Raw genomic sequence first — 288358 nt, 5'->3', positions numbered from 1 at the left:
CTTCAGAGGCCGAGTAGGAAGTGGCCCAGGGAACACTGCAGCATAGATAAAGGAGCAAGCCTAGCTGTTCAGTGCAGGGCACCAAGCTGGAACCCAGAGTAGAAGGTCAGACTGGCTTGCCCCACTGGCCCAAAGGAAGTGAGGCATAGAAGCCCACCGGAAGGGTTACTGAGCCCAGCTGGCAGGCCAAGTTATTGACAGAGAAACTGCCACAATGCTGGCGTGATGGTCAGCAGGGGGGGCTAGCCCAACAAGAGAGCTGCTAGGCTATGCCATGTCTGTCCACAAGGGGGTACCTAGCAGTGAGTGAACTTGGTTATAGCCCTACAACAACAAAAACTAGAAGATGGAGGCAAAATCTACTTTAGGTTATTTCTAAGGAATCAGTCTCATTTTAACTGTAGAGTGGTTATGTGCTTCTACACATGCTTCCATGCCCATGATCAAGAGTTATCACTGGATTGTCTATACTGCTATAGGACCGATATTGTATTTTCCAGTCCTATTCACTGGCTGGGCAACAGGAGTTTTACTTCATGGTCTAAAATAGCTTCATTTTGGCCTTATGCCCTTGTGGTATGCTTAGGGTCTGATCCAAAGCCCATGTAAATGAATGGAAAGGCTCCAAATGACTTCAGCGAGTCACGGATCAGTCTTTTAAAACCTAACCTGTCAGACTATTTTTAAAAGAAATATTACAAAATGTTGTGTGCGTTTTCAAAACTTATTCTATTGAGCCAAATTGTCCTTTCTTACATACCAGTTTCAGTATGATTACACTTGTGCAGTTGACAGGCCTAGTAAAATTCAAAATGGAGCATTTTCAGATATTTTTCAGTAGGAAACAGGTTCATCAGGGATATTGAACATATTATGTGGATTTAAAACTATTTAACAGATGGATTGTCAAAGTAAATGTGAACAGGAAATCTAAATCCTATAGAAATGTTTCTAATGAAGTACCACAGAGACCTGTCCTTGGCCCTATGCTATTCAATATCATTATCAATGATATGGAAGAAAATATAAAATCATTGCTGGTAATATTTGTAGATGACACAAAAGTTGGTGGAGAGGTAAATGATGGGGACAGGTTAGATGCACAGGCTGATTTGGATCACTTTGTAGGCTTGGTTCATTTGAACCATACTCATGGGGGAATCTGGGCAATTGCACAAAATAGAACGCACAGAATTAATGTTCGCTGCAGAATTCTATTTTTTCCTGCAGAATTTGTGATTTTTCACCAAAATGCTTACTTTTGGTGAAAACAACAAATTTTAGCTCCACACACAGTGGAGCTCGAGCTGTCTGCTGGAGCCCCAGCCACCCAGGGCTGACACCTGGAGCCCCAGTTAAGCGACATTTCCTGAATCTTTTTTGTTGTCTGTATTGTTACAGACATACTAACTGATGGGTATTTTAAAATAAATTACTAAAATAATTGAAACTGGCATGATTATATTGTGTTGTTTTGACAAATAAAATATGCAGAATTTTAAAATACTGTGTGCAGAATTTAATTTTTTGGGGCAGAATTCCCTCAGAAGAACATGCATTTCAATACAGACAAATGCAAAGACATACATCTAGGAACAAAGACTTCAGGTCACACCAGGTGGGAGACAGTATCCTGGAATGCAGCAACAGTGAAAAGGACTTAGAAGTCTCTATGAAGTTTAATCTGTTTAATTTATCCAAGAGAGGGCTAGGAGGTGATTTGATCAGTATACAAGTACCAAGTGATTCTTTATAATAGAGCGCTCTTCATGTAGCGGAAAAAGGCATAACAAGATCCAATGGCTGGAAGTTGAAGGTAGACAAATTTGGACTAGAAATAAGGTACACATTTTTAACAATGAGGGTAATTAACAATTGGAACAATTTATCTAAGCACCTGGTGGATTCTCCATCACTTGTCTTTAAATCAAAACTGGATGTCTTTCTAAAAGATATGTCATAGCTCAAACACAAGTGAACTTGAAGTAGGTGATCGTAATGGTCCCTTCTGGCCTTAAAAAAAAAAAAAAATCCATGGATCTTGAAATATATGACATGGCCATTGTCAACTTCCAAGTAGGGTGGCCACCCATCCGGTTTTTACCCAGACAGTCCAGTTTTGGGCTTGTGTCTGCACGCCATTTAGGGTTGCCAGGTGCCCAGAGCTTAGGGGTCTGGTTACCAAGAATTAGAAAGGTGGCAACCCTACTCTCAAGTTTGACCCAGAAAATAGATTTGGCTTAATATATTTTTTTTACTAAAGTTCCTAGGCCATTAGAAATACTTCTTTCATTTAAAATAATCAGTAGAAATGATTTTTTGACAAATAAAAATTCCCTTGCAACCTAACCATTCAGAATTTGAAAGTGAAACTAACTATACACAAAAGAGCAAATAACTTCATTGCTTAACATTGTTCAAGCTGAAATGCCAACAAGTAAAACAAGCAGCATATACAGTGAGACCTAATTTAAGGTGTTACCAAAAACCTAAGTATAGAAATAGGCTTGCTTATGATATATCATCTTTAATGGCCTTTTAAATTTGCCACTGATTTCTGCCATTCCGCCTCTCAAGTGTAGGTGAGAAAGCATTCTGCTTACATAACAATGTATGTACTGGACAAAGAATTTTTGATATGGCATTTTCATGGGGATCGACAAACCTGCATTATAAATGGTAAGGCTTGTCATATGGAAGAAATGAAGAGGAAAATTAGCAAGGCATTAAGAAAATGTTTGATTCTTCCAGTGAAGCTCTGTAGTAATCCATGCGAACAATTGGTTTCCTGTATCCAAGGAATACAAAGTACACTACATTAGCCTGGTAATGATTCCAAGTAGGGTCAAAGGATGAAGAAGTGATGAGAACAGATGTGTCAGGAGGATGAGTAAGGAGTGGATAATTAATAGCTGTTGAGGAGAGAAAAGGTAGAATCAGATAAGATTTAGTGGCCTTGTGGAGGCTTCACATGAGGCAGTGGCATAGGACAGACAGCAGAAGAAACACAGATCAATCGATGCAGGGTGAGAGAAAAGAAACACTTTACAGCTGGTGTGGCTATTCTTTTTTTTAACAAGGTAACACCTCACCTCGCTACATTAACAGCTCAGGGACAGAAAAGGAAAGAAAACTGTTGAAAGGTAAGGTGCATTTGTCCAGCAGGTATGGCTTTTTAAAAGCTGCTTACTTCAAGTGATTCAGGGAAGATCTCTGCTTCAGAGGTAATGATGGCAAATGTAAAGAATGAATTTGTTATGAGGAAAAATGTCAGTCTATATAAGTGAAGAAACTCATGGGAAATATATTTCAAAGCCTCGAGGAAAGGAGCAGATAGAAAAGGGAGTTCTTTATTCCATATATCTGCTCTTCCCTTAGAAGCTGCTAATAAACTATAATTGTTAACACTGCTTGGTAACAAATGGGCATATAAAGTAGGGGTAAGGAGCTCAGCACAATAGAACCCACAACAGACCCAGGACCATAGTGACTGCATATGGAGAATTATAACTTTTATGATTATTGGTGCGTAACTAATAATTCTGCTGGCTGAATACTTACTGGGAACCCAATCATTCTAGAAACCTATATGCTATTGAAAGAGAAGAGACACCCTTTAAAAAAATAAAATGTGTAAGCTCTTTGGGGCAAGACTGTTGTCTTCTCTTTCTGGAAAGTGCTTTGCACATTTTGGGCAATGCCACAACATAAAAATTGTCATTCTGATCAAAGATTTTTCAATGCCAGAGAATTTAGTAGCTTGATTTAAACTCTTACATTTTTGGTTGAAGTTCAAAGGAGTTATCTTATTGAATAGAGAGGAGCTGAATAGGTGTATCAGTACCTAGGAGGACAGTATATTTCAAATACTATTCTTAGCAATCAACACTTGGAACCTTGTTCTACCTGGTGTCCTTCTGCACTCCTTGCATTCCTTCACTGTTAGTCATTTTCCAACTTTGTTAGGGCCCTACTTCAGCTAAACATTTAAGCATGTGCTTATCTCTAAGCATGTGAGTAATCCCATCCCTATTCAGAAAAGCACCTAAGCATGTGCTTACCCTTATGTCTCATTGACTTCAATGGGATTTAAACACATACTTAAAATTAAGCATGTGATTAAGTGCTTTACTGAATTAGGATCTAAGCTGTTTACACAGGGAACTGGCTGCAAAGAGAAACTGACTATGATTTCATGACTCTAGTTAGGTTCTGCTTGCAGCCAGATCAGTGTGTAGAGGGTGTGATGTAGGACCCACGAAGAAAGCAATTAATTCTAGTCAGGTTATCCCTGCAGCAAACTTGTACAGGAAGCCAGCTGCAAAGGAAAACTGATTGGAAACTTAGTTTCCCTTTGGATTCAGTTGCCCATACAAAAGGGGTTGGGATACGTCACGGCCAGCTGCCCGCATATCTGTTGATTTAGGTAGTTACCTAAGCTGGAAAACATGTCAGGTCTTTGAATGAAACTTTACAGAAGCTGGTGCTCTGCAAAGGATATCACAACATTGACTAATCAGTAAAATCAGCCTTGGTAACATCGTAGAAATCTCTCCTACACTGTGGAGTCTCTGACCCAGTCCCATCTAGAGAAACCTCAAATGTATCCTTCCTGTAGCTCTTAGATAGACTCTGCCAACCATTTATTTGAAGCAGATCTTCCACCATCCACCCTCAATAAAAGGTGCAACCCACATTTTAGTGGGTGAATTTAAATAGTCCTCACATATTTTGCAAGTGATTCAGATGTAGGATGTGTGGAATTATTCTTTATGACCCGTCACATGCACTTTCCCCATGAAATAATTTAAATCACTGAGTAATATCTGAACAAATAATAGGGTTAGCTGTACGTTTGAGCATATAGTAATATTTGAAGTTATCTTTATCCCCTCTTGGAACTTTCTTATACTAGTTTTTTTTGTTTGTTTTTTTGGTTTCGTTTGGGTTTGTTTTGTTTTTTTTGCCACATATCAAAGTTTTGGTTTCACATACCATAAAGGTCCTTTATTGCAGTAAACAAGGTTATTTACTTATGCTTATCTAATTTCATAAACAAATGGGTCAGAGAATCTTTACACTACAGTCTGCCTTCAAATAAATAGCCTTTTCATCACTGCTGTGTGTATAAGTGATATTTTTGAACCAAACCTTGGAGAGAGAGACTGGAATAGCTGATTCCTGATTTTTTTTCCTGAAGATAAAAATGAAACTTCAGTCTTCAGACAGTCCTGTCATTGATTTTAGTCTTATCTCCCATGAAAGTATCCCCCTCAAAAATCATTTGGCTGTGGATTTAGCAAAACAGAAAGCAGATTTTTGCCTCCGTTTTAAAGGTAACCTGCTAATATACCTATCTGCTTGTATTGGAACACACAAATCCTGGTAAGGCAAGCAAGATAAGCAAACCTACTATTACACGTTTAACCCACTGCCTGCCCTGACGAGAACATATTGTATATTCTTGGCAAATGACTTTACAAAAAGAATGTGAGCCTGGGAACACAACAGAGGACAATGAAAATAAGTTTATAACATCAGGTTACATAAGGATGAAGAAATGTAACTGCTGTTGGACTAAATCCTAGAGAGTGGTCAACCTTCAAAATATGCCAATTTTACCCTAAATAAATAATAATATCCCCAGTGTCTGTGCTGCATAGTGCCCTTGTAGAACCCTATCAATGCTGTAGAAAATACCTTTGTAACATGCTGGCTAAGTGTGTGTGTGATGTTGTCCCTTTGCTGGTTGGTCCACACAGAGGATGAGAACCTTACTCTGTTGGTAGCCACAGTGGCTCCTTTAGCTCACATGGGAACGCTCCTGGGCAAGCTCATCACCCAAGCTCCAGCCCCTGTATGCCACGTAGAAGCACCACAGCAGCATAAGGAAGCCCTAAAAGCCCAATATCCAGCCAAGAAGGATTCTCGTTTGACAGGCACCCTGGAAGACAGCTGTAATGCTGCCTCCCAAAGACCCTCATGCAAGCTCTGGGGTAGGTGTGGGCTGGGGGTGTGAGGGATGTGTCGGGGGCAAGGCCACAACACGTAGCACAGCACATATTCCAGGCAGGGTTGTGGCCTATAGGGAAGCCCATAGAATTTAGGGCCCCAATTTATGCCAGGAGCTTTGCCATACCTGATCTTGGCCTGCTCTGGGGTGAGTACAAAGGTGTCTTAAAGGTGTCTGTGTCTATGGATGGGCATATTTCCACTGACTACATCAGCGACTGAGGTTAGTGCCTGGTTGCCAGAGGTGCTGAGCACCCGTGACTCCCTTTGACGGCAGATGGCGTTGTTGGTGTTCACGAACTCTGAAAATCCGGCCTGTGGTTATCTAAGGCAACCGGCACGTTTTTAAGGGGGACCACGCCAAGGTATGAGATAAGGGAGTATGATATTAAATGGCAATTAAGGAATGAATCCTAGTAGTGAAACTCTATCACAGTCTATGTTACAATAGGTGGCTGTTGCTTTAAAAGAGACACAGAGGTTATTGCTTTTATTTAAAACCAAAAAACTGCCCTAATACTGTAACAATTCCCTGGCCAGGCAGGAACTTCACAGTTACAATTCTGCACGCCGGGTTCCCTGGCAGATTCATGGAGGCAGGGGAAATACCCGCCTGCTTCCAAAACCCAGGCTGCTATCACAGCACTGTATGAAATATGTACTGTAATGCCCTGTGCTCTGACTGCTGGGAGTTTACTAGCTATATCCTAATCCCCCTTGCCTCCATATCCACAGCTCACTATATGTAGCAAGGCAGGGGTATGTACAAATGGAGTTTGGTTGAAAAACTGAGTCTCCACCATTTCCATGGCTCCCCTGTTCCACTCCTGGGCATAATCTGTGGTTTAACTCCACCAACGTGCCAGAGAGTGAGATTGGGCAGCGAGGGCCACCCTGATCCTGCAACTGAATCTGCGTGGACCCATGCTCAGTCCATTCATCTCAGTGGGAGTCTGCATGGGTGTGTGACTTCGTGCCCACAGCGATCTGACTGGAGGGTTGGGACCTCAGAGTGTAGCATTTGCAGATGCTAAGAGTAAACCATGGGTGGGTGATATATACCTAGATATTCCTGCTTTCTGGAATTTGAGAAAAATCCAGCAATGGGAGAGATCTATAGGTGCCCTGCATGAGAACAAGGAGATATTACAAAGCCTTTGCTTTGTTTCAAGAAGAACACAGCAGGGAGGGAGAGAGAAAACAGAGTTTGCTTATGAATGCAGAGCAAAGCCTGAAGCAAGTGAACAGGATGAATGAGCAGAGAAACTATTTACACTAGTTTAGCTGTGTGTGGTTATGTCTGTCTGATAACTGGATAACTAAAACCTTTGATGAGCCTGGTGTCCCATAGTTACACAGTCCCTTGTGATAAGTTAACTGTTGTAAAGTGTGTCGGGGAGGGAATGGTGTAACGTGCGGGGCCATATTTGTGATGGGTGAGGTAAGAAACTGCTGTTCTTTCCTTAAATGTCTCATCCTAGTGTGGAAATTGATCAATGCTATTAAAGAAAGTGTTATACACATATATAATAGGGACCCAACTTAATTAGTTGGGGTGTGGGGGGGAGTGGTGACTCCATTGGAAATGAGTCTGCAGTTCTTCTGCATTTTTCTTTCTTTGGCATTTTCTTTGCTAAGGCCAGGATCCTGCAAGCTACTCCACACTTAGGAAATACTCCACCCCCCGGTTTCCACTGGAAAAAAAGCAAGGGCTGGATCCCACACAAATGTCACCTTGTGCTACAAGGTCTCTCTAGCTAAACCATCCTAAAGTTTTAACCTTATCTCCTCCCTTATGTCCATCTCCTGTTATCTCAGGCACTGAGCAGCAGATTAGGAAAGCAAAGAGGCACAGGGCAGGTGGCACTAGGACTGATGCAGAAGGAGGTGACTCATTTGGCATTTCATCCTGATCAGATTACTCCATTTAATTTAGTCATTGGAATCTGAGGCGTCTGTTGACACACTGCTCATGCCAGACACAGGGAAGGGTGGATGGGAGGAGGGAAAAAGTGGCACAAATCCTGTCTATTGGAAGGAGGGGAGGCTCTGCTGGGCAAAGAGGGTTTGTTGCCTCTCACCCATGTAACTATATTTGCACATACAAAATAACTGCACAATATAATTGTGAGTTCATTGCTTTCTTTTTCTAGTGCAATGGGAATAGTGTCCCTGGCATCAGAGATTCCAGAACCTTCCAGGGCCTTGTCGTCACTGGAAAAAAAAAAGGTGGGTTCTTAAATCACATTAACTAACTCAAAGTAAAATCCTAGTGAAGACAAAGAAAAAATCCTGAAAGAAATATTTCCCAAAGCCCCAGTTCTGGCTTTCAAACAAGCCCCCAACCTTGCCAAGCTTATCATCAGATCCAAGTTCCCCTCAGACCAGGGTACAACAACTCAAAGCAGCACCAGACCCTGCCAGCATAACAGATGCAAAACCTGCAGACATATCTAACCTGCTACAATGATCTATGCCCCACACAGCACACCTTCCAAGATTCATGGGTCCTACACATGCCTACACATGGTGTAGCTCACTCAGTGCCTCAAAAGCCACAACAACTACGTGGGTAAAACCAGACCATTGGAGAGCATAGTGATTAACTCACACAGAAAAACGATAAAAGACAAAAACATCCTAGCACTTGTGGGCAGACACTTTTCACAAAGCAATCACTGCATATCTGACCTCTCCGTCCTCGTCCTCAAAGGAAACCTGCACATCACCTTCAATAGGCAAGCCTGGGAATTTAAACTCATAATTCTGCTGGATACTAAAAACCGAGAACTTAACAGACCCACTGGTTTTATGGCTCATTATAATGATTTGTTACACACCTGACTGCCTACTACCCTCCTTTGTCCTATGACTGCAGAGATGTTCAGTGCCCACTTCATTGTAAGTAAACTCCTAAGACAAGTGTGAACCCCTTATGGTTAATTATCTGTCCCAGCTTGTGAGCACTCTGGTTACCTTCCCCAGACGTGAGGAAGCACTCTGTGAAGCTCGAAAGCTTGGCCCTTCCACCACAGATGACTGGTGCCTCCCCATATTGGGGGGGGCACAATCTAAAGGGGAGAGAACATGTGACCGCCCCACGCATAAGCCCCGACTCCATAGGTGCTCTGGGGCTGGAGCACCCACAGAAAAAACATAGTGGGTGCTCAGCACCCACCAGCAGCCCTGCGGATTAGCTCCTCCCCTGCCCCCAGCGCCTCCCACTCATCAGTGGGCCCTGCCAACCAGTGCCTCCCCCTCCCTCCCAGTGCCTACCACCCGCCGTGATTAGCTGTTCAGCAGCGTGCAGGAGGCTCGGGGGGTGGGGGGGTAGTGGGAGAAGTGGGAGCAGAAAGAGGTGGGGGAGGGGCAGGGATGGGAAGAGGAGTGGCAGGGGTGGGGACTTGGGGTGGAGCAGGAGTCGAGTACCCCTTGAGAATGCAGTAACTCTGCGCCTCTGGTCCCACATGGCGCCTCTGCCCAGCATCCCTACTTCCCCCCCACGCCCAGCTTGGGGCTGCTGAGCTCTCCCTGTCCTGCATTACTTGGGGGGGGGAGGGGGAGGGCTCTGTCCTCCCGCTGTGCCGCTCTCCCTTGCAAACGTGCCTGGATGGGGAAGCAGGAGGGAGCCGCTTCTCAGACAGTTGAAGCTGGCTGCTCCAGGTCGCTGTCTGTGTGTGTGTGTGTGTGTGTGGTGCAGCAGCTGCCTGAAAGAGCCATCTTCTCTTCGGTAGCAAGCAGAGACTCCTTCCTGCTGTCTAAGGTCTGGCCACCCAAACTATCAGTGCCAGTGACAAGTCTAGAAAGGACATCAGGATGTGTGTTCTTGTGCTGTTCTCATTCCTGAGTCAGGTGCACATACCTGGTGTCTAATCAGCCTCAAAGATGTCACTTTTAGATCCCCATGTGTTGCCAGCGCCACGTCACTGCAGTGAGGATGAGGAACCAGGAGTCATCATTAAACAGGTTCCTAAGGCTTTTCTCTAGGAGCGCTCAGGCACTACAGCCAAAGCGACAATGATGCACTTACACCAGTGCAAGCCCCTAATGCTGTAAAGGTGCAAAGCAGGGATTACACCAATTCACTTTACTGCAGAATGTTCCATAGTTACACTGGGGCCCTGTAGACAGAGCCTACGTTAATTTTAATGCATTCCAAAGCTCCCGCGCTTTAGCTCTGTCTTGATGGGCACATGTATTTTTGTAAACACCCTGGGATCCACACATAGGTGCTGCTGCACCTGGCTGGAAATGGTTTCCTTTATATACAGGGTTTACAGTGTGGTTCAATGGCTCACTGTACAAATTGCTCCAGCACCCCTGGATCCACATCAGTGTCCCTGCTCTAACAAGGTGCTCCATGCACTTTGACAGTTACCAGTGCTCGGTGTGATTAGATACAGGGGTTGCACTGACTCCCTGAAGACTTGTTTATTGCCATTCCCACATGACATCCCCTCTCCTTGAGGCAGTCCAGCTTTTGCATCTATAGTGACCAGCCTCAGACCCTTCAGGCTTCTCTTTAGCTACTTTTCCCTGATTTAGCACTTTTTATTTTTTCAGTGCTCTGCTCTTTCCCGGATTTGTAAATTCCCCATTGCCTTTAATCAAGCTTCTGTTGAGCCTGGCAGTATTGGCCAGTTTGCTTTGTTTTAATAAAAGGTGAATTTGCTCCCTTGGCAGATTTTCCATGTACCGCCAGCTAAATTTCAAACATTTCACTATTGCATTAAAATAGCTGCCCTCCCCCCCCGATTAGTGCAAGTGCAATATACTGGGTTATATCCTGGTCCCAATGAAGCCAGTGGGAGTTTTCCCACTGACTTCAAAGGTGTGGGAATTTCATCCATTGGCATTTTCATCACAGGCTCATTCTGGCCAGTAGAGTACAAAGGCCTAATAATGTACCAGTGAAGTAGCTCAGTCCTGGCCAAATATGATACTGTAGGTCCTCCTAAAATTTCATTAATAATGGTGATTAGTACTCATGTGGTTGTTGGCATTCAGAGCTAGACACACGGGGGTTGAGGGAGGGAGGAGGATGTACCTTATGCAGCAGAGATCCTTCCCCAAGCAGTGTTATCTTCAGAGCCCCTCCCTTGCAGATGGCATGTGGTGGGAAACTCTTCATTGCCTTCCCTAGAGAAGATAGCAGCAGCATGTTTATTAACACCACCCTCTGCATGGGAGAGTCAGGTGGCAATAGAAACACCACATGCTTCCATGCAGGGGACTAGAGAGCAGCTCTTCACACATCACCAGCATGGGGCAGAATTTTCATATATCCCCCCTTCACCCCCCAAAAAGAGACAAGTAACTGCATCATTCCTCCCGGGGGGAGGATGGAATGCTAAGGGGCATGGACTTCCAGATCATGAGTCCTGATCCCAGCCCCAGACTTGCCTCGCTGTAGATTGTATCAAAAACTGCAGCAGCTGCTCTGGACTTTGAGTCCACATTGAGCCCATATTTCCTCTTGGTCTGCTAAGACCCGCAGCAGACTCTACAGATTTTACAAGGCCCTCAGGAAGCGAAAGCTGTAAGGGACACCAAATATCAAGTTATGGAACTTGTGTGGACTCCAGATTATTCGTGGAGGTGGAAGAGTCAGGGTAAGGTGGAGCTTCTAAGCTCCTGAGTTTCCCTGTGTCCCCAGCCTCAGCATTCCCTACCTGCTAATGTATGCCATAAATTCTGTTTTAAAAGTCTGGGGTGGAGGGGTGGGGGAAGCAACCACACGACTTAAGAAAAAAATCTTTTAGGCTGAGTTAAGGATGAGATTTTGTATCAGTGGGAAAAGAAAGCTTACAGGAGAGTTATCAGAAAACCCAGGAAATTCAGCAGTAAGGTTCAATCTACAAGAAATACAAATATTTGAAAATGTGGGAATTCATAGTTAAGGCATTGAAACAACCTTAATGCTGCCTGGGTAGTAATATTCTGACATGGGCATTCAAATACCATGAAGCCGAGTGCAGTTTTAAATATCTCTCGAAAAATCAGACCTTCTGAGAGGCTTATCTGTTCATAGCAAACAGGTTCATGTTATCAGTGACTTACTCTAAATAATACACTAGGGTTCTGCCAATTCCAATCTGCTTTGTGGTCATAGAAAGGCCACAGAAACAAATGTACCATGGTCTACAAATTCCTGATCAGGCAAATGGCAGGCTAAAGGCAATCACTCCCATTATGATTTCATGTACCACCAATTACACAAATGTCATTAGACACAGAGCTGTGTGTAGCTGCATAAACAAACCTCCGAGGCCCAGATCAGTAAATTATAGCATTCACTTCTTGAACAGAGCAAAGATTAGTGTGATGGTGAAGCATCAGACTTTGTACTGAAGACATGAATGCATGAAGTCAATTAAGCTAAGAAAGTGCTGTGGTACACCAATAATGGGTACAGTTACAGTGGCTTTTCCACATGTAATATGTCCTCAGCCTACTACTGCAGGCTTCTTAAAGCTTTTAGAAAAAGGCTCAGATCAAAAAATAAATACACCTTACAAAGTAGATCTGAATGGAACAAAGAGGGGGAGCTAGGAGGTTCGCCATAGGGTGTATGTTAAGAATTAATTTTGAGTGTCCTAACTGTGCGTTTCCATATTTTGAAGTATTTGAGGCTTCTTTTAAGTGTAACCTTAAGTCTGAATTCCCTGGGTTTCTAATAACTGTGATGATCATTATTACTGAATACTGAGCCACCAAAAGTGCTCTAGAAACATATAAAGGCGTGATTCATGTCCGGATATGCCTACAGTCTAAATTGAACTAGGGGATAACGAACTAACAAAAGGCAAGGAAGACTAGCGGCATTGTTAGGCCAAGGTTTTGGAAGCACTGCAGTGCTTTGGTGAGGCTGTTTTAAATGTGTATAAGGCTCTCTCTTTGCTGCTTCAACCCTTTCTATCTCTCCTCACAAAGCAAAATTGCCAAACATGACGTCTATGTTCTTCTGTGCAAAATTTCAAATGTGTTGTTTCAGAGTAACAGCCGTGTTAGTCTGTATTCGCAAAAAGAAAAGGAGTACTTGTGGCACCTTAGAGACTAACCAATTTATTTGAGCATAAGCTTTCGTGAGCTACAGCTCACTTCATCGGATGCATACTGTGGAAAATACAGAAGATGTTTTTATACACACAAATCATGAAAAAATGGGTGTTAATGTGTGAAACGTGTTAAATCCAGGAGATTTTGATCCAGTGGTCAACATATGAGGCCTGAAATGTGTATCCTTGTATTGGTGGTGTCCGTGGGATCAATTTGACCCTGGTCACTTCAGAATTTACAGAGCCAGGTATGAAACAAAGTCTTTCTGAAGCACTCAAGGGGTTAACTCACAATTAATGCCTCTCTCCAATGGACACTACACCGACAGCTACACTCTTCCTCCCTCATCTCCAAGGGCCTGAGTCTAGGGTAAATATGGAGTGACTCCATTGATACTAATGGAGGAACACGAGCGTACCATGTGTGGGAGAGGAGACTCAGGCCAAGAGGCTCTGTCTCTTTTGTGCAGTTCATCCCTATGTCCTGTTTCCTCACCCCAGAGGTCTGGACAAAGTACGTTCCTTCTTGGAACCTAGCACCCCTCTCATAGTCCAAACACTTCCATTTTGAAGTCCTACTTTCCTACTGAGGCCCACTTCCAGGGACCACCCCTTCCTCTAGGCTTATCTAAACTCTCTGAAAGAGGTCTACTACAAAGTCTCCCCCAGATTTGCTGACGTCTTCCTTCCCTGCAATGAGCAGGGTGTGTATTCCCCATCACAGTGTGGGAAAAGAATGAGAAACAAGCTGGTGACAAATGGAATATGCAAACATTTACCCATGTAAATATACCCAGCCCTGTTAGTGAGCCATCACAATCAAAATTTATGTATAGATATAGCTTACGGTCCAGAGGCTCTGCATATACAGTATATAATTCACCTTCCACACAATGGACCCAGGCCTGAGAGGAGCAAGCATATCCTGCCAGATGCTGCGCACACTCGGCCCCCATTGAAGCCCATGACGGTATGATGAGTTTGGGGACTGGGCTGTACAACACATTAATTCTGGTTAATATTATGGAGTTGCTATTATGAAAACTACAGTATTAGGAATCCCCCTCTGTACCTGTATCCACCACAGTCTACCAGCCTGAAAGCATGTCTTCCCCAGAGCAGGGAAAATGGGCAATACATAACAACAACAATGCTGCTTTGAATGGACAATGGGTTTGCTCAGCAGGGAGACAGAGCTTCTGACTCTTACCGGAAGAGAAGGGGGAAGTGGAGCGAGTGGAACATTACCCAAATATAGAACAAAAGAAGCCAGGTGACAAACCAGGGGATTAATTAAGGGTTCTCAGGGGGAACTTGAGGGAGAGCGACACCCAGGAAGGAGGAAGGGCAGTCACAGGAGGTAGGGGATAAGACTATATGTTTTGGCACACAAAGCATGCTCTGGAACAGAAGGTACCTGTGTGGATCCAGACAGCCTTAACCTCAACACAAAGAATGTTCTGGAGTGGTAAGGAAACGGCGGTAGGGAAATGCATATCGGGTTTATTTCGTATGATCTGTATACTTATGCTGTATACGTGAAGTGTAAAAGAGCGTGTTAGACTCTGGGCAGTACATCTCAGGCTGTGTGTAAAATGTTTCACAATTGTCATGCCCCCCTCAGAGAGTTAAAGGCTCAGAGTGTGGGGTGGAGTTCTGGGAGAGGGTGCATTTAGTCAACTAGGGTGTCTTGAGGGTTGGCGCTGGTCGTGGGGGGCCCAAGGCAGGTGGGCTGAGGGTCTCCATTTCTGAGAACGGGTAGCAGACAGAGTCAGTGCCCAGGAAATGTGCCAGAGAGACCAGGGGAGGAAAGAGTGCTGTAGCTGCTGCGACCCAGGGACACTTACAACACCCAGGGATCCAAAGACTGATTCACCTCACAGAAGTCTGGTGAATGGCTGGGGGGCCGGGAGGGGACTCACTGCATCTGACAGAGAGAGCACTTGACACCAAGCATTGGGCACCTTATAAGACTGGCCCCTGTTTTCAGCATTTCACTGTGAGTAAAAAAAAAACAAAAAACATGGAAACAAAAATCTGTATAAGAGGCATAATTTTCCAAAATGCAAAACTTTATGGGCCTGATTCTCCACTCCCTTAAATCTTGTGTAGCCATTTACACTCATGTAAAATGGGTATATGCTTCTACCGCTTTTACCCTGTATAAATGCAAGGCAGCAGAGTCAAACCCTACATGCATTACGTGTATCTTATTAATATGCTAAACTGAACGCTGTTGGAGAATCTTAAAGCTGAAAAGAATCATGTTATCTTCTGTTCCAAGTGACAGAGTAACAATTAAAGTATTTAAAGACACTATCCAGAGTATGAACTTCATGCTGGTCTATATAAAGCCATTAGAATTAAAGTAGGGCTAGTTTAATAAAGATAAGAAATTAACTTAAATATAGTTTAAAATGAACTTTCATGCTAGCTTTGCATGTTCCCATTTATAACGTGCATGTCTGTAGTATAGCTGGGAAGGCATTAGGAGAATGGAAATAAGAAAAAGATGGGTCATTAATAATAAATGCTCATGAGATGGGATAAATTTTTTTAGCCCTGGTTAATTCAGTCTGCTGTCTTAGATAATTAGATAGATCCATCTTGCCACCCATCACCCTAGTATTGTGCAGCTCTGTATAGAAAGCAATAGCAGGTCCCTTGTGGATTTCATGTCTAGCACCTCACCTTTTTGAGGGTAACAACTCTGCTTGAGATAGGGGTTTCGGCTTTCACCTTCTCAGTGTCATTCATTTCCCCTTTCTATTTTTGAGGGGGTGTGGCAGGGCAGGACTCACCCCTGCAGCACCTCCTGCTGGTCGTCCAAGGAATTATCATTTCCAGCCTCTGGAGCGCCCTCTGAGGCCGGTGTCCCACTTGCCGCTGAGCCCCCCGAGTCCCTCCCAGATCCCAGTGCCCCTTTCACGCCAGGGTGCTGCCCCCTGGCAGTACCGCCACAGATCTGGGTCATCCCCCCTGGAAACCCCCACCCTCTAGCCTCACCTCGCTTCAGTCTTTGGCTACTGCCAGTCACCATCTAGCCCCGCCCCCCCATCTGCACCCCTCCACAGGGAGGAGAAGCGAAGACCCCACCACCATCACCACCACCATTGTCACCTCTTCTGCTTGGGTCCTCACCTGGCTGGCTGCCACCCGCTTGCCGCTGCTCTGAAGCTTGCTGCCTTGTCGAGGAGTAGGAAGACTGCTGTGAGGAATTGTGGAGGGGGTCGGTTGTTTGACTGAGTAACTTTAACAGCTGTGCTCTTGGGGTGCTGGTAGCCTTTTGCTGCTGTGGGGAACTGGGGGAGAGGCATGGAGCCCTCCTGCAGTCTTGCTGCCCCCTGTCACATCTTCTTTCACCACCCCCCCCCTTTTTGTCACCACCCCCTCCACCAACCCAGCTGACCATCAACACCTGCTGCTCGCCCCTCGATGGGGCTGCTTGCTTCTTCACCCACCACCATCTGGGACTGTTTCCAGCAGCGAGCAAAGACTGGAGTGAGTTCCACAAGCGTCCATGGGTGCACTCCCCACCCTTTTGTTTGGACTTGGCCCCCCTCCCTCACTTGTAGTTGGGTGGGGGGGTCTCCCCATTTACCCCCAGCCCAGTTTCCTCCTCCCTTCCTCCCGTAGCTCCCTGGAAGATTTTTCCCTGGTTGTTTGCCTGTCCCACCCTGACCCCATCCTAGGTTCCTGGGTTTGTTTGTGTTCTTGCCCCGCCCCAACCCTTGCAAGTTTGTTACTTTACCTGCCTTGCCCTTCCTCAGGAGTTGGGTTCCCCCCCCAGCTTGTGCTCTACTCACCCCGCCCTCAGTTGTTTGCTGTTCCCCCTGACTCCCGCTGACCCCTGCCCTGCCCAACCCGCAGTTTAGTGTGCTCATGTCCCCTTTCGGACCGCTTGTGCCCCCACTTTTTTTAAGTTGTTTACCCTGATCACTGCACCTCCCCAATGCAATCATAGTCCTTCCCCGTCCAAGTGCAGCTGGAGGAGCCGGCACCCTGCCCTGTGCCCGTGATTGTCCTCCTCTCCTTTGTTGTCCCCGTGTCCTTCTGTTGTTAGCACCCTCCTCCCCTGCCTACAGCCTAGCGGGGAGGAGTGGTTGCTTCTTCCCTTCCCCCAGTGCCCCTTTACTTCCCCCCCCCCGCCCACGCTGGTACCGTCCTTCCTGCATACAGTCTAGCAGGGAGGAATGGTTAGCCCTGTCCCACCTTCCCTATTCCCCACAGCCTGTTTGCTGGACCCTCCTCCCCTGCCTGCCGTCTAGTGGGGAGGAGTAGATGTCCATTGTTCCACCCTCAATTTAGGGCCTCCTCCTGCCTCTTTCCACTATAGAGGAGGACCCTGTCCCTGCCCCCACCCCTGCTCCTGCTTCTGCTCCCATAGTTCCTCCCTTGCCCGCCCCAACGGCTACCCTCTCGGCCACTACTAGCCTAGACTCCGCCACTGCCATGGCTACCCATTCCACCAGCAAAAAGGGCCAGGGGAATAAAAAGGGCAAAGGCCCCGCCTGGAAAACAAAACCTCCCGTTGGCGGGGCTGCCCTCCCTGCCGTGGCCCCGACATCTGCCGCGGCTCCTCCTTCCCCAGCCGTTCCCTCCACCAGCTCTGGAGGCGCTCCATCCCTAGCCCCCAGAGCGTACGCCCAGGTGGCCGCTGCCCCCCAGCATGCCGCCGCGCCATCTGCCCTGACTGTCGCCTCTGGTACCATTCCTGGTGGCCTGGGCCCCTTCCCCTTACTGACCAGGAGGCATGGCGTCCGCTACCTCCTGGTGTCCACCTAGCCCCACGTTGAAACGTACGTGCGGGCATTGGCGAGGGTGGTAGGGCCCACGGCCATCATGGCAGCCTCCAAGATGTACAGTAAGGTTGTGTTCTTCCTAGCGTCGGAGGCCGCCGCTCAGGAGGCGGTAGAGAAGGGCATAGCAGTGGCGGGGGGCGTGTTCGTTGCCCTAGAACCCCTGGAGGACTTGGGCGTACGGGTGGTATTGACCTCCGTCCCGCCCTTCCTGCCCAACGTTGCCCTGTTGCCTGCCCTCTCCACCCTGGAGAAACCCATCTCAATCATCAGCCCTCTCCCAGTGGGCTGCAAGGACCCCGCCCTCCGCCACGTTCTGTCCTTCCGCCAGCAGGTGCAGATTCAAGTACCGCCGGCGATGAGTGGCGCTCGAGGGGTCCTTCTTGGTGCCCTATTAGAGGGCCCATTACCGGGCCCACTATTTGACAGGGGAGGCCAGGTGCTTCCTCTGCCAGGCGATAGGGCACATCCGGAGGGACTGCCCCCTGGTCTGGCCCGGAGGAGTGTCCGGGACCCCCGAGACCCGGGAGGGCACCGGCCCTGTCATCGCCGGTGACCCTGGCAGCCTGGCTGCCACTGCCGCTGCCCCTCCTCCTGTGGAGGAGAGAGGGCAGCAAGCCCTCTGCTGGCTGAGGGAGAGGGCTTGCCCCAGGGGGAGGTTTCCCTTCCTCCCATTATCCCGCCCTTGCCGCCCCAAAACGATCGCCCTTTCCCCCTGGCCCTGCCCCTGCTGACCAGCCCTCCACTTCCACTTCGGAGGGCTGGGTGCTCGTCTGGGGGAAGTGCGGCGCCCGTAAATTGCGGGCTCGATCCCTCCCCTCTGATGAGGAGGGAGACAAAGCCCCCCGAAAAATGCTGCAGGGGGCTGATGCTATTACAACTTCTGCCGTGTCTCCAGATGGAGCTCAGCAGGGGACGCTGGCTATGGCAGCAGATGGAGGTGTCACCGCCCCCCTTGTTGAGCCAAATGGCAGGATTATCTTCCACCTAAAGAGGGTGAGGCGCCCCGGTGGGCCAGCCTTTATTCCACCTTGGTCCCACGGCCCGCCGGGGACATCAGTTGGCGGCTCCTTCATGGAGCCGTGAGCATGGGCATGCACCTGGCGCAGTTCACCCCTACACCTGAGGCCTGCCCCTTTTGCGGCGTGAGGGAGAACCTGGCTCATGCCTATCTCGAACGCTCCAGGTTGCAGCCCCTGTTCTGGCTTGAGGTTCTGGCTGCACTTTTCCCCACACTTGTTCCTTTTTGCACACCCTATCCATGGCCCCACGAAGTCGTGAGACCTCCTCGTCAACCTCCTCCTGGCTCTGGCCAAAGTCTCCATCTACAATACCAGGAGGAGGATGTTGGATGAGGGGGTGCTCTGTGACTGCGGGGCCTATTTCCGTTCCTTCCTAGTTTCACGCATCTGGGCAGAGTTCCACTGGGCAGCGTCCACTGGCTCCCTCGACAGCTTTGAGGAGCAGTGGGCGCTGTCCGGGGTTCTCTGCTCGGTGTCCTCATCCGGTATCCTCATTTTGAACCTCTGACCCTTGCTACGGTCCCTGTTTTTCATTAGTTGTCCCCCACAATCAGTTGGTCCCTGGGTCCAGTGGTCCCTCCCGCTAGGCTGGGGGAGGGGCCTTTAGCAGTGGGTGGGCTTGCGCCCATCCACTTCCTGGGTTTTCCAATAAGACCCCGCTATGGGGGGTAGGAGGGTTGTTGGGGGCAGTTGTGTGGAAGGAGGTGTCAAGGTGAATGTCATTCTTGTGATGGAAAGGACTTTGTAGCCCATGTCAGGGTGCCCTGTGATGGTGTGGTACAGCTATGCTTTATGGAGCTCTGTCCACCTGTAGCCCCTGATCCCCCAGGAGCTTCACCTGTAAAGATTGTGGCAGGATCAGGGGCTTAGGCATCATTTAAAATCGGCAACAAAATTAAAATTTGTAAAATTAGGCAGGGAAATTTCCTGTGTTTCTGATGTTTAGTGGCTGAACACATGCAAAGGGACAAATGCTAAGGGGTACAGAAGCCCTCATTCCCACAGAGGGAAGCGGCTTACTACTCTGTCTACTCAGGCAGATGTGGTTAGATGCTCAGGTCAGCTGATCAGCTGTAGGGGTCCAGAATGAAATGGTGAGTCCATGCAAATTAGCACCTGCCCTCTCCACTAGCTCTCTGTTGCTCCTGGTTCCTCCTTACCCCTGTGCCAGGAAGCCCCTACCCAATGTTGAAGGAGAAGGTCCCTCCCTTTTGACTTCACTGCCTGGCAACATCATGGCTACCTTTTGCAGGGGCAGAGTAACACACTCCACTGCTGGAGTGGAGTTGGGTGATTGTGGAGGGGCCCCCAGGACTGCAGACAAGAGGAAGCTTCTCCCATTGTATCTAATTAGTGTCCTGCAGGAGTAGAGCCCAACTATGCTGTGGGGCTCTGGCCAGATTCCCTGAGCAACACAGTACGCTTTGGCTTATTGTTTTGTCCTACCCTGGTGCATCTGCATCAGCAGTTCAACAGAAAACACCGTTCCCTGATTTGAGCTGAAGCAAAGGCAGCAGAAGCTGTTACAAACAGCTGTTAATTCCAGCATCAGTGTACCATGGGAGAAACATCCAATGTCTGCCAAATGTCAAGGAACAAAAGTCCTCCTAGGAAATTACAAACAATGCAGAAGCCAAAAATAATGTTAAAAATCACTTTGCAAAATACTGTGTTTTGTTTTAACACTGCCTCAAGCCTTCCTCACCTCAAAATCATTTTGCTAAAAGCTTTTTCAATCAGAAGATAAAATGATGGAATAGCCAAGAAGCACAGATAATTTCTTTTCTATTTTATGTCACTTCTTTGCAGAGAAGATGCGCTTGTCAAGGGATATGTGCACCATTTTTCAAGCTTTGTGTCAATCTTCTAAAGAAGATATCTGTAGATCATGGTCAGATTTGGCTAGGGAGCATATCTATCATGTCTGAAAGAAAATCATTCATTTTCTAGATCTGCCAACCAGAGCAGCCACCTGTCCTTAGAATGAGGAAAAAGTGATAGGATCCATATCCTCTGTGACAAGTTGTCCTCAAGGAAAGTATGACTCCTAATTGTCAGATGTTATGTGAAGAGGGGAGTGTTATGTAGTGTGACAAAGCTCTGTCCTTGCCTCCATGGGCCCTGCGTTTCCTGGTGGATTTCGCTAGCCTCAGAGGCTCACTGTGAGCCTCCACATAACCCTTCTCTCTCTAGGGACAAGGGTCACAGTCTACTGAGCCATTTTCATCATAAGCCAGCAAGGGAGGTGAGGAGACGTTATCCTTCCTTGCACAGTCTCTGTTGTTTCCCAATCTCAGTGATTAATCAGGGGTCAAAGGCAGGGGGAGCCCAGGCCCACCCTCTATTCTGGGCTCCAGCCCAGGGACCTTAATAGTATCAGCTATGGTAGCTGACTTTTTAGAAACATGACATGTACAATTCCCTGGGCTACTTCCCCCACAGCAGCCCTCACTTCCTCAAGCTTCACTTCACCCTTACCTCAGGGCCTCCTTCCTTGTGCCTGATATGGTGTATAATACTCAGTCTCTCCAACAGCACAACTTCCTCCCACAGCTCCTGACCTGCACACCCACCTGACTAACCGGGAGGCTTTTAACTAGTTTCAGCCAGCCCCTGATTGGCTTCAGGTGTCCCAATCAACCTAGCATTCTCCCTGCCTTCTGGAAAGTTCTTAATTGGCACCAGGTGTCTTAACTGACCTGGAGCAGCTGCCATTTCACTTATCCTGGTACCAGGGATTTGTTTAGCCTGGAGCTAATATATCTATCTCCCACTACTTTTCTATAGCCATCTGGCCTTGCCCCGTCACAGTAGCAATGGAAAGGCTGTTAGAAAGAATCACTTTCTTCCAACACTGAACAAAGAATTATGTTAGGATAAGGAAAACAGTATTAGCCCTCAGATTACGTTCTCGCCCCTTGCTAACTGCCAGGTTTTGCCTAGAACAGCTCTAGACCCCTCCCCCCCGCCCCCTTTTTTTTCCTCTTTCCCATGAAACATTTAAAGAAACAGTATATAGCACCTCAAAGAGAGGCAAGATGGCCTTATGATCTGCGTGAAAGACTGGGCATGAGAACCTCTGTGTCTTAGGCCAGGTCTATACAATAGCTCTCTATTGGTATAACTACGTCGCTGACGGGTGTGGAAAATCTGACTTATATACCGACCTAACTCCTGTTTAAACAGCACAGTGTCAGCAGGAGAGCCTCTCTGGGGAGGTGGATTAACTATGTCAATGGGAGAAATGCTTCCATCGGTGTAGGAGTGTCTTAACTAAAGGATTACAGGGGCGCAGCTGCAGCATTGTATGGGAAGATAAGCCCTTATTCCTGACACTGTGAATGACTTGTGACTTGGTCTGGGGTCAATCAAAAGGTTTCATTTTGATTATGACTGTTTTTTATTTATTTGTATTTTTAAAAATATATATAATTTTTAATTTCTAAATGAAAAGTCATTTCAAAAAGGAACATTTCATTTTGAAAACGTCAAAACAAAACCTTTTGATAACGTCAAAGCTTTTTTCCAAAATGTTTTGGAGTTAAAAAATTCATTGTAACCAATCCTGTTTGGTGAAAAGTTTTGGTTTTGATGAATTCTCCAACGAAAAAATTTCTGAACAGCTCTAGAGATGACACGCAAGTGGGGACATAGTGATGTTGGTTTAAAGGGGCTGATACCAGCATAGCTTATTCCTATTTAGGAAGGGAAATAAGTTATACTGGAATATAATTCCTTTATAGTGGTATAGGTGCATCCATGCTCAGGATTGTATTGGTATAATTATTTCAGTAAAAACAATCACCCTCCTTCCCTCCCTGCCCCCAGCTGACAGAGGTATACTGTGTCAAAACCTGTGTGTAGACCAGGCTTAAGTAAATGGGCATCATGACAGAAGAGGATTTTCCCTGTGAAAAAATTAAAGGAAATGTACATTGAAAGGAATGATTAGAACTGCTATTCATACATCTTAATGGTTTCTAACTAAATGTAACCACTCAGGTAAAAGACCTGAGTGGCTGAATGTGCAGATGTAGGGCCTGATTCTCATGTACAGTAAAGCCACTTGACACTACTCTGGCAATGAAAACAGGCTCTAAAGTGGATGTTACTTACACTCACTTCAAAGCTCTATTAGACTGCCTGAGAGGTGTAAAGCAGCATTAATTTAATCAGGTCTTTAATGTTAGGATGTATAATAAAGCCTCAGAAAGACAATAATACTGAACTTATTCTGATGCTGTCAGTAAATTGATGGCACACCCTCACCCTGAATACTGCATTCAGTTCTGGTTTCCCTGTCTCAGAAAAGGGATAGCAGAAATAGATGTGGTGAGGAAATCGTTGAGGAGAACTACCAGAGACGTCGAAAAATTTCCATATGCCAAAACAAGAGGACAGTCAATAAAACTGAATGGCAATATACTTAAAATGGATATTTGAAATGTGTATTAGCCCTATGGAACTCATTGCCACAAGATATAAGTCCAGAGCACTGTAGAATTTTACAGATTGGTTAGACATGTATATGTATAACATGAGATCTGCTATTACATTAAACAATTAGAGCTATAAACCCTCATGCATCAGCACATAAGAAAACCACTTGCTAATTGGATTAGGAAGGCGTTCCCCTTATGGGTAGGTTATTCCATAATTATCCACTATGGCAAGAGGTCCTGGCTTCTCAGTTCACCTACTGTGACACTCCCTGGTGGTACCGAGGGTTGTGAGTCACCACACCACTACGTGCTCTTATCATGATGCAGTCTTGTCTGTGCCTCCTGTGGATCAGCTCCCTGAAACCATCCACTTCTGGCAGCACAAGCAGGATCTTCCAGGTCTATTCAGGCCTCACTCTCCCCTGTACAGGTAGTGATTGGCAAACACCAATGGTGGTGTCCTCAGAGTGTTCTCTGCTTTGTCCAGTCCCTTATCCAGTGAACACTCACAGAATTACCAGGCCTCTTGTTCCCAAAGAAAAAGTACACACTAGCTTGTGAGTAAGAGTCAACTCAGGACGTGCACTTTGCTTAACACCACAGCACTTAATATATTTATAGTGAAAACAAGAATATGTTTATTAGCAAAGAATGGAGATTCAGTGAGTAAGAATATTGGAAACAAATGGTTACATATAAATCAAAATCAAAACATGCTTTCTAGAGACTGAACTTTAACTCACCACTTCCTCTCTTGTCTAAAGACAAGTATCTCACCCAAAATTCTCCCCAGCGTTTTCAACCATGCCTGGTTGTGACCCCTTTTTCACGAAGCAAAAGTGCTGTCCTTTTACTTCCACAGTGAAGCATGCCCAGGTGCCTTCATTGCCCCCCCAACCTTTAAAGTGCCCCTGAAGCTCTGGAATTCTGCTTTCCAACCCCCACACCTTTCTCTTCCTCATAGTTTCTTTCTAAATCTCTTACAATCCTTCATTTGCATTCAGTTCAGACTGGTGATGGAAGACCCAGTGTGAAGGAGCAAGTACTCAGTTTATATGTAAACAGATAGGTGGCTAACAGCTTTTATCTACCAGAAACCCCTTTTTTCACCTTAGCTGGTGATTTGCATCCAGTCCCAGACTAAGAACATATTTTCAGTATCTCTCTCTCTATTTATATACACTTCTTTTCTGGAACTGCAAGCATTGCTATACATTCTCATTCATCCCTCACCCCTTCTACTTCTGCTGTCAGTGCTACACTGCTTCTCTCTGCCTTTTGCTGTAGAATATGCAGGGAGCTATGCCCTGCAGCACCACCTAGAAAAAGGGGGAGAGAAAATAGAGCCAGCAGCAGGTGCAGTAGAGAGAGATGCAGGTGCACTTATCCAGAGGTATCTGGCAGTCCCCCAGTAGGGGGCGAGTCCCACATGTTGGGAGTCCCTGAGTAGGGTTGCCAGGCATCCGGTTTTCGACCGGAACGCCCGGTCGAAAAGGGACCCTGGCAGCTCCAGTCGGCACTGCTGACCAGTTTGTTAAAAGTCCGGTCGGCGGCGCAGCGGGGGCCCGGGGCTAAGGCAGGCTCCCTGCCTGCCCTGGCTCCCCACGGCTCCCCAGGGCTCCTGGAAACGGCTGCCAGGTCCCTGCGGTCCTTAGGCACATTGGCGGCCAGGGAGGCTCCATGCGCTGCCTCCGCCATGAATGCCGGCTTCGCAGCTCCCATTGGCCGGGAACCGTGACCAACGGGAGCTGTGGGGGTGGCGCCTGCGGGCATCAGGGCAGCGCTCAGAGCCTCCCTGACTGTGCATGCACCTAGGGGCCTCAGGGACCTGGTGGCTGCTTCCTGGCAGCCACAGTAAGCACCGCCGGGACCCCACACCCTGAACCACCTTCCGCATCCAAACTCTCTACCAGAGCCTGAACCCTCCCCACACACCTCAGCCCCCTCCTGCACCCCAAGCCCCTCATCCCTGGCCCCACCCCAGAGCCCACACCCCCAGCAAGAGCCCTCATCCCTCTGTACTCCAACCACCTGCCCCAGCCTGGGGCCCTCTCCCTCACCTCACCTCTCCCTCACCTCATTGCTGGCCCCATCCAGAGCCTGCACCCCCCAGCCCATACCTCCAACTCCTGCTCCAGCCCAGAGCCCCTCTCCCGCACTCCAAATCCTGGCTGCACCCTCCTCCTGCACCCTAAGTTCCTCCCCAAGCTGGTGAAAGTGAGTGAGGGTGGGGGAGAGCAAGCGATGGAGGGAGGGGGGCTGGAGCAAGCAGGGGACGAGGCCTTGGAGAAGGGGTGGGGAAGAGGCTGGGCCTTGGGTGAGGGGCATGGCTGGGGTGTTCAGTTTCATGCGATTAGAAAATTGGCAACCCTATCCCTTTGCTATGGGGATGGTTTACCAGATCTGTGTTATATTTATTACCGATTATCCAGAAAACTCAGAACAATTCAAGCGAGAGCTCTTGCTGGGAAGCCTTGTATTACAGGAGTGAAGCTTAAAACCTTTGCAACAGAACCATTCCAATATTTCTAATGTTTCTGGGGGGGAAAATAGTGCATATAGTTCTCAAAATATTTTCCTGTTTTTTTTTCAGCCAACTTTACTTGCAATTTAATGTAAGATGAACAGATATCGTTCCTGCAGTATCGGCACCATTCCTTTGTACTTCCCATAGAAAACACCTCAAAAATGGAAAATACTGAGGTTATGTAACTGTAGATACTTTCAGATTCCTGAGGCAAGTGACAAGTTTGTAAATATTGTCACCATACTGTAATGATGGGGAAACTAATGTGAGGACAGAGAAGACTGCTAAAAAAAAATGTCATCAGGAGACAAATAACTGAAACGATGAGTGATCTCTTCTTTCACTGGTGAAATACTTTATGTGACAGTGCTGGCTGGATTCCATCAAAGCCTCCTCTTCCCTGACTCCCTGTCATCAGCTGCTAGTCTGGGAGAAAGCTCTCAGACATGTTGCAAGAGGCAAAAAAATCTCAGAGAGAAAGAGAGTTAATGACCAAAGTCAGAACTATTAACATCAACCAAAGCAGAGTTAAAGGAACATGTGGCAGATATATACTCTGTGCTCCCTTCTTGGCTCTTTGATCCTGTGTTGCTGCAGAAAGATGCATCACAGAAAAGCCTCCTGTAAAACAGCTCAGTGACTGCGCTAATTGCTAAGCTGAGGAGAATCATCGTTAAAGCCAAGGCAACCACACTGCAGCTTCTTTTGTGCACAGAAAACCCGGTCAAACACCGAGCTGACTTTGTGAGGTACAATAACATGAAGCAAGGGCCTGGAAGCGGTGCTGCACGCAGAGGCCTGATTCTCAGTTACTGCAAATAGAGCGTTAAGCCATCTATTGGCTCCCTGTATTTTAGGAGTGTGGGGAAGGGGAGTGTAGGGGTGACCTAAATTATGCCCTGAGATCCCCAATGGGCTGTGGGGAAAGGTGAATAGCTGTAGTGCAGTACACACTCACCATTCCCCCAGTCTTTCCATGGTGCAAGAGCAGAGCTGGTGCAGAGCCCTTAAGCCAGCTCTGCACAGGTTAGGCAAGCCTCTGGGGCAGCGGGAATATTCAGGGGACTATTTCTGCCTACTTTATGGTGCCTTTAGTAAGCCAGTGCAGCCTTTATTGTAACTGTGAATCAGGCCCGTGGTTGCTGCGTGTGTCATAAATATAAAGGGAAGGGTAAACCCCTTTAAAATCCCTCCTGGCCAGAGGAAATCTCCTCTCACCTGTAAAGGGTTAAGAAGCTAAAAGTAACCTCGCTGGCACCTGACCAAAATGACCAATGAGGAGACAAGATACTTTCAAAAGCTGGGAGGAGGGAGAGAAACAAAGGGTATGTGTGTCTGTCTATATTCTGTCTTTGCCGGGGATAGATCAGGAATGGAGTCTTAGAACTTTTAGTAAGTAATCTAGCTAGGTACATGTTAGATTATGATTTCTTTAAATGGCTGAGAAAAGAATTGTGCTGAATAGAATAACTGTTTCTGTCTGTGTATCTTTTTTGTAACTTAAGGTTTTGCCTAGAGGGGTTCTCTATGTTTTGAATCTAATTACCCTGTAAGGTATCTACCATCCTGATTTTACAGGGGGGATATCTTATTTCTAATTACTTCTATTTTTATTAAAAGTCTTCTTGTAAGAAAACTGAATGCTTTTTCATTGCTCTCAGATCCAAGGGTTTGGGTCTGTGGTCACCTATGCAAATTGGTGAGGCTTTTTATCCAACATTTCCCAGGAAAGGGGGGGTGCAAGTGTTGGGAGGATTGTTCATTGTTCTTAGGATCCAAGGGTCTGGGTCTGTAGTCACCTAGGCAAATTGGTGAGGCTTTTTACCAAACCTTGTCCAGGAAGTGGGGTGCAAGGTTTTGGGAAGTATTTTGGGGGGAAAGACGTGTCCAAACAGCTCTTCCCCAGTAACCAGTATTTGTTTGGTGGTGGTAGCGGCCAATCCAAGGACAAAGGGTGGAATATTTTGTACCTTGGGGAAGTTTTGACCTAAACTGGTAAAGATAAGCTTAGGAGGTTTTTCATGCAGGTCCCCACATCTGTACCCTAGAGTTCAGAGTGGGGGAGGAACCTTGACAGCGTGCATAGGCCCTGTTGAGGTGAGCCCAGTAGGCTGGTTGCCATTTATGTAGGTACTTGTTAAAATAATTTGTTTATTTAAAAATAACAGCAGATTTGAAAACTACGTGACGTGGGCTAAGGGAGTTTACCTGAAAGACTTTTTCCTACAGGTGGTGTTACTATTACAATATCTGCCAACTGGAGATCTGAGGCTATAAACTACCATCTTCATAGATGTCTTCAATGTAAAGCTCTGGGGAATGCTACAAGATGGAGATTCATTTATAGGCCCTACCTAAAATAGCCCTGTTTATATATTTTAGACATTTTTACCAACACATGTAAGTCCTTGCACCAGTAAGGCTTATTAGTAAATTTGGTATCTAGATAGCTGACAACTCTGATGCATGGATTTTTAAGCCTGTTCTGCAGAATCCTGCCATTCTGCTTACCACCCTGTTGTTGGAAAGTGTATCCGTCAAATTCTATAAGTGATAGCATGGGCTGCTATCTGGAGATGAAAAACAAAAATCTCTGCATTACAAACTCACTACAGCTGATGTCTCAGGTGTTGAGTGAAGACCAAGTCTGAATAAATCTCCCATGATATTCATATTTAATCATTGCACTTGGAGGCTGTCTAATAAGTCAAGGCAACAACGGTTACTGACATACAGTTTACATAAAATGTAACTAAACTGTAGCCATGAGCCCCTGTCCTTTGGAATTCACTTCAGGCCTCTGAGCTGCTCTCAAAGAATAAGGAACCATACATACCTCTGGAAACAGAAATGGATGACTTTAATAAAAGAGCCAAGCTGCACTGCAGCACAAACAATAGCTTTGCGGGTGTGTGTGGGGGGGTATTTGCATGTTGATGTGTTTGCACAATAAGAATTGTCTCTGATTGATGAGGATGTTAAAACCTCAACACACTTGTGGGGGGAAAAGAGGTGAAACATTTCCTCTGAGCAGCTAAGCCTGGAAAACAGTATCAGAGATCCCTTCATATGCTCTTGGTGTAAATGGACTTAGAGTTTTTGGTTTGGTCCAGCTGCACACCTAATTATGCCGCTGAACAGCCCCATCAGAGTGTCTCACTGTTCCAGCCCTGCAGTCAGATGTGGAGCCAGACTATTGTTTTGGGGGTGGAACCTCTCAATGTCACTGAGTTCAGGATGACAGTCCTTAGAGAGGGAATGAGAGAGAGCGTGTGTGTGTGTGTGTGTGTGTGTGTGTGTGTGTGTGTGGTTCTGCGTCAGGGGGAGATTTTGAACGTTTCAGAACAGGCAGAGCAGACTTTGACTTGCTGTGTGTAGAGAGCACTGTAAGCAGTTTGGCTGAGGTGGCCTGGACTGTACTTTCATGGTGAGCTGATCTGGATCTTCCGTAACACAAAAAGCCCTCTGTTGTTACCCAGTTATTTGATTGCATGGTAGTTTTGCTTCTGACAGAGCAAACTGCTCTGTACCATTGAGAGAGCAAGTATGCGGCAACTTGCATGTTTTCATTGTAGCATATAACAGAATGTGTTTTCACTGTCAGCATTAGCAAGGCAATTTCATAACTATCTGTTCAGACAGTGCACAAGAGCCTGAAAAACAACTTGAGACAGGTTTTCCCCTCTGGGAAATGCCATCTGAGAATATGTTAATCTAAGAAATACATGAAATACACTATTGGTGAATCATGAAGAATACCACCTTCTTTTTTGTATGTGATCTGTCTTCCTCCCAACCTGGAATGGGACAATCATTATTCACTCATCAAAGCAGACAGCTGGAAAGTAGACATTTTGCTGCCGCTTTGCCTTGCACTGTGAGTTTAATATTGTCTGTGCCATCTTTGACAATGCTCTTGAAATTAATCAGAGGAAAAATGTCTTATTTGATTACATTTAACCATGAACACTGATCAGTTGTTCATGCAATTTTAACTTCGGAGCTGCATGTCCAGAGCCCTTTCTAAGAAGGGTAGAACATTGCCCAGAGATAAATGGGATACATAACAATAAATGTATTATCTGAAGCTATGGGAAGATACAGTCCACAGTGATGAAATTGGGGAAACCACTGTACACTTGGGAAATTAATGACTCATTTCCCATAGAATCAGAGGGTAGGCAGGGTCTGAAAAAGATGCCCCTGGGAAACTTATTGTGCCTCAGTGTGTGTTTCACAAATAATTTCCTGCGAGAGGTGTCTTATTGAGCTTTTACTTACATTTCTGGCATGTTCCTGCCTCAGTCAACTCCCTGCCAAACTAATTCCAAAGCCCAGGATTCCTGCCCTTGCAGATTTCCCATCATGTGTCTTCCTTTTTAGACGGCTTCTAGGGCAAGTGTGGCCACAGCATGACAGGTACACCTCCATTGGCAGTCTCAGCCAGGCTATGGAGACTAAGCTATCCTCTAAGCCAGAAGTCCCCAAAGTGTGGGGCATGAAATAATGTCTGGGGGGTGGAGGAGTGACGGGGCCAGGCTCCCTCACCGCCACCCAGCTCTGCTCCAGTCCTGCCCCCAGCCCAGCCACTTCCCCAGCTCCCAGCACCTGGCCCTGCATCTGGCCCTGTCCCCAGCCTCGACATGGCTCCACTCTCGGCCACTGGCTGTTCCCGGCCTGCAGCCACACCTGGCCACGAGCCTGCCTTCCGGCCCCCATCACGGCCTGGCTGTGGCTCTGCTCCCGACCCCACCCCCAGCCTTGCAGCCCTGCTCACAGCCCCAGACCCACCTCCAGCCTCGGCCTCCTTACCTTTGTCTAGGTCCCACCCCCCGCCCATTGTGCTGCTCCCAGCCCCAGCTCCGAGGGGAGGTGGGGGGTGTAGACAGGGGTAAGGGGGGGAGCAACCCTCCAAAGTTTGGAGACCGCTGCTCTAAGCCCTACATGTGATTACCTCCATGTTAGAGTTGCATTGTAGTGGTGGTGGTGAGGGTGGAGAATTCCCTGCTGCCACCTGTATCCTGGGTGGGCAGAGAGCTTCAGTCTCCAGGGCTCTCATGACAGTACCCCTCAATTGAGGGGAAGGCCATTGTCATTCTTGTGGGTGGACCCCCTGGAAGGAGAATGGAGGGGGGTGGGTCCTTCCGTCAAGGTTCAAATAGGCTAGCACCTTTCAGCAGCAATGATTTCACTCACAGGGTTAAAAAGAAGGGGGAGGGATGCTGATTGTATCATGTATCAGAATAGTTGACTGAAAATCAAAATACCTGTTCTCTAATCTGTGGTTACCCCGGGTCTATTTCTCTTATCAAAAAGTCACATCGCTCTCATTTGTGATGTCTCTTGGCTCCTCACCTGCATGGTATTTGTGATCCCAAACTGCGTTCAAGCTCAGGCAAGTTTTGCTGAGCGAGAGTTGGTATTTTCATGTTTCTCCCACCTAGCTCACAGATGACAGAGGTGAGTGTGATGGGACACGTTTGTGTGTCCTGTCAAGATTTTTATGTCTACCACACAACTTAATTGTTCCGTAATAAAAGGTATTACCCTCCCCCTCCTGCTCTCCGAAGAGCCAATCTGTTTGTGGTTTGGAGTTTGGGAATACATTAATATTTCACCCATGGCTGTGAAATATGGTGGCTGTGGGGCCACTTGGATAAAGAAGCAACCTGGGGACTGGGATTAACATGGTGCATTGAAAGAAAGTCTTGTAGGGAATGTTTTAAAACTCCTAAGAGCATGGTTTTCAAGTGGTGCTTGTCAGCACAAAACTTTGCTCCTAATAAAAGCACTGTGGGGTAGTACAAATGACGCAAGATGCTCTTTTTCATTGCAAAGCTGAATACTTGGTAGTTTGGTAGACTTTATTATAAACAGCATAAAGAAAAAGTTTTCCTTCCCAAGCTAAAGTGCATGGAAACATCCTTTGCTCATAAAAAGATCTCAACACCACCCCCACCTCCCTCCCTCCCATATTTTCTTATCCAATTAAAGTCCCTCCTGTAGGTCTATTGACAACTTGTTCTATGTCACTAAACTTGATTTGCGGCCCTAGTACAGGAATAACAATGTGGTGCCTCTTAAATGGCCTTAGTGTTAATTAGAGCCAGGAGGGTTGGCATTCTGCAGGCTGCCAACACTCTTATCTGGGATATCCATTCAATAGTTTAGCTCCCTTTTTGTTTTCCCTTCCAACTTGTTTTGTGTCAGGGTTAAATACCAAGAGGGGAGATTTTACTCTAATATGCCTCAGAGTACATTGATGCAGTTATACCCAATATACACCAGGTCACCTGGAGCAAAATTTGGCCCTGAAATGTGCAGGAGACCGTCATCTTCTGGGAAAGGTGTGGGTGGGGGAAAACCCAGTGGCTTCAGTGTCTCTTAACACCAAATCAATTGTGTAACATCGTGAAACACAAAACTCCGCTATCCATGTAGGTCCCTTCTAGCCCAGCAGGTAAACAGCTGCCAATATGGGCAGGCACGTGTGCTGCGAAAGCAGCATTAATCTGGGACAACTTCTGTACTGCTTGCTGCCTCATACCCTGGGCAGGCTATTTGTAAAACCAACATAAATCTGATTGCTGAGGGTGAGGCAAGGTGTCTCAGTGACAGCTCAGCAGGCCAGGTATGCACACATCAGACTATGCCCCTAGCCGTTAGCCTCAACCCAGAGTGCCTCTTTATGGAGAATAGCCTCTTCAATTTTTTATTTATTTTTTTGCAGGAAGCCACAATTGTGGGTGGAGTCCCATGCAGTGCATGGATTGTCTGGCAGGTGCCTGTGCGTTGATTTCTTTGTGTATTGCCTTCTCAAATTTGGCAATTTCACCTTTACAAGTTGCTGTCAGTAAATACGTATTTCTATTTTTCTTTTTCCTCTGGGTCCCACTATAGCTGCCTGCCTTTTCCAGCTCCACAGCTCAACTCTATGCTTGCTGACTAACTTTCCTGCTAAGACAGGATAGAGATGGCTTCAGAAACATATCGAAGGCTGCTGGAGGGGTCACTTGGGAACAACTCATAGTAAATAAAGATGGTCACTTGCTGCTTCCATCCTTCTGAAGCAGCCTGTGTACAGCTAGCACACTTCTGAGTACAGTATAAAAATACCCCCCCCCCCAACTCAATTCTGTAATGAGGGCCTCTTGGGAAGAAAGTATTCCAGATTCAAGATACAGAACTATAGCCCTCAAAGCCTTCTCAGCTGTTCACTCATGGATGGAATCTGCCCTTGGCGAGATGTGTATGGCACCCATTGGTTTAAAGGTGAGGCAGACTGGTTTTGTCTTTAATACACAAGATGGGGACTAAAGAGATCTGAGTTCAAGCTGTGTGAGTGACTTGGACTAGTTAATTAATCCTTCTGGTCCTCATCTAGCCATAAAATCGGGGTGCTAAAGCTTTGTTTTTCCCAACCATCATCTTGCTTATTTAGATTGTAGGCTCTTCAGGGTTGGAACTGCCTCTCACTACATTTATGTACAGTGCCTAGCACTGACACTTCAAGACACTACAGCAATACACATAAGTAGCATTCCAGGCAAATCTCCTTGACTTCAACAGAGTTGAAAAGGCACATGCCCAAGGGGAGCGTTTAATGCACACAGAAGGCTTTAGGCCAATATCATTCACTGTAAGAGAGGAAATACCCAGATTCACAGTCTTTGTTTCTTTGAATATAAACAAACCTTTTTGTCCCACCCTTTGTGTGGCTGGTAAATATATTTGTTATCCTTAGCCCATTAGCCAGTGCCTATGCAGCTGGTTTTGTCCTCCATTAAAAATGGGATGAGCTTAAATGCCAAGGTGAGAAGTGCAGCAGGATAAATAAAGATGCACTTGGGCAAATGGTATGCACTTAGTCATTTATTTTTCTACCAGCAGTTTTAGAGAGTTTTAAGTCTAATCTGTTCAGTCAGCAGTCTCAAGAGTAAAAGCTTCGGCTTGGTGTTGATGCTTGGTCGAGTCTTAAAGCTTCATGTTTTTTTTGACACTGCTGAATCTGAAGCTTTGATGTCTGAGACTGCTGCCTGCACAGAGTAAATCATATTTTAAAGTTTATCAGTACAGTGAGTTCTCTCTCTCTCTCACACACACACACACTCACACAGAAGTTTGCTTGGTATTTCATGATGTCTTCCCTCACAGCTATCTCATGGAAACTTTGTCAAATCATCTTTCAAATCCTCAGAGATTCCTGTTGAAGGTGGCAAATTCATGTGTTAGTGGGGATGCAGAAGGAGCAGGGCCTAAAGGGATGGCAAGGAGTCTTGTAGTTCCACTAGGACAGCCACCAGCTCTAGTCCCTGCTGCTGAAATATGCCTTTGTGGAACTTGCTGCTAGTTAGAGTGAGAATGGTTGTGGTAGAGTGCAAGTCCTGAATGGCTTCTGTGCGTGTCACTGGATGTTTACTCCACTTACAGTGAAGCTTCACGCCATTTGTAGTGAAACTTCACTCTGAAATACCAGGTTTCTTCAGTGTAAACCTCTGCATCCCAGGACATTATCTACCAGACAGAGGTCAAGGGCCATCTTGCAAATGGGAGCAGAAGAGGCGCTGATAAGCTGCTGCTATCCTGTGTTGGAAAGTGCAATCTCTGCAGCTCCTTGCAGAGGGGAATAGAGAGAAGCCAGACTACTCTTGCTGCATGTTCACTCACTAGGAATGGAATCATATAGTCAGATACTCAGCTTCTCCTGAGGTGTGCTGGAGAGGGTTTCCTGCCACTGATAGACTGCTCTAAATTATAGACTGCTCTAAATTATACCGGGCTGCAACAATCCCCAGAGGCTTTGGGGATCAAAACAATGCAAGTGTAATCCCGTTCCATCCTCTTACCCTCTTTGCTCAGACTAGTGGGGCATAACGTAGAGCTGGGTGTGGTGCCCTGTCCCCCGTAGTGGCACCAAGACTACTTAGAGATTAATGAGTCTGCTACAGCCTTCGCTAAGAGCCATGTGACTTTTAGCTCATGCAGTAGAGGCTCATGCATATAGCTCCAGAGGTTCCAGGTTCGATTGCCCTCCCACCGATGACTGGGGTCTGTCGGCGTTACATATCCTCACAGAGCTACAGGTGGCAAAAGGTCCCGGTCACCACTCCTGCCATGAAGAGAAGGGGATATTGGTCAAGGAGTCTCTCCCCATTGCAATCAATTTCTGCTTGTAACTTAGTGTGTGTAGTTTTTAATAGAACACTTCACTCCATGGGCCAGGTTGTGCTTGGTTTGTGGGTTTGTGTGTGTGTGTGGGTGGGCGGGGAGCAGTCCTCCCTTGTACAGCTATGCTCTGCTATATAGAGTACCAGCCCTTCTGCTTGACTGTGGAGTAACTCCTAAGGTACATCAGTGCAGATAAGAGCAAAATGGATCCAGTAAGTTTTATGCAGGGTGTAAGTTAGTGCAGAATTTGCCCTAAAAAAGATATAAGCAGATGGACAATACCCAAAACCAGTCTGTGACAGATTTGGTTACAGAGATCCCCTTGGGACTGTCACCTGATCTGCTGAGACTACCTCTGAGCTCATTTTCTCTGCCAGTTTGGGCCTCCAGAACCCTGTCTTGTTGAGCCAGCCTGCTGCAACACAGATCCAGGGTCTGAACCACATCTCCAAAGCTGCAGACATAACTGAAAACAACTTAAGAAGTGTTCCTGTCTCCAGCACCCAGACAGCCAGCTCCCAATGGGATTCAAACCCCAAATAAATCCGTTTTACTCTGTATAAAGCTTATACAGGGTAAACTCATAAATTGTCCCCCTCTATAACACTGATAGAAAGATGTGCACAGCCCTTTGCTCCCCAGGTATTAATCACTTACTCTGGATTTAATAATAAATAAAAGTGATTTTATTAAGTATAATAAGTAGGATTGAAGTGGTTTCAAGTAATAACAGACAGAACAAAGTAAGTTAGCAAGCAAAATAAAACAAAACATACAAGTCTAAGCCTAATACATTTAAGAAACTGAATACAGGTAAATCTCACCCTTAGGGATGTTCCAATAAGCTTCTTTCACAGACTAGACTCCTTCCTAATCTGGGCCCAATCCTTTCCCCGGTACAATCCTTGTTAGTTCCAGCAGGCATCTTAGGTGAAAAATAGGCGCTTTCTCATGACTGGGACCCCCCCTTTGTCCTGTTCCACCCCCTTTTATATCTTTGGCACAAGGCGGGAATCCTTTGTCTCTCTGGGTTCCCACCCCGCCTTCTAAATGGAAAAGCATCAGGTTTAAGATGGATTCCAGTTAAGGTGACATGATCACATGACCTGTGAAACTTCATTACTCACTGCCTGGCATACAGGTATACAGGAAGGCTTACAAGTAAACAAAGCCATTTGCCACCAATTTTCCTAGTTGATGGGAGCCATCAAGATTCCAAGCCACCATTAATGGCCCACACTTTGCCTAGTTACAATAGGAGTTCAGAGTAATACTTCATATTTCTAGCTTCGGATACAAGAATGATATATTCATACAAATAGGATGAACACACTCAGTAGATTATAAGCTTTATAATGATACCTTACAAGAGACCTTTTGCATAAAGCATATTCTAGTTACATTATATTTACACTCATACTCATATTTCCATAAACATATGGAGTGCAATGTCACACAGTCATTCATTATATTTATTACTAAGCCCTAAAAATAGTTTGACCAACTTAAGTGTAATCTGAGGAAATGTCTCCAGAGATTTTATGGGAACCCTGAATATAGGAATTTTTAATTATGATAAAAGTCAGTCAAAATTTCTTCTTCTGCCTCCTGTTCCTAAGAAGGCACAGGTCTGAATTCTAGTCTGTTACCCCTGGAATTAGATTCAGGTCACTGGTGTGGCATAACTGAAAGAGCAGAATTCGACCCAAAGGCAGTAGACGTAAAAAACTGTAAGCCGAATCAAAAGCCAAAGAACAAGTACAGGCATCCTACCACCCCGAATGACCTGCAATTCTGAGAGGTGACACACAGCATCTGCTGCTCCCGTTGTTACGACTAGAGGTAGATTTTCAAAAGTGCCTGAGAACTTTAGTGAGTTGCGCTCCTAAATTGTCTAGGCACTTTTCTAATCCCTCCCGACTCCACAAATTAAATAAATGACACTTGCAGCTCCTGAGCTGAGTTGCTCTGTTCCTATCAAGGAATGTCTGAATAGCTCCCTGAGTGGGGGAAAAAAGCTGAGCGTTCCCCGCTTTTATTTTTAACAGAACTCATCCATTATCAGCTGTTCTTTAAGGCTCTGGGACGTTCATTCCTGAACACCTGCTGTCTGTGATAGTTACTAGAGGTAGCGTTATATTGTTCTCTCTCTCTTCTTTAGTACAGCTGCACAGGGCAGAGGTGAAGAGGATATATTGGAATACGTTAATAGGACAAAACACCTCCTCTATCATCTCAACCTTCTCCCTCCAGCTTGTAGTTAATTTCTATGTATAGACTCCTTGAATAGAGCTGTTACTTCTAGAATTGATGGTACATTTCATGGGGCAGCAGGTAACTGAGGGGCAGGGAAGGAAACCGCAGGCAGAAGGCATTTAATTGTCTCTACAGCTCTCTTCCTTCAGCTGTGTAAGTAACCCTTTCCTACCAAAGGCTGAATTTCTTGGTACAGAGTTTAAGGATTTAAGGGTGGACTATGCTATGGTTACAACATTGGATGTGACTCAGGGAGCTGGATTCATTTACTTGGCTCTACCACAGACTCCTTGTATGACGTGAGGCAAGTCCCTTAATTTCGCTGTACCTTTGTTTCCCCAGCTGAAAAACGGGGATAGCAGCACTGCCTTTCACCCATCATTTGTGTGCCTTGTCTAGTAAAATTGTAAACTCTTTGGGGTGAAGGCTGTATCTCACCATGCATACACACAATGCCTAGCACAAAGGGGCATTGATGTTAATTGCCCCTACTAGGTGTTGCTGACATATAAATGAATAATAATAAAAGTGGGACATATTTATAAGACAGCCCCTCAGCCACAAAATATGAAATTATCTGACAGCAGCACTGCACTGTAGTGTAGCTAATATTTATCAGTTCTAGTCTAGTCTAGGGTGAGCAAGAATGCAAATGGACCTGGTGAAAGAACAGCCACACAAAGGAAGCAGATTATTATTGTTGTTGTTTTGTTTTATTATAGCGATATTTTAGAAAACAGACCTAATTGCAAAATTTTGGAGGAGGGGAAGCTCAGATGCTCAGCTGGCATGTTTGGAATTTTACTATACTCTCTTGAACCACATTAGACCTGAAAGAGTCTAAGTGTGCCTAAGATATTTTATTTTGCACATTTGCCTATGAGTTTATTATGCTTCATAAGTTTGCAAAATGTATTGTTTGCCTTCAACATGACATTAGTGCCTGGATGGCAAGATGATTGGGTGGGGAGGCTTGATAGCTAGACAGATAGCACTTCTTGACATTTATGCTTTCCCTCATCAGCAACTTGCCGGATTGAGATTTGGGGCCACCTGAATCAAGATGAAGCCCTGCATGATGGGTCCTCTGTCCTCACCAGGATACACTTACGTGTTATGAGGATAGCTACCAACTGTACTGAGGCTACCTCTGCCATTAACAGACTGGGCCATGCCAGGAACACTTTCTTAATGAGGAAAATCCATACTTCAGGATATGTGTCATTGGGAGGATTGGAAGGGGGTCAGAGGGGGGCAATGAACATCACAGGAAGAATTCTATTAAGTTTAAGCACAAAGACAAGAGGAAAGCTAGACTCCATAAAAAGTGTTTTCAAGCTTCCCTTGACATTGCTTTTCTGTCAACAGCAAAATTTAACATAGAATTAAGTCATAAATTCTACATGGGGCTTGGCACAGAATTTGTGTTTACTTGCATTAGCAAGGTAAAAAGAACTTCCCTTCAATTACCATAGCTATGTTTCAAAATCTAATTTGACCTCCAACAGAGTCCCTTCCACAGACTGTTTGAAAAATTATCACACCCACTTGCATGCATGTTTTTTTTGGAAGAAGCCAGCATGCATGCTGAAAAATGATCTGCGTATCCTAGTGATGCCACTGCTCATTTATTAAATGCGTAAGCCTAGAACGACAGAGCCACAGGAGACATATAAGGCTAAAGCGAAAAGAACAAGTCCAAGATTTTCAAACATGACTAGTAATTTTGAGCCCATCTTGAGATGCTGTAAAGAAGACCTGATTTTCAGAAAGCTCTGAGCACCCGACCTGACCAGGACAAGGTCTCAAATTGGAGGACCCAAAATTGATATACCCAAACCTGCTAATTACTTTTCCAAATCTTGACCCAAGGATTTGCTCACAGCAACACTAGTGCTCTCACTGGGCATAAGGAACCTCATCTAATAGATCAGGTAACGTTATTTATTCCTCATCATGTTCAACAGTAAATGGATCTGGCATGACATGCTCTCTGGCCTCTTTTAATTTTATTTCATTGCCTGTGAGAGCTAAACATCTTGGAACCCTTTGTGTGTTTGGGAGGTCAAAAGGTGGATTTTTAAATTATCTACTCCCAGGGAATGGTTTTACTAAATGAACAGAAGAGAACTAGTTCTAATGGCTCTCTGAGATTTAGGCTAGAGGCACAGTGAATTTGCAGTTACAGACGAAAAGCCAAAAACGCCGTCAGTTACAGGCGCCTCAAAGGGTATGTCTACACAGGGCTAGAAAACCCATGGCTGGCCTGGGTCACCTGACTCAGGCTTGCGGGGCTTGGGAGCCAGGCTGAAAAATTGCTGGACCCTCACAGGATCCCAGAGCTCAGGCTCCTGCCCAAGCTCAAACATCGACTCAGCAATTTTTTCAGCCCAAGCCCGAGTCAGCTGATGTGGGCCAGTCACTTTTCTTTTTAACCGTTGTGTAGACATACCCAAAGAGGCTTGAGCACTAAAAAGGTCCAATGTGGCTCTTTAGGCTTCTTGGCAACAGTCTATGGCTTTGTCTACATTGGGAGTTTGTCCCAATTCCCTCAGCTTGAAGCCAGAGTAAGCTCCACCAATGCAAATGAACTTCTCTACCTCCTTATCTACCTGTAGTGGCTGGCCATTAATTGCTGGAACTGGAGTAAGCCTCCCATTTAGACAAGGCCATAGACAAATCAGTTGCCAAGAAGCCTAAAGACCAACATTGGGTCTTTGTTCGGATTAAGCCTCTTGCAGACTCCAGTCCTTAAGGGACTTCCTAAGGGCATGATGCTATGGGCTCTCCTATAGATATGTATATACCAAGCGATTAGGAGTTTCAAATGATTATTAGGCTGATGAGTCAGGGATTTGGCCTACCTTACTCAGAGAGTGAGGGTGACGGATGGGGAGGGTCTGTGGAGGTAAAAAATGAGACCAAAGGGTGATACCTTCTTACTTTCTATAATTCACGCAGCCTCCAGCATGCCTGTGAGCTCCTGTGACAGAGTTCAGGCTAGGAGTGCTAGGAATGGGTGTTTGTAGGTAAACTTTTAGCACAAATCTCTCCCGTAACAGGAGCAGTGTTATCAGATAGTCTTACTAATGTGGTTACCGTATATTCTGCTTGTAGTGCATGTTGTGTGTAGTTTGCCTTGTCAACAGCATTAGAAAATGCACATTTATAATGTGCTTAAACAGTATCTTGAATAGTGTTGTGGGGCACTGTGTCACTAAAAAAACACTGACTGGCAAAAGGAACAATCTATTATGGTGGCTGATTTGCCTAAATTAACTGGGTAAAAATGAACTTGTGGAACCTAGATTCTGGTGCTTTTTGTGTGCACTTGATGCCTTTCTCCCTGCCAAGACAAGCTGGGAAGACAGTACTGTTGTGGTGCTAACCTTGTTCTAGACTGTGCAACACTTCAGGGCTGCTCTTAGGAGTGGGCCACCCGGGCAACTACCCAGGGGCACCATGGTCAAGGGGACGCTGTGTGGCAGTGCCGAGGTGCACACTGCTGGTGTAGAGTCAGAAACTGCTCCCAGCTGGTGCCCAGATTTTTCCGTGCTTCCTCCTGGTGGAGGAATATGGGGGTGGGGAACAAGCGGTGATGCATAGATACTGCTCACCCCCCGCCTTTCCCCCCCAAAGCATTCCTCCACGTTCCACTACTGGTCTGTGAGGAGCAGCACCAAGTGCTCCGTGCATCCAGGTCACTTTCCCCACCTGGGCTCTGCTGTGAGGCAAGCATCAGGAGTTGCTGCTTTGCTGCCCTCCCCTTACACAGCCCAGGTGGGGAAAGTGACCCAAATGCAGGGAGCCCTGATGTCAATCCTCCTCTGACAGCCCCCTAAGGGGTGTGCCGAGGAGCCGTGTTGGAAGGGGGGAGCGAGTAGCAATGCCAGCTGCTCTGTGCATCTAGGTCAGTTTCCCCATGTAGGCGCAGGAGGGGGATGCAGGGGTTAGGGGCACAGAAGGCGAGTGCAGGGGTTAGGGGCAAAGGGGGCACAGTGCAGGGATAGGGGTTCAGGAGGAGAGCACAATGCAGGTGTTTGGGCAAAGTGGGGTGGGGAGCCCGGGGGAGGGGCAGGAACAATGGAGAGACACCCACAGGGGCCGGAGCAATGGGGGGGCACTATGCCCATGGGGGCCAGAGGCGCCAAAATACAAGTTCACCCAGGGTGCCATTTTCCCTGGGGCTAACCCTGACACTTGCCTATGCTGGCAAGCATCCATTTGTGCAAACATGCTTATTGACTGTGATGAGCTTACCCAGAAGATCAAGGCATGAAACAGGCTCCATTGTATGGGTATGTGCTGAATATAGCCTCAAGGAGCCTTTAACAACTTTCTTAAAAGACCTCTTGACTGCCAAGTGTGTGGTATGAAACTGCAGAGCAAAAACCACACTGGACTTTGACTTAGCTGCAGTGCCCACCCACTCACCTATGGCTCAGTCACCTGTGTCCCTGGGTAGCTAATGGGTACAGCTTGGCGTGGGTGCGGAATCGGGGACAAGCGGCATGGCAGTGTGCTATCATGTCTGCCACTCAGTATTAGTGTGTGAGATAGGTATTGCATTGCCCTGGTGACTGTAAGGGTGAGATGATTGGCTGCACTCAGGAGTCAGAACATGTAGACTATGTCCTGAGCAATGGGGCTGACCCCTGGGTCTCCGCAAGTGGCTCAACTGCCCCTCTTTAGCCTCCACCACTTCCTTAGTCACCTCCCAGCCAGGACCATTGGAACAGAAGGCCTCCCACCCACCTCTGCGTGAGTTTGTGAGGCTCTCTCCTTCTCCCCAACCCCACCTGTCCCCTCCAGCTGGCTGTCCCTTCAGCGCACAGCTTGTCTGCACTCTTCGCCAGCTTCTTCCCAACCTCAGCCTCTTGTGCTGCCTGGCCTCTGCTTCACTTGGGCTAAGGGAGTGAGGAAGAGCATGAAGATCAGGCAGCATCAGGAATACAATTGCAGTGGAAGGAAGGGTGGGTAGGGTACTAGTATGGGACCTCAAAGAAATGGGTCCAATTCCTTTGGCAAGTCACTTAGGGCCTGGCTACACTTGCAGATGTAGAGCGCTTTGAGTGAAACTCGCCTTCGTAGAGCGCAGTAGGGAAAGCGCTGCAGTCTGTCCACACTGACAGCTGCAAGCGCACTGGCGTGGCCACATTTGCAGCACTTGCAGCGGCATTGGGAGCAGTGCATTATGGGCAGCTATCCCACAGAGCACCTCTTCCCATTCTGGCGCTGTGGCTTGTGGGAAGGGGGTGGGGCATTCTGGGTCCCGTCCCAACGCCCTGTGATGCATCGGTTCGCATCCCAGCAATCCCTGTGCTTCCGCCCACATTTGGTGCCATCTTTCAATGTTTTTTGTACTGCGCGCCCTGTCTTCCCTTTCGGTCTGCAGGAATTGAGCCCGAACTACTGAGGAGTATGCTGACGAGTCTCGCCAGCACATCATGCTTGGCAGTCGAGTTATTCCTTTTGATCCAAAGTGACAGTGAGGGCTCCGACGATGATATTGACTCAAGTAACACATATGACACGAGTTTGCTTTTGGCATTCACGGACATGCTCACCACCGTGGAACGCCCGCTTTTGGGCTCAGAAAACAAGCACTGAGTGGTGGGATCACATTGTCATGCAAGTCTGGGATGATGAGCAATGGCTGCAGAACGTTCGGATGAGAAAAGAGACTTTCATGGGACTGTGTGAGGAGCTCCCCCCACCCCCCGACCCCGGCTGCGCAAGAACACGAGATTGAGAGCGGCCCTGATGGTGGAGAAGCGGGTGGCTATTGCAATCTGGAAGCTGGCAACTCCAGACAGCTACCGATCGGTTGCTAACCAGTTTGGAGTGGGGAAGTTGACCGTTGGCATCATGTTGATGCAAGTTTGCAGGGCCATTAATTGCATCCTGCTCAGAAGAACCGTGACTCTGGGTAACGTGCATGACAGTGTGGATGGCTTTGCGCAAATGGGTTTCCCTAACTGTGGAGGGACAATAAATGGGACGCATATTCTAATTCTGGCACCAGCCCACCTAGCCTCCAAGTACATAAATCGGAAGGGCTATTTCTCTATGGTTGTCCAGGTGCTTGTGGATCACCGTGGGCATTTCATTGACATTAACGCAGGCTGCCCAGAAAGGTGCATGATGCACACATCTTTTGGAACACTGGCCTGTTCAGGAAGCTGCATGCCGGGACTTTTTTCCCAGACCAGAAGATCACGGTAGGGGATCATTGGAGACCCCACTTACCCTTTAATGTCGTGGCTCATGAAACCCTACACAGGGAGACTTGACAGCAGCAAGGAGCAGTTCAACAACAGGCTGAGCCTGTGCAGAATGACTGTGGAGTGTGCTTTTGGCCATTTAAAGGGCCACTGGTGCTCTCTGTATGGGAAGCTGGACCTGGCTGATGACAGCATCCCAACAGTTATATCTGCATGCTGTACCCTCCATAACATTTGTGAAGGGAAGGATGAACGATTCACTCAGGCATGGAACTCGGAGGTTCAACACCTGGAGGCTGAATTTGAAGAGCCAGAGAGCAGAGCTATTAGAGGGGCAAAGTATATATTGTGGTATTAGAGGGGCAGGGATTAGGGATGCCTTGAGGGAGCAATTTGAGGCTGAAAGCCACACTAATGTCTGGTGCCCTGCACTGGCGTGAAGTGCCATGGTTCCAATGTTAGTAGGAATCTGTGTTTGCTACGCTGACTTGCAGTGTCTGTTTCTTTCCTGGGCTAAGGTCTCTTTTACTTTATGCAATAATAAAGAATGTTTTCAAAGCCAAAAAATCCATTTATTGAAAAGAAAATTCATTTATTGAAAAGAAACAGAACTGCTTGGGAAACAGAAAGGGCAAGGGGGGTGGGGTGGGGAATGGTACAATCACAAGTTTGCATATGTCCTGTTATCATACTCAGCCTTCCTGTCTGGAGTGCTGTGCAATGACTGCTGCACTTCAGGATGGCTATACTGCACGGTGATGGGGGTTGAGTGCAGTGGGTAAGGGTCGTAGTTTTCAGGGCTGGGTGGTGAAGCTACAGGTGTTGGAGGCAGCTGGTGGTGATAAGAACCCGGATGTTGGGGTAAGTGGGTTGGAGGTGACATGAGGGCACAAGGGACAGAGTTTTGGGAGGAGGGCTGCGGGGGTGGGGGCGGGGAAAGGGGGGTCGTGGTAGTGCTCCACCTGCATGGCTACAAGCACCTGTACAGAGTCCTCTTGGTGCTCCATTATGCTTATCAGCCAATCTGTGCTTTGCTGCCAGAGCACCACGCTTTTGTGCGGGCGCTGCTCATTCTGCTGGTGGATCCTCCTTTCACTGTCCTGCCACTCCTGCACTTTTTGATTTTCATTACTTGAATGCTGAATTACTATCAGACGTCAAGAATTATAACATTCAAAAACCAGTCGGAGAACACTTCAATCTCTCTGGTCACTCGATTACAGACCTAAAAGTCACAATATTACAACAACAAAAACTTCAGAAACAGACTCCAACTAGAGACTGCTGAATTGGAATTAATTTGCAAACTGGATGCCATTAAATTAGGCTTGAATAGAGACTGGGAGTGGATGTGTCATTACACAAAGTAAAACTATTTCCCCATGTTTATTTTCCCCCCCTTCTGTTCCTCTCATGTTCTTGTCAACTGCTGGAAATGGCCCATCTTGATTATCACTACAAAAGTTTTTTTGTTTGTTTGTTTGTTTTCCTCTCTCCTGCTGGTAATAGCTCACCTGAACTGATCACTCTCGGTATAGTGTGTATGGTAACACCCATTGTTTCATGCTCTCTATGTATATAAATCTCCCCACTGTATTTTCCACTGAATGCATCCGATGAAGTGGGCTGTAGACCACAAAAGCTTATGCTCAAATAAATTTGTTAGTCTCTAAGATGCCACAGGTACTCCTGTTCTTTTTTCGTGCAACATGTCTTCCTTGCTTCTACGTGGCCTCTTTCTGATTCTTTGGAGTCTTTCGGTCGGTGATAACACGGACGGCTGAGAGCTCAAGGTTGCATCTGAAAGGCAAAATGCAACACTTAACAGAGGCAGCATTGTTCACACCAGACAGAGCAATGATTCCCCCGTACTTACGGGCAAGCACAGTCTACACAATAGCATAATTTGCCCATCCCAAAGAGAGCGCCCATAACCCACGGGAGCCCCAAAATGGTGAGTAAGCACAGGGGAAACGGGGACTGATTGTTTAATGGCTGTACTGTCCTCTGGGTTTCTGTATCTTGGAGAGAGCCAACAGCAGCAGGGGCCCCCCTACACTGAACATTGTCCCCAAATTTTCCACAGGAGTTTGTCCTGGAAGATATCTCGCTGCTGAGGGTGACCTGGGAAGCAAGAGAGGGTCTTCTACTGCAATGTGGATTCTACCCTGGCCCATATGCAGCTTGCCTGTGTGCAGCAATGGTCCCTCCCCAGCTCCGCACAGCACAGTGGCAAGTTAGCCTGACTGGGACAAGGCCCACAGTGAAGTGCATTGCCCAAGTTCTGGATGAGACCTTTGAAGAGATCACTGAGGCCGATTACCACGATGTGAGAGAGCACATCAAAACCCTATTCTGCATTTAGGCATGTATGCAGCCCTAACCCTCCTCACCCCAAGAGCCCGCACTGAACAACTTCCTTCCCAAAATAAAAGCCGCTTACCGGGAACCTCCTCTGGTGTTTGCCCTTCCCCAAGCACTGGCCACCGTGACTGGCTACCTTCCTCCTGGCTTGAGAACAGCTCCTGGCTGCATGCATCTAGGGATGCCGGCGTGTCTTCCTCCGCCTCAGCACCCTCGCTCCTGCTTTGCTCCTCCTCCTGCCTTGTTGAACTGGGCTCTAAAGTTTCCATGGTGGGGTCGCCCCCAAGTATTGCATTCCACTCTTTGTAGAAACAGCAGGTTGTGGGGGCAGCACCTGAGCGGCTGATTGCCTTGCGGGCTTTACAGTAGGCATTCCGCAGCTCCTTCACTTTAACCCTGCACTGCAGAGCGTCCCGGTCATGGCCCCTTTCCAGCATGGCCCTTGATGTCTGTCCGAAGGTATCATAATTCCTCCAGCTGGAGCTCAGCTGGGACTGGACAGCTTCCTCCCCCCAAACACTGATGTGGTCCAGCGCCTCGCCATTGCTCCATACTGGGGATTGCCTGACGCTTGGAGGCATGGTCACCTGGAAAGATGCACTGAGAGCATTCCACGGCTGGCTGAGCAAACAGGAAGGGGATTTTCAAAATTCCCAGAGAATTTAAAGGGCGGGTCTGACGGTTGGTCACCTGAGGGCAGGGCAGTAGAGTTCAAAGTGATGACCAGAGTGGCTAGAACAGGCAATGTGGGACACTTCTGGAGGCTGATCAGAGTGCACTAACAGACCAGGGCAGCCACACTGGTGCCACAGCACTCCAGCGGGGGCGCACAAAACGTTATTCCACTCGCCGAGGTGGAGTACTGGGAGCGCTCTAGCCATGGAGTCAGAGCGCTCTACATGCCTTGCCAGTGTGGACGAGTAGTGAGCTAGTGCGCCCTGGGACTCCTTTAATGCGCTCTAACTTGCAAGTGTAGCCAAGTCCTAAGTCTCTGCTCAGCTCCCCATCTGTAAAATGGGCATAATAGCATGTCCCTACCTCACTGGGGTGTTGGGAGGATAAATACATTAATGAGTGTAAAGTACTCAATCACGGGTACTTAGCAGGGCCTTAAGTATCAGAAATAGATGCAGGTGGCTGGAGAAAGCCTGAATGAGTTCCCAGCTGGCCCTGAGCACTCCATGTGGCCTTCTAGATCCCTGGCCATTAGCCATTCCTCAGCTGTCTCTGGGAACTGACCAGCTTCTTTATGGCAGCATGCTTGTCTCTGTCAGAGAGCCACACTGGCATTGTACCTTCCTTTGTCCAGACCTGTAGAGTATTATTGAGACACTCCCAACTGAAAGCAAACTGCAGGGGTAAAAGGTCTTGACTTGGGGTTTCAGCTAGAGCCTGTTGAGGTGGCAGTTGACTGGACGTTGAAGGAAGCGTTTGCTTTCTTGCAGCATTACACACGACTTAGGAACCAAAAAGTGTACTGACTCGCCCCTTGTGCAGCCTGCTCACACTGATTTCAGTGGGATACAGGGGAGTGCAGTAAAGCAAGAGCCAGGGTCTATTGACTAGCCTGTTTGTTTGGCTAAATCACACAGGCGCATGTCTGGCGAGGCTTTGCCTTACAAGGGAGGGGCATTATTTTTGTTGTGTGATGGGTCTGCACTGGGAATGATGCCATGAGGACTCCTTTACACTTTGCCTAGGCAATAGAGGGAAAAGAAACCCTCTGAGGCAAGTGTTATGCTCATATGTAGGCAGGGCAGCAGGAGCAGGTTGGGGCTTCCTACCTAAAAAGTTCCATTGAATAATACATAAGCACAAACTTGACTGGTAGCTGTTCCCGGCAGTGGCAACAGCTGATAATGCCGAGAGCTGCCTATGGCCACTTACTTAGGGCTCATCTGTACGGTGGGGGAATGTGCTCAGTGAGTGTGTGCATTCTAACGTGCACATTGAGCATTAATAGACTTTTGTAGCCCCTGTAGGGAACTAAAGGTTCCCTAATGTGCTTTCACTTCATACGCTTGCAAACAGCACTATGTTAAAGCACACTAACAGCTTGTACACCGCCCAATTTCTGCACAGCACGTCAGTGTGCTTTAGCAATGACACACTGTAGAGCGCCATGTAGCCCAACCATGAATCTTCAGCATGAGGGCTCACGTACAGAGCACTTCAGATGTTCAGGGCCCCTTTATTTTTGTGAAATGGAGTTAGGATGGGAGGAGCAAAATCTATTTTTTAAATGATCTTGTTTGAATGCGGCACCAATTATTACAATGTATGTTATAGCTCGATTCATGGCTGCATGAATTGTTAGCATAATGTGAAAATATGGTCACAATTACTCAGTCACAGATGAGTTTTTATTGTACAGAAAGCTGGACTAACATGGAGTTGAACTGCATATATATATATATATATATATATATATATATAAAACAACAGTTTGTAACCTGGTCTTTTGCAAGTTGTCACTGAAGGGTTGTCCCTCTGGTGTCTGCTTTTACTGGCTGCTTTAGTCCACCTGCACATCCCTTTATATTCTTGTGCTGCTTGTTAATGCAATAAAATGTTAATTTGCAGTAGGGTGAGGCAGGGCGCGGGGAAGAAGACTGGCATATATGGGTGTAAAATGACTTGGACTTTAAATCGAGGCTGAGCTGAGCAGACTTTATTGTTTACAGTTTGAAACTGAGTGAAATGCTGTCTTTTTTTCCCCAGGTGTTTGAAGTCTAATCTTTTGATTGCACCATCTTTTGAAGCAGAGCTGTGCTGTTTATTACTAAACCAGCTGCAGAGCTGGAACAGGGAAGGAGGCAAAACTTGAGTAGAAATGCTCACTGGCTATAGTTTATCATTCACTACAGATTTTCTAAGTTTATCGTCTAATGTGTGTAAACTTTCTAATCTAACATTAAAGTTAGGAGTTTTTTGATGCAAGTTATACATCGTTATTATTTATACAATGTCCTAGGTGTGCAGAGTGCTTAACGCCACTGGAATCAGTGGAGCGACACCGGCTTACATCAGGGACGACTACAGTTCACTTTATTTTACAGGTACTTTACCATTCTAAGTGCTGTGCTAACGTATTTCCCCGAAATACACTGTGTGCATTGCCCAATCCTAAAATGGGGTGACTGACGTTCTAGTAATTTGTAATCTGCTCTATTGTGCTTAATCTCAGAATTGCCTTGCTTGTTGGACAACACCTTTTTAATGTACAGTATCAGGTTGTATCGGTTGATAAGATGTATTAGGAACAGGCCTTTTGGGGGTACAGTTGGAAGTTATTCAGTAATGAGTATTTTGTTTTGGAAACCTTTGGACTATTATAACTGCTTTCTGATCAGACCATATTTACATATTGTTTTGCTGTGCAACTGTGCTGATTTGTAGCAAATATACCTTTTGAGCCTCATGGTCGCGCAGTTCTAATGGATTGAAAGTGTTTCAAAATGGCTATGGATGAAAATTAAAATACAAGAGCTTTTCAGAGCAGCTAGTGAGACGCCATTAGCTTCATCTTGTCATGTTTTTTAAAATTTGGTTTTACAATTACATTTTACTACTTTAAAAAAAAACCAAAATGATATTTTCCCTCTCATCTACTTCCTGAGTGAAAGATCCAAACAATCAATCTAGGGAAACTAATTTACACAGAGGAAACATTAAAACTGACTTTGCACAAAGCAAACTGTTAAATCAGCCCCAGATTTGGCCTTTCGATAGTTGGTTGGGTGATCAAACTACTCAGCTCACCAGCCACTGATAATCCTATACACATGGGTAGATGGCTATTCTCTATCAGAGACATGTCCCTGCTCCAATCCCCCTACCCGCCCCCCCCACAAAATCCATTAAGTGCTGATGTACAGCACTCCGGTAAACCCCTCACCCCTGCCCCATTCCCCAGGCTGGGAGAGCTTTCGCTCCATTGGAACCAGAGGTGTTCCATTGTGAGATAGGGAAGAGGCTTATGGGTCCCCACTTTCTGTACTTGGGCCTGTATTCCATGGTGCAGGCTGCTCGGTGGGAAGGACAGGCTGTCGCTCGGGGTGAAAGTAAGTTAGAGGACTTACCGGTACGCCGGAGTCCTGGGTAGGGGGCGTGGCCTCAACCAGAAGAGGCAGGGCCTTAATTCCCTGGGCCCTTTAAATCTTGATTTAAAGGGCCAGGGCTCCAGTTGCGGTAGTGGTGGCTGGGAGCCCAGGGCCCTTTAAATCACCCCCGAGCTACCAGCTGCAGAGGTGGCTGGGAGCCCCGGGGCTCGGGGGCGAGTTAAAGGGCCCAGGGCTCCAGCTGCCACTACCGTAGCAGAGCCCCGGGCCCTTTAAATCACTGAGGAGCCCTGGGGGCTCCCGGCTGCCACCGCTACCCCAGGGCGCTGGGCTCTGGCAGAGCTTTAAAGGGCCTTGGGCTCCGCTGTGGTAGCAGCTGCTGGAGCCCCGAGCCCTTTAAATCCCCGCCTGAGCCCTGCTGTCCGAGTCCTGGGGCAGTGGCGGCTGGGCTCTGTCAGGGATTTAAAGGGCCCCGGGGCTCCAGTGGCTGCTACCACCCTGGCCCTTTAAATCCACTCTGGAGCCCTGCCGCCGCTACCCCAGGGCTTTGGCAGCAGGGCTCCGGCGGGGATTTAAAGGCCCGGGGCGGTAGCGGCAGCTGGAGCTCCGGGGCCCTTTAAATCCCTGCCACAGCCCTGCCGCCGCTACCCTAGGGCTTTAAATTGCTGTCTGGGAAAGCCGGTCACCGGTACGGTGCACCGGCTCTTACCGGTACACCGTACCGGGGCATACGGGCTTACTTTCACCTCTGCTGTCAGTACATGGCTGCTCTGTTTACTGCTCTTCTGGAGCTTAGTGCTGAAGCCGGGAGGTTTCCAGTGCCCTACCTCACCTGCCAAGCAGGCACTGAGCAGCTACTTTGTGCATGAAGGAACTACCTCCCACAAGCCCCAACAGATTGCCCCAGTTTACAGCCTAGCTACCCAGACTTGTTGAAATCCAACCTTGTGCAGGAGGCCAGTGAAGGCCTGAGAGCTTAAGTGAGATTTAACTGGTGCATGGGCTTTGTGCTGGTGATCTTCTGCAAGGGTAGTAAGTCACCTTCTGCATGCTGGGGTCAGCATTTGGCCCCACATTTGTTGGTGCCTAGTCTTTTTTGAGTTGCTTAGGTACACAAGGAAATATTCTAGCTGTTTGTCCTGAATATCCTTAAGCAACACAGACACGTCATGCACTGTAGATCTTTCTGTGCTGATCATTTTCATGCACCTCACTCCTGCAGTGAGGAACCTCTGTTGTAATATCTGCAAAACCCCGGTCACACCAGCTAAACATTCCTGGTACTACTCAGTGAACCAGGGAAGAGGTGATCCTTAATGATCAGATCACCCACTTGTTCTTCACCTTGTGTAATCTTCATGCAGTGCATTTGATTATGGGCATTACTATATATTATGAATTAACTGGCATTCTTAAATACAAGACATCTTGCACAGCAATGTTATATAGTGCATATGCCCAAGGCGCTATTCAGATGGACCTTGCCACTCCACGTGAAATAATGAGTGGCCTTTCTTCTTGTTAATTAGTCATCAATTTCACATGTAATTAATGTAAAATTACCTTTGGTACAGTCTTGGTTATTATGACTTGTCCTGGCCATAACTCTCACAGCACTTTGTTGTTTCTTCAAATAAAAATGATATTTCTTGTGTGCCTTGAAATCTCAAGGCTTGCTCATTTTTGACCCAAAGTGTCCTCAGAGAGTTATAAAACTTAGATTATATAACCTCATGTTACTGTGTAATGAACATAGTGAGAGTCAAGCCCAGCAAGATGAAGACAAGCGATATGAATTTATGTTTTAATAATCTTGCTTAGATTAGTGTAAGTCACTGCAGGCCAGGCTCCCAGTAACTGCTGGTGAGGACCGCAACTTCTCCACTATGGAATGAGAACAGTGCTTTTTTAATAGGAAACTGTAAAGGATGTGACTCCTTAATGCCTGCCAAGGGACAGCTGAGAGACAAGGTGGATGCGGTAATATCTTTTGCTAGAGCAATGTCTGTTGGTGTGAGAGAGACAAGCTTTTGAGCTTATACAGAGCTCTTCTTCAGGAACCTAAGAAGAACTCTGTGTAAGCTTTTTCAATTTTCTTTTTCAAATGGAAAGTGAGCACCTAGAATTATTGCAATTTTCAGTGGCGTGCAACTGGCTTAGGACTGGAATAACACAGCTTTGAATCAGGCCTCTTGTGTCTTGATGGTGGGATACTCTTTGGAGAATTGTCCCGGACTGATCCATCGTAGTGTCAACATTTTGTACTGAACCCAACCAGCAAGAGCGTTATGCAGAACTGCAGTAAATGTCATTGTTTCTATAACTGCTACATGGCTAAAGAGTGGTATTTGGTTCTTGCTTTTCAACATCCAGGAAAACCCACCCAAGTTCAGTGCTTAGACTTGAAGCAGAAGCCACAAAATTGCAATATTGGGCACATTAAAAATGCATAATTAGATTATAAAGCCAAAAGGGACCATTGTGGCCATCTAGTTCAAGCTCCTGCATAACACAGGCCATAGGACTTCCCTGAATTAATTCCAGATTGGATATTTTAGAAAAACGTCCACTCTTGATTTAAAAATTGTCATTGATGGAGAATCCACTACAAACCTTGGTAAATTATTCCAATGGTTAACTACCTTACAGTTAAAAACATGTGCTAGTCTAAAGTTGTCTAGCTTCAGCTTCCAACCATTGACTCTGGTTATATCTTTGTCTGCTAGACTGAAGAACTTTCTCATATCAAATTCCTATGTAGGTACTTAAGGTGGGATCCACAAAAGTTCTTAAGTACCTAAACCCCAGACTTAGGTGCCTACGTGCCAATATTGGCTGCACTGAGAGCCACAAAACCCCACAGGCATCTAAACTTACTTGGTACCTAAGTTTTTCAGGATAATGGTTCTTGAGGTACCTAAACTTCTGCCTCTGGGTACGTGCACTGCTTCCGCCCCCTAGGCATCAAGGCACCGATCTCATGCCTAAGCCCCAGACCGCCCCATGAACAAGGAAGAGACAGGCATTCGGCTGCCTAAGTCACGGGCAAGTACCAATCCTGAGCAGGCGAGGAGGTAGTGGTGGTGCTCCCCTGAGAACTTTCAGCTGAGTGGTTAGAACACCGGCCTGGGCTGTTGGAGGCCCAAGTTCAATTTTCCCCTCTCTGCCAGAGGAGGAAAAAGTATTTGAACAGACAGCGCACCGCTGAGTAGCATGTGCTAACCAATGAGCTATGGTCAAGGCTCGTGTGGGGGCTCCCTCTGTCTCTCCTGTTGAAGCTGGATAAATAATGAGCGTGATTGGAGCAGGGGGACTGGACCCAGGATCTCCCATCTCCATGCCCTAACCAGTGGGCTACAGCGTCACTCCTGTTTGCTCTTGCTCATTCTTTGGCCCAATGACTGTTTAAGTCTTTATCCACCATGGAACAGCCATTAGGCCAGGGAGAGGGTGACAGGGAATGTGTTTAGGGCAGCTGTCTGGGAGATGAGAGACCCAGGTGAGAGCTCTAGCCACTGGGCTAGGCTCCCCAAGGAGGGTCCTCCACCGCTGACATTTTGTATATGAAGTGAGGCGGGTGCCTAACGCATTCCCTCAAAAAGCTGCTTACACACCTAAGTTTCCTCCCACCAGGCAGTGGGTTCCCATTCATGGCTTGCTAAGCAGACACAGGCACCTATCTCTGAGAGAGGTGCAGGGCTGAGCGCACACCACTCTGGTTAGCATCTCCCATTGGCTAGCTTAAGTGGCTCGCCACCTAGCGTGCTTGCTTTTGTGGTTTATGTTCTTAGGTGCCTCTCGCTCTTCATTCACTTTATAGGGAGCCTAAGTGCCTAACTCAGCTTTGTGGCTTGCAGGGGTGTTCCTCTGATTTTCTAGATGCCTAAAAGTTAGGCACTGGGACACTCAGCATTGCAATGCCTAAGTCCCTTCATGGATCCTGCCTTTATAAACTGTGATTAAGTCACCACTTAACTATCTCTCTGATAAGCTAAAGAGATTGAGCTCCTTGTGTTTCTCACTGTATGTTTTTTTCAATCTTTAATCATTCTCATGGCTCTTCTCTGATCCCTCTCCAATCGATCAACAGCCTTCATGAATTGTGGACACCAGGACTGGACATGGTATTCCAGCAGTGGTCGTAGCTAAGCTAAATGCAGAGATAATGTAAACTTGCTACTCACATGTGATATTCTCCTGTTTGTCCATCTAAGTATTACAATAGTCTTTTTGGCTACAGTGTTGCACTAGGAGCTCATGTTCAGCTGATTATCCACAATAACTTCCAAATCTTTTTCAGAGTCACTGCTTCCCAGGCTAGAGTCCCCCATCCTGTAAGTATGGCCTATATTCTTTGTTCTCAGATGTATGACTTTATACTTGGTTGTATTGAAACACATATTGTATGTGTGCATCCAAGTTACCAAATGATCCAGATTGCTCTATGAGAGTAACCTGTTCTCCTCATTATTTACCCTTCCCCCAGTCTTTGTGACATCTGCAAATGTTATCAGTAATGAATTTATGTTTTCTTCTAGATCATTGCTAAAAATGTCAAATAGTATAGAGCGGGGTAGTCGATTGTTTTTTGTCAGGGTCCAAATTTCTTGGTCAAGGTCCAGACTCCAGATAAAATAATAAATAATAATAATAATAATAATGATAATAATAAGTAAATAAAAAGATTTTGGGGTCCGTTCAAAAGAATCTGGCAGTCTGGATTTGGCCTACGTTTCGCCCATTGTCTACCACTGGTGTACAGCCAAGAACTGATCTTTGTAGGATCCCACTAGAAACCCACCTGTTTAACAATGATTCCCCATTTACAATTACATTTGTTGGCTAGTTTTAATCCATTTAGTTTGTGCCATATTGCTTTTGTACCACTCTAGTTTCTTAATCAAAATGACAGGCTGTACCAAATCAAATGCTTTATAGAAAAAATCGTTACCTACCTTTTGTAACTGTTGTTCTTTGAGATGTGTTGCTCATTTCCACACCATTCTAGGTGCATGAAAACCCAAGTGTACAGTTGTCAGAGGTATCTGTAGGGTTGGCTCTGGCACCCTCTGCAGTGCTGCGCTCATGCGTCGGTATATCAGGTGCCACCAGTCCTACACCCTCTCAGTTCCTTCTTGCCGGCAACTCTGACAGAGAGGCAGGAGGGTGGGTATTGGAACAGACATGAGCAACACATCTTGAAGAACAACAGTTACGAAAAGTAGATAACCATTTTTCCTTCTTTGAATGCTTGCTCATGTCAATTCCATTCTAGGTGACTCACAAGCAGTATCCCTGGAGGTGGGCTCAGAGTCCACAGACGTGCAGCTTGTAATACTGGTCTACCGAAGCCAGCATTGTCTCGGGCTTGCTGGGTAAGCGCATAGTGAGACGTGAACGTGTGGCAGCCCTGCAGATATCTGGAATTGGCACATGGGCCAGGAAGGCCTCCAACGAGGCTTGCGCTCTAGTTGAGTGGATGGTTGCAATCATTGGTGGAGGCACCTTTGCCTGATCATAGCAAAATTGGATGCAGGCGATGACCCAAGATGGGATTCTCTGGGTGGACATTGGACAATCTTTCATCCTATCTGCCACCATGACAAACAACTGTGTTGACTTACGAAATGGCTTGGTCCTCTTGATATAGAAGGCTAGGGCTCTCCTGACATCCAGAAAGTGTAACGTACGTTCTTCCTCAGACTTATGAGGCTTTGGGAAGAAGACTGGCAAAAATATGTCCTGACTCATGTGAAATTGCGAAACCACCTTGGGTAGGAAAGCCGGATGGGGCCACAGCTGGACTTTGTCCTTGAAGAACACCATATAGGGTGGCTCCGAGGTAAGTGCCCTAATCTCGGAGACCTTTGGGGCAGAAGTTATCACCACCAGGAATGACACCTTCCAGGAGAACAAAAGAAGGGAACAGGATGCCAAAGGCTCAAAGGGGGCTTTCATGAGTCGCGTGAGCACCAAATTCAGGTCCCACAGAGGGACCGGGTACTGAACCTGGGGGCAGAGTCACTCCAGACCTTTCAAGAACTGGACCATCATGTTATGAGCGAAGACTGACCTGCCCTGGAATGGAGGGTGAAAGGCTGATATGACAGCCAAGTGGACCTTAATTTATGAAAGGGACAAGCCCTGGAGCTTGAGATGCATAAGGTAGTCCAGGATCTACTGCAGCGAGGCTGCTCAGGCCTAACCCCTTGGGCCAAGGCCCAGAATGTGAATCATTTCCATTCAGCCAGGCAGGTTGCTCTAGTGGAGGACTTTCTACTACCCAGTAGGACCTGCTGGATGTGGGCCAAACACTCCTGCTCTTTTGCAGTTAACCATGCAGCCACCAAGCTGTTAGGTGCAGCACTGCTCACTTCAGGTGCAGGAGCCTGCCATGATTCTGGGACAGGAGATCAGGCCATAGGGACAGCTGCATCGGGGGTCGTCACTGACAGGTCCATCAGCGTGATGAACCAGTGTTAGTGAGGCCAAACTGGGGCTATCAGGATAACCTTGGCCTTGTCCTGCTTGATCTTCATGAGGATTTTGTGAAGCAACAGCTCCGGTGAGAAAGCATACATCAGAGCCCCCGACCACGTGAATAGGAGGGCGCCCGGCAAGAAGTCTCTGTCAATCCCCCAAAATGAGCAGAACAGGTGATATTTCCTGTTCTGATGTGTCGCGAACAAGTCCGCCTGGGGAGATCCCCACTTTCGGAAGAGCCCGCTGACCACCTCGGGGTGACCATTCGTGGCGAGATGAGAAGGCTCTGCTGAGGTAATATGCTAATATGTTCCTGGTTCCGGGTGGGTGCGCTGCCACGAGATGAATGGCATGCTGCACACAGAAGTCCCAGAGCCAGAGGGCTTCCTGGCAGAAGGCAGGCGACCTGGCTCCACCTTCTTTGTTGATATAAAATATTAGGGTGATGTTGTCCGTCAGGACTTGAACCACTTTGCCTTGTAGGTGGAACCAAAAAGCCTGACAGGCCAAGTGAACCGCCCTGAGCTCCCTGACATTTATGTGGAGAGAGTGGTTGACTCCCGACCAGCGACCTTGTGGACTGAGCTTGCACAGGTGGTCTCCCCAGCCCAAGTCCAAGGCAACAGAAACCAGAGTTAGTGATGGGGCTGGGACCACGAAGGAAACTCCCTGAAATACCGATGCGGGGTCCAACCACCAAGCCACTCTCTCTTTTCTTTTTAAATAAATTTTAGTTTAGTTAATAAGAATTGGCTGTAAGCATGTATCTTGGGTAAGATCTGGAATATTCATTAACCTGGGAGGTAATGTGTCCCATCTTTTGGGATTGGTAGAACCTTTTCTTTTATATGATGAAATAAGATTTTCAGAAATCTTCTTCATATTTGACTTGGGTACCTGGATGGAGGCCTACGGCTGGGTTACTTCAAGGGAACTGTGTTGCTGGCTTCTGGGGAACCAGTGAGGTAATAAAGAAGCTGTTTTATACTGGTTTGATAAATCTAAGTATTGAAATATCCACCAGTTTTGGGGATCATCTGCCTCATTCTTTGCAGTTCACCCTAACTGAGCTGGCCCCCATTGGGACCCTGGTCATAACCCCAGAGTATTTGAACCCCTTGGTGGGGATGAAATACTTTTTCTCAGCCCTCTTGGGAGTGGGTGGACAGGGTTTGCCAGAGGGCTTTTGACAATCTTTAGGATCCCTTTGTGCACCAGGAGCGTGACAAGTGCAGGGGTGGATGTGAAGAGCATATTAAACAAAGTGTCTGATTGCTCCACCATCTCTTCTGACTCTAGGCCCAAATTAGTGGCCACCTTTCGGAGCAGGGCTTGGTACTCCTTAAAGTCATCCAATGGGCGAGCACAAGAGGGCCCTGCCACAGGCTCATCTGGAGAGGATGAGGATGACCGAACTGTCGGGGGAGGGCCCGGGGCATCATCCTCCGTGGGGAAGGGGATCTTGGGGTGGGCACCTGTCCCTCCACCTCAGCGTCTGCTTGCGCTTTGCACACCAAGCCTAGGGCCATCAGTGCCATTTGGTGAGAGGGGCATCATCATAACCAGCATGCCCCAGGCATTCCAGTAAGGCCATTGCACTGGCCACTGGCTCTGCTGCCAGGACAGCATCACTGTGGTGGACACAGCCTCAGGAGCCCAGTCACAATGGTGCTGTCTCAACCAGGGGCAGAACTTCCTCTTCATGCCTGAGGAATCCTCGTCCTGTCACCATGGCAGGGCGGTCAACGCCTGAGTCCGGTGGCTAACTGTCACTGTGGGTGATCAGTGCCAGGAGTAGGGGGAACGGCGCTGTGTTGGGGAGCGTCCCCAGGTCCTGGTGACGGTGACCATGAGCGTGGAGAGGGGTGGCGTGAAGATGACTGGTGCCGACCATATAGTGACCGGCACTTCTCTCTGTGCGAGACCCGGCATGAGAGCAGAGACCGGGAGCATGGTGCCGATGATCTGTAGCAGTGAGCGGTAACCTGGGCTGATGCAGAGACCAGGGACATGGCAACAAAGGGCTATGCCTCGGCTCCAGTGACTAGCGGTGCTCACTCGCCTTCTGTAAGGCTTTCATGGCTGGCTTGCCCTCGCAGGGAGCCTTTGCTGGGTCCATTGCCGCATGTGGTGCCGGCTGTGGTGGGAGAGTCCTTTGCTCTCTCTGCGCCGTGAGCTGGGAAGGCATTGACTCCACCATCAGTCTGGGTCCCCTACTGCTCTCCCTGAGTTGGTGGCAGATCCCTTGTGAGGGTAAGAGGTCCCCTAGGGGATGTGTCCCCTTGCAGCTCCACTGTGGATGGGCAGCCCAAACAGGTCCTTTACCCAATGCCCCTTGGTCCCTCTTCCTCAGTGCTGGGTCCCGCTTCTTCCTGGACACTGACAAAGGGGATCGATGCCGGCGGTGCTCTCTGCACCGACGCCAAAGTGCTGGGTGTTGCATCTGGCTGGGACGGCTCCAAGGCTGGGCGGAGAGCAGCCTCCATGAGGAGGGCCCTCAAGCAAATGTCACGTTCTTTCTGTGTCCTGGGACAAAAGTTCTTACAGATGCGACACCTCTTGGATGTGGGATTCCCCCAGGCACTTCACACAGCTACCATGCGGGTCACTAATAGGCATACGTCTATTAGAGTCAGCGCAGGGCTTAAAACCCAGTGACCAGGGCATGCCCCGCCTTCGGCAAAGTCCCCGCTGGGATCCTAATTGACTAACTACAGTACTTAACAGCTACTTACTAACGAATCTACAATAAACAAAGCTATTTACAGGAACACGAAGTTAAAGGGAGAGAAACTGCTGACCACTTGCGATGCAAGAGAGAGAGAGGCGCTCCGACCAACCACCATGGGTGGTAAGAAGGAACTGAGAGGGCCTGCAGTGCCTCATATACTGAAGCATGAGCATGGCACACCAGAGGACACCACAGCTGACCCTACGGATATTGCTAGGGGAAAAGTCTCCAACAACTGTGCATGTAGGCGCACACACACCTAGAATGGAATCGACATGAGCAAGCACTCGAAGAAGGAGTCTAAGTATATTAGATTAGCCCTATTACCTTTATCAGCCGAATTTGGAATTTCATCCATAAAGATATTGTTAGTTTGACAAGATCTATTTGCCATAAACTCACGTCGATTGGCATTAATTACTCACCATTTGTTATTAATCCAGTTCTGTGTCAGCCATTCCATTATTTTGCCCAGGATCAGCATCTGGTTTATAGGCCTATAATTACCCAGATCACTCCATTTACCCTGTTAAAGCCATTGGCACAACATTTGCTTTCTTCCAGTCCTCTGAAACTTCCCCAGTGCCCGAGACGTTTTGGAAAATCATCGTTAATGGGCCAGAGAGCTCCTCGGCCAGGTCTTTGAAAACATGCAACATAAAGAGCCTCCGTTCCATGTGGTCTCTTTGTTATCAATGCAGCAAGGCACCTAAAAAGATTGACCATTTGTTTTAAGACCTGCAAGCTGTGCAGTAGGTGGGTATCATACAAGTTAACAGTGATTCCATCTGGACTCAGTTTATTCTCTTCCTTCAATTGGGTACTCAAGACCATTTGGCTTCTGTGCAGCATGAAGTACTTACTTCTGTAATGGGTCTAATCAGATGTGTTCTCCTCATCAAACTAGTGTGGGTGTAGGGGAGGCAGTATACCAAGAAGCTGTTATTACTGCAGGGCTAACTTAGCTTTCTTTAACATACCCCCTGATATTTCTGATGTCCTGATTTAACTACCTATTATTATGCCCCTGTCAATTCTTCTTATGTTCTGGTCCTCTTCTTAAGGAGTTCTGGTTGTTGCATGTAAAAAGTCAGTTAACCAATAAAAGCCTTAGCCAAATCTGAGCTGCGTGTCTGGCATTGGTTTAGTTGTGTCCATGAATAATAGCAAGCTAAGGAAAATCCAACCCAGAATTCAGACATTACTTTTTGGCAATCTGAAGTGCTGTGCCGCTTCTCTTCTACATTAGCTCAAAGACCCTGGCTCGTGCTTTTGAACCTTGATGGTCCAATGCTATAACAATCAAAATAAGGAAAACCAAAAGCTGTGATATTTTCTTCTATCTCCTGTTTAGTAAGCAGTCTTGGTGGGTATCTTTTTTGATGAAGGACTGCAGAAGTCACAAGACCCAGAGATGCAACAAGTCTAGACATGAGACAAAATGACCTGCTTTGTCTTTGTATTGTTTATAAATATGATGAAAAAGCCCATTTCAAATGCTCATTTGTAACCAGTTAATTTTTTCTGGGGATTTTTTTAAAGCAACATCAGGCAAAATTTACATTGTGAAACAAAGCATCCATACAGTGTGCGTCATAACTAATGTTTAGCAATTTCATCCTAGTGAAAAATTATTAAAACTTCATGACTCATTAATAAGTGATTATAATCGCTTAATAGAAAAGGAAACTGAACTAATGATAGCAGCTCTGATTAACGTTTTTGACCTTAGGACATGAAATCAAGTGAAATTAATGGGTGTTGAATGTGAGGTTATTTTCAAGTGTAGGTGGTCTCCATAATCACAAAAAAGTCCAAGTATACAAGTTCAACAGTGGAAGAATATTGTTTCAGTTCTACTCTTCTATGCTAGTTTGCACCATGTTTAATGAACTCATTGATGTGTTGCAAATGAGTACATGCATGTCTCATTGATAGTCACTATTGGAAAAAATGTAATTACAATCTCCCTTTGGGAATTAATCTCAAAACAATACTTGATGTGCCAGAAAACAGAGGCATTTTAGGGACTATAGTATATGTTTCTTTTTTCCTCCTCTCTCTTTCTCTTCTTTTTAGTAGTGATGAATATTTTTATGTCAAGGTCAAAGATCATCCAAGAGAATAATACAGCACAGAGAGTCTATCTGTAGCCTAACCACATGTCAGATACATAAGCAGCTCCAAAACTGACAGGACAACTGTTCTTGGTGCCAGATGTATACCTGTAAGAGCATCTCCCCCAGTTAAGCATCTGCATGCCTCCAGTGCCCACTTGGGCTGTACCAACTGGTGGCATTTGAAGACAATGGGGAGGAAGAATACACTGAGCTGGTCTGCTGATGGTATAATTTGAGATTTCAAAAACAGGGCAGTATAAGTGCTAATGTTAAAATGTTGTTTAATGAAATCAAAGAATTATAAAACAACACGCTAAGTGTGTTAGGGAAAAAAAATCTTCCTATTCACTGTAGAACTTATTTTTTTACATTTTACATGATTGAAGAAACAAATTAATTCTAAAACTGATGTCTCTGGGATAGGATTCTGTAGCCCCACGTGCTAATTCTAAAGTTGTCAAAGAGTGAGGGACAAATTCCTCCATAACTTACACCCATGCAGGCCCCCTGACAATGAATAAGTGAGCAACCATGACCCTGTGGCTTTAAGAAGACAACTTCTTTTTCAAAGCATGTGCTCTGAGGGCCAGTGGGCATCAGTGCCCAAATTCTGTTCTCTTCACACCCATAGAGCTCTCACTGGGGCCTTCATGTAGGTAGGGAGATCAGAATACTGACGTAACAGTGAGGATCTGAGAGGAGACACCTGTCTTCTTTTGAAATCAATCAGTGTTCATTATCTTCATGATCAAGGGTTATGGCAAAATCAATTCTTAATAACCTACTCTAAATACTTAAGTCATCTAAATTTTTATTAATACTAAGAGCCTACGGCATTGTGCATTCTTTCAACAGTTAAAACATCCAAAAATCAGAGAGCTTCTATGTGCACAAATAATTTTGGACTCAGATGTAAACTAGGCCTTATTAATTGTAACCCGATTTCAGCATTCAACAAAGGGGAGATTAGCATAAATCAGTTAGATTAGTAATATATTTACAACCAATGACACTACAAAAAGCTTGCATTAGCTTGGAGATGATAGTTTCCTTTTTCTCACTCTGTGGCATACTTTTCTAGCTCACTCTTTTTAGCATTTGCTTAAATTTCCATCTGAAGAGTAAAGTGCTGCACTTGCAAACCTGGGAATAAATATTTCCTGTTTAGCCAACCCCACTTATGGTGGTTTTTATTTGTAATAGCTGTTCAGAAGATTGTATCCCAGTCACTTCAAAAGCAATTGACTACCGGCCTTTATTTCGTAATGGTACAAAGCATAAATGTGTTTTTATGAAAGGTTTTGTGAATTACACATCCACATCAAACAGAACCTGTAGCATGCTAACACAAAAGAAGCTTTCATCAATAACATTGGATTCCTCCCCCACACCTGCACTATTTTAGGTCATTCCTGATTGGGCCTGTGTAATTTTCTGTAATTAATATCGTTAAAAGTTTATGGCCATGCTGGATGGGTTGTGCTTAATTTTCAGGTCCAAATACATGTGCATAGTGCCAAAAAAATTGCGTTTATTTTTACCAAAAATTGTTTTTGGAAATAGCACTCCTCTCTCTGAACATGAAACCGAATCAATATGAAGCTGACTGTAATGCAGAAAGGCCTTCCTTGCCAAAACCTACACAAGAGTCAGGACTGGTAGATAGCTTGGGTTGGGCATTTTGTGTGGGTGGAGGGGGAGGAGGGACACTTTTATACATCCAAGTCACAGGCATCTAAGAATCCTCTTCTGGTTTTGTAGCACATTGGAGACCAAGTCTCCAAGAAACAGAAGAACTCCCTACATCCAAGTTAGCGCATCCTTCCGCTATTTCCCTCTCCATTCTCATAGCCTTATTTTTAGCTGGCAGTATGCAGTCCTCTGTCTTTGCCCAGAAACAACTAGACCGTCTAGTTGCCTTCCAAAAAGCATCGTCACCAACAGACTGCAAACTCCTCCTCTGCCCATTTATAACTTTCATTTAAATCCCTAGTTGTTTGTGAATGTAGGGATCAAGAGGTAACTCTCTTTTGAAGTCCTGTCTAAAATACTGCCAATAGAGAGATTTTTTTTAACCTGTCATAATTGAGTACGATTCTACTAAGTGCTGCAGCTGGTCCTATGATTCAATGACTTTTTTAGCCTCTGCTGTAAATTTTTTATTTTATTTTATTTTAAGATGTTGACAAGATAATTTTTCAATGGGTGTTTAATCCCCAACCTCAGGGTCAATAAAACCAGAGAGAAGATTTGAGAGGGAGGCTATCCGTGGTTCTTAAACTGATCCAGCTGTTCCGTGATCTAAAATAAGCTTGTTTTCACTTACCTCTGGAGTGGATGTTGCTCAGCATGCCAGGCACTGAGATGTGCCACCCTTCACCCTTCATTCTTGTTAAGTCCTCTGTGTCCTCTTCCCCTCCATTGTGTCTGCATCTTTCGACGCAGAAGCCCATCTCTAACCCCGACTGACATATTCCCAGTGGTGAGCTGGAGCCGGTTCCCACCGGTTTGCTAGAACTGGCTGTTAAATTTAGAAGCCCTTTCAGAACCGGTTGTTCCGCGAGGGACAACCGGTTCTAAAAGGACTTCTAAATTTAACCGGTCCAAAGTGGCGCCTTAGGTGTCGACTCCATGGGTGCTCCAGCCCTGGAGCACCCAAGAGGAAAATTTGGTGGGTGCAGAGCACCCACCGGCAGGTCCCCTCCCCACTCCAACCCCAGCACGGCCCCAGCCCCAGCCCCAGCCCCAGCTCGCCTCCGCCTCCTCCCCTGAACGCGCTGCCCCGCTCTGCTTCTCCACCCCCCCCACCCCAGGCTTCCCGTGAATCAGCTGTTCGTGCAGGAAGCCGGGGCAGGCTGAGAAGCAGGCCGCAGCTTCCCGCTCAGGCCCAGGGAGGTGGAAGTGAGCTGGGGCAGGGGGGCACGAGGAGGACCGCCCACGCCGCAGCAGGAAACCCGGGGGGCATGCAGGGGAACCGCTCCCCGCCCCAGCTCACCTCCGCCACCCTTGGCCTGAGCGGGAAGCCGCCGCCTGCTTCTCAGCCCTCCCAGGCTTCCCGCTAAACAGCTGATTCACGGGAAGCCGGGGGCGAGGGGGAGTGGGTGAGGCAGAGAAGCAGAGCGGGGTGGTGCATTCAGGGGAGGAGGCGGAGCGGAGGTGAGGTGATCTGGAGCCGGGCGTGGGGCGGGGAGCTGCCAGTGGGTGCTCTGCACCCAGCAAATTCTCCCTGTGGGGGCTCCAGCCCCGGAGCACCCAGGGAGTCGGCACCTAAGGCGCCACTTTTGATGTGATCAGTGGGGGAGCAGCCGCTCCCCCTGCTCCCCCCCAAGCTACTGTCTCCCACCCCTAGGAGCCAGAGAGACCTGCCGGATGCTTCCTGGGAGCTGCCCCAGGTAAGCACCGCCAGGACTCCCCACCTTGCCCCCCGGCAGGTCCCTCTGGCTCTTAGGGGTGGGGTGGGCTCCCACTACAGTGGCCCACGAGACCCTCCTGCCCGGTTCTGGGGGCAGTCAGGGGACAGGGGAGGGGGGTGGATGGGACTTGGCGGGGGCTTCAAGGAACGCGGGGGGGTTGGATGGGGCAGGAGTCCCGGGGGGCGGGGGTGGACAATGACCCCCTCGTGGGGTGAGGAGGGAACCCATTGTTAAGATTTTGGCAGCTCATCACTGCATATTCCCATTCCCTCTTCTTTAAAACAAATGTCTTCCAAGTGATCTCTAGCCTCTACTTTCCAAGGACTGACAGAAAACAGAGATTATTGTTGGGGATAATAGGGGGAAAATCAAAACAAAGGGTATGGCATTAATAGGACAGGTGCTAACCATTGCTGTTGATATATTTTTTGTTGCATCCCATTCCCCAGCCTCTGTCTCCACAAATTATATGAATTTAAATTTTAAAAACTCGTTGAGATAGAGACCTTGTCCTCTGTCTGGTAAAGTATCTAAGCATTACATGCTTGACAGCACAGTTGAGCATCAGTTGAGCATTCCCATAACTGATATGAAAGTTCCAGCTCGTCCAGTGTGATGCTGTGGCAAAAATGGCTCTTGCAATCTTTTGATGAATGAACAAGGGAGAAGTGAGTAGCTGTAGGGAGGTGATTTTACCTCTGTATATGCAAGTGGTGAAACCAGTACTGGGAAATTTCATACAGTTCTGGTGTCAACATTTTTTAAAGGATGTCAAAAATTGGAGTGGTGAGGTAAAGAGCCAGAAAAATTATTCAAGGCATAGAGAAAATGTCTGACAATGAGAGACTTAAGTTAAACAGATTGAGCACTTTATGAAAAAGCAGACTAAGAGGGGACTTGATTACAGTGTATAAGTACTTCCATGGGGGGAAAAACACCAGATACTGAAGGGCTCTTTAATCTAGTGGAAAAAGGCAGAACAAGGACCAATAACTGGACACTGAAGCCAGATAAATTCAAATTGGAAATTAGACACAATTTGTAAATAGTGAGGGTGATTAACCATTGAACAAACTACCAAGAGAAGGGGTGGATTCTCCATCTCTTGAGGTCTTCATATCAAGTCAGGATGCCTTTCTGGAAAATAGGATTTAGTCGAACGCAAGTTATTGAACTCAATACAAGGATGACCAGGTGAGCTTCAAAGGCCTGTGATATACAGGAGGTCTCCCTCAATGATTTAATGGTCCCTTCTGGCCTTAAACTCTGACACTCTGAAGTGACCCTTTTGTTTTAACTTGGATACTGGCATGTGCAGATGCAATATAGAGAGGCCTGCAGCATGTTTTTAAATTGGTATGTTAAAGCACGGTTTGAAAATGGATGATTGAGGCGATAATGGTGCCGTTTTCTAACTGGGTCACTGATTGTACCTGGAGCATGTGCAATGTGGTATCCTACAACTTGTTTTCTTCCTTCCTTCTACCAATTCAGGACACTCCTCATTCTGGAAATATTTTGTTTTTCCATTTTTTGGAGTGACATCTATGCTCTTCTTATTCTTTTTCAGAGTCCCGAGTATCTAGAGGACTATCTCCGGGCTTCTACTTGTCTCATGTCAAAATATCAAATGTCCTTTTTTCTGGCCTAATCCTGTCTGTGTGTTCGTGAAAGAGAGACCTCATGGACAGAGGACTGCTGTTGCTCCTGTCTCTCAAGCATTTGCATTTGATGTTCCCTGCTCATTTCATTTTGGTGGGCCACCATATATCAGTATCACAGAGGACTTTGAGCCAGGAAATGCACTGACTTTATAAGGGCAAATCTTTTATTACATTGTCTCCTAGATCATAGTCAAACGTAGAACATGAGGAATGAAAAAAAACCCTTAATGCTTTTCTTTTAGAGTCAAAACTGTCCCTCTGTGGAGTCAGCCACGCCAAAACAAACGACCAGTACAAAACCACAAAAACAGGGGTTTTTTTTAATAAAAAGAGAAACCAATGTTTATTGGGTGGGATTTTCTTTCACCTATGTACAATAGTCATGCGTGAGCATTATGCCAACAGAAAAATCCAAACATCAAGAAGTTACTTCCAAAGTCCAGACCGTCCAAACAGCATTGTCCTTAGCTCAAGTCTAAGTCAACAGGAACAGCCAACAGTGGGGTTGATTTTGGTTTTTTGTTTTTTACACAACAAAGTACCTGGCAGAATGACTGTGAGAGGACCTGACACATAATAACCTACAGTGGGACGCACAGAAAGCCATAAGACAACATATAGAGAATTTACACACGATAATAAGGTAAATAATTATATAAGAATCTCCTCCAAAAAGGGAAGTAGGGATAAGTGGATGGGGTTTTTTTGGCGGGGAGGGAGGCAGGAGGAGGGAAAGGGAAAAAATAAGCTGGGCTGTTCTCAATGTATAGACTATAATCACAGTGAAAATCAATCCTTCTAGCTCCAAATGCTGCCAGTTACCTCAGCCTGCATCCCTCCTCCCATCCCCACTCAATCCATTTATCGACCTCAAATAATAAAAATTCTTTAAATCCAAACTTCATTCTCTTCCCCCTCTGCTGTAGTTCTTGTCAACTTGTATTATATAAAAAGAACACAAACTTAGACATACCCTCAGCTAAAAGAAACACTCCCTCAGCTTCCAAGCATGAGGATTAATCACAGCTAATTATATCAATATCAAGTTGATGATAGACATAACATCGTATAAACCCCATTAAGCAAACTCAGTGGCGATAACCGTTGGGTGGGGCGGGGAAACAAAGGCAAATTGGCAACAGTTGTCTTCCATGTCATAGTGCTGTGAAGCCATTTCTTCCACTGTTTGGCTTTAGTCTGCTTCGTGTCCATGGGAAAGATAAGACATGTTGTATATATGCCTAATGACTACAGTGAACTGTCAGCCTAACAAGACATGGCAGTGTGCTGTTTAGGACCATTGTTTTCATTACTTTGTTACCCATCATGCTTTTTTTTGTAGGGTGGGAAGATGGTGATAAACAGATTACAGATCATATAAAACAAGAGTCTGGACCCCCTGAAAGATGCACTCATATTTAACTACACGTTGCATGATGGAATTCCATCTCTAGCACACAGGGGGCTTCTCAGATTAATTTAGTTAGGGATAAGGTGTATAACCTAATATTGTGTAGAGGGAACATAGCACCTTAGAAATCAGATGTGAAAAAAATAATCCCTTTCCCCTCTCTTCATGCTATTGGAAACTGTTGGTTCCTCAGCCACTAATTCCTGCTTGCCATTGTCATGGGAATAATTCCCACACTGGTCTCACTGGGGCTACAGACAAGAGTCAAACAAGCAGGATTTGGGTCTCTTTTTCTACAAGCCTAAGGCTTCAGGGTATTAACATCTTTTTCTTGGCCCCTTACAGTTTGCAGTATTTGTACTTAAATTAAGCATTGTGGTCATCAGCCAACACTTTTGTGTCTTTCTGAGATCTTGCACCAAGGCTTTGAGACTCCTCACTCCTTCAAGCTCACTCAGACACCCAGGATAAAAGCCCAACTCTTTGATTTTGTTCTGAAAATTGCTGTATGGCTCCTGTGCTTGAAGAAGTCTACATTTCCCTGTGGCTCAGCAGATTTATTTTTTAAGGTTCACAATGAAGGGCAAGCGTGATGGGCAAACTAAACATCAGGTTAATAAGCTTGCTCTGTATCATGAGCATAATGGGTGAGTGCCAATGAGCCTGCAAGCTTGTAGGGGCTTATTTGTCAGTTTGAATTTCTGGAAAAACAGTATGCCAGCATGTTTGTAAGGTAATTTAGGGCTGGCTTGGCAGCCCTGGAGGCTAAAGTCTTTTGTAAAGGCACAGAACAGGTACCATACAGCACAGGTAGTGGCAATGCCAGTTATCCCACCCTTAGCCTGTTACTGTACTACTACTGAATCTAGGCGTGACATGTTAATTCAGGCTCTGTGGCCCATTCAGGGTATAGCTTCTCCTTTGACAACTGCCTGTTTATGTGACACGGCCAGATGTCCACCAGGAACTGAACTGATTCAAACCAGTGGCAGAGGTGAATGGCTCTGTATCCCATTATTAAATCCTTTTAAGCCCCTCTTTACCATTCAAAGATTAGCCAAAAAATCTCAGGCGTCCCCCATTACAAAGAGGAGAAAATTAGGAGTAAACAAAGGATTCAACCAAAACTAATGGACACAATAGGAGATGAACTACAAGAATAAAATTGGCTATTTATTGTACTTATACCCGCAGGTCTTTGAATGACTTCTCCAGCTGTCTAGCATGTTTGAGCATAGAGCCATACAGACCTGCGTATGATTAGCGCTCACATTCAAAACCACTGAACACAAGCCAGCAAACATGGACAGTCGTGTCATGCCAAGATACCATCTCTAATTACCTACATTAATCTACCATGTCAATGCCTAAATCCACCAGCTTGGAGACGGCCTGAAGATAAATATGGCCTGATTCCGTCAAGTGCTCAGCCCCCTCAACTCCCATTCACTTGTGTAGGAATTGAAGGAGCTCAGCAGGTTGCAGAAGATACTCAGGACTTCACAGGATGGAGGTCTATAGGGAGAAGGGTGGATTAGTGAGACACCTTGGTGGGAGTGACTTGAAGAAATCCATTTACAGTTAAATACATGACCCAGTTTCTCCCTATTTCTACAAATTCTCCCTTCTAGGAGATTAGAAGGCAGTGCAGAAAAATTCAGGTATTTTGGAGTTTTTACAAAAGGGGAAAACTGGACAAAAACTGTGCTCAAGTGGGTATCAGGTTTGGCTGTTTTATCTAGTCAGTAATTAACAATGAGTGACTCAATGACAAAATTCAGCTACTGATACATGGGCAAAGGAAAACAGCAGAAGCTGCAGCTGCTCTGATCAAATGGGCACAGAGACCTACACTGCAATAAAAAAAACCCCTGAAGCACTAAGTGTCAGAGCACAAGGCAATTGACTTGGGTTAGTGGGGGCTGCGGCCCTAAAAGGAGCAGTGTAGAAGTCTGGGCTCAGGCTGTAGCTGAAGCTCTCAGACTCTCCCCTCCGCTCTCCCTGTCATGGGGTTTCAGAGCCATGGCTCCAGCCTGAGCCCGAACGTCTACATTGCAATTTTTAGCAGTCTGAGCCCTGAGTCAACTGACATGGACCAGCTGTGGCTATGCCACAGATCTTTACTGAAGTGTAGACATACCACTAGGAGCTAAGACCTCGGCTGAATGGTATCACATGACACTAGATACCACACTTTATGTTGATAAATGCCACAGAGAAATTGGTTGTCTCCCTGCTCTTTTTCCTGTAAGTTACAAACTCTCTCGGCCAAACCTTGGAAGTTCTTTCTAAGGTTTTAATCAATGACATTTTATCTAGGCAAGCTATTAAAAAAACACTGCAGAAGGATTTCAGGATTTGGCCTGATGGTTACCAAGGTCACCACTTTTAATACATAATCTATGAAGAAAAAACTTCCCCTAAAGACAAAATATAGCCAAGTAAAGACAGAGAATTAAGTTGTGTGATGGACAGATACTATACTAAGCTGAAGAATGTGCTTAAAAAAACCTCCAACCCTTAGCCTCAAAACTAGAGCTGGTTAAAATGTTTCTGATGTAATGTTTGTCATCATAAAAGGCTGATTTTACAAAATTGAAACATTTCATGGGAATGTATTGATTTTGTTGAAATTTTCTGCTGGAAATTATCATAATGTTTCATTTTGATAAGGTCAAAACATTTCATTATAACTCTCATTTTGACATTTATATTATATTTAAATTATAATAGTCAAAATGTTTTGAAGACAATATTAAAGTCAAAATTGAAACATTTTGACTTTATCAAAAGAACAACTTTATTGAAATGAAATCTTTCTATAAGGTCAAAACAAGCTATTTCATGTCCTAAAAAAATTCCAAAATTTTGACTTTTTCCCTAATTCAGGATGAATCCAAATTTTAAAATCTCAAAATTTCCTGCAGGACAGAAATTCCGCTTTTTATTTTAAGATGTTCTACCCAAAACAAACAGTGCCAAGAGGATTATACAAACCACAGACTCTTCTGGTAGAGGTGAGTGTCTCCCACAAAGCTGGAGAGAAAAAGTTGAGTGCTCTTGCATGAAGAGGTTCAATAGAGACATGGAACATCTTGCTCTCAACCAAGTTTACGTTTCACAGAAGCAAAGGATATACTCAAAGAAAATGCTGAGAAAAATCTTTAGAGAAAAAATGTAATGTGGGGAACAGGGGAGAATGACGTTCCGAACTGAAGAGAGCCTGAAATGGCCATAAAGTGAAACATCACCGAAGGAAGTGAGCTGGCAAAACAGAACATATATTAAAGATGAGAAATCTTTGGATTAATTTTCCTGCCAATTTCATTGGAAGCAAACACACTTCTATTTGGGCTCATGCGATGCAAAGTGGAGAGTATGCATAAAGCCGTTGGAATCTGGGAGACATCACCGGGAATCCTGCTTCAGTTTTTAATGCAGGGCTCTTGTAAGTAAATGTGTATCATTCAGTGGGTCAGATCCCACCAATGTAGTAAAGAAAATAGTTGCATTTTTTGAACAGGCAAATAAAGCGGAACTGTTTGGCATGGATAGTTTATAATAAAGAAATAATACATGCCAGATTAGGGCCTCTCACTTGCCCAGCTTTTGCTACCCATTTTAAAAGGAGCTATTCCCCAGAATAACAATCCCTGGCTCAATCCACCTACTTTTAGTGTTCTGCTCTGTCAGCAATAAAGAATTCCAACGGGCAGCATGAGACAGGCCTATCACGTGACGGATCTGTGACTGACTTCCCTCAGCAAGTGTTTTAAGCATCATTCTTCTTCCTTACTGTTTATATCTACCTTTCCTCCCTGGATATGTCACTTTTAATTCAACCATCTCTAGACCTGGCCTACTGTTACCCCTAGCATGTACTCAAGGCATATCTACTTCCTGGTGTTTACACTCCATAATATTGGTCATGTCTCATACAATTTTATGGGCAGTAGGATACACCACAAGTTTGAGGAAAAATAGCAATACTTCTGAGGAGAAACAGGGAGGGGCAAAGGCAAAATGACCATGAACTAATGTAAAAGTATTTTCATATCAGGGCTGGTGGTTTTTCATATTCTTAGTTCACTGATTCAAAGGGCAACAGTCCTCAGGTTATGAATGGACTCATTTTCAAAAAGGATGGGTCTTATCAGGATGTCACTGAATAAAAAATTACTGGAAAAAATGATCCAGATAGAGCCTATAAAATGTGTTACAAATTATTAAGATCACCTGCCTCTTCTGAATGACACGATATAGGTGAATCTTCCTCAAGGGAAGAGGGCCCATGCGCCAAGGAAGGCTCATGGACACAGTCTTGCGAGGTGCTGAGTGCCCTCCGCAATCACTGACTTTAATGGGATGTAAGGGGCCCTGGCAGCAAGTTTTTAGATCAGACTCTTAGTATATGACCAAAGTGGTGCACAGGGCCTTCTGCAGGACCTCTGTACTTGACAGAGTGAAATTTGCCTCCATATATTTTATGTTTTTGTTACTAGTAATTGCAAGTATCTACTGCAGCTCATAGTCTTGTATCTTTTGTATATTAATAACTTGAGAAAGTCAGACGTATGTTAAATAGAGCAAAATGCTGACCACATAGTAACACATTCTGCATTAGCGTTTTAACATGCTGTTTTTTAAAAAAAGAAACAAAGACAACGATCAGATACATTTAACATGAAAAGTGGAGATGTGTTTCTAATCATTCTAATGAAACTACCTGTTTCATTACGTTAAATAAAAAGGATGGCTTGTGTATCTTTATTTTAACTCATGATTTAATTTAAACATATAGCTTACTTTAAAAACTGAGTTGATTACATTTCCAATTTAAAGCCTAGGTGTCATCAATAGGTGCATCCTGTATTTCGATGGCTGCTCGTACTGCTGTAGATATACTGGTAATAGAAATGCACTGAATGAATGTGTGAAATCCAGTCTTTGTGTGTTTGCCTAGCACTCAGTACATGCAATTATGATAGCTGTAAGGGGAAAGAAAAAATGAAACGATTTGCTTACTTTAGTACTGTAGCAAATAACTGTGTTGACAAGGTCACCGTGCTAAATTGACATCGTCAGCGCCACATCCAACTGCTAAAAATCCACCAATATTTGCATGGTGATGTCTGTAAGAACCTCTTTAAAGTGTCAGACTCATAATTTTTTCCTCTGGCTTGTTTAATAAGCAATTTATTTTTAAATTAAGAATCCAGTGTGCTTTAAATTTATCCAGGAAAAAACCAGAGTGCTATTTCTTGCTTGTGGTAGACATGGCCAGCTTCACAAAATGTAGTCTATTTCTGTGTTATACACATGACTCTTGTTAAGCCAAATAACAATTCCTTTTGTTATCAGATGCTAATGAGACTTGTTGTTTACAGTGTTAAGTGATCAATTGCTTTTATTCTGAATCGCACTGGTTCAGAGCTATAATAATCAGGATAATATAGAGATATTGTAGTAAAAACAAATGTATAAAAATCTTCATAAAATGTATGCACTGTGCTAGCAGATTATTAAAGCTCCAGATATTATTTAACATTTAATGGGCTGAATATAAATGATATTGAAAAGAAACCTTTGTTGATCAAAGAAGGGTTTAACCATTTTAATGTTTATGGATTTGTTTTGAAAATATTTTTAATTGGGTAATGTCAAACTTTCCTATTATAATTCTGTATGCATTAGCATGTCAATAGATTATACTTCCAACTCTTTTTGACATAAAAGAATTTATTGGATCTAGTTATCTTTTTTTCTTGTTGCCACTATTTTTCAATAATTTGATTAGCTTTTAGAAGACAAGCAACAGCAACCACAGGGGATTTTGTAGTAACGATAGACTATATATTTCTTCTCCAAAAGCAGCTCCTATGCCTTTGAAAATAATGTGAAGTTTTTTTAATCAGTGCAGAATTAAGGAGTAATGTTGTCTACTTTGCTATGTTTAGTGGAATGCGGTACTCTAGATGTTTGTCAGAGAATGCTTTGACTCGTATGTTATGTGACTGTAACCAAAACTACAAAAGTGATTTTTAGAATTTTTTGCACTGCTTTTATTAGCCTGGTAAAAAGAAAAATCCCAAATATGGATCAGCCAATAGTTTAACAATTGGTTAGTGAGATGTATATTTTTCACATTGCTAGCAGCACTGAAGTCAATGATCTCTAGTTTATATTTTTATTGCAAATAGCTGATCTGGACATTTCAACCAAACCTGAATAGATCATGTAGGTTTCAGTGTAAAACTATAAATTCAGAGTGATGAACTCTACAGCTAGTAAAGTGATCATCTACTTTCAATAAAAACAAAAACAGATTACAGTTGATCATTTAGACATAACTGCTTGTAACAGTCACCAAGCCACTACAGTCAGGTATATAGACAGCCCTTAGGAGACATGCTGCCTATCTGATGACATTTAAAGCTTTAAAAAATCCCTTCTAGATACTGCAGAAAATCATCATGATTCAGCATAGGATGTTGGTGTCACCAAATGAAACAAAAGTGTTTAAATCATGTGCACTGGCAATATTGCAAACCCTTACTCATATCAGCAGTCCCATGGGCTTGAGTGGGAGTACCAATGTGAGTAAAAACTACTTACATAGATGAGGTTTGCATGACTGTGCCCATAACTGAAGCAATGATCCCTTTACGTGTTGATTTTAGCAGTATAAGAAATGATACACAATTTAAATTTCACATTTCTGTTTTATGTCCTATTTTCAGTCTATAATGGCGTGATCGGAGAGCTAAGGCATAAAGCTCCCTTAACTTTTAGAGTTGATATACTATGTAAATATAAGCAGATAATGCTGTTTTAGTAGATGAAATAAATTGTATGTCATTTTTATTAAACCAACAATAAAATAACTAGACTGTATTATTACAATAGAAGTATAGAAGACCAACAATTGTACAATTGAAACTCTTTAGCAAAATTTGTTTCTATTATGTATATCCTTGTAAATGTAAATAAATTTAGCATTATGAAGTGTTCACAATGATTGCTTCTTGTTAATTTAAGGAATTTTCACCCCTTGTTAAGGCTAAATGTAATTAAAATTTAGAAGTACTGGTAAAAGTTTATTACACTCTGTTTTTTATGAGATTTTTAACTGAAAGATGTACGTTACACCTGTATGTGACTTATAATGGCTTCTCAGCAGGGAATGCAGAACCACTTACATTACATAAACATTTAAAGAGGAGAATGCTAATACATTGAAAAAGTTAAACATCAGTAGCAATCTATCAAATGAAGACATTTCATGAAGTCCACTCTCTGGGAGAACATTCACCATGTGACAAAAGCCTGGCATCCTCGTTAGTCTGATGTTCATTTAATTTTAAAATCAAAATAGTTAAATGAGATAAATAGGATCTTAAGAAAACTGACATCTTCCTTCTCAGGTAAAGGCCAGAATTGAAATAATAATAAAAAATCCAAACAGATTGCTTAACAGGCAAATTTACATACTGTCTCTTTATAACACTGCACGCCCAAAAGCCTTTTGGGTTCGGAATGTAGCACTGCATCAAGTATTTCACAAAGCCCCTAAATATCACAAGAAGCTTAAAAAAAAAAAAAAAAAAGAAAGAAAAAGAAAAATTCCAGTTGAATGAAACTGTTTTAGCAGAGTGCTTCAACTCAGCTCCTAGAACTGGAATTTCAGATAAACAACAGAGGACAGGGAACAGAATTTTTTTTTTTAACGTGTCCTTTTGTAATGCAGCTACAAGGTTTCTGATGAACTTAAGAACAAAGAGATTGAGAGTGCAATTGTCATCAATATGAGCAGTGTGCTTAGACTGAAGCTTGTAGGAAGAGCAGATGAATTCTCTGACGATATGTGACTTGTGGAGACTCTGACTGTGTTGTCCTTCCCAATAGCATTCTGCAAGAGACAACACTTTCCTTGGTCATTGTTAAGCATTTTCATTATACTGTAATATATTTAGAGGCACTTAATAAAATTCATCCTGCCAGTTTCTCCCCCTCCAATTTCATGTATTTCACCATTATGAATTTAAGTATATGAGAAGGATAAAACAGGATGTCAAAAAGACAGTGGTATTAAAATACAATATGACTGTAACTATCAAAACACATTTAAGGGACACCATCAAAGTAATCAGGTAGGGAAAAAAAAGAATAAATAAAAATGACACACTTTGAGAGCGAACCCAGTTGGAAGATCTAACCTTCTAAAACCAAGCACTATTTTAAAGAGATCTGTGTTCAACATGGAAATTCATTTTTAAAAAGCAGATGCAGGACTTGCTATGAAATTTGTCTTGTGTAGCCAACAGCAAGCATTGTTTGAAAACGAAGTATTGTTGGATTCCTATAGGTAAGAACCACCATCAGAGTAGGTTTATGGGTTGGCCTAGCAACAGGAGCAATGTCCATTTAGTTTCTTTTCCCAGTTGCTGCATTGTTATATGCCCATGTGTTTTCATGATCAAAAAGTACTAATGCTACATACAATATTCAGCTATACATTATACACAGTAAAATAACAGGATAATATTAGGGGCAGATTGGCAGTTTATGTGCAGGTACACGGGACAGTACACAAGGAATATTCTTTAACCCCTGAGCCAGCAGAAAGGTTACAGATTAGCTTAGTTTCCATGAGAGTCAATCTTCCACCTCTAGGGATGGTCCTTATTGGTCAGGTTTGAAGCAGGCTGGTGGAACAGCATAGGGAAAGGTTCCAAGTCTCCAGGGACTGTCAATCTACCTCCTAATGTATTATATAACTGTCATTTCATTTATCCTAAATCAGTATTCTGTCAGCCATAAAATGAAATCTGCTGTATTTCTGGAACTTGGTAAATGCCATATGATTACATGTTCCTGCAGATTACTAGCTAATTACACTTCCTAGGTGCACCACTAATTACTATTTGACCTGCAAAATCAGTTTTTGGGAAGCCAAGTGGAAAGAGGTCTCGGAGGGAATCCCAACAACTATGTAGGAATTAAAATGTAATTATCTCACCACTGCATGGTACCAGGGTAGCAGCCACTTTGCACCCAATCCTGAGCTCCTCACTCAGGCAAAACTCCCTTTATTATGATAACTTGGTACCCAGCCATGATGATATTGATGGGAATTTTGTCTGAGGAAAGAGTTCAGGATTGGGTCCTGGATTATTACATTTCAGATTGATATTTGTATTATGAAAAATAAAGTGCTACTGTGATACGGTCCACATTCTTACCTCATTAAGACAGAGTTCTGTGTCTACAGATTCATTGGATTTCCGCTTCTGTGCCTATAGACAAATGCAAAAGTTACACAGTATATATCTATATTTATACACGTAATATGGATATTTCTGTTTGAATAATCTTTTCTTTATTGTTCTGTTTCATGTTAACATGCCTCTATAATAAATGAGTAGGAATGAAGAGCAAATAGTAAAACAACAGTCTTGAAGTAACAATATAATCTCAGTGCTTGTCTACATAGAGCCTTAGTGGTTGGCAAGACGGGGTGTGACTCTACAGCCCAGTAGCTAGCCATTATATTTCAAATGGTAGTTCATCAAAACACACAAAGGAACTTTTAATGTGCAGTAGACGGGTCCACATGCCCAGTGAGTGCATGGCAAACTAGTGCACTGCAGATTTACAGCCTGGTTTACAGCGCATTAAATCTCCGCGTAGACAAGCCCTTGCAGTTTTAATCCCCGCTGTGAATTTAAAATACAGATTTTGAAAAAGCCAGTAAGAATAAGGGCATAAGGCACTCAGCTAATACCGTGATGCGGGCCACAGAAATGCCTACATATAAACTGGTTTCAGAGTAACAGCCGTGTTAGTCTGTATTCGCAAAAATAAAAGGAGTACTTGTGGCACCTTAGAGACTAACCAATTTATTTGAGCATAAGCTTTCGTGAGCTACAGCTCACTTCATCGGATGCATACTGTGGAAAATACAGAAGATGTGCTGGAAATGGCCCAACTTGATTATCATACACGTTGTAAGGAGAGTGATCACTTTAGATAAGCTATTACCAGCAGGAGAGTGGGGTGGGGGGAGAGAAAACCTTTTGTAGTGGTAAACACCCATTTTTTCATGGTTTGTATGTATAAGAACATCTTCTGTATTTCCACAGTATGCATCCGATGAAGTGAGCTGTAGCTCTCGAAAGCTTATGCTCAAATAAATTGGTTAGTCTCTAACGTGCCACAAGTACTCCTTTTCTCTTTACATATAAATTAAGTCAGTAATCAAGGGTCTATGTAAAAGACACATATGATCCTAGTAGAGAAAAATGGAGTATGATCATGCTTTCAGTAAATATTAACTAACACTAATACATCTTAACTAGAAAATATGGACTTTGACCAGTGTATTCTTAACAGTTAGGAAAAAATATACCATATTTTGAAGTGTTTTACTTCTGCTAATAGAATTTTACCTAGATGTTAAGATGACCAATAAAAATATTTTAAAATAAAAATATATTAATTTCTGTGTCATGCTACAGCCACAAAGCCTGTTCTGGAAAGTTACCAGATTATGCAAACAGAACAACATTTCTTTCCTTTAAGGAATGTAACTATAAATCAAGCTGAAGTCAGACGATCAGGGGGACTGATACCAGGTGCCCCACCTCACAAGTGAGTGCTCCAATCACCAAATGATATAGTCATTCTCTCTCTCTCTCCTTTCCCCTCCTCAATTTATCTACACTGGAAGAGCTTCAACAGGAGAACCTGAGGGGGCCCCTCATCAGAATATCCTATGGCCCAGTAGTTAGGGCACTCACCCGTGAGGTGGCAGATCCCTGTTCAAATCCTGTTTCCCCGTCAGGCAGAGAGGGGACTGGAATCAGAGGTCTCCAACGTCTCAGGTGTGTATCCTAACCACCAGGCTAAAAGTTATTAGGGACGTCATCCTCCTTCTCATTTTCTGTTAACTTGTCTGTAGGGGCCCAATTCAGTAGGTGAGTTCTGAGCATGGTTACTGGGTCGGGTCCCACAGGGGCGTTACGGAGAGGATCCCCGTCCATGCATTGTTCTGGGGCTTAGGTGTGGGGTTGCAGTGCATATGTGCGGAGGCAGAAACACAGGCACCGACTGAACTTTTACCTCAAAAATTTCAGTGCAGAGCAAGTTTTGGCACCCACAGGGTTCAGCAGCAGCAGCTGAGGTTTTTGTGAATCCCAGTGGGGCCCGATTCTTGGATTCAGGCACCGAAAGTGGCAGGTAAGCACCTAAGTCCTTTTGTGAGTCTAGCCTCGAGATGAAAAAATAAAACTCTGGCAGTGAATTTTGAGTGCTACTTGGCCAGATTAGAAATGACTTTCTCCGGTGACAGCAATTCTGATTTCACTCCTCGTTGGCTTACCGCAAGGGGAAACATGACAAGCAAGGAGAAACCAAAGTAAAGCCTAATCTTGCATTTCTTTTTCAGCACATCCTTCCACTGAGTCAAATGGGAAATTGGAGATCCAAAGAACATAGGATGAGATCTTTGGTTTTTACAGTATAAATTGTGGAAGGCCTTCGTTGATATTTCCTACCTCCTTGCTATGTGCTAGATATCCAAGTCCTTATACAAGCTTCTGTGTACTGTCCATGTGTGTTTCCTAGTAGCTATGCCTGGCTTGGGTTACAGAATACTGTACCATTTAGGACATTACTATTTCTAATTAGCTTCTGCTGTATACCAAGGATTATATTTTATCTTTTCTTAAGACTTAATATAGCTCTCAAAATGAAAAGAGAGAACAAGGTCGTGTTCCTCTTCCATTACATTCATCTTGAAAAGCAACATAACCAGTGCAGCACAGAAAGTATAATTGCATTTTAGAAGACAACTGTTTTTAGGGTGAAATCAAAAATTATCAGGTAGAATCCAAAATCAGCAAAAGCTTTTCAATAATTTTGATCATCATTCACTAGCTTTAATTTGGGAACAGTTATCTATATATTTAATGAGGACCATTTTAACAACAATTAATACATTTATTCACTTGCTTCAAATAGAACAGAAGTTCCTTCTTCCTTTGGATTTTAAAAAAGTATTTTAAAGTGGCCTTTTCTCCCTTCAAAGTGTAAGAGATAGTGTCTGTAATTCAAAATAAAACACTACACCTTCTTTTTTGGGGAGGAGGGAGAGGGGGATTTGCAGGAAAAAAAATAGCTTCCAGGCTGAGACATTATCTGCCAAGTTTCAAATTGGAAGAGTAGATTTTTAGTGCTGAATTATAAACCTGAAAAAATGGGTTCTAATGGAAATACTGGCATAGGCTGCACTACTATAATACAATAGTGTATCACTAAATCACAAGTAATTTTTGGGGGGAGGGGAAGCAGGGAAAGAACCTGTGGGCAGAAGAGTGCACTGTGGGAAGCTTATATCAGTAATTACATCCTAAAGGGAAAATCCTTCCTGCACGACTCTTAGGCACAAAGAGCAGAGAACACAAAACAATGGATGGTGCTGTGCTTCACAGGAAAGGAGTGCTTTACCTGGGGAACCAAGTCAGGACTCAGACACTACTGATGGTCTTGATGCACATGCACTCACACACAAAAATGAAAACTGATGTGGAGCCCCATTATCTGTTTATCTATAAAATAGCCCCAAATCTTATACAAGATAAAGAGGCTCGCATCCCTTGCACGCTGTAGAGTGAAGTTCTGGCAGGGGAAATTCTGCACCTCCAGATGCAGGAGGATTTGGGGGAATACAGGTGTGTCTTATGTAGGCTACTGTAGATGCCATCCCAAGCCCAAGTCTCAAAGAACCCCTCAGGACAGTGTAATTCCATGCCTGGTACACCGGTAACAGGGTTTGTCCCTAAGATATTAAGAGCAGCCTTTCAGTCAGAGTAAAGATAAAATAAAACACATTAATTTGCAAACTTGACACCATCAAATTAGGCCTGAATAAACACTGGGAGTGGCTGGGTCACTATAAAAAGTAATTTTCCCTCTGTTGATACTCTCACCTTCTTGTCAGCTGTTGGGAATGGGCCACATCCAACCTGATTGAATTGGCTTCGTTAGCACTGAGCCCTCACTTGGTAAGGCAACTCCCATCTTTTCATGTGCTGTATATTTATACCTGCCTACTGTATTTTTCACTCCATGCATCTGATGAAGTGGGTTCTAGCCCACAAAAACTTATGCCCAAATAAATTTGTTAGTCTCTAAGGTGCCACAAGGACTCCTCGTTGTTTTTGCTAATAAGACTACAGTAGAACTTCGGAGCTACAAACACCAGAGTTACAAACTGATCAGTCATCCACACACCCCATTTGGATCAGAAGTACACAGTCAGGCAGCAGAGACAAAAGCAAATACAATACAGTGCTGTGTTAAATGTAAACTAACAACAAAAAATAAAGGGAACATTTTAAAAATGGATTTGACTAGGTAGGAAATTGTTTCTGTGCTTGTTTTATTTAAATTAAGATAGTTTAAAAGCAGAATTTTTCTTCTGCATCGTAAAGTTTCAAAGCTATATTAAGTCGATGTTCAGTTGTAAACTTTTGAAAGAACATTTAGTTCAGAGTTATGAACATTTCAGAGTTACGAACAACCTCCATTCCTGAGGGGTTTGTAACTCTGAGGTTCTCCTGCATATTTCAAAATTAGACTTATTTTCAGGCTTCATATAAGGCCTGAGCCTGCCATAAGAATGTTCATGAGATTTTTTTCACTGACTGAAATGAGAGCAGGATTGGGCTCATAAAAAAATCAATGGAAATGAAGTTTAAAAAAAATTCTCAAGAAAAGAGGTCTGGGATCTGTGTTACTGGCTAAAATCAAATCTGCTAATGATTCATGCATTCAGCTGTAATCTGTTGCTGATTGTAGAATGAATAGTTACAAGTAATTGACTCACTGATCTAAAACTCCTCCAAATTACTGTACACCTTTTCCTTTTGTTACTATAAAGACAAGCAGTAACTTTAACTACAGTTCTTAAAGCCCATCCCACAAGGAACGATTAAGAAGGTTTGAGATGGGTTGACTGATAACTGTGGCTTTGCAAGAAACTCCTGTTTGGTTGGACTCAGAAATGCTGGCCAGTCTTAAGAAGCTGCCTCAGTTTTGTCTTTGTCATCAGTCTTGTGCTGAGTTACCCTTTTATATTTTGTAAAACGTGCCCCTTAATTCTGTAAAGAACCTAGTTACTATGGTAGAGAAGCAAAGATTCATATTTAAGAATTTGAACACTCGTGAACTCTGTCTGATGAAATTTTCATTATGCTGCACATCTATCAGGAGTCTTAGTTTAGCTTGGGCAGTCTCAGGGTTTTAAACCACTCCCCTGCTTCCTCTAAGGCACTGTGCCCAAGCCAATGTCCTGAGACATCTGGTTGGTACGGAAAGCTTCTCAGGCCATTTCAGAAAAGAACTAGTACCTCATGCCCAGCAGAGAGCTGACAGATGCTCTTCCTGGAGGGGAAGGAGAACCAGAGCTAGCAGAGCAGCTAGCTGTTTCCCTGAAAGGCACGCGGCATTGCTACGTAGCCTATGTCTACATTACAGCTGGGAGCAAGCCTCCCAGCCTGGCAGACAGACTTGCGCTAGGTCAGCTTGAGTTAGCACACTGAAAACAATAGTGTGGATGGTGTGGCTTGGGCTCCCCAAGCCCCCCCAACCCCATGGGTCTGAGCTTGGGAGGCCACCTATTTTATGGCTTGCAGTGCAGTGATTTTGTTTCACATACCATGTAGTGTTCATATAAAGTATTCAACGTGCGCTAGAGATCCATGGTGGACTGTTCCAAACCAAAGTGAGTTTTAATTTGGGAAAAGAAGGGAGCAATGGAGTACTCAGCCTGAAAAGTCAGAGGCACAGAATGAGCAGCTGATCCGGCAAACCAGTATCTCTCTGATAGTTTGGTCTTCAGGTTTCGTGAGGGAATATGTACTTTACGGGCCACATTTCTTAGATACTATGGTGATAAGCAATGTAGCTATAACTAAGACAGATACATATATTTCATGCTTGTTTTCAGGTCATTTTAATGGGTGTGGCTTTGCCATCCTTTCAAATTCTTGGCTAGCGATAAGCATATTAACAAGGTTTAAAAAAAAAAAGAGCAGAAGAAATCTCCTCAAACATCCTCTGGCTGACCCCACTCCTGAAATATTCATAACAAATGACATTACATGTTCTTTTTGTTCTTTTCTAGTGTTGATTAGAGATTTACTATGCAACCAACCTATTTTCCTAACAGCAGGACACAAAAAATAAACAGAAAAATGCATGGAGTGTAAAAATGCAATCAGTTTAACTCTTCTGCACTCACTAAGTGCTAGCTGCATCTATCACACTTGTCAATAGTATTTTCTTATTAGTACAGTGATACAATAGTATGCTGCAATATAAATTACTTTCAGTGGGGAAAACAAGCAAAGTGCATGTCAGAAGCAGAGTATACTAAAATAAGGATCTAATTCAGCATACAATAATTCTGAATTCTGTGCCTCACAGCCTGGTGTAATGCTATTTAAGCTTTGATACATCCGATGAAGTGAGCTGTAGCTCACGAAAGCTTATGCTGAAATAAATTTGTTAGTCTCTAAGGTGCCACAGGTACTCCTTTTCTTTTTGCAAATACAGACTAACATGGCTGCTACTCTGAAACCTCTCACCATGAAGAAGTCAGACTTTTTTTTTTGCTGAATCAGCCTCAAAGATGCTACCTCGGAGCATGAATTTATGTGTGGTCATTTTGCCTAACAGTATTATCCCATTTTGTATAGTAAGTACATTTTAATGGTAGATATTACCAAAACATTTTTGGTATCAGTCTTCAATGCTAGGAGCAAAATACATGGTAAGTATCTTACAAAATACATAGTGAGTCTTCTTATACGTGTGTGCATTCCAATGCCAATAGGCAGCTGAAACATGGCTTATTTCTATAACCCTCTCTTATCTGGGCACAGAATGTTCATAAAGGCCAGGGAAGGCAGATTACCTGCAAAGTTCCCTTTCCCCCTCCACACAGGGCATCGTGCTGTTTGTGTTTGAGTGAAATTTGTGTGCTCAGGTTTTAGGAGTTAGGTAACTAAGAGCTGTGCGACCACAGGATAGATATCTGTCTCAGGATTCTGTGGAAAACAAATCCTTCCTGACTGTGCATGGCCAGATACACAGATCTTCAAACACCTTTTCAAGTAGTTAGTTTTTGAGTGAGCACAGTGCAGAATGCAATACACAGATTAGTCTGCCAAAAATGACTTACCTAGGATCTTCTGAATATCTAACCTTACATGGTGGTATAGTAACTAGTTCTGGGTTTGCTTCCCTTTTCACTCACTCATTTATCTGAGTTAAATGACTTCATATAGCCCTAGATTCTTGTTTCCTATTTTTAGGGGATAGTATGGAACGTTCCTAATATTGTCTTTTTATGGATATGCCTCAAGCAAACATGTTTGCATTAAGAAAGGCAGAGAAGAAAAGAGAATACTAAAAAGCATAAGGAGAATAACTTTTGCTAGCCTAATATCCTAACAACTTAGGCTGCTTGGGTTCCCCCCCCCCCCAGCTATAACACCGAAAACCATGTAATCCAAAATCTAGTACTTTGGGATTTTATTATTAAAACCCATCTTCCCAGTGATTCTCTACCGCCACCAACCCAGTGACTTATTACCAGTTATAAGTAGCATCTAGATATTGTGCACTGTAATTCAGTTAAAGAAAACAAAAGTGAATATAAAGCTATTAAAGTCCTGTTTACAAGCCACAGTTGTATTTTAATTACAAATAAAAAACTCCATGGTTGAAATCCTGAACCCATTGACTTTACTGGGGGCCAGGATTTCACCCCACATGTTTAAGCACTAGTGATACTCCTGCTTTCAGTAAACCCATAAGGTACCCACATATCCTGTGAGAGATTACACATTAAATGTGCTACGCACAAGCAAGGTCCCATTCACATTTATCACAGAATCTCTGCACAGTTTGATATGATTGTTCACAATTGGGAGTCTCTGCTTAAGAAAAACCTAGGAGTGGCATAGCAGGTCAGGATTCAGCTGCATTGAGAGAGCAGGGTCGGGAAGCACGCTGGTTGCCTGCCAAGGCTGGCTATAGGATATGTACACAGCCCCACACTGCCAATGGAGGGAGAGGCAGAGTGGGAAAATGAGGCCACGAGTTGCCTCCACCCTCCAGCAGCAGGACCAGAGGAGAGGCAACTTGCATTTCTGCAGCCAGGAGGAGAAAGCAAGCTGGCTTGTTTGAACGTCTGTCTGTGGAGGGAGCTGAGCAGCTGTTGTGGTGCTTGTGCAAGATGCTGCTCTCCAGCATGATGCCAGGCTTAAGCAATGGATATTAGTGCTTCTTTCTTGAGCACTACATTCACTCAGAAATGTTAAAGGGAAAAGAATTGTCAAAAACATTTGTCTAGAGAACCTCCTGACCGAGTCTTTTTTAACAGACTAAATTATTGAGGATTTTTGCATTTATTAACCATATAGTAAATCGTATATGTGCATGAGTACGTAATGTGAGCATGCGTGCACACACACAGAATATAGTGGTCAACTTTAAAAACTTGACAATTCCCTTGAAGAAAACCTTAGATAATTAAATGAAAGCATTCAAGATATTTTCTATAGTAAGTATAGGGAAGTACATGGGAAAACTGCAGATACTAAGGTAATCTTATCTATATGGTAAAATTGGCAACTGTGAATGCGCACACACCTGAATGCAAGTATATTTGTTTTGCTACATCTGTACTTATGTGACTATCCCTGTTGTGAAATTTTATTACATCACCAACATGATTTAGGGATTGCTTTATAAAAAGAATTCAATCTTGAGCAACTATGATTTAGAACAACTGTTGAATTTTGCATTTATGATCCCAAGCAATCTACTCCCATGAGGTGACATAGAAATGCTTTTTTTATTTAAAGCACTTTTTCTCCATCCAGCTTTAAGGCCCTAAGCCTGCAATTAGGCAAGGACAACTACAGAGTTGGGGCCTTAGTGAACATGTTGCACTTGCTAGGTACTTAAACTGTTTTTTAGCATTGAAAATACCATTCAGAATAAAATCACTCATTATAGAGGAGGAGGGGACATTAACTTTTTAAAGAATGAAATAAAACTTATCCAGGTAAGACAAACAGGAACAACCTGCACTTTCTGACAGTGAGAAGGCAATAGACATTAAAAAAAATCAGCCAGAAGCAAAAATCCAACATAGAAAATTTCAGCCCAAGCAGGTAAGGTTTTGGCAAAGTTATAAGCCTTTGAAAACAGGGTCTTATAAATGGGACGTGTTAGGCTACCAGCGCTGACTGTAATAATTTGTTCTTATTTTCATTAGAATAATGCTACCTTCAGTGAATCTTTCCGCATCATTTTCCAGCGACGCATTCATACTTACCATTGGCGTTCTGGGTTATTAAATTCCTAGCTCACTTTAATTCGTGAAAGTAAAACTAATATCATGCTAATACTCCTTGTGAACATTTTATTTTCTACCATATACTCATGTTCCAAAGGATTTAAGTGAGGACAAAATAAAATGTTAAATCAGTCCAATAAGTCCTATCAGCCGCCCTCCATTAGTTAAGCTGTCCCTTGAGCTGCCCTGTCAGCTTTGTAACAAACTATAAAATGGATGCCTGCAGTATTTGGAGTTTGAAATTTCATACTAATGCCAGGCAGTGAAGTGGCCTTATACGCATACATACGCATCACCCTACCCGCATTGGAGTCAATAGGACTTTGATCATTTTACCTGAATGGGAGCAGGACTGAGCCCATAGTCATGGATGAAATCCTGGCCCCACGGAAGTCAATGGCAACACTTCTATTCACTTCAGTGGGCCAGGATTTCGCCCCAAGCACTTTGTATCCATTATTACACATGAACAATCCTCTCTCATACTAACAGCCTCACTGAAGTCAATGGAGCTGTTTGAGTGAGTGGGAAATATTTGTGAGAGTAGGAGTTTGCACAATTATACTCTGATTTTCTATTTCCCATATTCTTTATGAGTTTGATCTTACACCATGCAAGTCAATAGGAGTTTTTACATTGACTTATATGGGAGCAGGATAAAACCCTTTATAACTTTCTAACATCTACTTGTATCTGCTATGAATAACTACTCAAATTTGCTGTGGGGAAAAAGGTGCATAGTTAACAACATAGTTAACTTTTTGCCACAACTAAAACGCTCACTGCACACACACATACATGCATACAAGCAAAATGAATGGGCTTTTTAAATTCTTAGCAATTATGCATCACATTTTGGAAAATTATGAGTCCATAATAATCAGATTATGCAAATAATTATCAGATTATGCAAAATTATGTTCACAGGAAATAATTCTGTTTTGTTTCATTGCCCAAATCATCCAGAGAAACGATGGAAGGCTTGTATTAAAGCAGAATAATATAATGCAGAAAAATATAAGTGTTATAAATCAAGAAATCCTAATATTTTGCATAGGTTCCATGTATAAATATAACAAGGAGTCCGGTGGCACCTTAAAGACTAGCAGATATATTTGAGCATAAGCTTTCGTGGGTAAAAACCTCACTTCTAAGTGAGGTTTTTACCCACGAAAGCTTATGCTCAAATATATCTGCTAGTCTTTAAGGTGCCACCGGACTCCTTGTTATTTTTGTGAATACAGACTTACACGGCTACCCCGATACTTGACATGTATAAAAATGGCACTAATTGTCACCTCTGGCAGTGAGTCTCATCAGAGAGGCCAAGGATTTATGAGCATATGATTATAAAATCCCTTAGTGTTTCGGATATTTCTTTCCAGCTTCCTTTCTCTGTCTTCGAGATTCGCTGCTCTCGCAGGACAGGAAAGATCTCATGTGCTCAGAGATTTTGTAATTCCTTGGTGGCCTCTAGGAGGTAAATCTTTGAATCCATCAAATTTTAACACCTTTTTGTGAGGCTTAGGTAGAAATTATAAAGTTCTACAAGCACATACATGCTACAGTGGAGACTCGAGTGGACTACCTGAAGAGGACCTTGTTTAAAGGATTGTTGGGGCAAATGTTTTCCTGAATGTGCAGGAGCCACACTAATATTTCTCAGAAAGAACAGGAGTACTTGTGACACCTTAGAGACTAAGAAATTTATTAGAGCATAAGCTTTTGTGGGCTACAGCCCACTTCATCGGATGCCCACGAAAGCTTATGCGCTAATAAATTTGTTAGTCTCGAAGGTGCCACAAGTACTCCTGTTCTTTTTGCGGATACAGACTAACACGGCTGCTCCTCTGAAACTCATATGTCTGTATCTTCCAAAAAATTCACTTCAAGGCATTTGTTTGTGTTTGTTTTAGGTGTATATACGTATGTGTGTGTGTATGTGCGTGTAAGTGTGTGACTGACAGCTGTGGAGAATGAACTCTTCAATTTATTCATGAGTCAAGTACACCACAGTCAGCACAACTGTCTCGACCCAGAGCCGGAGGGTGCAGCTGGTAGTTCAAATCTCTGTACTCTGCTTAGTCCTTGGCCTCTTTGTTGAAACTACCAAAAAAGCACTACTAAGTGTAGCAGTGGTTTTTGTAGTGTGGACACTTGGGCCTGGATCCACAAAGGTACTAAATCTGGGGGTGAGGTGGAGTCCCAGTTTTAGGTGCCACTGCAATCCACAGAACTCCTGCCTGGCTGCCGGCTACCCCTTTAGGCACCTAAACTTGCTCAGTGACTACATTTTTGCAGTAAAAGTTTCCTAGGTGTCTATGTTTCTGCCTCTCAGCATGCAAATTGCTGCCTCCCTTTAAGTGCCCATGCACCTATCTCCTATCTAAGACCCAAAGCAATTCATGGACCAGGGAAAGACAGGCATTTGTCTGCCTAATTCACAGAAGGGACCCAGTCCAGTAGGTGTGCTCAGAGGTTGCCTAACTCACACAAAAGTAGCTGTGGGAAAGGAGGACCATCTTCCTTATAATGTTTAGCCCAATGATTAGAGCACTCACCCAGCATGTGGGAGACCCATTCCTCCTGATAAGGTGAAGGGATTTCAGCAGGGATCTGGCACCTCTCAGGGGAGTGTCCTAATCACTAGTTTATGAAATATTCTGATGGGGGTCTTCCTCAATCTCTCCTTGTGACGGTGTTCCATTTCAATTAAATAATTGAATAATTAAAGATGAAATGTGCAAGAGAGATGACTGTATCCCAGTGGTTAGAGCACTCAGCTGAGGGGTGGCAGAGTCCTGCTCAGATCTCTTTTTCACATCAGGCAGAGTAGGGACTCAACCCAGAGGTCTCCCATATTCCAGGTGAGTGCACTAACCACTGGGCTACAGGTTATAAGGGAGGCACTCCCCACAAACCATTTTGTGTAGATCTAGGTGGAATCTGAGCACTGCACACAAATTAGGTGGGGGAGTGCCTATCTTCCCCGGCTTCTCCCATTGGTTAGCATAAGCCGTTTCCTGCCTATCATGTTGAGTTTGTGGATCCACATTCTCAGGTGCCTCTCTCTCACCATTCATCATAGAGGGAGCCTACACACCTAGCCGAGGCTTTGTGGATCGCGGTGTTGTTCCTGTGATTGTCTAGGTGCCTAAAAGTTAGGCATTGGCATACTTAAGGCCCATTACGAATCCTGATCTTGACTACAAATTCAGTTGCCAGGGAGCAAAATTCATCTCTCACAGACCACCCAGCAAACTGCCTACAGATGCTAACTGTTGCTAATTACCAGTTTAGACTGGATTTTGACCAGCAATCTAACGGTGAAAGGACCTTGCCCATTAGCAATCCCTGAGCCATATACTACCCTCATTAAACTCACATTCTGGGTATAGAGTGGAGCTGATTTTAACTGAACCAGTTCACTTTTGTCTATTTATAAATAATGACCTTCATTCCTCATCTGCAATAATCATGATTATATCCTCACATCTAATCACAAACAAAATCTTCATTACAATTATTTGTGGGCCAGATGACTCCTGATAAGTACATGATTCTGCAACAGGGACAAGTATACCACAGGCTGATCAGGGTTCATATCTGTATCCAAAAAAAAAAAAAAAAAGCTAAATTTTCAAAAATGCCCTCTAAATTTGCATCTATAGCTTCTTGTACGCACAAACCTGCTGCAAAAGAATGCAAATGTATGCAAAATTGGATCATTAAGGGTGCACGAGTCGAGTGCACAAATAAGATTTACATTTATATAGAACATTTAATCCCAAAAGACCCTAAAGAATTTAACTTACACACATTCAACTTTTTTTTTTATGCCATCACATTTTGGCCAATAGTAAAGAGTACAATGAACAATAACATTTGTTTAGCATATGATTATTGTAAATTTTTGCATGTATATACAAATTGAAGACACAACTTTAGGGTTAGGTTTTCAGAGTTAGATGCTTGTAACTGTGTTGCATTCATCTGTGCATGCTTAGTTTATAAGCCCAATTACCCAACATGCTTGCACAAATCAGCTATTTATCATGGCACATGATCATCTAGGCATCTAACGCACCATATGCACATACCTGATTCACACACATACATCAAAGATTGGCGTGCCTCAATTAGGCGCACACAAAAGTATGTGTGTGTAACTCTGCACCTCTAACTTGGAATTTCTGGCCATTAGCACAAAGTTGAGCCTTCTGAAAAGGTAACAACTCTCTAACAGAAGAAATACACAGTAAAATACAGCACTTAGTAAATTAGTGCCCTGACTACCTAATTTTGTTTTCAAAAACCTACAGGGAAGGATAATCCTATAATTCTTCAGGATATGCATGCTGTGTGAACCTATTACAAAAAAAGCCTGCATGATGCACAACAGTCTGTTTACGTGTGGCTCACACAGGAGGGTTTAACATGTGGTAGAATAGGTTGAGGCCAGTCCACTGATTAGTACCAGGATCCTGTATGAAATATTTAGGATCTTATTCTCCAAAGTAAAGAATAAAATAAACAACACTTCAAACTCCCATTGATTTTGAAGGTGAGGGACTAAAATGGGGGACAGCATCTTACGTTCCAGAACTGAATAATAGATTGAAAAAAGTGGTTGAGTGGAATGGTTTAAGGGCAATGCAGAGATCTATTATTCAGGTGAGGCAGCTGATTAGAAGTCATAGGAGAAAAGGTCAGTAGGGAATAACAGAGATTGATTTATTTCCAGTTCTTGATTGTAAATGTTCACTGAAGACTATAGGTAAAATGAGCAGACAGGTTAAAAGCAGAATAAAAATATATTTATGTTCACATCTTTGTTAGCATTAATGCTTTTTATTAAGAGTGTATGTTAGCCAATTTGGTTAAAAAGCTGTGGTTCATTTTCTCTCCTATAAACCTGGCTCAACTATCTATCATCATCTATCCCTGCTACCTTTACAGCGTGTGATACAATAATTTCAATGTATAGCTTAGAATGACTGTTTTTTAAGTTTTTATTATATTTTAGTCATTTATGGATTCCTCTCTATTTCTTTCATTTACTGCTGGTTATGGGAAGGAAACTATTCCCATGTTGTTATTGTGTTTAGTGAAAGAATTTTCATCTTATCCTCTGTATAATACCAAGGGCTTTTGTTTTCTAAAGTTTATTTTATAATAAGCTACGTATAGGTGCAATAAGGACAGATACAAAATATCATGTCTATAAACAATAACATTCTGTTATAAAGTACACCCAAAGAGAATTTACATCACTGTAATAATGGAGTTAGTCCAAATCTACACCAGTGTAACAGCGCAGGATTGGACCCAAGGGGATTAGTTCTCCAGGCCTGCCTAGCCAGCACTGGTGTGGAGACCCTTCCTGTGTTACACAGGTACAGCACTGCTTCCACTCAGCAAGCAACCCACCCTTACACATAGCTCCTATTTGGGGCATGCGTGCAGAGAGTCCTGCACTCAGCCTCAACACTGGAGTGAATTTCATAATAGTGTGATCTGGCGGATTTCTTAAGTTGATACGCAAAGGTAAAGTAAGAGAGCTGCAAGAAGAAGAGAGGAACAGCGGAAGAGATAGAAAGATAGAGAAAGGGTAGAAATGATAAAAGGGATAAAAGGGAGTTGCAGACTATCTGGGATTGAGAGGTGATATACATGTCATTGGAAGGTGAAATTAATGGGTAAGCAATGATATCACATAGACAGAGACAGAATTCATCCAGGTTATTGTTTCTTGAGAGTGTAATTTTCCCCATGACTACTGTTGAGATTTCTTCTGCTTCCATTTTATTCAAAAGGGAGGATCTTTTCAATAGCATAAGAGAGCACTTTAAAAAGGGACATTACTGTTCAGGGCTGGCATTCTAGTACTTGGTACATTATGGCTGCCAGTATGATGGGGACATTTCGAGCTCCAGAAGTAAGATTACAAACTTTGTGCTGGAGAGGGAAATGTGGTCATGGGACCAGGATGTAATATGATAGAGATGCTGATCACTGTTAAAACATCCATCACTTTGCAGAATCTGTCAGTTTAGGTAAGAGGACTGTAATCAAAGCCATTAATGGCTCATTAGGTTTTGTTTTAGAGTATGTGGAGAACAGGTGATGAAGATGCATGTTTGAGAGTTGCTGTATCCTAAACCAATTTTCATTTGAGAAGGTAAGATTAGGTCATTTGTCCCATTTTTCTAGGGAAAAAAAAAAGAAATACAAAACATCACATACCTGAATGGAGGACTTTTCAACTCCATAATATTCTTAACATTCATTCAGCCAACAACAGAAACGGCCAAATGTGGTGTCTAAAGTTAGACATCAATGGACAGCTCACAGTGCACAAAATTAAGCATGGGCTTAAGTCTTTGCAGGCTTCAGGTCTTAGACTGTAAGTTCTTTGGGGAAGGGTTTCCCTGCGCTATATTTGTACACTACCTACCACAATGGGGCTGCGGCTTCTAGGAGCTACTACAATACCAACCATAGATAGTAATAATAATAATGCGGGGTTCCAAATAGACACTTAATTTGGTTTACTTACAATTTTTTTCCTGATTGGTAAGTCAAAATAATGATCAAAATGCTTAATGAAACTATTGGTTTAATAAACGGTCAGCAAATAAAAAACTTCAATAACCATTCTGATAACTCTTGATTTAAAAATAAATTTAAAAATCACAATATTTTTCAATAAAAAATGTAATGAAAAATTAGAAAAAGTTAGTTTTTCACATAAACATCCTTTCTAAAAAAAGGCAGGGTTTTTTTGAGTGGAGTAATACTTTGTAAAATTTCAACCAGCTCTGGTAACTACCAAGCTTGTCATTTTCAAACTTAAAAGTCTTAGAGGTGAATGTCTCTATATCCAATTACTAATCTCCTGAGGCATACACTTCCCTTACTTTGTGTATATGTGTGTGTGTGTTTCTCTTTCTATTTGATATGCTTTCTGTGGGAATATATTAAATTAACTTAGTTCATCGTGGTAAAATATTTATTATGTACGTGGCACTCAAAATGTGCCAAGTGGTTTACTGAACAAATAATACATAGGGTGAAATCCTGGCCCCACTGAAGTCAACTGGAGTTTACTTAGCTCTTTTGGTGCAAGGCCTATCTTTTTGTTCTGTTGGTTACACTGCCCAGCACAATGAAGCCCTCGCCCATGACTTGGTATCCTGGGCACTACTGTACTGTAATACAAATAATAATGACTTCAATGGGACCAGGATTTTATCCAGCGTCCCGATCCCACTAGAACACTAGATAGGGATACTCCATTTGCCTGAACTAGTTTTACATTGGTTAGTCTCTAAGGTGCCACAAGTACTCCTTTTCTTTTTATCAATTTATTTGAGCATAAGCTTTTGTGAGCTACAGCTCACTTCATTGAGTATGCATTAGATGAAGTGAGCTGTAGCTCACGAAAGCTTATGCTCAAATAAATTGGTTAGTCTCTAAGGTGCCACAAGTACTCCTTTTCTTTTTGCGAATACAGACTAACACGGCTGTTACTCTGAAACCTGTCATTTTACATTGATGTAACTCCACTGAGGTCACTGGAATTAGTTCTGATTTACATTGGTGTAAGTGAGATCAGAATCATGTCCAATACCTTGTAATCAATGTTAAACTATTTAGCAAATAGCAAATAATATTCTTTATACTAAACACTTTGACATATTCCACAAATATAGGACATTAGAAATTGCAGTTCATAGTATAATGATAATATGCTTCTATTACAGGGTGATACATTAGAATTGTTATTACTTGTAGTTATGCCCTAAAATTAAATTATAATACTGTGCACCATCTTTAAGGCCATTTTTTGCATGTTATAGTAAGTGATCTATTTTAAAGGGAAAGAATATGATTGATTTGAATTTGGAGACAGAAATTAAGTCACCTATTATTAAGAGTACCCTTAATATGATGAACCACTTTATAAAGCTATAGCACTAATTATGCATAGGCACATTTGGCACGATTGGAAATGTTCTGATTTTCTGATCCACAGTTAGTCTGTGCTTCGTATTTCTACAATTATTCCTATAAGAGGAGACGTTGCTGTAAAACGGTGAAACAACTGTGGCTTAAGGGAATGCTGCAAATGTTACATCTGTTTTTAGTGGGAGTAATTTGCTTTCTGAGAATAGAAACTATAATCTGTCCATATCTAGCAGTTGAAATTTCAGTATTCTTTAAAGGTGTGCAGTAGATTTTGGTAAAATGGTATTTTTATAAGTCATTAAATTGGTTTTTAGGAACCTCACATTTGAACAATTATTAAACTATAAAACAAAATTGCATGATTCCTAAAACTGTAATCTGAAGTTTTACAGTCAGCTATAAAAGCCTGTATTATTATAATATACTAAAGATGCTGAGACTATTAAAACTTTTAAAAAAAATGAATTGTAAAATCTTTTATTGCTGATGAAATAACTCTAAACTATTATGCACTCCAATAATATATATGTATCATATTTGGGTACAATAAAAAGCATACGATTCACAAAAACATAATTTAAATTGCGATTGAACTATGCAAAATCGACCATCTTGATTTCTTTCTATAACAGAAGTTCCTTGAACCTGACTTTCAGTATATAATTAAAAATGTTTCATGCATTTTACGACTAATAATTAAATATAGGGGCCAGATTTTCAAAAGAGCTCTAGGGCACTGATCCTCAGCTGAGGTAAACCAGTGTAGCTCCACTGAAGTCAATGGAGCTGTGCCAGTTTAAACCAGCTAAGGATCTAGATATTTATCTGTATACTGCTGTAAAAATGGTATTGGGTATATGTTGATGGGCCCTCTATTAAAACACAGCAGGTTAGTCTGGAGAGGTGAAATTGGGAACAAATTGCATTTGTCACGTGAACCCCACCAACTGCTACTCTCTCATAATATATAACTCCCAGATAAGAATATACAGCACCATTATTGGCAAAACCAGCACCCCTTTAAATATCGTCCTGACATGGACACACAAACATACATATATTACATCAATTCCTATGCAGAGTGATATCAGGCTAGATCCTCAGCTGGTGTAAATTGGTCTGTTGAAATCAATAGACCGTGGCAAAGTAAATTGCATACTGAGAAATCAATATTTATCCACCAGCCTCATGAGGCCAAATTCATGCATGGATTAATTATGCTGACTTCGACAGAGTTATGCTAAGATGGTCTATTTTGTGTACTTCTGAAACCAATTGTGGCTGCTACAGTTAAGAGCAAGTCTACGCTAAACTACCTTCTTTTTTGGAAATCATGATGCATTATTTAATCTCAAGTATCAATGTACCTGCTTTCACACCTAGGAACATGGAAATTGTCATCCTGCATCACACACAAGGTCCATCTAGTCTAATTTTCTGTCTTTGCTGGTGGCAAGCACCAGGCGCTTCAGAGGAAGACATCAAACCACTACAGTAAGCAAGTGTGAAACTAAATAGGACCTATTTTAACTATTGGGGGAAACTCTTGAGTTCTGATTCTTCTGTTTACACTGAGGTAAATCAGGAGAAAAGTTCATTGAGGTCAATGTGTTGGGAGTAGGAAATCAGCCTCTTTGTTGGGAAAACACAGAATTCAGATCAATACTGTCCAAATTAGATTAACAATGAAATTTTAGATTATCTCCAACTGTCAGATACTAATATGAAAACGCAAAGCACACAGGGCTTCTTTAGGTAAAGCAGAATTGCTGCTGAGCCACATTAAAAGATGCTCCTTTTGAGAAGAAAAGCTGCCAATACGTGTTCTATAAATCATTTGTGCCAGCACGCTGACCCCATTACGTCAGCTAATCCTGGAAATACAGGAGGTAAATTTAAATCTTCTAGTATGAAACTTTTAATCAATATTCTAAATGTTTTTTTTACAATTTATTCTGGCAGAGCAATTGGACCATTACCATGCTGTTAATTTTTTGCCACAGATTAGAACTTTCTGAATGGTTATAATGTCTGGAAGAAGATAGCCAAAAAAGTGTTTTCTTGAGGGACGGAGTTGGAAGGGCATTTGAACAGAGACAGTCACCCCTTGCTTGTTCTTTGCAGAATGGCAAAGAAGCAGAAAAAATAGGAGACCACACAGAAGGGCTGGAAGGTGAGGGCAGCAGCCAGACAAAGTAGCAAGTACTTCAGCACAGAGGAATAAAGTTCAGTGTGTCTTTATTCAGAGCACAGCCTCAGCATTTGTATTGTTCCCACATCAACAAAACACCTACATGCTCACTATGCTTCCTATTTATGTTCACCCACCACCCAATTACCAATCCATGAAGCTGCACACCTGTTGTGGCTTGATATTCAGAGCACTACATTATAGCTTTTAACCCTCTACCAATACCTACTTTATAGCAATATTATTTAACATTTATGTACTTGCAAACATTAAATAATTATAGACAGGATTCTGCCTGCAAGCACTGGGCAGAAACTGATTGGTGCTGAGCACCTGCAACACTCTGGCCTACGAGTAAAGAGTATAGTTAAGTGCTTCATTTGCATGATGTAGATTGTGCATAGGGCCCAGTCTCCTCGAACACTGGTGTTGCCAAATCTTGTGATTTTATCACAAGTCTTGCAATATTTGGTGATTTTCTTAAAGCCTCAGCTCCTGGAGTCATGGGAATACATGCAAATCTCAGCTTTCATTTTTAAAAAAAAGTTGCTTGCAGCCCTCATTTGCTGAGGAGAAAAGCTTGAAAATGTGACTCAAGTGAATTTTAAAGACTCAAAAACTAGAAGGCAAATAAAAAGACCCCCCATTATTATTTTTAAAATTTCATTATTTTAAGCAAATATCACGATTGTTTGTTTCTGACAATCTTTGAATGCTTGAAGTTGACATTACTGAAATATTCCCATTTCCTTCTGCCTTTTTTTAATATGTGCTTTTGAGAGTACAAGAACAAGTGCACAAGGGGCCCCACAGTTATTTGCCCTCAGTCTGAAGGACCATGCTTTGTACTGAATTATATTTGCATCCACTGTCCACATTTGTACAGGAGCTCAAAAATCTCACACTCCCTTCAGCATGCTGTACAAAGGCTTGAAGGGTCAAGGCCTTTATAATGAATGCCATAAGGGAACCTGCAACTGATTGGGAAGTAGCTGGCGTTTGTTGTGCAAAATTTTGGTGAAAACACAGCAATTTCTGTTAAATTAACACAATCTTCAGTTACAAAATATTTACTAAAACATTCCACCTCTCTCCATGAGAGTCATTATTAATTCTTCTTGTTCTGTATTTACTGATATCATAGATCAGATGTATACAATAATTCATATAGCATTTAGATATCATATTAGTATGACCATTTATTTCGAGGTGGTTGTCATACCAGACTTCATTATTGGCCTCACCTTGGCCCTCTATATATCCAAAGACATTGGGGGAGAGTGATTTAATACTAAATCTTGAGCAGACTCACAGCACCAATGGAGATATGCTGGGTGGAGTGCGAGGTACATTTTTGGATTGGAGTGCTGCTCGGGTGAACAGATGTCCTGATTTTATAGGGACAGTTCTGATATTCTGGGCTTTGTCTCATGTAGGTGCCTATTATTCTTCTGCCCCCGGCCCGATTTTTCACATTTGCTAACTGATCACACCAAGGGCTGGAAACAGGTTATGCAGAAGAACTAGACTAGGTGCCAAAGATGGCAGTGAAAGAGAACTAAACATGGAGCAAAGCCACGAGAAAGCTTTTTTTAAGTATTATTTGAAAACAGTTTGTGCACACAAGGCTCCAGCTACTAATACTAATATTCTTTTTTCTTCTTTTCATGTGTGTTTTGTACACAATATTTTATGGCCTGATCCTTTGAGTGCTGAGCAACAATTATAAAGTGCTGAGCATTTTACATAGATCTAGCCACTGGTCACTTTTTTTTTTTTTTTGCATGCATTGGGGAACTTCCCTAGAAGCAGGGTATACTGAAGTGCCTATAAGTATTGTTGAAGTCAGGCATCCACCTGATAAACACGAAGTACTGAGATAATTTTGGGACATAATAGAGTACATTATGCTAATAAAGTAATTCACTTGCAAACTAGCAGAAAACCTAAAGCAAAAGCTTCCATCAGAAGTCAACACTTCAGTATTTCAGTTTGAAAAAGAAATGACAAGAATATTATAATTCAAGAACCTGGAGAGTCTCTGTAAGTGGTAATTTTACATGAAGAACAATTTTAAAATGATATCACTATAGCAAAAAATGATTTTAAACCTCCAACAAATATTTGAAGTAAATACTGACTTTGATACTTGCTGCTTATCTAAATATTTTGTTTAAACATCCCCAGCATTTCTAGCACCTTGAAAATGTGTGTGTACCAGAGATCATACAAATTGATTAAACCATTAATGTCTTTTCCATATGACCTCTTTGAAGAAGTCAGAAAAAATGTATCAACAATAGCTCAGCCAGTGTCATTCTTGTTACTAATATGACTGCCAGTTATTTCTGACATGGCAGTTTGGCAGGCTACCTAATGCCCTATATTCTACAACTTCAGGAGGTTAATATTTAGTCATTTCTATGACATTTTATACTAATCAATCCATTCCTCACCCCACCCCCCTTTGTGTTGTATAAAAAAAACCAACCCTGTACCTACCATGATCTGAAGACTTAACATCATCTGAATGATCATTTTCATTTTCGCTTAAAATGTAATTGTCTTGTTGTATTGATACTTTTGCCTTTAATTCTTCTTTTCATAATTTTTATGCTGTATTCTCTTTTTTTAAAAAGAGTCTTTGATCTCCAACACTAAGACTATAACAAAGCCCCTTAGAGTGCTCTCGGTAGTACTAGTGCAGGTTCTGAAAATATTACAAAGGAAAACTTCTCATGGGAGGGGATCATACGAACAATACAGCTTGTCAAAATGTACTACAAATGTCTCCACTAGCTTGGTTCCTTTATGATATTTTAGAGTTTAATTTTAAGTGTCATATTCAAAGTAGCATTGTCTTTAATCTTTAGTCTAGTAATCTTCTGATAGCTGCATTTATGGCCTTGGGCAAGTGTTTAGCCTCTTTAAAATTTAGATTCAATGCCACACCATGAATTGACTAACTGAAGCAGGACACTGGGCCCAATTCAGAGGGGAGTGTGTAATCTAGATCATTTCCCCCTTTCCCATGTCAGTTATACCAATGTACACTCTTATGTTCACATTCACTTTTTAATCTAAATGAGTCTAAGTTGGTGTAACTAACATGATGAAGGGCCAAGAAGAAGATTCAAGGTACACTAGTTCACACTCAGTGGAACCTTTGAATTTGAATGATTGATTGCATCATCTCTATTTGGTCTATATTGGCTGGGTAGCAGGAATGCCAATTTCATATTCAAAGCTGTGGTTCCACTAAATAACTATGTCCTGTTCCTGGGTTACTGTACCAGTACAACCTATTCTTATTTATGTTTCTTATTTAAAGTAAGAGTGTTTAACATATTACAAAATATGGGATAAATAACTTCAACATTAGAACCAACAGAGCAGAATACAGATTAATTCAAGCCTATCTGGGTATCTGCATATGCAGCAGGCAGGGGTGACAGATTCTATATCAATAACAATTTCCTTCTTTCTATTTTGCACATTTATATTGCTGTCTCGATGTAGCACTTACGAAACAAACTTACCTGCAGATTTGCACATGCTGGTAAATCATTGTGGGTGGATATTTCATTGTTGGTGCTCTCTGAACCCATGTTTTTAAATCTGGAAGCTGTCGTAGTTGTCGCTGTGGTGGTTTGTACTGGTAGGATCGGCTGCCACACAGTCACATCTGTACCATTGCCGAAGGCTTGAATCGCATTTTCTGTAGAAAACAAGTATAGAGAAAATTCTGCATATAAACCAATGCCACAAACAGCAGAATTGGCATTTAAAATAACCTGATGCCATAGAACAGAAATAACTCCAAAAATGCTCTCCCATGCAAAATCTTGTCCTTATTTGTTCAAACTCACGTTTTTATATTGACAAGCTAGTTTCAATTTATTTTGAATACATGCCAGAAATGTGAATTTTGGGGCCACAGGTTTATCTACTGCTAAATTCTCCCTGAAATATTTTCAGCCATTCTTTATGGAAGCTCAATACCCTAAATCTTCTGTGAGCAAATTAGCATTCAAAAGCTTCAAAAAACTTAACTGGTGAGACTTAAAGTACAATATGTATGTTGTGTCCTAATTCTGATAAATTATGTTATGCAACAAGCCAAACATAAATAGCAAGCAATATATTGACTTATTTCCACAGCTTGCTTTTAAAACCAATGTTCCCATAAACAAGGGACTATTTAACTAAGATGACCAGTTTCCAAACAAAATCTACAAAACAAAGTGAGAGAAGTGTGTTTAAACTAAAAGTTTAGAATATAAAGGTTAGAAAGTTCATCAATTTCATGGGATTAAAGAGTGTGTTTATGGCAAGGGTAAATTGGTTGTGTGGGTTTTTTTTTTATACAAATGAATAGAAAAACAGTTTTTAATCAGGTCCTTAGGGATTCAGCAAGGATTTAGGGATTTCTCATTCCACCTCACTGTATAAGAAACCAAACAATTTCACATGGGACTTGAATGGGGAAGTTATTAACAATACTCTTCACTGGCATCCATCTCACTATAAAATAATTTACATTTAGCCCTCATCTTAGAAAGATGCAGTTTATTCTAGAATCTGATCTTAGCGTTCCACCAAACAGAGATTGATTCATAAAAAAGGCATTACAATTGGTTGGATTGATGGGGGGCAAAGTGAGAATAGTACGAAAGGATTTTCCTGTCCAGTATTCTCTCTTAAACAAGGTAAGCTGCAGTATTTTTCACACAGTAAATGTCATAGGAGACCAGATAATTACCTAAAGTAAGTAGTGCGCCAGCTTCTTGTTTTCAGTGCTGTAGGAGAAGCTACAGGAGAATAAGGAGGCACCCTCTAGTTTTTAAAATAAAATTACTCTTATAATTTAAAATAAAATTATAATTCTTATAATTACTCTTATAACTCTCTCTTTTCTTTTTTCCTCCTTCTGTGTATCTATGTTTTTGTAACAATGTGCATGAATTTTATAACTATAACACAGCTGACGAACATAATAAGAGTAAGATGCCACGGCAAACGCTTAACTGCTCTAGTAGTTGGCTGACTGTTTCAATCATCTGTATTAACTCACTTTTGCTCTGTCTTTTCCCCTTGCTTACCAGTTCTTCCCCTCTACTCCACTATCTGGTATGTATGCCCAAACCCTCCAAAACACTTATACCCCTGGGTAACCTGAGTCCCATTCAACCCAGTGCGATTATCCAGTGCACAAGTGTATGCAGGATCAAGGTCAGAGTGTGTAGAATAAGCAACACTGTGTGTATTAGAAGAACATTTAAAATATTAATAAAAATAAAGTTTAATAAAGGACTTTAGGATTTGAAATGGGCCAACCTCTTTTTAAAGGTGCCACAGTTGGGAGTTATAACAGAATTAAAGGAACACTGGTTGGGATTTCAAAATGTACTATCATTTAGGCCTTAGAAATGTGGGATTCTGGCTTTTTAAAGGCTGGCCATTTTCAGGTAAGGCCCAGATTCTGCAAACACACATGCACTTTACTTTATACATGTGAGTATTTCTTTTTACTTCAGCAGGACTACTCACGTTCATACAGTTATGCATGTGTATTTGAAGGACCAGGACCTATAATTCTTCATTTTCCAACAGCAGAATACATGTAAATAATACTATACTTAAAAATTAAAACTGATTTCTTTAGTCTCTGTTCTGAAACAAATGCTTTTTTCTCCCATGTTGAAAGGCCATTTATGAAAAGACACGAGAACACTTTTTCTCCCTCTGTGAAATGCTACTAAACCAGGAACACCTTTAATTTAAATATTTTCACAAAGAAGAGGTTTCCCTGTGAGGGTAAGTATAATTTTTCTCATAGTGACCTCTAATGTCACTGCTTTATTGTCATTAAACTTTTTATTCCAGCAGGGACAAAGGGATTGGTGTACACTTAAAGTCTAAAAGGAACTTGTAAAATGATAGTAATGACTAATGAACACACTTACAAATTAGCAAAATATAAAATGTTATAAAATATGAAATGTTATATGTGTGAGAGGCAGCTTGGAGAAAGTATGGATGCTATACAGTTCCCCTGTCTCGTTTAGAATCCCACTCGGAATTGATTGCTTAACCAATGATCTACATTAATCTTTCCTGAGTAGCAATCCTTCCAAGGCTTTTAACAAATAGGGCTCAACCCTGTCATCGTTCTGCACACAGAACTGATGCTTAATGGAAGTATTGCATGTTGAGAGACTGTTGGGTAGAGGCAAAAGATAAAAATGGTCTTAGGGCAGCCAACACCTTTGATGGTGTGTAGAGTACTAACCCAGCTAGAATGCCCAGCTAGAACAGGTATAAGTAACAGTGTATGCAATGAGGCACTGCTTAAGTGAGTAGCGTAGAGTACCCAGTGAGTAGAGCAGAGTGCCCTACACATCTGAACAGAAGGGTATATATCTTTCACAGCTCTCCATATGTTCAAGCAGAGCCTCACTCATCCACACTGCTATTTTTAACAGTGTAGTCCTGCTGCCTTCCCATCTCCAGAGCCTTTTCCCACTGCACTGAAAGAAGCAAGCAGTGGTGAAAGGCTCTGACGGGTGTAATACAGGTGGGGAAAGGCTCCGGCAGTGGGGAGCTTTTGGAGCTTTTCACTGAGGCATGTAGCTACACATACCCTACAAACCACTGCAAGATTCTTAGAGACAAGGTCTTAGAGAAGTGCAGGGTCTTTGATAGCCCAGTGATGGAATTTCACTATCACTCCCCTATCCCCAACTAGAGAATGCCCTACTTCAGACCCACTGCTAATATAACTTTCTGGGTTTTTTTTTTTAAAAGAGGTGACCAAGTTTGTGTGCTGTATGACTCCTCTGACTACCTTAAATGTTGTATTGCCCTACATCAGCAATAAACCGTTTCTCTGAAATTCTGGCGTGCGCTCCCTATCATTGAGTTATAAGGGTGTTGGCAAAAGGAAGTTTGGAAAGGAAGTCTACCAAAACTGACTTCTCAGAGACCCTCAACTGGAAGTAAGTTGGGCTATTAAAACCATAACGTAACAATCTCAATTAAATTGCTGTATCAGGATCTCACTGTGAAAAAAAATCATTTGAGTGAAGTTTGTGACCAAATGTCAAGTATCTGAGAGAGTACTGCTAATAAAATCCCAATTCATGTATATCTGTATGAAACCCTTCATAGCCTATTTCTCACATTATACACAACCCACTTAGGTCTTGCAATTTTCTGGTAGAGACCTTCCCTGATGGCCACCCAAAATATAATCTGTTGGTAGATGAATTTTTCCACATTATGTACCACTGTTATTTGGAATTATCTCCCACAGTTTCTCATGTTTACAAGCTTGAACATCAGGTAGATTTGCTCAAGTACCTTTAGTTCTAGTTTCTAAACCTACTACAGATCCAATCTATCAAAATGCATAGAAGTGGCCTTGAAGTATCACAATGTACTTAAAAACTAGGTGAAACAACCCCATACAGCACATGTTGCAACCTGAATAAATGTATGTTTGAAGACATTTTATAATATTGTACTCACTAAGGCATGTATTGTCCTGGAAGAAATTCAGAAATTTTAAGCATTCTTCTATGTCGTTACCGCTGTTGCTGCAGTCACACCATGGGGCAACACTGAGACTGTTGGAGTCTATGTAGTTTGGTGTCATAACTGTGCCTATTAACAAAGAGCAACACACTGTACCATCAGTAATCTTTGTAATGTCCTACCCTTATATATATTACCCAAAGAAGTGACAAACATCATCTAGTGGAAGACAGAAACAGGGATGGATTAACATTAACACTAACACATAAACACTATAGGCCTGGTGCACAAGGCCCTAGCTCTCAGAATCATGTGTGGAGTGCACAATCTCAGCTTTCATTTTTATTTTATTTTTTAAAAAAGATTCTAGCTGGTATGGTTGTGAAGAAATGTGTGAAAACTTGACTGTAGTGTAATTGATGCTGAGATGTCCACTTGAGTTTGCAGACAGTCTGAAACAATAACTATGAGAGACCTGAACTTCCTCATACATCTCAATGGGGTGCTAACACCAAGACTCCACTGTTCTGAAAGGTTCTGCCCACAGTGTGGTAGGAGAGGAACACAGAAGCAATATAATTAATCTTCATAACTAGCTAGAATTTATTTCCTGCAGCTTTCAATTTACTAATAACTCTGCTTTTAGTGTCAATGCCATTAGTGACTTGGATAATGTAGTGGGGAGTATGTTTATAAAAATCTGAGGATGATACCAAACTGGCCGAGGTAGCTAGTACTTTGGAGGACAGGATCAGAATTCACAATGACATTCACAAATTGGAAAATTGGTCTGAAATCAACAAGAGGAAATTCAATAAAAAGACAATTGCAAAGTACAATACTTAGGAAGGATAAATCAAATGGACAACTATTAAATGGGGAATCACTGGCTAAATGGTAGTACTCCTGAAAAAGAGCTGGATTATAGTGGATCACAAATTGAACACGAGTCAACAGTGTGATGGAGTTGCAAAACAGGCTAATATAATTCTGGGGTGTAGTAATAGGAGTGTTGCATATACAACACGAGAGCTAACTGTCCCACTCTACTCAGCACTGGTGAGGCCTCAGCTGGAGTACTGTGTCCAGATCCTGGTGTCATATTCTAAGAAAAATGTGCACAAGTATTAGAGAGTCCAGAGGACAGAATCAAAAATGATGAAAGGTTTAGAAAATCTGTCCTATGAGGAAAGATAAAATTGGGCATGTTTAGTGTTGAAAAAAGGAAGACTGAGCAGGGAACATAATAACAGTCTGACATGTTATTGACATAAGCTGGGACCGTATAGATCACTGTTGCAACCAAAGTCCTGTAGTGGCACCAAATCTTGTATAAATGGGGTCAAATGAGGTGTCTAAGACAAGGTTATGGTTTGCTGATTATGATTATGTTGTCTATATGTGTGTATCATTTTTGTAGTTAAAGTTATGAATATTGGCTCTGCACTGTCTGTATTTCAAACTTGTGCTATGCTTCTGGGGAACACTCCAGACAAGTTGGTGTCAGTTCTGCCTAGCCTGCTTGATGGCCCATTAAGGACCATCAGCTATACAACTGACCCATTGAGAGAAGGCAGACGCGCCTTGCGACTCAGCAGGTATGCAGGGACATGCCAATGGACAGAACTCTGAGATTTTTCCATGCCATGTGATGGACAGCTTGTCTTTGGAACAAAGAAAGAAAGACCACATGGCTAGAGAATATAAAAAACTGCTGCAGCTCCTCCATCTGGTCTTAAGTCCTGCTTCTTACCTCTGGAGGAACTTTGCTACACTGAAGCTTTGAACGAAGGACTGTTGACCCATCCCAGCTGTGGATGTACTCTAGAGACTTGATTTGAACCTGCAGTTTATTCTATCAGTGCTGCAAGCCTAAACCAAGAACTTTGCCATTACTGTATGTAATTGATTCCATTTAACCAATTCTAGCTCTCATCTGTATCTTTTTCCTTTTATGAATAAACCTTTAGATTTTAGTTTCTAAAGGATTGGCAACAGCGTGATTTGTGGGTAAGATCTGATTTGTATATTGACCTGGGTCTGGAGCTTTGTCCTTTGGGATCAAGAGAGCCTTTTTTCTTTTACTGGGGTATTGGTTTTCATAACCATTTGTCCCCATAACGAGTGGCACTGGTGATGATACTGGGAAACTGGAGTGTCTAAGGGAATTGTTTGTGTGACTTGTGGTTAGCCAGTAGGGTAGAACCAAAGTCTTCTCTGTTTGACTGGTTTGGTTTGCCTTGGTGTGCAAAGAAACCCCAGCCTTGGCCTGTAACTGCCCTGCTTGAAGCAACTTGTTCTGAACTGGCACTCTCAGTTGGGTCCCACCAGAACCAGCATCGTTACACAGTCCTAAAATATGTTAAGGGCTATTATAAAGGCCAGTGATCAATTGTTCTCCAGGTCCACTGAAGATAGGACAAGAAGTTATTAGTAACTCTGCAGCAAGGCAGATTTAGGTTAGCTATTAGGAAAACCTTTCTAACCATAAGAATAGTTAAGCACTGGACTAGGCTTCCAAAGGAGATTGTTGAATCCCCATAATTGGAGGTTTTTAGGAACAAGTTGGACAAAACACCTGTCAGGGATGGTCTAGCTATATTTGGTCCTGCCTCAGGGCAAGGGGCTGGACCAAATGACCTCTTGAGCAGCCCTAAATGTCTATGTTTTTATGACTGCATTTCTTAAACATTGCCAACAAACTATGATCATGTATCTGTGCTTCCATTTTAATTTTTTTTTGCACAAATTATTGGATAAGTATTCTAATATTTACATTTCAGGCTCAGGCAAAGCAACAACTAAACCAAAATAAAGAATGCATTACATGTCCTAAAGGAAACACTGAAAATGCCCTCCATTGATCTAGATTATGCAGCCCTTATTCATTTTGGTGAGCACTTAGTTAAATGAGTAGACTAATTGAAGTCATTCCCAGTCTAAGTAAGCATTCACAAACTTGAGTAAGGGTTGACCAATCATCCCCTTAATTATTTTAAATGGCTCATTCTTCAAGTATTTTTAAAGTTTATATTCCCCTTCTGCTTTTAGTTAACTTGGTGTAAATCTGAAATAACTCCATTGATTCCAACCCCAAAAGTCAACAGAATTATTTCAGAATTGCACTAATGAGGGCAGCTGTTGGCTGAATAAGTTTTTCAGCACCTACATCCCTCACCCAGTAGCCTGGAGATTTAGGGCAAACTTCTCTCTGCTCCCAACTAGAGCAAATGTATTGTCAGTGGTAGCCGGGCATGTGGAATGGATGAAGATACATATTAGAGACCCACAGTGCAGACTGAAAGGGCCAACTTGGTCCATAGAGCCTAGAATTTATAATCCTCAAAAAAAAGGGGGGCTGCCAAATACCACATCAATGTGTGCAGCACTATGTGAGTGCCTTTCAGTCACTCAGGCATTGACAGGAAAATTTAAATTGTTTCACAAATGAAATGGAAGACAAAGAAAAACAAACATTATAAGCGGTCTTAAAGAAATCCTGAAAGTTATGCAGAACTGAAGTTAGCTGCAAATGATAAGACTCACCCCCCCCAACTTCTTTTTGAAGTTGAATGCAATCACTTTATATACTCTCAATTTGTAACTAAAAGTTGTAGTGATAATTACCCAATGTCTACATAAAATCAGCATATGTGTAAGAAGAACCGTTCAAATTGTTTATGAAATGAAGGTGGGGAATAGAGCAAAATCAGCAAATATCACTTGCACTATTTATGAAAATGTAACAGTAGATAAATAAGAATAGGAATGTTATTAAATTAAAATAAAGCAATGAAAAATATCTACCCATTATTTCTTTGATGATTTCAGCCCACTGTTTCAAATATGTGATATTTATGATCCGGAAAGAAGAAAGTAATGTAGAGAGAATATGAAAAACCAGAGTTTTTTAATGGAAAGAAAATAGACGAGTATCAGAAAAACTGATGATAAAAATACTTGATAAAGAAATAGAAAACAATAGGGTATGAAGGAAGTTGGAAGGGCCACTACGATAAGACTTTCAAGAAGAAGAGGTAATAAGGCCATAAAAGTGGGTGTAAAGAGCAGGTGAAAGTGTAAAATGTGACAAGCTATGATCAGAGTCAGTGACTGTAGGAAAAACAGGATGAGGAAGGTATACATACAGCATATACACTGTATATACTGGAAAAAACAGAGTGGCTGGAAAAGCAGCTAGCAGAAAATAAGTCTGTCATTCAAACCTGAGGGCAGATGTGAACCCAAGTAGATTATATGTTTGGTTTCCTGGGGTGGATTCCTTTATCCCCCGTGTGTGTGGAATTTTTTCTTTGTTGTAAGATGGCCTCTTGAAAATTCTGCTAAGGACATTAACCAAGCAGGGTAATCATGGCAGTTGGGAGTAAAATAGGTCATAATAGCTCTGTTGTGGTCACTATTTCCAATTGTTGTCTCATGTTATCTGGAGCAGGCATCAAAGTCATGCATTAGGCAGAGGCAAAACTGGCCTGAACCTCAGCATATCTCCCAGCTCGAATCAGAATATCTTTTAAGAATGAAAAAAAGTTTAACTAAGTTCCTCCAACCAAGGTGTGACCCTGAACATGTGAAATTTGACTACAGGAATTGGCCCAGGCTTAGCAGAGATTGTTAAAATTGCTAAGCACATATGCTTTACAACAGGACTGTCAGCAAGGTAGAAGGAAGAGAAGCTCAGCAAGAATGCAGAATGACAGGAGTCATTGGGTCCAGGCCAAAAGATCAGCTAATTGTAACAAGATCCAGAATTATGTGCTTGTGACGCTAGGCTCTCCCATATACACACACTACTGCAATAATATCTGCACAAAATATGCCTTGTGAGGGATCATATGAAAGCTAACAACATGCTGGTTATTAATATCATTGTAAAATGCATGCGTTAACCTTATGTATGAAGTTATAAACTCCCTCTGTAAGATGTTACTAAAACATGTTTAAGACAAGACAGCTTAGGTAAAGGTGATACACAGGTCTGCCTGCCCAAGACAACGGAATATGGGTTTAACCTCTTTTTAAATATTAGCAGTAAACAAAGCTATCCAGCTAAACCAGCTGGGGTTATTTATCCTGTTCCTGAACTTGAGAGACAGAGAATTAACATGGCTCCTGCACCCCAAGGAATCACAGAAGACTGAACTCCCAAGAGGGCTTCCTGACTTGTATGACAAAGAAATCCCTTTTGGGATATAAGAAACAGAGAGAGACACCCCCACCCCTGCTTTGTCCTTCACCTTAACGAGACAAAGAAACCAAGTGATTTGAGTTCTGTGATGGGTCCTGGCAAACCCCACAAGTGAAAAACTGGAAAGGAGACTGTGGGTGAGAGAGGCCATCTTGAACAAAACTGTATCTTGATAGATTAAGTTTTTGACTTTTAAATGCATGTTTCCACTTTTATTTGCTTGTAACCAGCTCTACACTTAGCTCTTTTACTTGGTATCACTTAATCAATTCTCTTTTGTTAATAAACTTGTTTTACTTTTACTATAAACCAATTCTCTGCTGTGTTTGAGCAGAAGGGTGTATTTACCCCAGTAAATGAATAAGCTGTGATGTACTGACTCTTTAACAGAACAGCCATCTTAGTATCTTCTGTCAATACACAGTGATAGGGGCCATACACTGCAGAGAAACATCTCTGAGGAGCTTGGGGGCTGGAATTTACTGATTCTGACCTGCTAGGCAAGGCTGAGGCAAGGAGAGCCTTGAGGAGTTTGCTCGTGAGGAAGACAGACTGCTGGGGCAGGAACTGATACAAAGTGCAACTGCCAACGAAACTCACTCTTGCTGAGGCAGAGAGCTAGCACAAGTGGCTCATAAGCAGCATGTTACAGTGGTGTAGTTGGCAGGATTTACACACAGTTTATTGGGTAACTGAGATTCACACTTCTAGCACTGATAAAGTGGTTTTAAATTATTCATACGTAAGACAGTTAGGACCATGGTGAGAGAGGTAACGGAGTGGCTCTTAGCTCTGGGTATCCCTAGCAATATGTTACAGTGTTTGATCCTGCAATCCTCGTTCACTAACACAAAATCCTATGGAATTTCAGGGAGACATAAGGAAATTAAAAGGACAGGATGTGGAAAACAAATAAGGGAAAATGCTTCAGAAAATGTATGGAAAACCTTATATTGAATTCAATAGAGTTACACTTGTATGAAATCAGTGTGGGAGCAGAGACGGGACCAGTGTGCTTAACTTAGGAATGACCAATATGTTGGGTTTCACATCTTTCTATCTCCAACCTTTTTTTACACCAAATAATCATGTCTTTTTTCTTTACAGATTATCACTTTTTTTTAAAAAAAACCCTGTATTTATTGATTTTCATTAGCTCCCACACAAAACCAAAAATTCCTTCCTCTAAAATATACTTTCAAACCGTGTATATCATACCAATACAATCCAAAACCACCACTCCATGCAACCTGTTTTCCATTTAACTGGTATAACATCTCACCTACTGCCAATAGACATGACTCTACGCTCATTTACACCAGTTTTCTTCTACTTCTAATTCCACTGATTTCAGTGGAGTTGCCTCTAGTTTACATCAGTGTACATAAAAGCAGAGGCAGACCCACTGTACATTCCATAGAGAACCTTCATGCTCCTGAAACAAACAGTGCAGAGGTTACAAAACCTTGCTGCCATCTCTTTAGAATTGTATGCAATCTCTTATGAAGTAACTAAATGAAACAGCATTCTATTTTAATGAACAGTATTTTATCTTCACCACGCTAGCTGGAGATGCCTGGTATTTAGATGAACGAACCTGGAATAGCTTGCTACAAAGAGTTAACCAAAATGTGTCTGCTTCCCATATATTTTACAATAGTCAGTAGGACGACTCTGGCCCTGATTTTGATCTAATCTAGACTGCTGTAAATTTGGAGTTTCTGTACTGAAGCTAATGAATTTACTCCAGATCTACACTGGTCTGACTGAGATCAGAATCAGGATCTTGTTATTCCACAACAAGGAAGGTTTGTTTTAGTACATTCCTTTGTTTATCTGAACTACAGCTGAGAAGTGTAAACTGCTATAACACTAGTCAGTTCCGATCTTCATGCACGTGTCTGGGGGCTGTTAGGAGAGAAGAAGAATGTTTATTTTCCCCTTCAGAAGTTAGATCTCCTTTTGATTTCACTTCCTTAGGGACCCATTCCACATCCCTGGTGTCAGAAAGTGTTTATGCAGTGTTATACTATTTGTGCAATATCATTGCCTACAGGAACACAAAAGCACCTCTCTATATGAACTGGGTCATCCTTAAGGTTAAATTGCAAAATGGATCCAATAAAATCCTCTACAAAAGTCACTAGGCCCAGTAACAATTTGCCAACAGCTCTTATCCAGAGTTATCCATTAGTACAAGAATTATTCCTTGCCAGCAGCTACACCCTTAATTTCATTGACTGGATCTGATTTCTTCACTACTCAGTTCTTTGTTCACGAATCAAATGAATTTTTATCAGTCACTGCTCCCATGGCTTGCTTTCTGTATATTATTTTTTCTGTTAAATCTTGGACTGCAGTCTTTAAAACTACCGTGTCTTTTCTTAGTAGTCACCAGGTATAATTTACCTTATTCATTTTAAGGACTTGCTTTTAATTTAATTTTCCAGCAAGATCAGACCATTCTGTACATGTTTTTGTTCTGGACGGTATTTCAGAAGACATTCATTTAACAGCAGGATCTGCTTCAGGGGTTTGGCTGGGGCCTTCACTCCTAACAAAAGGGGCTATGAATGCATCATGGCAGGTGCAGGCTGTGAGCTTGAAAAAAAACCCTTACCTAGTGACCATTTTTGTAATTTGTTTGTTTTACAGTCTTAACACTCCCCTTTTTCTTTATTGTCCAGCCATGACATGTCTGTGGAAAGTTCCTTTCCCCGAGATGAGTTCTCCCAATCAGGAATCAATCAGTATGGGTGGGATATGAAATTTGACTTGCATATAAGCGTCCCCAGGTTGAGAGTCAGGCAGGTAGCAGTGAGCAAAATGAATTATTGGAGAAGGAGAGGATTTCAGGAGATAAGTTCACCTCCACGGAGAGGCATCTCAGAAAACAGTTTGAAGGGCCATAGGAAGATCATGAAAACTACAGCTGATGGAAGTGAAATGAGACTGATCTGGTCTATTGCTGCCTCATTTTTCAATTCATGGTAAGCGTTCCCTAAATATGTCAATACCACCTGATTTTCTGATAACAGAAAACACTGACAAGTTTTAGTGTCACCTACTCATTTTACTCTATTCACTTTTTTACTCAATGGGCCTGTCCAATATTGACCGCTTTGTTTTCAAGCTTTACTTCTACTTGCTTCCATACCAATTTTCTTCACAGTCAAGCACGTTTCTTTCCCTCATCCTCTGCCCTTCTTTTGCTTGCTATTATACAGCTTAATTTACTCCAGAAGAATCTTAGAGTCAAAACAAAGGGCCGCTGATTTAATTGGGGGATTCTGCCTACAATCTCGTGGCGTAATATTTAACTTTATCTTTTGTTTTCAGCAGCCTTCAAGATGTCACTCTTTTGTTCCATTTGCAAGCAACACTCAGAGAGCACCCACTCCGCGCAAAGCTCTTACCAATAAGCCCCGAGTAAGCGAGGAGGCAGTCAGCATAGTTTTCCTTCAGACAGCTACTAATAGACCGTGACTCAGGCTGGCAGTTTGTGAAAAAATCTGCAAGGCGAGATCTGCAACATGGTAAGAAAAAAAATGCATATCTTTAAAAATCAAGCCTCCAGGCAGCCTTACCTTTTGCACTTTTCTTTTTTTGTCAATATTTTGTCTTCTTAAATACATACATAGAACACATTTAAACTGGTAAGACTCCCTTTTTAAATATGTCCCTGTCTGCTTTTGGAGTGTAGATCTGAGAAGGGTTAAGGTATGCAGTCAGCGAAGGACACCGCATGCAGAAATATACACTTTATTCCAAAATGAGTGCTCTGCATTTCCCACCAAACACAGGCAAACAAGAGAATCCATCATGAAAGAGTTCATGTTTTGTGATTCCGAACTCTGATTAGAGAGCAGGAGTATGACATCTGGAAGAAAATCTTGTATTAAGAGAACACAGTATCTGCTAGAAGAAGTGGTTTATTGATTATGTATGGAGTAACAGTACTGGAGAAAACATTTTGCCCTTGTAAAATGTGCACTTAGCAGAAGTCTACTGGATTGAGCTGAGGGCTTAGAGTAAGGAAACCTGAGTTCTGTTCATAGACCTGCTACTGAACTACCATGAGACCCTCACTTTGCCCCTCTGGGAGGGGAAGGATAGTCCACTGGGAGTTTCTTAGGTTATTACATATAAGGATATTTTTATAAATCATGTTTCAGGACATAGATTAAACTCTTGTGGGTAAGGAAAGCATACTGAGTCCGTGTGGCACAAAACCTTCACAATGCGGGCAGGGAACAAAGATTGTTCCACGAGTAGTATCTGGGTGTTAAAATAGCTCCACAGATTTAAATGTCATTATTTATGTAAGTAGGCAAAACCCCCAAACAAAGGCTTTTTTTGAGCTGCAGGAGCACAGATTAGTGTCTTGAAAAACATTGGCAGGTGCCACAATGTTTAGAATAGTCCAGTTTTCCCTTGGACTACAAGGTGCATGGCTCCAGAACTCACTTAACATGCTCTGTCATTGCCAAATGTTTTTAAGCTCCCATAACTAACCCCCTGGATGTAGCGACACTGGTCATTTACTGTACAGCCTGTTTAAAGAATTTATTTATTGTAGTAAACCCTTGAGGAGGCTCAGAAGTGCTCAACTGATCCCTAGTGCATACAGTTTGAATTCATGTTAATTTCTGGAGAATATTTGTGGTCATGAAAGTTAACAATCTAGAAGCATCGCACGTCTAAGTTTTCAAAGGCCAATTATAGTTCAGACAGCTGTGGTTCGAGCTCCACTGCACTAGATTGCCAATAAATGTTCTCCCTGACCTGCAGGATCTTTCTGTCTCTCTCTAGAGACAAAAGTAATTGAGTTTCCATGCTACCTTAGTTCTTAAACGCTCCTCAACAGACAACTAATTGTACCAAATACTGATGTGGATTACTTTCCAATGGAAACTAAGCTTAAGCCACCAAACTCGTTTTACTTATGATCTTAGCTTTGACACATATTTAGTCTCTAAATTTACGGATTATTTAAACCTGAGTCTACGGAGGAAAGAAAAGTCCTGTGACGTGTGAAATTAAAACCGAAGGCCAGATCCTCAACTGGGGAAAATTATTGTAACTCCATTCATTTCAGTTGATCAATGCTGATTTACACTAATTGAGGATCTGGCCCAAAATGTTCTCATCACTGTAAGACACCAGCCAGCCCAAACCAGTGATACAGCTCTTTAAATAAACTGAGATACAAAAATAACCTAGTCGATGACAACCAAAGCCCTGCCTAAAGCATAGTGCATCATATTAAAACTCCTTTAGCAGAGATAACAACCCTTTTGGAAATGTTAATAATAAGCAATGGGTTAATACAAAAGACGTTTGACAACAGGTACTCTGAATATTATGTTAATTTCATATTCCTTCAGTGTGGCAGTTCTAACCAGTTTTTGAGTAGGGACACTATTTGGTTAAGTGTCTTGCTAATTCTCTAGTATCTAGCTGAGAATTTTGATAATTTGGATAGTGAGTGACATTTGTAATATGAGTGTTTGTGTTTTAGTGTACATGACTATATTCATGTAGGATGTGTGTGTATATATGTATAGTGTATATAGGCAGTCACATGTATAATGTAAAATATATAACACAACTACATTCAAAACAATGAATTAATTTCCAGCGTCCAAATCACAAATCCTCCACATGCATGCCTGTATTAATTATTTTTTCCTCTCCTTTGGCGTAAAAAGGAATTGAGCACACCACCAAAAAAATCACCTTCCAAGAAGGAAAATAATCTCTCCTTTTTGTGGGGAAAAAAACCAAATTAAATGGTCCTATTGTAGTCATATGAAATCTCCTCAAAGTAAACTGAAGATCTTCAGAAAAGTGTACCTTAAATATTGTGCATATTACTAACCAAATAAAATAAGAATGATCCTATTGATAAATCCTATACAAATCTGCTCAAAACAGTCTTTTGAAGAAAAAATTCCCCCAAACGTGATACTAGTAATAGCACTAGTAAAAATATTTGGAGCAGCCAAAAATATAGAAAGAACACAAGTTCAATTTTTCCTTTATGATCTTGATCTTTCAAATGTTCTGAGGGATAAATGAATAAGCTTTGAAATACTGTTAAAAAAAAGACCCCAAGGATTTTTTAAAATTAGTCTTGTACATAAAAACATATTCTTCACATGGACTCACCTCATATTAGCATGCCCTGTTGCTTTAAGCAATATTAATTACACCTTTATACATTTCTTTTTGGAGTATTTTTAAAAAGCTCTTTGATGTTTTGAAATTATCTGAGGCAATTGCCACTTCGCCCCTTTTTAAGGCTGGTTAATTGAACTATGGCATTGTTTGCACAGCTGTGGATATGTATGCCATTTTTAAAATGAATACTGTACATTTAAAAGCAGTAAGGTTTTCACAGTATTCAGTGAGTTATGTAAAACTTCTCTGTGTATTTCATTTTTTGGAGGTGAATCTTGGCCTACACGTGAATAGAGCACTGATGAAACAAGGTCCAAGGCACTTGAAATTTGTGGGTTAGAAATAAACTTATGGAAATGAACCATTTGAAAAGTTCTTAAAACTGTTGATGTGACTACTTAAAATATTCAAAAGGTGTCACAGTTGATCATCAGAAGCAATACTCTCTGTAATAAAGCAGGGACAGTCATGAATGGCAGTAAGAAAAAGTATGGCAATGCATACTGGTGATCAGAGGGACAGCTATTGTCTAGCAGTTTTTAAACTCAGGGAAAAACTCCCAGTGACTTCACTGGGCCCAGGATGTCACCCAAAGGGTTTGGAGGAATGATATAGGAAAAAAATAACAGAAGGAATAAACCTGAGGTGAAATCGTGCCCCAGTGAAGTTAATGAGAGCTTTTCCATTGACTTAAATGGGACCAGAGTTTCATCCCCAAAAGGAGAGAGATTTGGAGAAGAGACCATGAAGTCTCATGGAAGTAGGAATTAAAGAAACGCAAGGCACTAGCTGGTTGCTCAAAGAGATGCATGGAGAGGTTGTGAAGAAAAAGAGAGGGTCTTCATGACCAAAATGGACTGTTGAAGGCTCTAACCTTGAGTGTATATTATATATGTTTAGATATGTTTCACACACCCACTTAGAAGATAGTAATGTTTTCTCAGTTTTCCCCTTTAATGTATTATATGGATGAGGAATAAACTTTTTCAATTATCCATTAACTAACATGGTTTTCTATACTTTTTTGTGGGGGAGGGACATCCTAAAGGAGACCTTTATCCGATTATTTGTGCTTTGACGAAATCAAACATCTGAATAGGAGGAATTGACCAGAACAGGATACTATTAAGTCTCCAAAGGACTTAATTACTAATTATTATTCAGCATTTAGTAAATGTCCATCATGGTGCTTGGTGCTGCATAGTAAAAGAGAGCGAGGAACACTTCCTGGTACTGGAAATTTATCGCTTTAGTTTTAATTCTAGTGAATTATTTTCACCCAGCATAGGAAAATTCTTTATTGCAGCTGATGTATTTCTACTACAGTAGCTCCTAGAGACCCTAACCCAGACTATAGTCTAATTATGCTAGGCACCGTACATACACAAAGCAAGAGACTGCCCTTCCTCCACAAAGAATTTACTTTTGAAGTAAACAAAACAAAGACTGGGGAAAGGAAGTACTATCTCATTGTACAGATGCGGAACTGAGAAATTCACTGCCTTGCCTAAAGCCATACACAGTGTCTGTTGCAGAGCAGAGAATTAAACACAGAGCTCCTGAGTCCTAGTCCAGCTTCCAAACTACAAAACCTTCCTCTCTCATGCTTTAACGCTTACATCTTTAAATGACAACATGAGGCATTATCAGGAGTACGTTCACACATGAAGAAAGCGCATAAATTGTACCAACTGTGATGCTGTTTTAAAGGAAATACTGAGACTTTAAAAATTATATGGGATTAAACACGCTACAACCCAGACTCTGGTGGAGAATTAGCAGGTCATATCTCCACGAAGAGAGTAATTTTTTTGGTACCTGTGAGTACAAATGATTAGTGTGTACTTTACTAAACACACATATTCAGTTGCCATTGTCTATTTTCAGTTTCTTCTATAACTCACTGTATTAAGAAGCTATGGGATATAGGCCCTGTGACAAAGTTCCTCCTCTACCTTGGTGGGTCCTGCGCTTATTGGTGGATTTTGCTTGCCTCAGAGATTCACAGTAGCCCTCAGTTTGGCCACTTTTATGGCTCAAATCTGCCTTTCACTCAGATAACCTTATCACTGGCCAGCATGGGGAAAAGGAAGGAGAACAATCCCCACAGTCTCTGCTGGTCCACCTAGTGGGTCAGGGGACAGGCCAGGGACCTTCCCCTCTGGGGGGACCCACAGTCCAAGTCAACTCCTCCTGTATCCAATAGGGAGTTGGGGGGATGGGGAACCCGGGCCCGCCCTCTACTCCGGGTTCCAGCCCAGGGCCCTGTGGATCACAGCTGTCTATAGTGTTTTGTGTAACACCTGTGTGACAGCTACAACTCCCTGGGCTACTTCCCCATGGCCTCCTCCCAACACCTTCTGTATCCTCACCACAGGACCTTTCCTCCTGATGCCAGATAGCATTTGTACTCCTCAGTCCTCCTGCAGCACACCCACGCCCACGCCCTCTCCCTCTCAGCTCCTTGCACGCACCTCATTAACTGGAGTGAGAGCCTTTTTAAACCAGGTGTCCTGATTAGCCTTAATTAATTCTAGCAGCTTCCCAATTGGCTACAGGTGTCCTAATTAGCCTGCCTGCCTTAATTAGTTCCAGAAAGTTCCTGAGTGTTCTGGAATAGTCCCTGTTATTTTACCCAGGGAAAAGGGACCTGCTTAACCTGGAACTAATGTATCTACCTTCAGCCACTCTTTTGTAGCCATCTGGCCTGACCCTGTCACAGCCCTGATTCAGGAAAGCATCCCTAATTCAGAAGAACAGTTGAGAACAGACTTAAAATTAAGTTTAAAGCTAAATAAGTCTTAAATGCTTTCCTGAATAAGAGCCATAGATACCTTTCATCTGGTCCTTTAAAAATCTGGTCCTAGATGCCTAAAGATGCAGATAGGCACCTAGTGGGATTTTCAAAAGTATGTGGGGTGGGATCCACAAATACATTTAAACATTGCAAGGCTGAGTTCCCTACTTTGAGGTGCTTTGGAAAAATCACAGGAACAATTGTCTGTGCTAGCCAATGGAAGATACCGACCAGAGGGTAGGTCTCATAGTTCAGCACCTAAGTCTGGGCTGCAGGGACATGTCTATCTCTTCTTCTGAACCATGAATTGGGGGAAGAGAGGTGTTCAGCTATCTAAATTGTGGGGGGGAGGGGAGGGGGCAAAACAAAATAGCGGAGGAGAAAGACCTCCCTTATAACCTTTAGCATAATAGCTTATTGATAGGGTACTCATTCAGGATATGGGTGCCCCCTGGTATAAGTCCCCCTCCTCCTGAGGCAGAGAAGGGATTTGAAACCTCTTGGGTGAGTGCCCTAACCACTGGGCTATAGAGTCATTCTAGCTCTTTCACAGGCCCAAATGATATTTAATTATTTAACTGAAGTGAAAGAACTTCAATAAGAAAGATTGTGGCAGACCTACATCAGAATATTCCATAGCCTAGTGGTTAGGGCACTCACCTAAGAGGTGGATGATCCCTGTTCAAATCCCTTCTCTCCCTCAGGAGGGGGACCTTGAACCACAGGTCTCCCACACCCTGGATGAACAATCTATCTACTAGGCTAAGGGATGCTGTCTTCTCTGCCCAGCTGTTGAGTATGACCTGGAGTGAGGGACCTGACCCAGTAGGCAGCCTCTGAGTATGGCTACCAAATCAAGCCCCCCCCATGAGACTTAAGTGGCTGAATACCTACCATCCCCGGTTTGTGAATTGCTCTAGGACTTAGGCAGGAGATAGGCACTGAGAGGGAGGCAGCAGTAGACATGCAGAGAGGCAGAAATATAGGCACCTAGAGAACTTTTATTGCAAAATACTTAGGCACCTGCACACACAGGTGGCAGCCAAGTGGGACTTTTATGGATTGCAGAGGTACCTAAAAATGGGTCTTTTGTGAACCACACCATAAGTGCCTAACTCCACTAGTGTCTTTCCTTTTGCAAACTGGGAGTGTACCACTGACCTCCTTTGGACAGAATTTCAAAACTGCGTAAGTGCATGAGACCATACAGGAGTCCGTGGTGGATTTGAGTGTACACTACTAAAAACATGATTTATTCACTTGTTATAGCAAGTAGATAATATTTCCCCAAAGTCCATAAGTTTGGTCGGTAAATGAGGTAAAGAGCAATTTCCAGATGTGACAAGCTTAGCAAGGATACTCGATAGGTTCCCATTTGGATTTAGCAGAGATATTGCCTATGGATTACATTTCCAACTCTGTCTCAGCTGCAGAAATGCACAGAGTGCACAGACAACTGTTGAGCCATCCGGGTGACTACACTAATTAGCCAAACCTGCTCTCGTGTCTAGACACCATTTGGCAGACACAACACAGTCACTTTAAGGGATGTGCTCGATTAAAATTCAAACAGAAGAATAGCATACCTCTGATACTGGAAAATTTCAGGCTAAGTACATGAACATGTGTATACAGTGATTTCAGTTACATCAAACTAGAAAAGCCAAGCTGAAATATACCATTCCTCTCTTGTACGAAGCAAATCAAGTGGCCTCTTCTGTGGCACTGTGCAACATCTAGCCACTTAGTTCATTTGATCATTGAGGTGTTTTATTGTCATGGTGAACTCATATGTTACGTTGTATATAATGAACGTGTGATGAACAGATAAATAGGATAGGACTATGTGAGTATAAGATTAACAAGTATTTAGGAGTGATGAGTGTGAATTAGGTACATAAGTAAAGAATGGGCCGATAGGTGATGTTTCAATATGTATGTTGTAATGTATCCATCTAGAAAGTCAAGACCTCAAGACATCTGATTGTAACATCACAGAAAGTTCTGTTCTGAACGCAGGTTACCCTGGAAACAGGTTGACATAAATGTTAATAAGATGCTAATAAGGAAAAAGGGAACTTAGAGAACAACCTATGAAAAGCAGAGTGCCCCAAAACTTATGGGGTGTGGAAGTACAGATAAGAAAAAGGAGGGTTGGAACCCTCATGCATATGCATAAGGTGTTAGATGTGGTCAGAACAATGCGATAAATGAGGTCCCCTGATTGGGCTAGAGTGGGAAGACTTCATTGGGAAGGTCCCAGCAGGAACCCTCTATTGATGACCACTTGTTGAGAGATCCACCCAATGATGAAATCTTTGGGTATGTGAGTATCGATATGGCATTGGCCAGTGCACAGACTCTCTTTTTGTATGTCTGTAATTTATAACTAAGGATATGATTTTGCCACGGGGTCACAGATTCTGTGACTTTAAGAGACCTCTGTGACTTCTTCAGCTTCAGCCGCATGCCCCAGAGTGGCGGGGCCTCACAGCAGTCAGACTTCTGGGGCTTCAGTGCCCCCCACTCCAGTCAGCTAGGTGTACCACGTAACCAATTGTTTCAGCATCAACAATATTGAGCACATACACAATTTCAAATGAGAAAAACTGACAATTACTGTCGCAGTTAGGCTCACACGGTGTCTTTGGTTCAATGATGTAATACAATTAATGAAGACATTTGGCCCTTAGTCTACAATTCCTCCTTTATGGTGTTTTCTCAGTCTCAGTCCCACTGACTATAAAATTACAGTCTGAATTACATATTGAGAGCCAACCCACCGATTCAGTCTGGGTTAACCGGGTAGCTCTAGCTTCTCTCTGCAGGGCTGGGTTGGTTCTGACTGGTGCTTTACTGGTCAGGGCACAAGGCCATACTTTGTGTCTCAACAATATAGATATTCACACAAATATCTTACTTAATTCTAAGTAATTCTAATTCTTGTTAGAATAACAAGAGTAAGGCAGCAGCCTTTTAGGCAAGTAGCAAACTTCCCTATCCCCTTAACTATAAGCCTATGCTATATAAAAAAAACATTATTTATTTTCCTTCTTGGGACTAAGGAGTTTACAGATACCTTAACATGTAACTGCTTCACACCAGTAAGGTCCAATTAACCTGTAAAATTACAGGAAAGTGTATTGAGATCCAACCCACAGATTCATTCTGGGTTACTGCTGGCAGCCTTATCCTCTCCCTACAGGGCTGAGTTGGAACATCTGATTGGTGCTCAAAATGCCTGCCAGTTTTGCACCCCTAATAGACTTCACTATTGATTGGTCAGGGCTTTCAGCTTTGAATTAAGGCTGTGTGCGCCCGTGCATGAGTTTACAGGAATGATTGCCCTTAAAGATTTCCCAACTAGCTTCAAAACAGCTACTGAACATGGTTAATATCTTCCTGCACTCCCTCTATTCTGCTGAAATAGCAACTACTTATTTACAGTGACTAAAGCCTCTATACTGCCACCTTATCTGGGAATGTTTGGTCAACTCAGAGCAAGTAGAAACAGCAGCTGTAATTACAGCAATTAAGTTTTTGACTGAACACCAGAAAAAAGTGGGGGAGGGAGAAAGAAGGAAAGACAGAAAAGGGGGTTACACTGGCACCTGTGGTTTCTATTTTGACCCATCTGTGCTGACTTTTTCCTTCAGTACCTCTAAACTTCCATGCTTTTAACTGGTATCATATTTACTTATTTAAATACACACACTACTGGGTAGTTGGGCACAACTATGAATTTTAACAGGTCTTAAGTAGTTTTTAAAAACTTATGAAATATCTTTATATACATTAATTAACCAGCAGCTCTATTAACTTTACAGAAGAAATTAGTGTTTGTTTTTCTGGGGGGACTTGGGGGGGGGGGAGGGAGTCCCCTTCAAATATTTACTCGTGTTTTTCTTTTTTGGGAGGGGAGAAAAGCCAAACAGTGAAGATTAAATAAATTTACATTTTCCCTCCCTGAGCTGAGTACAGAATGCTGTTTCTCCACATTAGCTGATGACAGGCAGTCGCTTACTCTTGCAAGTAACATACAGAACCTTGGACTTCAGGAGCTGATTTTCAACTATTTTCTTATTATTTATTTAATGTATTAAGTCACACACAGATATCCCATTCCTGATTTAATTTATCTTAAAAAAAGTTACTTCATCTTATGTAAAATAAATATCAGTGAAAAAGTCAATTAGAACACAAATATTTCCATAAACACACTTTTACACAAAATACACTTTTAAAACTGACAACACCTATATTCATTTAAATGTGTTTTTCTGTTTTTGCATTAGCTATACTTCTTTTCCTAAGTAACAATTAGTCTAAAACAGGGGTTCTCAAACTGTGGGTTGGGACCACGAAGTGGATCGGGACTCCCTTTGAATGGGGTCATCAGGGCTGACTTAGATTTGCTGGGGCCCGAGGCTGAAGCCTGAGTCCTACTACCCAGAGCCGAAGCCAAAGCCCGAGCCCCACTACCCAGGGCCGAAGCCAAAGCCCGAGGGCATCAGCCCTGGGCAGCAGGACTCAGGTTGCAGGCCCCCTGCCTGGGGCTGAAGCCTTTGAGCTTCAGCTTTGGCCCCCCTGCCCAGAGTGGTGGGGCTCAGGCTTTGGTGCCCCCCCAACCCCACTCAGGACAGTGGGGCTTGGGCGGGCTCAGGCGTCAGTCCCGCCTCCTAGGGTCGTGAAGTAATTTTTGTTGTCAGAAAGGGGTCGCAGTGCAATGAAGTTTGAGAACCCCTGGTCTAAAACAACAAACATACTCCCTGTCTCCTGGTATGTTTTGCTACTGCATTTTAAGCAAAGCAAGAGAAGCCAAGTCAGCAGTGTAGGAATTTTTCTTCATTTCCTCTTTTCTTGCATGGGTTAATCACTTGGGACACAACATATCCTTATACTCAATGTCTGGTACAACGAGACAAAAGAACTCACCAGAACTGTAATCCAATGATTGTCAGTGTTAGTTTAAACCTCTAAGTACCATAAGATCATGTATTAGTGCAATTTTAATTTAAGGTAACTATGTCTCCACTGGGTCTTAAGAGAAACTACCACTCTCAGATGCGAGTCTAAATTAATATGATTTATTTGCAATAGGTTAATACATATATTTTATACTACTGACCTTTCTGTGTAATAAAACAATTTTCAAAAATATGGTGCAAATTATGGACACAGGATAAAGTAATAAAGCATTAGAACAGTAATTTTCTGGTACAGTGACACAAAACAGAATTTTCTTTCTGTTTTCAAAAAATTACCCCAGACCATACTTTCTAGAGGCCTGTTTGAGAGAACATCTGGAAAGTATTCCACAGGAAATCAAACCTATATTAAATATGTGTTGTGGAGTTCTGTTTCCTTGCATTGATTTTAAACATATATAATGTGTTTCTGTTTTCCCAACTGCAAACAAAACACTTGCTTGAGAATCTTCTACAAAATTATGAATTGAACTTTAACTGTAGGTTAGAAAGATTTTTTTTTCAACTTTATAGTTAAGGCAACAAATATGTTCATTTCAAAATTGACTGAAGCAAAAGGGTACAACATCTGAAATGAAAGCACTGAAAATAAGCAGCATTCTCAAGTCTCCCAATACATCTGGCACTGCATTCAGGCTATGTTTTTTTGACAAAGGGTGCTTGTAAGTTTTATAGCCTGTCTCTGCAACAAAGCTTTCCAATAACATGAACAAATCCACTAGATAAAACTTTTAATAAAGCAGCTTTTGTATATTTTCATTTCATTTCTTTATGCTATTTAATCTGTGGCTTGTAATATAAATGACTACATCATGTTTACGGGTGTCCACTTTTCAGAGTGTCTCTTGAAATAATTTTATTTAAGAAAGAACTAGTCCTTTATGGATGCAGCTGTTCTCACTTCATTAGATGGGCAACCAGGGGTGTCTTTGAATTACAGGCTGGGAACCTAGGGAAGTCATTGTCTCTTTCAAAAAGTAGCCAGGGATATTGATGCAATTGCAGTACTTTGGGTGTACCACTGGACCTTACATATATATCTAAGGCTGGATCACAAGTGAGCACTGAAGGGATGCAATATCAAAGCACCTGGGAGAGAAGACTGTGGCAATATCATCTGTAAACACTAGAGTAAATTATAATGCAATGCAGCTGACCTGCAGGAAACTATTATATGGTTTGGAGACTGTGCAAACCCTCTTAAAACGTATTTATGGTCTCTTCTGACCTGTACTTCTGACTGTCTACCGAGAAATCTATTGGTGAAATCATAGTGGGGTAGATCCTCAGCTCTGTTAAGGCTGTTTTATGTCACTCTGGTTGTGCACAGGCCTTAAAGCTGGCATAACTACCAATTAGGGATTCCCTTGCTATATGGAAATCCCTTGTGTCACTGGACTGCCATACATGGTTCTGTCATCCTCTTTTGGCAAAGCAGGTGTGACTGGGGAAAAGGGAGGGTGGCCAGAGTGCTCTTGCACTCTGGCTATCCTGCGGGACTGTAGGAAACTAATACACCTTGAACTAGTCCTGAAGCTGCTTTAGGATGTTCTTCAGGACTGATCCAGCAATTATCAGTCCAAGGATCACAGGGGCATAAAGGTTGCTTACTGTCACCTTTGTGGGTCCCACTTTCCCGGAAGCCAACGGGTGAGCCAAACAGCCAGAACTAAACATCTGGAACTACTAAACTAGCTAACTCAGAACTGATCTCACTCAAAATGTTTTACTTACTTTTAACAGATACATGAGCATTTAATGTAATAAAAGAAATAATCAATGTATTTTGTACCCATATATTACAAAATACTTTTTGCACCAATGTTGGGCATACAGAGCAGAAACCAGTCTCTTCCATCCCTCTCTGTATTTAGCTGTTGCTTCCATCTGCTTTATGGACTTGAGATAGATTGTTCTGTCCTCCTGCCAAGGGTAGTTCTTAAGATTTCTCTTCGGCTCCCTCATTTCCTCAAAGCAGTTGGTTTCCACTTGACAGCGTCATGCAGGAGTATGTGTGCTGGCATCCAGAGTACATTCCCCAAATATGCCCGATGCTTCCTTCTAATTCTAGTGGAGACAAGCTGCTCGTTCACAATTTCTCTGATTGCTTTGTTGGCAATGAAGTCTCTCCATCTAATGCCCAGAATCTTATTGGGACACTTTGTACCTCAAAGGAGCACCCTGAAACTGCCATACTCACCACTGTGATATATGTTTTGTACAAAGTATGTCTTGTGAGGTATCATTCTGTCAGTCTTGATCTCCTTGAACACTAAGAACCTGTTGGATTGCATGTACTATTGCTGTATGTGAAGTTATGAAGTATTGCTATATGTGTTACTTAAATATGTTGTATTGTTGGGAACACCCACAACCAGCCTTTCAGTTACAACAAAAGAGTAGCCATCAATAGCCAGATGGTCGTTAATGGCTCATCAACACAGAATCCATGGTCCCAGAGTCTTCTTGAAGAAGGCACATACACTATGGAGACTGCTTGACCAGTGGGGACTGATTGACTCCCACACCACAGAAAAAATCTTTCTAGAAGTTGGAAGATATATAAAGAGAGAGAAAGTGACATCATTTGATCTCTCTTTCCCAGCAACTCAACACCTGGAAGAATGTCTGGAGGACAAAGATTTTGAATTGGGGAAGTTTGGTTCCAGGCTGGAACGTAGTCCCACCTGGTGTATTGAAGAACTGTAACCTGCTTGTACCATCTGTCAGGCTGAGAAAAGCTGTTTGATTCAACTCCTGTTTAGACAAAAAGTTTGAGATTTAGAATGAGTGTGTGATGCTGCACTCCATAATGCTTTAAAAAATTTGCTTACGAGTGTAAATATGATGTAAGTGGAATATGTTTTATGCTAGATATGCCAGTTAACATATCTTTGTGAAGGTTATGATCAAATGAATATATTCATCCGATTTAAATGCATGTATCATTTTTATATCTGAAGTTATGAGCGTTGGCTCTCTGCTTGTATTTAAAGTGTTTGCTGTAAGGAACACATAAGAAAGTTTGGCCAACATGTTGTGAAGAGATTACTCAAGTAATTGGGAGTACTTAACTAACAATGGACTTTGGGAGATGCCAATCCACATCTGAGCTTTCCTGGGAACGTTCAAACTAACATGTAAACAGTGCCGTGGGCCTGCAAAAAGCTGAATCATTCATGGACATGTGACTTGCCCAGGTGGCTACAAACTCCACCTTGCTGCTGTGATTTTCCACAGTAAGAACAAAGGGGTGTCCTTTCACAAAAGAGAATATAAAAGGCCCTGGAACCTTCTCCATTTTGTCTTCAGTTGGCTCAAGAGATGGCCTCTCCACCCCAAAGAGATGCCTGAAAGAAACTGGAACAAAGGACAGAAACTACAGGGGAGGGAGTCATTGTTGGACCCAGACTAGGAAGTACAGTCTGTGAAAGAAGCTTATTGGAAGATCTCTGGGGGTGAAACTTCATCTGTGATCAGTTTCTTAATGTATTAGGCTTAGACTTGCGTGTTTTGTTTTATTTTGCTTGGTAACTTACTTTGTTCTTACTTGGAACCACTTAAATCCTACTTGTTATACTTAATAAAATCACTTTTGTTTATTAATGAACCAAGAGTTAAGTAATGTCCACTTTCCTTTGATGAAGTGGTGAACTAGGTAATGAACTTACACTGGTCAGGCTTTTGACCAGTGCAAGACAGTTCAGTTCAGGGGTTAAAGACTGAGGGGATGAGGAATTGGCTGGAGCCTCCCTATTGATTGTTCATGAGTGGCTGGGGGATCATTCATACAACTCAGTTGGGTGTGTCCCTGCCTGTGGATGTCTGTGTGAGTGCAGTGCCTGTCAGAGGCTTGTAGTTTGATGTCAGCATCACAACAGTGTGAGAGGCAGCCCAGGTTGGTGGGTTTGAAGAGCTCAGAGGTCTCACTGTCTGTGTTGCACCCTGAGGACCCGTCACACTTACATAGGTATTTATTTTGTAGACACTTATTTTTCTAACATTTTAATAGCTCTCCAGCTCTCACAGATGTATGTTAGCACTGAGATTATGTTTGAGTTGAAAATTATCAATTTTGGTTTGATTCTCTATATCTTTGATTTCCATACATTGTTGAGCTTAGTGAATGTTGTGGATGCCTTTCCTATCCTTGATGTCACATCTTTCTTGAGGTCTCCATTGGCTAGCTTGGTGCTGCCCAAATAAAGGAACTGTTCTACTTTTTTGATGTTTTTGCCTTCTAGTATGATATTACTGTTCCATGTTGGGTTACAAGGAAGTTTTGGGATAACTGATTTTGAGCTATACTTGTCCTTCTGTTTTTGCAAAAGTATCTATCTTTATAGCTTTGCACAGGTGTTGCTCAATATCATCAACAAAGTCTAGATCTCCAGGCATTTGCCATCTATCCATACTATGCTTGTGTTTGTATTATTTCTACCTATTACCATGAGAAAATACTTAAAAGTAGAGATTTGGAAATATAACAGTCTTTTGTCTCATCTGGTCTTTTGTCTCAGTTGAAAATATCCATAATGGCAACTATGGCCAAGAATATATGAATGTAAATCATATATTAATCCGAGGCAAGGTCACAGTCAAATGGTACAGTAAATCTATACTGAACAGTGAACATACAGCATGAAACTTTCTCCATGTCACTTATTTCAGAGCTAGAAGAAAATCAAAGAATCACACATAACTAGCTCAGTTCTAACTTTGCTTTGTATTCTCTGTAGATATCAGTACCTTACTTCAAATCTGGATTTTATTCAACAGTAGCAGGAACACAAAGATGGCAGTATTTAAAATTAATGAAAGTGAAGTTGTAGAATAAAAATTTAAATATATAAAATTCACAAATATGCAAGTGCATGTCAAAGAGCTCTGATGAGAAACAGATAATCATCTACTAGTTTCAGTGCTTACATTGTCATTGAGCTGTTTTAAAATATGAGCTGCAATTAAAAAAATTCTCACTGTGGTCCGATGTAGAGTGATATAAATAACCTTTACTAAGTCCAATATAGTGTAATAGTAGAATCAGTTGACATTCTTTTACTTAACACTGCCTGCAGATTTGCCTACGTAATGGCCAAATTCACCTTCGGTATAACTCCACTGATTTCAGTGGAGTTACACCAAGGATGAATTTGATGTAATAGCTTGTGTTGCTTAAAGTTAAGCTTTCCTGGTTTAGGGCAGTAGTCTGGCATTTCTGACTAAGCTTGGGGAGGGATAGCTCAGTGGTTTGAGCATTGGCCTGCTAAACCCAGGGTTGTGAGTTCAATCCTTGAGGAGGCCATTTAGGGATCTGGGGCAAAAATTGGGGATTGGTCCTGCTTTGAGCAGGGGGTTGGACTAGATGACCTCCTGACGTCCCTTCCAACCCTGATATTCTATGATTTCTATGTCGCAGTATGTAACGTTAAAAAGCAGCTTAATGTTCCTACTGTGATAAGGAAACAAAACAAAATGGGCCAAATTCAAACTGTTGCAACTCCACTTCCTTTAATTAAGATTCTAACCCACAGTCTACATCCCTATTTTACTCCCTGTAGAAGTAATAAAAAGGCAGTATTCTTGCATCACCGATTTAAACAAAAAAGTGATCTTTTCAGACACAGTGATATACTAGGGATACTAAGTACAATCTTTTGTATCCCAAATCATTTGACGATCACTGTATGTTTGTCCACTCGGTTCAGTCCTTCTTTCCATTTTGTGGGGACACTGCAGACAGGTAACAATGAATGAACTGAATGCTACTGTTAGCTTTTATACTGAAAAATAATCTAAAAGTAATAGCAGGACTTGAGCAGTATCAGAGACATCACCAAACTACATCTTACAAAACAGAAGTTGGCAGAAATCGAATAGTTCTTTGACCATGTTAAGACATATAACTTTTATTTTTTATAGTACAGGGAGAGGAGAACTACACTCATTTCCCTTGGTTACTGAGGGTTTCAGGAATCCCTGAAAAGTTCTACTTGACTGAACAGTCTTTTGCTCTGAAATTTCAGAATTGTTTGACAAAAGACCTCAATTGGAAGATACTATCTAGTTGCTGCTTCTTAAAGCACGAAATGAATCTGAGAGAGGATCTCCTGGCTGTAAAGCAAGGAGTTGTATGAAAGTTTTGGCAGCAAGATAGATCTGAGCTATTTGTATAATTACTATATTCTTGTTTGCTGTTTAGAGGGGATCCATCACTCCAGACTATCAATCATCCAACAGGCTTCTAATCCTCAATACCCTCTTGAGCAGAACATAGAAAGTATAAATGAGGAATGGTTAGCCAGATTTTAGCACCTCAAAAACAGTTCTGTGCACTTAGGGAAGGAGGATGTTTTGTTTTGTTTTGTTTTGCTGGATGTTTTGTTGTTAAATTCCAAAGGGATTTCTGGCCACGCTTTAGGAAAGGATTGTTCATGTCTATGTTGAATTATATACAAATGAGAGAGCAACTGAAAATTGGTCGATTAGTTTTGAGGCTTGCAAGAATGACATTCAAAGGCAAGAAATGTAAAACACACTATGTTTACTAAAAACAAAGTAATCCTAAGCCTATTTTAGGCTGCTCATTAAAGACGTTGCTGTAATGAATATGTGCAAGTGGGTAAAATTGACATTACAGTGGTAACCTTACCTCTCTGTTTCCTGACTTTTGCACTATTAAATAGCTCAGTCTTAACTTCTCATTAATTTAGTAGGTTTTTGCTTATTTTGCAGAACCCACATTAGCACTTTTTGCCAGGCTAGCAAAAAAATTTTCTGGAAACCCACCCTATTTCCCCCACAAAACATACTAGCTTCTGCTCCCCCTGAAAACAATCTTTTTTTTTTTTTTACTAAGTAGGGTAGGATAATCAGGAATTGATGTGTAAGATAATCAGGAATGTCCCTTTTTTCAGGGCTGGTCCCAGACAATTTTACATAAACTACTGTGGGGTCCCAGTTTGCAAAACCCAAAGCAGACTAACCACCTGAAACAGCTGCCAGCCAGCTGCGAGTGAAAAATGGATATATATATATGCATTGCAGAGACCACTCCGGGTCTATAATACACTCACCAGTAGCTGAATGCCTCTGCTGTCACCTGGGTGTAATTTGTAAAGCAGTGTGTGTAAAAAAGCCAAAAATAGCTGAGAACTTAAAAACTGGATGGTAACAGACCACAAAATCCAGTGATGAGTCAACCTGGTGATATTCGAAACAAAGAGAGCTCTTAGCCATGTTAGTGAGCTTTTTCCATTGCTTCATGCTGACTCTGACTTTCTAGACTTCACAGTGACAATCTGCTGTTACCTTGTCCTCCATGAAAACTCCCAATGAGCACCCTCGTAAGCGACCCCTCCCACACAGAGTTAGATTCATATGGAGTCTGAGACAGTGGGCATTTGGTGAGCCTAGCAAACCAGCTGCACCCATACCAGCATGGGATACCAGCCCAGACAGGATGCTGACATCTATGCTTCTGCTCTCCTCCCCTCCACTATAAGTGAGGGATGGACTTGGCAGGATTCTGGGGGAGGGCGAAAAGAAAATACAGGAAATGGTGTACAGCTGGGGGAGGACTTGAGAGTGAATACAAGAGAATGAATAACGTGGCAGAGAGATAGCAATGGTGAGATATGAGGCGGCTTAATAGTTATGGGGAAATCTAGAAAGGGAAGAAGAAAGAAAAAGGGTAGGAGAACTGAGAAAGAAACAGATTCTTTCATTTTCCCATTTTGCTTCTAAAGCACAGAAAATATGAGGAAAGAATAAGCACCCCTTTTTCCCTCCCCTGAAGCTATCAAAATCCACCAGAGCGCACATCCCTGATTCTCATTAAAGCTGTACCCTAAGAATGCTCAAGCTGCTAGACTCCATTACCCTGGCACCAGGAGAATAAAAGGGACAGGATGGAACTAAAGATTCCCTACCACCATAACGTCTACACACAAACATCTCCACAGTGCTTAAGAAGCCACTAGAAGACAATGCTGCCCAGGGCACCATATTCATGAGGGGACATGGTCTGCAGGAAATTTCCTAGTTTGCTAAATGTCTGATCCTTTCATACGCACTGGGATCGCTCAGATTACTGGAATAGGAGTTCTGAATGCCAAGTACTACAGAAACAAACCCTCAATGTCACTTTACATATTAAAGCCCACATTTTCAGACAGTGCATGCAAAATGCACTTGCAGTTTTGCACATGTCTTGTATAAGCTGGGTATAGATGTAGTAGCTCCTTTATTGGGTAAATAATGCTTCTTAAGTCTGTAAAGGACTTAAAAATAATCATTACAGTCTGTGTTAACTTTTTCAGACTTCTAAGAAATATAACATCTGATTTTTAGTGATTCCAGACTCCATTTTGTGTGCACAGTTTTATGCATGCGAACACGCACACACAAACACACACTTGCACATCTGCAGTTAAAATTTGTATACTTGTGTGTACAGATCACAGAGCTGTCACATGCAAAATTTAATTTGCATGAATGGGTTGTTGAAACCAAAATTTTAAGACTTGTGCTTCTACACCACAGAATCGTGACCTGCAACTGCAGACATTGTACACCAAACAGTGCGTGCAGGTGTGTTCATCTACAACCGGGAGCAGATGTCTGAGCATCAAGCCCCATTAGTATATCTTGCACCAAATATATGAAAGCCGGAAAATATTTATTGTGCATGGACATGGTGTAGATATACTATACATTTAGGAAATATTTCTCTTCTCTGATCCTCTCTGCATATTTTTATTGCATATTCTGAAGCTGTTCCACACAGGCGAGTTCAGAGAGGAAAGTTTTTCCAATATGTGAAAGGACCAGTCCATAGATATGCAATGGGACATTTGTTTATAGTCACTAAAACGGTGCCACAATATGCAATGCATATCGGGGAAAAATACTGTTTAAATTAGGTGCTGCATGGGCATATAAATTACTTGGCTATTTTATTTTTTATAACACCAAATAGTCCTAATCACCACTGAGGTGCTAATTACAATACTGCAAAACCTGATCTTTAAATATGATGTATAATTCATTTATTTTAAGGGGGGAAAAAAAGCATCTAGTTTCTGAAACAAGTCAAGAATTATTTTTTGGCTGCTTCCAATTAAAAATCAGCCAAACTGCTTTGTTTGACCATTTTGAGTGTGGTAGGTGTAGAGGATAAGAAACTTACATTCTTTAATTACATTCTTATTTTATGACTTATTTTGTTCTACTATATTTCCAATTCTCTTCAGATCTTTATTGTACAGTATGAATGGATTAATATTGTGCGACTTTTCTGTTCTTTTAATAAATTATGTGTCCAATTCACTTGTACTCTGCTTAGAACCTTATTAATGATTTGGAAGGTGCACCTAATCAAAACCTATATTATTCAAAAAGCCCAAGTAATAGAGACACTTTCATTAAATAAGGAAAACAATGTCTTGAGATACTGTAGATTATAACTTCAGCAGAAATGTGGCATAGCGTCCTTCAGCTAGAACTAAATAAATTCATGGAGGACAGGTCCATCAACTAGGGTTGCCAACTTTCTAATTGCACAAAACCAAATACCCTAGCCCCGCCCCTTCCCTGCCCTCCATTCACTATATTCCCCCTCCCCTGGTGGTTCACTCTCCCACACCCTCACTCACTTTCACTGGGCTGGGGCAGGGGGTTGGGGTGTGGGAGTGGGTGAGGGCTCTTGGGTGGGGCTGGGGATGAGGAGGTTGGGGTGCAGTAGGGGTTGTGGGGCAGAGGGATTTGGCATGTGAGAGGGTGCTGCGGGTTGAGGTAGGCGTTTGGGGCGCAGGCTTATTTCGGGCAGCTCCTGGTCAGTGGCGCAGCAGGTCTAAGGCAGGCTCCCTGCCTGTCCTGGCACCACGCTGTGCCCTGGAAGCGGTCAGCAGTTCCAGCTCCTAGGCGGGAGGGAGGAGGAGGCTCCGCGCGCTGCACTTGCCCACACACACTGCTTCTTTCCCCAACCCCTGCAGGCACTGCCCCCCAGCTCCCACTGACCACAGTTCCCAGCCAATGGGAGTGCGGAGCCGGAACTCAGGGCGGGGGCAGTGCGTGGAGCCCTGTGGCCCCCCTGCCTAGGAGCCGGACCTGCTGGCTGCTTTCAGGGCACAGCACGGTGCCAGGACAGATAGGCATTAGCCTGCTTTAGACCTGCAGCACCGCCAACTGCACTTTTAATGGCCCAGTCAGCAGTGCTGACTGGAGCTGCCAGGGAACCTTCAACTGGGTGTTCCAGTTCAAAACCAGACACCTGGCAACCCTACCATCAATGGCTATTAGCCAGGATGGGCAGAGATGGTGTCCCTAGCCTGTTTTGCAGAAGCTGGGAATGGGCGACAGGGGATGAATCACTTGCTGATTGCCTGTTCTGTTCATTCCCTCTGGGGCACTGGTATTGGCCACTGTCAGCTGACAGGATACTGGGCTATATCAACCTTTGGTCTGACCCAGTATGGCCGTTCTTGGCTAAGCAAAATGATGTCCTAAAACATACTAGTTTCAATTTGTGATTCAAGCAGTCATAAAATAGGGTTCCTTTGATGTTTTAACTGTGCCAGGACCGCACACTGTTTTAGACAGCTTCAGACAGCATGATGACTGTCTTTAGAAGATCTGTTTATCAACATGAATAATAAGAAGTTACCAATGCTCATTTTTAGTATTAACATTTTTAATGCATGCCTGAAAGACTGGGTTTCAAACTTGTACATGAGCTGTAGTGCAGGGAGAGGTAGCAGTTAGGTAGGTGGTAACAAAAAAAATTATTTGATATCCTGATCATTTTTTTTTAAGACATCATGGCCATTTACCAAAAATTAGGATTCTTTACATAAACCAGAACTTATCTGCATTTACTGACATTTCTGGTCCCTCTTTCCATGGTTCAAAAGTTTATTTTGTCTAGCTGATTATGTACATTTCTGAACAATGAAGAAGGAAATTAAGTTAATTAACCTATCATCTCAGTAATGGGTTGACAGTATCTGTAGTTTGGCCCAGTTGTTTTCCTGTACTTATCCTGTTTTTATGACAGATTCAGTGTTCTGTATAGCTAGGGTGAAATTTTCAAAGATGTCCAAAACTAAGCATGTAAATAGATATTTGTGTATAGTAACTAGATATTTTGTGCATCAGTGTTTGCAGGCCCAAACATTTGTATTAACAAATGGTGTCCATGTAAACAGTCTGAGAGCATTTTAGGAGGCCTTTGAGAAAAGGATGCGCCAGTGTCCTGAATAATACTGAAAGTGCTTAGATATGCGTGATATACATCCAAATAAACAACTCTTCTCAAATGAGGATTTCACTGTGGTTAAAATATGTGCTTGTAAGTATTACTTCATTTATTTTTCCCTTCTACCTTCAAAATAAAACAAAACAAAAAAAAACCTTGGAGTCAGAAACAAGTGCTTAAAGGCCATGGGTTTAAATTATTTTAATTTAGGCTCTGGTACCACTACATGGACTAGGTATTTCTGGATCTCAACACTAGCAGTGGGGAGCTGTTGCCTTTCTTCCCAGTCTGCTGGGAGAAGAAAAAAATGTGAAGGTACTTGAAAAAGCCTGCTACTACCATGTCAGTAGACATGGGGACAGTTATGGCTGGCTCTGTATAGAGGGGCCAGAGAAGGAGGGACAGAAGAGTACTCCACCACATACATATGGAGCAGCCATAAGATTGGGTATTGCTCTCCATGAGTCCATGGTCAGGGAATGACATGATGTCAGTATCAGTCCCCACAACACCTGGGAGGGTGGGTCAAGCATGACTGTCTTCACCAGTTGGTCATCTGCAACTGGGAAGGGAGGAGACATTTTGTACCTCCAGAAAGGAGACAGAAGTGCTGCTGCACGTTGGTATGCTCCCACAATGCCATCAGTGTGCTCCACACTAGTGCTGTACCTCTGCATACCCACTCCCACGAAACAATGGGTCCCTGAGCCAGAAAAGAGCCCAAACTTTCTGAACTGACATTTGTATGAAAAGGAACGGAATAGGAAACCTGCTAAGAAATCAATTTTCATTTTAGAGCTGGTTGTAGCTTTGGGCAATGGTAATTGCAATTTTTACCAAGCTGGATTGTGCAGTGATGTAATATAAAAGGCATAAAATCAGGGCAAGATTAATGAAATCTGATGAAATAAAATACTATTAAACAACTTAGCTGCTGAGACGACATTTGACCAGAGCTGACAACAAACACAGAAGTAGTAATGGCAGCACTTACACTAAATATTCCCGGCTGCAGCGTAAGTAATAGGAAAATCTTTATGGGATAAATCCACCCCACGGGCACTGAATGCAGTGGAACCTTGGCTGAAAATACTGTGGAAATACCATTGCTCTGCTGCTCAGGGAGGTATGGCAGGCAGGATGGAACTCTAGAGGAGCCATGCACAAGGAAGAAGGGGCTTGGGATTGAGGTAGAGGACAGGAAGCCAGGTGTTCTAGGACTATGTGCATCCACAGGCCTAAACGTACAGGATGCACGGAAACCCAGCTTGTAAGGTATAGTAGCAGTGCACAGTGTCAAGCCACTGGGTTGGAGAAAGAACTCTTCCCTGACCCTATCTGAGATATTCAGCTCAGGGACTAAGTGTGATTAGCATTTGGCCCCATAACTGAGAACAGTTTGGGCAGTGGAAGTAGCTGCCAAGAGAGGCTTTGGAATAAGTCCCTGGGGACAGGAATCAGATCAAGCCTTGAATCACATTTATCAGGGATGGCTTATGAATAGTAATAAATAATAATAATAAAAAAAAATCAATTCTGCCTGGCAATATGGCGGGTAGACTAAATCACCACATTAATCTCATCAAATCCAAATCAATTTATGAGATGGGCATTTCATCTTAACAAAAATAACTTTTCTGCTTATCAAAATAGTAAAAACAAAATTAAAAATTAAGATGTAAAACAGAACATATACGGGCAGTGGAGCAAATTACAGTGGATGCCCATAAGGACTCAGACCGTTCTGAAAGACATTACCATTTCTAGTTTTAGTCTCCTCTAGATGGGTACCATGTCACTGAAAACTCTAGAATCAATCAAAAATGGTGGAACTTTTAAAGAGGTTCACTGTACATTTACTCAAGTATGATACTGTCCACTCAACGGTGACAAGAGCTCAAGAAGAAGTCTGTGGATTTGAGTCTCCCATTAATGGGATATGCTAGAGGCCAGTGAAACGTAACCTTTTTTTCCCCCACAATCTTCCACTCCCCTTGCACATACTGTATTGTAAGTACATATTCCTAACGGGAAGCAATGTGTTTGTGTGGTGATGCCTGAAAGTCAAGACTCTTGGATTCTGTTCCTGGTTCCACTGGTGATTTACTATGTAACCTGGGGCAAGACATTTAACTGTTCCTTATTTTATCCATCAGTATAATGGGTATAATATAACCCTATTACCCAGGATTAAAATCAGGGCAAATAACCTTGGGAAAGCATTTTGAGAACCTGGTGAACATGCACTTTCTGAATGCAAATAGTTATTATAACTAGAATAGAGAACCCTCTCTACTTCTTAGTCCATTAGTCCCTACAGAGCATAATTCTCAGAATCAGTGGCCTTGCCCCATTTTCCAGTAGAGGCCAGAACCTGGGCTCCAGTAGTATGGCAGAGGGGCCAAAAGCTACCTTAACAGGCAGCTGGGGATTTTCCTTGCATAGGAATCCTTGGGTGTTGAATAGCTGATGTAGCCTGCTCTATGCCACTCACTCCCCGCTCCCGTGATGAAGAGTGTGTGCAGCATTCTGGGGACGCTGAGCTGCTGGAATGGCTCTGTGGGGGGCATTACAACATTAGAAAGCCATATTGGGTCAGACCAAAGGTCCATCTAGCCCAGTACCCTGTCTTTCAGCAGTGGCCAATGCCAGGTGCCCCAGGGGGAATAAACAGAACAAGTAATCATCAAGTGATCTATCCCCTATCACCCATTTCCAGCTTCTGGCAAACAGTGGCTAGGGACACCATCCCTGTCCATTCTGGCTATTAGCCACTGATGGACCTATCCTCCATGAATTTATCTAGTTTTTTTTTGAACCCTGTTACAGTCTTGAGCTTCACAACATCCTTTGGAAAGGAGTTCCACAGGTTGACTGTGTGTTGTGTGAAAAAATACTTCCTTTTGTTTGTTTTAAACCTGCCGCCTACGAAGTAGTTCTTGTGTTATGAGAAGGAGTAAATAATACTTCCTTATTTACTTTCTCCACACCAGTCATGATTTTATAGACCTCTATCATATCCCCCCCTTCGTCGTCTCTTTTCCAAGTGGAAGAGTCCCAGTCTTATTAATTTCTCCTCATATGGCAGCCGTTCCATACCCCTAATCATTTTTGTTGCCCTTTTCTGAACCTTTTCCAAATCCAATATATCTTTTTTGAGCTGGGGCAACCACATTTACAAGCAGTATTCAAGATGTGGGCGTATCATGGATGTATACAGAGGCAATATGATATTTCCTGTCTTATTACCTATCCCTTTCTTAATGATTTCCAACATTTTATTAGCTTTTTTGACTCCCCCTGCACATTGAGTGGATGTTTTCAGAGAACTATCCACAATGACTCCAACTGCAACTGACACAACTTAGAGCAGACCATAGGCTATTCCAATTTGGCCCCTATGCCTCCCCAAGAACAGAGAGGGAAGAAGGCTATTTATGCCACCTTCTCAGGTGCACAGAGCAGAGCTCAGGCACACTTTAGGATCCAGCCCAAAGGTTTAATAGTAGAATACTATAGTGAGGCCACATAATCATATTAAATCTTAATTATTTCTACAAAATATACTCCAGGGCAGTCAAAATATATATGAAACACACTCAAATAATTTACTACAGTATCCTTGACTTCTTAAAATGTTTGTTTTCATTGCTAATACACAACATTTGGGTAATACACATTGGGATCTATCCACTGGCAATGAATGAGACTCTAACTTTTATAACTTTTAAAATACGGCATTAGTACAATGGCTTTCTAATATAAACATACAGAATGTAACTGGGAGTATGAGGTTTCCTAGAGGCATAGAAGGCCCTGTGTGCAGCAGAACCAGTGCAGGGAGCTTGCTCAGGGCATGAGGACCCCTTCTGCCCAGGAAAGCTATGTCCTCTGGGGGCACCCACTGCCCAGGTACACAGAGGAGGAAGAAGGCTGGGAGCTGGACCAGTGAATCAACAACTACGAATACATCAGTCAAACACAAATATCTGTGGGGATACTGAGGTGGGACAAAACAGTCCCAAGCCTACTGCAGCTCTGAAAGCCTGAGTGGGAGGATTCCCAGACAGTGCAGAAAAACCCTGTGAGCAACCTGCATGCTAGGGCTGTGAATAAGGTCCTGGCTATGGCTTTTATCCACTAACAGTTACGCTAATATTCACAAGCAGTGTTAGAGTGTTCAATTATTATTAAAATTTCCCATCAGCTCTTGCAGCTTGTCAGTTATGAAAAAAATATTCTAAGTCATCACTTCATGAAGACACATAAAGGAAAGATTTCCAACAAAATTTTGTAGGAAACAGCTTTCTGTTTTTATATCTTTCCTAGGGGGGTAAAAGATCATTCCATCATGTAGTGAGTAGTTACAGTTTCTAAGAAGACATATACTGTAACCAGATGCAGACTTTTGTTGTTCAGTTGAAGATGTCAAGTCCCCCCTCCCCGGCCCCAACTGTCCTGTTCCCTGGTGGAAATTCTGATTTGGAGTCTTGGCAATTTCAGCAGCTCCAAAGGTTCTCCCTGCTACCTCACTAATCACTTCCCTGCCATGTACTATCTTACCTGCAGATGTAATTCTTCTTGCAGGAATCTTGTAAATTCAAGCAGTTTGGTTTCTCCTTGTCTTCATACGAACACACAGGAACAATAGTCTGCCGTCTCCTTTCTGTACAGGCTATGTCTCGACAGGAGCAGAAGAGCATCCCATAGCTGTGCTTTGGGGGAACTTTGTCAAAAAATAGACGGAGAGCCTTATGACACTTCCTCTTGTTGCAGATTTCATTAGATGTACTGCTGGTGCAGGGGGTTATATAAGCAGATCTGAACCTCTTGCAGGTATCATTTAGGTTACAGGCTTTTGCTGCATCCAAACAATTGTTCCCCTTTGAAAGTGCTGGCTCCACTGTAAAAAATAAGAAATATATCAGGTTTATATTGCGTTACAATGTTTGTATCTATTTCACAGTTAATGAGACCTTGAGCATATATTTGTCAGCTAAGAAATCTTGGCTGCCAGAAAACGTGTCCACCTCTTATGCTTCTTTGGCTCATAATTCAATGAGAGAGAAAGTGCATGAGCATATGTTAAAATTATAATGGTGGAAAATGAAGGATGACTAAAGTCAGTAGCATTGCACTTTATCTTCCTTGTAAAACAAATACAGTAAATGCATATTGGGCTAATTAATCCCTGGTGTAACTCCATTAAAATCAATGGAGTTGCAACATGGAAAAACTGTCGACTGTGAAAGAAGACAGTGAAGACACAGGTTACTGTTTAGTCAGTTCTCCAAAAACTCTATGAATACCATTCAATAACCATATCAACCACCATACTTCCCAACCTGTAAAAAGTTTATATGCTCATTCTGCAGAATTTACAGACTACATGCTTACTAATACATTGTTTACAAGGTACAAAGTCCACAGAACTTGAAAGGTTAGCATGTGCAGTGAATCACGTATGAGCTCTGTAAGCCCATCCTACACATCTCGTAAACTCCATGCTCACCTCTACAGGACAAGCAAGATAATCTTAAAAGGACCATAGGTGCACCCTGAACCTTACAAAGTCTATGGAGGTTACAATCAGCGTTAAAGACACAGGCTAACACAAGGATACAAAGCTATGGAAAAGTACAGACTAAAAACTTCATTAAGGTAAGTGTGAAAGTTGTAAGGAATTATGCAAATTTAGTAGAATTTATCTGAATATTAAAATTTTCAAAAACCCAACCATTCGACAAAGAAGAAAATTGGAGTTAGGGGTCGACAAATAATTTTAATTGCCATAAATAGTCAGGACCCACCCAACATTGCAGATCCAAGAAACAGTCATAAGTCCCCATTATGCATCATTTCAATTGCAAGCATGAACAGCAAAACAATGTTGCAAGTTCTTAAACTGTAATAGGGTCGCTGCATCCAGAGCTTGGGGTGGCCTGCAGCATCCCTGCTTCAGTTTCAGGGCTCCTCAGTAATTCACAAAGGCCTTCTTGTAGGCAATAGCTTGGACTGGTTTATTACCATACGTAGTTCCAGAATAAAATACTCAAAAGTTCATATATTCATCCTTTCCTTCTTCATCAAGCCCCTCCCAGGGTCCTACTGCCTGGAGTCTTTCAAGCTACTCTGAGGTAGAGCTGGCCAAAATTCTGGGATTTTGATATTTACGAATTTGCTTTCATTCCACTTTGGAAGAGGAGCCTTCCTGCTCCTGAAACCCACAGCAGCCTTCTCCAGGCTGCTGCTGAAATCTCTCCTCTATCAGAGCCTTTTCTACTCCAAATGCATGATTGGGTCACATGACCCTCTTCAGGGGGTAGTTGTGTTAGTCTGTATCCACATAAACAACAAGGAGTCTGGTGGCACCTGAAGAAGTGTTGTTGTTTTTTACCAGTTTATGCCCAAATAAATCTGTTAGTCTTTAAGGTGTCACCAGACTCCTTGTTGTTTTTATGACCCTCTTCATTTCCCCGCACCGGGGGAGGAGTGTTGACTGTGGCACAAGTGGGGCTGAGACTCATCAGCCTTTATAGGGTCAGTCACTCAGTGGCAGTATGATAAAAATAAGCAACACATTACACTACAATCTCCCATACCTACATCTCTGAAGCCTGATCCAACACAAAAGTAGCAAACACTTGATCTATTTTCAGTCCAGCTATATTTTCTAGTCACAGAAGAATAATTTTACATTGCACATTCCAAGCCTTTCTTCATCCCACTTTCCTGTTTAGTAAATAGATCACCATTGTTTGTGTCTTATCCTCCTCATAAAATACAAAACCTGGACAGATACAACATTCCACTATAAACCAGAGGGACCAATCAGGTCTTACATTCAAAGTCTGAAGTTTAAACACTAGATCTAGATGAGAGATCGTATAGTCAAAACATAACACAAGATACAGACCATAGAGACCAACTTCAGATCTCCCTTACAGTAGTGTAAATCCAGAACTGCAGTGATTTCATTGGAGTTATTCTGGATTTATACCACTAGACTGGAAATTGGCCTTCAGCATCACTAGCCTGATTCTGATCTGACTTACACTCACTGGAAACACAAGAGTGTTGATCTAGTGCAAGTGAGATTAGAATCAGGCCCTATCACTCAAATCATATTACACCAGACCATGTATACTTAGTTCAGAGAGGAAGGGAGGTTTTTTGTTTGATACTGGACTGGGTCTTAGGAGATCTGAAGTTGATTCCCAACTTTCTGACAGGCTTACAGTGAGACCTTGGGCAAGTCACCTAAATCTTTTTGTGTCTCACTTTCCCATTTGTAAAATGGGGATAACATAGCTCCCTATTTGATGGATATGTGAGGATAAACTAATGTTTTTAAGGTGCTCAGATACTACGGGGATGGAGCCATAAAGTTATATAAATAGCAAGAGATTATAGTTTTTTGAAAAGCTAATTCCATATGCAGATGAAGCAAGTTGTGACAGGTCCATAGAATATATAATATTTTAATTAAAAGGACATAATTTTAATTATGCCAAAGTCCTTGGAACAGATACTAAACGAAAATATGCCAATATTGCCATGGAGGAGACAGTAGCCAGCACCACAGAGTTGAGGTTGCATGTCTAACTATAAGAACGATTTTCATCACTTTCAAATGTTTGTTTTTTGGATAATCTTAACATTACAATAATGTTAAAATGTTGTACTACATTAGCATATAATTATAACCTTTACTCTAAACTCAAAGTTTTTTCTCTGTGATACTGCATATAGAATTATATGCTAAATCCAAGTATAATTACCACATCATCTGTAGGGCATATAATTATGCAATATATGCATAGTACATACTAATTACGACGTGATTACAGAGTAATTACATGCTTATTTGTGCCTGGAAGGCAAATGTTATACCAAACTGTTTAAATTAGGATGTCTTAGGATAAGCAGTTGGTATGAATTTTGTGGATGAGTTCTGAACTGATACATGCCAACACAAACATATAATTCACTACAGTCTAAAGAATTATTTAAAAATAAGCAAGATACAATAGAGCAGTATGTTCACATCTTTGTTTACAATCATGTATATGATTTTATTAAGGGTCCAAAATATGGTAAATGCTGCTATGGAATTAAAAAGTGCTTTAAAGATTAGGACCTCTGGGGACAAAAAAAAAATCAAAAGTGACATTTTTAATGATTTTCTTAAAGTACATAAGCCAAATGCAGTGATAATAAAACGATGGTGAAAGTTATGCTGAGTGAAAGTCGCACTTGGCAGAAATTGTTCAGAAAGCTACTGTGATATTTACACTCACTCACATGCATTATACATTTTATATCCAACATGTAACTTACGCTACTCTGTGTCACCTCTCAATATAGCACAGAGATTACTTTTTTACTTTAAGGCTGCAACAGTCTGAATTTTGCCAATTGCCTTTTGCCCTTTCTATTTTGCTACTTGTGAACCCAGCTACAGTATATTTATCACAATATTGTACATAGTCAACTTTTTTGAAATGAATACTTACACTAGAGTCAAAGTGGTATGCAATCAGAATCAACAGTGTTTGCATTGAATATGAACATATAAATCAAACATGCTCATGAATGCCAGATTTTCCTGAGCCTTTAAATCATGTATATTTAATTTAAAATTTACAAACTGAGCCTACTTATGTGTTATTTTACATTGTGAAAGTATCATGTAATTATTCTTAACTCCTTTGGTAGGTACAAACAGCACAGTACTTACTGTAAAAGTTCTTGCAGTTTATTTGCATGGTAGTAACATTTAAGGCCACAATTTCAGCTAGTCTCTGTTTTATGAAATGCAAATTATGAAGACAAGCAGTAATCTGACTCTTGTCGGATATTAACTATGTAATACATTTTAGGTTTAAAAGACAAATAGTTTACATCTTACTTTCTTTATCATTATTACAGGTATCACAGACTCGGGAAAGAAAATCCTTCCCTTTTCCCTATGTTGTCCGTCTTTCATCCTTCTTGCATCTAGTTTTCAGTCTGCGCATAGTGAAGCTTTGTGGCTGTCCAGGAAGGTGTTGACTCTAGAATGCCCATTAACTCAGTGATGTGCTTGAAGAGGCGCTCCGTAGATCCTGGGAGCCCCTTATTAAAATTTTTGCCACCAAACTCAAAGGACATTTGAGATCATTTCCCTGCCTTTGATAGATGTGTTTTGCAAAAAACAGATAATCTAAGTGTCAAAATTAATTTTAGAATAAACAAAACTTAGATTTTAATTTTCTTACAGTATATAAACAGCAATTTACAGTGGTTGCTATTAAAATTACAATTGCTCTTTGCAAGTAATTAGCATTATGAGGCTATTCAGTGTACTTAGCACAGGGAATACTGCGATCTTTGCGGTAAATGTTAATTAGGTGAAAGGGAACACTGTGAAATGTTATTGGTGACTACCCTGGGCTTGTTCCTGCATAGAAGAGTGGCACAGCTCTGCATGTAGAAGCCAAAGGTTGAAACTGTCCAGCAGGATAAGTAAAGGAGCAGAATCTGATCCTGCATTAATTAAGGTGCTGCTACCGCAGCACCAATTTACTCATATTTTGTAGAAGGAATAAGGACGGAGAAGGGAGTGTGAAGGGACACTTGTCAGTGGCATGCAAGGGTGGCAAATAAACCATCATCTCTTCGGACATAATGTACTGCCAATCCCAAGTGCGCAGAAATAATGGGTCAAGTCTCCAAAAATCACGAGACTGGCTTTAAAAATCATGGGATATTAGAATTTTGGGATTCTATTTGTCTTCTCATTTCTCAGCCTTTAGATACACATTCAGGTCACATTTTCACGCTTTTTCTGCAACCCTGAGGGCTAGAAACTTACCTTAAAAAAAATAAAGCTGAGATTCTCACACAATCACTGGTCTCTTGGAGCCGGGCTTTAAGAAAAGCACCAAATGTCACCAGACTCATGTTAAAACTGTAAGAGTTGGCAACACCGGCTATGCCCATGGTCTACATAATGCCCCCTTTATTTTAGCCTGCAATCTGGAGGGTAAGGAAGCAGAGGAAACAAGGGTCTGGAGACTTATCACTGCACAATGAAGTTGAATATAGTTTTTAAGTCTGTTTCATGTGCTCGGCCCAGAATAATGAACAAGGCATGAATTTACAATAGCTTTGTAGCCCTATAAATTTGTAAAAGATGTAGCTAGTAGAAAAAAGGGATTATAGGATGGTAAGCAATATATGATAGCTTGCATCTGTGGCTAAAATGTAACGCAACACATGAACAGCTCATGCTCTAGAATGGGGCTTGGCTACAAAACCTAATGAGCCAATCACAGAGTGCAAGACATGATGTGGAGTCGAAGGCGCATGCGGCAGTTTGTTTTACAATGTGTATATAAGCTGATTAATGATTTTGTACTTTGGATTTGTACCCTGTACCCATCCCCTACACTTGAACCTGATAAACTCAAGAGTAGTTTGACTGTATGTCAAAGAATCTCAGCGACAAATCCAACGTGGAACTGATTTATTGGATTACAGAAACTGGATAAAGTGTTCTCCCAGAACCGGATGAAGTATTCTGGATATGCCAAATGGAAAAGGTCTGGGGAGGAATCCCAACATAGCTAATGCTTAAAAGTTACCTGTGCTCATTTAGGTCTTGACTGTACTCCAATTAAAGTCAATGCAAAAATTCCCACTGTCCTGAAAGATTCGGGACAAGTCCATAAAGCCTTTGTTCATATTTCCATTGGAGCACGATCACCTTTTAGTCCCTGCTATGAACAGAATGAAGGCTTATATGGAAACATAATTCTCTTTGCACTATTGAAGAATACAGGTTTTGAACCAAATTTTGACTTTAGTCACACCAGAGTAAAGCTTGGTTAAATCCATTAGATTCACTAGAAATTAGTCTGGATTTACAACCGTGTAACTGAAAGAAGAATTTGGCCCATTATTCCTAGTTTTACCTCTTTCCCCCAAGGTGTCTTATACAGAGAGGGAGAGATACAGTGATAAAGGGCAGCTCTACACTTAAAACGCTGCTTCGGTATAGCTGCAGCGCTTTAATGAAGACACTCTACGCTGATGGGAGAGAGCTCTCCCATCAGCGTACTTAAGCCACCTCCGCGAAAAGTGGTACCTATGTCAGTGAGAGAAGCTCTCCTGCCAACATAAAGCTGTCTGCACTGGTATTTAGGTCAGTATAACTACATTGCTCAGGGTGTGGATTTTTTTGCACCCCCCCAGCAACATAGTTACCCCAAAGTAATTCTGTAGTGTAGACCTGCCCAGAGTTAGAAGTTGCTAAACAAAGAAACTTGTAGAAGCTGCTAACTGATCCAGTCACGGTTTCTCACGTATCGCACCAATGATTTCAACCCTAACCTAGAGGGATTTAGGATGTGAAGTTCCTCCTAGTGTGTAACACAACACTAGCATCTGGAATGAATTATGCATCAGAAGGACCTTATACAAAATAAATCCCTCTGGAGAAGAGATCTCCGGTCATTCCATATACAATTCATGCACTGTACTGAATCAGGGGCTGGTTTTGTGGTGTGGAATGCTCAGACCCAAGGCTTCAGCTGAGCTCTTCTAATTAATTTCCCCTGGACTATTCAAAGTGACCCGATGTCACTGCATATGCTGCCCAGCTATTCCATTCAATATATTACTTGATTTAGTCAGATACTAAGTGGACAGAATTAAGACTGAAATTGTGCATGCAGTTATACAGAACAAAATGTGAAAATATTACAATGTACATCGTCTGCATGATAAGAGATTTACTGCACACAAAGTTCACAAGACACAGTGCGAGACCATTTACCAAAGTCTTGCCAATTTACAGGGTAACTTTCAACATTTCTTTTTATTACTGCAGAATTGAATTCACAACTTGTTTCCTCTTTTCCTCAGCCTTGATTAATTACCATGTTAACATAACTACTGTTCTCCCTCTTATAATGGGCTCGCTCTAAAGTGCTGCCCCAGCAAAATAAAACAGGAAAAAGCTTCCAGCTCTTTGCTCTAGTATTGCAATCCTTTTTGATCTCACTATTTTTCAAATTTATGTTCCAATCCAATAAAGCATGCATGAATATAATAGCAAATCAGATAATACAAGGCTGTGACCCTTGTAAATGATCCTTCAAGCTTCTTTTTCCTTTTTCCAGTGACGTGGTAAAAATTACATTTAAATGTGCTTGTTGACACATGAGAATTCACTTTGTTGATCATATACACTGTTTCAGAGAGATTATATTACATAATGATGAATTTTCTACTGCCCCTTTTTCTCCCATACCTACAACCCCATTAAGCATTAAGCTGTAAGCAAACCTCCTCTGGGGCAAAATTGGAAGACTAGAACTATCGAAGAGCCAAATCCTGACATCCTTTTTCAATCAAAGCTCCCATTCACTTCAGTGGGAATTTTGTTGCTGTAACACTTGAGTAGGCTCTTCTAAATATGGGGCTAAATCCTTGCTAATTCTTTAAAAAATGAATCCTAACCAAAATTGGTTCCAAGATCAGCTATGAACCATACCTATCCTTTCCTGTTACAGGTATGCTTTAAAAAAAAACACAGACCATATTACACCACTGAAAATTTATATCTATCATCAACGGTTTCCAAGTCACATGATGTGAAGTAATTAATAGTTCTCTCTCCGCAAATGCAATCATTATATTTTTAATTAACCTTTTCAACCTTCTGCACCTTTTACTTTTGTTATACACTAAATCTTTGCAGTTTTTCAGTTACGTTTGATTAGATTTTAAACAATCACATGAAAAATAAACTTTAGATTTAGTCAAGCAGTCCTTATGGTTACAAATAAGAAGGTATTGTAAACATTGATGTAACGAGGATTGTTATAAATCAGATACAGGGCAGACACTCTGAACTTTGTGGCTATGTTCCCACCTAATTTTTGTTTTGGCAGCTTACTGTTATTTAATGGCTTTGGCTAACAGGAAACTGGCTTTTGAAAATTCTCTCTCAACCTAATTCTAATTACTCTGTATAAATCATACAATTATCAATTATAAAAATCTGAGGTTCATACATTATTTAAACTTAGCATTTGAATCCTCACGGCAGGAGTACAGGAAATACCTAAGCCCTTCTCTTTGCACACTAACAACAGCTTTATATCTGTAGTGGTGCCAATTACTGTAAAGTAGGGGCCAGATCTGCTCTCAGTGTAAATCTGGAATAACTCCATGGACTTCAACTGAGACCAGAATTTGGCCCCAAATATTTTTTCCTAGACAAGCTAGCTTAATGTTCACTATATATGAACATCGGGGATCAAATTCTTCTCTCACTTACAGTGGCGTAAATCCACAGAACTCCACTGAGCTCAACTGAATTTCACCAGATTTACACCAGTGAAACAGAGTATGTTCTTATTTTATTAAGATGGCATAACTATATTATATGTACAAATGTTTATAATTGAAAGGATTATTTTGTAAATTATTTTCTCATGCGATCTTTCAAATGCTAAGAAACATACTTAGTAGTGGATATGAAAAATTAAAATATCTTTTATTTAACATAAGGCTGATTCCAAGATAACTAAGGTCAAATTTGTTTGGAAAAATTAGTCTGATATGAGTGGAGCAGATACTAAAAGGAAATGATCTTTCACAAAGACAAGCAAAATATCCAAACATTTTTCAGTAATGCCATAAAACTATAATTGGATTTCAATTTAGTAATAGACATCTTAAGACAGTGCATTCTAATAATCTAATTATGTCTTATGTGACTATGCCAGATACTATCCTATTGTTCTTTGACTTTTTGTATTTAGACAACCATATTTGCTATAAAATGTAACTACAGGGCCAGTTCTGAGCTGTACTATTTTGAAATTTCCAAATAAATATTTTAATGCTACAATGACATTCCAAAGACGGCTTGTTGGCAAAACTGACATTTCATTATACAACAAAGCTGTTAACATGTATCAAGAGCTGTGTGAAAAGTTTCACATGGAAAGTGAATACCTAAAAACGTTGGGCAAATATAAATAAATTAAAACAGTTTTACTAATTTTCACACAAAAGGAAAAAACTATATTCAGCAGCAAAACTGTCTTTCCCATAGTGGAAGCAGAGTGTGCATATCAAAATGGAGAGAGAAGCTGAAGTTCAAAGGATGAATTCTACCTGCAGCAGCAGGCAAGGTCGAGAAGTCCTCCAATTTAGACAATGAATGGAGAACACAAGCTAAACCTTTCGAAACCAGGACCCCAACCACATGTTCCTAAGTCCATATTTGGTTCCCAAAGTGAGTGGCTTGATTTTCAAAAATGCTGAGCATTCAGCAGTTCCCACTGACTTCAGGAATTAGATGGTTTTGAAAAGAAATTATTAAAGAGATTCATCTTATGCCCCAATGCCAGCTTCTTAGAGATCCCCTGACCTGCTTACTTCATGCTCCAGTAAAGGATCTACATTTTAAACAGAATGATAACTTTTTTATTGTTACCAGCAAGACTTTGTATTGCACTTGATCAAAAAATGTGACTTCTCCTCCTATGGAAGGGTACTGTAGTACAATATGGAATGTCCTTGTAATGGAAAAGCTTTCACATCAAGTATGTACACAAGAAAAGAGCCAAAAAGAGGATAGTTATTCAGAATTTTGGTCATTTTAGCATTCTCAGGGAAGGAGGGCTCCCCAGCTAGCAACCCAGAATCTTTAGCTAGATTATTTGACAATTATCCTGAATAAATAATAGTAAGTAATGTATGATGTAGTATGTTAGCATTTTATTGTAACTTTGCCTTAATAAAATATTTATAAATGATAAAATAAAATAAAATGGAAGAGGTAAAAAGTTCCCAAGTTACTTCAGAAGTTCCTTTAAAGTTCCAGGATGGGATTTTCAAAAGTTCCCAATGGAACTTAGGCTCCTAACTCAGTTAGGTGCTTTTGAAAATCCCTCCCTATGAGCCTAACTTTGGGTCCTATTTTTTAATATCTCAGCTTTAAGTGTTAGAATGCAAGTACCTCAACTACACACTAGCTGACCTATTCAGGGAAAGGTTGCCTGATTATGAAGCAGGGTGGGTAGAAACAGAACCTGATATGTGGGAAGAAGTGCTGCTTGGGAGCAGAGAAGGGAGCAGTAGAGGTCCAGGAACCTGCCACAGTGATTGTGAGGGAACTTCTTCCCCCCAGCTCATCTGATGACTGTGCTGAAGCGAGGAGGAAATGAGTATGAGAGGTGATCAGAGGAGGGTCCCCTTACTGACTGAGAGTTCCAGATGTATGCAGTGTAGTTTGAGCTGAGTCGGTTCCAGGATGTTAGGGACACAAGGTGGGTGAGGTAATATTTTTTACTGGACCAACTTCTGTTAGTGAGAGATACAAGCTTCTGAGCCACACAGAGCTCTTCTTCAGGTCTGGGAAAGTACTCTGAGCATCACAGCTAACTACAAATTGGAACAGATTGTTTAGCATAAGTAGTTGTGTTCTAAGGGACCATTCAAGTGGCTTGTCTCAGCTCTCTCAGAGCTCTAGACTCATACAAAGCTGTTGGCTGGGATACAGTCTATAAGACATATGAGCTAGACAGTCCGTTTCTCCCTAGCTGCCTGCCAGTCAATTGTGGATTAACCACACAGTCTCCTATTCAGTGTGGCACGGAGTATAATCAGCACTTCCCTAGGGTGCTGAGGTGAGTGGACTCACTGGGCCAGATCCCTGGATCTGATCAAACTGCATTCGGTGGAGGACCTGGGATGGAGGTGGAGAGATGGTTCAAAGTCTCCTTCGCATTCTTCTAAATCAGGGTCTTAACTTTGTGGTGTGATGGGGGTGTTGAATTGGCATTCAGGCTAAGGACTGCTCTAAATTATGCCAGCTAAAATGAGCCTCTTGGGCATCTGCTCATCCAGCCAGGGGTGACCAGAGCACAGCCATCACCAGCCAAGTCATAATGCCTGAGTCATAATACCTCAAACACCTGGAAAAGAGACCACATATTGTTCCTGACTGACCCCTTAGGTCAGCTCTCAGTCCCTCTTACACCACCAAAGTGGCATAAAAGGGATGGAGCCAAGGGCCATGATCTGGCCCACAGTCTCCACAAGGGAAGGAAAGCGCTGTTATGCAGTTGCTTCCAAGCGAAAGGAACAAGAAGCAGCCTGTGCAGGTCTGGAGTCAGGCAAAATCATGGAACTTCCCTGGGCTCTTCAGCTGTGCGGGACTCTTTAGTCTGAATAAAGCCCCAAGAGATCAGCAGCATTTAGAGTCATCATTTAGACACAAGGGAAGAAAGTAAAGGATGAAGGGAGAGGGCTTGGTTCGGGCGTGGAGGAAACTGAAAAAAAAATACTATAAATGGCAAAACTGGCATTTCTGTTTGATCATTCTCGTTTATTCTTTTGTTCTGAATTAGGCTCAGGATTACACCCACTAGCATAGTTGTACATGTTATCCTAATGCAGACAGGCAAAACTCAATAAGCCTTGATTTGCACCAGGGAACATTACCCCAGTTTGAAATTGTGGAAAACTGCCACCAGTCCAATGGCGGTTTATAGTAGCTTTGCATGTCCACATTAGGGGTTTGCATCAGTTCACCTATGCCATTGCTCATTGCTGAGGTCTCTAACTGGGGCAAATACTCAAAGTAGGTATGTCTTTAAAAGGAACGCTGTCATACTTACTTTGTGCTATTATTCATTTTGGAAGAAAAAAAAAATCAGAGGAGGGAGGCTTGGGGAAATGAGTAAGAATCAAACCTGACAATAACAGCCAAAGTGATGAAAAAAGACATGAAAAATATTAAACATGGAGGAAGAAAAAATCCCCTTTCCATCACTACCCACAGGAAAGCCCTAAAATTCTTCTTCAGTTTGTCAGGCAGAGGAACATGCAGCAGTAGTCATGACAAAAGGAGTACCAGTAAAGGGAAGAAGAGAGTCTAAAATCGCAGTTCTAGCAGCACTAGCAGAGACAGGAGCAGATGCTGTCATCATGACAGCAGCAGCAGAGGTGGGGCTAAGACCGCAATCATGGCAGCAGTGAGAGCAATAGAGTCATAGAACAGCAATGGCAGCAAATGCCATAGCAGCTATAGAGACTCTGCATTATCCCCCCTTTTCCTATTGCTAATCGTGGCAAATATCTGTCCTATTTACTGAACAATCAGATTTGCATTCCGTTAATCTACCACCAGCTGTTGTTCTTTTCCCTGCTAATTTGTCCAATGCAATCCTGTTGAATATAAATAAATGCAGTGTAATGTATTGTAAGTTATCCACTGAGGTCAATGATATTGGTTACTTTTGTCTATTCATAGATTTCTCACTGATAAGCTTCAGTGAGCTAGAGTATGCTTTAGTTACTTTGTATTGGGACCTTAAAAGCCGGTGGTCAAGCAGAGAAGGTGCACTGATGCAGGTGTATTTAGTGGAAGACAGGGAAAGAAGAGACTTTCGAACATAGTAAATTACTTGAATTACATTGTGCTAATGACTTAGTGTTGAAATAACAATGGCCACTGCTCTATTGTGCACATGCTGAAGATAGAACAGTATAGAAAAAAAATATAATTGAAGGGGAGGGAGGGATATATGATACACATTACCCATGTGTATATATTTTTCTTGTTTTTCATTAACCTGCAGTTGCTAAGCTAGTTTCAAATCAATTAAACCATGTGCTTGCCTATCTCTCTGCTCTAGCCTCGTTTCACTCCTCTCTTTGCTCCACAAAAGACGCATTACCTCCTGCCCCCTTTGTAGCCTTCTCCAACTCTCAGCTCTGGGCCCTCTTCCCTGCAGCACATGATCCCCAAAGACTGCCCTCCGTGACCCCGAACTGGTATGCCATTACCCCCTCTCAAAGTTTCTCCTTAAAACATACTTCTCCTAGATATATAAAACATCGCCCTTCCCTCAGAGAATTGTTAACAAAACAGGTGATAGAAACAAACAATAAGGGAACTGACGTGCTAATTTCACTGCTCAGTAGCTGACTTGGTGGTGTATCCCATCTTCATGCCTCAGCTGTATGTGTCTATTTAAGGCCTGATCTAAAGTCTATTGCAGACAATACTTTTACTCCCATTGACTTCAGTGGACTTTGGATCAGGGCCTTTGGCCCTAATTCTGCATGTGCTTAAGTCCCATTGAAATCAACTTAAGCATGTGCTTAAGTGTTATCCTGAATCGGGCCTTACATTCAACTCTCCTGACCAGAGTCCTTGTCTTCAAGGAACAAGAGTAAAGGACCATCAGTGGTTTATACATAAAAAGAGTCATAAAAAATAATGGGACATGTTAGGCAACATTAATATAATAATAAACTGAAGTTAATTAGTTTACAGGCACTAAATTAAAATAAATATCCTCTTAATTGGTGATGAGTAAAACAACAGGTAAAATAACTATAATTTGCATTTCTATATCCTATTTCACACACCACAGAAATACAGCCACTTTTGAAATGGAGAATTGCAACTTCTCAGCACCAGCAACACTGGCCAAGAGATTTTAGGAGGGAAAGTGAGCAATTCTCCAATCTAAACTACGGGAAGAATTTAGTTACCACATTATTATTATTCAATTTGGAATTTTTTTCAGAACAGTGAGCCTACATGCCCATTCAGATGAAAAGCACTACTGAGGCTCTTATAATCACAGGTTGCCAGGACTTTAATTATTATGCCTCATCTGAGTGATACCACCACCAACATAGTGCCCATCAAACTGGGGCACTGAGGTTCAGTGCTGATTTAGAGGGACTACTGCAAAACTGATGAATCACCAAAACACTTTCTTGAAACAACAAGGCTTTCTCTGGAAGTCCGTTAAAATATTGACCATGCTCAGTTTATGGGAACTCAGCTGAGCTGATGATATCTACAGTGTTCTACTGAGATTCCAGCTGGAGGTATGCTGTTGCTATAAGATTATTAGCAACTTAGGTATGTTTTCCTACTAGTAGAATGTCTAATGACAATAAACATTCACTATTATAATGTTTTACAAATATATTATGTCATAGTATTCACATATTCCCCTTGCAAAAGAAATTAAAGTCTGTTCTATCTGTACCTTTCTAAATGCTAGGCTTCAGTAATGAGAACTTCATTCTATACATATAAACTTCATATATTTAGTAAAAAAAAAAAACAGCTGCCAATTTAAAGGCTTGGGACCCAAATTAAACCTTGAATTTTAAAATTAGTGTTAGTACTAGAGGTGTAAAAAGTGCACCATATCAGTATTCTGAAAAAAAATCTTAACTGTCCAAATCCATTCTATACCATGGCACAGTATGTGTATTTCCACTATTAATAACACCAGCTGCTGTTCTACAAGGTCTTGGTAAACCAAAGATGCTTTCCACACATTCTTTAAGTGAAAATCCAATAAAATAGTATGGTTTCACCTGCATTTCAACAGCATGAGGAAAAAGTGAGATTAAGAATGCCATTAAAAGCAACAAAGAGACTTTAAACAACATGAATCATGATCATCTATTAAAGCAAACTACTGTAGAGAGGAGAGGTTTCCACTGTAGGTTAGTGTGTCAGTAAATACATAAAATATAGAAGTCCCACATATTTGACATCTGAAGAACAAAGTTATCCATCAATGTCTTGGCAGAGATTGATCAAACAGAATGCTACTGCTGAACACCTGATAGTATGATGGCAATAATGTAGCCATAAAACCTCTACGTCTATAATTGACTGGTTCCACTTCAAGCTACCATGTCTGAAACAGTGACTAATGTTCACCTAAAGATTTCACTGGCATTGAATGACAATGCGTTACACCCCACACTATTTTCAGCAGATTGCTTATGTTGGATCATGGCCAAGTGACAGGAGCCAGGGGGAAAAAAGCCCACTCAAGTATAGACATTCACAGGACGACTGGTATGGCAGTCACAAATACACCGTTTATCCTTTTGAACAAAATTTAAGATGTCTCATCTGGCTGTAAATTAAAACAAAAATACTCTGTTTCACACAGCACATACTTATCCTAAACAGAAACACTGCATTGTAAAAGGACTGTGAGCCCCAGAACATAAGAGTAACAAAAGAAAAACTTACCTTATTGAATCGGGCTCCACAACAATAAACACTTCTTAAATAACAAAAACGATATAGCATTTTTGGGAAGAGAAAAACAACAATACACCTGTTGTTGAAGAATCAGTAGTTAGGTCAAGGTGAGTTTTGCACTTAAAGTATGGATTCAACTATTTTGTTACATATGAAAAACAGTGTACCCTCCCCCAAATTATATCACTTACTCTTTGAATACAGAATAATTTTGTGAGAATTTACAAGTAAATTATATATTATAGGCCAGATTTAACTTTGCTACAGTGGTGTGAATACAGAGTAACTCTGCTGAAGCCAATGGACTTAATGAGAGTGGTATGAAGCCAGAGCACCACTATGTGTTTCTGTCAAGTTATTCTATCTTTGCAGTTTGCCTGCACAATGAGAGTAGAATCTGGCCTCTCTCTTTAAACTATTCAGATGATACATTTTTTATGGCTTTAATTCAAGAAAGCAGAATGAACTTAAGTGTTTATATGTTTTCCTGAATCAGGACCTCTGTTAGTAAGACAACCAGACTTGTAAATTTGTTAATGCCAAAATAAGGCATTTCAATGTGCTTTGTAAGTTTCACTATCGCTAAAAACAGAAAATAATTAAAATGTCTGGTACTCTCTAATGGACCACGTGTGTACGTCAAATTGCTCTGTGGCCTTTGATATATACTTAAAGGTTATTGGCTAGTCTTACTGATGTATTTTTAAAGAGCTAACTATTGATTAATAATGTTTCAGTATTAATATAACCACTTTGTGTGGATCAAGAAACATCAATAGCAGAAACCCATATTTATCCACAAATTAACTGTAGATAGATCTGTTACTTTAAGCCAAATGGGGTGCACCCATTCACTACTTTACAAGAAGGATGAAACAACTATGATAGTAAAGATTAAAGCAAAACAGTCCTATTTTTCAGTTGCATACAATGAATGCAATTCATGACTTCATGTCCCAGTGGAGCTTTTGAAGAGATGATGTAAAGCACAAGACCAACTTGCCTGAATTTTTGAAACACTGACATTTGTAAGACTTTACCCAAGGATAACATTTCATAATTTGGAACTTTAATTGGTTCAAATGCTGAGCAAAATAAAATGTACCTGAATTTTTAATATAGGACAAGATTCTGGAGTACTTCACGTTTTCCATAATAGAAGAGGGATCTTCGGTTCAGTCTTATATATTGGAAACAGATACTAATTTTACAAGTCAGATAAATAATTTTGAACTTTTTTGAACCAGCCATTCTCCCATGCAAATTAATCAAAGCCACTTAAGGCAAGCACAGTGCCTTGTAAAGTCCTCCCACATTTCCAGAAGTTCAGAGCTCCATGCTGTGATGAACCCGTCCTTAGACAAAGAAAACCTCAAGGCCCACCCTTATCGCAGTGTATGACTAACCACGAACCTAACACACCTATCCCATCAGTTGTCCCAACCCTGTAGTAAAGGCCCTCTATTATCTGATTGAGGTACCCTCCCACTGAGACCACTGTATGCTTCTTGTAAATGAAGCAATCCCAGGGGATTCTGAGATAGCAAGAGGAAAAAGGGGGAGGGGGAAAGAGAATAGGTGATGGCATCCTTGCTTCTGTGCAGCATACAGCAAATGGTAACCTACAGCTGAGTTAGGATAGGAGCCTGCATGTCCTAGAACTGAAGCCACCAGTATTGACAGTACTATCACAAGACCTTAGTTTAGTAGTTCCCTAGACTGTTTGTTCCATGAGAAAGTTATATTTGCCTCTTTGTGAAAGAGCGAAAAGGTGACTTTTGCTGGTTGTGGTTCACATGTAAAATATTTCTCAAAAGCTCTAGCTTTCATTAGCTGCTGGAATGTCTCTGTAAAAGCTGACACTAACTGTAGAATGTACTATAGCTGAGATGCATTAGGATAATTAAGAAACTTGGTATTTAATGCAACAAAATCTAACTTACCTCATGTTTAAAAACGCCACAAGTACAGTACATTTGTTATCTAAAAATTGTATAGAGCATTATACATTTTTTAAACAATTTAAGTGGATTCATAAGATGCAACTCAGACACATGCTGCAACTCTAGAAAAAGAAACATTAAACATGCAGAGAAAGCTTTTACCAGGGCAAAGGTAGATAGAGTTACAGGACTAGTGTTGCATAAAAGGAAATGTCAGGAACATTTTAATAGCTGTAAATATATCAGTATTTTTAAAGAGGTTTTTTGGCCAGTTGTGAAAGGGAGAAAACTGTATCTAAAAACTACGGTATATGACTGGACAAATGAATGACCACTGTTTATGATTACAGCCTCTCCGTTTATGACAAAAAAAAGTTACCACTGACAGAAGAACCACAATCCAGAAAATCTCTCTCAGATTTAGAAATATGTTTTCTGAATTTCGTTCTAAGATTCCTCATTGTCATTTTTGAAAAATTACAGCAAATTAATAAGGATCTCTACCCATGGCTGAAAATAGTTTTTATATAACAAAGATGTCATTACTCTTTATCTGCATGAATTCCATGAGAGCAAGACATAGAAACACAATAAAAATCTTTCATAACAGTTGATTAGAAAATATGGCCCGCAGAATGTCTCGCTCTCCTTGCACTTTGCACCAAATGTATTAGTGAAGCTGGGATTTTAACCCCCCACAGCTTTACCACAAAGAAACGCATTAATAAGATGCAATTTAGATTTGCATTTTTTAATAAGCAAGGGGATCAAAGAAAACTTGAATGCTGTAAGGCATGTTAAACTGTGTGCAAATTCAAACTTCAAGGTACACTACAGAATGAAGACACGTTTGGACTAAATAAGACCGGAATTTTATAATTGTAATTATAATTCAATTATAAATTTATAAAATTATAATTTTAATTTATATTTAATATAAAATATATTTAATATAATTTCTATTTACAATTACTTTAATTTATAATTATAATTAATTATAATTTTATAATTTGCAGTGCAAAATATATTCTTTTATTACCTGTTTGAGTGCAGCTGGTATGTTTGGCAGAACAGCAGGTACCTTTTATTTGCACCTAAAATGTTTCAGTGATTTACATAATTTTAACGGGTAATGACAAATCAGAAGGTATGGTGGAGGACCAGCAGTGAACAGATTTGATCTTTATAACAGCCCAAGAATCTTCTCATACAGGATTCTGGTCTGTTTTTACATAGGTATATGAGTTTCTTAAACTATCACATCATTTCAGTGAGACATGAGAATGGTATGTCCCCTTAAGGCAGCCACACAGCTGTAACCTGGTGGGATGCCCATCAGTGGTGTATTAACTGTTATGGAGTGTGAAGCCAACTGCTAAAGCTTTGCCATTAAAACAAAAGTGTGGGACCTATTCCTGTGTGCGCCTCAGTTTACTTCCCACAATGGTTGGTTGCCTTGTTTCCTGAGTGATATAATGCAAACCAATACCGTCACTTCTGACATCTGTACATATTTAGAAAATCTGACAGGTACACAAAGGGGTATATAGATGTTGAAAAGGGCACCAAGAAAACAGAAAAAAACAAGAAGCAAATAGCCTCAATGAGCTAATGATAAACATTCTCTTCTGTGTAAATGTTTTAATTTTTTTGAAGAATTGGGTTCAGAAACTAAAGGCGCCTCCAGGCATGACCAGCACTTACTCATCAGATCACCATAGGCCTCACTGATCTTGGCAGTCTTACAAGGATCATATTTTCACATGGATGAACTGTTCCTGAACAATTTCTCCAAACAGGCTTTCTATAAGCATCAAGCATGCTTGTATTCTCTTGCCATTTATATTTCCTTGATTAAACATGTTTATTGTAGACATCAAAAGGAAAAATCAAGTCTCTACTAACGTAAGGATTTAAACAACAAAACAAAAGAACGTGGGACTAACATACCATTTGTATCCCTCACATTGTTCACTCTGCCTGTACGTTCTATCCCTTTCCCCTACCTTGTTGTCTTGTCTATTTGGACTATAAAATATTGGGGAAGGGTCTGTCTCATATGCTATGTTTGTACATTGCTGAGCACAAAGGAGTCCGATTTTCTGGGGGCTCCATGCATTACTTTAATAAATATGAGTAATTCATGTGTGAACAATCTTCCTGTCTCTGAAAAATGAGGTAGCAGAACCTCTTTAGGAGGAATCATATTCAGTGCTCCTGTGCCATAGAGTAGAAAATGGTTCATCTTTATTGCCGTTGTCTAAAAGTTGTATCAACTTCTTGGGAAGGCTGAGATTAAAACTCTCATCACAGTAATCTGAAGATACAGGAGACTAAAGTCTGCTTGCAATTAACCTGGTAGAAATCCAGAGTAACTCTACTGCTTTAGTCAAGGAGATCAAAATCTAGCTCATGTAATGCCCTCCTCCCTTCTTGGCATTGGCTCTTCCAGCACAGAACAGGAATTGGATAGCTTTTTAAGCATCACATAGAGCAATATTGGGAATGTCTGCATCCACTTTCTGCACACAAATTTCTGCTATCCATAAATCTAAACAGAGGGAGGAGTCCATCTTCCCTAGCTCCCAGAAAGAACCCTCAGGTACTGAACCTTTGAGCAGGAGTCAGGATTTAGCCTTTAATTACCAATTCTTTTCTTGCCTCCCATCCTTGGCAAAGACAGATTAATTGTGCTCGACACCAGGCAGGACACACACCTACTCTGTCACATTGAAGTTTAATGGGGATAAAAAGGACTGCAATGTCATCTGAAGCATCTGGTATTGGCCATGCTCAGAGATGGGATAATGGACTAGATGGAATGCTGGCCTGATCTAGGATAACAATTTTATATTCCTATGCTCCAAATGTATGTGTAAGTCTCTAGATGATTAAAAGAACCAGTATTCTGCATTTGAGTATCATATGGATTTTTTATGTACAAACAAACAAACTTGGATAAATACATAATCAAAGTCTGATTCTATGGGTTTCCCCTAACTTTTGTTAGTTTCCTATAACATATTTACTACAGCATGATCTTGGTCACAGAAACACAATAACAAGTGGGAGAAATCTAGAGCGCCAAAAGCAATATACAAGTTAATTTTTTGGATTCAACAATAGCTCCTCTAATGCCCTGTGAAATATTTAAAACCTGGCTGCCTGAATGTAAAATGGTACTGCTATCACGTGGCACAATAATCATGCTGGATACATACTTGAATTACTAGGCCAGAGCTATCAAGCCTTATTGAGTTGGTAAAATCTAATGGTTTTAAAAGAACAATGTTGGTTTATGAATCTGTCCCACAGGAAAAAGAAAAAAAGAGAGAGAAAATGCTTTATTCAAATTAGCTTCCAGCATTATAACTGAAAACAAATTCTAGACAATAAAAGAAATTAATGTTTGATCTAGATTTATTCAATATATCTAAAATATGTCCTATTATACATTCTCTGTTATATGGTCTTATTCTAGAATATGCTCTGTTTAACTATTAATGCAATATAGCATTATATTAATGCCAGATTCTTTCAAAGGCATTCCTGGCACACCTGAAACAAAAAAACAGAATTATAATTTTCTGTATAGTGTTGTCACTGGTTAGACTGTGTGGATACTGAATTGTTAACTAACCGCAACAAAAGAATCACCATTCTAATGAGGATAATATATCATGGCAATGTCAATTTGATTAATGTAATGGGGGCACATTTCAGAAGAAGGAAATTACAAGTCATTAGGAGTAAATTCAAATTATGTTACAGGGTTGAATGATTTTCTTACGTATATACTGAATATTTTGTTTTGTATGTTTATGTTTTGTTTTAAAATCTCAAAGCATTCTTCTTTCCAAGTTAACCATGTTTAACACAATTTGGCTGGTTTCAGAGTAACAGCCGTGTTAGTCTGTATTCGCAAAAAGAAAAGGAGTACTTGGGGCACCTTAGAGACTAACCAATTTATTTGAGCATAAGCTTTCGTGAGCTACAGCTCACTTCATCGGATGCATACTGTGGAAAATACAGATGTTTGTTTTTATACACACAAATCATGAAAAAATGGGTGTTTATCACTACAAAAGGTTCTCTCTCCCCCCACCCCACTCTCCTGCTGGTAATAGCTTATGTAACCTATTTCCCCTTGTTTTCTTAACCCACCCCCCACCCCCCCTTCCTCAGACGTTCTTGTTAAACCCTGGATTTGTGCTGGAAATGGCCCATCTTGATTATCATACACATTGTAAGGAGAGTGATCACTTTACATAAGCTATTACCAGCAGGAGAGTGGGGTGGGGGGAGAGAAAACCTTTTGTAGTGATAAACACCCATTTTTTCATGATTTGTGTGTATAAAAACAAACATCTTCTGTATTTTCCACAGTATGCATCGGATGAAGTGAGCTGTAGCTCACGAAAGCTTATGCTCAAATAAATTGGTTAGTCTCTAAGGTGCCACAAGTACTCTTTTTCTTTTTACAATTTGGCTGGTAATACTTTTCCAGGTTATACAAACACCTTAATTCTGGGCTGGTTAGAAAAGAAAGAAAACCTTGGAATCTAGGACAACAAATAACTGACTTTTATTAATAAAATTCACACACAAACACCATATGTTTACACAGCCCTTTACAAAGCACAATGTAAACTAAGTTCCTTGCCCCCCCCCAAATGAAGTCAGACAAAAAACAATGCAAGGCAAGACATGGCATAACAGTTCAGATAAGGAAGAAGAGAGGTTTCTGGGGAAGGCAGCATCGTGGAAAGTAAACAGCAAGGAGTAGGAAAAAGAGAAAACGAGCAGTAATGTGAGAGGATTAAGGATAATACAGGGAGCAGGAGTTGGAATAGAGGAAAATCAGAGCTGGGACATAGGTGAGGGTAAGATTATATAAGGCCTTGTAGATGAAGATGAGGATCTTGAATGCGATATGGCAGAAGATAGGAAGTCATTGAAAGGATATGAAGTCTGTATACAGTTGACAAAAGCCAAGGAACGTATATGCTCTGGGCCAAACCATGCCCTCAGAAAAAGTTGCACAAGGGCCAGAGGTATGCGGATAATTTCACAAGCTTCTACTTATTGAGTTTATAAAAACCATCCGGGATGGAGAGGAATGGGATTTTCAGTACTACGGAGGGTGGCATGAAGCATGGCTGAAAAAGTCCCTATCGGAGACAATACAGATGTACAGAAGAGAGGCGAGGAACCTGCATAGGCACAGAGCAACCACACAGGACAAAGATGGGTGGAGGCTGGAGGGGCACTGGTTCACATACATCAATAAGAGCTCTTTTTGGCCAGTACTTTCTGCTTCAGCCTCAGGGACAACAGGATGGCAAAGGCAAAGGACAGCTGTGGTTCCAAGACCAAATCCAAGCATCCATAACCCGTAGCACTACCAGAAATCTGTGAAAGGCTACATCTACACTTGGAGCTGGGGTGTGATTCTCAGCTTGCACAGATATACACATGCTAGCTTGACTAGAGATAGAGCGCTAAAACAGTAATGTAGCCCAGGTAGCATGGGCCTTAGAAAGCGGCAGCATGGGCTAGCCATGCTGAGTACATACCCATGAGCTTCAAGTGATTTTGGACATGGCATGGCTAGCTTATGCCGCCTCTTGTTGCTGTCTGTGCTACCCCAGCTACACTACTATTTTTAGTGTGCTCGCTCCATGACAGCTAGTGCAAGTATGTCTATGTGAAATAGGAACCAGACTCCCAGCTACAAGTGTAGACATATCCTAAGTTAAAACTGATTCAGATGGCATTAAACTTATTTGCCAACTAGTCGTATGCTACCTGACATTTTGCTACGGAATGCTGCTGCTGAGAGGGCTTCCTCAAGTCTGGCACCCTCTCAGCCCAGCCATGCATTACATGATTGTGGATCACCAAATGCATACATATTTCATTGAGAGGCATCAGTGGAGTTGGAAGAAAGGGGAAGAGGCCGTTTAGTCTTCACCACTCACCGTCTCCACCAAATTTTGGCCTGTCCCAGCAGGATTTCCCCTCCTCCCCCCGCCCCCCAGCCATCCACAGCATTTTATTAGTGCAAAATTAAGCCCTCTCTAACTTATGCTACTGGAAAAGCTCAAAAAGCATGTGGAATTAAAGGTGGGGGTTTCATCTGATTTCTCTTTGATTTGAGTCAGACGAACATTATTTAAACATTGTTTTTTCATATTCAGTGCTTCAGTCACTCTTTGTCCAAGTACTTATATGGCCCTTCTCACCACAGTCTGAGTGCCTCACAAACACTAATGATTTTAACAAGAATCCTCAGAACACCCCACAGAAGTAGAGAAGTATTCTACCTCCATTTTACAGACAGGGAACTCAGGCACAGAAAGATTTGTTTTGACTTGCTCAGGATCACACAGGAAATCTGTGGCAAAGCTGAGGACTGAACAGAGATCTCAAGTCCCAGTCCAGGGTCTTGACCACAAGACCCTCCTTCCTTACAATATTTTTAAAGTATACTAGTTGTAGTCAACAAGTTTAAATTAAAATAAATATTGATATAAATATATTTATAGGACTACATGTTTATTTACTTTAATTGATGTATTCAGTATTTATTAAGGCCTGATTCCGCAGTCCTTACTAAGATAAAAACTCCCATCAAAGTCTATGGTAATGAGTTGTTCGAAGTCAGTGATAGTTTTGCTTGAGTATGGATAATGGGATCGGACCCTTACTCCCATATTAGATTCAGCCTTTTCTTACATTGGCAAGAGACAGATGTTCAGCAAGCTAACTTGAAAAAACTGAACATGGATTAACTCAGTGATAGCGCAATGATCCATAAGCAATAAACCTATATACAGTATTGTATAATATGACAGACTATGTTGTGTTTATTTATTTGTAAATATAACCATTGCCAGTGGGTTAGAGATCAACAGCCAATATACATTTTAGAAAGTATCTATATTGTCTTTAACATATCATGCATTTACAACACTCCAAAGTGGTAAGGACCACTATACATCCAGTCATAAATAGATAATACCCAAAAACATGCCATATTCAATTCTAAACAATTTTAATATGGTCTGCTAAAATACTTAGAGAGCAAAAAGATGCGTCGATAGCAATAATGGACCAAAAACTCCTCTGTTATAGAATTTTAATTTACTAAACTGGTAAAATGAGTTTGTCTAAATTATGCCCCAACTACTTTACAGAAATTTTAATAGTGAGCCTGGCCTTTAGCTGCATTTGTATGATAAACAGAAGTTGTATCTGGCAGTATTTTATTATTAAAATGTGGTTCTCTGTAGTGTACATTAGAAAAGACAAAAGGAAAATAATGGGCGAGAAAGAAAAATGAGACCCAGCCCTGCATTGCATAGTACAGAGGTGGTCAAACAAGTAGAGCTCAGAAAGCTCAGAAAGAGAGGAAGTAGAGGCTGTATGGCACTATCTCCCTCTGCCCCCAAGACAGCAGAAATCCTTCCAAATGAACACTGTGCTGATGGGGCTCTGTGGGTGTTGAGGGATATCTGAGCAGCCAGAGGTGGGTGTACCCAGAACACAGCTTCTGTTCTTTGCGCTGCCCCAGAGGAAGTTCTGCAGGAATAGGAGCTCTCTTTTGTGTACCTCCAAAAATCAGTGGCTCCAGCACCTAGTCTCCTGACAGTGCACCGACCAAACAGATCTGCCCCAGTGAATTCAGCAAAGGTGCTGGTGCTCAGAACAATTAGGCGCTGAAGAGCCTGGGAAAGTGCAACAGATTCTGCAATGTCTCAGGAAGGCTGCAACAGGGGTGCATTGGTGCACTGCTGAGACAACAGGATCAAGGTTTGTAAAGTTCATTACCACACTGGGAAACTGTCTCAGGATATTTGGACCCACCAATAGTTCCTCGGTAGTTCGTCAGTGTCAAGGTTCCTTCCCCAATCTGAACTTCAGGGTACAGATATGGGGACCTGCATGAAAGACCCCCTAAGCTTATTCTTACCAGATTAGGTTAAAAACTTCCCCAAGGTACAAGCTTTGCCTTGTCCTTGAACAGTATGCTGCCACCACCAAGCATTTTAAACAAAGAACAGGGAAAGAGACCACTTAGAGACGTCTTCCCCCAAAATATCCCCTCCAAGCCCTACACCCCCTTTCCTGGGAGAGGCTTGATAAGAATCCTCACCAATTGGTACAGGTGAACCCAGACCCAAACCCTTGGATCTTAAGAACAATGAAAAATCAATCAGGTTCTTAAAAGAAGAATTTTAATTAAAGAAAAGGTAAAAGAATCACCTCTGTAAAATTAGGATGGTAAATACCTTACAGGATAATCAGATTCAAAACGTAGAGAATCCCTCTAGGCAAACCCTAAAGTTACAAAAAGACACAAAAACAGGAATATACATTCCCTCCAGCACAGCTTATTTTACAAGCCAATAAACAAAATAAAATCTAACGCATTTTCTAGATAGATTACTTACTAACTTTACAGGAGTGGTAAGGCTTGCATTCCTGATCTGTTCCCGGCAAAAGCATCACACAGACAGCCAGAACCCTTTGTTCCCCCCCCCCCCACTCCAGATCTGAAAGCATCTTGTCCCCTCATTGGTCATTTTGGGTCAGGTGCCAGCAAGGTTACCTTAGGTTCTTAACCCTTTACAGGTGAAAGGGTTTTGCCTCTGGCCAGGAGGGATTTTATAGCACTGTATACAGAAAGGCAGTTACCCTTCCCTTTACATTTATGACAGACAGATTCACATTTTACATTCTGATATTCCTCACTTGGCACTGAACATCCTTAGTATGCCTTTCAATCCCTCATATTTGGTCCCATGCACCACTTCTCACCAAAACTGTTCAAAGAAAGCTAGCTTGAAGTTTCTCAAACTGTTTTGTAGTTAGGACATGACAAGAAAAAATTTCAAACTTATGACCCATTTGTCACATGAAGACCTATCTTTAAGAGGGCTTGTCTGAACAACCTCTAGTTTGGTTTAAAAAAAAATCTGCTGGCCACATACCAAACATATCATGTCTGAAGCTAAAAGGACTTCTAATGGGTATTTTATTGTTGTCAAGGGCATGTATGTGTGAGAGCACACATGCACGCACACAAAACTGGGTATACAATGGAATGACTCAACCTTACTATAGATTGGCTGTTGCAGCTCTTTTATAAAGTGGCATTACTAAGGATATTTGTAGTGACTTTACACTGTTCAGTTGCAAAACCAAGTAAATTGATAATGTTGTCTTTACATTACTGCATTAGAGTGTGAACACCAAAACATTGTGGTCACTAGTAATGAGGAATACATAGAGGGGGATAAGAGACGACGGGGAGGGGAATGCAGAGAATGAGAATAGCAGTTTAATACAGTGTATGCTATAAATGAAATTACTGCTAATTTCCCAAGGGATGTGTATATGTAACCTTCACATCTGGCACTCAGGTTTAAATATCATTAAGGAGTTTTGCTTTAAAAAAAAAAGGGGGGGGGAGGAAATAAACTGAAGTGCTCTAAATCACAATGTAAAATTATTTACATAGTGGCAGTGGATTTTATCTTGGAAAGAAAATCCAGAATATAGAAAACCTGCATGCTGGATGTCTATGGCCTCAAGAATCAGTTGCCTCAGACAGAGGAGATGTTCACAAGAACAAAACCAAAGCTAACATCAGCCAAAACACAAAGAATCAGTATAAGTTCTTGAACTGTTAGTACAGTTGCCTATAACCAGCCAAAGAGTCACTCGTAACGCTTCAAAGTATTTCTTTTACAGGCTTCTTATATTGTTAATCATGGCCCGTTGTAGTTGTGGGTGGCTGATGATGCTCCTGGAAAACAGCAGCAATGGGAGAAGACAGGGGTTGAAATTATATGATGAGTGAAAAGTACTTCATCAATAAAAGACAGCCTTTGCTTTCAAATGCCTTGCAAAATACACAGGCCCCAATCCTCAGGTCTTTATTCAGAGAAAAGTTCCAATGGAGTCATTCAAAGTCAATGGGAGTTTTGACTCAGTGAGGAGCTCAAGACTGGGCCCTTTCTGTACATGTGTGCTCATATGCACTAAAATCTGTTACCTTAAAAAAAAACAAACCAAAACTTTGCTGCCTCTTAGATTGGACCAAATCACTACAGCTTATAACAGTGTTAGTAAAGCATTTTGGATTGTCACTATTATATACATGAGTATTACAGTAGAGATGAAAAAGAACTGCAGACAATGTACAAACAAACAGACATTATTTCTCAACCTGCATAATTGCATGCATACTGCATGTGCTATGCTACTTTGGGCTATGTTAGGTCACATTGTGTGCTGTACATTTTTATTCATTGTAATATTTAATAGGACACACCTATCAATAGATTTTGTACTCAGTTTTTCTAAAACTGCATGCACAATTAATTGACTGAATTTTGCCAACACCTAAAGCAGCAGCAAGTATTTGGTATTACCATATTTTACTTGCAAACTCAAGAGCTGACTGCAATAAAAGAATGGTAGTGGATTCACTTTTTAGAGAGATAGTTAAAATGGTATTCCACTCCAACTATACAAGTAATTTGTCTGAATATGAAACGCAGGAATTCAGGTTATTTCCTTGAACCTGTAGAATTATATAGAATACTTCTTTCATCTTTACTTAATTAATGTTCTTTAAAATTACAAAACGGCAGACAAAAGGTGAAAAGATTGAAACAAAAAATGATCAGATTCATAATTGTATATAGAACACAGCTGTGAACTATACTGATCACCATTATAAAAGAAAAATTAATCAACAGATACTGCACAATGATTTCCCAGGAATGATAGTTATTTCCCCTTACCGGAAAGGGGAAAAAAAATCTGTGGTGTCTCAGATGAACGTTGAAAATTACGTCTACTGTAGATACATAATAAAACAGGATAAATACTTTGTATGCACATATAGTGATTATCTCTGACAACTCGTGAAGGATGGGAGAGATCCCAGAGGACTGGAAAAGGGAAAATATAGTGCCTATCTATAAAAAGGGGAATAAGGACAACCCAGGGAATTATAGACCTATCAACTTAACTTCAGTACCCAGGAAGATAATGGAGTAAATAATCAAAGAATCAATTTGTAAGCACCTAGTAGATAATAAGGTGATAGAAACAGGCAACATGGAGTTGTCAAGAACAAATCATGTCAAACCAACCTAATATCCTTCTTTGACAAAGTAACAAGTCTGGCGGATAGAGGGGAAGCAGATGTGATATATCTCAACACTAATAAGGCTTTTGATACTGTCTCATGTGACCTTCTCATAAGCAAACTAGGGAAATATAACTTAGATTAATTTACTACAAGGTAGGTGCACAACTGCTTCGAAAACCATACTCAGAGAGTAGTTATCCATGGTTCACAGTAAAGCTGGACGCACATATTGATGGGATCTTGCAGGGATCTGTCCTGCATCCAGTTCTATTCAATATCTTCATAAATGACTTGGATAATGACAGAGAGAGTACAGTTATAAATAAGGCCCCACTTCACTCACGGGATGATTGTCAAATAATTGCAGCTGAGTTGTGAACAAGACATGAAAACTTGTAGAAAAATAATAATGGACCTTTGTTAATTGTGGCTGATAACCAGAGCCCCACCACACAGAAGGCTGACAGCCAGAGTGAATTAAAATCAAAATTGCCTTGGAAGCCTAATATTGTGGGATCTGAAATTTCCGCAATATTGCAAATTAAGTCGGACCTTACTTATAAAGTTTCTGGATGATACCAAGCTAGGAGAAGTTATAAGCACCTTGGAGGACAAGATTAGAATTTAAAATGTTCTTGACAAACTGAAGAAATGGCCTGAAATAAGTGGGATGAAATTCAGTAAGGTTATATGCAAAGTACTACATTTAGGAAGGAATATATTTGCACAAATACAAAATGGGAAATGACTGCCTAGGAAAAAGTACTACCGAAAATAATCTGGGAGTCATTGTGGATCACAAACTAAAGATGAGTCAACAATGTAATACTTTTGCATAAAAAGCAAACATCATTCTGGAATGTATTAGCAGGAGCACTGTAAGCAAGACACAGGCAGTAATTCTTCCACTCTACTCAGCAACTGATAAGGCGTCAGCTGGAGAAAAGATGTGGACAAATTGGAGAAAGTCCAGAGAAGAGCAACAAAAATGATAAATGGTCTAGAAAACATGGCCTACGAAGAAAGATTGAAAAAACTGGGTTTTAGTCTGGTGAAGAGAAGATGAAAGGGGACATGGTAACAGTCTTCAAGTACATAAAAGGTTGTTATAGAGGAGGGCAATATAGTGTTCTCCTTATCCACTGAGGATAGGACAAGAAATAATGGGCTTAAATTGCAGCAAGGAAGATTTAGGTTAGACATTAGGAAAAAAGTTCCCAACTAAAGATAGTAAGCATTGGAACAAATTACCTAGGGAGGTTGTGGAATCACCGTCTTTGGATTTTTTAATAACAGGTTAGACGAACACCTGTCAAAGATGGTATAGATAATACTTAGTCCTGCCTCAGTGTAGCGGACTGAACTATATGATCTACTGAGGTCCCTTCCAGTCCTACATGTCTATGATTCTACAGTTAGGAATTTTTTTAAGTACATCAGAAGCAGGAAGCCTCCTAAAAAACCATTGGGGCCACTGGACAATCGAGATGCTAAAGGAGAACTCAAGGACGATAAGGCCATTGTGGAGAAACTAAATGAATTCTTTGCATCAGTCTTCATGGTTGAGGATGTGAGGAAGATTCCCAAACCTGAGCCATCTTTTTAGGTGACAAATCTGAGGAACTGTCTCAGATTGAGGTGTCATTAGAGGAGGTTTTGGAACAAACTGATAAACTAAACAGTAATAATTCACAAGGACCAGATGGTATTCACCCAAGAGTTCTGAAGGAAATCAAATGTGAAATCGCAGGACTACTAACTGTAGTCTGTAATCTATTATTTAAAAAATCTTTTGTACCAAATGACTGGAGGATAGCTAATGTAACACCAATTTTTAAAAAGGGATCCAGTGGTGACCCTGGCAATTACAGGCTGGTAAGACTGACTTCAGTACCAGGCAAACTGGTTGAAACTACAGTAAAGAACAAAATTGTCAGACACATAGATGAACATAATTTGTTGAGGAAGAGTCAACATGGTTTTTGTAAAGGGAAATCATGCCTCACCAATCTACTAGAAATCTCTGAAGGGGTCAACAAGCATGTGGGCAAGGGTGATCCAATGGAAATAGTTTCCTTAGATTTTCAGAAAGTCTTTGACAAGGTCCCCTCATAGGCTCTTAAGCAAAGTAAGCTGTCATGGGATAAGAGGGAAGGTCCTCTCATGGATTGGTAACTGGTTAAAAGATAGGAAACGAAGCGTAGGAATAAATGGTCAGTTTTCAGAATGCAGAGAGGTAAATAGTGGTGTCCCTCAGGGGTCTGTACTGGGCCCAATCCTATTCAACATATTCATAAAGGATCTGGAAAAAGGGGTGAACAGTGAGGTGGCAAAATTTGCAGATGATACAAAACTACTCAAGATAGTTAAGTCCCAGGCAGACTGCAAAGAACTACAAAAAGATCTCTCAAAACTGGGTGACTGGGCAACAGAATGGCAGATGAAAATCAATGTTGATAAATGCAAAGTAATGCACATTGGAAAACGTAAACCCAACTATACATATAAAATGATGGGGTCTAAATTAGCTGTTACCACTCAAGAAAGATCTTGGAGTCATTGTGGATAGTTCTCTGAAAGCATCCACTCAATGTGCAATGGCAGTCAAAAATGCTAATAGAATGTTGGGAATCATTAAGAAAGGGATAGATAATACGACAAAAAATATCATATTCCCTCTATATAAATCCATGGTACGCCCACACCTTGAATACTGCTTGCAAATGTGGTCACCCCATCTCAAAAAAGATATGTTGGAATTGGAAAAGGTTCAGAGAAGGACAACAAAAATTATTAGGGGTATGGAATGGCTGCCATATGAGAGATTAATAAAACTGGGACTATGATATGATTGAGCCTATAAAATCATGACTGGTGTGGAGAAAGTAAATAAGGAAGTGTTATTTACTCCTCCTCATAACACAAGAACTAGGGGTCACCAAATGAAATTAATAGGCAGCAGGTTTAAAACAAACAAACGGAAGTATTTTTTCACACAATGCATAGTCAACCTGTGGAACTTCTTGCCAGAGGACGTTGTGAAGACCAAGACTATAATAGGGTTCAAAACAGACCTAGATAAATTCATGGAGGACAGGCCCATCAATGGCTACTTGCCAGGATGGGCAGGGATGGTGTCCCTAGCCTCTGTTTGCCAGAAGCTGGGAATGGGTGACAGGGGATAGATTACTTGATGATTACCTGTTCTGTTCATTCTCTCTGGGGCACCTGGCATTGGCCACTGTTGGAAGAGAGAAAACTGGGCTAGGTGGACCTTTGGTCTGACCCAGTATGGTTGTTCTTATTTTCTTAAGAAGAAGATATACAAACACAACTAAATAAAAAAGTACTTTCCTTATCTTCATCTATTTCTACATGAAGCTGTATTAGCTATACTGCATCTAACCTTGTTTCCCCAAGGAGACAGCCTGTGTGATTCTGCCCATTTAAGGGTTTGTCCTTCTCTCATTCTTTATTCCTCAGCCAGGAGATCCAAATAGGAACTCTCTGTTCAGGAATCCTACCTTCATCCTTAACTACCACTTCAGTGAACGCAGACAACCATTACCATCTTTCTCAGGTGTGGTATCACACTCTGAACTTCCACCTCTGCCTCTGAGGTCACACAATACATCTATTCCCGTGTGGTCTCCAGCCTTCGAGGCAGAGAATGCCCTTCCAAGTATTGCTGTGCAAAGCTGGGTGGCCATCTCTGAGTCTGAGTTTTCATCCAATCAAGAGCAGAGTTACAGGATAGCCATACTTATCACACATTACCTAACCTGTCCAACTTTAATTTTACTTGGCATATCATTATTATATTGGATTTTTAATTCTCTATTCATCTGCAGACAAAAGACTATGCTCTTAAATAGATGGCCAAACTATCTGAGTGAAACACAGAATAAAATGCTAATTGAGTCTGCTCCTAGACAAGCATTGCTTAGATCTTTGATGTTACAAAACAGCAGTTAATGGAAATGTATTCAAGAAATTTTTCTTATTCCATTCAGTCTATCTTGAGGGGGTTAATTAAAAAAATGTTCAAGGGATTTGTTTTCTATGTGTCAAGAGTAAGGACCCTGGTGTTGTGTTTAAACAGGTGGATAAGAGGGATAATGAGTGGGAAGATAGATACCAAAGAGATATTTTTTTAAAGGAAATCAGTACATTAGGAAACAGGAAAGACTAAAATTATACATATGTGTGCAAACAGAAGAGTGTTTGGAACAAGGGCTAATGTAAATTTTGACTTTTGTAATCAACTCTCCTTTTGGGGTTTAAATATCAGTACCCTACAGCAAGCTGATAAAGGGCCAGATTGTGAGGCGCCCTGCACAGGCACAGAGGGATATGCAAGAAGCCTCTTCCCTCCTCCATTCCTTACATGGTGGTATAGGGACCTCTCCCAGTAGCACTTTCTACAACTCTAGAGGGCATGGGGACTGCTCATTGCTACTAGGAAGCAGAATGCCAAAAGTGTGAAAGGGAGGGTGGACCTATGCGCTCTCACTCACTGGTCCACAGAGCAGACCACACACCTCCTGTGTGCACAGTAGCACCAAAGGTGCTCTCCAGTGCTCCTCCTGAGATAAGGTGTTTTTTATCATTCATATACAGGCCTGCAATATAACTGTCACAAGCCAGTCCAAACTGGGAAAGGGGCCTGTTACATGTTCTCTTCGGATAAATGTCACACCCCAAGATACTGCAGTTGTGACATGTTAAGACAGACTGAGTCATTCGCATTTACCATGATGGAAGCTGTCAAACCATTGTACTTCATTCCTATGTAATGAAAGTCAAAGATGACTTGAGAAAACTTGTTGCAATGTCCATTCTTATGCATTTCGGGTCTGATCCAACTCTCATTAAAGTCAAAGACTCCCACTGACTTTAATGGGAAATGGAGCAAGACCCTGAAGTGTAACCAGCTTGTGTTTTTTATTGTCTCTCTGCTCTGTAAAAAAAAAAAAAAAGTCTACTATTGTTTAATGTAAGATGGGAAATATTATTGGCTGGCACTGTTGAAGGAAACAGAACTCAAGGATCAACATTTAAAGCCACAGAAGATTGTGGTCTCCTTCAGAGCAAGCATGACCAAAGGGCCAGAATGCGGGCAAAGGAGTGCAGCGTATGTCTCAGCCTGCCCAGGCCCAAATGTGGGGCACCGTGTGTGACAAAGACCCACAGTGGGGGGCACAAAGTAATTATACATGCAGGAAACTTAAAATGAAGTGGGATTTGTTCCTTTGGTGTAATTCACTCTTTCTGCAATCTGTGCTCCATGATTCTATATTTTGATGTAACAATTTTCAACAATCAGAAGAGAGCAACACCAAATTTTTGTGGCATATATGTAACTTTGTGACTAAAAGAGCAATGTCCCTCGAAATAAGGTGCAGAGAAGAGTTATGGGAGGCAGTAAATGGTGTGTGTGAAAGTATGCAGTATTAATAAGTAGAAGATAATGCACAGGGAACTTGGGACAAATAAAACTCTCACTCAAATGCAATTCCAGGGATTTCAATGTGAATTTTGTGTAACAGAGAATACCAATCAGATTATTATTTGTGGATATATATATATTTCATTCAAAGTAAATGAATAGAAACATGGAAAAACATTTAGAAGAGAAAGTGTTCATTTTAATCTAACATAAAAAGCTTGATTTATTGTAAATAATTCAGATAAAGAGAGAAGGCTTAATTTTGAGCTTACTTATACTTGATTTCCACTGGTATCACTCTAAAGACTTGAATGGTGTTATTTCTAATTTACATCAGTGTGCAGCATATGAGGATCAGAATCAAGCTCAGTAACTGGTACAAAAGTTACTGTGTCACCCTTACTACCGTCATTGATTTGCAGATTCAAACATCTGTTAAATATACATTTGTGTTGCAAGAGAAAGAATGACATTTTTCTAAAATGTCTCCTACGAGGGTGAATTTCTGCATCCATTGAAGTCGAAATGGCAAAACTCCCACTGACTTCATTAGGGATAGAAATTCACTCTAATTATTGAGTAAAAATGTGGGCAAATCAGAACCTAAAAGTCAAAGCAGAATCTTAAAAAACTCAAAATGTTGAGTTGACGTGCAGAATATCGGAACTGTGCTATATGATTCATAAAATGCTCAAATTTTGCAATATATATGAACAAAAATCTTAAAATATTAACTCTGCCTTTTCTTATTGCCAATATTTATTTATTATTTTACATGGTGAACCTGTCACCAGTTCTAAGGGCACATTTACAATATTTAAAAAACAAACAAGGTTAATAAATACTCCAATAAGGGTTTAACAAATCCATTCTGGGATGCTGACTGCTTTCTTGACGAGTGTAGAAGTGGGAGGGAGCCCTCAATTTCTACAGAATTTAAGATTTAATGGGGAAACACATGGACACACGCACACATATTATGTATAAAGGGTAAAATTTTAAACTTGGCTGTTTAAGGTTAGTTTCCTAAATAGATGTGGTATAATTTTTGGAAATGTTCAGCAAACCTACCTCCTCCTGAAGTCAATAGTGGCAGTGAGTGCTTTGAAAAACCGTGCCACTTTGATTTAGGTGCCTGCATATTAATTTAGAAACCTAACTTTAGGCGCTCAGGATTGAAAAGAATGTGAACATGGTTTCTAAGCCTTATGTTTGCAAGGCTAGCCTTTCAAATGTGAACTGAAAGTAAATCAATGGAATATTTATTGCCTTGTTGAGTCTGTAGAAAAACCCGTCAGCACCTCATCTGCTGCTCATAGTTTTGCTAAAGCTGCAAAACAATAAAACTGTCAATGTCCCCGTCCCTTTCATCGCTGCTAGTGAGAACCATGTGGGGCGGCAGTTCTATTTCTAAAAAATCATGTCAGTCATGCGGCTGCTATTTTGGAACACTATTACCAGCACAGGCAAAGACTGGGTTATTCAGTGAGGATGCACCAGAACATGGAGTTAGGGGAGAGGTCAGTGGCAGACTTAGAGTTAGTGGGGCCCTGTAAGCAGCTTCATTTTCGGGGGGCCCCCCTTGGGACCCAGCCAAGAAAAAGAACATTCTCTCTTATTCCCTCCCCGCCCCCCATTTTTCATTTTTTTTCTTCCTCCTCCTCCTGTATTATAAGTAATAGGAAGTAAATGAAAATAAAGTGAGGTACCTTGATTGGGGTTGAGGTGCAGGAGGAGGTACAGGCTCTGGGCTGGGGCAGGGGTTTGGGGTATGGGAGCGGGTGAGGGGTGCAGGCTCTGGGAGGAAGTTTGGGTGTGGGCTGCAGGCTCTGGGCTGGGGGTTAGGGTGCAAGAGGGATTGGGGGGTGGTGCTTACCTTGGGCGGCACGGTTCATAAAGTGACCAGCACACCCCTCTGGAAGCAGCTCCTAGGCGGGGTGGGGGGGAGACACCAGGGGGTCTGTGCATGCCGCTGCCCACAGGCGCCGCCCTCGGAGCTCCCATTGGCTGCAGTTCCCGGCCAATGGCAGTTGCAGAGGCAGCAGGGGCAATGCACAGACACCCCGGGGCTGCAGGGACATGCTGGCCGCTTCTGGGAGTGGCACAGTGTGAAGGGAGAGAGGCAACATGGGCCTTAGCCCTCCTTTACTGCTGCTGGCACATCACTGCGTGCCCCTTTGGGGTAGGGGGCAGCAGGTCTCCGTGCGCTGCTTGGGGCAGGGGCAGCACACGGAGCTGCCTCCCCCACCCCCACCAGAGACATGCAGAAACATGCCTGTAGCCGGGCTCTTCCAGGGGCAGCATGGAGCCACTGGCCATGGAATGCAGGCAGCCTGCCTGCCTGAGCCCTGTTGAGCCACCAGCCAGGACTTGGGGGCAGGTTGTCAGATGAGATTGGTCCTACATTTTGGGGGCCCCCTGTCATTGGGGCCCCATGCCACTGCACTGTTTGTTTCATGGTAAATCCACCTCTGGGAGAGGTAGAATAGTAAAGATCTGTCCTCTCTCTCTCCTTAGAATCATAGAATATCAGGGTTGGAAGGGACCTCTGGAGGTCATCTAGTCCAACCCCCTGCTCAAAGCAGGACCAACCCCCAACTAAATCATCCCAGCCAGGGCTTTGTCAAGCCTGACCTTAAAAACTTCTATGGAAGGAGATTCCACCACATCCCTAGATAACCCATTCCAGTGTTTCACCACCCTCCTGGTGAAAAAGTTTTTCCTAATATCCAACCTAAACCTCCCCCACTACAACTTGAGATCATTACTCCTTCTGTCATCTGCTACCACTGACAACAGTCTAGATCCATGCTCTCTGGAACCCCCTTTCAGTAGTTGAAAGAAGCTATCAAATCCCCCCTCATTCTCAATTGTTTGCCCTCTATAACACTGATAGAGAGATATGCACAGCTGTTCCCTCTCCCTCCCCCCCCCGTATAAATACATACTCTGGATTAATTAATAAGTAAAAAAGTGATTTTATTAAATATAGAAAGTAGGATTTAAGTGGTTCCAAGTAGTAACAGACAGAACAAAGTGAATTACCAAGCAAAACAAAATAAAACCTGCAAGTCTATGTCTAATAAACCTGAATACAGACAAAACCTCACCAGTTCCAGTAAGCTTCCTTTTACAGACTAATCTCCTTTTAGTTTGGGTCCAGCAATCACTCACATCCCCTGTAGTTACCGTCTTTTGTTCCAGTTTCTTTCAGGTATCCTTGGGGGTGGAGAGGCTATCTCCTTAGCCAGCTGAAGACCAAATGGAGGGGTCTCCCACAGGCTTAAATAGACTTTCTCTTGTGGGTGGAGAGCCCCTCCTCTCTCCTATGCAAAGTGCAGCTCCAAGATGGAGTTCTGGAGTCACCTGGGCAAGTCACATGTCCATGCATGACTCCCAGTTTTTACAGGCAGAAGCCACTGCCCGCATGGTATCTTGAATGTCTCCAGGAAGACTTTTCATGTGGATTGGAGCATTCCAAGATGCATTGTTCCTTAAGTGCTTCTTGATTGGGCACTTAACTTTGCGAATTCCTTTCTCCAGGAACTGACCAAATGCTCTACTAAGGTTATTTAGAAATCAAGCCAGTACACAGCCAATATTCATAACTTCGAATACAAAAATGATACATGCATACAAATGGTATTAATAGATTCAGTAGATCATAACCTTTACATAGATATGTTACATGGCATATGTAGCATAGAACATATTCCAGTTATGTCATGTATATTCATAAGCATATTTCCATAAAGCCTTGTGGGGAGCACCGTCAGAGCAGTCACAAAGTTCTAGGAGGAGTGGTAGAATTAACGTTAGCAGACACTTCCCCTTGAAGCTCATAAAATACTCTGGAGAAAAGAGAAAAATATCCTTCTCCCTTCTAGCAGCTAGAGAGAGAGAAGGGATGAAGCTTCAAATTTATCATTTACTAGCCAAAGACAAAAAGACTATTACAAAAGACAGAGTCCTAAGATGAGCAAGGGACAGAACCAGCAGCTAAAGGGGGTGGGGTGAGGAGGACTGGCCTTCTTCCTAGATGGACTTCAGTAGTACTGTTCTTCTCCCCATCTTCAATTTTACATGTTCTTCCACATGCGAGTAGGCTTCAAGTTATTTTTTCTAATCATGACAAATATAACAGCATCAAAAAAGATATTTTAACATTTCCTAGCACCTCAAAAAGGAAAAAAATTGAACCCTATTGACACGACCCCTTTAGATTCTTGTGCTGCATCTAACACTGTTCTATTGGAGCACTTTTAGGACTCAAGAAAATCCTGATTAAATACACAGGACTTGGACTGAGTCCGAAGGTCAAAAGACTCAGGCTTGGTTAAAAACTACACAGTATTGTGTAAGAGAAGTTATTCTCTGCACTATGTAGTTCTTAAATTAAAATAAAGACAGAATTGTGCTCTGCTAGCTCCAAAAAGATGTAAAGACTTTATTTTTCAAGTATGTTACTTCAATAGTATGAAGTCTGTCAAGTGGTCCATAGAATAAATCTGCACACAGTTCAACATAACATGAGCACATTAAATAGGATCTGACATGAAAAGACCCAACATTGAATGGGAATCGAAAATAAATGCCCACATTCTCCCCAGAAGACTGTTCCCCCGCAAGGCCTAGGCATTAATTTAACTGAATGAGGAAGCCACTAGGGCAGCTGTCGGTAGCTTATTTGATTTGTGAATAAACAATGGCTTCATTTTAAATGCTATTCACTCATATGCTCTACACTAATGTAAAATAAAAAATACAAAAGGAACTAATTATTTTTAAAATACACACTTTTACAAAAAAAGGTTTCATAATTTGAAGTTTTTAGTTTTCACACTGTGGGAAAATCAAATAATAAAAACTTCTGTTGCATTATTAATTTTTAACTGCTACTAATGGTAAGAAGCCCTGAGGTTATATCTTATAGTTAATTGATATTGTGCATTTGACTCTATATTAATGAGATGTTAGGGTATCATAGGTCATTCCAATAAAATCTTTGGGCTTGTCAGCTTGAATTATGTATCTTTACATCTGTAGAAAACAGTGACAATATGATAATTACAGTAGTTGACACATGTTGTTAGAGTTTGCTAGCACAATCAGGTACATCATGTCCAAAGTGCAGATGCTAGTCTACTCTGGCACTAATAATCCATCAAACAGATTATTAATGATGAACAATTTCTATCCAAAGAGAAGCATTTAGCAGCACAGTGCATTTTCATAGGGGAGCACACCAATGGCCCCTTGACACTAAACAGCTTTAGCGATATTACACGTCCGGCATCTCACCAATGCTAACAGAGGTGAAAACAAGGGCCTTGATCCTACCAAACCATATGCATGTGTTATGCGTTATGCACATGTTCTATATGTGAAGAAAGGTTTGCAGAATTGATGCTAAAATGTGTAATCTGATAGAAGAAAAAGCATTAACATTGTCTTGAATGAATAGTTTAATATATGCAGGACTCACATTTATATTCGTTCAGATTTGACCATATGCAGGATTTGGAGAGTTTCCATTTAGGGAGTCATAGTACTATGGTCTTACTGAAGGAGAGCACAGACATTGAATAATTTAGTTTTCATTTAATTTAAAATAGTGGAACTCAGCTTGTCCCATTTTACAGTCAATTCATACTTCCCATTCGGACTTATTACCTCATGATCAGATGCTTGTTTGAAATATAATAGAAGTGTAGAAGTCCAAAAGAAGAAGGGTAATATGCAAAACGGGATGGATATGTTCCAAATAAGCAAATTTTATCTGTTTATTAATGCAAAAATTGAAAATAAACCAAACTGAGTGCACAAGTTAAAGATACCCTGGTGCAACTGGCACTTATACAGCTGAGAACGCAAGATGAAACTGACCTTGAAAACATTATAATGGCAAACTACCTATGGATAAATTGTTCTTGAACAATTTCTCTGATATATTTATCACAAACAGGCTAGTTTGCACATCCAGCATACATTACAGTCCCCCACCCCCCCGCCACCAAGTAAACACACTTATTCTGCATAATGCAAAACAAAACAAAATTCTAACTCTGTGGGTCATATTCTAATCTCCATCACAAAGCAGGAAGTCTAGAATGATTCCACTGACAGTGAAGTTACTCTGGATACTTTAAGATCAGATCTAGTCCTGTATGTCTCATTTCCTTTAAGTTTCTTTTACTGAATTCCAAAGTTGTTGATTTCCTTTTTACTTAAGTACTGAGTCACATTGCTTATTCATATATTTTAGCAGGATTTTAAAGAGCTATTGAGCAACTGGAACTCTTTAATGACTTTCTATAGTCGTATGTTTGTTTATCTTGTGTGTCATTAAGATTGATGTTCTTCATCCTGGCACGTGAAGATCAAGATTGTGGTCTTTGACCCATTGCTCACAGATTGTCAAGTGCCACCAACAGCAGAGAATGTACAATCAGCAGGGTAAGGGTACAGCAGGTACAGAGGCTAGGGGACAGAAGTGGGTGGAACCTTGGCTCTGCCCCCATAATATGGCAGACAGTACAGCAGAACAACATGGAGCGGGGAAGTAAACTGGGCCAGGTATAGGACTGAGATCACTCCTCTCTTGGAGCATGGGGGGAACCAGAGACCAGACAGTGACTCAGAGAGTCGGAATCTTGTCACTGGTCTGCTCTTGGGGAAGTGCAATTACAGGCAGCCTCTTACTCAGGATTTGTTACAATACACAATTGATGTGTTCAAGTACATGGTTAACCACATGAATGGCTCAAACCCATATACGTATGCATTTTTGTGTACAGCTGAATACTACACTGTATATACTGTGCATAGACTGGGCTTTATAGAAAGAAAAAAGTATGTGGGGGAAGACAGATGGCACAACCCACATAGACACATGCATTGATATTCCAGACAATACTGATTTTCAGTCAGAGAAGAGCCATGTTCCTGACTTAAACAATCTCTGAAGTAACCAGCAGAGCTGACCAGCTGTGGAAAAAGGAACATTCAGCATTTTAGTGGGTGTAGCAGTGAGTACACTTCCCTCCTTTCGTGATGCCTCATTGAACCAATACTCAGGAAACGCAGCTTTATGCTGCCCCCAACATGGGCCGGTACCTAATAACCCTAACTGAATACAGCAGAGTTGAAATACAGTATTACAGGTTATGGATTATACCACCAATGCTACAGTGTTAGTGCCATGAACTGATTGAAAATTCTTGCTTTCTAATACTTATTCATCTAATATTTGTATCCTATACTTAGAAAGGGAAGGGGAAAGCACAGTGTGTCTAAAAGGTTCATTCCATCTCTACCTTTAATTTCTATTAACCTAATTCTGGACTCCCCTCTCGTGTATTTTGGTCTCATGACATCATTGTGCCGTGGTACCAAAAACAACAAAAACAAAAAGCCCAAACTCAAAACACAGATAAATGTGGTAAATTCATTTCTAATAAGAAATGAAGACTTTTCTCTTCATAACTTAAAAGACAGGTACTAATTACAGAAACACAAAAGAAAGTCCAGGAGGAAAATTAACATTGTTAATAGGATTATTAAAATAATCTTTTAAAAACTTATTATGTTCAGTTTTAATTCAGAAGTCTTTAACCAAAAGAATTCTTCTTCTGAATGTTCCTGAGTGTCTAAATGTAGGGACCAAATCTACATTTAAATACCCAACTAAATTTGACCTAATTGCCAGTACCATAGGGGCACAGTGGCTGTCAGCCACTGCCTCTCAAGTTTGACTCCTCTTCCCCACCCTCAAATGGCCATTTCTTTTAAAACCTATAACAGAGCCCCAGGCATTCTCTTCTATAAAGGAAGAATGCTCAGTTTAGGAAGAAAAATCAAGATTTTAGAGAATATACATAATGTCCTCACAAAAGCAGGGGGGAGAACAGACCCTACCACACTTTCTCAGAAACCAGGTCTTTTAATTAATGATCTTCCTAAATATGGTATCTCAAACAATATGCAAAATTTCATTCAAAATCCAACTATTCGCTGGAGGTGAGAGTGCATTTTATCTTGTTTGCTCAAGAACCCTAAAGCCATCTTACTAATATTTATATTCTAATCTTTCTATGCTCACTTGTAAAAGCTGATAATTAGGAAAGCCTCTTTGATGGTCAGAAGCTGCTCACTATTTGTGTGTGCATGGTAACAGGATGAATCACTGCCTCCACTAATCCTGTAAGATTGTTAAAGGTCCCATGTGATGGTTACCGTGAATGCTAAATCTGCCCTTTGTTATGCTACTTTCCACTAATCCTAAAAAAATTAACTGTAATTTATCATGAAAAAGGGTTAATTATACATTTATTTCTGATGTAAGTACATTAGACCAGACTCACAAATAATATAGCATTTTTTTTAATAAAAGGAAGAGGATTCCACTTAAAGCATTTGATCAGAGACTTCACTCAGAAATAACATCTATGAGAGGTGGGGACTGGGGAAAAGAAAGGCAGAATAATTATAAGATCTTAACACAAAATATATAACAACATCTGTTTTTATCTCCTCTGCTTCTTGTTTTCAAATGACTTTGGATGCCATGTCAGATTCAGAAAACAGATTAAAATATTTGGTTTCCTTTTTGTTACTTATTAGAGTAATTATGTATAGACAAACTTGTTCCCTTATTAAATTTGCTGTAATTAAATTAAAAGGTTTTAGCAGACATGAAAAAATGACAAGAAAACCCCACATTTTGAATGATTTATTAATATTAGCAGAATCCAGTCCTTAAGTACACCCTTGGCATTTTACCCAATGTCATGTATTGTTATTTACAGCATATACTATGGAATCCTACTTTTATAGATTTTTTGCTGTTCAGCATGATCCAGGGAGCCTGCTCGAATATGAAGTGTTTCAGAGCATCTGACAAAGGAAAGGATAAAAAAATGGAAACATCTTTTGCAGGACTACTCTATTCATCAGTCCTACTAACAGCTAACTTTCTCTTGAAGGTATTGACCACCTCCCTCAGTCAAAATTAGTCTGATACTCAGTTTCTCTGTTAGAGAATGTATTGTGACCCACAGCCTCAACTTTTTCAAACTTCACTTTTAGGCCACTACTTTTTGTTCCATTGTGTATAGAGGTCCCCATAAAAAGGGTCAACATTTGCCAAAAGTTACCTCTCAGATGTATGTCAGATAATACGTTTCTTCATACAAAAACAGGAAGTAATGGTTGTATACCAGATACCAAACTGTTCTACTATTGGAATATATCGTCTTTTTAATGGCAAATCACTGTCAATAAGGAAATGGGATTATTCACGTTATATCTTTGAAGTAATTTATACACTGTGATCATGCACCACATTTTGTATTTTTCTGAGTTGCCTAACCAGGCTCATTTATGGCCAAATTCACATCTGACATAAACAGATACAGCTCCACTGACGGAAACGAGTTGCAATTCAGTTATCTCAACTATAAATTTGACCCACGGATTTTTATGTTTTATTGCCCAATTCTTGTATCATCTCTTATTTTCTCTCGTTATTCAATGTTTTAAGTGCTGGGATTACAGTTGTTCAAAATATTCCAGATACACTATGGTTGTTAGAGGGCTGTTTACGGCAGCACTAGGATTTAAGGGGCCCATACTTCCCTCCACAGTGTGTGCATGGGGGTGGGTCTGTGCCTCTGGAAGGGGAGTTACATCTTTGTGGAATGTTCCCCTTTTCCTCAGCCCCATGGAAATTCTTCCAACAAGCACTTGGAAGGGGGCACTGCTTCCCCCACTGCACCTTGAAGGGGCAGCTGTAAGAGGAGCCTCTAGAAGAATGGCTTCTCCAAGAGCTGGTGGGGCCACTTGGCAGAAGAGAGGCCAGCAGTTTCAGCGTGGGTGTACCTCACATCCTACATGTCTCAGAATTCACCTTTGGGGTGGCAAAACACAGGGGGTACCCCGCCATATAAAAACTGAAAGGAAATTCTGCAAGTTGAAAATCCACATTGGGGAGATTGGAACTGTTAGTTTTTACATGATATATTTCTGAACATAATTCCCAGAAGAGTACTGCCTGTTTTTTCAAAGCAACAGTATTGCACTGCAAACTCATCTTTAGTATTGATCCCTGATCTCTCGCTATCTCTGACTTGTTTCAGAGGAGCAGCCGTGTTAGTCTGTATTCGCAAAAAGAAAAGGAGGACTTGTGACACCTTAGAGACTAACCAATTTATTTGAGCATAAGCTTTCGTGAGCTACAGCTCACTTCATCGGATGCATTCAGTGGAAAACCTGACTTGTTGCTTCCTATAAAGCTGCCTTCCAGTGTGTAGCTATGTGGTTTACTTCCTCTCTTTGCAATTATTAGTATTGAATCCTAACCTTTTATAATTTACCTCCTGGTTTTATTTCTCCAAGTCATTTAGCCTTTATATTTGTTGTCATTCTGATTTTGGTGTTAATGAAAAACTTGATTAATGCCATTTTTGTACTTTTTTCTTTAGACCATAAATGAACATGCTAAATATTATAGGTCCTATTCAGGAAATGGCCATTGTCAGAGAGAGGATACTGGACTAGACCATAGGTCTGATCCCAGATCGCTCATCTGGAATGGGAATTCCTACGTTCTCACCATTTGAAATATCTAAAATTATTGTCTGCTTCCAGAGAGACTCACTGTGCATGCATGTGCAATGTGGGGAGATGCACACTTTCTAAAGACAAGAAGCAGCCTGACTACTGTTTTATTTACCTAGAGCCTATCATCCACTAGCCATGCCTTCTGGGCCCCTTACTTTCTCCCACCAGACATGTCTTTTTAAATATGAGATCATTCTTTCACACATTCGGGCTATGTCTTCCTTGACAAAAAGCAGTGGGGGGGTGGGAAGAAGGGGGGTTACAATAGGATAATTAACATGTTAGCTATTCTGCTGTTATATCCCTAGCAGAGACAATGCTCAGGCATTTTCAGTTTTTAATGTGATGTACCTAGATGAGGCCAACACAATACCCCCTCAAGTGGATTTAACCTTACCTAACTACATCACAGTAAAAACTACAGAGACTCCTTTTCACTAGATTTTTCAGTGAGATACAAACGGGTAGTTTTATCTCACTGTAAAAACACACTTTTTTTTTCTTTTTTCTTATCATGAAGATATAGCTTCTCTTCAGTTCAAGTTTCGTCCTAGGCAGAAGCCTCCACAGTCCAGGAGATTTGTAACGAGATGATATAGAAATGGGACCCCAGACCACTCCTTTTCTCTCTGGCATGCCTTGAGCCCTCTCCCCTATTGCTGAAGTGGGATTCCCAAAGCTATCCTTTCCTCCAGTGTCCTGATGGGAATGCACCCGATGAAGTGAGCTGTAGCTCACGAAAGCTTATGCTCAAATAAATTTGTTAGTCTCTAAGGTGCCACAAGTACTCCTTTTCTTTTTGCGAATACAGACTAACCCGGCTGCTCCTCTGAAACCTGATGGGAACTGGTTCTCCAGTTGCCTCCCTTGTATTTCTCGTAAATACTGCACAAATAACTCAGATATTTCTACACTCAGTACATTACCCACCATCCTCAGCATAGAAACTAAGTGCAAAACAACAACAACAAACATTAATAGAGTTTTAGGGTTGGGCACTTAAAAGAAAATGGAGAGGAAATGCAAAAGTTAAACTTCCAACAGGATTAATTATGCTGTACTTCATATATTCCAGACATATTCCTACTTTTTCTGGTAAACATTACATCTTAACATGTTATCATTTATAGTTAAATGTACCATAAAAGAGACAGTATGTGCATATGTCTGAATTAATATTGTGGTAGCAGCATTAACGTTTGTTACTTATTTTTATTTTAACTGTGGAACCTTAATTTGCAACCAAGGACCTCTTAAAGGTCACATACTTTAAAGAAAAAGTATAATATCCAATTACGAGCAGGCAAAGGCTAGTTAATTTCCTGCATCTTCCAAATAGCCTTTTCAAACCATTCTTTTCCTTAATATTTGTTAGAAACATTCTTCTCTGTCTGTGATAGCAAAACTGTTGCTGAAAATCAATAGTCTGACTGCTTTTGTGGCTGCAATACATGATATATCATAGTGTTTTATAAGACTAAAATGAGCTAGAACTGATTCAATTTTAAGATTCTGAACTCAAACTAATAGGTTTTAATTTAAGAAAATATCTGTCACTGTGAATAGGCAAACAAATGAATTGGATTTTTCAGTTTTATTCCTTGGGCCATAAGTGTTAATCTCTCAGTAGAACACCAACACCGCATACCACCATAGATTATCAAAAGTGACTAGTCACGGCTGTGAATTATTCATTTGAAAGGTTATGCATCAGTGATAATATAAATTATATGAATATATTTTAAAATATAACATTTTAATAAGCTTTTAAAATGATTTCTCTCCCAATATTTGAAGATAAAAATAATATTTAATGTCTTTGAGTGAATTATGGATTTATCTTACACGTTCAAAAGTCCTGCAGGGTATATTATGATATAAGAGAAACCTGAACATTTAAATGCTCACTCTAGAATGTCCTCCTCCAATCACTTTTAAGTGCCATGTGCATATTTCTCTCTAAGGACTGTAATTCCTGCAAAGAATGGGTGCCAGTTCATAATGTATTAGAAAAAAACTATGATTCAGAGGGAAGCAATATGAGCAAATAGTATATGAACAGGATAACTCTGAGCACAAACATACACAAGCAACTTACCATGGAGAAATGCTGTAATCGTTACATTTATGACTTTGGAAGCTTGACCAAGGTTTTCAAAAACAACTATTCATTTTATGTGCTTAAATTTTAAAGGGTCTTCCATTTGAGACACTCTAAAAGAGGCTGATTTTCAGAAAGTGCTGAGCACCTTCCTTCTAAAAATTGGACCCTTTTAGGGTGTTTCCAGTTGGGTACCTAGAAATTGAGTTCTAAAGTCCCTAGTCACTTTTGAAAATCATGCCCGCCTCAATGTCACTAAATGGCATTGTAGAACAGTTTGAGTTTGTTTTATTTAAACTGCAACATTGGATGACAGTTATTATATTTGTTATGTAATGTCTGAGTGTTGATATGCTTATTTAAAATGTTATTTATCTGTTTGTTGACAGCATCAGCTGATATCCCTTTTTTATTCATCGGAAGACAATAAAGTATACATAGTTTGAAGTTGAAGAAGAATTCTAGACATAGGGTCAAAACTATTAAATCTGTAAAGGGAACTGAGGAAATATCTAAGCCGCTGAGAACTGCAACAACAGATAAGGTGCTGTGTCCCACTTTGGCTCCACTAATTATTAAAGGACCTTCTCCTCAAATCAGAAACTGGTGTAGGAATTGAGTGCATTAGGAGTAAGGTCTGCTACCTTAAAAAAATATTCTTTTGTCCCAACTTGTCTTTTCAGTTATAGCACACTTTTTTTCTCCAAACTCCTTCAGCATGTAATTTCTACTACCTCAACTCCAGCTCTCTCTTGAAATCAGTTTCAATCCAAGTTTTGATCCGTACATTCAATTGACAATATTCTTAGTAAAATCAGCATTGCCCTTTTCCTGGAAAAATATAACATCTAATTCTCTGTACTCATCCCATTTAATCACTCTGCTGCATCTACAACAGGTGAAGACTCATTCTTCCTGACACTGCTGTCCTTCCTAGGATTTTTCCACTAGGTCATTGTTCTCTTCTTGATCTCCATCACTCCTTTGGTGCATAATTTCACCAGCTTCTCCTCCCCAGTTCCACTCTCTACGAGTACACTTGCTCTCACATTATCCAACACCACTTCTATGCTGATGACAAGTTTCAACCAGATCTGAACCCTCGACCTCCTCCCCATGCAGTCGCACATCTCTGCCTGCCTGACACCTCATGCTGGTGACCCAAATGCCAAATGCAATTCAATATGCAGAAAATTTCAGCACTAATATAATCTAGAACCTCTAAATTTTAACAGCAAATAATTATTCTGACAACCTGCTTCTCTCATTGTGATATTTGCTTCAATAAAATGTATGATTATGATACCAGAAGGAAAATATGGGACTTTGCCGAAACAGTTTACAATACCAATTTTACCAAGAAGCATCCATTAGATCAGCAGCTACATTCTTCAACCTTTAAAATAAAATACTATCCTTAGACGTCAAATGACCTATTAACAAAAAACAAACTACATGTCAGCTTCCCAAATTGTTCTTCAATATATATCAGGAAGACTGGCAAAGAAAACCCCCAGCATGCTCCCATCCTCCAGAGAGAGATTTATGAGAAAAGAAATGTTAGAATGTCATATTACACTGAGCTAGACAGGGACTGTTTGATTTTCTGTTCCTTACTGCCTTTTTCTAGGAAGCTGTATCAGAATTTAAGTGTCTTCAATACTGTGTAGATTGCATTAAGGTGTTTGAGTTTTTTCTTTCTGGTATTTTGTATTTGTATTGACCAGATAGTCCTGCGCTAACAGCATGGGGATTCATAGGCAGATCTGATTCAGATCAATTCTTAGATAACACAAGTAAATATAACTTTTCTTAGCTTATAATGTAAGGACCAGCATATCTGCAAGACATTTTAATCTAGTCTGTATAGCTTCTCATACCTCACTCATCACCAAAGTATCTGAACACCTTCCAGTAGTTCAATAAGCAACATTACTACACATCTGTCACTGTGATAGCATGTGTAAACTGCAAAGTACATTAAGTAGAGTTTACCAGAACTATTCACATGGACAGCTCAACACAGGGTGGATAAAAATCAATGATTTTAAAACATTTCATGATTTAAATCTGATTTTATTTTAAATTAAATATAATTTTCTTTTTAAAAATGAACATTTAAAATTAAACTTAAAATTATCACGAAGTAGGTTAAGGTCTAAACTTACTATAATCTCTTAAAATCACTTAAATAAAATAAAGATCTATATTCAGGCAGTGCATGTTTGCTTCCAAAGTTTTTTAAAAATGAAACCACTGAACCGGTGGAAGTGATGAAGTGCTAAATCAACTTTTGATAGCAATAGTCTCTTCTGCAGGTGCAGGAGAGAAAATATTATTCCTTTCAGTTTATTCAATGAGTTCAATTCAATGACTAGTTCAATCAAAGTTGAGAAGCCAATTGGGAGTTGAAAAAAGCAAGCATTGTTTTCGTCTTGCAATCTATTAATCAAAATTAAGTGTGAGAGGATGAAATCTACTAGTTCTAAAATCTTGAAGGATATGATGGCCGAAACTATCAGTTCAACTTACTAAGTACAAATAATACTACCTTTAATAAATCAGTTTTAAATGCAAAACATGTTTTTAAAAACTTACTTTTTATTTCTTATGTATCCTCCACATTTAAGATTATTTTATTTAACTAATAAAAGACAATTTTATAAAGCTATTTTTCTTTATTTTAATTCAATATTTAATTAAATTTTGTTAATTTAATTGAATGGAGATTAACACAAATCCAAATAAAAATTAATCATCTAGTAGTTAAGAAATGCATCATTCACCATTTTCTAACTTTAAAAAATGTGTATATTAAAAATATGAATGTGTACGTTAAGCTATATAATTGTTTACGTAAATCTGTATAGATATATTGTTTCTTCCTGGTTAGCAAAAAGTACCACCAAATTTAGTATACAAGCTATATTTAGTTGCAAGTCAACACGTTTTAATGGTTACCAATCAATGAAAATCAACCTTTCTTAAGGAAAATAATGAAAAAGTACAAATGCAAACCAAGATTAAAATCTATTATTTAAATCAAGGTTTCCTGCTTGCTGATTTACACCATTATTAAAATTCACGATTTAAATAACTTATTTCAATCAATCCATCTTAGCCCCATGTGCAATATCTGGCTGGTGAATCTTGCCCATATGCTCAGGGTTTAGCTGATCGCCATATTTGGGGTCAGGAAGGAATTTTCCTCCAGGGCAGATTGGAAGAGGCCCTGGAGGTTTTTTGCCTTCCTCTGTAGCATGGGGCACGGGTCACTTGCTGGAGGATTCTCTGCTCCTTGAAGTCTTTAAACCACGATTTGAGGACTTCAATAGCTCAGACATAGGTGAGAGGTTTTTCGCAGGAGTGGGTGGGTGAGATTCTGTGGCCTGCGTTGTGCAGGAGGTCAGACTAGATGATCATAATGGTCCCTTCTGACCTTAATATCTATGAGTTACAATAAAATAATAATAAGCATTTTTATAGTGATGTATATGTTCAAAGCACTTTATAAACATTAATTCTTGCAGTACCCCTGTGAATCAGTTAGATGCGCAAGTATTACTATCCCCATTGTACAGATGGGAAATGGAGACAGAGAGGTAATAAAAAAAAAAGTCAGTGGTACAACAAGAACTTGAATTCTGGTTTTCTGATGCATAATCCCATGATCTAACCAGCAGATGAGTCTGCCTGTCTGAACAACACAGGCTCTTGGCCATGTATGCGTCCAATCTGAGGATTGGCACATCTGGAGGATGCTATAGAGTAGGTGCCATTTCCAAACAAATGAAGACACATGAAACATGAACATGGACTGCATGATTAGGCCCATGACATGAAACTTTAATACTGTAAATATCTGTCTTTCACATGAACCATTAGTTGCTATAATACTGTATTCAGAGCATTCCTTTCGTTGAACAGGAAGGAATGCATATTCATTATGGTAACCCACTGTAGGTATTCAGTAGTTCTTTTAGATCAAACATCTGATCAGTTCAGGCAATAACATCTTAGCCCAAAGCTTTTAAAGCAGTGGGCAGAGGTGAACATTCAGAAAAAGCAATGGCATTTCCAAAAGAAAACTCACACCGCTCAGTTTGCAATATTGTAATATGTACTAAAATACATTCTGGTACACTGGACAAAAAAAACCAACAACTTACTTGTACAACAAAGGGAAGGAAATAAATAAAATCTAGAAATGTATATTGCCCTTCAAACAGATATTCTTATTTTGTTGTTCCATAGGTATATCCCCCAAAAGCTGTGACATTACAAATATTTTAACCCAAACATCTTCATCCTTATCAATGCTCAGTCAAGCACTAATGCACGTAGACAAATAGAATGAAAAGAAAAGCACAATTAAGTGATTATGACTATTGAACATCAACCCTTCATTATTCAGCCACTTTAACAGCGTGTGATAGATTCTTATGAACCTCTGTGGGTTGAATTATAATGCACTAGTATAAGGTTAGCAGACTGCATCAGTCAACATTAGAAACAAAGAAATATAAAGGGACAAATTCAACAAGGTTTCAAACTGGTTTCTGTAGGGCTCACAGCAGAGAAAAATGATTACAGTATTATATTGTTGCCCCACTGCTAAACAGAACTAGACATTGGGGGCATGACAGTGGGTCATGTTCCTGCTGGAACAAAATTTGGTCACACAAACTCAGTATTTTTTCCTATTTTATTCACAAAATATACAAATCTATAATGGCAACAACAAATATCCAAATATGCAATGGCAACAACCAAAACTGCACAATTGAAACTCCATTTTCAATAATCCCAGCTAAGACACTACTGTGTCTTATAGTTATAAGTGTTATACTGTGTATAAGCAAAACAACTTCCTCTCTGATCCATGAAAAGAGTTTTTTATATTGAAACCCCCTAACATGAAAAAGCCACCTCACAGCAGAATCTCAGTGCAGACAAGGCAAGAGGTAATTTTACCTCACTCTGACTCCCCTTATCTATATAAGGGATTTACAACAACAGCTCACGTGAGATAGGTATCAGCATAAAAATGCATTTTTCCTGGTGTCAATATGGCCTTGTGCCCAGGGCTACTTTCAGCTGCTGACACCCCCATATGACTGACTTGGGTGTTAGGGCAAATCTGCCTCAGTTTCCTCTTTGTTTAGCCAATCGTTGTTCAGTGCCATGTCTGGTAGTTCCTTCCTGTGACTCTAGCCCTCTGGCTGGATCATTAACAGTCTCTCCCCTCTCTCAAGAGGGGACAGGCTGTTAAGTCAGGAGGCCAGTAACTTTAGTAAAGGGTCGTTAGTCTCCAGCATCTTGGGGTTCAGAGTCCTTTGTTCTTCAGGCTTTATTAACCCAACTGCTGGGGCTGGTAGGGGAACTCAAGCCCACCCACTCCTATGGGTTCCAGTCCAAGGAACCCTGTGGGAAGTAGCTGGAACCGGTTTCTCCTAATCCCTTACTGCTTCCTATCTTGCCTCTCCTGTAGGTTGTTTCCCAGACTCACTTTTGTGATCCTCTTCTTCCAGAGGTCTACCTACCTGAGTGGCTTCCTGCATATTCACTGATGAAGGCTCCTGTGCTCAGTGGTTTCTGAGCCTCTCTGGCAGCCACCCCTTCCTTGAACCCTGCAGCCTTTTTATCTTCCCTGCTATTGCAGTACCACCAATCAGCCCCAGCTGAGAAGGCAGCTTGGCTCCCCATTAACCCTTCAGTAGCTTCTACAGCATGGGGTCTGTATGCCCTCTTGCACCTTGATTTTTTTGTCTCTGTCCTCCAGTCAGCACAATGACTGTGCTGAGAGTATAGGGACACAAAGGACTAGAATCACACAACACTCATTGTTCTCAGTAGTGAACATGGACTAGTTCAGGTGAGCCTAGTCATTAACGCCACTTTTGCCCTGTAGTACAATGGGGGACCTCAAACAGGTTTATCTATCATGAATGCCCACGTGAGCTACTGTCTCTGCAAAGGTATTCAACCACAGTGCTCAACCCATCCATTGCCCTGAATGGCCATCCAGTACTGGATGCTCTAGCCAGCCTTTATGGGTTCCACTGGGAGAAGCCCTTTGGGCCAGATCCTCACCTGGCATAGACTGGTATAGCTACACTTATTTCTGTTTTTAACCCTATCAGTGGAAAGCTTCATCAAGTTCTAATATATATCAATAATTCATAAAATGTGTTTCAACATCACCATTGTTGTAATAATATCTTCCTGCCTGTGTGTGGGAGATATTTTCATTTCATGTTGAGTAGCAAATAACAGGTGTATTTTCTTACCACTCACAAATGTTTAGTGACTGTGAACAACAGAACCCTGATACAGATCTTCTTTACCCCCTCTCATATTTATGCCTCCGGCTGGAGGAGAATGCAAATTGCCCCGGAAGATCCCCATGCATGGGAGTGCAAGTCTCGGCACCAAGAGTCCTGGAACCCTCCAGGAAGATGGGTCCGAAGCAGTTTATGTCCACACCCTATCATGCATCCAAACATTTTGCATTAGGTTATATAAAAGAGTCCATAGCATCATCCACATCAGTTCCTTTCCAATCAACAGAGGCAGCTGCTCTCCGAATCGGGGTTTCAAAATCCCATATGCCTGCTTGTCTGAGGCAAGTAGGAATTTGGAGCAGGTGAAGAGGTTGAATGGGGCTAGGGAGCATAGAAGTGAGGGAAGATTTTCTATCCCTGCTTTGAATTACTGTTTCACTCCAGCACTCCATGTAGAAGAACCATCTTCTTTCCAGTGATAGCAGGTAGTTTACATATTAAAACCAAATCTTTCAATGGTAGTTTGTAGCTAGCTGCATTTTTTCAGTCCCCAAATATTAGAATCGAGGGACTGTCAGCAAAAAAGGCCCCAGGTAACTAAACTTCCGTAGCAGTGCATCATCAGACACGTTGTCTCCCAAGCAGGGCTTTATAAATCAGTATCAGCAGCTTGAATGGCACATGAGCGAATAGGGAGCCAGTGCACTCTTTGAAGAATTGGTGTCATGTATACTCCCTGAAGCTAATACCACCAAGGAATGTGAACAGTCACATTCTATACTAGCTGTAGTTTCTAAATAGCCTTTAAGAGAAGCCCCATGTACACTACATATCAATAATAAAATCAGAGGCATAAATAATCCATATCAGAGAGAAACAATCATAATCACCTAATCAGACAGATGAAAAAGGTGCTTCTGGCAACTGATGTCTCTTAATAATCTGAATGCATTCTTGCATCCAAAAGCATTCCATTCCTAAATTGTCCTCTTGTCCGCCCGCCAATGGGAAGAACACTATGCCATTCCCCCAGACAACCAGCATCATCTCTATCAACCTCAATCATCTAATTGTCATTCTAGTTCTGATCTTGGCTAGACATGAGGAAAGCAAAGACACTGCACCATCTGCTTTTGATGGAAGAGGAGAGCTTTATGTCATCTGCATAATGATGATACAGCCTAAGTCTCACTGTCTCACCAGCAGCTTCATGTCCATGTTGAACAGACTGTCTGACAGAATATACCCCTGAGGAACACCATGAAAGTGAGACAGGGAGATAATGAATGAACAATTAGCCAAGACCATCCTCCTGGATCTCTCTTGGAGGAAAGAATGGAAACACTCAGGCACCATCCTGTCTACTTCAACCACAGCCCATGGGCAGGTTAATAAACCCATGATCAAGGGTATCAAGGATGCTGACAGGTTTAAGAGAATGTTGGATTAAATCTCTCCATTTTGTCAGAACTTTGGTTAAGAGCCTTTTACATATATGATGGTACTTAAGAGGCAGAGTCAACTTCGAAATATAAGTAAAAAGTAGATTCTGGTGCTACTCTTGGCCCTGAATCACCCTGCCAGTGATTTTACAATCATATGCCAATATTTTTATGGAATGTTCTTCTCCCCACTGCTGTGTGAAAGACCCACACAACAAAAGGAGAAACTGATGAGAGGGGAAACAGTGAAAATGAGTGCGCAAAAATGCTGTCAACAAACGGAAAAACCAAGAGAAATTATTTTTCCTCTAATCTCTTTCAATTATAGTTATCTTGGGTGTTACTTGTAACAATAGTAACACATTTTCAGAGAGAAGTGTGGTTTTTAAGTTGATAGCATCACTTTAAGCAGAACTTCCACTCACTCTTTCTCATACATAATGGGAGCTGTAGGACTGGAGATCCCAGGAAAGAATCTGCAAACAACAGCACTAAGAACTTGGAAATTAAGAGCCATCAGTGTTGTTAGAACTTCTTTTCACAATGGTTCTATATTTTCTGAAAATACTGCAAAAACAGGTATTAAAATTCGTAGTTTTAGACTTGCACTCCTATCTTCAGTTCTACAGCTTCAACTCTTCTTGAAGAGCTTTTTGTCTCTGATTTATAAGATTCTTCACATCATTCATGGCTGCCAAAATGCACATGAATTCATAGTGTGTACTGACGGACTAAAATCCAGCTCTGAATTACGCCAATTTTAGAAAACTGCATGCTTACTAGCCTCTGCATGAGATGGTGTATTTAGAAGAAAATGCCATTGCGTTTGGACCTATGAGCTCCATCTAAAAATGCTAACCTAGAGTATAACAGTTTCTTAGGTCTCACTTTCCAGCCATTTATGTCATCAGAAAGGATGAACATATTACCCAGTATCTAGTTGTCCACAGAATCATCCCATAAGACATAAGTGACAGATAAAAGCACTGCAACTGCAAGAATCTACTTGGGAATTCCAGTCTCAGAACAATTAAAAAGCCTAATGTCTAATGGTTAATCTATGACACCAGGACTCAGGAGGCCCAAGTTCAAACTGTGGCTCTGCCATGAATTCCATGTGTGACCTTGGGCAAATTGCTTAACCTTTCTGTTCTTCACCTGTGAAATTCAGATAGTACTCCTCCCTTGGGTTGTCTTCTCTTTTTAAAATGTAAAATCTTGGGAGAAGGTACAGTCTGTGTTTTGTAAAGTCCCTGGAATCCTGGGGCCTCTAGATGCAGTCGTGATACACAAAATTATTGAAACAAATAATAAGATGGCACCTCTGTTGGCAGTCTACACAGAAAATTCAAGGAACAGATACCTGTGGAAAATGAGCTGCCATTTCAGTTGTACAGGTGGTTGTAATGGTTCTCAGGGTTCCCAGGACTGTAGGTTACCTTGTTATTCCCCTGCCTCCAGTGAGAGGAAGACTTGTTTGTGCTTAACTGGGTGTCAAGCTCCCGGACGCCTCTCATCTATTAGCCACTGAAACAATCTCCTCCGGGCTATGCCCCTTACTTTGCCTTGCAGCTTAACACTGGGTGCAACCCCAGTCCCTGAGCCCCTTTGAAGCACCCCCCGTGTGGTGTTCAGCCCCTTATCCACAGAACACTCACAGTAATATCAGGTATGCTGTTCCTAAAGGAACATTAAACACATCAGCCTGTTTGATTCAACTCAGGATCAGCTCTAATATAACTTCACAGCACTGAGATATTTATACCGAAAAAAACATTAGTTTATTATCAAAGATCAAGATTAAAAGGATAGTAAGGATAATGGAAAGAGAAGGATTATATATAAAACCATACCATAACACAACCCGCTTTCTACAGATTAAATTTAACAGACTAACTTTCTGTCTAAGGAAGTGCATCTCAATGCCTTTTGCAGCATTTCAACCAAGACTGGTTGAGATCCTGTTTTACACAAGAACAGCCATATTGGGTCAGACCAACGGTCATCCATCTAGCCCAGTATCCTGTCTTCCGACAGTAGCCAATGCCAGGTGCTTCAGAGGGGACGAACAGAACAGGTAATCATCAAGTGACCCGTCCTGTGCCACCCATTCCCAGCTTCTGGAAAACAGAGGCTAAGGACACTTCAGAGCATGGTTTTGCATCCCTGCTCATTCTGGTTAGTAGCCATTGATGGACCTATCCTCCATGAACTTATCTAGTTCTTTTTTGAACCCTGTTATAGTTTTGGCCTTCACAACATCCTCTGGCAAAGAGTTCCACAGGTTGACTGTGTGTTGTGTGAAGAAATACTTCTTTTTGTTTTAACCCTGCTGTCTATTAATTTCATTGGGTGACCCCCAGTTCTTGTAAATGGCAAGTAGAGTAAATGGCACTTCCTTATTCACTTTCTCCACACCAGTGAAGATTTTATAAACCTCTATCATATCCACCCTTAGTCACCTCTTTTCCAAGCTGAAAAGTCCCAGTCTTATTAACTTCTCCTCATATGGAAGCTGATCTATGCCCCTAATCATTTTTGTTGTCCTTTTCTGAACCTTTTCCGATTCCAGTATATCTTTTTTGAGATGAGGCGACCAGATCATCACACAATATTCAAGATGTGGGCGTACCATGGATTTATATAGAGGCAATATGACATTTTCTGTCTTATTATCTATCCCTTTCTTAATGATTCCCAACATTCTGTTAGCGTTTTTGACTGCAGCTGCACATTGAGTGGATGTTTTCAAAGAACTATCCACAATGACTCCAAGATCTCTTTCTTGAGTGGTAACAGCTAATTTAAACCCCATCATTTTATATGTATAGTTGGATTTACGTTTTCCAATGTGCATTACTTTGCATTTATCAACACTGAATTTCATCTGCCATTTTGTTGCCCAGTCACCCAGTTTTGAAAGATCTTTTTGTAGCTCTTCGCTGTCTGCCTGGGACTTAACTATCTTGAGTAGTTTTGTATCATCTGCAAATTTTGCCACCTCACTGTTTACTCCTTTTTCCAGATCCTTTATGAATATGTTGAATAGGATTGGGCCCAGTACAGACCCCTGAGGGACACCACTATTTACCTCTCTGCATTCTGAAAACTGACCACTTATTCCCACCCTTCGTTTCCTATCTTTTAACCAGTTACCAATCCATGGGAGGACCTTCCCTCTTATCCCATGACAGCTTACTTTGCTTAAGAGCCTTTGAGGGGACCTTGTCAAAGACTTTCTGAAAATCTAAGGAAACTATTTCCACTGGATCACCCTTGCCCACATGCTTGTTGACCCCTTCAGAGATTTCTAGTAGATTGGTGAGGCATGATTTCCCTTTACAAAAACCATGTTGATTCTTCCACAACATGAATGCAAGCGCACTGTCCAATTTACTTTCTCAAGGGCAGGATGAAGGAGTGTGTTTTTGCACTCTCCTTATAGTTTACACAAAGTTGATTGTTTGCCCCCAGAGACAGGACAACCCTGTGTGATTGAACCTCTGGTGTCTTGTCTCCTCTGTTGACTTCATATGTAAATTCGGCTCCGTTGTGTTGGCTTACAATGCTTAAATTACTTGTGATCTGAGACAGACAGGTAAATATACATCCTTTGGCAGAAACCTTTTTGTCAACCCCGGATTGATTCAGACTTTAGGAACATATTTTCATCACACAAATATGATTTTTAGATAGTATCTGTAGATACATTTCACAACAATATTAACAGACAGTGTGATCCTGGCTTTTATTCAAGATCTTACATGAAAACATTTATGGCTAACTACCATGAAAGCGGGGTGCTAGTGAGATTGTCAGGCCTGTTATGAGCTGCTGTCAGAACAGTGAACCCCTTGCCAGCTGGCACCAGTAGGCCTCTGTATCACAGAGGTACACATTAACAGGTAACTGGGAGGGAGGTTTATATTGCCAATGTCCACACTGTATCTTATCTGTGGAAAACTTCCATTTCCAGCAGAGGCTCTCTAGTGCCTTTTATTACGATCACTGAATTTACTTTAACAAAAATAAGTGGGCAAATAAATAATATGTTAAATTAATCTTCATCACATTAAGTTATTCCTTCAAATGACCGACAAAATGAATTTATTAATTGTTCCAGTAGAAAGATGCACAAGCCAGCCAAGCTCTATGTCAGCTTGATCTCTAATAATGAAGCCATCTTGATGAATGCTGTCTAATATGGGTCTGTTGTGAAGGTGAATGCTGACAACAATTAACTTATCCTAGTTACTTCATTTGCAGCTAGGGACAAAATCTAGCAGCTGAGCTCCATGACTTGCTGCCTCATTCTTATCTGAAACTTCCCATAAAAGGTTATTTATAACAAGGTAGTCTTTCAATTGTGCTATGATGATCTGCCAAGAAAAGGATATTAAAATAGGATGATATAGCAACATTTTCTGCTCTGTTTGTTTCTGTACTGGGAGTGGTTTGGTGCTTTCTGGAGGCTTAGCCATTGACTGGCACCAACTGCAACTTACTCCTCATTGCCAGACTAATGGGTGAAAGCTATGAGCTTGGAAAGACTTGTTTGCTAAATTCACTGGTGAACAGCTTGCTGAGGCTCTTCTAACAGGGTAATATGCATAAATATATTGTTTATAATGAAATAACCCCTTTCTCATGCTTCTAAAATGTATATTCTCAACTGTGTGGTAACTGTACATATAATAATTTCAGATTGCACAGTATAAAGTACTCTGTGCAATGCAAAAAGTTACCTTAGGGTGAACAACCCCTCATATTTGCCTATTGTGTAAAAATACATTTTCATAATTACAATCCTAAAAATTCTATAGTTACTTTCTGATGTTTAAAAAATGGTCTATAGCCATCTTGATGTGTCCAAATATGTTTGTACTCCACTACAGATGAAATGTGATATGTGATTTTTTTTTCCCAAGGAACAAAATAGCAAGAGAGAAAAAAGTGTTATTTCATATATAGACAATGACAGTTTCTAGTTACTGATGCATCACTAAGCAAGGCTTTGCTAACAGCCAAATGAGCTATTGCACTTACAAAATGAGGGCATGTGGCATATCTGATTAGTTTTACTCATGGGTCTAGAGTATTATATAATTCTAGAAGGCTGATATCTATTTTTTTTTTTGGAAAATGTGCCACTTTTAAAAAGAATAGATGCATTAAATGCCATATTGTTTCCTTCCCAATTATCTTTTGTATTCAGCATGCAAATGGAAAAAATGCAGTATATTCATTGTAAGTGCCATATATCCTCATCTTAATTAATTGTAAGCAAAATTCTATTAGCATTTTCACTCATATATACAGTCTAAAACAAAGTAAGTATTTCTGGCAAATGAGGGTACAGTATTCTAAGAAATCTGCTTTTTGCAAACTAATGAAACGATTTATAACCAATTTTATTACAAGCACCTGTGAGCTCCCACCGAGCAGCAGCAACAGACGTGTTTCTGCTTATATTGCTCAGTTCCAAGCTAATGTCCCTTAAAGCTGTTAGGCTAAAAGCCAGCATGAGATATATCCACAAAGAGACCTGACCCTTCTCTCTGCAACTAATAAAGCCTCTTGGAAGTTTTAAGTTAATAGTCTATGTGAAATTCTTATTGTTGTAACTTTGCCTTGTTTCCCAGCCATACTTGGCTAACTATCCCCTATAGATGATAGAAATAATGCATAGGAACTGAACATGACGATTAGTCTGTTTCATCTAAACGGGAAATTAGTGAAACTCTTCAAACAACACTACTATTTAGTTATTTATAGGAGCCAAAAAGTCTAACTCTAGAAACTTAATTTTCTCCTGTTTACATTAAGAAACACTTCCCTTCTTCTGTGTCATAAATGTCTGTTATAAGGTTACCTTTAAAGAGTTTGCCTGCCCATAAAATCTCTTAGGCCTGGATCCACAAAGGGGTCTTCGCATTGCAATGCTCGGTGTCATGGTGACTAACTTTTAGATACCCAATAAAACCACAGGAACAATACTGGGATCCACAAAGTTTGAGTTGGGTGCCTAGGCTCCCCGTACCATTAAATGGGGAGAGACAGGCACCTAAAAGTCAGCATGCTAGGTGGGGACCCACCTAAGTTAGCCAATGGGAGAAGCCAATGACAGTAGTGGGTCCTACGCCCCATCCTTCTCACGGAGTTTGGCACCTAACTCCAAGCTGTAAGGAGATGCCTATCTCTGCTTGTGATCCACAACCAGGAACCTCTCTCCTGGAGTCAGATGGGTTAGGTTCCCAAGCCATTGCTTGCCACCTGCCTTATTCAATACAAAACACTGAGGAGAAGGTGGTCCCCACCTTATAATTTTTAGCCTAGTGGGGCGCTCACACATCTGGGATGTGGGAAACCAAGGTTCAATTTCCCCCCTCTACCTGAAGGGCCGGGGGGGGGGGGAAGGATTTGAATAGGGGTCTCCCACTTCTCAGCAGAGTGTCTGAGCACTGAGATATGGGATACTGTGGTGTGGGGCTCCCTTGATCTCTCTGCTGAAGCTGTTCCACTTTGGATAAAAACTGAAAGGGTCAGTGGGGTGTGTGTGTGTGAGAGAGAGAGAGAGAATGCGTGCATGCAAGTGAGTGACTGAGTGAGCAAGCAAGAATAATTCTATAGGTTGATGCTTTAGGCACCCTGGGAGGTTGGGGACTCAAGGTCCAGTTCTCCTGCTCCAACAGCTCTTTAAAAATAATAGCAGCTCATATGTAGCACTTTTAATCTAGGTAATTTAAATCACATACCAGCTCAGTGACAGTGCATGGAACATAATCCAGGTCTCTTGATTCCCAGTCCAGTGTCCTATACACTGGACAACATACCTCCCAAACCTCATTGGTGGTAGAAGGGAAGGCTTGAAATCAGGCTGCCTGAGAGTAGGTGAAGCAACATGGCAATAGTTCGAATGAACTAACTCTTAAACTAAAGAATTATTTTCATGTCTGAGGACCACCAAGAAAACCACAACATAAATAAAACTTAAAGATCCATGGAAAGGCAAATTCTTCCATTTGCAGTTAATTTCAGAGAAGGCTTGCACAAACAAAGAAAATTAATTCACTGGGGCACTGACCAGGCAGCTGGCTTTCTGTAAAACAAGATATATCTAGCATTACTTGTCTTCAAATACCTTGCATAGGGCAGAATTTGTGGATATTTGTGAACAGTGCTTAGATTTTTGACTCCTGCAAGTTTTGAAAGAATTTACAATTTCGCTTTCATTATGTGAGGACAGAAAATTAATGTGAAGTACTATGTATTTCTAAATATGTCCGTTACTACACACTACATATATAAACCCAATCTTCAAAATACTGAGCACAATGTATAATGATGAAAAAAGGAAGGTTACAGAATCTAGTCAAATAGTCTCATTGTATGATTTTAAAAAGCTTTTCTACTTAGTAAAAAAAAGCACAATTGTACTTAGAAATTGGCTAAAATGGGAACCTCAATTCCAAATTCTTTTGATTTCTTGGGGTTTGGGTTCCAAGTTGGATCTAAATTTGTAATGAACTGGTTTGCCATTTCAAACGTGCTCTAAATGAGACACTAAAAGCTTGTGATATTCTAGTGACAGCAAGTCTGAACCCAAATTTATTTCTGAGTTGGCCTTGACCCTGAAATATAGCTTAAAGGTAATACGGCTCCAAACCCTACATCCTTGAGTCATTTCTACTTAACTTTTTAAAAGCTTCATACCCTTCAGTGATACAGTAACAGATGCTAACTGAATGCATTTATTAAGTAACAACCATAAAAGAGTTTTTATAGACGTCACCACACAATCACTTGAAATCTACCCACTACAGCTTAAACATGGCTTTTAAATCAAATACATTTAAATTAAACATACAATTTAAATATTACAAAGTACAGTTTATTTGTGTAATACTCAAACTCTGAAACTAACTGTAACTAGTGGAGATTTTCAAACTCCCATTTGTTCCTTTCAAAATCTCTCCCTACAGAATCAAATTAAAACAATCCTGAAAGTTACGAGAAAGGGATCTGTTTAGTGTTTGACCATTTTTTATGTTCCAGCAAGCAAAAACAGATAAAAAAAATCTTGCAACAAAAACAATTGGAGGGAAGGGAGGTAAACCTTAAAGTTCATTCTGTTCCCATACAGTAAAAGGGCAAGTGCCTGGTGCAAAACAGTTTGGTATAAATGTAATAATTTCTGGATAACTGCCAGGACTAAGGTTGAAAAGCAATATTAGAAGGCTTCTATGATGACAGCCTACTGGGAGACATTTGTTGAAAATTGCTTTGCCTATCATTTAGTCAGCAAAAAACCCACACAGTGCTAGTTACTTTAGAACTGTGTTGAGTGTGCATCTATAAATGATTCAAATTGTAAGCTTATAAAGCCCCCATATAGGTGCAATCACCATAAAAGCCTAGTGTTCCTGTTCTATTCTTTTATATTGGAAAGCCTTATATATTTTCACCATATGCTGTTCAGATAAGTATTTATAATTATAAAGGAAGCATGCTCTCAGATTTAGATTCAAGTTTCAAAAATTAAATTAAAATGACTTTTTGACAAGGGACAATAAAGTTTTCAATGGTTACACTGTGAGCAAGCAGAAGTCTTAAATCTTGCAACATCAAATACACAATGTATTTTTAACTATAATCTTTTTCTCTGCGGGAAATGGTAAGTTACACAAGTGCTAAATTGTAGTGTTTTAACTACACAATGTCAGTCTTCTGAAGTCCTCCAAATACATGAAAACATTTTAGAGTAATTGGAAGGAAACAAGCAGAAGAAAGGACTAACCCTCAAATTTTCAAAGCACTGCCTATAGATTTTAGACATGTGGCTCCCACTCAAGATAATGGCAGTCATTTAGCTACTTCTGAGAACTGTTTCAAAAATTGAGGAGTAAATGTCCAGCAGTTCATTGATTTTTTTAAAAATATGGTTAACAAATAAATTAATTTCTACATATTCTGCAGCTACTTTGGTTTGTATAATGATTTCATTTACATTAAAGTCATTTAGTTTTTGCTACCGCACCAGAGAACTATATGATTTATGAATTAGATAAGTAGCCCTAATTTTCATGAAAGCTAATAATTACTACATTTTGACATCATTAGTGGTTGGGAAAAAATGCGTACATTTTTTGCTTTTGTATTTAAGAGCTAGCTTTAGAACTTCTAGATCTCCAAGTGAAACAAGTTTGAAGGGATTCCACCTGGGGGTCAGAGATGGTTGAGTTTACACATACATTCCTTCCATATGGTGCATCATGAGGCTACTTTGCTCCTTTAAGGAATACCCTGCTTTTGTTTTGGGATATGTTTTTGCAGGGATTCAAAATCCATTTACCTGCTTCTTAAGCATGTGTAGGAAGCCTTCCAAGGCAAATACCATCAGTTATTGTGCAATTAAAGCTTCATTAAAAAAAAAATAGACACACACACCAGAGATTCTAACCCTTATTCTGGCAACAATGATCTTCCAAAGAGAACCAAGTGTAAACCAATGCTGTGGTGTTTTCCTAAATCTACAGACTCCCCCATCATGTGTGTGTCTTCTTTAAGGATTCAAAGGATAAACAGTGCTGAGATTTTAGTACATGAGCCAGTAAAAGCTATTATTTGGTTTCAGAACAGTATTAATTTACATTAGTTTGATTATTCCTAGTCACTACTGATAAAGGCCCAATCCAATTCGGATTAAACTAAATGACAGGAATCCCAGTAATTTAAATGGAATTTGTATTGGGCCCTAAAGTTAAAACAAATTACAGCTCCCAATCTCTCACACACATGTTCCATGGAGAGGGAAGAGACAAAAAAACAAACAAAAAACACAGAAAGGCAAAACGTCACTGCCTGATACTGAATCAGAGTCAGACCTGCTAGAGCAGAATTAATTTGAGGTTTTCTTGAGTGTAGTGGCTGTCTTATTAGAAGCTATAAGCGTATCTGTAACTGACAGTGAAAGATTCTCCTTTAACACTACTGATAGAGGTCTATGCTTTTAGAGATGAACATGAAGTCTATTTCTATATCAAATGTATGGAACATAGCTGATGGCTGTCATCTAAGGATACTCTGCTTTGGTGTGCTTGAGAAGTTTTTCATAAAGAACTGTCTTCTGAGATTTCTGGAACATTCTACTTCTAGTCGGGCCAGGTTTATGACAAGAAGAGGCTTTTTGTTGTATTAGTAATTTGAAAAAAGCTATTTCAACTTTTTTGCACTTGAACTGAACCCACATTAATATTTTTTGCAAGTCAGTTCTTTTTTCAGTCAAACCAATTTCCTCCATCTCTACTCAGAAGTCATCCATCCAGACTCCAGGGCCCAAATTCAGCCATTTCCTGTACAGCTGTATATTCAATGGAGTTTGACCCATCTATAAAAGAACTAATTTTGGCCCTAAATCTGACCTCTCAGATCCTGTCAACAGCCAGTCGCTATGACCATCATCTAGATCCAGAAAAGAAAAGAAAAAAGAAAAAAAAATCAAATTTGTGTCTTTGTCCTCTGAGAGGACTGAAATAGATACAGATGTGGAGGCAGAGATGCCAGCTGACACTCACCAGCATACAGCCTTCTGTGTAAAAAACCCCAACAAAATTAGATTTCTGTGGATAAGCACTGATTTGACATGAAGTCAGACAAATCCATCCATAGCAAGTGACATGTAGCTACAACATTCCAGACAAAATGGTGCATTTTTAGAAAAATTGAGAATTCCTCCTCCCAAATCAAGTATGACACAAACCTAACTAAAATCATTCTCTTGAGACCCTGAAATAATTGTTTCTATCATTCTAGTCTGTCGTTCACCACTGTGTGAACATCATCACTTCCCATTGACCACATAGGTATGTGCTTTGCCACAGGGTTGTATTTTGGACAACTCCCCTGGAATGGATTCTGCAGCCTCTCACCCACTTCCTCTTCAACAGAGCCATGTCAGTTAGGTTGTTTTACAGGCTTTCAGCTCCTCCACATGAGGGGAACGAAGAACTGGATTTGCGTCAAAGAGAATGTTACATCTGTAAGTAATGCAAAAGTCTTGCAATCATCATTATCTGTTTTACTTTGACCTGTATTATAAACCTGTCAGTGAAAGACACTTACATACATTTATACTTGGAAATATGAATTCAATACTCACTGATTACTGCATATTAGGTGCTTATCTGGTCCTTTTTTGATTATGTGCTGATTGCTGTGTTATCTTAATGCAAATACTGTTTTGGATGAACACAGACTTTGGTCATGATATATGCACCCAAGTCAACCATCCTAGCAATCTAGGGTATTTATTACAACCACCTTTCTGTAATATAGGAAATTGCCTCAAAATGGTCATACAGTCATGTATTTCTCAATGTCCTAAACAGAGAATATGGGACAGTGGGTAAAAATGTTCAAAATATGATACCACTTGCTCAATAAGCATAAAATGGCACCTTATTGAGTATATCAGTTTCTAAATTATGATCCATGAACTGCCAGTAGTCCACAGAATGAAACATCTGAGAAACATCACTGGTGATTTTGAGAGGGAAAGCTGATGGAAGAATTTTAAATTGAAGAACCTGTCAAGGTTCCTTCCCCACTCTGAACTCTAGGGTACAGATGTGGGGACCTGCATTAAAGCCTCCTAAGCTTACTTTTACCAGCTTAGGTTAAAACTTCCCCAAGGTACAAACTATTTTACTCCTTGCCCTTGGTTTTCCACTGCCACCACCAAACATTTCTCTGGGTTCCTGAGAAAACGTTGTTTGGAAACGTCTTTCCCCCCAAAATACTCCCAACCCTTGCACCCCACTTCCTGGGGAAGGTTTGGTAAAAAAAACCTCACCAATTTGCATAGGTGACCACAGACCCAAGCCCTTGGATCTTAAGAACAATGAAAAAGCATTCACTTTTCTTACAGGAAGACTTTTAATAGAAGTAAAAAAGAATCACCTCTGTAAAATCAGGATGGTAAATACCTTACAGGGTAATTAGATTCAAAACATAGAGAATCCCTCTAGACAAAACCTTAGGTTACAAAAAGACACACAGACAGGAATATTCATTCTATTCAGCACAACTTATTTTCTCAGCCATTTAAAGAAATCATAATCTAACGCATATCTAGCTAGATTACTTACTAAATTCTAAGACTCCATTCCTGTTCTGTCCCCAGCAAAAGCCTCACCCAGACAGACTCAGACCCTTTGATCTTCTCCCTCTTCCCACCTTTTGAAAGTATCTTGTCTCCTCATTGGTCATTTTGGTCAGGTGCCAGTGAGGTTATCCTAGCTTCTTAACCCTTTACAGGTGAAAGGGTTTTTTCCTCTGGCCAGGAGGGATTTAAAGGTGGTTAGCCTTCCCTTTATGTTTATGACAGAACCTCTGGATTATTATTGTTTACATTCATGCATCACAGAAGCCGCTTGGGGTATTTACATAAACACAGTTCAATATGAAAGCCACACTGATTGCCTACTACTTAATGGAATAATGGAGAAACATCTCTGGCATGGTAAAAACACATGCTTTGCCATCACGAAAAGGGAATTCACATTTACATTTTCTAAGTAAACTAATACCAAACTTTCAATAAAAAAAAAATCATCATGAGCGATGAGGAGCTCCTGTGAGAACAGAAACGACCTTCTTCCACCAGCCAGATCTTGCAGTCCCTGTGTAATCAGAGCTTTTATGCACTCCAAATTAGATTCCTCTGCAATGAGAAGTGTAAGAGGCAGAGCAGAGAAATCCATATAATCTGGGAGCTGCCAGACTGAAAACAAAAAAATCCATGAAATCTCAGATTTCCACGCAAGCTGAGAACTCTGCCTGCAGCTGTGACTAAAATCTCAGTGAAGCAATACCAAATATTACTCAGTGTTTTGCTTCGCTAGCAGTATGAAGTATAAAGCACAGAACCAAATTCTTCCCTTTTGTAGCTCTACTGACTTCAGTGGAGTTACATCAGCAATGAATCTGGCCCACAGAGAGCTTCTTTGTTGGAGCACTGGGCCTCAGAACGAGCAGGGAATTCTGGGTCAGTGGGTACCAGGTGGTACAAGCTTGCTAGCTAGAGTGTTAGGAAGTGGATGCCAAACATCTCTGCTTGTGTCCTGTCTGTTGGCTATTGAGAGGTAATACCAGCAGCCACAGAAACAGCACATTCCACACACTGGCTAGAGGGTGATTACTGAGCTGGTGATGGCAGCTGGGAAGGGGTGTATGTGTAAGGGAAATAAAACTGTGGAAACATGGAAGGATTATGCCCAGCCAAAAGTGATAAACACACACACACCAAGAGCAATCAGTGCGGCTTCATAATTTGGCACAAATAGCACAAACGGATTTCTAGATGATTCTGTCATGTTCCTAACAACCAGTAATATCTCATGAAAGTTTAATTTCATCTTTTTTTAAAAAAAAAAAGCTGCAATATTTAATGTGACAGAACTACAGAGCCCATACCCAGAGACTAACATAAAACCCATGAATATGTTTCCAGTGAGATTTGAATGAGAAGATGACCTGGACTAACCAGGACATGTTGGATCATACACCCTTAATATAGAGAGCCCAATTTCTATCATTTTTTTAAAATTAACACTGAATCTGCATCTTCATGTTTTACAAAAGTACTATGGAAATGCTGGATCATTGCATGATCAGTGTGCTCAAGCACTTTCACCTAACCATTAAGGGCTAGATTGTGGAGTTAGCCTGAGCTTTAAGTAAAACAGGCTGTGCAACTACACAGCAGACTTACAGAGGCACAATTTAGTCTCTGGTTTCCTCTTCCTCCAGTGGAGGAGGCAACTGCATCAGCCTTTACCTGGCTGGCACAATTTACTTTCCCCACAACAGCGGCTCAATTTCAGTTGCGTTGGTTGGTACGTTGGGAGGAGGGTAGAAGTAAGACTCCAGCCCCCCCCCCATCCTTGCTTGCCCACTCCTGACCTTGTGTGAAAGGGGAAGTATTAGCCCTGCATTGCTGTGGCTATTCCCCCCACCCTGACTACATGCAAGTAGTCTGCTCATGTCCTCATGCTCTTCTGTGCCGGGACATACTGCATGTCATAAATTTGGCCTTCTAAATTACTAAAAGAAATCCTTTGTCTTAAATTTCTCAGAGGTGGCATCTTGCTTCAGGATGTTTTTTCCCCTCATGGAGTTTAATATAAATCAGACAGACATTGGGGAAATAAAAAGATTTTTAAAAAATGAGAGGTTTTGCACTTTTGGAGAAGTCCCAAATAAAAACTTACGACAAAATTAAAGCATTAAATATATATCAGCTACTCAAAGAAAACTTGTTAGAAAGTATGTAGTTATTAAAACACAACTTGACACTGAAAAATTCTAAGAATAAAGTTTAAAGATTACCTGTGAATGTTGTAACTCGTTAGCTTAAGTTCCACCAAAATTCTGACCCTGTTTCAAAGACCATCTTCACCTTCCATACTGTCTACAAACTGCCTCTCATTCATTGCATGTGGGAAACCAACCCAAACAAACACTCCTCTACTTCAACTTCCGATGTGTTTATAGTAAGAATCACTAAGACCTCTTCTCTTTTCCTCCATATACATTTCAGAAAAAAATACTATTTCAGGTCCACCATTCTACTGTGAATTAAGACATCATCAGTCTTTCCTGGAAGGACAATCTCAGGTGGCAAGTGGATAGATCATCCTCTGTGGCCATTCAGTCTTTGGCTTCTCTGCTGAGACTGCCAACAAAGATTCCAGTTAATGCCAAATGGGGTTTTTGTGACGCTGTGTGTAATTTGGAATACATGCCTGTCCTCTGAAACAGTAAATGGGTACCACTGAGATTAATGTTTTCTGTTCATACTGATACCAGCAGAATGCTTAGGAGTACAACTTTCAGAAAGTTATTCTTCTGGCAATAATGTAAAAAAATGGTGGCCCCTTAAGATTTGAAGCTGGGCAGGACAGGATAGCTTTAGGCAATCATGTGGGCCAGTTCTTTCTAAGTGCTTCTTTATGGAGCTGGGGAAAAGGAAGAGGAGGAAGATGATTACAATGACATGTCCCACTACTACAGTGTCTCTCTCAGTGATAAGAGAACTCCATACAGTGTTCTGAATCAGGGAGAGCACAATGCCATCTTCAATTTATCTTCAGCTTGAGAGCTACTGTAGAAAAGGTCACTAATGAAAAAATGAGTTTGCACATCATAGTATGTTTATCTGGCCTTCACATATCTTTTTGACACTACTGTCTAATTGAAGGTTTTTTAGTTGCACTGAGAGCTCACCTCTATAATTGATTTCCTTCTCCTATTCATTTTAAAGGACAAATCTAGTCGCCAGATCTCTACAGACACAGGGCTCTCACCAGAGCAGACTCAGTGACTAAAAGGTCAGTGGACATCTGATCTCTAAAAAAAAAAAAAAAAAGTCTGATTTTGTAGCTGAATTTGTGGGTGTTCAGCATTTCCAAGGATCAGACTGTTATTTTTATAAACTATAAACTATTTTATTTTTATAACACTGTCCAGTAGAGCTGGATGGAATTTTTCTGCCAGTCAAACAAAACAGTTCGCAAATTCACCAGATTGTTCTGGAAAAAAACAAAAAACAAAAGAAAAACCCTCCACACACACACACATTTCCAAAACAACCAAATGACTTTTCATTTTGAATTGTACTTCCATTTTATAAAAGAAGGTTAATCATAGGACTGCAAGGGACGTCAAGAGGTCATCTAGTACAGTCCCCTGCACTCATGGCAGGACTAAGTATTATCTATCTAGCCCATTCCTGACAGGTGTTTGTCTAATCTGCTCTTAAAAATCTCCAATGATGAAGATTCCACAACCTCCCTAGGCAATTCATTCCAGCGCTTAACCACCCTGAGAGTTAGGAAATGTTTTCCTCATCTCCAACCTAAACCTTGCTGCAATTTAAGCCCATTGCTTCTTGTCCTATCATCAGAGATTAAGAAGAACAATTTTTCTCCCTCCTCCTTGTAACATTTTATGTATTTGAAAACTTATCATATCTCCTCTCAGGCTTCTCTTTTCCAGAGTAAACAAACCCAATTTTTTCAATCTTCCCTCATAGGTCATGTTTTCTAGACCTTAAATCATTTTTGTTGCTCTTCTCTGGACTTTCTCCAATTTGTCCACATCTTTCCTGAAATGTGGGACGCAGAACTGGACACAATACTCCAGTTGAGGCCTAATCAGCATGGAGTAGAGAGGAAGTATTACTTCTCGTGTCTTGCTTACAACACTCCTGTTAATACATCTTAGAATGATGTTCACTTCTTTTGCAACATTGCTACACTGTTAAAAAGGTTAAAAATAAAAATGAAATGTTTCATTTCAACTCAAATGAAATTTTTAAACTACAAACCAAAGTATTTTCAACTTTTTGGTTGTATAAAAAAAATTTAATTTTGTTTTGGGTCATCCCAAAATGATTTTATTTCCCCATTCTTTGAGGCAGCCAATGAACTGAAAAATCTCATCCCCCAAAGAGAGTTTTCAGATGACCTTCAAACTGCACCTCTGCTAGGCTGATCAATGAGAGATTTTAGACTGTATCAGTGAGAGATTTTAGACTGTATCAGTGAGAGATGCAATCATACAAAAATAACAAAAAAACACCCACATCTGTCTGTCTGTAACAACAGAACCTATTGCATTGCAAACAAAACAAAAGGATGGGTCAACCCTCTACAGTCTCCAGTTGTATTTTGGTGGACTTTTTCACACCCCACTTGTACAGAAGGGCATCAGTCACACAGCATGGCTCACTGAGGTGGAACCTGATCACCACTGTTGAAGAGAATGTAGGGTGCTTTTCACAGCACCACATAATTCTTATACTTAATATAAACATCCATCACTACACCGTAAAGTTCACACATACTGTGAGCTTGTGTTGATGTATCAGCTCCATTTCAGCATGGATGCTGCACAAGCTGCCAGTGCTCTTGGAGACTTCAGTCCCTACACTATTATTTCATAACCTTTAGAAGGACTTTAGCACTTCATTAATGATGGTGGGGCTTTGACCAGAAATAAATTTCTTCAAGAAACTCATCAAGACAGTAAAAGAAAAAGATACCATGGAAAGAGCTGCTGGATGCCAAAAGAACTCTGCTACAAACTAGAACAGATACTCCGATATTATGGTGATGGGGGGGCCACATAAATACATAGATTAGGTAGATGCTGACAGGCACAGACAATTTGTGAAACACTGATGGTTCCCAGGAAGTCCTCCTCTGTACATGCTGGAAAGGCACGGACTTTGAACTGCAGAAGGCCATCTCATGTCACCAAGTCAAGAGTACACAAGATGCTCCTATGAGTATCCTAAGGTTAAAACTTTGAAACTATAGACGTCCCTGAGCATTCAAGTTTGAGGAATCTATTGAGATAGGAATATCTCTGGAGAATTGCACAGTACATATGAATAAATATGACTATAACAACTTATACACACAAATATACACACAAAGGTTCTCTTTCACTCAATTTTTGCTAGTTTTACAGAAACATGAAAATTCAGGCTTTTTACCAGAAAACTAAAACAATATTTATTGGATATATATATAAAAAATAAAAATAAAAAATCACACTCTAGCTAGCAAATAAGTCATGTTTCACATCTATGATAACATCAAAGGGATATGTTTTATGGCTAGGTGGTCATAACTGTGAAATACATTATGACTTTTCTAAAGTGCCAGAAAAGACAATATTAGAACATTTTAACCTATGAGAATGAAGTATGCAAACTAACTGCAACCAACTGTTTGACAATTGGTTGATTTACTTCAGATGTTAAAATCACAGCTTAAAGTGGTCTAGAAACTAAACAATACTCTGTACAATTTATGCAGCATATATTTATGCAGTATATGCTACACAATCTGAAATAATGAAATAGTTCACAAACTGAAATTCTAACTGTACATCAGAGTGATACTTCAAGAGAAGGAGAAGGAGTTCCAAGAGAATCATCTCTGAGTCTTATCTTCACATACAAATAGCAGTATTTGCAGTGGTGGAATTTGGGTGGCCCTTATGATATACAGAGGTAGATTTCTATTTTTTTCCTTTGTCTTCTTCAAGAAAGATTCTGAACTAAGCCTGTCATAAACATAAAGGGAAGGCTAACCACCTTTAAATCCCTCCTGGCCAGAGGAAAAAACCCTTTCACCTGTAAAGGGTTAAGAAGCTAACGATAACCTCGCTGGCACCTGACCAAAATGACCAATGAGGAGACAAGATACTTTCAAAGCTGGAGGGGGGGTAGGGAACAAAGGGTTCTCTCTGTCTGTGTGTTGCCTTTGCCGGGACCAGAGCAGGAATGCAGGTCAGAACTCCTGTAAAAGGTTAATAAGCAATCTAGCTAGATATGCGTTAGATTCTGTTTTGTTTAAATGGCTGATAAAATAAGTTGTGCTAAATAGAATGTATATTCCGGTTTTTGTGCCTTTTTGTAACTTAAGGTTTAGCCTAGAGGGATTCTCTATGTTTTGAATCTGATTACCCTGTAAGGTATTTACCATCCTGATTTTACAGAGGTGATTCTTTTACTTTTTCTTCAATTAAAATTCTTCTTTTAAGAACCTGATTGCTTTTTCATTGTTCTTAAGTTCCAAGGGTTTGGGTCTGTGTTCACCTATGCAAATTGGTGAGGATTCTTATCAAGCCTTCCCCAGGAAAGGGGGTGTAGGGCTTGGGGGAATTTTGGGGGGAAAAGACGTTTCCAAGCGGGCTCTTTCCCAGTTATATTTGTTAGACGCTTGGTGGTGGCAGCAATAAAGTCCAGGGAAAAAAGGTAAAATAGTTTGTACCTTGGGGAAGTTTTAACCTAAGCTGGTAAAAATAAGCTTAGGGGGTTTTTCATGCAGGTCCCCACATCTGCACCCTAGAGTTCAGAGTGGGGAAGGAACCTTGACAAAGCCCTTATTAGTTAAACTGATTGGATTTTAGGTGAGAATTAAAATAAAATATTGCAAATATTTTCATTTTACAATATGCTGGTATTCCATCAGGAGCTACTGGTTATGGTAGTCTTGATATCATATTTGCTAAATACAGAAATTCTTTGTTTGATCTTTAAGATTGCAAGCAAAGACTGAATCTATACAATTAATTCAGTTAAGATACACAAATTGATATCAGCTGTAGATCTAGCCCAGTAATTTTACCTTATACCCAGAAGCAGAAGAGTGAGACTGTGATCAGACAGTTTCAGGCATTATTTCACAGTACCTGTCTGTGTAAACATCATGTTACATAACAGCAGAGTAAATAATTTTAAAATATGTTTTTACTTTCTTTAGAGTTCATAAACCTGATATCTCCCAATAAGAAAACTGTCATCATATAATAATGTGTGACAATTGACTGCTTGCTGCTTCAGTCTTTAAAATATACTATTAAGTTTCTGAGTAGCAGCCGTGTTAGTCTGTATTCGCAAAAAGAAAAGGAGTACTTGTGGCACCTCAGAGACTAACAAATTTATTTGAGCATAAGCTTTCGTGCATCCGATGAAGTGAGCTGTAGCTCACGAAAGCTTATGCTCAAATAAATTTGTTAGTCTCTAAGGTGCCACAAGTACTCCTTTTCTTTTTATTAAGTTTCTGATAGCCAGGGATTTTAAGATGATTACGCTTATTCAGCATCTCATTGTTACTGACTGGCAAATCCTATCAATACAGCAGCAAATCTCACAAAGTGTGGCAAGCTATTAGTAATAGCTGTAATAAACCTAAATCTATTCTTTGTACTCAAATAGTGCTTGCAAAAATCAGATAAAATGTAAGTGCTTTATCATCTCAAATGATAAATGCGTCATGTGTTTTGCACACACAGATTGTTTCACAATACGAATGTATACCGCGTTAACATAAAAATACAATCTATATTCTTGGTAGTAGTTACTGCTGATTTATAGAATATATTACACCTAAAGCCATCTAGATGCCTTACATCAACTAGAAAGGTGCCCTAAAGAAATACATCACCACAAAAGCTCTTTTATTAAAGGAACAATCTCAGCAACTTTTCTCTTTTGCTCATTTGTTTGACTTCAGCTAAATGTAACTTATAATGTAACTTATAGCATGTTGGAATGTATGCCTTACAAAGCAAGTCTGTGGAGGAAACCATAGCATTATGGGTGCTAATAGAAAAATTAATAGATAGCTGACAGACAATAAACATCTCCTTTCTCTACTATATGCCAACAAAATCATTGAAATTTCCTTCTGTTCAAAAGACAGATGCACACGTTTTCAAGTGAATGAACAATTTAAAAATGCATTATTATTGATGGATATTTAAATTTAAAATGTATTCATTGTCTGATTCAGGTACTTAACAAAGAAGCTTCCCAGATATTGGTGACACCACCTGCATGCCTCAAACTTAGGTAACACTATGGAATAATCTCATGAGAATGTCAGAAATGGATATCATGGTTTCATAGGATCAGGATGAGACCGTGAAATCTAGGTCAGTAGTATGCCCAGGCATCTCTCTTTCCATAGAAAGGCTTACAAAACAAAGTAAATCAGCAATAGGAAGAGAAACATGAATGCCTCTTCTTCAAGTCAATGCTACAGAGAGTGTAGATTTCTCCAGTACCCCTTTTCCATAATGCCCTTGGAAATCAGAACTTAAAACATTTGGGCTTGAGTATCCACTGCCTTGCAACTTGTGTATTCTGTTCAGATTTGACAGAGTTTTATACTCACTTTAAACAGGTGTAATTACAACAGAAAGTGTAAGGCAGCAGAGAATATGGCCCATTTGTTTTTAACCAAAGACTCTATTCTTCTCCTACTGATGTATATAGAAAAATTCCCATTCACTTCAATCTGAGAAGAATTGAGCCTTTAATGTAATTTATCATTTGAATATACAGCAATATCATCATTATAGCATTATGAGAGCTATGCATCAAATCCAGCAGTCCTTATTCAGGAAAAACTCCATTTTGGTTTGTTTATTTTTACAGGTTACAGAATGATCCAATATAAATGTATTCTGAAATACTATTGTTTGCTCTGTGCTACACCTGTATTTGGTAGAAGCACTAGTATGAAGATAAGCGGTGCCGTTGACCAGTGCATTCAGTGTAACACGAATTCTGCCAGAGTAACGCAGGATTCCAGAAAGTAAGTCTGGAGATACACTATACAACACGTTTGGGGGACTGAACATGGCCCTATTTCAACAGTGTATGCTTCCTTCCTTTTAGCCAGGCATATCCTCCAGTGGACTGTTGTGTGCAAAGGGGAATTCTACTTGACTAAATTCACACGTGCAGAAGTGGAAGAGGGTCCTTTTGTTTTTCCCTCCCCTTGCACACCAGCAAGATGTATACCAAATGTTGTCATTGATTATAATCTACAAATATATAAACTCAACCATTTATTTCCCAAAACTTGAGCTTTTGAGCACAATCACCACTCACACTGCAGAAATACCATATATGCTAGAGGAGCTATCAACTACGGCCAAAAAAGAAGAGGAACCTGTACAAGAACAAAGTAAAAATAGTGTCTTCTTTGTACCCTACTATAAGTAGGCACTTTATAAACTCCAGTCCATATGCTTCACTTTGTTCTTATATAAAGTACTAAATCAATCTCAATCAAGCAAATAATTTAGGATTATGTTGTTCAAAGAATGGTCATTAACAGTAAAGCTGGTCCAATAAAAAAAAATCAAATTAACCCAGTGCAAAGATCTGGTTTTGGAATATTAGTCAAGGCTTTTTGCATATACAATCCCTTAAAATGAATGATGAATTTGAAAGTATTAGTGGCATTGCAAGCTTTGCACATACTGCCACATCAGTGAGATGAAACCCAGACCTCAAGAGACATGCGCTCTCTGTAGATGTTGCCAATAAGCATGGCAATCCTTAGAGACTCTGCTGAGGTTGCCAGACAAGGTAGAATTTAGTACCAAATGCAGGCATGATGTTTAAGAACTATGTATGTACCTTTCTGGTATGTCATTGGGTGGTTGTAATGTATGTGTAATATACATCGATAAAGCCTACTGTAGAATATTTTTTAAAATGGCATGCCCTTGTACTTTCTGGCTTTGTCTGGGGCAAGGACTGGAAATATGAGAAATATCACAAGATTTTTGCACCCGATAAAATCAAAATGTATTGGCAATCTCTCAAGAAGGGCTGTTCTAGTGAGTTTTTAGAGGAAAGATACTGTTATTGAACAACCAATGATCCACAATGGAAAGCTCTCATTATGTAGTGAAAACTGGGCTGTCTCAGGTATGGGCTGTCTCCGTCATTAGAAGCCATAATACGTCTCAGCCTTTTTGTGAGGTCAGATACAATGGATATCTTTCTAGGAAGTATTAAAACATACTCTCTCTCTCGGGATTTGAGGCAGGACGACAAGTTTACTCTGATCCCTATTCCTATTTTCAAGCCAAAAATGTTCAGGTAAATTTCAGATATATTTCTGCATCATTTTCAAAGTTCCCCCTGCTAATACTTATCCCAATAAGTGAAATAAATATTTTGCTAGTTATAAATAAAAATATCAAGAAATGTGATATTCATCAAAAACAATAATGGGTAAAATCTGCCCACAGAGAGATGCACTCCACTAGGTGTCCCATCTGCATATCTCTAAGTAGAATTTGACTCCTATTCCAATATGATTTAATCTGTTCTGCACAGCCATGAACCCCTGGCCTGTGTTTAAGTTAATAATTAGCATACTGTACAAGCCACATAAGTTAAGTGTGTCTGCTCCTCCTCATTTGTCTACTGCTTTGTTTCATTAGATAAAGGTGAAAAGATACGGACTCAATCTGACTGCATTTGAAATCCATGTGTAACAGTTTACTATCTCAGTCCATAACCACGTTGTATTAATCTACACAGTATTGTTATAGTACTTGAGTTTCTGGATAATAATATAGATATATATTACAGTACTAAAGATATCAGTAAATCTGCATGTGGCACTGGTAAACTCTGAGAGGATGCAGCTACTAGTTTACAAGCAACGTAGTCATATTTTTCCTCCCATTCCAGCCCCTTCAATATAACAAGAAGCCTTTCCTACAAATATTTACTATTTGGTGTAGTGTTTGCTACAATGAATAATATGGCTTCAAAGAACTCAGTGAACAGTGAACCCAATAGGGATAAAACTGTCTTATTAATGGGGTTCATGAAAGTCCCATTAAAGCAAACATTTGACTTTTCTTTAGACTAGTTCTCACTTGTTGACAAAGCCACCTAACAAACTTCTGTCTTTTGAAAATGCCAAAATTTCCACAGGCCATTGGATGCTCTAGGGATACACTCACTCTTTTTTGAGATGCAGAACTGTTGCTCTCTAGGGGTGAAATTCTGATCCCATTGAAGTTAATGGCAAAACTCCCATTGACTTGAATAGGGTGAGGATTTTGTCCTAGATCACCAGCTAAAGTGTGGGTCAGGTGAGCAATGACTGAAAGTTATGATTATGAGATTTTATATATCCATGGCTTATGTGAACTCACTTCTTACTCCAGTTCCTACTGGGCAAATGCCCATTTGACAAATAGTACTAGTTGGCCCCCGGCACAGCTTTCACCCAGCTTCAAACAAGTTACACTCACAAAGTAAAAATATATCCCCTCTTCTAGGGTCTGGCTTTATTCCTCAGGACATGGAGGTGTAAGAGACACTGGGGGCTTGTCTACATGCACCAGAGGGGTGTAAACCCAAGTGTGCAATTGAGTGTCCCACAGTAACTGGCCTGATTGGACCCTGCTGGCATGCACTAAAAGTTCCCTAGTGCATATTAACATCATACTGTTTGAAACGGGACTACATAAACATGCACTAGGAAACTTTTAGTGTGGCCAGTAAGGTCCACCTGGTCCAGTTAATGCGCGACACACTAGTGCGCACTAGAATTTACACCTCTCTGGTGCAGACTAACACACTGTGTAGTCAAGCCCTGGAATGGATTTTAAGTGTTAAAGTAATACCGGGTTGGGACAGTATATGTCCACCTATCTCACATACCACACATTTAATTGGGTCCAGTGCACAGTTAGACTACTGCCTCTTGGGGAGGTGGATTACCTACACCGACAGGAGAACCCCTCCTTTTGGCATAGGTAGCGTTTACACAGAAATGCTACAGCAGCGCAGATAAGTGTAGACAAATTCCTAGCTTTCTCTGCCAGAGGGCTATTCCCACTTTTATTCACAGTGGAGTCTACTGCATCACATCTGCCTAGTAAGTTACTCTTATTTGTTACATCTGTGTGTTATTCTCACCCTATTTATAGTCCCAATAGAAAGGCCAAAGACTGAATTAGTATGGAAACTGCACCCCCTTCTCACAGAATATTAGGGTTGGAAGGGACCTCAGGAGGTCATCTAGTCCAACCCCCTGTTCAAAGCACAACCAATCCCCAAGTTTTGCCCCAGATCCCTAAATGGCCCCTAAAGGATTGAACTCAAAACCCTGGGTTTAGCAGGCCAATGCTCAAACCACTAAGCTATCCCTCTGTCTCTCCCCCTCCCCCACCACCCCCATTCTCATTCTTACAATCTGTGTCTTGATCAGGGAGAATGTTTCTACCGATCTGTGGATGGATAGAAACACCACATTCTCAAATTCAGTAAATTAAACACCATGTGCCACAAGTAAATTCACTTTTAAAAAGATGGGGGGGGGGTGAGGAGGAAATGCAAAAAATGATTGTTTTGATTAGAGAAATCATTAAGGGAACAAAATAACTCTATAAACATATAAACTGTGTTCCTTAACATGTTCATTCAAATAGCCCACATAACACGGGGTTTAGACATATCATGCACTGCAAGAATATTAAAGCTACACGTCACGGTAAAAATAAATAAATAAAGCCACCTCTTCTGGTGTCTGGCTTTACTAACAAAAAAAGGAATTCCAAAATAATAGCATATGAGCCCAAGTCTAATGCATATCATACACTGGAATATTTTGCAGTAGATGGGAATCAGTGAGAAAATGTGTGTAGTCTATAAAATTTGTTTACTGGGAAGCACACAGAATCTAGATATTCTGAAAAATTCATGCAATTGATAATGGGTTTTTTTTTCATTTGAAAGTTTAACCATTTTCACAGTAATCCTCTCAAAGAAAATTGCTGCCCAATTTCTGTTTAAAAACAATCCCTGATCTCAAAGAGCCAGATACTATACTGTTAATTTTATCAGCACAGAACTAAGACTGACAAATTAAATGGAAAGTTGTTGAAATACAATAGACTATAACCTAGAAAAAAGATCCTCTGCAGCTGCAGTCCCGTTGTACAAAGAAACTCATTTCTGTGCTTCCTACAAGAAGCCAGTCCCATTAAAAGGGAGTCATTGAAAGTTACCTAATTTAAAGGAGAGAAAAAAGGGCTATGAAGGAAAGAAAGGAAAGAATAATTTCACACATGTATCATCCAGGATGCAAGAGCTGTTGAACCTCACCTCACAATTACAGAAGAAAAGGAACAGGCAGTTTGAGGTTATGATCCAGAGCCGCAAATCCACTCTGTGTTGCCCTCACTTCCCCCTACAGCCTGAAAGGCAGCAGAACAAACAGCTGCTCTGCAAAACTAAGGCAATTCACACACAAGTCATGAGAGAGGCAGGGTCTGTACCCCGGTACATCCTTGGCTGTGCCTTGCAGAGCATCTGCAATAGCCCAGAGGAGGGTTGTCAGGAAGACAGGGTCAGATGACTTGCAAATTAAGTAAGTGTAACCCAACTCCCCCCCCCCCCACCTCCCCACACACACACACATCCCAAGGGAGGTGCTCTAACAACTGCTTCACAGGCAGTTCAATCACTACTTGCAGCCTGGAAATTGAATTCTGTTCCACCCACCCCAATTTTTGCAGAGCACCCCAGCACAAAGACTCTGCTTTCTCACAGAAGGTTTCCGCCCAGAGGCCAATACATTTTAGGATTCGAAAAAAAATTTACAAATCAAGCTTCAAAATTCTTCAACACCACTGTGGATCTGCCTTTATGGAAAGAAACTTGAAGTGTCTATTGTTCTTTTAGCACTGAGGTATCTAGAGGAAAGTATTTTATGGAAATATTTTTGTATAAGAAGGTATATTAAAATATCTTTTAGACTAAGAATAGGTGAACAATTAACAACTTCCTGGCAGAAAAGACCCTCCCTAATTTAGATTGCCTGTGCCTGACCAGGAATAAAGATTTCTGTGTATCCTTGAACCCTAGCCAATGAGAAAGTGTCTTTCAAAGCATTAAAACTCTATTATTTATCTACAATTAAGGTTGATTCAGCAGAAAATTAGAGTTTGTTCATACTCGTCCCAGTATAGGTTACAATGCATGAGCCTTAAAAACAGACTGCCGCTAAAGATGTGGGTGGATCTCCTGGAGCCACACTGACAAACATATTTTGGAACTGTCCTTTTGACTAGAAGGAGGCAGTATGATTTTAAGGATACCTCCTTTAAAGTTACTTCCCAGACGTGTGTTTTGGAATATATCCCCATCATCCTGGAAACCCTCTAGCTCATGAAAAGCTTGGGTCTCTCTCCAGCCGTGCTTGTGGCCAACAACTCATATTGCTTAGAGAGAAGAGCAGATTGCCTCCAAGGACAGAAGTGTGACATAGCAACTTGACTGACCTGGCAGCTAAACAGCAGGTAACATCTTGAAGAAGACGGACCTCAGGCAAATCTGAAAAGATCTGACCTAACCTTTTAGACAGCTTTAATTCCTAGTGGAAGGAAACAGATCACTCTCCTTTTCCCTCCCATCCCCCCTTCTTCCCTTTTATTTTTTACACCTCCCTTTTCCATTCCTTTGCTTTTTTGTTGGTCTTTGCCCTCCCCATTATTATTTATTTTGGGAAGGGGGGGAACTAAATAAAATACATTTTAAAACAAGATATGAACTGGAATATTTGAATATAGGATTGGAGGGGATTATTTTATTTTTAAAAACAAATTCATGATGCTCAATCTCCCCCCCCCAGCACCATCACTGCTGCAGAAAGAGAACAATGCTTTGCTTTTCATCTGGGGATCTCAAAGACCTTTTACAAATGGTTAACCCTTATATCCAGATGATACCGTTTGGGAAACTGAGGCAACGAGGCTGTATGACTTCTCCATGTGTATATAATAAGGGAGTGCCAAAGTCAGGTAATTCCCTACCACCTCTAGGTAGGCTTAATTAATACTCACAGAATATGAAAGTGTTTAAGATAAAAGGTTCTATAAAAGTGAAAACCATAACCCCAGGCATGACATTAAAACAAGACAGAACCCAGGACTGATTTTTTTCAAAAATGTAATAAAACCAGTCAGCTTTTTGCTTACTGGGCTGCTTGGTTGCAATCCCAGTATCTGTGCCTTTCCATGTTTTCGAAAGTAGTTTTTTTCTGAGAAGCCTGCTCATCTTGGAAATGTTAAAATTTCTGGTTAGAAAAGTGCAACTTCCCTAGGTCTTCAAGTCTTTTTTTTTTTCCTGTCTTATGGAAACCAATTATGACCGTGTTCTTCTACTTTCGCTTCACTGAATTCTCTTGTTTTTGATACATGCTGTGTAAAGCTTCGCCATTTCTTCTACTTTTGGTCTCCCTTCACTTTTTATGATTAGGAACAAGCCTCTACTTGCCATTTTCTTTACTTCTGTACTTATTCTGCCTCCTAGTAGTATGTACAATTGAAGATTTTTCCACCATCTCAATCTGATATTGTCATGAATCATTTTCTAGACATTTTGCTAGCATCACTCCCAATTTGTGTTTTTCTGAACATCAACTCCCAATCATTTCTTGTTTTCACTACAGTACAAAATGCAGGGCCAGTCTGCCAGGGCTCTATGATTTCCTCCTTCAAATCTTTAAAATACAGCTCTTCTGCAAGGCCTGCAAATGCTAGCGTCCCCCCGCTTCAAAGAAAATGTTGACAAAATAGATCACAAAGAACAGAAAAAAGTCAAACTACCAAGACACATGCTAATCACATTTTAAATTTTATTTGTTTCAAACCTTTGATTGTCAATAGATTATAGACATAAATAAAACAAATGATACAGCTGTAAGCAGTAAGTTTTTAAAAAGGCATGATTGTTTCATTGGTATAGTTCACAAGAAACTTTACAGACAGTCAAAATTAACCACTAAAATGTTTTTAAAATACATATATGTAGATATAGTGCTCTTTTTTTGTTCATACCCTGAAGAACATGAAACCTCAATTTGGAATTTGTAGTACTATGTTAAATGGATGTAAAATGTAGTGTTAAAACTTTTTAAATTGAATTGCTTTTAAAGCAAATATAAGTTTAATTCAAGCATAACAAATTCAAGTACAAATACTTTAGGCTGTATTATTAAAATCTCCAGAATATAAAAATATATTAAATTCACTCCCTCTTAACAACCATTGATGACTTATCTTAGTTTAGCAAAGCAACATAGATTACTTTCTCTGAAGTCCCTGCTAAGGTCATATTGAAAGTTGAATTGTAAACTACCTGACTATATTACTGCAGTGGTTTACACACTTTTTTCATGTGGTGCCCATGAGAGAGTTGGTTCACATTACTCAGCTTTACCTTCCAAAATCACAATCCTGATTATTGTTGCAATAGAGTCTGAATTGTTTGCTTACATAAAAAGATATATTGGGATAGAATTAAGATGACAGTCTCTTTGGTCAGGTCCTCCCATTTTAATATCTGTGCTATTTATTTCTTTGCCCTGGGTATGTACAATTTTACATTTACTAGAATCTAATTTCCTTCTCTTTCTTGCAGCTTTCACTATTCTAATCTCTTGAAGTCACTGAAGCTTGGCCTGGCTACAAGACCATTCTCTGCCCATGCATTTTTGTGTTACCCACAGATTTAATCATTGCAATTACATCAAAGAAACACCCAATAAAGATAGATGTGAAGCATGAGGCATAAGGTGATTTTTTTTAGTTTAGTTCATGAAACAAACTCTAAGGATACCAACCAGCAGGAAGGGTGGTCGGTCATTGCTTGAAGTCTGGCAGGTGTTACACTGGTGTAACAGACTGATGCAGCACCACAGACTACCTGGGAGTGTTCTGCAGACTACCAGTGGTCCAAACAACAGGCAAGTCTGGTGACTAAACTATCTCCCAGAATACACACTACTATACTAAGTTTATTTAACAAACTAAGTTGAGCATTTCATTATATCATACATACAGGAGTGTGACAGCCCCCAACAAAATGCATTTAATAAACACATTTATCTTCACAATGTGCAGCCTCCTCCTTACCCCCCACCCCTACTCCTACACACACAGAGAGTAAGAAATGGACATTCCAAAGTGTGTTCAAAATCTATTGTCTGTAGGGAAGTATTTCCCCAATATAGTGGTTATGTCTCAAATCACCTCTAGGGTGAAACTGACTACTTTGCAAATCCTTTTTTATTTTTCAAACTTCAAGAAAAATGCTCTTTCCGTTGTATTTATGAGTCAACTGGTTAATTTAAATCACATCTATATATTCCCTATAGAGAACCCATGAGGTATATCAAAGATGTTAGTTAATGTTTACAGCTTAAAGAAAAAAGAAAAGGAGTACTTGTGGCACCTTAGCGACTAACCAGTTTATTTGAGCATGAGCTTTCGTGAGCTACAGCTCACTTCATCGGATGCATAGCATATCGTGGAAACTGCAGAAGACATTATATACACACAGAGACCATGAAACAAAACTTCCTCCCACCCCACTGTCCTGCTGCTAACAGCTTATCTAAAGTGATCATCAAGGAAGGCCATTTCCAGCACAAATCCAGGTTTTCTCACCCTTCCCCCCCCCACACACACAGACACACATACAAACTCACTCTCCTGCTGGTAATAGCCCATCCCTCTTTGAAACCTCTCTTTATAATGCGCATGATAATCAAGGTGGGTCATTTCCAGCACTAATCCAGGTTTTCTCACACCCCCCCCCACACACACACACACCCCCCTCCAAAAACCACACACACAAACTCACTCTCCTGCTGGCAATAGCTCATCTTACAATGTGCACAGCAATAATCCAAGTTTAACCAGAACGTCTTGGGGGGGGGGTTTGTAGGAAAAAAACAAGGGGAGATAGGCTACCTTGCATAATGACTTAGCCACTCCCAGTCTCTATTCAAGCCCAAATTAATAGTATCCAATTTGCAAATGAATTCCAATTCAGCAGTTTCTCGCTGGAGTCTGGATTTGAAGTTTTTTTGCTTTAAGATAGCGACCCTCATGTCTGTGATTGCGTGACCAGAGAGATTGAAGTGTTCTCCGACTGGTTTATGAATGTTATAATTCTTAACATCTGATTTGTGTCCATTTATTCTTTTACGTAGAGACTGTCCAGTTTGACCAATGTACATGGCAGAGGGGCATTGCTGGCACATGATGGCATATATCACATTGGTGGATGTGCAGGTGAACGAGCCTCTGATAGTGTGGCTGATGTTGTTAGGCCCTGTGATGGTGTTCCCTGAATAGATATGTGGGCACAGTTGGCAACGGGCTTTGTTGCAAGGATAGGTTCCTGGGTTAGTGGTTCTGTTGTGTGGTATGTGGTTGTTGGTGAGTATTCGCTTCAGGTTGGGGGGCTGTCTGTAGGCAAGGACTGGCCTTTCTCCCAAGATTTGTGAGAGTGTTGGGTCATCCTTCAGGATAGGTTGTAGATCCTTAATAATGCGTTGGAGGGGTTTTAGTTGGGGGCTGAAGGTGACGGCTAGTGGCGTTCTGTTATTTTCTTTGTTAGGCCTGTCCTGTAGTAGGTGACTTTTCTGGCTCTATCAATCTGTTTCTTCACTTCAACAGATTGATAGAGCCAGAAGAGTTCCCAGAAGTCACCTACTACAGGACAGGCCTAACAAAGAAAATAACAGAACGCCACTAGCCGTCACCTTCAGCCCCCAACTAAAACCCCTCCAACGCATTATTAAGGATCTACAACCTATCCTGAAGGATGACCCAACACTCTCACAAATCTTGGGAGAAAGGCCAGTCCTTGCCTACAGACAGCCCCCCAACCTGAAGCGAATACTCACCAACAACCACATACCACACAACAGAACCACTAACCCAGGAACCTATCCTTGCAACAAAGCCCGTTGCCAACTGTGCCCACATATCTATTCAGGGAACACCATCACAGGGCCTAACAACATCAGCCACACTATCAGAGGCTCGTTCACCTGCACATCCACCAATGTGATATATGCCATCATGTGCCAGCAATGCCCCTCTGCCATGTACATTGGTCAAACTGGACAGTCTCTACGTAAAAGAATAAATGGACACAAATCAGATGTTAAGAATTATAACATTCATAAACCAGTCGGAGAACACTTCAATCTCTCTGGTCACGCAATCACAGACATGAGGGTCGCTATCTTAAAGCAAAAAAACTTCAAATCCAGACTCCAGCGAGAAACTGCTGAATTGGAATTCATTTGCAAATTGGATACTATTAATTTGGGCTTGAATAGAGACTGGGAGTGGCTAAGTCATTATGCAAGGTAGCCTATCTCCCCTTGTTTTTTTCCTACAAACCCCCCCCCCCAAGACGTTCTGGTTAAACTTGGATTATTGCTGTGCACATTGTAAGATGAGCTATTGCCAGCAGGAGAGTGAGTTTGTGTGTGTGGTTTTTGGAGGGGGGTGTGTGTGTGGGGGGGGGGAGTGGTGAGAAAACCTGGATTAGTGCTGGAAATGACCCACCTTGATTATCATGCGCATTATAAAGAGAGGTTTCAAAGAGGGATGGGCTATTACCAGCAGGAGAGTGAGTTTGTATGTGTGTCTGTGTGTGGGGGGGGGGGGGAAGGGTGAGAAAACCTGGATTTGTGCTGGAAATGGCCTTCCTTGGTGATCACTTTAGATAAGCTGTTAGCAGCAGGACAGTGGGGTGGGAGGAAGTTTTGTTTCATGGTCTCTGTGTGTATATAATGTCTTCTGCAGTTTCCACGATATGCTATGCATCCGATGAAGTGAGCTGTAGCTCACGAAAGCTCATGCTCAAATAAACTGGTTAGTCTCTAAGGTGCCACAAGTACTCCTTTTCTTTTTTCTTTTTACGAATACAGACTAACACGGCTGTTACTCTGAAACCTGTTTACAGCTTGTAAGCCTGAATTCAAATTGTATATCTAATGATACTCACTGCACAGAGTATCTTGCTCCTGATTAGTTTTTTTATTTTAATGTGCAATTTTAAAAATATAAAAGAATGTCAATAAGCATTATTGATGATGGCTTGGTACAAAAGTACTGTCTAGTCAGAGTCTCTGGGTGTCAAAGGCAATTAAAGTTTAAATACTGAGACACGGTTCCTAAAATCCTGAAGTACTGACTGGATTGATTCTGCAGCAAATTCCTGTTGACATGTCCCAGCCATCAATACCCTCCAAAAAGTAGCTTTATCAATAAAATTGATAATTATATAGATAATGATCTTACCTTTATATTGCACATTTCATCCAGAATGATCCCAAAGTGTGTTACCAAAGATTTACAAACAATATATGGCAATCACTTGTGTTTTTGTGTTAGGAGTATTTGTAATGTTCCTCAAAAGTTATTATTAAATGTGAATACCCAGTAGTCATGAGGCAAAGCCAATTAAGCATTGCACTCCCATGGGCTCCTCCATGGCACAACATGACCCTAAAACCCCCTCAATGGCAAGAGGTTCACTGTTCTGTGACAGCGACGCCTAACAGGCCTGACAAACTCACTACATCTAGTGTCCCACTTTCATGGTATTTATCCATAAACGATATCACGTAAGATCTTAAATGAAAGCCAGAATCATGCTGATCATTAATATTGTTGTGAAATGTATATACAGACATTATGTAAAAAGTTATATATGTATAATTAAAATAGGTTTCTAAAGTCTGAATCAAGGCAGCATTGACAAATAGGTTTCTGCTGGACAAAGGATGTATATTCACCTGTCTGCCCCAGTCCACATGTAAATTAAGTATTGTAAACCAACACAATGGAAGCCCTATTTGCATACCAAGTCAACATGCAAACAGCACACCAGGGAATAAAACCCAGAGGGGTCATCCTAACTCAGGGACCCAACCATGAGTTTTGAGGATGAGGAAAGGCAAAAGGACACCTCTTTATCCTGCACCTGAGGAAATAATTGACACTGTGATTACATTCATGAAAATGGGTTCCCAACCTGCCCTACAGTGCTTCTAGCTAGAGAAGGCTTTGGTGAGAACAGGCTGCTTTAGACAGAATGTTAGCCCATTAAGTTATGATGCTTTCTAGACATTAAACTTGTTATGATTTTGTTTTATATGTAACCTTTCTGATTCCATTATTATCTTTGCTCACTGTCTCTTAAATCTTAAGTTTATTATCAAAGGTTATGATTGTTTTCACTATAAATATTTCTCAGTGCTGTGATTTTATACAGCTGATCCTCACTTGAATCAAGCAAGCTAGTGTATATAGCAAACCTGGTATTTCTGAGAAGCCAGTGACAGGGGCTGGATATCACAGGGGAATGCTCGAAAAGGGTTGGGGAACTAGGGTGCACCTATTATTAATCTTCACAGCAAACTGAGGCTAGCATTGCCGAGAGGAGACTGTTTGGTGTAGCTCCGGCTGGAGGGGTCAGGGAAATGACACCTAGTTAAGCATCAGCAACTCAGTCTCTCTCAGGAGTAACGATATGACTCAGTCCTGGGCACCCTGAGAAAGTCACACAGAACTCATGAAATCTCACCGTAATATTTATGGATTCCAGTTTGGAGATACGCTATTTAAATCTGATGAGGATACAAACTTGACATTAGTCAATACAAGGGCAGACAGTGAGGAACTTCAAAAAAATCCTAAGCAAGCTAAATAACTGAGCATCATCAGGTCCAATGAAATTCAGTGCCTCCAGGGCAGGGACCATGTGTTACTATATGTCTGTACATCATCTAGCACAACTGGATGCCAAACATGATTGGTGCCTTTAGGCACTACTGTAGTACAAATAATAATAATATTCATGTAGACAAATACCATGCACATTGGAAGGAACAGTTTAAAATACTTGTAACACTTTGACAGGATATGAATTAGTTTTAAGCCCTTGGGGGAAAGATCTAGGCATCACTTTGGATGGCTCTTTGAAGATGTCTGCTTAATATGCAGCAGATGTCAAAATAGCAAATAAAATGTGAATTAAGACGGGGACAGAGAATACTAAGGAAAATATTTTAGCGATAAAGCAAACCCTCAAACTGTAAAGTTTTGGATCCAAGTCTTATCCAGACAGTTTGGATCTCCACTTCTTAAATCACGTCCCATATTTTTCCTTCCCTTTGTAACACTACCTGCCCAAACAGGTCCACTACGCCCTCCCTACCCTTGAAGATCTATCATTGCTGCAGCAGGATTTCTTCTGGGATAAGGACTCATAGACACATAGACTATCAGAGTTGGAACAAAGGTGACTGCCTCACTGATCTCAGAAGTTTTTTGCTATTGGTAGCAAAAAGGTGGTTGTCTCCCAACAGTGTCTTTTGATGGGAGTTGTAGAGCTTGCTTCCCTTCTTTTTCACAGCTCTTCTTCGGGGAAAGAGGTATCGGGTGGCTCAATTCACCTCTTCTGATGGCAGCAGTTAGGCAGAAAGATTCAAGAACCTTCCCCTCCACTGGGGTCCTACCACTGTGGATTTATATACTATTCCTTGTTTTCCTAGTATTTATATTCTAGAGCACACTATGCTTCTGAAACCCTAGAAACTAGAATATCTAATGACAGTACATTTATAAAATACCCTTTCCGCAGGGATCAGTTCTGGGTCCGGTTCTGTTCAATATCTTCATTGGTGATTTAGATAATGGCATAGAGTACACTTATAGAGATTGTGGATGATACCAAGATGGGGGATAGGATTAAAATTTGGATAGGATTAAAATTCAAAATGATCTGGAGAAATGGTCTGAAATAAATAGGATGAAATTCAATAAGGACAAATGCAAAGTCCTGTACTTAGGAGGGAACAATCAGTTGCACAGATACGAAATGACTGCCTAGGAAGCAGTACTGCAAAAAGGGATCTGGGGGTTATAGTGGATCACAAGCTACGTATGAGTCATCAGTATAAAACTGTTGGGAAAAAAAAAAGACAAATACCATTGTGGGATGTATTAGCAGGAGTGTTGTAAGCAAGACACGAGAAGTAATTCTTCCGCTCTACTCAGCGCTGATTAGGCCTCAGCTGAAGTATTGTGTCCAGTTCTGGGTGCCATATTCCAGAGAAGAGCAACAAAAATGTTTAAAGATATAGAACACATGACCTATGAGGGAAGATTGACAAAATTGGGTTTATTTAGTCTGAAGAAGAGAAGACTGAGGAAGGGCATAACCTTTTATGTACTTGAAAACTGTTACAAGGAGAGAGAAAAATTGTTCTCTTTAATCTCTGAGGATAGGACAAGAAGCAATGGGCTTAAACTGCAGCAAGGGCCGTTTAGGTTGGACATTAGAAAAATTTTTCTAACCGCCAGGGTAGTTAAGCACTGGGATAAACTGCCTGTGGAGCTTGTGGAACTCCATCACTGGAGATTTTTAAGAGCAAGTTAGACAAAAGCCTGTCAGGGGGTTGTCTAGATAATACTTAGTCCTGCCTTGAAAGCGGGGGTCTGAACTGAAAGACCTCAAGGTCCTTTCCAGTCCTACACCTATATGATTCTCTCTAAGAGAGGCCCTTGTACATTGTAATAATAAATACCACCATCATAAAACTTCAGACAGAAAGAAAAATTGAGAGGTTCTGACACTGGAAATAAAAAGAGATGGATAGTTAGGGGAACACAACTTAATTGTGTACCCTTGCGTTGCCCTTTCCTTTTTCCTCGTGTCAAAACATGACCTTTTTAGGGGTAAGTTGCATCACATAATACATTGCAAACTCCTACCTCACTAATTTAAAGAGATTGACATTTTTGTCAAAGCCAGTTGGAAGTAAATAATTAAACACTGCCATTTTATAAATCTTTAAGGGCATTCTTTATTGTTGAAAGCAATATATTTTCCACCTCACCTTCTTACAGATTATGCTTCTAAATGTACTCAATTTGTCCACATCAGTCACATTTCATGACTATTTGGCAAGATGGAATATAATGTACTTGACTCAACAATCAAGTCAACTGTTTGAGAAAAATGTGATTTTTCCAAAAGCAGGGCTAAAAGAAACCAAAAAGCAAGAAAAGATACTTTTGAAGCATTGTGTTTTTAAACACAATGGGACTGAGTCAATGTTTAAGTAAGAGAAGATGGAAATACATAAGAGTATTACAAATCTGGTGCAACTCTATAGCAATGAGAAAAGGAGTACTTGTGGCACCTTAGAGACTAACCAATTTATCTGAGCATAAGCTTTCATGAGCTACAGCTCACTTCATCGGATGCATACTGTGGAAAGTATAGCTTTTTATACACACAAAGCATGAAAAAATGGGTGTTTACCACTACAAAAGGTTTTCTCTCCCCCCACCCCACTCTCCTGCTGGTAATAGCTTATCTAAAGTGATCACTCTCCTTACAATGTGTATGATAATCAAGTTGGGCCATTTCCAGCACAAATCCAGGTTTTCTCCCCCCCCCACCCCACACACACAAACCCACTCTCCTGTTGGTAATAGCTTATCTATAGCAATGATTACATATACAAACAAAACTTGGGTACCCTATGAAAGAGTTGTGTATGAGCTTATTGATTAAAATACAATTGGCATTGTGCTGCTTTATTCAGGTTTCAAAATTTAACCTGGACTCACATGGAGTTAGCATAAAAAACCTCAACTGACTGACACAATTAACAGGGAAAAAAAAGTTAAAAAAAAAATCAATGAAGGAAACTAAAGCATGTTCCAGTTTCCACACAAAAGGTCCACTTGTGTCTTTGTGCTTGGAAAATTTGGTCACTTGATTCTCACCAAAATGCAAGTAGAGTCACTGGAGGGATTGAAGATTCCAAAAATAAGAATCAGTAGAAAGAAATGACTCACTGGATAGTGTGTAAAGTACTTTGGGTATCTCCCTTTCTGCTTCATAAAGAGAATTACTCCACCTTGGTTCAGAGCTTCGTTCAGAAAAGGACTTGAACCCATGCTCTGAGGTATTCTTTGGTTCCTCAACGAAACAACTTGGACTCAAAAGTGGGGATCAAATCAGTGCAGTTATCCATCAGTGTAGTATTCTTCCCTGCAATATACTTTCTAGTATGTTTTCCAGCATAGTTTTAAAATTTCTCAAGGAATGATGCTTCCAACACTTCACTTAGAGAAGAACCATGTCTTTTTGCTTAATGCCCAGACAGTCCCATAGTCATGTTACTGTAAACATTTATTACTCATAGTGTCACTTAGATACACTTTCTCCCAACTTATGACTCAAACATAATGCTGATCATAATTCCAGTTACATTTTGATAAATAATAAATAGGATGTTTATATGCCGCTAAAATTTCTTTCATCCCCAATTTTTTCTGGAGAATTATTTTATTTAGACTCTGAATGGTAATTAACTTGGAAGTACACTCAGTAGTTATAAAATTCATGCTGTTCTGCTCTTTTAGAGGTAACAAGAGGTCCCTCGTTTGCAGTACTATGCTGATTGATTCCTATAGTTAGAGCTGCTGATTCTCTGCTTGAGTTTTCCCAGATAATACATGGCCATTTAAATATTGGTGCACTGGGTATTTATAAAGCATACATTTTCTAGAAATAAGCAGGGTCGAGAAACCTTATTGAAAGATACTGAAAAGTTATCAAAGCTTTATAGCATTTATTTTTAAAAAGTGATTAAAAACAAGTTTTACAATGATAAAAATGATAAGTATCAAAGAAAAAATATTGTAAACATTTAACTTGAATCTGTATGTACAGTTTGGGGTAATGTAATGAGTTATACATTAGTGATAAGTTAATTAGTTATGGGTTATATTTGTTTCACTCACACACACTACTGCCAATGGACTATATTTTTTTGCGCTCCTTACTCAGGCAAAACTCTATTCTGATCCAAGTAGAAGTATTGCCTGAATAAGGACTACAAAATCTGGTTCAATGAAATTAACAGGACTTATATATGCATGTGTGACCTGACAACTCTTATGGAAGTAAATTGGAGTCTTTCCATTCACTTAATGGGAGTTGAAGGCCTACAGAACACATAAGAGACCCTCTTTAAGGATGGGAGATAAGTTCTCTACGTTCTTTTTTGTGGCTAAGTATAAAACCCAAACTCAGATCTATGTCATTTTAGTCCATATCTTAAGTCCATAACAAACATTTTATCATGATGTAGTGCTGTGAATTCCAATTCCCTACATAAAAGGATTTGTTGTTGTTTCCAGGAGCAATTTATAAGGCCAGAGTGGCACGATATTTGGTTTTCTTGCAGTGTTTCCACCGTCCAAGAACTGAAATACAGTTAAAGACCAGATCTCACATAAGATTTTCTGCACTTCACTCAAGCATTTAAAAAAAAAAAAAAGCCTTGTAAACCACACACAAACTTAAAAACAACACTTGATACATAAATACAAATACTTGAACCCACACCTCTCCTCTCCCACAACTATTTGTGTCTGCTTGGCAAAGCTACAGATTTAAACTTGCAAGTCATCATTTGTTTTCCTCTGATTCAGGTGTCCTTAAGAACTAATATTTTGCTTAGAAAAATGGTTATTGCAACTAGACTGAGGTTAGATATGTAACCATTTGGGACAAGGGTATATGTAATTTTTCCATTCATGGGCAGTTTAGAATAAAGCATAGTCTGTGCTACTATAGCTGGGCAAATAATTGATTTTTCAGTTTGGTGGCCAAACTGATGTAACTCCAAGAAACAAAACACAAAACTGGAAGTACATGATGATAAATCTGAGATACATCCACTGCTTGGAAAGTATCCCCGGAACTGCAAGGTCCAGAACTTGTACCTTGTCATTATCTACTAAGAAAAATAGAACAACTCCCAAGGTGACCATTAAGAACTTTTCTTTGTCCAGATATTAATTCAGTTCCCTGAGTTCTAGGATAGATAAGAGCCTTCCCTTCTTTTCTGCAGTGTTCTTGTAGCTGTGTTGGTCCCAGGGTATTAGAGACAAAAGGTGGGTGAGGTAATATCATTTATTGGACGAACTTCTGTTGGTGAAAGAAACAAGCTTGTGAGCTACACAGAGCTCTTCTTCAGGTCTGAAAAACGTACTTAGGCTTGGTCTACACTACAGAGTTACGGCAATGTAACTGAAAGCATCTACACTACAATGTTGCTCCCACCAAATGTAATAACTTCACCACTGTGATAGGCATAGTGCTTCAGTCAATGTAGTTAGGTCAAGGCAGTGCCAGTGCAGACACTGCGTTGACTGTTCCGGCTGTCAGACCATGGCAGCTGATAGCGTGGGGCATTGTGGGGAGCTGTCAGCTAAATCAGTGGACATACTCCTGGTGAGGACGCACACCTCTGAGAGAAGAAGGGTAGTGTGGACATGAAAAATTGATTTAATTACTGTGGTGGCTGTATGTCACCGTAACTTAAGTAGACTTAACTTTGTAGTGTAGACTTGCCCTCAGTGTCACAGCTAAACAGAAGGTGGAACAAATTGTTTAGCATAAGTAGTTAACACATATAGGAAGAAACTATTCCAAGTAAAGAGGCCCATTAACACCTCTTCAGTCAGAACAAAAAAAGGGGGTTAGTAGGTTACAGATTGCTGTAATAAGCCATAAATCAAGTATCTTTATTAAGACCATGATTTTTAGTGTGTAGCAAAGTTATAAATTTAAGCTCCCAGACTCATCTTTTGAAGATGTTGTGCAGGTTTCCTTTGAGGACAAGGACGGAGAGGTCAGTTATGGAGTGATCATTTTGTGAAAAGTGTTCAACCGCAGCTGAGATGGTGTTTTTGTCTTATTTTTCTGAGAGAGTTCATTCAAGAGCATAGGGATTGCCTGGTTTCACTCACAGAGTTATTATTGGGGCATTTAGTGCACTGAGGTGTACCGCATGTTGTGATCGGCATATGTAGGACCCATGGATCTTGAAAGGTGTGGTGCAGGGGGTATTGATCATTGTAGCAGTGGAGATATGTCTACAGGTTTTGCATCTGTTATTATGGCAAGGTCTGGAACTGCTTTGAGCTGGTATTTCTAGTCAATGGGGAGCTTGCTTCGGATGATGAGCTTAACAAAGTTGGGGTAGGGGTTGTTTGAAGGCCGGAAGAAGGGGCTTAGGAAAGATTTCTTTCAGGATGTAGTCCCCATTGAGTATGATTTGTAATTCTTTAATGATACTCCATATGGATTCTAGTGCGAGGTGGTAGGTGACACAGTCAGAGGTGGTTCTCCCCCCCCGTACTGAAGCAGATTCTCTTGGGGTCTTTGGGTAGCTTGTTCCATGATGCGTTCTACTTCTCTGGTGGAGTGTCCTTGTTTGGTGAAAGTGGTTTTAAGTTAACAACCTCCTACAGAATACCATTCTTGCCACCATGGATGTAACCTCCCTATACGCCAACATTCCTCAAACGACAGCATCGTTGCCAGCCACAAATATTTACAAGACAATGAACAACACTCAGATCTCCATCCCAAACCCATCCATTTCATTCTCACCTATAACAACTTTACATTCAACAACACTTTGTCCATGGGTACTAGGATGGCTCCCCGGTATGCCAACCTCTTCATGGGTTCTAGGGTTCCATTGTTGAAGCTGATCATGTTGTCCAGGAAGTTGATGCTAGTGCAAGACTCTTCTAGAGAGAGTTGGGTGGGTGGGTCCATTTGTTCAGACTGGACAAATGCACCGCAAAACCAATGATATACCTGAGATACACCAATAATATTTTCATCAACTGAATAAATGACCTAAACTTCCTCTTAGACTTCCAACACAACTTCAACCACCGTCCAATCTCCCTAGAAGACTTCCGCACCAGCATCAGCTTCCTGGATACCACAATCAGCTTCAACAATGGAATCCTACAGAAAACTATATAGAGACACCCATGGATTGCCACACTTACCTGCATAGATCTATTAACTATCCCAAACACACCAAAAAATCTGTTAACTATGGCCAGGCACTCAGATATCACAAAATACACTTCAAGAAGAAAGTCCAGGAAACACATCTAAACACACTTAAAACCAACTTCACCAAACAAGGACACTCCACCAGAGAAACAGATTGTACCATTGAACTGGCCACCCAAATACTTCAAGACAACCTGCTTCAATGTAGAAAAAATAAACTTTGACCACCACCCCCTAATTGTCACCTACCACCCCACACTGCAACCCACACAAATCCTTAAACAAATACAGCTCATACTCTGTGGGGACCACATCCAACAAGAAATCTTTCCTGAACCCACTCTTCTAGCCTTCAAGCAACCCCGCAATCTCATTATCAGAAGCAAGCTCCCTACAGACTAGGACATACCAAGTCAAAGCAGCACCAGAGCTTACCATAACAGCAGATCCAAAACATTAACACATCTCCACTCTTATGACGATCCATGCTCCCCCCAGCCCTTCAAGATCCATGAGTCTTATACACATCTATCACAATTCATCCAGTGCACTAAATGCCCCCAAAACCACCATGTGGGTGAAACCAGACCACCACTATGCTCTTGAATGAGCCCCCACAGAAAAATGATCTATACAAAGCTGTGTTGGTCCAAGGATATTAGAGAGACAAGATGGGTGAGGTAATAAATTTTATTGGACCAACTTCTGTTGGTGAGAGAGAAAATTTTTAAACAGAGCTTTTCTTCCTTGTCGCTCTAAATTCCCTTCTTTTTGAATATCAGGAAGCATCTGGAGTACCACTTTTTCTCTTCTTTTGCCCAGTGGCAGAGGATTTATGTCATTCTTTGCCAGGAGGAATGGATTTACGGCAGCATCTCTTTCTAATATTAAGGAGCCCAACAATATTCTTCAGGGGCATGAATAGAATGGGGATGGGAGGGGAAATACGTGAGTTTTCTGAAATCTTGAGTTTGTTGCTCTATCAAAAAAGGCTCATGATGCATGTGTCTCAGTTGAGGGTAAAAGACTCCCAGGCTCCCTTCAACAAGGAGGAGTCCTGGCAGGCTATTGATAGTGGCAGGCTCACTAAACATGTTGGAACCTCATACACACACACATACACACTCACTCTCTTTTTTGGTCCTCGCTGAGAGGGGGCTTAAGACCCTTCAGCTTATGGTGCTGTTGAGGCCAAGCACCCAATGCAGGGGGGAAATGAGATGCTCTGAAGCCAATCAACATGAAAGTAGGCTTCTAAAGCAGACCCCTCACTTGAAGGATGTGGTGGATGAGATACAGTCCCCAGAACCAGAACCAGTGTGGCCTTTTTCTCCTTTGTCTTCCGCTAGGAAGCCTATAGCTCTTCTCCAAACAAGTTCTCTCCAGTGTCAGGCAGGTCTTCATGATTTCTTTGGAACTCCTGGTGGAACACAGGTACCTACAGGCATCCATTCTCCAGCAGCAGCTCTCACCATCATCTCATCCAGATTAAAAGTCCCCATATCTCATCCCAAGCCAGCTCTACATCCTCATGAACTAACTTTTTAAGCTTCTAGCATTTCTCTTGTAAATGAGAAGGCTTATACTCCATTGTTCCACCTGACCTTTGACAATAAAGGTCACTTGATAAATCAGTCATCCAAATGAGTCCCAGCATGGCTGTTCAGGATTCTGCAGAACAGTACCATAGGTATGGATGGGTCTTCCTTCTAGCCATGGCCGTTCTGCCACCAAAATCTTGTCTTTTGATGTAGCTGGCAGCATCCTCAAGGAGAATGTACTTTTTTTTTTTTTTTGGTACTCATTGATGATGCACTACCTCCAAGACTAGGACAACTGTATGAGGATCTGCCACACCTTCATCAGCTGGTCCAGAATAGAGTGCCTGGACACTGCACCCCTAGGGGACAGATGTTCTTGGTTCATGTACTTCTCAGGGCATGTCTACACTAGGAAATTAGGTCGATTTTATAGAAGTCGATTTTTAGAATTCAATTGTATATAGCCGATTGCGAATGTCCACACTAAGCGCATTAAGTAGGCGGAGTGTGTCCTCACTACCGTAGCTAGCATCAACTTACGGAGCAGTGCACTGTGGGCAGCTATCCCACAGTTCCCACAGTCTCCACTGCCCACTGGAATTCTGGGTTGAGCTCCCAATGCCCGGTGGGGCAACGTTGTTGCGGGTGGTTTTAGGTACATGTCGTCAGTTGCCCCTCCCTTTGTGAAAGCAACGGCAATCGTTTCGTGCCTTTTTTCCTGGGTTACCCATGCAGGCGCCATACCACGGCAAGCATGGAGCCCGCTCAGCTCACTGTCACAGCTGCTGTTGTGGGCAAGTCTACTGGGGGGTGCTGCTGTGATCCAAGTAGCCAATGCAATCATTGACATTCTGTTATCAAGGGTAGTGACTCTGGGAAATGTGCGGACCTTTTTAGATTTTAGGTGCATCATCTTCCTGTCCTTTGTCGCTGGTGAAGAAGTCTTGCAGCCGTACATTCCAGTCCGGTCGTCACTGTAACACCCCATAGCACTTCTGTGGTTGACACATGTAACAGCTCCAGGGCACTTGCTCTTCTGCCTTGGCCAAGGTACCTTGCCCTACCAGGACCTCCAAGCAGTCGACACAGAAGCACCTGCAGCAGCTGGCATTGCTACACAGCAGCAGTTCCTGGGTGCCTTTGCAGCAGACAGTGCAGTAGGACTGCTAGCTCTCCTTGTCCATGGTGTACAGCTCCACTGCTCTCCTGCAACTCTGCTCCACAGTGACGAGCTCGGGGAATCTGCTCTGGTCCTCCTGGGTGCCTTCGCAGCAGACGGTGCAGTAGGACTGCTAGCTGTCCTTGTCCATGGTGTACGGCTCCACTGCTTCCGCTGCAACTCTGCTCTCCTTTTCTCCTGCAACTCTGCAGCAGACGGTGAAGTAGGACTGGTAGCTGTCCTCGTCACACATGTAGCTTGGCTGGAGGTTCTGGGAACGTCTTCCCTACCTATTTCCTAGCAACCTCCAGGGCATGGTGTATGGCTCCACCACTTCTACTGCAACTCTGCTCTCCTGCGAGCTGCCTCAGGCTGCTCTCCCAGCCGGCAGTACCGCATGGTTGCACCTACCCCAGCCTACCCCTTGCTCCTCTGGCTCATGAAGCCCGGACAGTAGTAAGGAGCAGTTCAACTACAGGCTGAGCAAGTGCAGAAAGGTGGTAGAATGTGCCTTTGGATGTTTAAAAGCTCACTGGCACTGTTGGTCAGACCTCAGCACAACCAGCATTCCCATTGTTATTGCTGCTTGCTCTGTGCTCCATAATATCTGTGAGAGTAAGGGGGAGACGTTTATGGCGGGGTAGGAGGTTGAGGCAAATTGCCTGGCAGCCGATTTTGAGCAGCCAGACACCAGGGTGATTAGAAGAGCACAGCAAGGCGCGCTGCGCATCAGAGAGGCTTTGAAAACCAATTTCATGACTCGCCAGGCTTCGGTGTGAGAGTTGTGTGTGTTTCTCCTTGATGCAAACCTGCCCCCTTTGTTGATTTTAATTTCCTGTAAGCCAACCACCCTCTCCCCTTTGAAATAAAGTAACTATTGTTTTGAAACCATGCATTCTTTCTTTATTAATTAAAAAAAAAAAAAGATAACGGACAAGGTAGCCTGGGTGGGGTGGGAAAGGAGGGAAGGACAAGGCCACATTGCTTATTGTAGCCACACTACAAATCAAACTGTTTGAATGACAGCCTTCTGTTGCTTGGGCCATTCTCTGGAGTGGAGTGGCTGGGTGCCCGGAGCCCCCCTCCCCACGTTCTTGGGCGTCTGGGTGAGGAGGCTATGGAACATGGGGAGGAGGGTAGGCAGTTATACAGTGGATGCAGCAGGGGTCTGTGCTCTTGTTGGCTTTTCTGCAGCTCCAACAGACACTTCATCATGTCCATTTGCTCCCCCATTAGCCTCAGCATCGCATCCTGCCTCCGCTCTTCGCACTCACTTAATTCTTTCCTGGCCTCTGCCACTGAATGCCTCCATGCATTAAGCTGTTCCCTATCAGTGTGGGAGGACTGCATGAGCTCGGAAAACATGTCATTGCGAGTGCATTTTTTTTTTGCCTTCCAATCTGTGATAACCTCAGGGATGGAGATGATGGAGGAGCGTAGAAACATTCTACGCTCTACGATTCTGGGGGGACTGCATGGTCACCTGTCCTGCTGAGTTTGCCACGCTGACCAAACAGGAAATGAAATTCAAAAGTTCCCGGGGCTTTTCCAGTGTACCTGGCTAGTGCATCGGAGTTCAAAGTGCTGTCCAGAGCAGTCACAATGGAGCACTCTGGGATAGCTCCTGGAGGCCAATACCATCGATTTGCATCCACACTACCCCAAATTCGACCCAGCAAGGTCGATTTTAGCGCTATTCCCCTTGTCAGGGAGGAGTACAGAAGTCAATTTTAAGAGCCCTTTAGGTCAACGGAACGGGGTTAGTTGTGTGTCATTTTTAAATTGACCTAATGCGGCTAAATTCGACCTAACCCTGTAGTGTAGACCAGGGCTCAGATGCGTACCTTGTAGATTTTTCAACTAGTTTCTAACACAAAGTTAGCTGACCTGGATTGCTTGTGTAAAGCCTGGAGAAAGGTAGAATCCTCCCCTGCAGAGTCACAGTCTTCCTCTGTCATGAAATATTCAGCATCAGATGAGTCCTCTAGCTCCTCTGTGTTCAAATAGCAGATTCTCAGTCTACTCCATTCAGGAAATTGTTCAGGAAATGGGGGGTCCAGGAGTGTTATAAGTTCTCCAAAGAAGCACTAACAAAGGCTACCCCAAAAGAGGTCAGTGCTTATTGCACCAAAAGCACTGACTCTTGTCTACATGGCAGCAGCATATAGGGTATGTGTAACTACATGACATGGTGAAAAGCAGGCTGTGTCCACACTGCAGTGTATAGCTAAACATGACAGGGAAAGGCTCTGGAAGGGGAAGGCAGTGGGGAAAGGCTCCAGCGGAGGGATGAAGCAGCTTTCCCCCCTGCCAGAGCCTTTCCCCTTGATGGAGAAAGGCTCCAGCAATGGGACACTACACTGCTAAAAATATCAGTATTAATGGGGAAAGCACTTCTTGGGCAGATCATAGAATCACAGAATATCAGGGTTGGAAGGGACCTCAGGAGGTCATCTAGTCCAACCCCCTGCTCAAAGCAAGACCAATCCCCAACTAAATCATCCCAGCCAGGGCTTTGTCAAGCCTGACCTTGAAAACCTCTAAGGAAGGAGATTCCACCACCTCCCTAGGTAACCCATTCCAGTGCTTTACCACCCTCCTAGTGAAAAAGTTTTTTCCTAATATCCAACCTAAACCTCCCCCACTGCAACTTGAGACCATTACTCCTCGTTCTGTCATCTGGTACCACTGAGAACAATCTAGATTCATCCTCTTTGGAACCCCCTTTCAGGTAGTTGAAAGCAGCTATCAAATCCCCCTTCATTCTTCACTTCTGCAGAATAAATAATCCCAGTTCCCTCAGCCTCTCCTCATAATTCATGTGCTCCAGCCCCCTAATCATTTTTGTTGCCCTCCGCTGGACTCTTTCCAATTTTTCCACATCCTTCTTGTAGTGTGGGGCCCCAAACTGGACACAGTACTCCAGATGAGGCCTCACCAATGTCGAAGAGGGACATGTAGGGAGCCAAGCAAGGTAAATACACTAAGGTTCTGCTGTGTCTTTACTGTACTCACCTAAGCAGTGCCTCTTGTCTATAGTTCTATTTATACCCCAGCTAGGGAGGCATGCAGTGTATGTATTCTCCACACAGCCATATGTATAGACAGCTTCAGGGTGGGAGTTTTTGCCTCTTAAAAAAACCAAAAACAACAACAAAACCCACAACTCTGACTTTGCAGAGAGATCCTCCCCTGCACAATACATGAGAGAAGGAGTCTCTCAAAGCCAGTACTGCAGATTTCACGGGAGCCTCAGAGAGACCCAGGAATAAAAAAGAGCTGTACCCTGACCAATCCAAATAGACAAAGTCCTAACAAAAAATAGAAAAAGCTAACTACAAGCTTCCCATTAAAGAAATACTTTAAGCTAAAACATAGCCCTAAATATTTTAACACAAAGCTCAACACAGGAAGCAGATTGGGTTCCACTGGTGCTTGTGGAAATGAAGGAACTGAAGGAAGTCAGAGACTTAGTTCTAAACTCTGCAACAACTAATCTTTGAAATTGGTTCCATTGTGACCTGACAGGAAAATCAGCAGAATCAATGTCGTGAAGCAGAACTTGATTTTGTTTGTGGACCCAGTTACAGTACATTGATTTGAGAACATTTGTCCTTACATGGTTACAAATGTCTTCATAAAAATTTGTTGACCAAAAATAATATAGTATAAACTACAGCTACTGCACTATATTATATATTGGATGACTTGGTTCTTTACTATTAAAAAAGCTACTTTGAAATATAAATATGACCAAGCTAAGAAAAGAATATCTGTTGTTCTAGTTGCATATGTACGCATGTAACTTGTCTACATAGTCATTCCTGAAAACATTGTGGGCCAAATTCATGACCCTGTTTATAAAGCCATAAAGGGTTCAAAAGCCTTTGTTAGCCACAGCAATACAGCCTTCTCCAGGATAGCCAATCATGAATATAGTCAGGCCTGCCATGCACAGGAATCAGAAGGTAACCCTATCTGCTCAACTGGAGCAGAACACAAAGCTACTTGGGAGGAAAGGAAGTTAGAACCCTGCCAATCTCTTACTGAAACCTTCAAACAATTAAGGGCAAAGCTGTCAAAAGAATGAACTCAAGTCATAATTTATACAAACCACTACAACTTTTTGTGCTAATTTTAGAAGCACAGAAAAACTGCCTTGAAGAAATACTAACAATACTAATTTCTGCATTAAAAATGTGAAATGGAGAAGTCCTGTATTTCTCCTATCAAACAAAAATGCTGTGTATCCCCCAGTGCAAGCACACATTGAGCCCTTAATGCAAATTGGAACTCAAATCGTTAAAACAAATTAAAGATATTCCAAACTATTCAGAAGTAATGTGAACAGCAGGAGTCCCACAGTGGTAAAAAATCCTCAGAAAGATCTCCTCTAGTTGAATATATACTACATAGTATTACTTGGCAGCTGGCCAAGGCCCCTTTTTAAGTAGCTGCAGGAAGATTCAGAGAGATGTGTATTTTAAATACTTTTGCTACTCTCTAAAAACAAACAGTTTGAATAAATGCATTTACTGTACACTAGTAAGAGACATTTAAGAAGTCACCACATTTTTAAAAAAATGTAACCCCCCCCCCCCACACACAACTGAGTTTCCCTTTCACATAAAGGATTCCTAATAAAAATAGGAATTTTTAGAACTAAACCAAGGAAATTATCAATGTTTAATAGCATCTCACACAACAAAGCTGTCATGAAAAATTAGACCATTGCAATTAGCGAAGATTTAGGGAATGGATGATTTGTAAAATAAATTTCAAATTCCAAAACTTTTGAGTTAAAACATATTTTAAATATGAATAATCCTTTAAAAATGTAGAAAATCACCAGGAAGGATAAGTAACAACACTTCTTTCTGTAAGACATGCTCTGTGAGTCTCTGATCTTGCTCAAGATGCAGCATGTACTGTGAGGAACATTATGAATTGTCACCTTCATCTATCAGTGACACCTTTTGCCACAAAAGAAGTGTAACCCATTATGCAGATACTGTAGCTATCTGTTACAAAGAATTCTTCCCATGGCAGCTATAAGAATAGGAAATGTTTAAAGTAGCTCCTTTTGGTGAACTCTAAGCCCATTTACAGATATTTCTTATTCTGGTTACAGACTGAAACTAGTCACTTAAAGCAGTCTACATGCTTCAGTTCTGATTCTTACAAAGCAATCCTGAGTCCTTCAGTTAACACAAATAGCTATTAATGGAGACAATGCCGTTTATCCAGTTTTATACATTTGTGGAAAAAATTATTTCTGTATCTTGTAAATAATGGGTTTACTTTAAATGACAGCATTTTAATTCACTTAAGTTTACTATACCAAGGCCAGATATTGCATACTGCTTGCATTACAGGAAGGTGTGATTGTTTTCCAAAGATCCCAGTGAGTACAGCTTTGGAGAAAAGACTGCCATTTACCAAATCAATTTCTTTTGCCTCAAGTCATTGTCCTAGGTATAGTCACTTATTGATTACCTTTCAGATGTGACTTTTGTTTTCTTCTGTCTAGGGTTAAATACACACGCTTAAATCTCCCAAATTCATTTTAAAAAGCTGAATTGTAACTACTTACAGCTGCAACACTACACATTTAATTCTGAAACAAGGAAAAGTGGAGTCATAGTTAATTTTTGTTTTGTTGGCTTTGGACACGTTGATTTATACAAGATTTTTATCCTGACATTTTCCTCTGAAGTATTACCATAATCTATCAAGTTTAAGATCTAAAATAAATGAAAGAAAAAGGAATACTCTCCTATTGATAGCATAGGGAATTTACAAGCTTAATCCCAATCATCATTAATGAAAGTTACCTACATACTGTAAATCTGCCACAGAGCAATGGAAAGAAACCCAAAAATTGACAACTTCACAACTGTAAACATCTCCTGGTTTATTATAGATGAACATAATTAGTGACATACAGCTTTTCCCCACAACAGTTACCATTGTAACGTAAATGACCACATAACACACATTTTGTAAATAATAAAAAAGATGTAACAGAATTACGCATTGTTCATTGCACTGGATTACTCAAGGAATGAACAAAGAATCATGAAAGATATGAAGCCTTTCACTTCTAAGTCACTGGTTCAAATAGCGTCAAAGTAGGCAGTAACCAAAAATAGTCATTATATAGAGGTGTAGTAATTTACATGGAATCAGTCGGTGATGATCATTGCTTAGAGGATGGGTGTCCATGCTTCAGAAATCACTATTATGATCAGTCCCCATGTTGTCAGTCCCAACAAAGCAGCCAAGAACCATATAGACATGGAGACTGAACTACCCTTCCATTCCTAAGGATTGTGCCTTAAGGTCCGCAACGAGACATGTTGGCAGGGCAATGCTGTAGTTTTACTCAGCTCTGCTTCTGCCATACCTGTTCTATAAAGAAATAGCTTAATAGTGTTTCCGGGGTTGTCAAGAAAAGACTTTTCTTGACCACATTCTTCCTTAAAAATGCAAAAAACAAATTAAATAAACTATAACAATTCTAGAATGATAAGTTAACAAAACTGAGGAGAAGGCATTTCTTCCCATTTATGCTTCTTCTCACAGCTGTTGTTTTTGTAGTGTTCCAAGACTTAGGGTCATGGTGGATTGGAAATAAAGTTATATTTTGTTTATAGTAGAAAGGGACTAAAAAACAGGACCAAAAGCTAAATGACTCCCCAAATCAGAATTACAATTAGTCCACATTTCCTACATTTTGAAAACATTGTTTTTCCTTCTGCCTAGGCATAATTGTATGTAGATCTTCACCTACTAATTGCACTGCAAGGCTGTCAAACCTAGACTGCTTTTTAAAATTGAGCAAAAGACCCAAGCCTCCAACAGTTTTAACACCAAATTATAGACAAGATTAAGTGCATTTTAACATGCTGGGCTTCTTTGCAGAGTCCCCTTTAATTTTCTGCTGTGAAGGTGGGAAATTTGAAAACAGGAAGAGACATCTCATTCATCATCAGCCTTGGGGAATGCTTGCTTAGAAACACACACAATTTGACCTCTCAAAATATCAAAGTAGCTTACTTCATCAGGTCTTAAGCATCATTAGAACATTGCAAGTTTTCCAGTCTCCTTTTCACTCTTTGGAAAACTAAAATTAAGTGAAGTGACTGTCAGTGAAAGAAGTGACACATTTTTTCCATCTATATGAATTTATGTATAAACCCCCATAATTTTCATGAGGGAATAATACGTGCAGCCCCTACCTATGCAGACCTTTAAAGAATTTGACAAGTAGATTTATCAATTTATAATAGAATTTTTTATAATAGGGACACTTTGTGCTCTTCTGTCATGTTTTATTTTCACTAGTGTGGGCAAATAGTAGGTCTTTTGGGGGATAGAACTTGTCTGTTTGGATCCTAATGTACAGTATCATATACATTTACAGGGCCATATAAATGATCATCAATAATAATGACAATTTGATGTTGTAGTCAGGCTCATATCCTGCAGCACTTAGGCCTGTGAGTAGTCCCGCAATAGGAATGTGAATAAGCCCACAGGATTGGGTTTCTGATCAGGTATTTATTTTACAAAAGCTTTTGTGGTTAAGATTTAATTGCTTTTAATTTGCTTAATAAAGTAATCTCCATTGTTATTAACATCCAAGACTTGTGTTCCTATACTGCACTAAACAATATTAACAGACATTTTAATCTGCTTTTTAAATGATAATGACAAGCTATTCCTCTGCAGAATAGATTCCTAATCTATTTGCAAGTTCTAACTGGTGATCTCTTTATATTTGAACAATACATTGGGATTACTAGCAAAACAGCAAATAAAATCTTTCATAACTTTGCTTTCAAAATTTCTTTAATAGCAAAAATTGTAAAAATCTCAAATTTATCCTTCTCTCCTAAAAATATTCTTCCAAGATAATGTATCTAGAAAATAAGATCCCCATACTAGATGAAATGGCGTTAGCAAATACTAGTTTGCTACTTATAATATTTATGTTTTATAAATAATTGTACATCTTCTGGATTTTTTTTATTTTCTAAATCCAAATGCATAATCTTTATGCTCACTAATCTAAATAACTAAATTGTTTCCCCCTCTCTTTAATCTATTAAAATATATTGGAATCCTGTGACACTCAAGTGCCTAGAGTAACACTTAACTACAAACTGTACTTTTTTATCTATACATTTTAAATCCATTGCATTTTTATTTATTTAAACCCAAAAGGGCTAGGTACTTTACAGACACAGAATAAGACAGGCCATGCCCCAAAAAGGCAGATTATAATGCCCCAATCCTGCAAATACCAAGGTAGATGTTTAACTCTTCAAATGGGAGTACTCATGTGTATAAAGTCAAGCAGATACATAAGTCTTTGCAGAATCAAGGCCTATATGAACACCAAACACACTCCTGAAATCCATTCACTCAGCTGCCTTCCATGTAACATTGTCATCTGTCCCAAAAATTCACTTCTTCATTTTGTGTATGAGGAATGATGGAGGAAGCGCGACAACACCAAAAATAAATAGTTGTCAGGATGGCCATGTGCCTGAATAGCCACATGGCTTTATTGTTTGTACCTTTTCATTTTCTGTCCTCTTCCCCCTTGTCTCCATGTGTCTGTTTATGACCCTCAATTGTGGTGTCATACTGAGTTTAGATTGTATGCTCTTAGGGGCTGGAGCTGCATCCTCACTTGGTTTTTGAGATCTCTAGCATATTTTTGTAGGTTTGATTTAAAGAAAGAAGAATAGTAGCAATATACAAAGAGTGTGAGAAGAACGCATATGACAGGCACAAGAGGGAGTGTGTGGAAGGAATGAGTTATGGGATTGCTTGGGTAGAACTGTACACATCACATTTGCTTTGTTTTTTAAATTACATTTGAAACTGCTCCTAGAGAATCAGAGAATCACTTAAAGGTTCTGAAAACAGCAGTGTCGAGGAAAGCTTTGAAGGAAGAAAGGGAGGGTTGGCTGGCAGACAAGAAAGGATATGCCAGGTGCAGGGCCAGCACAGAAGAAGAAACAGGAGAGTTGTGGGGGACCAGTTATAAGAAAGAAAGGGCAGAGCTGTGCAGAGCCTTGAAAGGGAAAAGAAACAAACAAAAAAAACAAAAACAAAAAAAGAAGGATAGAGTGAATGTGGAGCCAGCAAAGGGTCACAGAAAATAGAGGTGGGATGTTCAGATACAACACCTAACTGTTGATAGCACAGGGGAAACACAATTTAAAGGTTCATGGGAGCAGGCACATGACTGCCAGAGAGAGGTTTTCAAATTATGGAGCACGCCCCGGAGGGATGTAGAGGAACATTCGGGGGCACAAGCGGCAACACCAGCCCCGCAGGTCATCCACCCAGCAACCAAAAAATCTGGGGGGCACATGACCCCCCCATACATCACCTCTGTTTAGAGTCATACACAAGAAAGAAAATTTTGGCTGAGGCATTTTGGATATATCAAAGGGGTGCAAGATGAGGGTCAGCAAGACCTGAGAGAAGGACATTAATGAAGTCAAAGGAGTTTACTAACACATGGACATGAGATCTGGAACCAGGGATGGAAAGGAAGGAATAAGCCTTAGATATTTTGTAAAGGAAAAAGGGACAGAATTACAAAATTTAGCAGTAGTCTGAATAAGAGGAGTAAAGGAGAGAGGGGCATCAACAATGACATGTAAGTTGTGAACCTGGGGAAAAGGCAGAATAGTGGAATTATCTATTGGGATGGAAGAGGAGAGGAGAAATGAGAAGCTCTGTTTTTGCCATCCTGAGTTTTAGCACTGGGCCCTATGATATAGAATTTAAAAAGAAGAGTGTGAAAGCATGAACACTTTTGAACTTCATCAGTTGCATGACAAAACTTTAATGGAAAAATGTACTTTACAGACACCAGACAGTGATAAAATCATATAGCCAGTGAATGCAGAAATTCATCTTTATTTATGGGCTCTATTCAAATTGTTTGATATCTCCAACTCTCTTTATAACCCATCATTTCTGCAAATTTCTATATAGGATGAGCCTTCTCTGTGCCATTAAACTGTGTGATGTATCTCTCATGTTACATTTGTAGTTCGAGTACACTTTGTACAGGACAATAGCTTGAAAGGTGTAAAAATTGCTTTATGCACTACATGTCATAACTAGAGAACTATTGAGAAAATATAACAAAATTTGTTAATGAGCTAACTATGTCAGCAGCAATGACTTAAGTTACTGCATGAGTTTCATCCACAGAAAATGATAGAATGTGCCAAAATACGTATTTTTTAAAAGTCAGTAAAATACTAACGTAGAATCTCCTTCCTTAGAAGTTTTTAAGGCCAGGCTTGACAAAGCCCTGGCTGGGATGATTTGATTGGGGATTGGTCCTGCTTTGAGCAGGGGGTTGGACTAGATGACCCCCTGAGGTCCCTTCCAACCCTGATATTCTATGATTCTATGATTCTAAATATATGACCAAGTTTACACTGGCAAATTTCTTTATTTTATAAACAAAAACTTTTGAGATCATACTTTTAAAGTTAAATACTGTAACCACATTCTTTCCTGAAGCTCAACTGAGATGAATCCCCAACATACATTATCTTATCCTATGACAAATAAGTTCTGTCTTACAATATAAGAATTCTTGTCTGTCTTCATTAAACCACAAGCACTTTACCATCAGAATTTTTAACTTACTGTCAACAGCTGACAGATACTACTAGTACTGTCAAAATAATTTCTAAGAGTCACATTTAAAAACAGTGCTCTAAAATGAATTTTATAATGATTTTAACATTAAAGACTGAGAACTAGAAACACCTGCTGTAAATTGCACCTCACTATGCCACTCAGAGCTACAGCACTCCAGGGTGCTGCTCCTATTGCCCATTCTCTCTTTGTGGTTCCATCAAGGGACGAAGCATAAAGTCTGCCAGGGCACCACAGTAGTCCTGTGGTGGAGGCTGCCACAGGAATATGCCTAATCAGTGCACCCTCATTTTTATACCACTCTCATCACTGTGTTATCTGAGTGCTTTACAGTAGTCAATTAAACAATGCGACTAAAATCTGTCAGATGTGGTTTGTTCTCTCATTCCTCCTCTCCCCTTGCCACACTTGACATGTCCTGTCCACAACCACCAGCACTGCCTGCTTTTGGGGCTTCAGTGGTTGCTTGCCTGTGCCCACAACAGAGCACAGCCTGCAGACACCTTGTGCCATACCATCCTTCTTGCTGAGGTCTTCGCTGCTAGAAGCCCTGTGCCAATCTAAAATTGCTGCTGTGAACAGAGAGCTTGGGATGACTGTCTCACTGACTTCTCTATTCCCTTCCTCTATCTCACTCTCCAAATAATCCCGTTGAAATCAGTGGGACTACTTGTGGAGGAAGGTACTATTCAACATGAATAAAAGTGAGAGAATCCAGCCCTTAACAAAAAAGAGAGTGTAAAAAGTGTACGAAGAATTCTCAGTTGGAATTGGGCTGACAAGAATAATTTAGAGTACGAATTTTCCAGTATAATTTAAAACATACCAGTAAGAGAAACTTTCTAAATTGAAATGTCAATTTTATAATCATAAAGTACTTGATAGTCTTTTGGGCAAAAAAGAATATTGACTGACATGTTAGAGTGATGTCTTGTTCACCATACAAAGGCTGAGTAAACAAGCTTTTCTTGGAAGATTTATGTGAAGTGGTAAGGGGACAGATGTTTTCCCTGTACCTTGAAGTAAGGCCCAATGCTTCCATGAAGCCAGCAAGCAGCTACTATACCTGGGTATGGAAAAAAGAGGATGTGGCACTTTGCCTTGTACACAGAACCTCTGGCTACGTTTATGTCTCTCAACTGGCCCTCCCAAAATGGTCTCCCTAGTGGCCCCACAAAAGCAGTCCCTACAAAATATTTCTCCACAGCATACATAAAGCTGTTGGGTCTACCTGCACAGACTCTCAGCTATGTTACTGGAGGTTCCCTCCCCTTATTAATGGCCTTTGCGTTACCTCCTATGGTGTATTAGGTTCATGAAGCTGTTAGGCTGGACTCTTGGTAGGGAGAAGAATCTACCTGCCCCATAAGCACTGGGTGAGTAATAACTGGGAAAGACAGCCCCCTTCTGCTTCTACTGAGGTCAATGGGAACAGGAGTAGACCCTATGTTGGCCAGTACTTCAGAAGAGTACTTAATTCCCCTGTCAGAGTCAGATTCATCCTATGGGGAAAACACAAAATAGGAAACTCAAAGAGCTTCAGAGAGTCAACAATCACCATGATTTTCTTTCGTATGTGGTCCAATCTGATTACAGAAAGGAGAAGTAGAATTCAGCAACTAGTATTTATGCACCCTCGATACCTTGCAATCTCACTGGAACCAAACCTTGTCTCTGCAAAGCGAATGTGCAGACGAAATGTCATTGTGTATTTTCATATTAGCTTTTTTTATTAAACTGTTTGTCCTTTGTTAAATGCCACTAAAATGGATTCCTGCTTTTTTCTTGGACAGGGAAAACAGCCACAAAACTTCACTGGAGACAAAAGAGTTAGTTCAGATTTATACCAGTGTAACCAACATCACACTGGCTCAGGGACTATTACTCTGATTAATACAAAAATCATCTCACACATAAAAATACAATTATGTATTGTGATCAGACAAGAAAATCATAATTAATAATGCATTCTTATTTTTATGGTGCTCAAAACCCAAAAGGCCTCTCTGCACATCAAAAAAATAGGACACAAGCCAAAAAATTACAATAGGAAACATAATCAATTAAAATATTATGATGTACTATGCCTGTTCCCTCTCTGAAGTAAATTGCAAGACTCCTATTAACCTAATAAGAACTGATTCACTGTATCTGAAACTGGGTGAAAGTAACTCTAATATGAAATGCCTCATCTTTTAAAATGTTTTAAAAAGTCAACAGTATAAAAGATAACAGTTAACTGGTGTACCTTAAGCTGTCAAGAGAAACCAATAAACATATTTATTAATATTTACCATACCAGCAAATACATATTTACCATAAACATACTTCTTTTTAAAATACAGTGAATCTCAAATATTCTTATAGAGATTTCTCAAAAAGAGCAGGTAATGTTAAATAAGAAAAAGTATATCATAGAATCATAGAATATCAGGGTTGGAAGGGACCCCAGAAGGTCATCTAGTCCAACCCCCTGCTCGAAGCAGGACCAATTCCCAGTTAAATCATCCCAGCCAGGGCTTTGTCAAGCCTGACCTTAAAAACCTCTAAGGAAGGAGATTCTACCACCTCCCTAGGTAACGCATTCCAGTGTTTCACCACCCTATATATAATATGTGATATGTATATATACACACACACATTTAGAAATGGACCCAGGATTAAAGGCCCTAGGCTGGAGGATTTGGGTATGTCATATAATATTAAGTCACTAGGAAAAGCCGTTAATTTATTATACACCAGGATCCAAAAGGAGAAAGTGTCACATTGGCTAGGGTACAGAAACTAACTTATCTTTTTTGACAAAAAGGAAGAAAGAGCCAATGTGGGGCTTATATAAAAGGAAAGAAGACTGTCTCATAGAGAAAGTGTAAAACAATAATTACAAGATGCATCTTCTTCCTTTGATGGATACACTTAACTTACATTGTTAGAAGAATTACAGCCGAGAAATGTGGGGTCAGGGAGAATGGACTCAAACATATTAAAATGTTGAGAGGAAAAAAAAAAAAAAGGAAGAAATCAGTCACGATTGTGAAAATTTGGGAAAACCAGCGCTGGACTTTCTGTGGCGTTCACCTGATGGCACTTCCTCTCAATTCTCCCCTCTATAGGTAGGGAAACCTGATCTTACAGAGGGAGAAAGGGTGAGATATAGAAACCCTATTGAGCTTTAAACTTGTTTTCTTTTGTGTTTAATGCACCAGGAAATTCATATGAAGAGCCACTCTACTCTTGGGGAGAAGAAGAGTATGGGTCTGTCTGTTATTGCTGTTAATGTATGCAGTGTGAAGCCGTACTGGTCCCAGGATATTAGAGAGAAAAGGTGGGTGAGGTAATCTCTTTTACTGGACCAACTTCCGTTGGTGAGAGAGACAAGTTTTCAGGCTGCACAGAGCTCTTTTTCAGATCAGGGAAAGGCACTAAGTGTGTCACAGCTAAATAGCAGTTCGCAAAAATTCTAAGGGACCATTCAAGGGGAAGTGGCCCCTTAACAGCCCTGTAGTTTCTTTCTCAGACCTGGAGAAGAGCTCTATGTAGCTGCAAAGCTTGTCTCTCTCACCATTGGAAGTTGGTCCAATAAGAAATACTACCTCACCCACCTTGTCTCTTTATTGCTGTTAATGCTCATAGCAGCATTAACTCATGTGGATTTCCTGATGGAATTCCACCAGGTCCTGAGGGAAGTGTATTGCAGTGTATTTTCTCCTCTCTCATCGCTGACATACTCACCTGGGAATCCCAGCCACACACTATATCTAGAAAGGGGCTTCTGAAGCTCATGAAATTGGAGGGAGAATGCCACCAACCCATTCTTTCTTCTCTGCTCAACACCCCAGTCCCTCCTGTGTTTGATTCCCTGTGCTAGCATCGGGGGAAGGAGAGCCAGAATCTAACCTACCACTATAAAATACACCTCTACCCTGATATAACACGACCTGATATAACAAGAATTCTGATATAACGCGGTAAAGCAGCACTCCCGGGGGGGCGGGGGGGCGGAGCTGCACGCACAGGTGGATCAAAGCAAGTTCGATATAACGCGGTTTCACCTATAACACAGTAAGATTTTTTGGCTCCCGAGGACAGCATTATATCAGGGTTGTTACGAATTATTTCAGTTAGGACACGTACAGTTCGTTTCTAGGCTGAGGCAACCAAATAAAGACAGACTGCAGAGTATCTCAAAGTTTGTAGGTTTATTACGCTCGAGTGTGGTACCGATCTGTTAAGCAGAACGGGACCCTGATTACAGGTTACACAAAGATTATATACTGTTGGCAAAACATCCTGCCTGTGTGCCTTGGGGGGGCCTAAACCAATAAACAGGCCTTCTTATTATCTATTACCAATCCCCTGCAGCCACCTTCCCCATGCAAAAAAAGCTGAATTAGCAACTATTTCAGGCACGTCGGCTGGTTCTTGTCTCCTTTGTTTCCCTTATCTTGAAACAGTCCAGCTGTCCACCTTGAAGGATCCTCCCTTGGTACGTGATGTGCTCGCTTCTAGTTAATGGCCGAGAGGAAACCCAAAATGGAGTCACATATGCTAACTAGGTTAACTTTCCCTAACACGGTAGAGGTGTACTTAAACATTCTCCAGTTACAGTGTACATGAGATTATTAAACTATCTCACTGATGTGCATAATTAATGTGATAACTCCAGCACTTCCCATTTTTATAACCTTATGCTTCTTAATACATAAGAGACCATCTCTTACTGAAAATAATTTGTTTTATTTGTACTTACAGCTGATTCAGTGTGCAAATCAAACGTAAACTTTACATGCTATGTTGCTGATATGGAATTTAAAGATTCTTATTGAAGCATAATGTGCTGTCTCCTAAATTCTGCTTTTATAAATCTATAAGTTTATGTAAAAAATACTCTAATAAATTCTAAAAACACCATGTTTGTCAAATTACAAACTTCTAGACATCTTTTACAACAGAAAGTTCTCAAACTTTTGCACAGTGTGACCCATGTCTTATAAAAGATTGATTCATGGACACCTTCCCCCTAATGCAGCGGTTCTCAGACTGTGGGTTGGGACCCCAAAGTGGGTCACGACCCCATTTTAATGGGGTCACCAGGGATGGCATTAGACTTGCTGGGGCCCAGGGCCAAAGCTGAAGCCCAAGATTTTCAGTCCTGGATGGCTGGACTCAGGTTACTTGCCCCCCCGGCCAGGGCTGAAGCCCTTGGGCTTCAGCTTTGACCGGCTCGCCCACCCATGGTGGTGGAGCTCAGGCTTTGGCCCCCCTGCTTGGGTGGGCTCAGGCTTCAGTGTCCCCTCCTGGGGTCACGTAGTAATTTTTATTGTCAGAAGGCGGTCGCGGTGCAATGAAGTTTGAGAACCTCTGCTCTTATGCACGTTGTCACTTATGTAACATCCATGTTGTAACTACAGCGATCAGTTACATGAAAAAGGAAGATTAGGAAAGTATTTATTTATTTTTAGGGGTCTTTGAATGTGATTTAACAGCTAGAAACAATAAGGAGCCAGAAGCATGTGACCAACCAATTCTCCACAAGCCACCAGCAAATTCTCCCTGGACCATGAATGGTTTAAGAACCACTGTTGTAGAATGTGCCTCATGCAGCAAATCAGTATATATTTCCAAAAGTAATAAATAAATGAGAAAGGATATACAAAGATTAACAAAGTAATGAGTTTGTGATTAACCATTCAACTCGCAAGTCGAGTTTAATGTTCTGTGTGTATAACATTAGGTCATCTGAAGGAGTAGAATTAAATATTCTTCTATTTGCCACTATGTATTTTGTTTACACCACTGCACAGAAATGGCCCTAAGCGTTTTGTTCTGCTTCATTGGCTCTCTACTTTGTGAATGATGCATTTCAGAAACCATCCCTTTTGTAAATATTTCTTCAACTATACGTAGTTATGCTTTTATGAATACAAAAATTATAATATTTATTTTAGAGTTTATATTTCCAGTTGTAAGAACAACGTCAAATGCCATTTTAAGAGGTGGGTTACTAGTCATTGCATGCTGGAGGCCAAACTGTTCTGTGTTGAAGATGAAATCGCTGAATTTTAAATAAGTTAAACATTTGAGATACTAATGAAAGATCACACTTGAGGCATGGAGGTTAACGGTATAAAGCTAATCTCCAAAAACCTCATCAATTGTATATTCACTATAGTTGTAATGGAGATAAATGTCCCAAAAGGTGTCTCTCAAAAGCAGTTATGGTTTAGCCAAAAAACAGGAATGTTAATGAAACCCTTAAATTAACTACATGCTATTATCTGAAAAAGGCACCCAGGTCTTAGGCTAATTTACAAAGTTGCATCTTAGCTAGGGTAACCACCTTTTCAAAATGCAAAACCAAGACACATGCAGTAGCCCCACCCCCTACCCCTCCTCTTCCCCCAGGCCCTACCCTCTGGCCAGCCTGGAAGTCAGAGCCAGGTAGTGGTAAGAGCCGCCCAGGCTCAGGCCACCGTGCGGAGCCCTGGACCCTTCATCTGCCCTGGGCAGCAGGCTGGGATGCCCAAGAGCAGCCCCGACCCATGTCCCTATTCCACGGGGAACACTGCCCAGGGCAGGTGGAGAGTCCAGGGCTCCCCGCAGTGCCCTGGGCTCTCTGGGTGGCTCTTACTACTGCCAGGCTTCTGGCCTAGCATGGAGGCCTCATGGCGGGGGGGGCAAGGCCCACCTGAGTGCCTCCCCTCCCCCCGCCACGCTAGGAAGAGGCTGGCACTGCCCCTGAGCCTCATACAGGCGTGCAGGGAATCCAGGACAAATGCTGATCCGGAGTCATTCAACCCATGACCGGGACTGGAAATGTACATTTCGGGTCTGTCCCGTCCAATTAGGGACAGGTGGTCACCCTAATCTTAGCATGCATTTCACAACTGAAACAGAGAAGCTCCAGAACTGGACATGATTACTAAAACAAACCTACATGAGCCCAGCACCAAGGCTCAGATTCTGTTGCATGTTCACACTGTGACAACAATGGCTGACAAATCTGAGGTCTGGATCTATAAGGTCAGATGGTCCTGGCCTTAACCTGGGAGGAGAGTCACAGGCCTGGAGTTAGGAGGATGGTGTGTCATAGGCTTTCTTTTATGGAAGGGACTTGTGGGGAAAAAAATATTTTAAGTCAGCTGCAACTAACACTGAGCCCACTTCTCCACTTTACCCTTTTTATTTTTCAAGAATGCAGGCCTTCTTTGCAGGTTTATTAGAGGTACAAATGCAAAATTTAGTTGTCGTGGACTTCATCACAATGAGACACCCTTTGGGTCCATAAACAAATAAATGGATTACTAAAAAGCATTGGAATTTTTTAGTTTTTTACATTAGTGACTTTTTCAGATTGAATATTATTTATACAGTAATTAATCCAAGTGTAACAGACCCTACTAAAATAAGTTCTTCATTTTACTTTAAAGTTTTAACTGTCTGACAACACCATGTGGTTTAGAGAACAAAACACTATGGAAATTGCCTACAGAAAAGAAAATACAGAATGGACAAATTAAAATCATTCCTGGGTTATGTAATATGAGACTAATACTGACAATTAGGGCAAGTGCTTTAAAAAAAAAATCTCACACTTCCATTTCTTAGGCATGCATATGCTGGATGAAGTGTATGGACCATTCACTTTCAGTCAAACTTTTGTTTATTGTCCATGTCTTGTAAAATAGAAATAATGTAGAAAGTCATAATAATTGTTTCTGATAAGTGACTAAAAAGCTTGTTCTGGACTGTACACTTAGTAAAAAGCATATGTATTTATATACAAAAATAAGTTATAAAAGCTATGGAGCCAAACTTCTGCCTTCAATTGATAGCCACATAAACCTGATGAGGGTGAATATGAACCTAATTATATTTCACGTAAAAACTGACCAGGTTTGGCAGAAGACGAGATATGAAAACCTTGCCTACAGGCAATTCTGCTAATACAAATCAGAAAAAAAGAAAACAATCAAGATCTGAGAATCCTGTATAAATTCTGCTACCTTGGTTAAATGCAGACATGAAAAAAGTTATATAAGGCTTCAAAAAGGTATAATATACAATAGAAATCACAATCTTAACAATACAAATATTTCCTACTAATTTTTCCTTAAACATTTACTAAATACTGGCATTTTTCCTCTATATGTAATGAAATATAAGACAATGCAACTCAAATTTTGTTTACTTCTCTGGATCTAATTTTGCAATCCTTGCACACCCAAAAACTTCCACTGGAGATAATGGGAATTTTAAGTACACAAGGATTCAGACTCAGCCTGTGCACCACGATCATAAATGGTGGCTGCAGGAATCATTACAGCTGTTGGAACAGTGTATATAATTTGTTGTTGCAGAGCAGCTGAGGAATCTAACACATTTTTAAAAACTACCTTGGCAAAGAAACAGTGTATCGAAAAAAGAAAAATTGTAACAAAAGACATTTCTATTCATATCAGAAGAATTTCATAGATCAAAATTTGGTCTTAAGTAGATCAACCATAAACTTTAAGAACAGAGTTTAGGTGGCTTGCTGCCAGAACACCAAAATGAAATGGCTTTGTATTTTTTGACAATAGATTCCTGCAGGAATCTGTTGTCTCCTGTCCCTTCTGTCTCTCCTACTACTAGCTTTCTAGACCAAGAGCAATTTTTTTCAAAAGCATCTAAGTGATTTAGACACCTAATACCATTTTCAAAAGTAACTCAGAGCTAGAATTTTAAATATATTTAGGTACCTAAATCTGAATTTAGACTCCTAGTGGGATTTTCAAAAGTGCATAGGTACGTATCTGCATCTTTAGGCACCTAAATATCTTTAAAATTCTGACCTTTAGGCACTTAAGAAGCTAAAATCCAGTCACTTTCCATGAGACTTGGGCTCCTAACTTACTTAAGCACTGCTGAAAATTTTATTCATCCCAAGTCACCTTTGAAAATGGGACTTAGGCTCTTTTGAAAAATCACCCCAAGTTTCTTGTTGCTCTGGTTCCTTTGACCTTTTCTCTTTCAAAGTGTGATTAACAAAGCTGCTTTCCTTAAAAAGGCAGTTAGCTGCAAGATTAACTATTTACATTGTATATAAATTATGATATATGATACTATATTCAACGTGCTGACATCATATCACTATATAATTGAAGGTATTTTATACAGACCGCATTCTTACAGGACATTTTGGAAACTAGAAACAAGAATAATGACTTCTTCTGTAACACATCTCACTGTCTAAAATCCATTGTTCCAATAAATTATATTAGTTTGGGACCAAAAATATTTAAGTCTGGAAATACAAACAGTATAGTCTGAATGGTACAAGAAAATGCTCAAGGCAACTACATAGCAGATTTTTTCAAAAGCAAAACTGCTATGAAAGAAAGGATCTTTAAAAACTAAGACAGTTAATCCAACTAAAAGAGACAATTCTTAATCCTAAAACTTCTTCTTTAAACACAAAGGTATAAAATAATATGACATTCCCACCATCTCCCTTAATGTTAATGGGAGGTAATTTACAGAGCCACATTTCCAACAAGGCATTGTATTGTAAATTACAAACACAGGGAATCAGATTGCCACCTACAGGTAAATTGGTCAATTTCTGAAAACAAGTGCTAAAACAAGGGCGGGGGGGGGGGGGAGGAGGGAAATTACCCTCTTCAATTTTAGTATTTTTCCAAATATTTTGGAACCGTAACCCTATCTTGACTTTCCCAGATCCAGAAAGCAAATCACATTGCTCTGTACTTACAGAAGAGGATTACTCCATAAACTCAGAAAACTCACATAGACCGAACTTGACAGAAGTGATGTAGTCACGTTTCACTTAAAGAATATTAAATCTGCTTACCTGATACGATTGGTGCTAGCCTAAATATGTCTGATAATCTGCTGTTAACTGGTTCATAGGGGGAATCTTCAAGCAAGTCATTTCCTAAAGACAACAAAAGATTTGGGTTTCTTTTACACATTATTCTGGGGATGAGGTTTCGTTACTTCACATGATGGCATTATTTTTATTCTCAAAATAATTAGATTGGGTTAAAAAGAAAACTACTCTAATATTACAAGGGGCTTCCCATTTATTGCTCATGCTATTTTCTCTCCCCATGGGAGAAGATGGAAACACTTGAAAGAAAGAAGCATTTCTTGCCATTAACTCCCTCCCCTCCTTCAGCATGGAATGAAGTCACAAATCAGAAGAGGCAGTCTGTGGCATCACAAGTACTGCCTATCTTCAGAGGGAGAAGAGATGGGGGGAGGGGAAAAGGAAGTTTCTTACATCAACTCATTATTGGAAGAGAAAGAGCAGAGGTGCTTTTAACAAAAAATAGTTGGTAAGGAAATTGATTTATAATGTTTCAAATGTCCAGTAAATGTACTTTATTATGAAAGTTGGAACAAAGAGACATATATTAATCCATTAAAATATTCCACCTGACATTTTCATTGGCTAATGCATACATACTGTATGGCTTCCAGGGAGCAATATAAAGCTGTAAGCACCTTCAGAATGGATGTTTGAGACAAACTTGGCCCACAAGACATGCAGGATGGGGCCCTAAACTTCCACTGAATTCAGAAGGCATTTGGGGTTCTTCAGCAATACAAAATCCAGGTGGGTGATACATAGCAATATTACCTAAGGACCTGATTCTGTTCCAAGTAGACTCACTGGGAGACTTGACAAGGACTTTAATGGGTATAAAGTCAACCCTATCATTTAACACTGGCATACCATTTGCAACTCTCTCATAGAATATTAGGGTTGGAAGAGACCTCAGGAGGTCATCTAGTCCAATCCCCTGCTCTAAACAGGACCAACACCAACTAAATCATGCCAGCCAAGGCTTTGTCAAGCTTGGCCTTAAAAACCCCTAAGGATGGAGATTCTACCACCTCCTTAGGTAACCCATTCCAGTGCTTCACCACCCTCCTAGTGAAATAGTGTTTCCTAATATCCAACCTACACCTCCCCCACTGCAACTTGAGACCATTGCTTCTTGTTCTCTCCTCTGCATGCTATGCAAAGTACCAAATCCGCTTTCACATAGCTGTATCTTGTTCTTCCTTTTCTTATATTTACACTTTTATCTTACACCCAGGAGCTAATTAATTCGTTTCCCACCGCGTCCCTGTGAAGTGAGATCTAGTTAACAAGTGTTTAAACTCCTCAGTTAGGGCGAAGTCACAGATTGATTGTTCCTGGCGCTTTGGCACTTGCTAATGCCCTAATCTTTTGACTTTGGTTTAGAAAGGTCAACCGGGGTCCTCTGGAGGAAACCCTTATTGTGGATTGCCCAACAACGGGAGACTGCAGCAGCAGCTGTTCCTGAGTCGGATGAAAGATCCTCAGTTTTTCAGCTGAAGAGCACAATGTGAATTATGAGGTCAGGCCCTCCGTTTAGTCTCCGCGGTGGTGGCTAGCTGCGGCTGAGAGGGGCTGGGAAACCACCCTGCCTTTGGGGAGTGGGCTGTTTCTGGGTTTCGCAACGTACCCTGTAAGCTTTGGTACATGCTCCAGTAAATGCGCAGGCAGTTTTTCTCCTTCTTCATGCCTCTCTTGCAGCGGCAGTTGTAAAGAGATTTCTGCTTGAGCGCCTCCATGGCGCTTTTGCACTCGTCTTTCGCCTCCAGGCCGGTCGCCCGGCTGAAGTTGCTCTCTTTGCCGGCTACACACTGCCTCAGTGTCCTGTATTTAGTACTACAGCTCTGCTCCTTGAGACACTGATCGCTGGCTCGCACGCAGTCCAGGCGGTCCCCGCCAGGCAGCCCGCTCACTTCTGCGGACAAAAGTACGTCTGGAGAGAGAGAGAGACAAAACCCAACAAAAAAAAAAAAAACCAAACTCGTTTTGAGACACTGGGCTCCGTGCCAGCCCAACCTGGGGAGAGCAACCCACCGCCCTACAAAATGAACGCACGACCCCTTTCCAAAGGCAGCCGCTCGCTAGCTGACTCAGCCCGTGGCCAAGCCAGGAGCTTTGTTCTGAATGTTTGGGAAGATAAATGAGGTTTCAAGGGGATGGCTCGCCTTCAAATCTCTTTACGGGAAGTCCGCAGAGAAGACAGAGGGTTAATGTGCATGGTAAAATATTCACTGTTCCTTACATCAGCCTTCATTTAATTAATAACCCTTCCCTCCCTATGTTCCACTGAGGGGTTAAATATCTGCCCTGGCTTCCCATAAGGGTTTTGCTGGGATTTCAATTACATTCATGAGGAACCCGAGAGCGGAGAAGTCTCCTCGCCGACTGATACTGGCTCTTTTTACTGAAGTCACTTTTTAAAGGCTGCTTATGTCCCCCCCGCCCCCCCCCCAGTTCCCACATTTCTCGACACGTCGGATGCTTTTTTGCAGAAGGAAACAGCGAATGATATGAGCCACCCTTCTCCACTCCCCAACGCCAGTAAAATCCTTCCCTTCCTCACTACGCACACAGAGTAAACATGTATTGTTACAATATTTGCAACCAGGCAGGGAGGCACGTTCAGGTAAGCGATGCAATCAATCATTCTTCTCACTGATGACACCTCCACCCCACAGTGTTATTAAGATGAAAAGCGACTATTGAAAAGTTTTCCTCTAACTTACTAGAGCCCAGTTTAATAACGGGCTATCCAGGCAATAGCTAAATCTCAGAGCGCTTTAAATGTGGTCTGTGCTCATTCAAATCCGTCAAAACTACTGGCAACTTCCCCGTTCACCTTAAACCAGACCGCAGACATCGGATCTCATAAACGCAACCTTCTGCGTTACGAAGCCCTGTAAAGAGAGCGAATGTAAACGCCGGCAACTTACCCATTAAGGGTAAAACGAAGTATAAGGTAGCAAGAAACATCTTGTTCTCTTCAGATGGTGCACCCCGATGAGCTGATGTGCCACCCCAAAGAGGCTCAGCATGTAGATATTCCAAAACAACGGCGGTCCAGAGACTCTGATTTCAGATCCATTGAATGGAAAGAAACCCCCCTCGCCGCCTCTTCACCAATAACATCACCAGCACCAGCAGCTACGCGAACGCTGAGATTATTCGCTTAGATTTCAGGTCCGAGCAACCTGAAAACACAAGCAGTCGCTTCAAGGAGAGAGCGAGACACTCACGCGGTGCGTGTGAGCCAGACAGAGGCAGAGAAGGAGATTCGGTTGCTTCCTTGGGTGGGCAGCGCTGTTTTCCCAGGGAGGGACTCGGAAACAGGGAGGGGAAAAAAAATCCAGGAGATTCCCCCCCCCGACCCCCCCACCCCCAGTCCCACAGCCTGGCTTCCATCAAAGATTGCTCCGGACTGAACACAAAATAAATGATTTTCCACTTACACAGAGAGCCTCAGCCGCCTCCAGGTCATGGTGTCTACACAGCTCCCGGCTACCCCGAGTGGGAGCCTCTCCCCCCCGGAATCTACCGCCACCCCCCAAACCCGCGAGCTTTGGGGGTTTGTCTCTCCCTTGCCAGAGGGCGCGGTGGAGGCCGAGGGGACGGGGACCCGGCCGGGCAGCCCGCAGAGCGGGCGCGCTGGTTAGCGGGGCTTTGGGATGCGCTCACAACGGGCCCCCTCTGTTGCGCGGGTAGCAGACGGAGTTATTGATCCCGCACAGGGCGCTGGGTGTGATAACAGTCGGGCAGGTGCAGCTGCCGGGCGGCTCCATCGGAGGCAAAGCCGTGCATCGCCTGGAGGGGACGCTGAAAGTTTGGCTGGGTGGGGGGGTTGGTTTTTTGCCCCCCCTCCCCGCCCCCAAGATGATCAAAGCACCCACGGGGACAGCTGCTCCGGCCCTGACCCCAGCAGGGCCGTCCCCACCACCAGCGCTCCTCGCCTCCCGGGACACACCGAAAGGTGCCAGCCAGGCGCTGTGCCCCAGGGCTCGGTTTTGTAAATCCGGAGCCGCCGGGACAATTTCCGCTCCGGATCCCCTCCGCCGGACTTGTTAATGAATTGCTGACAGCAAGGTGGGAGTCACTCGGTGAACCCTGATTGCGCTTTGATGAGACGAAACCTCCTCCCCCAACCCCAAACTGCCTCTTCCTCCCACTCCTTCCCCTCCGCCCCACCCCCACCGCCAAAAAGGGGGTGGGGGAGGGTGGTTGCGGAAAGGTGCCTCCTTCTTCTGCACACACACGAATCAACTCCCCCCTGCTGTTTGAAAAAGAAACTTTTGGACGTGGCTCCAGCGTGGAGTCTGGACTTGGGTAGCGCATGTAAGAGCGGCGCGCACCCTCTTCCCTTCCACGGGCGGTGGGAGGAAGCAAACAGGGACCCATGCAGCAAGGACCAGACCTATTTAAACAAGCATCTGCTGCGATCTCAAATACATGCTCCCACCCTGGCTATTTCAAAAGTTAAAACGTGCAACTTATTTTCCTCACCTCCTGCCCAGGAGGAAAACTCCCCCCCTGCAGTCAGCCTCGGGTGCCCTGGGCTCCAGGGAAATGAGAAATAGGTTGCCAAAGGAAAGCAGGACATGCTTTAGTAGGTACCTCATACCGTTCCCACATGAAAGCCATGATTGTTCATATACCCCAGTCTTATTTTTGCAGTCTCCAACTGCAAATGTAGGAATTAAAGCATAGGGGGAGACCAGAGAGACACCCAGAAGGCCCTCTACTAAATATTTCATTATGAAATATAAAAATTTAACATGAGAACGGCCATACTAGGTCAGACCAAAGGTCCATCTAGCTCAGTATCCTGTCTTTAGACCAAAAAAATGGAGGAGTACAACAATTTCCATCCCACCATCAACTTCAGCCTAGACCAATCCACACAAGCAGTCCATTTCCTGGACACTACTGTGCTAATAAGTGATGGTCACATAAACACCACCCTATATCGGAAACCTACTGACCGCTATACTTACCTACCTGCCTCCAGCTTCCATCCAGGACACACCACATGATCCATTGTCTACAGCCAAACTCTAAGATACAACCGCATTTGCTCCAATCCCTCAGACAGAGACAAACACTGACAAGATCTCTATCAAGCATTCTTAAAACTACAGTACCCAACTGCTGAAGTGAAAAAACAGATTGACAGAGCCAGAAGGGTACCCAGAAGTCACCTACTACAGGACAGGCCCAACAAAGAAAATAACAGAACGCCACCAGCTGTCACCTTCAGCCCCCACTAAAACCTCTCCAGCGCATCATCAAAGAGTTACAACCTATCCTGAAAAATGATCTCTCACTCTCATAGATCTTGGGAGACAGACCAGTCCTCGCTTACAGACAGCCCCCCAACCTGAAGCAAATACTCTCCAGCAACCACATACCACACAACAAAAACACTAACCCAGGAACCTATCCTTGCAACAAAGCCCGATGCCAACTCTGTCCACATATTTATTCAAGTGACACCATCATAGGACCTAATCACATTAGCCACACCATCAGGGGCTCATTCACCTGCACATCTACCAATGTGATATATGCCATCATGTGCCAGCAATGCCCCTCTGCCATGTATATTGGCCAAACCGGATACTCTCTATGCAAAACAATAAATGGACACAAATCTGATATCAGGAATCATAACATTAAAAAACCGGTAGGAGAACGCTTCAACCTCTCTGGCCACTGAGTAAAAGATTTAAGGGTAGCAATTTTGCAACAGAAAAGCTTCAAAAACAGACTCCAGTGAGAAACTGCTGAGCTTGAGTTAATATGCAAACTAGATACCATTAACCTGGGTTTGAATAAAGACTGGGAGTGGCTGGGTCATTACATATATTGAATCTATTTCCCTAAGTTAAGTATCCTCACACCTTCTTGTCAACTGTCTAAATGGGCCATCTTGATTATCACTACAAAAGTTTTTTTCTCCTGCTGATAATAGCTCATCTTAATTAATTAGCCTCTTACAGTTTGTATGGCAACTTCCACCTTCTCTGTATGTATGTATGTATGTATATATATATATATATATATGTCTTACTATATGTTCCATTCTATGCATCCGATGAAGTGGGCTGTAGCCCACGAAAGCTTATGCTCTAATAAATTTGTTAGTCTCCGAAGTGCCACAAGTACTCGATTTTTTTGCTGATACAGACTAACACGGCTGTTACTCTGAAACCTGTCTTTAGACAGTGGCTGATGCCAGGTGCTTCCGAGGGAATGAACAGAACAGGCAATCATCAAGTAATCAAAATGCAGTTTTCTTCTTTATAGTACAAAGATGACTTAGAGGAGCAGAGGGCTTAATTTCGTTTTATATTGGGGTCCTACATTCAAATACAACTCAGGTACTTACAGAATAGAAAGTCACCCACCTTGTATATCATGTGCTTAGTTTGGTTATAGCACAGTCTGTAAACAAGAAAACAGCAGCACTTTCAATTAACTGCAAATTACTAGCAAACTTCATAGATCTACAGATATTTGTGTGTACACAGGTTTATTAGATGAGTCCATATATACCACCATTTAGACAGAATTCTAGTTCAGTGTATCAATTTACACTTGGCTCCTGAATAAACAAAGCAAACATATGTCACATATTCATGACAGATGGTTCAAACAGAGAGCTATTTAGTGGTTTCCCCACAGTTGCTACTCCATGGAGTTCCCCAGAAACCCAACAAAAATGTAATTAAGCTAAAATACCGCTAGCTTCCAGATTTTCTCAGGTTTTCAAAAACAGCAAAACCTGATTCAAGTGTTTATATTTCTCCACTTTTATACATTGGAGTTGAGATAAACGCCAACAACAACAAAAATAAGTATACTTCCTGATGTATTTTTGACAACAAGCTTTGTTTCCCATTTGGCTAAAGAATATTCTTTTCTTTAAGGTGAATTTTGTTGGTTTCTTTTTATGAGAAAGTGAGTCAGGCTGACCATTTATAACAAGTTTGTAGGATACTTTTTGTCATTAAGACAGTCTCAGAATCACTGGCATATGTTGGGAAATATAGAAAATATAATAGAGGCAGAATTATTTTTAAATAGGAAGTTTTCCCATTTTTTTCTTCCATCACTCTTTCTTGAACAGGCAAATCTGCATGAAAAGGGAACCTTGATTCCCCAGAATCTCATCCATCCCTGCTGCTTATTCCATAGATGAGTTCATAATCTTTGTGATGCCACAATGCAACTAATTGGTATCTCACAAAGGATTAACATTTCAGAGGTGAGAAATGTATATTATTCTAAGGTGGAAAAAAATCTATTAACTTCTGCATACTTTACAGAAGGTATATTCATAATATGATACTGACAGCAAACAGTCATAACATATGATTTTTTAAATCTCAGTCCTTAATATTTTAATTTAACGCTAAATCTCAGAGTCCATTGCACTAATTTAGCAATTACATTTACAGTGTCATGTTCAGCAAATTATTATTTCTAGCTTTTGAAACACTTGATAATTAAAACAGTGGAGCAAGTTGGCCTTGCAAATGTTTCAGTACAAATTGAAGTGGATGATGAGGTTTATTCTTTTCATTTCCAAATTTGACATTATCACACGACATAATGTGTATGATGCAGATGGTATAAATATCTTACGGCATAGCGGACATGATTCACCTTTCACGATTCACCTTTCACTTATGTTGGCATAAATCAAGAATAACTTAAAGAAAGAGATTTTACACCAGAGTAAAATAAGTGCAGGTGAGAAGAAAATCAGGCTCATTCTTTGCAAAACCACCACAAAAATATAACAACTTGATACGATATTACTGTTATGTAGTATATTTAACAATATTACGTGGTGTATATATAAGAAATAACGTAACAGGGCTCTTCTGAGCTAATGACCGCTTACTTTGGATGGCGTTCTAAACCATGAAGCTAAAGGCTGAGGCCCAGATCTTCAAAGGTCTTTAGACAACTAATTCCCATTGATTTCTATGTTAGTTAAGTGCCTAAATGCCTTTGTGGATATGGGTCTGAGTAACTTAACCACATAAGAGGAGCAATGATCCTCCAGGGAATACTTTTCCAGAGTGTCTTGCTACTATTATGAAATTGAATTTATATTTGACAATAATCTTAAAAGTCAGATATAGGAGGTCATTGACATGATTATGAAACCCCCAAAAGCCAGTTAGAAATTTGTGCATTCAAAGTTTTACAGATATTCTGTAAGTACTGTTCTTTTCTTTCACATCTTTTTGGTGAACACTGAAAAACTAGCACCCCATGAAAGGTGAAAAAGATTAAACTCCCATTACTTCAAACAGATTTAACAGCCCAACTCTATGTTTTGAAAACAAAGCCAAGGCAGAAGCCACAGTGCTAAATAAATTTTTTTTCTGACTATCTAACTGCTCCCCTTCACATAGACTCTTTGATAGGACAGTGTATATAAGAAAATTAGTTGCAAATTACAAGGATTTCTGCACTGTAACAGAAATGATTAAATCTTTTTTGAACTCTTTCTACACTTTGAGTTCTTCATGAAAAAACTTGTACAGATACAGACAGACATCATCTTCCTTTCCAAATGCAAACAGACGGACATCATACCAAAAGGACTGAAGGTAAAAAATCCATTACAATCTACATACCACACAGACTATGCTGACAGCTTGTGCCACACGCTCTCAAAGAAACTGCAGAACCACCTGATCAACATCCTCTACAGCAAACAGGGAAAGATTAAGAATGAGCTCTCAAAACTGGATACTCTCATAAAAAACCAGCCTTCCACACAAACTTCCTCGTGGCTGCACTTTACAAAAACTAGACAAGCCATTTACAACACACACTTTGCTTCTCTACAAAAGAAAAAGGACACTAAACTATCAGTCCACTGAATGCATCCGATCAAGCGAGCTGAAGCTCACGAAAGCTTATGCTTAAATAAATTTGTTAGTCTCTAAGGTGCCACAAGTACTCCTTTTCTTTTTGTGAATACAGACTAACACGGCTGCTACTCTGAAACCTGTCATTAATGTACCATTGTTGACTTAATTTTGTCCTTAGTAAATCTCTGGGTATCACTTTCCCCCCCTTAGTTTTAAATTAATTTTAATTTCTTATTAGCCATCCAGCAGTGCAGGTATTATAGAACCTTTGTAAGAGAGTATTGTATTTCTTGGATACCTAAAGTCACTTGCACACTGGCCTCATGCCTCAGAAGGCACTCACAGTATGCACCCCTACTGAAATGAAGTGCCTGTCATGTCTTATTAGTATTGTTTAAATATACGCTGCAACAAATCATGTTTTCAAGTCACCTTTTTTTCTTTTTTAGTGCTTAGGTACCAGACTGAAAACACTAGACACTGATGTCCCATTATCTACAGAACAGGAATAGCACGGGCAGTCAAAGCACAAGGCTCTCCTAACATGCCTAAAATATTGCTCTGCAGAGACTGCCTCTAGAAATGAGGGGGAAATTCAGTCCTCTGGTTACATTCTGCTCCCAGTTATACCGGTGACTTCAGTAGGCTTACTCCCGATTTACACTGGTGTACCAGAATCCAGTCCAATCTGTCAATTCAGCAATTCGCCAGACTCCACATTTATTCTGTCTCTGTGGAGACTGACAACAATGCTACCAATTATAATGCTGGTTTTTAAGATGTGGATTGGTGTTCCCTTAGAAACAAGGCACATACCAAGCTCACTGTGAGCTTCAGCCTCCATGATGATGACTCCACTGCCTCTTGGTCCTCAAGGATGGTCAATTGTTTCCAGAGCTGTAACTAGGCATTTTAGTGCCTGGGGTGAGCAAGCATATTTGTGTTTTTTGGTAATTTTTTCACCCAGAGGCGACATGTGTGTGTGTGGGGGGGTGTAGGGTCACGTCCCCCCCAGATTTTTTGGCTGCCCCTCCCAACCCAAACAGACTGGCTGCCCCGCTGAAGTGAGTCGAGGGTGTTGCCTCTGTTTCCGCCCCATTTTCCCACCCCCACAACTTTGTGCCCTGGGCAGCTGCTCCACTCGCCCTATCCTGGTTGCAGCCCTGATTGTTGGCACTGCTGTTGGTACTTCACTTTTTAAGGGTTTTTTATTAAAGCTATGTCTGTGATGGCTGATACATTTTTATCAAGTGTTTATAACAAAGTGAAGCTTTTCATTCAGTTTGCTAACTTTTAAATCTATGTCAATTAAAAAAAATTAATCCAGGCACCTACATTTCATAGACATTTTCTAATTTCATTCAAAGGATATTTTTCTTTTCTTTTTCTATAAAGAAAGAACAACAACTATTACTAAGATAAAACGTAGTGATGATAAGGGGACTGTTTGACATACTAAGTCAACTGTAAAAGGGAAGCTTCAGAAAACTTTCTTTCAAAGTGAGTCTAGGAAAAGAGATCCTTCAAAATTTACTAGCTTTCTAGTTTTCAGGTTAGACTCACCTTATTGCATGAAACTGGATGCACTCAGTAGGCGAGAGATATCAAACTCATTCTGTGCTGAGGGCCAAAGGACATTTTCAAATGGAATCCACGGGTCAGTGTTACAAACATAAAGGCACATTCTGTACTTGTTCCATGCGGAATCTTAATGGCTTTCCTTCTGCATCCCCGTCCATATGTAAGTGAATGGTCACTCTACACCAAACACTTAAAAAGGAGTCATCTGCAAAATTAAACTGACTAAAATGTTAGTCAGCTTTGCTTTACAGCCAGCTTCCATGTTGAAAAGCTATAGTGCTGGAGCACTGTGTCAATTGCTGTTGCTGGCAGCAGTCCACGATGACAATGGAATGGTAAATTGACGTAAGGGCTGAATTAATACATTGACTGGGCTGCATCCAGCCTGCAGGCCACATGTTTGTCATCCCTGCCACAGACTCATTTCATGGAGTGAACTTGAATGAAAAGACTGAAGTCAAAGCCATTGAGCCATGAGAAATATAAATTTTATTAAGTGTGGATCTGATAGAGCTGCTGAGCGGAAGTATGTTGGGGAAAAGAACAATGTCATGAACTTCTAAATGTAATTCTTTCGGGAAAGAACAGGTGGAGTGAATGTGAGGCTGAATTAATGAGTGACACAGAGTGGAGCGAGAACAAAAGACTAGTGGGAAAGGATCCAGAAAACACTATTTTTACGGGCACTTTTCTTCCAACAGTATGAAAGAGATAAAGAAGAAAGAAGATACAGAAATCATTAAGGGGAGGGAGTTTAGTTTGCTTTACTTGTCCTGAATTTACCTTCATTCCATGAAGGCAATACAAGTAGTTGCTTGAATAAGTCATAAAGAGTTGGCCCAAGACATTTAGCCTTTGTAAAGGCCAGATTAAGTAACAATGCTGTCCATCCTTCAAACAACAAAAACCCGCACTATCCCCCCAAAAAATCAATTTTGAGGAGTTTATGAAGCCTTGAAAGGGCTTTTGTGGCCTGGAAACAAGATGGAGTTTTTACTGAACCTGTCATTTAAGTGGGTTTAGTGCTTTCAACAAGTGTCAGAGAACAAACGGAGCACAAAGACAGGAAGACTGATTCAAAGTATTACCATTAAGTGCCATACCCTTCCTCCCCACCCCCCAACCCTTCAGAGTGTATGAGAAGAGAAGATGAAGCTTCTAGATCCTCCATTTCAGTGCTTTTTTCCTCCATAGGATTTAATTGAGCCTGCGCTATTTATTAAGTCACAGAACAATTTTTTTAAGTGAGCTTTTTCACCCAATAGTTTTTCCAAGCTCACAGTTGCCAGCTACAATCATCAGAAATGCTGTGCTTTAAATATTATCTGGCCAGTTAACTACAAAAGTTGCTGTGTTCTTCAGTGATCTTATACATGACAGAATAGACCCCATTAATATGTATCAGCTGGTTTTGAATTTCAACAGGATATGGGATAACGATACTGAAACACTGCACCAGAATTCAGAAATATGGAGTAGTAAAAATCAGAAGAAAACATAAAACTGGTATCTATTTACTTTGACAGAGAAATTAAAACATGAAAAAATCCTAGCCACTTATAAGGGCATGTATCTTAAAAATCATACGATTTTAGCTGCACTAGTTTTAGCTAGTATATACAGTACATTAATATATAGGCTAAAAAGTATGTTTTAGACAGATAGTCTATCTATACCGTTCTATTGTTTATTATCTCAAAAGGTGGACTGATAGAGCCCCCTAGCTGCTACTGGAAGTAATTCATGCTCCTACAATAAAACAATACATGAAAATGAATAATGCAAACAGTGATAGTAAGCAAACAAAAACTTGCTGTAAAGCAATTAAACATACAAGAGGAACAATATAGATGATGACATGTTAAATATGGACTCATATGTAAATGAAACTTACAGGCAAGGGAATCAACATATTTATCGCAGATACAGAGAACATTTGAACAGTTATAGTTGGGTATCTCCTAAACTGCAAATTTGAGACTTTATTCCTAATATGCATAGATAGTTTAATCTATTGAAATACCTATTGACTACCTAGCTATTTTAAAATAATCATGATGCAAACACAAATGAAAATCTGCCTCCTTTAGTGTTAGTAATAAAGGGTTATTCATAAAGCAAATATGGGATATTAAAGCTAGCAAGGATCAAACCTCTTTTTTGTACATTTTAAGAAGGTACCCTGTTAAAACAGGTTAAGAGATAAAATGGAAGTGATTACCTAACAATAATGTCCTCAGCTGGTGCAAATCAGTGTGGCTCACTTGAGGATTACCTGTTCTTGTCATTCCCTCTGAAGCACCTGGCCTTTGTCGGAGGACAGGATACTGGGTTAGATGGACCTTTGGTCTGGCTGTTTTTATGTTCTATGTTTTTTGACTCAGTAGCTTTACTGTTTTGAAACCAATGGAGCTTAGCCAATTTATACCATTTATGCCTTTGCTTCAGGATGGCTAGTTCATTCACATGAAGAATATCATTTGTACAGCTTCCTGGGTAACTCTGTAATCACTTCTGGGCAAAGAAACTCAACAAAAAAACAGCTTTCACTGAAATTTTTTTAAAGTCATGAAAATATTTATGTTAATTTTAGGCTTTCTTAAAGACTTTCATCTTACAAAACCTAAATATTGGGCCCAAATTATGTGCCAATGACCCTTTAATTAAAATATGTATATTTTGTTTCTATTTGTTAATTTTATACCGCAGAAAGAACCTTCTCATATACAAACAAGATCAAATTTCTGTATCCTTTTTCTGATTACTCATTTTAGATTTAGTTAGTTACCAACGGACATGAGAGAACCAGGGTCTGATTTTCAGTACACCAACTGAAGTCATTGGGAACATCTCTGAAAAACAGTCCCCTGTTTTCTCCCCTAAATTATGGGGCATTAATATAATAATCTGTTTTCTCTGCTGTTACTTATGGAAGACTTGCATTCCTTCTGACGACACAAGATCTGACTGGCCCCATCTACACTACAGAAATGGATTTTAAACATGGTGGGTCAAATTTAGAGGTGAGTCTAAGTCTGGAACAGGGGTCTCAAACACGCGACCACTAGGCGGCCCGCAGAGTTATGTCCTGTGGCCCGCCAAGCTTTCATAGAATCATAGAATATCAGGGTTGGAAGGGACCCCAGAAGGTCATCTAGTCCAACCCCCTGCTCGAAGCAGGACCAATTCCCAGTTAAATCATCCCAGCCAGGGCTTTGTCAAGCCTGACCTTAAAAACCTCTAAGGAAGGAGATTCTGCCACCTCCCTAGGTAACGCATTCCAGTGTTTCACCACCCTCTTAGTGAAAAAGTTTTTCCTAATATCCAATCTAAACCTCCCCCATTGCAACTTGAGACCATTACTCCTCGTTCTGTCATCTGCTACCACTGAGAACAGTCCAGAGCCATCCTCTTTGGAACCCCCTTTCAGGTAGTTGAAAGCAGCTATCAAATCCCCCCTCATTCTTCTCTTCTGCAGACTAAACAATCCCAGCTCCCTCAGCCTCTCCTCATAAGTCATGTGCTCTAGACCCCTAATCATTTTTGTTGCCCTTCGCTGGACTCTCTCCAATTTATCCACATCCTTCTTTCCAGGAGGGAGGAGCGGGGAGCTGCACACTCAGGGGAGGAGGCAGAGAAGAGGCGGGGTAGGGGAGGGGACTTGGGGAAGGGGTTGAAATAGGAGCAGGGAGGGGGTGGAGTTGGGGTGGGGACTTTGGGGAAGGGGTTGGAATGGGGGCGGGGAAGGGGTGGGAAGAGGAGGGGCAGGTGCTGGGCCTCATGGAAGGGCTAGTGTACCTTTATATGAAAAGGTGTCAGTGATGCAGCGCTCAGGCCAATGTACTAGTCCTCATGTTGCCCTCGTGGTGATCTGAGTTTGAGATCCCTGGTCTAGAATGAGTCAAAATTGATGTACGTTACATTTTCCATCCTCCCCGTCAATATGTACTTTACACAGCTAAAGCCCTCTCTACATTACAAAGTTTTTCTGGTTTATCCATATCAGTATAGTTAAACCAGCAAAACTCTCCTAATGTGGATGCATAATAATACCCGTGATGTAAAAACAACTGCACCCACACTAGGGCTTATGCTAGAATAGCTAACGTGGTTTTTAAAAAAATCAAATTGCACCTCTAACCATCACAGCTGTAGTGTTGTAACTCTGAAGTGTAGATCAGGCCTGAGACTCCCTCTTGTCATGAGGTAGTTTTATAACAAATTACCACCATGCAATATACACCCACACATTCCCATACATATATTCTCTGAACTTCGTCCAGTGAATCTAACCGAATGTAAGAGAGTTTGTAATTTACACACCCAATAGTCAAAATAAAGGAGTACAGAAAGAAGCAACTGATTGGAGCATTTAAGAAAACATAAGTCAAAATAGGCACCCTCTTCTATTTAAACTTACACCTTCTTTTGACTCCTGTTTGTGTAAGTTATACCAACTGAGATTTCTTTACACATGGGTAATGGCTTTAAATCTAGTCTAATAAGGGAGTCTGAGTCTCCATTTACACCATATTACCCATCACCTCTGATTTTGAACAATTATTTAATATACACCTAACACAGCTCTTCAGGGTAGGGACTGTGTATTTTTTGGTGTTTGTAGAACACCTAGACAATAGGGCCATGATCCTGACTGCAGCCTCTAGGCACTATTATAATATGAATGTTAAATAACAAAAAACAATAAAAACAAATACATTACCAAGCTTTGAAAATTAATTTTCTGTCTCTTCCAAACTGGAACCCCACATGTATTTTTTTAAACACCATGTTTCAGAACACAGCAAGTTCTGTAGTGTAGAGAGAGCCAATTGAGCTGCATTGTTTATAGTTGAATAAAGGTTAGGAATCTACTAGCCTCAAGTGAGAAAGAACAGGAAGTCTCTAGTAAGTGGTAACATTCCTGAATTTCATACAATAACTGAGATCATGAAGAAAGCACAAGAAACTATGGCTGATGAGACAAAAACAAACAAACAAATATCAAGATAAAATATAGATTTTCATATTAAATTTAAAGCTGCAGCAAAGTACTCACCCCTCTGAAGTACTGGCCTCTCCAAGTTTGAATTGGCTAACTATCTGATTGGTCACCATTAGTAACAAGATGGAGCAAGACTTTAAAAAAAAAAAAAAGAAAGAAAGTCAAATCTTGATACCTACCAGGGAATGCAAGCAGGAGAGCCCACAAAGCTGCTAAAATATAAAGTAATTTGAACAATATCTCTTTCTGAACGTGTTTATTTTGTAATCTGTGTAATCTTGGATAAGATTGGTCAGACTGACAGAAGCATAGTAAGGGGTATTATGAAGCACCAAAACACCTCATTTAAGTAGTGTTTTTCTTCCTCAAAAAGTGTCTAAGAAACAGAAAAAAGAAAAAACAGGCAGGAACAGTCAGGCTTGAGCCTCCAAACAGACAACCAAAATGTCTTGCACAAAACTCTGTCTTAGCTTCTGTTTTCCAAAAGGAGCTTTTCAAAATACAGTATTGGGGGAGTTTGCCTTTTTCTACTGGACTCCTTGCATTTAAATCTCTGTGGATTAGATTCCCCCTTTGTAAATTGGGGATATTACTGCGTTCTTTCTCCTATTCTTTGTCTGTCTTGCTCATTTCAATTGTAAGCCCTTTGAGGCAGCCCAATTTCTATTACTATGTGCATGCACAGTACCTAACACAGGAAGGCCACAATCTTCGTTGGAGCTTGTAGCTTGTAGCTTGTTGGAGCTTTAATATTAAAATAAAATAATAAGAAATGGTTTATAAGGAGAAACACTGATACAGTTATTCTTTATCTTAGGTCTCCTATGAAATGACATAGAAGTACCAATAGGATGCAGGTTCCAGCATCTTTTGGTTGCTATTAACTGAAAGGAAGGAATCAGTAGGAGACAAGATACTACTGAGGAAAATGTTCCATTGTGGTGGGAATGTGTTTGAAGACCTGGGATGCAGGGGAAAAAAAGAAAGAAAAGGCTGCCAAATGTGTCTATTAGACTGCACTATCACAGCCATATCTGAAAGTGAACACACATACAGTACCGTACCTTTTTGGTGGAATGTGTAATGAAGCCTACAATGTTAAGCCTATACGCTCAAGATTCCACAAGTATTTTCATTCTAATGCTATTAGATTTCTATATTAATTCAATTTTTTCCATCTCCAGATGCTTAAACTTTTTCAGACTTTTACTTTGGGGGCTGAAATTTGGCATATTTGTGCTCGGTCTGAAGTCATTTTTTAAAAAGTGTGACCAAAAATAGTTCAGCCATTTTCAAGTTGGAAAAACTGTAGGATCATTCATTTCTTGTGTGTGTGTGTGTATGTGTGTGTGTGTGTATATATATATATATATATATATATATATATATATAAAATCACTACAGTGTCTCAGGAGGAGATTGTAGAAACTTCAAATCTCAGAGGGACAATCTCCAAGTAGCATATGTGCCTTTCAGTGGTACATGAACATCAGTTTCAACTTCAGAGAGTGAAAAGGGGTTAAAAAAATCAGTATTTTGTGCATGCACAGTGAGTTTTTGTTACTTTATAAACTACAGCTCTCCCAATGTTCTGTTAGCACTATATACATTAAGTTGAGTGGAATTTTCAACAGACAACATCAACATTCTAGTGAAGCTGTGCACAGACTTAAGAAAGTTGACTAAACTTTGTCTTTAATGTGTAGGTGTATGTGGAATATGATCTGTAAGCAGGATTCCAGCGCAAAAGACTTTTCCTATAGGGGCATACATCACCCAGAATGCAGCTTCCTATTTCTTTCTCGTCAATAGTTGCACAAGATAGGAATTTATGTGCAATACCCTTCTCAGCTTCGACAACAATGACACTGACAGCAATGCTACAACAATGATTTGCCATTCCATTTACCCTTGTCAAAACATCTGCAAAGGGTATTTTAGTTTATTAATTACAGATTTTATAATTTCTCTTAAAATATTTAACAGAAATATGCTTTTAATGCAACTGTGACCATTTTCTATAGTTGCGCATCATTACCGATGAAGTGAGCTGTAGCTCACAAAAGCTTACGCTCAAATAAATTTGTTAGTCTCTAAGGTGCCACAAGTCCTCCTTTTCTTTTTGCGAATACAGACTAACACGGCTGCTCCTCTGAAACCTACCAAAATATTGTCATCTACTATGATATTTTGAATAAATTTACAATTTGTACAAAACAATCAATAAGTACAATTAATATTGAAAATAAATGTCAAAATGATATACTTGCCACTATATAAATGAATATTGTTTCACACATAAATGTTTCTTGTTGCAATGGTTCAAAACTCTTTTTATTCTACAGTAAGCAGATTGAATTAAATAAAAAATGATGTGCCAAATCTGAAAGGATTTAAATGGCACAAATTTCAAGCTATTGCTTACTGTCCATGCTTACAGTATCAAACAATACTTTTTCAGACAGCTGTAATAGCCCACTACAATACAGACATGATTATACTAGTGAAAAGTTGAAACTGTGACTATTTGACAGGTTAACGGTCATTTTAAATTATTGAGAGGATTTTTTAAAAATCAAAATAAAACTAACTATTCAATCCTTATACTGTGTGGAGGGGGGAAGTTATAACTCTTCTACAGAGGAAGAATCTCTGCCTTTTAGACAGAGCAAGGAACTTCCACCTGGGATGTACCTGTTATGTGGATGTCATAGCTGACAAATGTTTACTAACAAAACCTGAACAAATCTCAGGCAGATAAAAGGCTCCCTCAAGTATCTTCTACTTCTTTGGAATTAGTCCTAACTAACCATTTTCATTTGTGACTGTCAGAAGTAAATCCTAGAGCAGAGGGCAATGGAATGTCAAAAGAGGTCAATAATAGAAAATCAGACATTCGCCTCTAGGATGCAAGTCTGAATCCAGCTCAGGTTTTTGGTAGCCAAAAGGTTTTCCATTTGCTGGCTGTTTGGTTATGTCTTTGAAAAAGTGTTGGTAATCTCAGTCTAGTACCCACTGCAAAACATCACTGGCATTAACTGACAATCTTGGTGGTTTTAGCACAGAGGCCAAGAATTGTGCCAAGATTGTCACAGAGACTTGCCACAACCCTCTCATAGTTGGTGCTGCTAAATGAAGGTTGTGGCACATTTGTGGAGCAGTATGTAGAAACTTGTGCTGTCATTGTTTGTCTTGTACCTATTCTGTGGACAGAAGAGTCTCAGCACAGCAACTTTCACTGAATTCCACAAAGTTTGAAAAAAGGAAAGTCAGATGACAGGTTCACATCTAATACAAATGGTTTCTAGTTACTTCTAAAATATGACACTCAGTAGCTTAGTTGAAGTTTGAACATATACAACCTACAGTCTTGTTTCATAGAAAAGCAGTTTTAAATCTAAGGACTAGAGAACATGAAAGAGAGGAAACAAAATATAGAAATAAATGGGCTCCTTATTGCAAATGGTTATATGCGGGCAAAACCCATAGGAGTTGTGTGTGGAATGGCTACAAAATTTGGCTGAGCTGTATTAATCATAATATTGCACATCTATCATACTTGTATAAGTATTATTAGTCAATAGAAAAAAGTGGGTTTTTCATACTTTATTTGAGCTATACACCCTGATCACAAATCAGAAAAACAGCAATTTAATATAGATGTATAGTGGAATAGAGCAGAACTGCATATTGTTCTCTTTATAGTGCTCTTAAGTAAGGTCCTTTGTACTATATCGTCAAGTGTGGCTTTAAGTCCTAATGAAATTCTTCACACTCTGGGGAGTGTCCTGGACAGTAGAACAATAATTGTAGGTTTTTTAGTTAATTCCTGAAAGTAAAAAAAAAAAAAAAAAGTTGAAGTATTTTATTTTTACCTTTTCTCTCTCCCTTAGGTGGCTCCACTTCTTGGTTGCAATCCTATGACATCCAAGGAACTGGTACTGTGTGTTGGGAAGTGGGATCTGTATAGTGGAATAGAGCAGAACTGCATATTGTTCTCTTTATAGTGCTCTTAAGTAAGGTCCTTTGTACTATATCGTCAAGTGTGGCTTTAAGTCCTAATGAAATTCTTCACACTCTGGGGAGTCTCCTGGACAGTAGAACAATAATTGTAGGGTTTTTAGTTAATTCCTGAAAGTAAAAAAAAAAAAAAAAGTTGAAGTATATTATTTTAACCTTTTCTCTCTCCCTTAGGTGGCTCCACTTCTTGGTTGCAATCCTATGACATCCAAGGAACTGGTTCTGTGTGTTGGGAAGTGGGATCTGGCAGTTCTGAATAGGGTGATAAGCAACAGATGGAGGGGATTTGCTGTCTACAACCTTCTCCTTCAGGAAGAGGATCCAGACTTCGTCGAAAACTACTCAACTGGGAGGTTCTGTGGGAGGCTCCTTGTATCCAAAGGGGCAGAAGGAAGGAGAAGGAGGGAGCCGAGCTTGAAACAATTTACTGGAAAAACACTAGTTCTGTTCCTTTCCTTCCCAGCCTTCTAACAACTGCTTCATCGGCTGCCTTGTGCACTTCCAGCCCTGCTGTTTTATTTCCCTACTTAGGACCTGCTGAGCTTCTGCTTTCCACTCAGAAACTTCTCTGCTCAGCAACTTTCCTCTTAATCAGAATACTTTTTTAGGAGCCTTCCCTCCAATCCTTTGTCCTCTCCACCTCCACCATAAGATAGAGTAGAACCTCAAAGTTACAATCACCAGAGTTACAAACTGACCAGTCAATCACAGACATCATTTGGAACCGCAGGTACACCATCAGGCAGCAACAGAGACCAAAAAAAAGAGGAAACATTGCACTGTACTATGTTAAACATAAACTACTAAAAACAATGAGGGAAAAATTTAAAAAAAGATTTGACAAGGTAAGGAAACTGTTTCTGTGCTTGTTTCATTTAAATTAAGGTGGTTAAAAGTGGCATTTTTCTTCTGCATAGGAAAGTTTCAAAGCTGTATTAAGTCAATGTTCAGTTGCAAACTTTTGAAAGAATAACCATCACGTTTTGTTCAAAGTTACATACATTTCACAGTTACGATGAACAAACCTAACTCTGAGGTTCTTCTGTAGGGGTGCCCAGCAACTACCTGGCCTGAACCATTCTCAACGATCATCCTCCCTTCAATAGCTCACCAGTCACACCAGAGTCTGGATCCCATTTCTGTACTAGGGGGCATCTGGCAGCAGATTCCCTGCAACTGCTGCTGATTGCATTGCTCTATGGGTGCCAGACGCCAGTTGATGGCAAACAAGCCTGCAGTCAGGTAGAGGAGCCACCTAGGGAAAGAGGCAGAGAAAGTGTTAATTTTTCACCTTATGTTTTCAAATTAAAAAAAAAAACAACAAATCTATTATTCTACTGCCCAGACACGTTCAAAGTTTGAAAAGTTTCACTAGAGTTACGAGAACTAACCACACATTAATTAAGAAATGTATATTCAGACTAATGAGCTTTTGGTACTGAATTGATTTCCTGCAAGAACTAATAAATACATTAATGTGAAATGGAAAAACATGCCAAAACTCTGAAAGATAAATCAGTCTCCTGAACACTAAACAGGCACTCTATGCCTAATTTTTTATAGTTCATCACTTAAAAAACTGTTATATACCTTTATCTACAGGGCAAAATCTCACCCCAGTGTTACTTCAGTCTTTGGAGTTACACCAAGAATGAATCTGGCTTATAGTGAGTAAAGTTCAGCATACTTCAGATACAAAAGTGAAATACAAATGTAAAATCAACTGCTGAGTGGCATGTATAAGAAGTTGTTTTCTTGCAGATGTGTATACATATCTATCATTCATATTTCCTACATAATGGAAGGAAAGACTGTAGCACTATATGTGTTGGACATATAAGTAAAAATATAAGCGGAACATTGTTGTATCTGTGCCCACAGATCATCTTGCATTCTGTAAATTGGTTACACAGAAAAGGAATCTTTTGTAACACTAGCAAGAAATTCAAGTTTTATTAGGCCTGGTCTACACTACGAGTTTATGTCGGATTTAGTAGCATTAAATCCGAATTAACCCTGCACCCGTCCACACAACAAAGCCATTTTTTCGACATAAAGGGCTCTTAAAACTGATTTCTGTACTCCTCCCCAATGAGGGGATTAGCGCTGAAATCGACATAGCCATTTCGAATTAGGGTTAGTGTGGACGCAATTCGAAGATATTCGCCTCTGGGAGCTATCCCACAGTGCACCATTGTGACCGCTCTGGGCAGCGCTCTGAACTCGGATGCACTGGCCAGGTGTACAGGAAAAGCCCCGGGAACTTTTGAATCTCATTTCCTGTTTGGCCAGGCGAGCTCATCAGCACAGGTGACCATGCAGAGCTCATCAGCACAGGTGACCATGCAGTCCCAGAATCGAAAAAGAGCTCCAGCATGGACCGAACGGGAAGTACTGGATCTGATCGCTGTATGGGGAGAGGAATCCGTGCTATCAGAACTACGTTCCAAAAGACGAAATGCCAAAACATTTCAAAAAATCTCAGAGGCCACGAGGTACAGAGGCTCCATCAGGGACGCATCACAGTGCCGCGTGAAACTTAAGGAGCTCAGACAAGCGTACCAGAAAACCAAAGAATCAAACGGACGCTCCGGGACAGAGCCCCAGACATGCTGCTTCTATGCTGAGCTGCATGCAATTCTAGGGGGGGCCTCCACCACTACCCCACCCCTGTCCGTGGACTCCGAGGATGGGATACTCTCCACCATGGCTGAGGATTTTGCTGATGGGGAAGATGAGGAGGAGAACGAGTTTGGGGAGAGCACACAGCACACAGTTTTCCCCGACAGCCAGGATCTTTTTATCACCCTGACTGAAATACCCTCCCAACCCAATGAAGCTGGAGAAGGGACCTCTGGTGAGTGTACCTTTTAAAATATAATACATGTTATAAAAGCAAGCGTTTTTTAATGATTAAGTAGCCCTGAGGACTTGGGATGCATTCGTGGCCAGTACAGCTACTGGAAAAGTCTGTTAACGTGTCTGGGGATGGAGCGGAAATCTTCCAGGGACATCTCCATGAAGCTCTCCAGGAGGTACTCTAAAAGCCTTTGCAGAAGGTTTCTGGGGAGAGCAGCCTTATTCCGTCCTCCATGGTAGGACACTTTACCATGCCACGCTAGTAGCAAGTAATCTGGTATCATTGCATGACAAAGCCTGGCAGCATATGGTCCCGGTGTTTGCTGGCATTCAAGCAACATCCGTTCTTTATCTCTCTGTGTTATCCTCAGGAGAGTGATATCGTTCATGGTAACCTGGTTGAAATAGGGGAATTTGATTAAGGAGACATTCAGAGGTGCCCATTCCTACTGGGCTGTTTGCCTGTGGCTGAGAAGAAATCCTCCCCGCAGTTAGCCACGCAGTGGGAGGGGGGGCCATTGGCACTGAGCTGTTCGCGTTTGGCTAGCAGGGATCTTCCCTGATACCAGCCATGCGGTGGGGGGAGGGGAAAAGCGATCTTCCTGGAGAACTGGATGGTGGGAGGGGATTAGTTTGGTTTCTGCTGCTGCACGTTAACAGGAAAACTGCAGCAGTAAATGGCCAACTCAACGGTCTTTGCTTAGTATGGGAAAGGAGAGGGCTGCTGTTATGAAGTTTGCAGAAGCCGAAAGACTATGGCTTACCATGGCCGCCTGCAAGCTGAATTCTGTTGCCCGGAACTGCGTGTGTGATCTCTAACACCAAAACCGCAGGCACTCAATATAAGATGCAAAATGCGACCTTGTACCAAAATCTCATGTGAATAGTGTTGTTCACCGTGAAAGAGTACAGCCATTGTTCTGTAAAATGTATCTTTTTAAATACTTCACTCCCTTTTTTTCCTCCAGCAGCTGCAAATGTTTCAAGCCTCCCTCCTCCATCCCAGAGGCTATCTCAGATAAGGCGGCAAAAAAACCGCACGCGCGATGACATGTTCTCTGTCCTCATGCAGTCGTCCGGCACTGACAGAGCTGTGTGGAGGGACACAATAGCAGAATACAGGACGGTGGCCAATGAATATGAGGAGAGGTGGCATCAGGAAGATCAGAGGAGGCATGAGGAAACGCTGGGGATACTGCGGGATCAAACGGACATGCTCCAGCGTCTGGTGGAGGTTCATGAACGGCAGCAGGATCACAGACTGCGGCTGCAGCCCCTGCTTAACTGCCCTCCCTCCTCCCCAAGTTCCATAGCCTCCCCACCCAGACACCCAAGAACGCGGGGTGGGAGGCTCTGGGCACCCAACCACTCCACCCCAGTGGACAGCCCAAGCAACAGAAGGCTGGCATTCAACGAGTTTTAAAGTGGCCTTTTCCTTCCCTCCTACCCTCCTCCCACACCCCACCCGGGCTACCTTGTGAGTTATCTCCCTATTTTTATAATCAATTAATAAAGAATACATATTTTTTAAATGATAGTGACTTTATTTCCTTTGCAAGCAAGCTGTGATCGAAGGCGGAGGGCGGGTGGCTTACAGGGAATTAGAGTCAACCAAGGGGGCAGGTTTTCATCAAGGAGAAACAAACAGAAGTGTCACACAGTACCCTGGCCAGTCATGAAACTGGTTTTCAAAGCTTCTCTGATGCACACCGCTTCCTGCTGTGCTCTTCTAACCGCCCTGGTGTCTGGCTGCGCATATTCAGCAGCCAGGCGATTTGCATCAACCTCCCACCCCGCCATAAACGTCTCCCCCTTACTCTCACAGAGATTGTGGAGTACACAACAAACAGCAATAACAATGGGAATATTGGTTTCGCTGAGATCTGAGCGAGTCAGTAAACTGTGCCAGCGACCCTTTAAACGTCCAAATGCTCACTCTACCACCATTCTGCACTTGCTCAGCCTGTAGTTGAACAGCTCCTGACTGCTGTCCAGGGTGCCTGTGTACGGCTTCATGAGCCAGGGCATTAAGGGGTAGGCTGGGTCCCCAAAGATAACTATTGGCATTTCAACATCCCCAACGGTTATTTTTTGGTCTGGGAAGTAAATCCCTTCTTGCAGCCGTTTAAACAGACAAGAGGTCCTGAAGACGCGAGCATCACGAACCTTTCCCGGCCATCCCACGTTGATGTTGGTGAAACGTCCCTTGTGATCCACCAGTGCTTGCAGCACCATTGAAAAGTACCCCTTGCAGTTTATGTACTGGCTGCCCAGGTGGTCCGGTCCCAAGATAGGGATATGGGTTCCGTCTATAGCCCCACCACAGTTAGGGAATCCCATTGCAGCAAAGCCATCCACTATGACCTGCACATTTCCTAGGGTCACTACCTTTGATAGCAGCAGCTCAGTGATTGCGCTGGCTACTTGCATCACAGCAACCCCCACAGTAGATTTGCCCACTCCAAATTGATTCCCGACTGACCAGTAGCTGCCTGGCGTTGCAAGCTTCCACAGGGCTATTGCCACTCGCTTGTGAACTGTGAGGGCTGCTCTCATCTTGGTATTCTTGCGCTTCAGGGCAGGGGAAAGCAAGTCACAAAGTTCCATGAAAGTGCCCTTACGCACGCGAAAGTTTCGGAGCCAATGGGAATCATCCCAGACCTGCAACACTATGCGGTCCCATCACTCTGTGCTTGCTTCCCAGGCCCAGAATCGGCATTCCACGGCATGAGCCTGCCCCATTAACATCATGATCTCCAAATTGCGGGGGAAAGCGGTTTTAGAGAAAAGTGTGTTCATGTCCTCATCATCACGCTGCCGTCACCTCCCTGCCTGATTTTTCAGGTGCTGGTTCTGCATACACTGCACGATAAAGCGCAAGGTGTTTACAATGGTCATAACTGCTGGGGTGAGCTGAATGGGCTCCATGCTTGCTGTGCTATGGCATCTGCTCCTGCTCGGGCAATCCACAGAAAAGGGCGTGAAACGATTGTTTGCCGTTGCTCTGGCGGAGGGAGGGGCGACTGACAACATGGCTTACAGGGTTGGCTTACAGGGAATTAAAATCAACAAAGGGGGTCGCTTTGCGAGAAATAGAATGGCCCCCTCAAGGATAGAACTCAAAACTGGGTTTAGCAGGCCGTTGATTTCACGGAGGGAGGGAGGAGAAAATGAATACAAAACAAATCTGGTCTATTTCTTGTTTTGATCCACTTCATCTATCTTTATACATCTTGCTGGCAGCAGATTGTGCAGCACGACCGCTAGCCATCGTCATACCTGGGTGCTCGGCAGAAGACGGTGCAGTATGACTTCTGGCCATCGTCTTCTGCTGGCTGCAGATTAAAAGACAATGCACTGCCGGTAGAACTGAATCACCATGAGACGAAACTTAAAAGGGAAATGACCTGGCTGAGTCACTCCCATGTTTGCCCAGGCGCCCCTGACCTCATCGAGGTCGGTTAAAAGAGCACCCTGGACTACGTCGACGATGGCTACCAGTCATACTGCACTGTCTGCTGCCAAAAGGCAATAAACTGTTGCTGTGTAGCAATGCAGTACCACGTCTGCCAGCACCCAGGAGACGTATGGTGACAGTGAGCTGAGCGGGCTCAATGCTTGCCGTGGTATGGCGTCTGCACAGGGAACTCAAGAAAAAAGGTGTAAAACGATGTCTGCCCTTGCTTTCACGGAGGGAGGGAGGGAAGGCGGGCCTGATGATATGTACCCAGAACCACCCACGACAATGTTTTAGCCCCATCAGGCACTGGGATTTCTACCCAGAATTCAAAAGGGTGGCGGAGACTGTGGGAACTGTGGGATAGCTACCCACAGTGCAACGCTCCGGAAGTTGACGGTTGCCTCAGTCCTGTGGACACACTCCGCCGACTACATGCACTTAGAGCATTTGTGTGGGGGGACACACAATCGACTGAATAAAAACGCTTTCTACAAAACTGACTTCATTAAATTCAACCTAATTTCGTAGTGTAGGCAAGGTCTTAGAGATCACAAAACCAAACTAAATATGTGTTCTTCACATTTACCAGTAAATAGACATATTTTTTAAAAAGATTGTGATTTTAAGTGCTCTGAGTAGCACAGATCATCAATGATAACTTGGAAGGAAGGAAGTAAGTGTAAAAATATGATTTAAATGAAACAACTCCTTAACTTGTATGAAAAGGGATTACTTACCAACAGTAACTCATGTTCTGTCTCAACAAAGCTCCGCTGTAGAATTAGCATTGGAATCTTCTTAAGCAGTAGTTGGCAGTTACAAATAAAATCCCCTCTGTGGTCCATAAACAAATGGCATAAATATCCCACCCCTCCCTGCTTCCCAAATCTACTTACAACTGGGATCAGAAGTAGAGAGGAGGAAGGGAGGGTCATTGTGATACTGTGGAGACAATATATTCCAAAGCGGAATCCACTTTGACAGGTCTTTATAGGGGTTCTTTACAAGAGGATGAATCCTTCATCCTAGGATTTCACATCATACTTTGTAACCAAGAGTCTTGGCAGCCATACTACATATGCCTGAAGTTACCCTTTTTAGGAGATCTCCCAGACTCTTGAGCTACAATAACATCTTGCAGGAGGTGATTATAAAACAGTGTTCTGGAGCCTTTTGGGCTCTTTGTGAGAAGGCCTTGAAGACATGACTGCCTTCATTTAGTGGGTCCTCCTCTTCCTCTCTCTCTCTTTCAGTGGATGTCCCCAAAGTTTCAGTCTTTGGCTCTCTGCTCTTCTTTCTCTACACTGTATCTCTAAGTCCTCTTATCCGTAAGCATGACTTCAAATGTCATTTTTGTACTGACAATTTTGAAAATCTCTCTCTAATGAAGACCTGCCTTCCTCTGTCCATTTCCACATCTTAGCCTATCTTTCGGACATCTCTTTCTGAATGTCCAGCTGACAACTTAAGCTCAATACATCCAGAACTGAACTTTTAATCTCCCTCCACCATGCTTTCCCCTCTCCTCGATTTCTCAACCACCATCATCCTCCCAATCACACAGGCCCATAATCTGGGTATAATCATCAACTCAGCCCTCTCTAGAAGTATACACCTAGGCCATGTCCAAACCTTGCCATGTTTATTCCCATATTTCAAAAATTCAGCCTTTTCTGTCTGTCCAGACAATCAAAGCTCTTTTTCAGACCCTCATCATTTTATATCTTAACTAGAATACTCTCTGTGGAAATTTTTTTCAAAAGTACTCAAGTGCCTTAAGACCTGAAGCCCACTTATTTTTAATGGGATGTCAGCTTCTGAATCACTTACATAACATTTTTTTTACTCCTCCTCTCTGGCCTTGATATCAAACTCATTGCAACCTCATCTCTACCCCCTTAAATCCTTCTGCTAGGATCATCTTCCTGACTTGTCACTCTGACCACCTCACCTCCCTCTTTGTATCCCTCCATGGGCTGTATCCACCACTGCATCAAACACAAATTTCTTGTTATTGCCTTTGAAGGCTTACCATTTAGCTCCACCAGCTTTCTGAGCCATCAGATGGCCTTCATTTTGCCAATGATGTCAGCCCTGACTGCCCACTTGGCCACTTCTCTGCATTGTCCCCCATGCTGCCCCTCCATGCATGTGAAAACCTCCTAGTCAAAATCCCTAAGGCTACCACCTTATCCTCCTCCAAGTCCCTTTGCAAAACTGACCTCTTCCATAATGCACACAGTAAACTACAACTTGATAACAGATAGGGAGGTGGCAAGCTGTGATTACTGCTTTTTACTGGCTCTGAATTGCCTACACTCTATTTTTGTCACTCTTACCCACCCTGAACTCGTCTGTCTTATTGACCTACTGTATACTGTCTTTTTACTCTTTGAGAGGAGGGACTGTCATTTTCTATGTCTGTATAGCATTTAGCACAGTGGTGCGCCAACATGGCACTACAGCAATATAACTGTTCATAATAAATAATAAAGCTAATAATAAATAAATAATAAAAATTCCCAAGCCACAAAGGGAATTTTTCATGCCTCTATGAACTGAAGAACATCATGAGGAAAGAGAATCAGCTTCTAAATTCCATCATCTTAACCAAAAGTATTTTTAAAATTCATTAAGGTAAAATAATAAACCAGAAACTTTTCAGCATAAACGTAATGCAACTTTTAAAAAGCTATTTACAGTGGGACTTATGCATCTAATATGATGGGGGGAAAAGAGAAGTTTGTTCCATTACTACTCCAGATGACAAACAAAGGAATTCTGTAGTTGCATAGGACTGCGGTTTCACAATGTCCATCTATGGGATGGAGGGCTCTAGGAAATTACGTATACCATATAACTGACAATTATTGCTTTAAAAATTTCTATGACTAGGCATGTGGGACTCTGTGGAGGCAACATCATGAAGAAAAAAGAAATATTGACAGAGCTGACTGTTAGTATCAGTAGCAGATTAGTTAGCTCAATGCAAATATGGCCTGAGGATTTATTGAGGACTAGCAGGTTTGGAGAATCTCTCATTTCCTATGTATAATTTAGGCCAACTTTTCACTGCAAAACCAGTGATCTGAATGTGGCAAGACAGGACTGGAGGAAATATATACAGAGTAGATCTGACCTGATTTATTAATCTGTTTTTTAATTTCTCTGACAAGATATTTTAGGAGAAAACAGGCTGAACAGTAATATATTATCATGCAAAAAGAAAAGGAGTACTTGTGGCACCTTAGAGACTAACCAATTTATTTGAGCATGAGCTTCCGTGAGCTACAGCTAAGTGAGCTGTAGCTCACGAAAGCTCATGCTCAAATAAATTGGTTAGTCTCTAAGGTGCCACAAGTACTCCTTTTCTTTTTGCGAATACAGACTAACACGGCTGTTACTCTGAAACATATTATCATGCAGTAACACATGTTTCAGGAATGACTTTAGAACTCCATCTTCCCAAATTGTGTGAGAAAAGGCATGCCCTCAAACTGATATGCTTGGTACCGATGTCTAGGCTGGGAGGAAATAAGCTGCCTCATTTCTAAGACCACCTGCTGGAGAATTGAAGAAGCAATATAGAAATAAGTTGAGGCTGTGTATCTTGTTTTCATTAATGGCCATGGTGACAGCTAAAAGAGGAGAGTAGATGACCAATATTCATTCATCCAGTGAGTCATCCAAAAATAAAAAAGAAAGACTTTTGTTTTGAGCCCTAGGATCAGAAATAATATTTTTATATACGTGACCCAAGAGCTTCTTACTTCCAAATGACAACAGAGTGTGGTGGGGTTACAGGAATTTCCTGATTCTGGTTCACCAAAGAATGTCATGTGAGGTCTCAAATGAAAGCTGGTGTCACACTCATCATCAGAGTAACAGCCGTGTTAGTCTGTATTCGCAAAAAGAAAAGGAGTACTTGTGGTACCTTAGAGACTAACCAGTTTATTTGAGCATGAGCTTTCGTGAGCTACAGCTACATCGGATGCATCCGATGAAGTGAGCTGTAGCTCACGAAAGCTTATGCTCAAATAAATTGGTTAGTCTCTAAGGTGCCACAAGTACTCCTTTTCTTTATACAAATACTATGTAAGGAGTCATGTATCTATACTAAAAAATTATGTTCTTAAGCATGTAAGGTGGAAACAGGTCACCAAAAGGTGACATGTCTCAGACTGGTTCCCTCAGACAGGAGTTAAGAAACATGTATCTCTCTGTCGGGATGTAAATTAAACATTGTAAGCTAACAGAATTGATGTCCATTTACATATGAAGTAAAAGTTGAAGAGATATGAAGTCAACAGGAAGAGCACATGGGAAAAAACAAGCCACGGGGGTTATCCTGTCCATGAGTAAAGATAATGAACTTTGGAGGTATTTCAAGAAGGCAAAGAAGACACCCTGTTATCCTGTACCTACAAAGTAAAGGACAGCATGTTTGAATTCATGAAAATGGGGTCTCAGCCAGCCTTGGTGGAAAATTCCGTAGAGAACTTTGGGTGAGATAAACTTCTTTCGGCTGGAGGTTAACCTGTTAGTTAAGGTTAGTCTCTAGAAAGTGTGTTATGATTTTGTTTTATATGTAATCATGTGTTTCCAATATCCTTACTCACTATTTCTTGAATCTCAACTCTTTTATAGTGAAAACAAGAATAGGTTTATTATCAAGGTATTTACATGCTATGATGCTAAGCGAAGTGCTGATCCTGAGCTGA

General features: G+C 41.2%; 1 protein-coding gene across 3 annotated transcripts; it reads right to left on the bottom strand.

Annotated features, from left to right (window-relative positions):
• Positions 1–66698: 66698 nt before the first annotated feature.
• On the bottom strand, positions 66699–261128 carry GFRA1 (GDNF family receptor alpha 1). Of its 3 annotated transcripts, none has more exons than XM_074959276.1 (9): positions 260758–261118; positions 259455–259757; positions 257807–257890; positions 138881–139220; positions 112509–112618; positions 103881–104015; positions 99890–100068; positions 76998–77051; positions 70660–75679 (listed from the first exon to the last, which is right to left on the bottom strand). In XM_074959276.1, the coding sequence occupies exons 1-9, from the start codon at positions 260795–260797 to the stop codon at positions 75503–75505; spliced, it is 1422 nt and encodes a 473-aa protein (XP_074815377.1). In that variant the 5' UTR covers positions 260798–261118; the 3' UTR covers positions 70660–75502. The 3 variants fall into 3 exon arrangements, with proteins under 3 accessions (XP_074815379.1, XP_074815377.1, XP_074815378.1); XM_074959277.1 differs by having other exon boundaries at positions 70660–75664; positions 260758–261117; XM_074959278.1 differs by lacking the exon at positions 103881–104015 and having other exon boundaries at positions 66699–75679; positions 260758–261128.
• Positions 261129–288358: the final 27230 nt, after the last annotated feature.

Source organism: Natator depressus, chromosome 7 (genome assembly GCF_965152275.1).
Source record: "Natator depressus isolate rNatDep1 chromosome 7, rNatDep2.hap1, whole genome shotgun sequence".
Taxonomy (NCBI): domain Eukaryota; kingdom Metazoa; phylum Chordata; order Testudines; family Cheloniidae; genus Natator; species Natator depressus.
The sequence above is the reverse complement of the archived record's forward strand: the minus strand, read 5'-3'. Positions and strand labels throughout refer to the sequence as shown.

Bases quoted from the DNA above. Each gene is read 5' to 3' on its own strand.
- GFRA1 (XM_074959276.1), bottom strand. From the start codon at position 260,797: ATGTTTCTTGCTACCTTATACTTCGTTTTACCCTTAATGG. The intron at 139,221-257,806 runs GTAAGCAGATTT...TATTTTTTACAG, and splicing joins GCTAGCACCAATCGTATCAG to TGGAGCCAGCACTTTCAAAG. The intron at 112,619-138,880 runs GTAAGATAGTAC...ACCATGTTGCAG, and splicing joins AAGAAGAATTACATCTGCAG to ATCTCGCCTTGCAGATTTTT.